The following is a 228125-nucleotide window of genomic DNA, read 5'->3' as shown; positions in this document are numbered from 1 at the left end:
GGATTTCTCGTCGCGTTTTGTCGGTTAGTGATCTTCCCTGCGTTGATCCACAGCGTCTTTTCCGGGCAGGCCTCTTTTATCACCTCGTTCTTTTTTATCTATAGGTAATATATGAAAGGGTTGAATATTCTAGAGTGTATATAGGTCATACTGGATCTCTGCAGTTTAATTCAGATCACTGATAATATAGTAATAAAGCTCTGAGATGTCTGTAACTGAGTGAAAGTCTTCATAATGAGTACTAAATAAGATTAAGAAGATTAAATTAATGTCTGCTGAAACTCTGCTGAGTAATATAAGATAGAAGATCTGATGTGATTGAATCTTAAAAATATACAGATTACACACTTATCTTATATATTAAACAATTATTATATTAAATACAAAGTGATAGAAGTTCTAGATAGTTTTAACTACTATCTTAACATATTATTAGAAATTTATTATATCTTTTATACAAGCTTGCTTTACTGTACTGTCATCAACTCATTCTCTTCTTAACTAACTTTTAACTATCAGCTGTCAGAGATTATAGAAGAAGATAATAAACTTGAATAAGAGATTAAAGATATTCTTAATAAGAGATTTCACAGCTGTATCTGATTAGACTGACTATGTAACTGTGTCTGAGACCAGAATCAGAATATTTAATGATTTCATTATTAATTTAACTGATTTCATTACACAGTTTTAATATTAGATAGTAGTCTCAAACTGTCTCAGTGAGACTAACTGTCTACTCTTATCACATTTTTCAAATAAAACTATGATTTTCACTTCTTAATTTAAATTATTCTTATTACTTTAAATGACTTTAAATCTTATTTGAGTGTTATTAAAAAGTGTTACTTTTTAAAAAATTAGAAATAGTCTAAAAAAAACCCTAAAATGTTTAAAAATAGTAACTTTATACTAAGAATGAGACTAAATGAAATCAAATGAGACTACTTTCTTATTTTTTCTAAGTCATGATCTCATTTTAAGATCTGATATATAGTTACTTTGCATGTTTTTTTAATAACTAGTCTCAGTGAGATTCATGCTAAGAAATGTATAAGATCAGATTAAATGAAATTAAACATAAGATTTATAATTTCAGCAGTCAGTCTATATCTGATAATATTTTATAGAATAAGTTAGTTATAATTATCTGATCTAAACTCTGAGCTCTATATTATCTGAAATAGCAGCTCTTGACTGATAAGAACTATACATAATCTCACTTCTGAAAAGAAGAAGTTAGTGTGACAGACTGTGTCTGATTAATTACATAGACTATTTCATTACACTTCATAGATTTCTGCTGAAAGCTCTGATTCTCAGTCACTGATTCTTAGCTAAAGAACTTATGAAATTTCTATTCTTCTGCTCTAAAGCTTTATCTTATATATGTATAAATATTCACTATGATTACTGATTTATATACTTTCTCTGTTTTTCCTCTTTAACATTTTTCACTTTTATTATATAACATCTATATATTAATACTGATCTATTTAGTGTAGATCTCTTATATATAAAAGAAGTCTTATAGTAATTCAGAGTTCTTATCATTCTTCTTTTTCAACTTAATACTGTAATCTGCTTCTGAGTTTCTTAAGAAGAATAGGTTTGTAACATTGTCTTATGTAAAGACATCTAGATATTCATAATATTATTAAGAGAGTTTTATATAAGAATCTGTTATTATAATATAGAATTACTTTTCTAGAGGTTTTTTAATATCAGTCAGACTGATGAAGTAAATTATTATATAATTCTGCTATTAGTAATCTTATTAGTAACTTTGTCAGCAGCTCTTTCAAAGTATTTTATAAGTGTTTACAGAGGTTTGTGTCAGATTCATAGTCTTATGAATATTATTCTCATGAACTTAATTATTATTAGAGAATATTAAACTTCTATTTTAAGTATTTAGTAAGATATCTGATTCAGGCAGTCTGACAAGTTCTAATATAAAATCATAGTTAAGATTATTAACTTTATATATATAAGTATCTTCATGTTAATGTTCTTTAACATCTATATTTAGTTTTATTATATAATATATATAAATATCTTTTAAGTCATTAAATTCTGTAAGAAGTTAGTGTTGTAATAAGAGAACATACTAAAGATTACAGTATCTTACAACTAAAGATTTAATTAGTACATAGTAATATAGATCACTGTTGATCATGACTTTTATATTATATATGTTATTTATTATAATGGATATTAGAATCATATTCATTGTTATTTTCTCTTTAAATTGTTCTTATTCAATCTCTTGAAGCTTCTGCTTGCAAGTTTGAGCAGAAGCTAGTCTTTTCCCTATTTTATAGAGATGTTCTTATAGTTATCATTCAAATTCTTCTTCAATGTGACATGATTGACACGGACTGGCACTGATTTCTTCTTTGAATGAGAAGATATGTAGATTAATCAGCAGTTGAAAGTAATATATTCTAGTCAGTTAAGGTTAATACACAGTTCTTATTAATATTAATCAGCAGCTGCTTCAGAGGCGATCTCAAAGACTTAGAAGTTTGTTTAGATGACAGAGACTCTTGTTTAATTATCACTTCTCTAGCCGCGTCAAGACCTCACTGCAGTTCCACACAGCTCATCACTTCCCTGTAGATGATGTCATTCATCCCGCAGACTGTTCAAACCAGTTATCAATCACTTTATAACATCATTCAGATATAATATAGAAAGATCTGATTATTGAATATAAGAACCTTACTTCTATATGAGATCAGCAGATTACTCTTTCATAGTAGTGAGACATCACTGAGATATCACCCTGACTATTCTCACTCATGAAATGAGAGAAGAGTATCTATTCACTGTCTATATAGAATAGCTAGATACTGGCTTCTTATTAAAGAAGTCAGTGATTTATTTTTTATCTTCTATGAGAATATATATGAGAGTTACTGCATTTCTCATACAATCTTCTTAGTATACTAAGTATTATATTTGTGATATTCTTGCAACAACTCTGTAGCTCATAAGCTTGCTATTTAAACAAGATAGTTAAGCTCACTTCTATAGCTTTTTAAATAACTATATCTATGTAATACTGCTGACTAGTCACTGCTTCAGTTCTATTATATTACAATTTAAATCACTCAATCTGATTACAAGTTTGAATCAGTTAAGCTCTATTAATGAACTGATAAAATCTTATACACTTATACTGAGACTAATCTGATCTCATTCTCTGAGAAAAACTTCATATTATCTTCTAGAGTGTGTACATCTCTGTTCTGACAGAAATCTGAGATTTCTGAACTTACTGTATATTTTGACATAAGCTCTTCAACTGCTTTATCACTGTCACAGCCTCTACACATCTACATCTATTATAAAGATAGAGAGATTAAGATTAAAGATTCTTCAAATTATAAGAGAAATACATTGTCTGAATTTCACAACTTCATCTATACTCTTAAACAGAAATTTCACCTTAATCTGAGTCAGTTCAATACTTATGATATATAAGTAATATACACTGTCAATCTTCTTGAAGATGTCTCTGTATTATTATTATTCTTGAATTATAGATGTATGTAGTCAGAGACTATGACATATACCTGAGAACTTTTAGTTCTCAGAGTTTTTCCTATATCTGTAAAGTTAACTATTATACATTCACCAATTTCAGATATGTAAAATCAGAAAATTCCAGCTCAGAATACAAAAACTGTTTATAAATTGCAGTGTCTTAACATCTTCTGATACTTTGAAACCATTTGACAATATCATGACAAAGGAAAAGAGAACACAGTCTTAAAGATAGATAAATAGATAGATAGAAAGCAATTGAAAGGAAAAGGTAAAGTAAAGAGAGACTGTAACAAAACAAATTATTAAAAGATAGTATATAGCTGTTTTAACAGACTATATCTGATTGATTTCTTTCTTTTCATATTCAGATATTTCTGAATTTAGCTATTTTCTTGTAGCTGCTTGAGTTTCTGATAGAAAGTCTATTAAGTATTTAATTCCTGTCTCAGTTGAGAATAAGAATCTCATATTTAATTGATTTAGATTATACTTCTCTTTCAATCTGACTCTGAGACTATTGTATAATGCACAGTGTATTACAATATACTCAGAATTCTCATTTGTATTGCAGACTGAGCATTCTATTGAATCAAATCTATTATCAAATCTTTATATATAAGATTTGAAATAGCCATGTCCTAGTTTCAGCTGTATTATAGATGAGAATATTTTCTTTTTACATTTAATTGAACAAGATTTTCACTTAGGTTTTGTTTCAAATCTTGAATAATGTATACTCTTCTTTTATTTCTATCAGCTTTCATTTCACTTGTCTAAATAAGATTCTTTTATTTTTCTCTTTATAAAAGATTAGAATATAATTTTTTTAATAGATCTGCTTAATTCTGCACTCTTTTTTACAGCTGAATCAGTCAATTCATTATCATGAATATTCATATAAGCAGAAACTCAGTGCAGATAAATTATCAGCTTTGATATTCTTCTCTTTTAAATTTTCAAAACAGAGTTTAAGATCAGTTTAAGATTCATTTAATCATTATAAATCTAACTATTTCTAAGTCTTTTCACAGCAGCTTGACTATCAGAGAATATTCATGCCTCTTTCAAACTATTTCCTCTTTTATAAGATTTTATTTCAATGAGTTTGAAAGCTTTCACTATTATAAATAGTTCAGCATCAAAGACTTCAGATTCACAGTCTAAATTTCAGAAATCTGAGATAAACTTGATATTATCTTCAGTATAAGCAATGTCTGCATCTAATCTATTCAAATTCTCATTTTTGAAGTCATCTGAATAAATCAGAATAGAGTCTTCTATATTGATTGTGAAAATTCTCTTCAAATGCTGTTTATATTCTTTCTTCTTAGATAGTTCTGTAAGGGGCCTACGCCGAATAGATCGGTATTATATTGATAGGTCTTATATAACAAAGAGAAAAACATTAGAGAAGGAAAGAAAGAGAAAGTGCGAGAATCAGCAATTGAAGTGAATATTTATACATGTATGTGATGATGTATGTGGTGGAGCTTCAGAGTGGAAGAATATACACGCGTTCATAGCAGCTGAGGATCAGTGATCAGAATATATATGTTCATAGCAGCTGAGAATCAGTGATCAGGAATGAGGTGATAGAAATCTATGAAGTGTACAGAATAGTCTATATAATTGATCAGGCACAGCCTGTCATATTAGCCTCTTTCTTTCAGAAGCAGTTCTCATCAGTCAATGACTACTGTTTCAGATAACATGAAACTCAGAGTTCAGATTAATTGATCATAGCTGACTCATTTCATAAGATATTATTGATTACAGCTGTGTAATCTCTCATTGAGAATATCTTCAATCTCTCACTCAAGCTCATTATCTTCTCCTATGATCCCTGGTGACTGTCAGTTGAAAGTTAGTTGAGAAGAGAATGAGTCAGTGATGATGTGACAGAGCAAGCTTGTATGAAAGATATTATGAATTTCTGATGATATGTCAAGACAGTAGTTGTGACTATCTAGAACTTCTATCACTTTATACTTGACATGATGATAGTTCAGTGTATAAGATGAACATATGATCTGTATATTCTTAAGATTCAATCACACTAAGTCTTCTATCTTATACTGCTCAGCAGAATCTCAGTGAACATTGATTTGATTCTCTTAATCTTATTTCATAGCTGTTATGAAGGCTTCTGCTCAGTCACAGATATCTTAAAGCTTTGTTACTATATTATCAGTGATGTGAATTGAACTGCAGAGATTTGATGTGAACTGTATAATCTCTAGAAGATTCAACACTTTCATGTAATAACTGTGTGTAAGGAAGAACAGACTTACATCTGTTAAGACAGCATCTCAATCATTAATAGTAACCTCTGTGTGTAGAAGAAGATCATGTCAATCATCTTATAAGTGATTGCAGAACTTATAAAGATAATTCTTCATAATCTGAATTATCTGTTCTGATGCATCATCAATCTTGAGATAATAGACAGTTGACAGACAGTGTGTAATCTTGAGAACTTGACAGATTCTTGTTCAGAGAGTACTCACAAATTGATGACTCTGATCTAATACTATAGATCTCAGTAATTCATGCCTTCAATAGAATGAGATCTGTAGAAAAGCTTCAGTGACTTGTTCAGCATTTATTTTATTACAAGATTTCAATATTATATCTTTACTTAATTAATTCACAATGATCAGAATGTTTCTACAACTCTTACTCTCAGATAGATTAATAGTGAAGTTAATTACTACATCTCATCAGATTCTATCAGAAACATTGAGTGATTTCAGTAGATCTTTTCTACAGTTCTTTCATAAGATAATGAAAGAACAGTGATTACAGTTTCAGATGAAGTGTCTGATACTGTTTAATATCTCAGGTTAATAGAACTGTCAGAAGATCATTCTATACAGTTGTTCATGACCTGAATAATCAGTTATATATGAATTATGTATCTCTTGCATTATCCAGGTGTGTAAGAGTTTGGAGTGAGAGACTCAGTATTGTTCACAGAATTATAGAGTGTTATTATCATCAATTGAACATTCTGAGATGTCAATTCTTACACATAATTCTGAGAGAAATCAGAGTGCTTCTTGTCATACTGCTTCAGTGAGTGCTTAGAGAAGTTCATTGATTTGAGCTGCTATATGCTATAGCTCATCTAATGTAGATTCAGAAGAAGTTAAGATATCAGTGACAGTTCTAATTGAAGAAGCATGTATAGTGCTGTGAGCTGTTCCATCTTAATCAACTAGTATCTTCAGATTCAAGAGCCAGTGCTCTCAATTCATTCAGTGAGTATCTGTTACATTGAATGATATGTCTTACTCTCATTGTGAGAGAGCATCTGTCATCAAGTTCTAGCTGCCAGAATGATAGTGTATTGTAAAATGAAAGTGACTTAAGAACTCAGATCATTGTATCTGTCATTCAGTGAGTTTACAGGTAGTTATAAAGTATTTGAGATTCTTATGATCTGTGACTATCTCAAATTCAGAGACACTTCAGAGTTCAGAGTCTCATTCTTCTAAACAGTGTATGATTGTGAGAAGTTCCTTGTCAGAGATCTCATAATTATATTCAGCAGAACTCAGTTTCTGAGATATGAAGACATATGATTATAGAACATCTTCATCATTATATTGTAATATCACTTCTTCTATCATATAGTCAGAGAAATCAGCTTCAATAACTATCTTATAATCAGAATTAAATATTATTAGTAGAGAAGTATTAATGAACATCTTCTTCATCTGTGTAAATGCAGTTTCAGTGTCTGCTGATTATTGAAATACTGAGTCTTTCTTAGTGAGTTCTGTAAGTGATCTTATGATATCTGAGAAGTTTTGTATAAATCACTGATAGAAGTTAGCAAATCTGATGAAGCTTTATACATCTTTCACAGTGTGTGAGATCTCTCATTTAAGAATAGCAGAGATCTTCTCAGAATTCATTCAGATTTCCTTGCCAGCTTCTATGATAAAATCTAAGTATTTAGTACTCTTGACTTTGAAATCACACTTATTAATATCAATTAATAGTTCTGCTTCTTGTAGTTATTGTAATACTCTTTGTACATGCTCTTGATATTTCTTTCTGAATTCATTGATAAAGATGAGAATGTCATCTAGATAAGCAGATACAAATTCATTAAGAAAGTCTTGAAGTGCTCAGTTAATATACTTCTGAAATATACTGAGAGCATTGATCAGTTCAAAGAGTGTGACTACTCATTCAAAGAGATTATATTATGTTCAGAATGCTGTAAGCCACTCATCTTCTTCAGCAATGTGAATCTTATGAAATGTGATAATGACATCTAACTTTGTAAATCATTGAGCTTGTTCAATGTGAGCTAGAGTTTCATTGATAAGAGATAAAGAATAACAGTCTTTCTTTATTAATCTATTCAATTCTTGATAATTCACACAGAACTGAAGTTCTTCATCTGATTTCTTTGCAAAGAGAATAGAGACTGTGATGAAAGAGTTACTAACATGTATAAATTCTTTATTCAACAGATCATTGAGTGTCTTTTAAAGAAGAAGAAGTTCATCTTAGAACATGTTATAAAGAGAGTCTCATAGCAGTTCAGAGTTCTTATCATTCTTTTTCTCTAACTTGATACTATGATTCATTTCAGAACCTTATAAGAGAGATATGTTTATAGTATTATCTTGTCAGAAGACATCTAGGTATTCATGATATTATTAAGAGAGTTTTATACAAGAATCTATTATTATAACACAGAATAACTTTTCTAGAGCCTTTTTAATATTGATCAGACTGGTGAAATAGATTGACATATGATTCTGCTATCAGTGAATTTGTCAGTGACTCTGTCAGTGGTTTTGATAATGACTTCTTTTTCAGAGTATTTCATAAGTGTTGACAGAGATCTGTGTAAGATTCATAGTCTTGTGAATATCATCTTTATGTGTTCTATCATTATTAGAGAATATCAAGCTCCTGTTTCAAGCATTCAGCAAGATGTCTTATTCAGATAGTTAGACAAGTTCTAATATAAGATTATAATTGAGATTATCAACTTCATATGTGTAGACATCTTCATGTTAATATTCTCTTACATCTATATTTAGTTTCACTATATAATGAGTATAAACATCTTTCAGATCATCAAATCCTGTGAGAAGTCAGAGTTTTAATAAAGCAATATACTGAAGATTATAATATCTTACAACTGAAGATTTTATCATTGTATAGTAGCATAGACTGCTGTCTATCATGGCTTTTATATTATACATGTTATCAATTACAGTAGATATAAGAATTGCATTCATTATTATCTTCTCTTCAAATTATTATCATCTGATCTCTTCAAGCTTCTATTTATGAATTTGAACAGAAGCTAATCTTTTCTCTGTTTCACTGAGACATTCTCATAGTTATCTTCTGAATCTTTCTCTAATGTAATGTGATTGATGTGAACAGATGCTGATTTATTCTTCAAATGAGAAGGCACTGATCTTTCTCTCAAGTATAAAGATATATAGATTGATTGACAGTTGAAAGCAATGTGTTCTGATCAGTTACAGTTGATACACACTTCATATTAACATTAATCAGTGACTTCTTCAGAAGTGATTTCAGAGACTCAGAAGCCTGTTCAAACAGTGAAAACTCTTGCTTATATATAGATATTTGAATCTATTCAGTTCATGACATCTGCATCATTGTTGTTCTTTAGTGTAGATATATAAGTAACTGAGATGTAACATCTTCTATCACTGTTCTGTATACTCTTGAGCTTGATAAAACAGTTATTCAATGTTCAGAGCTGTGTGCAGAAGCCTTTATAAGTTAAGTCTTCATTTACACTTATAAGAGCCTGTAAGAGTTCAAAAGTTAATGTCTTCTTAAGTATGCTAATCTTCATTCAATTCTTTCAAGATTGATTATCTACTTCTAAGATCTTAATATTGAAGTCAGAAATGAATGTTGTAAGAGAAATATTTCTCTATCAGATACTCTGTAATTAATCTAATACTTTCTATTGCATAGCAGTGTCTTGAAACAGAATATCAAGATATTTAATAATGTTATCAGATATTTACAATGCTGATTAATATACTTTTATTCATGAATGAAACTTCTGTTTCATATGATTCTTCAATTATTCATTGATATATTAATCTTGATTGATTAATGAACTGATGACATCTTCATCTACACTCAGTTTTGTAAGTATTTCCATTCTTCATAATGAGTAGAGAGTGAGATTGAAAGTATTGAAATATACAGAAGTATCTAAGTATTTCTTCAGTGCTTTTGTATTTGATTCTGTAGATGTTGAAATCATATAAGTTAATTATTGAATCTCTTTATATTGAAGTTATTGAGTTGCATGCATATCAGCTATTTATTATTATTGTAATTTCAATATTACTCAGAGTCACTGTGACATTGTATCTATACTTATATTCAAGAATTTCATATTATCATTAGACATGATTATATCAATTGTCAGATGTGTAATTGTATGAATATCTTATATATATAAGTGTCAGAACTCTCAGCTCTTTCACTGATATTCTCTTATAAAATTTTACTCTCTTTGTAAGATCTTGTTACAGAGTCAGAATAACTGATGAGTAAGCTTCTATCTGAGAACTCAGTGTCTGCTTAACTGTTTAACTGTTGCTCTATTTCTTACATGTTGTTATATGTTCAGATATTTCTCAATGAATAATCATTTCTAATGAGAAGATAATGTGTGAATAATCATTTTCTAATAAGAAGATAATGAATGTTTTTCTAGTGTAAGAGACCTACACTGAATAGATTGATATTATATTGATAGATCTTATATAACAAAGAGAAAAACATTAGAGAAGGAAAGAAAGAGAAAGTGTGAGAATCAGTGATTGAAGTGGATATTTATACATGTATGTGGTGGCATACACGGTGGAGCTTCGGGGCGGAAGAATATACACGTGTTCGTAGCGGCCGAGGATCGGCGATCAGAACATACACATTCGTGGCGGCCGAGGATCGGCGATCGGGAATGAGGTGGTAGGAATCTATGAAGTGTACGGAATAGTCTATATAATTGATCGGGCGCAGCCCGTCACAAGTTCACTTATTTGCAAGTCTATAAGAGATTCACGCTTTTCTCTTCAGAGAGATATCTTCTCATGATCAACTTTTTCAATATTTAAAGAAGAAAATTGTTTTTTAATCAGAGAGCATAGTCTGTACAGTTGAGAAGACATTTTCATTGAAGAATTATTTTCATTTCAATCAAGAAATCTATTTCAATCCAGTTCATTTTCAGAGTTAATTGATGAAAATGAAGAAGAGACTCTTTCTCTGATTATATGATTTGAGCTCATCTTTATAACTCTCAGAGCATAGTTCATACAGGTCTTTTCAAATCTAATAGTAGAAGAAGAAATTGAAGCTTCAATTTTCATTATTTTAATAGAAGATGATTTGAATGCTTTCAGAATTCTTCTTAAAGCTCTGTTTTACAAACTTTGAAAGAGTTCAGTGAAATTCTCTTGATTATTTTATTAAACTTGAACTTCATAATCAGCTACTGAGATAATACAGGCTATATATAACTGTCTCATAGCCTGAAAGAAGAGATCTCTCTCTGTATTTGATAGTCTGATTATATTATTTAATAGTCTTTCTACCTTGACAGTTCTTTGATGAATATGAGATTTAAAATTTAACTTGAAGTTTAACTATACTTCTAATCATTTGACATTTACACTGAGTTTAATCTCTCTATTTAAAAGAGTTAGAGATAGTTCTTTCTCATTAAATCTAGAAAAGAAATGAATTAACTCAGTTTTATTCATATTAAATTGAATTTAATTAATATCTGCTTTAACAATGATTTTCTTTACAGCTTCTTCAATCACTTTCAAATTCTCTTTGATAGTTTTTGAGCTGTAGACTAGATTAATATCATTCATGTAACTCAGAAATTATACTATTCTCATATTTTTATTTTTAAATAGATATGCAGTGTATATTGCAAATAAAATGAGTGAGATTGAAGATTCTTACAGTACTTCTATTTTTATCTCAGTCTTGTCTTATTTCATTTCATCAAAGAAAAGTTATATGATTCTTTTAAATATAAAACAGTTAACTCATTTTATTAGAGAAAGTGACAGTTTCAACATCTTCAAAGTCTGAATTAACTTTGACTTTGAAACATGATTAAATGCTTCTTTTATATCAATAAAAACTGCAGTTAAGACTAGATCTTCATACTTTGTTATTTAAATATTATAAACAACTGAGAGAACAGTGTCAATTGTAGAATATTGTTTTCTATCTCTTATTTATTCACTGAATAAAAGGAAATTACTGATAGAGCTTATAAAAGATAGTTAAGTAGCTATTATCTTTTCTAAAACCTTTTCTAGACAGTTCAATAGAGATATTACTCTATATAACTTAAGAATTGAAGTTTTTCTATTAGGTTTTACAAGAATCACTTCAGTGACTTCTCTTCAGCATTCAGAATGATATTCATTTTTCAAGAGATTGAAAAATGACTTAAAATATTTATTCTTTAAGTAGAAGTATATATTTTGAATAATTAAGTGATTAATTGAATCAGGCTCTGCAGTAGTTTTAACTGAACTTGAGAAGATAGCTGACTCTAATTCATCTTGTATAAGATCAGGTCATTCTCAGTCATTTTCATTAATATAGTTAAGAAGTGATATATTCTCTTTCACTGAATCTGAATCTGATGAGTTTTGAAAGAGAGTTCTTATAAAAGCTTGATATTTTTTCTCAAAAGAGTTTGCTGTATATAATTCATTCTGAAACTCATATTTTAATATTGAAAGTTTTGCTACACTTCTTATTTTAGTATAGTTAAAAGCTTTAAAAACTTTTTTTTCTTATACTTCTTTAAGAAATTTATTTCAGCAGTCTGTTTTAGCTCTTTTAATATCTGAAAAATATTCATTTCTGACAGTTTTGAACTCTTTATTATAAATTATATCATTCTTTCAATCTCTTCTAGTAGTAGTCAATTGTTTTCTTTTAGATATGATATTTTTATTTTATCAAGATTTTGAATGCTTAGAAGACTTTCTCTTTACAATATTATATTTAATACTTACTAGAATAATAGATGTAATGAGCTTCACTCTATTCTTAAGCATTTCATTTGAGATATCTTGATCAGAATTTCAATATAGCTCACTCTGTCTTTCAGATTTTAACAGTTTTATACTTTCTTTAACTGTCTTTCAGTCAGCTTTTTCAAAGTTAAACTGATTAGAGAGAAGAGGATTTTCACTCATTTATTTCTCACTCAGTTCAATATTAAAATTGAATAATCTCATGATCTGATTCTGATATCTCATTTGAATCAATAAATCAGTTTACAAGTCTTTTTTTCATTAGATTTTATAATATGAAGATTAGATCTATAATAGGTTTCTGTTTCATATCTTTTCTAAAGAATGTTTATTGATCAGACTTGTTAACTAAATCTATTGAATGCTCAAAGATTCATTTAATTAAATTATCAGCTCTTACTGCTTTTTTGCATTTTGAATTTCATCAGAGATGATATGCATTGAAATCTTCTATAATTATAGAGTTTCTTGATGAAGTTATATTCAGAAATTCTCTATTAATTATTCAGACATTATTATTTTTCTTTAATCACTTTTCATTATAAATATTTATAAGCTGTATAGTATTAAACTCATTCTCTTTATCTATAATATCACTCATCAGAATATCAGAGTCAGACAGAATATTAAATCTTAGATTGAATTGATATCTTAATCTCTTTCTTTCATAGATTACTACTCTTGACTTTATCTCAGACTTTTGAGATAGAAAGCAGTAGTAGCTTAAATGAGAAATAACATATTTTTACTCAGTATCAAAATTCAGCTCCTGAAGCAGTATAAAATCAACTTTTTATTCAAATATAATTTGAAGACAAGAATAAATGCAATTTGAGTTTCTATTCACATTATTTTAAATAAATATGATTTTTGAAGAGTTTTTAAACTTTTTTTGTTATTTTTGTTGTATATTCATACTAAATGAGAGTAGAGTAGAATCTAATCACTATCATCAGATAGTAGATTATAACTATTCTGAAAAGTAGAAATCTCAACTGCTTGCATTATATCTAGTTTATCATCACAGTCATTTCTCAATTCTCTAATCTTAACAAAAGTTTAAGAATTCAAATTCTGTTTATATTTAGCTGAAGAATTAAAGTTTGAAGATTTAGATAGTTGAGAGTTTCTTCTTTTTAAGCTTACAGTTATAAGTTTACTGACTTGACTATTCTCTTCAGTTCTAGATTTGCTTTGAGCTTTATCTTTTCTTCAGTTCTTTTGAGTTCTTGAAGCAAACATACATTTCTTTGAGCTAGATGCATGTTTTTCTTTATAATTAGAGCATTTAAGTATAGTGTGTTGACATATTTCATCTCTTTTTAAGCATATTTCACATTTATACTCACTAGTTTTATAATCTCTGGCACAGAATGCACATTTTGAGTCTCTAAAACAGAAGATTACAAAGTATCTATATCTTTAACAGTTTAAACACTGTGTTTAAGCTTTGAGATTCATTCTTGAGTCTTTGTATTCATGAACTCTCATTTTCAAATCTACTACTTTTACTTCAGAGATCTTTGACTGTTTAAGTGTCTTTATATATACTAGAACAGAGGCATTTCTTCTGCTTTATCTGAACTCAATTGAATTTAGTTATACAGACTCTTTTCTTCATTGAATAGAGTTGTATTCTTCTAATTCATTTTTAAGAAGTAGCATTCCTTCTTCACAGTTAAAGATTTCAACTGAAATATTATAAAGAATGAATTTATCTCACTTTTCATCTCTCTCAGATAGAATTGTTGTGTTTAACAATAATTCTACTGCTGATTTTCAGAGATTCACATTCTGAATAAGGGATTTCACACTGAATTCAGACATTGTAGTCAGAATGATGAAGTTTTCAAAGAAGAATGACTCAATTGAAGCTATAACTAATTTTTGAACTTGAATATCAGTTATTAACTGAGAAAAGAACTGCTGATTAATTTCATTTCTAATTCTGAAAATGAGATTTGAGTTTAGCTTGTTTCTTTGTAAGATATTCTGATTTGAGACTTTGAGAATAAGTCTTCTATTTCTGAAGATTTGAAAGCTTTTCTTCTTTTGTATTTCTTTCTTCACTTTTCTATGAATAGAAGTATGAGCATTATTCTTCTCAGTTTTCTCAGAATTTTGAGCAGGTTTTGAGATAGCAGATTTAGAGACAGTAGATTCAGCTATTTAAGCATATATTTTCTTCTGCTTCAAAGAAGAAGAAGAAGTAGAAAAAGAGAAAGAAGAGTAAGATAAGAAGTCAGTGATTATACTAGGAATTTTCAATGTTTTTTAAACTGTGTTTGAAATTTCAAGTTTGAACTTGATCATCTTCTGTAGTTGTCTAGCCTGAGTATGAAGAATTAACAGAACTTCTTCATTCATCTCACTCAGACACTGCTTTTCAAGAATCTTACTTACTTTTTCAAGTTTCTGTATTTCAAGAACTTATTGTTTCTCTATTTCTTCTTTCTTTCTTCTCTTCAGAATTTCAATCTCAGGAATAGCATTTGAGAAAGCATCTTTTTTCACATCAACTGAGTGTATTTTTGAACTCATTATTCTCACTCAATGAAAAGTTGATCAGACTGTTTCAATTGAGATATGTATTGAACTCTTTTGAAAAGTTGATCAGACTGTTTCAATTAAGAGATTTCTAAGTCTGTTTTCAATTGAAAAGTTGGTCAGACTGTTTCAAAAGAAGAATAAAAGACTTTTATGTATAAAACATCTGATTTTTTTCACACTAGTTCAGTAACTAGATTAGATTTTTAAAGAGAATCTAATAAACTAAAATTAATTTTTGAGATAAATCAATAAAATCTTTACAATCTCTTTCTTGAGATACAGTGAGAAAAAGTATGATATCAATTGATAATAAATCAGATAATATGACAGTTTTTGATAGAAAAACTGATAAAAAATAAATCAATTTTTTACAGAGAAATTGATTAAAACTATTCAATTTTATTCTAAATCATTCAATTCTTCTCACACAACAAGTGTGCAACTTAAATCAGTTAATAGAGAGTGTAAAAAAGAATTAAGTATTAATGAAAGCTCTTCAGTCACTGAAAAAGTAATTCTTACTTAAAAGAATATGAAATTATGACAGAAAACAGCTCTGTTTTTAATTCTTTGTAAGAATATTGTATAAAACTCAGAGAAAAACATCTTACTTTTTCAAGAGAAGTAAAAAACTATTTCTAAGATCTTTTTTTTTTTACATTAACTACTGCAGAAGAATGAGATAGAAACTACTAAGATATGTACTACTGTATACTCTCTATCAAGACTTTCTGGCTTCAGAGTCTTGATATTATAGAGAATATAAGTCTGTTTCTATATGATAATATAAATATTGTCAGCAGAATGTAGAGAAACTGATTATTTATATCTTAAAATAGAAGACTTTGTCAATGATTATATCAATATAGAGTTAATTCTCAAATTCAATAGAAATCTAGTGTTACTGTTCTCAATGTCTTGCAGAATCTATTGAATATTGAGATATTAAAACTAGATTTAATATATCTCACTGCGCAGAGATTAGACTGATTACTGAGACTATAAATTTCACATTTAATTTCATTTAATCTGATCTCATACATTTCTTGACATGAATTCTGCTGGGACTAATCATTAAACAAACATGCAAAGTGACTATATATCACATCTCAAAATGAAATCATGACTTGAAAAAAATGAGAAAGTAGTCTCATTTGATCTCATTTAGTCTCATTCTTGATATAAAGTTACTATTTTTAGACATTTTAAGATTTTTTTTAGACTATTTTTAATTTTTTAAAAAGTAACACTTTTTGGTAACACTCAAATAAGATTTAAAGTCATTTAAAGCAATAAAAATAATTTAAATTGAGAAGTGAAGATCATGATCTCATTTGAAAAATGTGATAAGAGTAGACAGTAAGTCTCACTGAGACAGTATGAAACTACTATCTAATGTTAGAACTGTGTAATGAGATCTGTCAAATTGACAATGAGACTATGAAAAATTATGGTCCTGGTATCAGACACAGTCACACAGTCAGTCTAGCAGAGATCAAAGACTCAGTCAGATCTTGAGATATACTGATTTTATAGTTGTTATGTCTGCTGATTATATATTGAATACAGTTGCTGAGATATCTTTTTATACTTTTCTGCTGGGAATGGGCCATATCAGAAGAGGCGGTACAAGGGTAGAACTTGATGTAAAGACAAAGAGGGTTTTTCACAGAGAATGCACTTCAGATGTGTCTGTTGATTATATGCTTGATACTATTGCTGAGATATCTTTTTGTATTTTTCTACCGGACGTGGGCCAGATTGAGAAGAACGGTACATGGGAGAGACTTGGTGTTGATGCTTTGGAACATCAAAGATAGACAGGGTTTTTGTGGAAGTTGCTTCTCAGATATCTCCACAATTACAGGTCAGGGATCTTCTAAAATCAAGAAGATTGGCACATATGGCTAGGTCTCTTTGCCTTACAATTTGTATGGCAATTTGGCCCGGGGTTGTGATGTGATAGGGGTGAATGAGGGATAATCTCACACAGGAGTTTCAAACAACATCTGGTTCATGTTTGGCTGGATAACTCCACCACCACATGGGGTATGCAGTCAGCGATGGGATCAAAATGCTTGTATGATCAAGGGCTCTTTGATGAATCTATCGGCGGGTTCTTATTCAACAGATTGAGCAAGTTTATGATGAAGCACTGATTAACTGAAGATATCTCTGTAACTACTTGAGCTATTAAGAAGAGAGAGCTTAAGTGTATTAATACTATTATAACTTGAGAAGAATTCAAATAGTTTCTACTGAATCAGATCAAAGATCACTGAAACTGCAGCTTTATAGCAGTGCAGTGATTCAACTTATTATATTAATAAAATAATAAGAATTCTTTCAATTTCAATATAAGATTTGAAGAGTATTGAGAGAAATTAGCTGATGATTTAAATCAATTAAAAACATTACTTTATCTTATAAAGCTGACTTATAAGATGTGAATAATAATATCATAGTATTAGAGTTTATTAATCAATTACACTGAGCTTGTCAATCTAGCTTTTCAAATCTATTTAAATAATTAATGCTCTGAGAAAAAGATTAATAAGATCTCTTCTAAGTAATTAATAATAGAATCTAAACAGCACTGTAACAGCTTCAGTGTAGAGAAAGTAAAGAAAAATGTCATATATTTCAATTCTTTACTCACTGTAAAGAGATATTAAAAAAGACTTGATAAAGATCTCTATTCTAACTGCAGAGCTAATAATCACTATACTAGTAATTATAAGAAGTCAAAGAAGAAAAGAAACTGAGAAGATATCTTCTTAAAGTTGACTCTTCTTCTGACAAATGTATCTGTGAAAGATAAAGATAAGAAAGAAATAAAGAATTAATAATTCATATATCTCTGAGTTTATATTACAATCACAATAAATATGTGATTCAAAGGTTACTTGAGCCAGCGTATGATTACAGGCGTACGCCGGCTTCTTATATATTGTACACTAAATTAATTAGTGGCCGCTATGGCCTCTTTACACTCATAAGTAAGTTCAGAAGCGGCCGCGTTATTATTCAATGATCATATATTCTTCCAAATCACATCCTCTCTCATCAGATTTGGTCATGCTCACGTGATCATGACATCCGCCCTAGCCTCATGTGGATTAGTGTGCTGCTAGTGTTCGCGATCTTGTGATCTATTCCTGATTCAGCTAGCATCTCATATACACTCTCACAAAGAAACTTTCACTATATTATATCACTCATTCACTAACTTTTCTCATTCTTTAATCATCTTCTTCATCATCATTATCATTGAATATCATCATCATCTCATTCAAGATTACTATCTCTTCTTCTGTTCAATATCTTCTATTTATTTATCTATCACATTGTACATGTTTCTGATGATAATCTCTCATTCTCATAATAAGTATCATCATAGTGCTCATACTGAGCAGTTTATTAGCAGTAAGTATAATGTGTTAAGAAATATGACTGAACTTATTTATCTTCTAACAATTGTCAGAATGTATCATTATGAATAATATATCTTCTTCATCTTCTTATACACTTTTGACTGTTTTTCTTCTCAGCAGCTTCTGATCATGTTTTCTAACACAATTTTACATAAATGCAGATGCTGATATTTGTTTTTATTTATATAGAATCTTCATGTGTTGACAGATCTGTGTCTGCTAATAATAGTAAACTCAATATTGAATCATTGATCAAGAACTTAAAGAACATGATAATGAAGAAATTGTCTATATTATATATGACTGAGTCTCTTACATTTCTCTCTACCTCTTCTGCTACTGCTTCTCAATCTTCTACATCTGCTTCTGTGTCTGATTCTCCCGCTTCTGCTATCTCTGTTTTCATGACTCTCACTCTTGCTACTTCTGCTCCCTCTGATTTTACTGTCTCTGCTTTTATTATCAGCTCTTTCTATTTCAAGAAGATGTTGTATAGACTTAATAAATCATGTTTACTAGTATATACACTTCTGTCTTTCTTACTGACTTCTAGAATGATTTATTGTATAAAGACTGTGTATAATATGACTATCTGAAGCTCAGTCACAGACACTGATTATTATATTTATTTTAAATATTCATGATAAGATAATTATTCATTTATATCAGAGAATCACTCTTCTTCTCAACAGTATTAAAATTATAAGTCTTTTTCTTTTCATCTTTTCTTTCTAACACTGATTTTTCTATTCTTAAAGAAAATTATTATGAGTTTTACTGTGCATAAAGTTATAATATTCACAGATACTAAGAAACTTTTCACAACTGTTAAATTCAATATTATGAGTATATTCACTCTAATGAATATCTTCAGAATGATTAATCTGTATCAGTCTATTCTTTGATATTTATTATCTGACTTTGTGATGCAGGTGAAGAATATCTGTATTTTTGAAAATAAAAATGTGAATATTGTACTCTTTTACACCTGTGAGTGTGAGACTTGTACACCTTGTCTGAGATATTATTATAAGAATGAGTTATTCACACACTGCATTCTACTTTCTGTATTCTTCTATGTCTCTCTCTCTCTTTCTGAGAAGTCTCATATGTGTTGTAACTGTGTGTACAATTCTAAGATCAGTGAGTGTTTGTTCAGTAATTGTTATCCCTGCTTTTGTAATTTTATATACTAATAATAGTTCTTAGTTGCTTCAGCATTAGAGATCATTTTAATCAAAGATAATAACACTGCTAAGACTATTCTCTTCTGCTCTTAAGCTTCTTCTATCACTTTCTCTTTCTTCTCTGTGAAGAAGGTTGTGTGCATATCAGATTATAAGTATTTAACTCTGAGTGACTTCTGCTGTTATTCATCTGATTCTGTATCTTCTTCTTCTTTCATTTCTTTCATCTCTATTCTTTCTGCTCTGACTTCTAGTTCTGCAAGTTCTGTACTCTTCTTCAATTTTTCTATGTGTACATATATGCATTTCTATATTGATATTTCAGTTAATCTTGTGATAAATGATATTAATGTTGTACACAGAGTGATAGAGAAATCAGAGATATGTACAGTGTTATTGTAAGAGTGGCTTACAGCTCTCAAATCTCTTGTGAATCTTGAGTTTTAAGATTTCTTTTGTTTTTAGTGTTTTTCAGGTGATGTGGCATTGAAAATAGATTAATATATGATGTATGAAAATGAATAAGATGTATATAATAACATTTGTCTTTTATAACTGACTTTTACAGTTGATGATCAATTCATTATCTCTTTTCTTTTCTTACACTTTTTCTTTATCTACTAGTCACTACTCTTACATAATCTCTATATAATACAGTGTTTGATGACTAGATTCAGCAGCTTTCATCTTTTGTGATTCTGTCTCATGCATTATACTGTCTCTCTTCACCTACTCAGACTACTACAGTGAATAATCTCTCAAAACTGATCTCACTCAATCTCTGAGTGTTCTCAGAGATTGAGATAACTTAGTCTCACATATCTGTGAATGTTTCAGATGCTTTATTCTCTATTATCTCTGTAATTGAACTGATGTAAACAGTTGAATTCAACTCTGAATTTCTTTTTCTTCTGTGATCTGACTCATGTACAAGTCTGTCACTTTAAAACTGCTCTTTACTGTGTTGTATCTACTATCTGCAGTGTGTTATTATATGACTGACTACAGTCTTATCACTTATTGAAGTGTGATGTTCATCTGATTTCTTCATTACTTCTCATTCTTTTCTTATAATTATGAAGAGATTGAAATAAATAAGATTATCTGATTTGTAAGTGTCTATGATTTCTCTTACTTTGTAAGACTTTTCAATTCTAAGTTTCTTCTTTTTCAATACTGATAATAGTGCTGTAGATGATTATAATCTGCTTGAGTCTTACATCTTTACTTTTATAAGTTATGAATTATTTATTAAGTTATATAAGATCTGTTCCTCTGATTCTTTCAATGTGTATGTTCTCAGAGAATATGATTTAAGTATTTTATATAACTTAAATCATCTAGATTAAAACTTCTCAGAACTCTCATTATATACAAGAACTTATATTCTTATCTTAAGACTTGATTTCTTAACTAGTGAGTCTTGTATTTCTTTCAATTGAATTACTCAGTTCAGAAGTAACTTGTTAGCTTTTACACATATATGGCTGATCTCTTTCAATCTTGATTCTGTGTCTGTAACTGTTGTGTCTGTGACTGTTGTATTTGTAACTACTGTTTTCTTCTCTATCTTTTTCAAAGCATTCTCTGGGATGTGCGGATGCAATTCATACAACAGGTAGAATGATGAATGCTTGAAGACTGCATGCTGTTGAATTCATGTGGTCAATAGCATCTGTCTGAGATATTCATTTCATAGTCTTATAGACTTGTCTACTAGATATTTTATCAGTATGTTGCTCAAGATTTCATTCAAGCATTTCATCTTCCTGTTTATCTGTGAATGATATGATATTGTTCTATGATGTCTTGTCTGTAACTGACTCATGAAATGTCTCACTGCTTCTTCTATAAGATTCACACTGTTATCAGTTAGAGTCTTGCATGGTATTTCATAGTTGACATAGATCTCATTATATAGAAACTTTACTATCATCTTCTCTATTATCTCTGAAACTGCTTTCACAACTGATCAGTCAGTAGTGTAATCAATAGCAGTGATTATTTATCAATTTTCATTTGACATTTACAGTAATATGTCTATAAGATTCATCTCTCATTGTTTGAACAGTTGTATTGTACACTTTATCTGATATTACACTTTCTCATATTCTAACTCTTTCTTAGATTCTTTCACAATCTGATAATTCAGGCACTTATGAGTGTATGTCTGAATGTTCTCAGTCATGCTTGGTCAGTATACTCTTGATTTGAGTATACTCATGAGTTTAGAACTTTCTAAGTGACTGAATTTCTTGTGCATGTAAGTCATTAAGTCATATCTAAATGAAGATTCTAGATAGAAAGCTTCTGCATATTCTAGATCATAATAAAGCATAACATTGTTTTTTAATTTTCTCAGCTTGAAGTTCAGAAGCATCTCTTCTACTACTCTTATAAGATACTTATTATCTGATATCTTGTCATTCTTCAAGTGAGAGATTATGATATTCACTTATTCTGATTTCTTACATCTTCTTAGTATATTTAATATGAACTTTTCTTATATCTGATTTGCAGAATTCTCACTCATGAAATCAAGTCTGTGACTGATTATATCAGATATCACAGTGTCTGATCTCTTTCAGTATTTAATATGAAGATTATATGCTTAAAACTCTGAGATTCAATGTGCTAAGTGTTTGAAAGGTTTTATTATTAATTATAGATAGATGAGACTTTTATGATCTATGATCACTGTTATTATATGCCTGTTATCAATATATCTATCTCATAATGTCAGTGTGTGCTTAATCACTAGCAATTTCTTTTCATACACTGAATAATTGAGCTTGATATCTGATAGTTTTCTATCATTGTACATCACTGAGTGTAGCTTGCTGTTCTTACTCATCTGTAGAAGAGTATCTCTGATAACTCATTTAAATATGTCTGTCTTAATATAGAAAGATTTATCATAATCTGATTGAATAAGCACTGAGAATATTATTACATATTCTCTCAGTATGAGAAAAGTCTCTTTATATACAGTATTTCAGATAATTGAATAAAACTTCTTCTTTTACAGATTTGTATCTATTTCTCTTCAGAGATCTAAGAGTGATACAGATATTCATATGAAATCCTTGATGAATCTGTAATAATATGAGATCAACTTAAGAAACTATTGTACATGATGTATATTTCTCAGCTGTGATTAATTTGCTATAACATTCAATTTCTCTGAAATGAGATGTATACAGTCATCACTCACTACATGTTTTATAAACTTCAACTCTTTCATTTCAAACACACACTTTGTTAATTTAATGTAGAGCTTATACTCTGTCAGAGTTATAAGCACTTTATTAAGATGCTTCAGATATTCATTATATGAGTTTGAAAAGACTAGAATATTATTAAGATATATGAGATATGAGATTTCATTCTGTTTATGAAGAATTGTATTCATCATTGTTTGAAAGATGATGAGTGTATTTATCAGACTGAATAATATTATCAGGAATTTAAACTTCTCTCATTGTATATTAAACATAGTTTATGAGACTAACAGTTTGTCTATATGAATCTGTCAGTATTCTGAGAGAAGATCAATCTTTAATAGATATTAAGTGTTTTCAACTGTATTCAACTATTGTTGAATCTGTGATAATAAATATTCATTCTTGATTGTAAGCTTATTGAGTGCTTGATAATTAATATATATCTATCACTCCTTATCTGCCTTTTTCATAAATAGAACTGAAAAGTCTCACATGCTTGATAAGAGTTGTATGAGATTATATTCTAGAAGATCTGTGATCTGATACTTCTGTTCTTTGAGATATATTTGTGACAGAGAGTATGCATTCTGATTGACTAGTTTTGCATCTCTCATGTCAATCTCATGTACAAATTTTTATTCTGATGACAATTCTGATGAAATATCTGTTTAAAAGACCTTCTCATGCTTCTTCAGAAGCTTCTTTATATACTTGTTCTTCTGTATATTCTTTATCTTGATTTCCTCTGCTTCTGAGTCCTGTATAACATACAGAATGCTTTCAGATAAGGTCTTGTGAATTGTTCTCTTTACTTATTGATATGTAAGCAGATTTAATTCTTCTATATCAGAGATGTGAAATGTTCTTCTCATATCAGTTGATAGAATTGTATGAACTGTTTTCTTTCTATCAGTCAACTGTATATAATATGTATGTCATTGAATCTGCAGATTGAATCTTTGAAATTAATTAAGTCTGAGAATAAGATTATATTTCACATTCTGCAGCTCTCACACTCAAATATAGCAAGATCATTCTCTGAAGTGCAAGGAAACTCTTACTCTTATAGATAATATCAAATATTAATTATCAGATAATCTTATATATTGAGAATTCTTCACTCAGCAGACCTCTTTCAGTCTTCAGATTATATGATTATTAATATATTATATAGAAGCTTCTGTGTCTGCTAACACTTTTGCAGTCATCTCTTGATTCTTACTCAAGTGTCTCTTATACATTAACATTTTGAGTCTCAAGGCATTGAGATAAGTGTCTGCTTCATCATTCTTACTCATATCTCATTTGAGAGCCTGCTTTCTCTTGATATTTGCAGAATTCAGAGAATTATCTAACACAGATATCTCTTTCACTTTGAAGACTTTTCATAGAATATCAGTGAGTGTCTCTGAGCTCACTGATTCTGTTAGTTTTTTGACTCTCTTGCTTCTCTTGACTGTGCACACTGAATGCAATCTTTTATATCATGATTTTAACATCTACAGTTAAAGCAAGCTTGATACTCATAATATCAAGATTTTCACTCAGAGAATCTCTTTTTTGAGAGATTCAGTGCTTTAGTGATGGCATTCAGATCTAGATTTATCACATCTGAGTGTATAACTTGTGTTATAGAAGTCTGATTACTTATTCTTTACTGAGATATATTCAATTGCAGTATTTTCTGTTACAATTGACTTGCTTATTTCTGTATAATGAGAATGTTATATACTTCTTTCACTGTATCTGATTACAAGATTAAGCATTTTCATTCTGCTCTTAACTCAGGTATAAGATTATGAATGAAGATCTGTAAATAGAAAGATGTTGAAAGCTCTTCATTTAATATGAGATAGTGTAAGCTGAAGTGTGTGAAGTATAATATAAGATTACTCACTTATCTATACTTAGTGAATTGTTTGTAACACTTGTCTTATATATTCACTTTCTCAAAGTTGTGTAAGATTCATTTGAAAAACTTATTTCATATTTATAAGAATGAATATTACTTCAGATCTGTGAGATTCATCTTTTTATTAGTTATTTATAATGACTTCACTTTTCTGTGTAGAAACACAGCAGATCTTAAGACTTGTTAAAATTCTGTTGACTGTCTGTCTGTGAGTTCATGTTTAATTCAATAATATGATTACATCTGACTTAGTCAGCTGATTACAGCATTATTTTTTCAGTTATCATTGAAGCTTGATGACTTCAGCAGATCTTCTGACTTGATATATCTCATACTCAGATTCTCATTCTGTGCAGTGATCTCTGATGATGTGTATACTTCTGAAGAGATTATGAATAATCATGATAAGATCTTCAGATTTGATGTAGTTGTCTGTCTATGTAAATGTTTAATCTTCTGCTGCAGGCCTAAGACCTGGTTCTCTTTATTCTTATTAATGATGATAATTGTGTCAGTGAAGCTCTTCATAGTGAATACTTAATCTGCAGTGAATGTCAATTGTTATTTGACTTCTGTCTCAGCCTGTCACTGCATATGCAAGGCCTCAATTTCATTTAGAATTCTCATACATGTATGAAGCTTTGATTCTGATTCAGTGATTTTAATCACTTTTCTTACTACTTTGAGTAAACTCTCTGAGAGATTCTGTATATCTTTCAGTTCAGGTAGCAGAGAAGAGTGTTATTTATATTGACTAGAGAAAGTATCTATTTTAATGATTTCTTATTGATTGTATAATATCTATTGTTATATTACTGTATTATTATATTACTATATTATTATATAATTTCTGTTATCATTATACAACTTCAGTGATGATTATCTTCTTCTTTTATCTCTTTGAATGAAGAGTAGTCTTCTTTAAATCTGATTCACTGCTCTCATCTCTTTTCTCACATCTCATCTGTTTGCATATATGGTATTTGTCTGAGTGTGGAGTTTTTCCTCAACAAGTGAAACAGTATTAATCAGATGCTCTTTCACTCACTGCTCTTCATATGCTATCTTTTGAGATGTTCTAGAATCACACTGACATGATAACTATGAATTGCTTTGTAGATGAAATTATCATGTTCTGAAGAAGTCTGCACTTCTCACTGATTTTTAGACATGCTTTCAGATGTGATTCAAAGGTTGCTTGAGTCAGCATACAATTACAGGCGTACACTGGCTTCTTATATGTTGTATGCTAAATTAATTAGTGGCCGCTATGACCCCTTTACACTTGTAAGCAAGTTCGGAAGCGGCCGCGTTATTATCCGACGGTCGTACGTTCTTCCGAACCACAAATACTCTGAATGAGAAGATATCAGTAAGATGTCTACTCAACTTCAGAGTAAATACTAACTTCATATTCTATTTCTTTTCTTTGATGAAGAGTTGAAAGAAGATAGACTTATCAGATTATATAAAATTTACTGATGAAATGAAATGTTATTATTTTAATATAATTCAAGTGAAGTGTGTAATCACAGACTCAGAAGAAATCTTCAAGAAGAGTAGTCTACTTCTTTATATTATTAATATTATAGATGAGAATATTATGCTAGATTTTTTTTTTTTAATTATAGATGTATGCAGTCAGAGACTATAACATCTACCTGAGAATGTTTAGTTCTCAGAGTTTTTTCTATATCTGTAAAGTTAACTATTATACATTCATCAATTTCAGATATATAAAATCAGAAAATTCCAGCTCAGAATACAAAAACTGTTTACAAATTCCAGTATTTTAACATCTTCTGATACTTTGAAATCATTTGACAATATCATGACAAAAGAAAAGAGAACACAGTCTTAAAGATAGACATATTAAATAGATAGATAGAAAAGAATTGAAAGAAAAAGACAAAGTAAAGAGAGACTGTAATAAAACAAATTAATAAAAAATAGTATATAGCTGTTTTAACAGATAATATCTGATTGATTTTCTTCTCTTCATATTCAGATATTTCTGAATTTAGCTATTTTCTTGTAGGTGCTTGAGTTTCTGATAGAAAGTCTATTAAGTATTTAATTCCTGTCTCAGTTAAGAATAAGAATCTCATATTTAATTAATTTAGATCATACTTGTCTTTCAATCTGACTCTGAGACTATTGTATAATGCACAGTGTATTATAATATACTCAGAATTCTCATTTGCATTGCAGAATGAGCATTCTATTGAATCAAATCTATCATCAAATCTTTGTATATAAGATTTAAAATAGTCATGTTCTAGTTTCAGCTGTATTATAGATGAGAATATTTTCTTTTTACATTTAATTAAACAAGATTTTTACTTGAGTTTTATTTCAAATCTTGAATAATGTATACTCTTCTTTTCTTTCTGCCAGCTTTCATTTCACTTGTCTAAACAAGATTCTTTTATTTTTCTCTTTATAAAAGACCAGAACATAATTTTTTGAATAGATCTGCTTAATTCTGAACTCTTTTTTACAGCTGAATCAGTCAATTCATTGTCATAAATATTTATATAAGCAGAAACTCAGTGTAGATGAATTATCAGCTTTGATATTCTTCTCTTTTGAATTTTCAAAACAGAGTTTAAGATCAGTTTAAGATTCATTTGATCACTATGAATCTGACTATTTCTAAGTCTTTTTAAAGCAGCTTGACTATCAGAGAATATTTATATCTCTTTCAAACTATTTTCTCTTTTATAAGATTTTATTTCAATGAGTTTGAAAGCTTTCACTATTACAAATAGTTCAGCATCAAAGACTTCAGATTCACAGCCTAAATTTTAGAAATCTGAGATAAAATTGATATTATCTTCAGTATAAGCAATGTCTGTGTCTAATCTATTCAAATTCTCATTTTTGAAGTCATCTGAATAAATCAGAATAGAGTCTTCTATATTGATTGTAGAAATTCTCTTTAAATGCTGTTCATATTCTTTCTTCTTAGATAGTTCACTTATTTGTACATCTATAAGAGATTCAAGCTTTTCTCTTCAGAGAGATATCTTCTCATGATTAACTTTTTCAATATTTAAAGAAAAAAATTGATTTTTAATCAGTGAGTATAGTCTGTACAGTTGAGAAAGCATTTTCTTTGAAGAATTATTTTCATTTCAATCAAGAAATCTATTTCAATCCAGTTCATTTCCAGAGTTAATTGATAAAAATGAAGAAGAGACTCTTTCTCTGATTATATAATTTAAGCTCATCTTTGTAACTCTCAGAGCATAGTTCATACAGAGCTTTTCAAATCTAATAGCAGAAGAAAGAATTGAAGCTTCAATTTTCATTACTTTAATAGAAGATGATTTAAATGCTCTTAGAATTCTTCTCAAAGCTCTGTTTTACAGACTTTCAAAGAGTTCAGTAAAATTTTCTTAATTATTTCATTAAACTTGAACTTCATAATCAGCTACTGAGATAATACAGGCTATATATAACTGTCTCATAGTCTGGAAGAATAGACCTCTCTCTGTATTTAATAGTCTGATTATGTTGTTCAATAGTCTTTCTGTCTTGACAGTTCTTTGTTAAATATAATATTTAAAATTCAACTTGGAGTTTAATCATACTTCTAATCATTTGATATTTAAACTGGGTTTAATCTCTCTATTTAAAAGAGTCAGAGATAGTTCTTTCTTATTGAATCTAGAAAAGAAATGAATTAACTCAGTTTTATTTATATCAAATTGAATTTAATTAATATCTGCTCTAATAAAGATTTTCTTTACAGCTTTTTCAATCACTTTCAAATTCTCTTTAATAGCTTTTGAGCTGTAGACTAGATCAATATCATCTACATAACTTAGAGATCACACTATTTTCATATTTCTATTTTTGAATAGATATGCAATGTATATTGCAAATAAAATGTGTGAGATTAAAGATTTTTACAGTACTTCTATTTTTATCTCAGTCTTGTCTTATTTCATTTCCTCAACAAAAAGATATATTGATTCTTTTAGAGTATGAAACGGTTAACCTCATTTTATTAGATGATAGTGATAGTTTTAATATCTTCAAAGTCTGAATTTTGACTTTGAAACATGATTAAATGCTTCTTTTATATCAATAAAAACTGCAGTTGAGACCAGATCTTTATACTTTACTATTTGAATATTATAAATAACTGAGAGAACAGTGTCAATTACAGAACATTGTTTTCTATCTCTTATTTATTCACTGAATAAAAGAGAGTTATTAATAGAGCTTATAAAAGATAGTCAAGTAGCTATTATCTTTTCTAAAATCTTTTCTAGACAGTTCAATAGAGATATTACTCTATATAACTTAGAAATTAAAGTTTTTCTATTAGATTTTATAAGAATCACTTCAGTGACTTCTCTTCAGTATTCAGAATAATATTCATTTTTTAAGAGATTGAAAAAGAGCTTAAAATATTCATTCTTTAAGTAGAAGTATATATTTTAAATAATCAAGTTATAATTGAATCAGGCTCTGCAGCAGTTTTAACTGAACTTGAGAAGATAGCTGACTCTAATTCATCTTGTATAAGATCAGATCATTCTGAGTCATTTTCATTAGTATAGTTAAGAAGTGATATATTCTCTTTCTCTGAATCTGAATCTGATGAGTTTTGAAAGAGACTTCTCATAAAAGCTTGACATTTTTTCTGAAAAGAGTTTACTGTATATGATTCATTCTGAAACTCATATTCTAAGACTGGAAGTTTTGCTACACTTCTTGTTTTAGTATAGTTAAAAGCTTTAAAAACTTTCTTATACTTCTTCAAGAAATTTATTTCAGTAGTCTGTTTTTGCTCTTTTAATATCTGAAAAATATTCATTTCTGACAGCTTTGAACTCTTTATCAGATATTATATCATTCTTTCAATCTCTTCTAACAGTAGCTAATTCTTTTCTTTTAAATGAGATATTCTCATTTCATTAAGATTTTGAATACTCAGAAGATTTTCTCTTTGAAATATTATCTTTAACACTTGTTAGAATAATAGATGTAATGAGCTTCACTCTATTCTCAAGCATTTCATTTGAGATATCTTGATCAGGATTTCAATATAGCTCACTCTGTCTTTCAGATTTTAACAGTTTTATACTTTCTTCAACTGCTTTTTAATCAGCTTTTTCAAAGTTAAACTGATTAGAGAGAAGAGGATTTTCACTCATTTATTTTTTACTCAGTTCAATATCAAATTGAATAACTTCATGATCTGATTCTGATGTCTCATTTGAATTAATAAATCAGTTTATAAGTCTTTTTTTTCTTAGATTTTGTAACATGAAGCTTAGATCTATAATAGATTTCTGTTTCATATCTTTTCTGAAGAATATTTGTTGATCAGACTTGTTAACTAAATCTATTGAATGCTCAAAGATTTATTCAATCAGATTATCAGCTCTTACTGCTCTTTTACATTCTGAATTTCATCAGAGATAATGTGTATTGAAATCTCCTATAATTATAGAGTTTCTTAATGAAGTTATGTTCAGAAATCCTCTATTAATTATTCAGATATTGTTATTTTTCTTCAATAACTTTTCATTATAGATATTTATAAGCTGTATAGTATTAAACTCATTCTCTTTATTCATAATATCACTCATCAGAATATCAGAGTCTGACATGATATTAAATCTTAGATTAAATTGATATCTTAATCTCTTTCTTTCATAGATTACTACTCTTGACTTTATCTCAGACTTTTGAGATAGAAAGCAGTAGTAGCTTGAATAAGAAATAATATATTTTTACTCAGTATCAAAATTCAGTTTCTGAAGCAGTATAAAATCAACTCTTTATTCAAATATAATTTGAAGACAAGAATAAATACAATTTGAGTTTCTATTCACATTATTTTGAATAAATGTGATTTTTGAAGAGTTTTTAAACTGTTTTTCTTATTTTTGTTGTATATTCATACTAAAAGAGAGTAGAGATAGAGTAGAATCTAATCACTATCATCAGATAGTAGATTATAACTATTTTGAAAAGTAGGAATCTCAACTGCTTATATTATATCTAGTTTATCATCAGAGTCATTTCTCAATTCTCTAATCTTAACAGAAGTTTGAGAATTCAAATTCTACTTACATTTAGCTGAAGAATTGAAGTTTGAAGATTTAGACAGTTAAGAGTTTCTTCTTTTTAAGCTTACAGTTATGAGTTTACTGGCTTAACTCTTTTCTTCAGTTCTAGATTAACTTTGAGCTTCATCTTTTCTCCAGTTCTTTTGAGTTCTTGAAGCAAATATATATTCTTTTAAGCTAGATGCATGTTTTTCTTTGCAATTAGAGCACTTAAGCAGAGTGTGTTAACATATTTCACCTCTTTTTGAGCATATTTCACATTTATGCTCACTAGTTTTGTGATCTCTGACACAGAATGCATATTTTGAGTCTTTAAATCAAGAGATTGCAAAGTGTTCATATCTTTGACAGTTTGAACACTGTGTTTGAGCTTTGAGATTCATTCTTAAGTCTTTGTATTCATGAACTCTCATTTTCAAACCTGCTACTCTTACTTCAGAGATCTTTGACTGTTTAAGTGTTTTTGTATATACTAGAACAGAGACATTTCTTCTACTTTATTTGAACTCAATTGAATTTAGTCATACAGGCTCTTTTCTCAGTTGAATAGAGTTGTATTCATCTAATTTATTTTTAAGAAGTAGCATTTCTTCTTCACAGTCAAAAATTTCAACTGAAATATTATAAAGAATGAATTTATCTCACTTTTCATCTCTCTCAGATAGAATTGTTGTGTTTAAACAAAGATTCTACTACTGATTTTCAGAGATTCTCATTCTGAATAAGGAATTCCGTACTGAATTCAGGCATTGTAGTCAGAATTAGACTGACCGTGTGACCGTGTCTGAGACCAGGACTAGATTTTTTGATAGTTTCATTATCAATTCAACTGATCCCATTACACAGTTTTAACATTAGATAGTAGTTTCATACTGTCTCAGTGAGACTTACTGTCTACTCTTGTCACATTTTTCAAATGAGATCATGATTTTCACTTCTCAATTTAAATTATTTTTATTGCTTTAAATGACTTTAAATCTTATTTGAGTGTTATCAAAAAGTGTTACTTTTTTAAAAATTAAAAATAGTCTAAAAAAAACCTTAAAATGTCTAAAAATAGTAACTTCATGTCAAGAATAAAACTAAATGAAATCAAATGAGATCACTTTCTCATTTTTTTCAAGTCATGGTTTCATTTTAAGATCTGATATATAGCCACTTTACATGTTTTTTTAATGACTAGTCCCAGCGGGATTCACGCCAAGAAATGTATGAGACCAGACCAAATGGGACCAAACATGAAATTCATGGTCCCGGCGGCCAGTCTAGTCAGAATGATGAAGTTTTCAAAGAAGAATAACTCAATTGAAGCTATAACTGATTTTTGAACTTTAATATCAGTTATCAACTGAGAAAAGAACTGCTGATTAATTTCATTTCTGATTCTGAAAATGAGATTTGAGTTTTGCTTGTTTCTTTGCAAGATGTTCTGATTTGAGACTTTGAGAATAAGTCTTCTATTTCTGAAGATTTAGAAGTTTTTCTCTTTTTGCATTTTTTTCTTCACTTTTCTATGAATAGAAGTATGAGCAGTATTCTTCTCAGTTTTCTCAGGATTTTAAGCAGATTGTGAGATAGCAGATTTAGAGACAGTAAATTCAGCTGCTTGAGTATATATTTTCTTCTGATTTAAAGAAGAAGAAGAAGTAGAAAAGAAAGAAGAGTAAAATGAAGAGTCAGTGATTATACTAGGAATTTTCAATGTTTTTTAAACTGTGTTTGAAATTCCAAGTTTGAACTTGATCATCTTCTATAGTTGTCTAGTCTGAGTATGAATAATTAATAGAACTTCTTCATTCATCTCACTCAGACACTGCTTTTCAAGAATCTTGCTTACTTTTTCAAGTTTCTGTATTTCAAGAACTTGTTATTTCTCTATTTCTTCTTTCTTTCTTCTCTTGAGAATTTCAATCTCAGAAATAGCATTTGAGAAAGCATCTTTTTCCACATCAACTGAGTGTATTTTTGAACTCATTATTCTTACTCAATGAAAAGTTGATCAGACTGTTTCAATTAAGATATTTATTGAACTCTTTTGAAAAGTTGATCAGACTGTTTCAATTAAGAGATTTCTAAGTCTGTTTTCAAGTGAAAAGTTGATCAGACTGTTTCAAAAGAAGAATAAAAGACTTTTATATATAAAACACCTGATTTTTTTCACACTAGTTCAGTAACTAGGTTAGATTTTTAAAGAGAATCTAATAAACTAAAATTGATTTTTAAGATAAATCAATAAAATCTTTACAATCTCTTTCTTGAGATACAGTGAGAAAAAGTATGATATCAATTGATAATAAATCAGATAATATGACAATTTTTAAGAGAAAAACTGATAAAAAATAAATCAATTTTTTGCAGAGAAATTGATTAAAACTATTCAATTTTATTCTAAATCATTCAATTCTTCTCACACAACAAGTGTGCAACTCAAATCAGTTAATAAAGAGTGTAAAAAAGAATTAAGTATTAATGAAAGCTCTTCAGTCACTGAAAAAGTAATTCTTACTTAAAAGAATATAAAATTATGACAGAAAACAACTCTGTTTTTAATTCTTTATAAGAATATTGTGTAAAATCCAGAGAAAAACATCTTACTTTTTCAAGAGAAGTAAAAAACTATTTCTAAGATCTTTTTTTTGCATTAACTGCTGTAGAAGAATAAGATAGAAACTGCTAAGATATGCACTACTGTATACTCTCTATCAAGACTTTTCCTCTTCAGAGTCTTGATATTATAGAGAATATAAGTCTGTTTCTATATAATAATATAAATATTGTCAGTGGGATGTAGAGGAACTGGTTATTTATATCTCAAAATAGAAGACTTTGTCAATGATTATATCAATATAGAGTTAATTCTCAAATTTAATAGAAATCTAGTGTTGCTGTTCTCAATTCCTTGCAGAATCTATTGAATATTGAGGTATTAAAACTAGATTTAATATATCTCACTGTGCAGGGATCAAAGGCTCAGTCAGACCTTGGGGTATACTGAATTTATAGTTGTTGACATGCTGTTGACTTGTTCTGTTGACTCATTGTCCGCTGGTTATGTATCGACTACTGTTGCTGAGGTATCTTTTTGTATTGTTCTGCCGGGGATGGGCCAGATTGGGAAGGGCGGTACGAGGGTGGGACTTGGCGTTGATGTTTTGGAACATCAAAGATGGACAGGGTTTTCGCGGAGGTTGCTCCTCAGATATCTCCACAATTACAGATCGGGGATCTTCCAAAATCGAGAAGATTGGTGCATATGGCTAGGTCTCTTCATCTTACAATTTGTATGGCAATTTGGCCCGGGGTTGTGGTGTGGTAGGGGAGAACGGGGGATAATCCCACACAGGAGTTTCGAACAATGTCTGGTTCATGTTTGGCTGAATAACTCCACCATCACACGGGGTATGCGGTCGGCGATGGGGTCAAAATGCTCGTATGATCGAGGGCGTTTCGATGGATCTATCGGCGGGTTCTTATTCGAAAAATCGAGCGAGTTCGTGCTGGAGCGGTTGTCTGAGTGCAGGTGTATAAGTAGCTGAAGTATAACATCTTCTATCACTATTCTGTATACTCTTGAGCTTGATAAGACAGTTATTCAATGTCTGAAGTTGTATATAGAAATCTTTATAAGTCTGATCTTCATCTACACTATAAGAGTCTGTAAGAGTTTGAAAGTTAATATTTTCTTAAGCATATTAATCTTTATTTAATTCTCTCAAGATTGATCACCTGCTTCTAGAATCTTAGTGTCAAAGTTAGAAATAAATATTATAAGAGAAGTGTTTCTCTGTTAGATACTCTGTAATCAATCTAATACTTTCTGTTATATAACAGTGTTTTAGAACAGAATATCAAGATGTTTGATAATATTATCAGATATTCACAACACTAATTCATATACTTTTACTTATAGATGAAACTTCTGTTTCATATAATTCTTCAATCATTTATTGATATATCAATCTTGATTGGTTGATGAACTGATGACATCTTTATCTATACTTAGTTTCATAAGTATTTCCAGCCTTCATGATGAGTAGAGAGTGAGATTAGAAGTATTAAAATATATGAAAGTATCTAAGCATTTCTTCAGTACTTATATTATGTTTATATTCAATTCTGTTAGTGTTAAAATTACAGCAGTTTCTTGTTGAGTTAATCATTGAATTTTCTCATATTAATGTTATTAATTTGTGTGTATATCAGCTATTTATTATTGTTGTAATTTCAACATTATTCAGAGTCACTGTAATATTACATCTATACTTATAGTTGAGAGTTCTTTCATGTTATTATTAGACATGATTATATCATTCATTAGATATATAATAACTGTGAAATCTGAAGAAGTGTAATTATATGAATATTTTATACATTTAGAGTGTCAGAACTCTCAGGTCTTTCACTGATATTCTCTTTATAAGATCTTATTACAGGGTTAGAGTAACTGATGAGTAAGCTTTTATTTAAGAACTTAGTATTCACTAAACTGATTGATTATTTTTCTATTTCTTATACATCATTATATGTTCAGATATCTTCTCAATAAGTAATCATTTCTAATAAGAAGATGATGAACATTTTCCAAGTGTAAAAGGTCTATATTGATAGATTGATATGATATATAGGTCTTATAATATAAAAGTGAAAAACATTAGAGAAGAAAAGAACGAGAAAGTATGAGAATCAGTGATCAGAGTGAATATTAATATGTATATATAGTGAAACTTCAGAGTGAAAGAATAGAAATTTCATGAGTTTTTTAGCTGAGAATCAGTGATTAAGAATCGGAGCTTTCAGCGGAATCTGTGAAGTGTAATGAAATAGTCTATATAATTGATCGGGCGCAGCCCGCCACAATCAAATTATAAATATATATATAGACTGACCGTGTGACCGTGTCTGAGATCAGAATTAGAATTTTTGATAGTCTTATTATCAATTCAACTGATCTCATTACACAGTTTTAATATTAGATAGTAGTTTCATACTGTCTCAGTGAGACTTACTATCTACTCTTATTACATTTTTCAAATAAGATCACTTTCTCATTTTTTTCAAGTCATGGTTTCATTTTGAGATTTAATATATAGTCACTTTATCTGTTTTTTTAATGACTAGTCTCAGCAGAATTCATATTAAGAAATGTATGAGATCAGATAAAATAAGACTAAATATAAAATTCATAATCTCAGTAGTCAGTCTATATATATATAAGTAAGATTGTAATAAATCTATCATCTTAACATTTATTTATTAAATTCTTAATATTTATTTATTAAATTCTTGCTAATATTATTCTCTTTTTCTTGCTTTTTTTTACAATGTGATGTGTTTTCTGCAAGTTTCTTTTTTAAGTGAGTAGTAGTTATCAGGTCACGTGATCTGGCTTACTAATTCTTTCACTATATAACTTTTCACAAGCTAGCAATCTTTCAATCACACAAGCTTTACATCTTTCACAGGTTATGAGACCTGTTTTGTGCAAAATCACTGTCAATTCAGAATTTCTTATTAATATAATCATTATTTAACTACTGCTTCATTCAATACACTTATCAGAAGTTAAAATTATCTTATTCTATCAGTATTGAGATCTTGTTAATCAATAGTACTACTACTCACTTAAAAAAGAGGCTTGTAGAAAACATATTATATTTGTAAAAAAGTAAGAAAAAGAGAATAATATTAGCAAGAATTCAATAAATGAATATCAAGATGACAGATTCAACACAATCTCACTTATATACATATTTGAAATCTCATATTCTTTTCACTGAGTCAGTTGCAGTTGATGATGATAATTCTTCATACTTATAATCTATCAGTAAACATTCTTCTAAAGTATTTAAAAGCTCTATTAATAAACACTCTGAAACACTCTCTCAATTTGAAGCTGGTTTGAATACAGCTTCTGACGCGGTCAGACCGGCCTCTCAATCTACTTAATAGCTTAATAAGACTGGTTCTCATGAAGTTAACTGTTCAGGCGAGGAAATATCAGATCAACAGATAAAACATCTCAAGATAATATTTAAGATGAAGAAGAAGAAGTGAAGAGTTCTAGAACTTGAATTACAACTGAAAAAACTCTGTCAACAGAGATTCTCTACAGATCAATCACAGAATGTTAATAATTATTCTATCACTATCTCAACAGCTTATACAGCTACATGAAATTCTAATCTCAGTGAAAGGTTGAAATTCAATCTTTATTATCTGAATAGCCGTGTTGACAAGACAATCTCTCAATTTAAGAAAGATATCAAGAATACCATAAGGTCAAACAGTCTAACTGATATATTTAATTACATCATATAAAGCATCTTCATAAAAGTGAAACTGATTAATGCTCAGTGTTAGTATATGATAGAGAAATAACAGACTCAGAACTCTTTACAAAGAGATGATAAATAAGTATTATTCTGAGATGTTAGAAACTGATGACTCTACACATTTATCTTGAACTTCTTGAGTGCAGGTGTCAGATCATGTTTCTTCAAATATGATGAAAATTGAATCACTTATACTCTATGAAATGTAATTGAATAGAAATACTCTATCTTAAAAACACAGTTACACTGTGAGACAGTTCTGAAATTCATATCACTTAGTGATATATAGATCATCAATATACACACATTCTTTAATAAGTTTCAGTCTGTTATTATAAAATTGAAGATGATGAATGCTTTCTCTTTAGATACATAAATATTTAATACCTTCTACTCAGTTCTACTTAACAATTGAAGAAATTATGTTCAGAAGAAGATTAAGAAGATACAGAATTTCAAATTCATAGTGATAGTATTGAATGTTAATCTTCTTATGAAGAAGATCTGTTTACAGCTTAATTCTCTAAAAGATAAAAAGAATCTACAGAATATAGATTCTGCAGCTAACTATAATAGCTACAACAGCTACAACAGCTATAATAATTACAACATCTATCAATTTCAACAACAATACATTGAATTCAGCTCATAAATACTGTACTGAATGTGATTGTAATAGTACTTAAGAAAGCTTCTGAAACTATTAAGAATTAAGAAATTCATCTATATATTCTAAATATGAGAGATCTTACTTTAACATCTGTTAATTAATCAATTCAGACAGTGCTTCAGATAATTGAAAAATCTACAATACTGTGAGAAAAAAGAAATTCAAAGAAAAGAAGAAAAAGAACAATAATGAGAGTAGAACTTAACTATTTATTACAGATGAATCAGAGATCTATCAGATAGTAAATCTTACAGAGATTATCAATGTATCAGTCTATTTTATAAAACTTATAAGAATTTCCTTACTATATAAGATAGTGGCGCTGAATGTCACATAGTGAGTGATAGATCATAATTTTCAGAACTTAGAGCAATTAATAGTTCAACAGTTTAAGTGACTAATAAGATTATTCTGAAGGTTCAGAATGTCAGTACTGCATTCATTCTAACAAGTAAGAGATTGATAGAATTTAATTATATATACTATATATCAGAACTATCTGCAAATCTGATCTCTGCAGAATTTATAAAGTATCAGAGCTATATTTACTGTAATATACAAGTTAATACTGAGAACTACTTTGAGTTTCTATTATCTATTAACAGTGATATCTTCTATGTCAATCTATCTTATAATAATATTTACATTCTATTTAACAGCTCACTGATATTTTATAGTGTAATGAACAATCTGATATATAAAGTAGTAACATATATAATTATTCTGAAATTAAAGACAGTCTTAACAGATTATAATCTGAATACAGAGTCTTTGAGATCTTTCAGCTATAAGAAGATTGAACAGTTGATTAATTCTAAGAATTTAGATACTGATTTCTTTATTATCTTATCTTTATCTTAATTATCTGCAGTTCTTCTGAAGCAGCTTCTGATAAATAAGTAACATCATTAACTTAATCATATCAGTGAAAATAGTATATTAAAAATAATCAGAGATCTGTAATTTAATATTATTATTATCAGTCTGAAGAAATTATCATTCTGTGCTATATATATTATGACTAAGCAGAAATGTGTATTCTACAAGAATTTCACACTATGTTATATCATCTGTAAGACCTTGAAGATTTGAGTGAATATATTCAGTGATAATAAGACTCTTGAAACTGAGAATAATATATCATCTTACACTGATAAGAAGCTTGCAATGATAATAACAGATAATGTTATTCAGATGAGATAAATATTTGTATTAAAATATAAGAATGAGATATTGAGATATCTACAGATCTTCAATCAATTCATCAAGAATCTACTGAGATATGATATTACAATTATTCACTCAAACTGTGAAGAATTGAATTCAAATACAGTTACAGTATATATACTCAGTGAAGAAATAAAATGAGAGCTGACTCTCTCTTATACTTCACAGTAAGATGAAGTATCTGAATAATTAATCAGTTCAATTATTGAGAAGTTTTGATCACTATTAATAGACTCTTCAGCTCTAGAAAAGATGTGAGATAAGACAGTTATTACAGTCACAGAGCTGTTTAATCTTATATCAATCTCAACAATATTGTATAAGAGCTCTAAAAACACAAAGCTGATTATATTATATAAGGTCTGGCTTAAAGCTCTATCTTCTGCATATAGCATTCACTGATGAGGTTGCAAAGCATTCTTGAAGATAGTTTTCAAGCTCATCAATAAAATGACTTCTCATTTCAAAGAGTTGATTTTTGTAAGATATAATAATTTTATTAATTATAGATTGATGAATCCCTTCAACAGGCATTTATACATATTAAAAGATATCATCTTTCAGAAAAACCTCTATCTTGCTGATTCATCAATATTAACTACTACACACAACCCGAAGGTTCTACTCAATGCGGCTTGTAAAGCGGCTGCGGCGATTCCTTCAGAGACATTAGACCTACTCACTGCAATAATTTCTGCAGTGATTTCTGATTCATCAATTGATAATCTCTTCATTGATAAGAAAATTCAATCTGAGTGTTCATTATTTCTTATACTCACTAATAATTAATGAATTGACTATGATATCTCTGTGAGAATATCTATCTTTTTAGTGCAGAATACACTGAACTTCTCAGAATTCACAGTTGAATCTGATGACTCTCTAACATCTACAAGAAATATCACTATAGTGAGGGAATCTTCAGTGAGAAATAGTCTTAAAGATCTACTCACTGATTCTGAGATCACTGCACTTCTGATTCTGAAAAACCTCACACATATTAAAGCTTTTATAGAATGAAAGTATTATTACAAGATCTGTGTTAAAGAGATTAACTGTTGAAAATAGATAGAGGTCTGACAACTGATAGAGAGAATACTATAAATAAGTATTCTTCACAGTCAATGAGTATTTGATAAAAAGTTCAATAAAATAAGTGAGATTATCTGCTATAAGGCTCACTGAGTTGTCTGCAGAAATCATCAACAGAAGAGAGTTAATTACTTAAGAATCTTTGCATCTGTTATCTCTACATTCATCTCTCAAGCTCTCATGACAATCTCAGCATCTTAGAAGTGATATATTCTACAGATTAATATAATGACTACTTTTTTAAATACTTAACTATCTGCTAATAAACAGATATATATAAATCAACTCACAGAATTGTGTGAAGACTGTGATGATCTTATGTGTGAGTTGATGCAGAGACTCTACAGTCTTAAGCAAGCAGCACTCTTATAATATAAGAAGCTGTGAAAAATGCTATTACACTCAGACTTCTGTGTCAGTTTCTATGATATCAGACTATTCATTTATGATGAAAGACAGATCTATATAATTATCTACATGAATAATGTCTGTCTTTATAGTCTGAAAATTAATGATCTGAACTGGGTCAAAGCTGAAATCACTGCTAATTACAAGATCAAGAATGTAGAAAACTTCAATCACTATCTAGAAATGAAGATTAATAGAGATTCAAGTTTCAACTTTATTAATATTATTTCAACTTCTCTTTGTAAGAAATCTTCTGAAGAAGTTCTTAATAAATAACTGTCATTCTATATTCACTTCTATAAAGAAGAACATTGATTTCATGAATGATAATAAGAAATCAATTGCATATATAGCAGAATTTACTCTACAGTTCTATCAGTCTAGTATCAGATCTCTGCAGTATCTGATAATTAATATATATTCTGATGTAAGCTTCAATGCAGAATTTCTTGAACAATTCAGCTCTCAGTCTATATCAAAGAACTGAGCTGTATACAAGTATACACTCTGATATCTACAGAGTTCAATCAATGAAGGTATAATCTATCAGAGAGAGGCTGATATTGAATCTGTAGTATACACAGATACTGATTGAGCTGGTAGAAATTAAGAATCTCATTCAATCACTGATTATATTATCTACATGACAGATGACTCTCTTGCATAATAAAGCTGCCGATAAACAGAGGTCTTTAAATCATCAACAGAGGCCGAATATATTGCATTCTCTGAGATTATATATAAGCTTGTCTATCTCCGCGAGCTTCTAGAAGATACTGAATTCATTTCATTTTATCTCAACAATCTGAATGCTGATGATTATCTTATTCTCATCACAGTCAGTGATCTGACTTATACAATTCATGCTGATAATAAGTCTGTTATAGAGCTATTCTCTTCTGAAGCAATTTCACACTGCTTAAAGTATATAGAGATCTGTTTTCACATTCTTCAAAATCTTATCTATAAGAATAAGATATCTATCTGATATATTTCATCTGCTGAGAACATAGTAAATGAGCTTACTAAATCACTTAAAACAATGAAATATACACATTGAAAGAAGAATATTAAGATTAAGAAGATAGAGAGATAGAGGAATAAAAAATAATATATCTTATAACTGATTTTTCATTACTACACATTTTCCAGTCATTTTTTATATCTGTACTTGATTTGAAGGCGAATTTTGTATATAGTATTGTGTATAGTTACTCTAATGAGTGAGAGTGTCAGGTCATGTAATCTGGCTTACTAATTCTTTCATTATATAACTTTTCACAAGCTAGTAATCTTTCAATCATACAAGCTTTACATCTTTCACAGTAGTATTATTAATTAACAAGATTTTAAATGTATTAATACTGATTGAATAAGATGATTTTCAACACCTGATAGATGTATTAAATGAAGCAGTAGTTAAAATAATGATTATTAACAAGAAATCCCGGATTAGCAGTGTTTTTTGCGCAAAACAGGTCTTATAACCTGTGAAAGATGTAGAGCTTGCTTGATTAAAAGATTGCTAGCTTGTAAGAAGTTATATAATGAAAGAATTAGTAAGCCAGATTACGTGACCTGATAAATCTAGTATAAATCTTGAAGAATAACATTGTTATATTGTGTTATATGTAATCTATCTACCCGAGTTACACTAAATGAATAGGTTGAGATGGCACGTGACTAGAGTAGATGTAGTAATCATCAACACTCTCTTTTGCTACACTGTGACCTGTAATAAGCTGTTATCTGAGGTCTTTCTCATTCTCAAATCTTTCAAAAATGCAATAATAATTAATTACATAAATCAGACTCTGATTTTCTTATTAGAAAAGATGTCTGTACAGTAATAACTGTAAAAATCAAGAAATACATGTAAAATTCACTGATTCACTGTATTATCATTATTATTCAATCATTTCTTTTTAATCTCTTTCAAATTAATTCTTTTAATAAAATCTTCAAACACAGGCTTCGCCAGTGGCTTGATGAGCCTGTTAGCTATGTTCACTGTAAAATCAACATGTTTTATCATGATTTCTTCTTTTTTAATCAAATTATGAAGAATATGATATCTGATCTTGATGTGATATAATCTTCATGTTAAGAATTCTCTCTTTGCTAGATTGATTACTCTCTTATTATTAACTTATAGATGTGAGTATATTTTTGCTTTTTCATCATTCATCAACCTGATATTATATAACATATTATTCAATCAGATTATCTCATAAGCTGTCTTACTAGATGCAATATATTCAGCTTCTGTGATTAATTTAATAATAGATGTCTGTCTCTGTAACTGTCATAAGATTGATGACTCATTAATTAATATAATATAGTCAGTAGTCAATTTGTATTAAGGATTCGCCTCTGCTCAGTCTGAATTACAGTATATCACAGAACTCAGACTCTTATCACTGATCTTCTTTCTGCATAATATGTCATGATTTTTCATCTTCTTGATATAATGTAGGACATGCTTCAATGCTGCTCAACATGCTTTGTATAAACATGAGTTAAAATATAAGAGATAGTTGACTGTGAATGCCAGATCTGACTAACTGCTTGAGACTAAATACTGTAATAATCTCAATTCTTGACAATATCTTGTAGCTGTAAAGTTGTCATTCAATTCATTTCTCTCATTAGGTGAAAATTTCAGTCATATATCAGTTATTATCAGAGTGTCAGCTGAATTTATCTTATTTATGCTGAAATCTTCAAGAATCTTCTCAATATAACAGCTCTGTATAACTGCTAGATTATTATTTCTTTGATATTTAATCTTTATTTTAAGATATAACTTAATCTCTTTAACATTCTTTGTCTCAAATCTTCTTATAATCTCTTTTAATACTCAGTCTAATTACTGTTCTTGAGATTCTGTCACCTGTCAATTATTAATATGCAATATCAGATAGATCTTGTAAACAGAGTAATATAGAAATTCATCATTATAAGATAATATTTTAAATCTCAATATAGTCAGATGCTTTATTATAAGAAAATACTATACTCTTACAGCTTGCTTCATTTCATATAGACTCTGATAGAGTAGTCTTATCAAGCTCTCTCTGCCATGCTTTATCTCTGTGAGTAGTTGTATATAGATTATCTCATTCTGAGATAATATGTTATTTAAAAATGTGAATATATAGTCAATTGATTTAATCTTTCATTCTTTGATAGTTAATATAGTAAATAGACTATGTAATGTAGACTCTGATATCACTGCAGCATACAATCTCATATAATGAATACTCTGCTATTGCAAGAACTCTCTAATCACTTAGCAAGCTCTAAAATGAATAATTTCTTTCTTATTATTGAATTTCTGATCATATACTTATTTATCTGTAAGAATATTCATTTTCAAGATCTTCTTAATAATAATATATATCTTCTTCTATTCAAATATCTTAATCTTCTTTTTTATTGTCTCATATTAATAGTTTCAGTCTGAGCTTCTCTTAACTTCTGTCAGTATAGTTAGTCAGTCTGTCAGAATACTTAGAACAGAATCATTCTTATTAACAGAGTCTTCAGACTCTTTATTTATAATAAGCTGTGTCTCATTATCTAGAAGATAGATTGAATTAATTGCACTCTCTAAGTTCTTATTAATAATCATTTTCAAAATATCTGACTTTTTCTTTATAAGTCTTCTTAGAAGGCAGTGTTATTTTCTCTCTCTGACATTCAGAATGTTCAATTTGTTAGACAATTCATTAAATTCTCTTACTGTATTTACAGATGTATTTACACTCATGTCAAGAGCTTCATTAAATATAATATCTCATGCAATCTCAAGACAGCATGCAACAGAATCTCATACATAATATTAATGTAATTCTTGATATTCAATTAGCTGTCATTTCTTGCTATCAGTTCTATCTGTGAGCTTATTCAACACTTTCAAATCCTTCTTATAGACCTTGCACTCTCATCTCTGTATTTAATGAACAGAAGATTGCATCTCAGTTCAAGCTTTAAAAGATGTAAATAATGTTTCTTTCTTACATTTAAATATCTTTGTTGATGTTGAGAATGTGTTAATCATTATAATCACAGCTTGTATTATCTCATCTCAGACAGAGCTCTTTCATCAGTTTACTATTAAATAGCAAGCTTCTTGTCTTCTCTGCAACTATTCAATTCACATGTTTCACTGAGTTATTTGATTATAATGTGTCAGATATAGTCATTTCATACACTATTTCTTTATTCTGATAGTAGGTCTTAAGTTCTTGACTTTTGAACTCTTCTTCATTATCTCAGTGTAGAATTTCAACTTGATATTGTATAGTTATCTTAATACTTATAATAAAGTTTATTAATCTTGCAGTAGATTCTTTCTTTCTCATTATAAGAATTACTTATCTATAACAGATTATATTATCTGTTATACTTAATCAGTAGCTTACACTCTCTCTAGTAAGAGTGTTATTCTCATTGAAAAGTGTTTTTCCACTCTCTGCTAGATTGATGAAGAATCTCATTACTGACTTAATAGCTCATGTTATAGATGCAAAGATTGAATGTGTCATTTTTACCTGAATACAGACTTTGCAGAATAGTAAAGCTTATTAGGCAATTATTCTCATCTCTAGATGTGAATCTGCTGTCATTTTTATAATATCTATGAAATTCAGATGTTCTAACTTTTAATGTCATTGCATTATTGTAAGTTTTATAATCTTTGTATTATTTCTGTCAGATAGTGTCAATATTGTGTCATCTTTCACTTGTAATATGTTCACAGATTCAAAATTATTATTGAGTATAGAAAACTGAATCAAGTCTCTGTATGTAACTGGTCTTTTCATCTCATAGATATCATTCTCATTTAATCTTGCTGTAAATGAGAACATGTGGTTGAGAGATATAATTAACATGACATGATTATTCTCATATGTCATCTGCTTATAGATATAACTCTGGTATACAAGCTTACTCATACTTATAAGGTTCACTTCTAACTTCAGAACATAGCAGACATTATTTAATAGTATATTTATCTCTTTTACTGAAATCTTTGTATCTTCTATAGCTGCAGTGAGAACTACTGTTTTATCTGTCATTTTCAATATTACTTTCACCTTCTGAGATTTTGTCATGATAAGATCTCTGTGAAGTGTGATATGAGTGTCTGATTCAGAGTCTAGAATTCAGATATCTTTTTCTGTCTGACTACTTATATAGGCCTTTTCTTTGATACAAAATACTTACTTCATAACATTGTGAATAGAAGCAGTATCTGTATTCTTCACATTCTTATCTTTATTCTTGTTTCTATTGATGTTGAAATTTAAATTTGAAAAATGTTTCTCAGAGTATTTCTTTCAACAGTCAGTCTGAATATGATCAATCTTTTGACAATGATAGCAGATTCTCATGTCATTATCTCTATATTCAGGTTTGAATTCAGTGTTCTTATTCTTGTCATTATCTTTCTCTTTGTCCTTGTCTTTCTTATTCTTATTTTACACATTGTTAATAGAATTTCTAGACACATCAGTATTTACTTCATTCACAGCAGAGAGCTGTAAAAGAATATCATAGTACAGACTTATAAAATTATTCTCTAAGAGTTGAGTATTATCTTTGTCAATTTAATTCATTCAATTTCTTATGAATGAGACTCAATCTCTGTTGACTTCTGTAAGCAGTCTGTTGAAAAACATAACATTCAGAATCTCATATTCTAGATGAATATAATCAGTTCTTATAATAATCAGATGTTCAATGAAAGCATAATCTAAGCCTTTTAACTTAGCAGTTATACTAATCAGCTTCTCAAATAGATGAGTTCTGTCAACAGCAGACCTCTCAGAAAAGTTATTCTCTATAATAGTTCATAGAGTAGAAGCAGACAACTTGAATTTCTTAAGTATAGTAAAATGAGTCTTGATCTGCAGAGTAATTGCAGATTATATGTAATTATATAATCAAAGATCGCATTCTTTTCAGAAATGTTGCATATTCATGATAATATTCTTATTAAGACTATTATCTTTAAGAATATCATCAGTTTCAGACTGCTCTGCAGTTAAAAGAATTTTCTCTCTTTAAATTAAGTAGTTAATGAATTCAGTGAGAACTATTGATCTTTTGATAAGTCTTACTTAGCTTCTGAATTCTTCAAGAACTTTTATTATAACAGATGTCTTTTCTTTTTATTAAAGATATTCTGTCAGGTTCACTCTTATCTTATTATCTGCAAGAGTCTCACCTCTACTGATCTTCATTTACTTAATCTCATGCTGAAGTCTTGCAATTTCAAGTCTTATATAAGTCTTCTTACTTACAGAGCTATTGTTATTCTGATCACTTGAGCCTTCTGCATTGTCTGACATCTCACTGATATCTTCAACTAGGTTTTTATATTTGTTGTTAAACTTGTCAAACTGTTTCTCTGCAATGATTTTATTCAGCTCAAATGTCTCAGAAGCTGTCTTTTAATTTGTTATTAATATTGACAGTGATCTGTAATCTTGCATTTACTGCTCTGACATTTTCTTATTTCTTTATCTTGAAGACATGTATTCTTTTGTTAAGTTAGGCATTTTCTCAGATCTTAGATTAATCATGAGTTCAATCAATTATAAAAAAACATCTAGACATGTGTAATGATATATAAAGATATAGTTGACACATTATTACAATTATTTATTGCTTATGAAAGAGCTTCATAATCTCTTGAAGAATAATGTTGTTATGTTGTATTATATATAATCTATCTACGCGAGTTACACTAAATGAATAGATTGAGGTGGCACGTGACTAGAGTAGGTGTAGTAATCATCAATAATAAAAACTGTAGAATAGTTAAGAGTTGTATTAATAAATTTATTCATAAGAGTATAATATAGTTATGAGTTACATAATCTAGTGAGATTACTAACTGTAACAGCTGTAATGATTAACACCCTCTCTCAAGATAATAAGAATTATATATAAAAACACTCAATTCATCAAGATAGTCTGTTAAAATTAAATTCAAATGTAAAATAAAGTATTCTTAACTTTTACATCTGTAAGATCTAGTAAAATCATGAATTATAGAAATATTACAGTGTCTAAAGATTTAGTGAGTTTATTCATTATTATCTAAGTAGTATGAATATATTTCAAATCAATGACTCTCTGATTCAACTATTAATATGAAAAATGAAAATGTGTATTAATATATTTACTTCAGATTATAATAGCTATTATCTTTGTAAAATCTATAATACTCTTATTATCAGCAAGAATCTGTATCAGAAATATAATAATAAAGTCAAGCTCAATCATAAAGTTCTGAATTCATGTTACTTTGCAGACTGTCTTACTAAAAGTTATATATTCAGTCTTATTAAAACTTAGAGATATATAAGATTGCTTTACTAAACACTATGAAATCAGACTGTTTACAAGCTTAAAGATAGAGCTGAATATTAATTTTCTATTATTATTCAAGAGATCTGCTTAATCAGAATCTAAGTAGCTGAAGAGTAAGTAGAAATTATTGAGAAAATCAGAGAAAACAGAAGAATTGATAGAAATAAAAGAATTGATAGAAATAGAAGAATTGATGAGAATAGAGAAATTAGTAAGAATAAACCTCTTATACAGACTGCATCTGTAGAAAATACTTAAATTCATTATCTCTTTTAAATAATGTATAATATGTAACAGAGTCTTTTAATATTGAGATGTTAAATCTACATTCTGTTAAGTGAGTAGTAAGACAGTGTAAGTGATATTAGAACATGTTTTAACTACAAGATATTATAAGCAGCTTATATTATATTAATATTACTGAATTGTGAAATCAGTCTCTTTCTCAGATATTGAGAAATTATCAATACAGAATTTATTCTTTATCAGTGTTTTAATAATAACTATATTATCAAGATAGAAATCTTTAATAAGATATTTAATATATTAATAATATATCAAGTCAATTTCTTTATCAGAATAATTAACTTTCATACTTAAATACTTAGTTAATTAATATAGATTCTTAACTTTCAATTTCTTACTAAGTATACTCACTAGTTAATCAGCATTCTCAGAAACTTCAGATATGATATTAAGATTATCAACATAGATTATTATATAGAGATAATGTCTGAATGTATAATATCAGAGTACTAGATTATAGATACTGATTATAAATTTAAGATTACTTAACAGAGGTGTTAAGTAATTATATCAGATCTTTACTACAGAGTTCAGACTGTATAAACTACTCTTAACTGTATAGACAAGTGTTTTCAGTGAATCTGTCTCAAACTCAGTGAGTTGTCTTATATAGATTTTCTTAGCAAGATACTTATACAGATATACTATTACTATATTTACTTAACAGAGTGTTCAACTGCATAGTACTGCTATTATAAAAAGAATACAATTAACTGTATCAGTAATAATAGAAGTATAGATCTCTTCTCTAGAACTCTTCTTAAGTCAGTTATTATAAATCACTTATTATAATTTTCTAAGAATATTATCAGAATTAATATTCAGATCTGCAGATCTATCTTTCTTAAGAAATACTTAATAATCTGAAGTAATTAATTCACTTCTTAGAATATCAGATTTAGAGATTAAACTTCATGTATTATATCTCTTCAGATTAGTAATCTTATATTGTGTAAACTTCTTTCAATAATCTTCTACTCTCTCTAACTGAGATATAATATTCTTGTAGAACTTCAGAAGATTATCTGTAACAGAGCTCAGAGTGTAAGTAGTCAGTGATTTCACAGATTATAATTATATAGAATTTAAATTATTAATATTAAAAGTATCTTTATTATCAATCAGATGAATATCTGATTCAGTGATATAATTAATAGATATCACAGATATAATAACTGATTTCAATTTTTTAATAATTAAGAATCTCATATTACTACTGATAATAATCTTGTCAGATTCAGAATGCTATAGATAATAGATTAATATATCACTAAATTCAATAATATAATAGAAATTGATATGTGAAGAAAGCTTATTCACAGACTTCTGAAATTCATACAAGTGAATAAAAATCTCTGTACTTAATTAGTGAAAATGCCTCACATTCAGCAGAGTGTTTATAAGTGTATATTAAGAAATCTTATATAAACTTGAAATCATAGAAGTCTCTGTAGTAGAGAATCAAAATTTCAAGTTATAAAGAACTGTAAATACAAGAGTATTATTAATTATTATAATCACTGTCTCTAGAACATCTGCTCAGAACTTCTTAAAAAGATTACTTTTTAAAAGAGCAGCTCTAATCTGTTCTATAATAGTATAAATCTCACATTCAGAAACATTATCTTAATGTGATAAATAAAGTATTATTAATTCTCATTTAATATTATATAAATTCATAACTGTATATATATATATGAATTGAAAAACATCATTAATATCAGTCTGTAGAAAAGCAGAAACTGTATATCTAAGATTACTTATAAATCTAAGTTATAACTCAAAGTATTGAACAGTTTCATTCTTGAACTTTAAGAAATATAGTCAACAGTAGTGAGTTACATCATAGATAATAAGTATTCAGTATTTAATTTCTTTACAGAACTTTAAAAGATAATTAAAGAGATCTTTCAATATATATTCACTATCTGTAAAATTAATATAAACCTTCTCAATGAGTTGAATAAATCTAGATATAGATGTTTTTAAATAATCTTATATTATATCTATCTTAACATATTTCTTATAAAAGAACTTGATCTTAGAATCTTTAATTGTAACTTCAGTATAAGAATTCTTGATTATAGTAATTATAGTATCAGTATGAATATAACTGAGATTATAATATTAATTCAAAAGAGTATTTAATATCTTTGATATCTATATTTTCATATCTGCAGAATTAATATTATCAACAGTAGTAGTAGTAGTCATAGAAAAATTAACTTTTCAGTTAAAATTATATTTATAAGATATTGTAATATACTTAACTATCTTACTTAAATAATTGAGATTTTTATTAAACTTCTGTTTAGTAACTCTGTATATATTATTATAAGTAATCTGAACTGTATAAAAAATCACATTATTTAAAACTCTGTAAATAAAAAATGATAAAATAGTGAAAGATAATGTAAATTAAAATCTCTGATCTTTAAGCTTTGTAAATAAAAGCAGATTAACTGTAATATTAAAAATATAGTGAATATTCTGTAAGTTAATATTATCACTCTTAATCTTCAAGATAACAGTTTTAATCTTTTTAATAAACTTAGTTTCTTCAGTTGTAGAATCAACAGAGATGTTATTATTAAAAGATTTAATATTTAAAAAAGAATACAGCTTATCTATTATATTCAGACTTATATATATATTCAAATACTAAGATCTAGAGAATGATTTTTCAGTGACTGTGAAAGAGAAATAGAACTCAATCTTTATAATTACTATATTTACTGCTGATTAAGAGCTTATTAAGTCATTCTTCTTTTCTTTCTTTTTATTATTATTTTTCTTATTTATCTTCTTTTTCTTTTTATCAGAGTGTAAGATAAAACATCTGTTAATAGTATATTCATATCTTTTACAGAGAGTACACTTTTATACAGTTATACTTTTATTCTTATCTTTATTCTTATTCTTTTTTACAGTTACAGAATCAGTCTGAAACTGCTTTTTTCACTTAATAATAATCTTCTTAAATGTATAGTTAATCAGTTACTTTATCAAATCATTAATATTAATATTAATAATGAGTTCTTAGTTAGTGAAGAAAAACTTATTCAGATATATCTTAATAAATGATTTTTAATAATCTTATAAATTGTTAAGAAAAAGATTATAGTATATATCTTCAGTACTCTGACAGAGCTCTCTATAATAGATAATAAAATAGTGAAAATATCTCTGAAAAGTAAGATAATCACTATTCTTAACTTATAATTTTATTAATTTCTTAAAGATATTAATATATTCTTCAGTCTGTGATATTATATATTCAATATTAATCTTATCTCATAGAGCTGCAGTATTATTAGCTTTTAAAATTTCAATAGTAATTTAAATATTTCTAATAAGACTTAATAGTATATATCTATATAGAGACTTAAAACAGATCTTTCATTTCTTGAAATTAATATAATATATAAAAGAGAATTCTTATTAAGTCTTTAATAGAATATCAGTTTTATTAATAACTTTTATATCAGTTAATATGTTAATATATCAGACTTTATAATTAAAGCTGTTAAATGTAATCACTGATTTAATATCTAGAGTATATTTAATTTTCTTTTAATATTTCTACAACTCATCTCTTATAATGTCTTATAAGCTTTGTATAAAGATAGATATAGTGAAATATTATATAAATTCAGCTGCAGTTATTTAATTTCAAAGTATTATTTATATAAGATTTATAAGATTGTCTGCAGTGTAATAGATAGATTAATTTAAATTATTATTAAAAGTTAGCATTCTGAGAGTAAGAGATAATAAAGAATTCATTGAGTTAAAATAAACAGATTCTATAAATAAATATTAACTCTGCTTTTCTTTATTCTGAAGCTTCTTCATTATTTCATTATTAAATTTCATACTCTGATAAAAACTAATATCAGTTTTATCTTATAACTCAGAAATCTTCTTATAATAAGTAATTATTCTATTAATAAGTTATCTAGTGAAGTGAGTAATTTTAAGTCTTAAGCTGAACTCTGAAGTAATAAGTAATAAGTATATTACTTATATTAAGATAACTCTACTTCTTTTAAATATGTAAAAAAAAAAATATTCTCTACAATAAAGAATATACTTTTTCAAAAGTATATAAATTTACTAATTAATAAATTTAGAGAAAATGAAATATCTCTAATAAAAAGTAAGAGTCTTTTCAAAAAAGATAAATTATTCTTGTTAAAAATGTTGATATAATGTTTTAAAAAGAAAAACATATCATTCAGGCTATAATCTGTAGAATAGTTAAGAGTTGTATTGATAGATCTATCTACAAGAACATAATATAGTGGTGGGTCACGTGATCTAGTGGGATCGCTAACCGCAACGGCCGTAACGGCCAACAGAGACCTACCTATAAGACAAACAGGACAAACTCAAAAAAACAAAAAACACAAGAAGAGAATATCCCATACTAAATTAGTGTGGTACAAGTGGCCGAGCAGCTGGTGAAGTATGTTAGCTTCATTGGGAAATGTTATATAATGTTCGGCTGCCATCAAAAGGCGGGGCACTGGGGTCATCCCAAAGCTCCAACGATCCTATTTGAAAGAGAATTACTCTCTCCAATTTGCGGCCATGTCTACCCTGCTTGAATATCTTTCTGTCGCTGACCCCAGTTTGGATAGAACCAATGTCAAAACAGGATCTAATTCGTTTAATAGAGACTGGGAAGATTTGGAGGGCATTGAGGAATGGACAGATTTTATTTATGACAACTTAATTGCTATGCTCGGTGATGTCCTCGCTCGGCCATACCAGCAACATGAATTTGATCCTCCGGCACCAGTTCAACGCTCTGCTTGTTGTATCATCAATGAACCAACTGTTACTGCCGTCCTCTTGAAATGGAATCATACTATTGTTGACTGCGCTCTGGAGCTAGCATCCAAGGCATCAGCTACCATGCCGGCGATATCGTGGACTTTGGGCAATCACACCGGCCTTTGTGGCGAGACTGTTCTGCCGGACTGGGCTGGAATTTATTCTAACATGCCTTTTCCCCCCAGCAATCGGGTTCCGGGTGATACCAAAGTGTCTGGGAAGTGGAACACGGATCAGCAACACGACCCGCTCCACTCAAAAAGAGACGAGTTTCATAAACCACTCCGTCAAGTGGTTCATTACGCGAAACTGTTCAACACAAGATACGCATATGTCATATCAGACAAAGAATTAGTGTGCATCAGAAGAACAGTATCGGAATATGAAGGGGTTCCACTGGCTGCTGGCCGCACAGCGCGTATCAGTCAGCCTTCTGCCACTCCAAGCAGACGACTGGATCGGCTTCCACAAGACCCCACAACACCTTCACCTAGAACAGATTCAAGTCCGCCGTTCCGGGTGGTGATTCCACATGCGCAGTCTCAGCGGAGGGACGAACAATATCTTACCCCAGAGCGTAGAACCAGAGTTAGACAAGACAGTGTTGTTTCTACCCGCTCTGCATTGTCAAATATGTCACTTGATTCTCCCAATTTGCTGCTGTCATCACCAAGCATTATAAGATCCCCCCCTTCTGCCTATACTGATGGTGGAAACCTGGATGTGAATGAAGGCAATGTCCAAATAGCTGTGATCCCGTGGGGTGAAAGCAGACCAAATCACCTAACTGTCAACCTTGCGCTCTTCTGGCTTCACATCTTGGCAGGTTGTGATATTAACTTGCAACCATCATATCCTCCCCTTGGAAAGAACCTGGCTGTGACCTATGGTATGCATTCCTGCGACAGTTTTCTTCGCCCGCCATTACTGATCATTTCCTCACAGGACTTTGCACTTGAGTACTTCTTGTGGAAGTAATGGTTTGGCAAGCAACAATAGCTCTGGCTATATTTGATACTTGAGGAAACTACAGCCTATCTGGGTTTTTATGCGTCCAAGTGTCAAGCTAAGAATTAATGAATTAGAAGTAGGAAGTGCGGTTGGTAATGAAATGAGCGTATTTCTTCATCAGGAAATATCTCCGTATAAACGTGTGATCAAGTAGCAATTAGGTGATTTAAGAATAGTTTCAGACTTGTTTTCTCTACGGGGTCCTTGGCAGCTTTAACACCATTTGCTCGGGCTTCAACATTTGACCAATCACTAAATATAAAGGATACGCTGACTGGCATTATGGTACCAATAGATGCTCCCACAGCCAAACGGAGCCTGATAAATTTGGCTAGGCATGACATCAGAATTTTGAAACTGATGTCATTGTTCTGGGTATCCTTGATGGAACGACCCACGCGATGGGACAAACAACACTTAAAGGCCCAAGGGTAGCGATGGGATGCCCTCAATTTCAAAGTTATTAAGAAATGAGTATTTCAAACTGACAGCTATCTCATTGTACTCACACTGCAAAATCTCAGGAATCACCCTGGACATATTTCCCATCAATCATGGCCTACCGGATTCGAAAAAAGCGGTTAGTGAGCTCTTTCTACAGTCTCAGATGAAAGCTCACAAACATTAAGTGTTTACGAAACAGCGATTTACGAATGCGGGCAACTCTCTTCAGCTGCTGTTAAGCTACCCATCAGTCATATAATACAGTTGATCAACAAGAAGGAGAATAAGCTTGAAGAGATGGATATCACAGGGAGAACCCCTCTATCCTGGGCCGCCGAGTGGGGTCGACTTGATGTTGTGGAATTGCTCCTTGACCGGGGCGCCGAGCTGGACCGGATGGACTGGAATGGAAGATCAGCATTGAGCTGGGTGGCGGAGGGCGGGTCTCTTACAGTGATTCAATTGCTGATCAAGAGAGGCGCTGACGTGAATTTGCGAGATGTGGAGGGAACTGGGTCACTTGGCTGGGCCCACTGGACTGGGCGTGGAGAAAACTACAATCTTGTGTGAAAAAACTACTTTGGAATCACGGTGTGAGAGATCCAGATGTTGTTTTGAGCTCAAACAAAGTACAGGATTAGTTTATTTAGAAAAAAGGTACACCTTCTTTAATTCACTATGGACTACTACATCAGGAAGGCTTCTTGGGCCTTCCTCGCTTTCGAGGTCCACGCCGGTGTCTGATGGTCTCTACCTCAGCGGATGGAAAACTCTCCGCCAACTCCCAGAAAGCATGCCATTTGACCAGAACATATTCCCTCCCATTCTCAACCCTGTATCCAGCAAGCTGTTCATAACACCAGACAGGTTCATCGCGCTGAGTACATTCCGGGTTTGAACAGTGTTCTTGCCAAATATTGAGCTCCTGCTCTGAGGAGTGTTTCGCGCAGCCCATCACAACAGATAAACAGTCATTTTCTTGCCTTCCTAGGCTTCCCCGGCCAAGAAACATGTTGGAACTCCCGGAATATGCCACACGCTTGCATGGTGACTCAGGATGCAAGTGAGAGGATGCAAGTGCACGCTTGGGAGAGTGTGTCACTGCGCAATCAGGCAATGCGGATAGGGAGAGCATTGCGGATAGATACAGTGTGCGAGTTTTCTTGTAGCCAGTGATAGAATCATTGTTGTGCTCATCACTGTTGATAACAATTGAGAAGTCTGCTCTTTGTAAGAACCTGCTAATGAAAATAGGAAGGTGATGGCATGCTTACCAGGACCGGCGCCTGCTCTAAAGACTCCGCCAGTAAAAGATTCAGAGTTGCTATCATTTGTATCTGAATCAGTCTCGTCGTCGGAGAACTCGGGGCTGCAATGGCGGAAAAGCAGGTCATCAGAACTATCTTGGTTGCTCATTGTAATAGTAGTTCTTGGTAGCTCTGTGTAGGTGGACGGTGTTGGTGTTGACTGGGAGAGAACATTGCATATTCTGAAAGAAGAGGAAGATGAAGGCTGGAAATTTCTATCAAAATTGGGATGAGTGACCCTTCTTTCATAATCATTCTTTGAACGTAGCGCATGTAATATCCATGCCAAAAGAAGGGCTGGCTGGACTTTGCTGAATATGAGCGGTTGCTCTCACCTGCTTCCCCCGCCCATTTGGCAATGTAGCATAAAATGCTGCGGCGCAGGGAGATGCCGGGCCATGAAAATGCCCTTGGAACACACAATACACAGGAAAGTAATTATCAGCATAGACCACCGCAATCTCAAGCATCTTCAAAATTCTTCTGGGTTCCAAAATTAAATGCAAGCTGCATGCGGCGCGGGCGCATGACTCTCCACGACATTCATGTCAAATACCAACCAACCTGTGGTGGCATGATGAAATGTCTCAGGAGTACTGTGTTTGGGCTCTGGGCGGCTCAAGAGACAGCACGATTCGTTATCCGCTGACAGGATGAACATGCCATCACAGATTGACAAAGTCTCCATCTTGCTATTTTGAAGCCCCGATCAGTAGAGTGCGCCTCGGGGGACGCCCAGGAAGCAGGGTCTATCAGCTACCGGGGGGGAGAACCCCGTTTTCATTGTGAATCCGCCAACGGAAGCTGCAACAACCAGGCTGAGCAGACACAGCATTGGAAGGGGCTCCGCTCTTCCGGGCGTCCCGACTCGCCTCATTGTCTCGAGGGGATGGAAAACCAATAGTCACGTTGCGAATGAAAGTGTTTATGTCACCAGGTCCTCCCCCCCTTTAAAAATATTGGGGGGTCATATCCACATAGAATATTGCGGCGCAGAAAAATAGTCGCCATACCATACCAGGCCGGAGTAGGAGACACAGTCACCGGACCGCACTCTCATGGCAATCTGGTTGTCTGATTGGCTTGAAGGCAGCGCCTGCCCCTATACATGAGTTAATTTGATTGTAACAGCGGGTGGACAAGACGAATCAGAAGCAAAGGCAGGGATGAAGTGGGAGGAGAGAAAAAGAAATCTTAAAGGATGGCGGTGAGGGGTCAACAGGGAGCAGACGAAGGATAGTTGCAACTGGAAGGGAGGAAGAATGGGAAACAGAAAATTCCAAATGATCAAGCAGCGGGACAGAGAGACTTTATACCTCATGAGAGCTTGCAAGAAGCGCCTTGCCCAAACGGGCACGCTATAACTTACCACAAAAGGAAATTAGACGAGGTCTAACAATACGGAGTACAGCATCCAGAGACCTGCAAATATCATCAAAAATCAACAACCATGGTGAGCAACTGTGATAATGCAACCTGGGAGGCAATATGACAGTATCTATGTCATAGGCAGCAGTTAATAAGGCTTGTCACTGCAGAAGTGATCAATTTGAGACTCATTAAGATTCATTTTTCACTGATATTTGGTGTGTAAAGATATAACAGGATTTTCATACTGCTATATATCTGCTGAAATAGTATGATAGTCATCATCATAAAAAAACCATTCATAAGGAAGTACTCTGTAATGCCAAAACAGCAGACTACTATTCATATAAGGAAAGGTGGCAATAATGAAGGTTAACACCATCAGAAGTTAAATATCCACTTTCTGTACGGCCCTGGCGCTGTACGGAAAAAATCACCGAACAGGCCCTTAGTCAGCCCCAGCTGCATATAGTTAGGGGGTCGGATGATATTTTTCTCCGGTCTATTCTCACACGCAATCATAAACTGGTTGGGAAACAGGGAGGCTGGAGTAAACAAACCTGTCCATGGGAGAACAGATCATCCAATACTTGCAGCATATCTCATTTGTGAGAAGGATGTCTGTTCATCTTTGCTTGATCAGTAACAAATTCAGAAGTTGAATTGACTCTGTAAAAGTCCCACCAAATCAGCAATCATCAAATTCAGAAGTCACTTGAATGTCTCTGATGTATAGACACAACTAAGACAGTTAAACTACTGCTGAGAGGTATATATCAGTTTTCACATGTCTAAAGAAATTCTTGTCAACAGATTTGTCACTTATTCAGTCATTTCATAGTTGTAGAGTACATTCAGTTCTGTTGCATGAAAGTGTAGTGATCTCGCAAGACCGTATACCTGTCCATGGGAGAACAGATCATCCAATACTTGCAGCATATCTCATTTGCGAGAAGAATGTCTGTTCATCTTTGCTTGATCAGTAACAAATTCAGAAGTTGAATTTGTGAGAGAGGTTGAACATGGTTGGTTGTTGTTATCTAACTAGTAGCTAGTGAAAGCTAAATATATGTGTGTGGGTCACGTGGGTTAGAGCTTGTGTAGTAGCTCCAACACCCCCCCATGCTACACAGGCCAGTTAATTCACACAGTCAAAAGCACTCAAATCATTCAAATCTGCAATAAAAATTAATTACAAAAAGTAGAGTCTAGTTTCCTCATAAGGACTAGCTCCATACATGAAAAACATAAAAAACATGCAAGAAGAATGCTCAAATCCATTCTTTCAGTATTGGTATTACCCCCAGTTGTTCTAACACCGCGGGATCTCATTCTTATTATTTTTGTGGTTTTCATCGTCATAGGCATAGGCATAGGTCATCGGCATAGGTCATCGGCATAGGTCATCATATGGGCAATCGGCATAGGTCATCATATGGGCAATCGGTGGCCCGGCATCATATAGGCACTGGGGCCTGGCATCGTAGGCACTGGGGCCTGGCATCATATAGGCACTGGGGCCTGGCATCGTAGGCACTGGGGCCTGGCATCATATAGGCACTGGGGCCTGGCATCGTAGGCACTGGGGCCTGGCATCATATAGGCACTGTGGCAGGTCATCATATAGGCACTGGGGCCTGGCATCATATAGGCACTGGGGCCTGGCATCGTTATCAGTATTTCCATCGTTTTGGCGTCGATATTGGCGGTCATCATGAGCATCATTAGAAGACTTACTCAGTATTGTAGTATACAGATGTAGCAGTATCATCATCATTAATCTTCTTTCTATTCTTTCAATTCACAGATTGTTTCTCTGAGTATTCAAACCAGCAGCTTGATTTATCATGATCTTTCATCTTACAGACAGTGCATTTCTTCTTGATATTCTTATTATTCTTCACATTCTTGATGACATCTTTGTTATTCTTTGTATCATTTCTGACATTTTTGTCATTCAATGACAGGCAGAGTAGTATATCCCTGCAGAGATTAAGAAAATCATCTTCTAGTGATGTGATATTATCATTCTTTATTACATAGTTCATGCAATCTCTGATAAAGATTGATCACTTCTTGATGAGACTGTTGAGAAGCTTGTTAAAGAATATGAAGTTGAGAATATTAATATATTCAAGATAGATATACTTAACACAGATTGTAAGCAGATGTTCTATGAATAAGCAGTTGAAGTTATTATAGATAGCAGTTACACTGATATCATTGAATTTCTTGAACAGGCAGACTCTGCAGATTTTCACTCATTCTGAAAAGAATGCTGCTATGACATTTCATAGAGCAGCAGAACTTAGAAAATCTTGAGATATAGTAAAAAGAGATTTGACTTTAATAGAAATAGAAGACTATACAAAATTGTATAGTTAGAAGTTGTGTTTCTTTCAGAATCATTTCATATTCTTAGAGACATTCTTTAAGAACTTGCTAGTGAGAATATCTTCTGTATGAAATTATTTAATAATAAGCAGAATCTCTTTCTTTCAAATGAGATAATCAGATGTTGATTTAAGAAGACCTGATTTTTAAAGATATTTAACATATTCACAGAATTCTTGAAGAACTCTGCTTAGTGTAGAAATATTCTCATGATTCTGAAGATAAGCAGTAAGATCAGAGCTTAGATTATTATCATTATTAACAGTAGCTGTAGCAGTAGAATTACTAGAAGCTCTTATCTAGTGTAGTTCTTCATTCATCTGAGTAATACATCATCTCAAGACAGCAGCTTCATCAGCTATATTATCATTATCTTGATTATTGTTATTATGTGATGATTTTCTCACAGTTATTGAGATTGAAAAGAATTCAGATACAGTAGTTTGATTCTCTGAAATCTCTTCACAGTTGATTGATCTTGTATTGACAGGTATTTGATATGAGATATTTGAATGAAAAAAGCAGCTATTTGAAAAGCTTATTGTATGATTATTGCATGGTTATAATGCTTTATAGAAGTGCAAGGGCTTCATAACCTGTGAGAGAGATTGAACATGGTTGGTTGTTGTTATCTAACTAGTAGCTAGTGGAAGCTAAATATATGTGTGTGGGTCACGTGGGTTAGGGCTTGTGTAGTAGCTCCAACAGAATTGACTCTGTAAAAGTCCTGCCAAATCAGCAATCATTAAATCCAGAAGCCACTTGAATGTCTCTGATATATAGACACAACTAAGACAGTTAAACTACTGCTGAGAGGTACACATCAGTTTTCACATGTCTAAAGAAATTCTTATTAACAGATTTATCACTTATTCAGTCATTTCATAGTTGTAAAGTATGTTCAGTTCTGTTGCATGGAAGTGTAGTGATCTCGCAAGACCGTATATAAAGAGTGTACATTTTTATATCGTGTAGCTTCACTGTCTCAACTCGAGTCAAGATTGAACACCTCAGGGGGTGAAATCAGAAAAGTTACTTTTTTGCAATCGACATTGGGATTGCTTAGTAGTGGACCATGAAAAGAGGGTGCTAGAAGTGGCCGCTCCGATCTCCCATGCCTTAAATTCAGGTGCAAGCAACAATGCACAACATTTTCTAGCCGGTCACATTTCTTACTTTCTCTCTCTCCCTAATTTTGAAACGTGGTGGAATCAAGTTTGCAAATCACGACTGGGGTAAATGGCACTAGAGTCTCGGCAAAATAGAACAGCAGGGAGAGAGCCGGAGATGGAGGCAAGGTTTCAGGTGCATGACTTGGGATCTTGAGATGTCTGCACAACAGCAGAGCAACTGGTCATCACAGCCCACTTTTATGAAACAGGTCGGACAAAGTTTCTAGCATTCTCCTCTCTAACATTCAGTGTTCGAACGGCTGCAGGCCCGGCTCCTGGTAAGCCGCCTGGTATCCGTTGTTCCACTTAGGGAGCTCTGCCGGTATCCCGGGAGGAGAAGGAGACATGTTCGTAGGGCTGGGGGAGGGTTGGATGCCGCTGGGGCCGAAGGCTCAGGGGAGCGAGGATTGGAGCTGTTTAGGCATAGTTTTCGCACTAGCTGTGTAGCAGGGTATAGAAAAACCGCTGGAAGCTTGTCAGAGCAGTTGAGGACATGCTCTATGCTGTTAATTCGCGGGTAACGGTTTGGGGGACCATTGCGTTTAGTTACTAAGTAGTAGGGATAAACACTGCGGAATTGAGAAAGGATGCCTGAGGTCTACGCGCCCGGGTCATCATTTTTCCGTTAGCCTAAGCTACAATGAGGAGAAGCCAGAGCGTGCCCCTTAATCGCGCAACGCGCCTCTTCTCTAGTCCGCAATAATCTAATGACAACCTACTCCTCTCTTGGGAAGTTGGGTCAGTCCGTCGCTAGCTCATCAAGTTCATCGGCTTCGCCACTCCTAAAGCTGGGCCAGATCCTCATCGGCGATATCAGGCAGCTTGGAGATTCGGTTTGGCTTGGAAGGTATTTCTATCTTTCCCTACTTAGATTGAGTAATAATCTGGGCATGCTTTCCTGGTGTTTACATATATCTTGTTTTATTAAATGCACAATTGGGCGGACTGTCGTGATCAAATCCGCACGCAATGATCTCCGCATCACCAATGAGAGAGATGTCCTCAAGAAGTTCCAATCCCGAACACAGTACCTGCGTCCGTTGATTGATGAAATAGTGGAGCCTACCGACCCGCCTGCTATTGTCTTGAGGCATCTAGAAGATGACCTCCTCGCCAGTTCCAACAAGGAGAAACTAACTACAAAAGAGATCAAATATGTATCAAAAAGGGTTCTAACATCATTGAAGCTACTGCATGAAGATGGATTTGTGCACACAGGTTAGAATTTTCCCAGATGAATCTGTGTGTTCCTAGGTTCTGACAGAATGGACTCTACAGATGTCAAAATGGACAATGTCCTTGTTAACTTTGCCCCCTCTTCTCAGGGTGAGAGTGAGCTACGTTTTACTGACATTCAGCTTGCTGACTTGGAGGGTACTGTCCACATTACCTCTAAGTACTGCCAGGAATGTGATGGGATTGGCACTCCAATCTGGCGGAGCCCAGAGGCACAACTGGGACTGCAATGGGGCCCACCAACTGACATATAGTCCTTTGGAACAATGGTACTTATCAAACATCCCTAGCTCAAGTCTTTCTCCTAACAAAGGCCAATGTTAACTGTTTATCAACAAAGGTTATATCCATGATCTGGGGTGACAATTTCTTCATATTCAAACCCAAAGTTCCTCGGGGTCATGATGAATATGAACTCAATATCCTTGCAAACTACCACATTTTTTTGGGCCATACCCCTATTCATACTCTGACCTTGCTGATAGGGAAACATTGGCAATTCTGAGATATATCATGGCTTCTGTGCCATCTTACCAATTGAAGCCTTTCCAGTATGCTAGTCAAAAAGAGATTTCACTGGAGGACAAGGAGTTTATTTTGAGGATTATGAAGATGGACCCCAGGGATAGGCCGACAGCAAAAGAGCTTCTTGAAGATGAGTGGTTTAATGGAGTTGAATAAGCAGATGGATAGAATGAACGGTCCGAAGAGCGGGCGCAGGACTTTGTTTCATAGGGGGTAATGAAGGTATGTAACTGGGGTTAGAACCCAACAACAATCTCAAAATAAGCAAGCTAAGCATTGAAAAAGATACAAGCAACTTCAACATAACGCGAAAATGAAATCATCAGCCAACAACACCTGCAGCATTGGTCACCTGAATACGCCTTATATACAAGGGGATACTAGTACTCAATCCTGAACTCTCTCCCGGGAATGCCCACATCCCCTTACATTCATCAGCGAATTGGAGTTTTGGGGATGCCTAGTATATCGAGTCAGGGTATGTTTGAGCTTGCCATAGTGGCGGAATTGATAGGCCACCATTGTATCGCCAGCTGCAGGCTGGATTCTCCCTCTATTGTTGCCGGCTGAGAGGTCGTGGTGTGGAGAGCGCGACCCTACTAATCAGCGTATCAAGCACCAACAACCATAACCTAGTCGCTCATCCTGCATCTGGGGAGGCTCAAATTCGATCACTGGCCGACGCTTTAAACTCAAACGGATCCAGCCACGCTGAGAAATAGACCAGCCCAGACAGAAGGATTGGGTGAGAAGGAAAATAAATTGGTAGCTAAATGCCGTCCCCCAACAGGGATATTCTGCAGAGTTGGCGCTTAGATATTCCATAATTGGCAGGAGAGATCGGGATTCTCTTACTGCGTAAGGGACTTTCAGGGTTTCGCATGTTGAGTACGCCTTGGTATGAGCGAACGTAGTGGCACAAATGCACCGTGCAATTCGGCCTTAGTACGATGTACTAAGTATGCACCAAAGATGCGAAGTGACGCTATTGGAACGTCTGATTCCGGAGAATGCTAGGCACTAGTTTGAGAACAGAATACTGCGACGAAAACACGCTCAATTGGATTTGGGTCAGGTCTGAGGCAAGCAAGACCAACTCTCGTCATCTCATGGCTTAGAATGAGCCACAGCCGAAAGATTTTCCAGCCTACAACAGCACCGCCTGTGGGGAATCTCCACGGAACTCAGGGAGCTTCTGCATCACAGCTGACAACAGCTCAACCACTAGGAGCTGAAGATTGTGAAGTAATTCAGCCGACTGTGAGCAAAGCTTGCACCACTTTGATGGCCTCACTTCAACATAATCTGTCTAAGTTGAAGGCCAAGAAGTTGGAATTGTTTTGATGCCGTGGTGCGGCAAGGCCCGAGGTGTGGTACGTCGACGGTAAGTTATTAATAACCTGAGAAAGTGCGTGGAGAAAAACTTTGGCGAGTTGAGGGCCGAAAGCAGCTCCAGAACTGGCCCGTTTTGGCCGCCAGCTCGCCGGATGATTGAAAAAAAAGTTTTTATGACTCGTTTTCTAGTGTATCGAATAAATCCTCAGATGTATCTTGCAAGCACGGCCCGCCCGAGTGTGTAGGGAACATGTTCATGCTTTGTGCCGCTAACCTCCCATTCCCACCCGGTGCACAAACGCAGAATAAAACGCCCATCGTCCGCTCCCTTGGTTTCGCCAACTGTTTATTGGCTTCATATAATAAGATACCGGAGCGGGAGCTGATTGAGGACTGCTCTTTGGAATTTGATCTTGATTTCGGCGCTCTCAATGTCTACGTCAGTCGCCAGGTAGACGAGGACGACGATCCAGATGGAGTCAGCGGCCTTGCGCTACTAACGACTAATTTCAAGCGCAATACTACTTTGGGGATCAATGAGAAGATATGGTGCATTCGTGACGGCCATACGTGGAAGGATTGTCAGCCGCATGGAGATGAAACACCCACACTTGTGGATGAGATTAACAGGCTTTACGGCAACTCGGGAAGTTCATAACAAATCTGAAATAAGAAAATATCCAGCACCGGCGTAGCTCTCGCTTTTGGTTTTCGTCATTATCCCATCCTCTGAGATTTGGTTGTATAATCAAATATCTCACCCGTTTATCGTGCTCCTCGCTACCCTTTGCCACTATATATACCCTATTCTTGGCCACCCGCCTTGTCTTACTATCCTTTCAACACCTATTCCTTTCATGTCCGATGTATGAATCCACTGAGCTTCCCTTCTGCAGTGTTATTCTGCCTATCTGAAAAAGAACCGTTTCCCATACGTGTATATCCCTATCTACCTATTTTTGTTCCCCCTCTGCTGGCGGAGAACTTTTGCACATGGGCTATGAGTCCTCCCTGCTGAAGGATGGGGATTCATTACCTCAATAAATGTACATGATAAATCCACACTGTTGAGCATGTTTTACACTTGCTAATGCATTTTCCAAGCTGAGGATTTATCCCTTTTTTATCTTTACCTAGGCGTGGCTGGAGAGACCTATCTCTCTGACAGCAGGATGATGCAGCACTGGCCATATTGCCATACTGAAGCTGCAGTTTCCTAGAGAAGCTTTTTTTTTCAATTGTGGCTGTCTCCTAACTTCATTTTGACAGAACTGATATAAAAAGTTATGGGATGCTAATTGCTGGTCTGTATCTTCTTTGCTCAACAAACATACCGGACATTTTGAAAGTTTTTAATATTCAATGCTACATGGCCAGTGGTTGTATATCTCACAACACATAGACATAGCAACCAGACACCTCTTTGTTTTCACCCAAACGCGTCTGTCTGCTACTACACCGATGTCTCTCTTTCACGCCAAAACTTCCTCACATAAATTCGTCTGTTATCTTCCACCTTCAGGCTTGATTTGACATCTCCACTAAAGCCACATACCCCCCATCTAGTGGATGAGACATCATCCTCAATCGAGTGTATAAGATCAGAAACACTCAGTTATCAAAGATCTCAACACCTTTCTCCAAGCCATGTCTCCCAACTACGCGATGCACCACGGCCCTGAATTCGCCAATGGAAACCACTTAACAGTCCGCAAAGCCAATGCCAACCTGGACGATGAATCCTCTGCACTTGCAGAGAAGTACCTCGATGCCAATTCTGTGAAACCAATGCTGTCAGAATTCGTCAAGAATTCCGATCTCTTCCGTCTTCTCTATGAAGTGTTTGAACACCATATTTCACTAGTCAAGTCCCGCTCGCAGGCCTTAGGGGACGGCCAGATCACTGTTTACGATAAGGCTCTGCTTGAGTTGATTGACAAGGGCGCTGAAACGTGTTACATGGGTGCAATCCAGTTGTTCCTTGATCAGGTTATGGGGATGGAAGGCGCTGAAGCTGCCGACCTGGAGGCCCTGGTTGTCAAACATGTGGCTGTCAGGAGTCTATTGTTGAACGGTATGGTTTTCGCCCTTTGTTTAGAATTCTTTGTTATTTCGCTACAAATTTGGATATAGGAGAAGAAAATAAAGACAAGAAACTAGAGGAACTACTTCTATATACTAACTGCGCTTTCCATTTAGTAACCCGCACCAATGGTCAGGAAGCCACCGACCCCATCCCAGCCCTTCTCAAAAAGGGCGCTATAAACGGCAGCGCCCCTGGCCAAACCCACAAGGACAAGAACGGCCCACGCAACAACGCAAAGGAGCTCAAAACCATCAACGACAGCCTTTCCCGCATCCTCTCTACTTTTTCCAATGCACAGCGAGAGTACAAGTTAATCCCAGATAGCGATGTCGTCGCGAAGTCCCGCGCCGCGAAATTTCTCCGCGACACCGCTGAAAACGCCCTCAACTACCTGCATGCCCGCAAGATGGAGCATGCCATGGTCCCGACGCTGGAGGCGGCGTTCCAGATGGCGAAGGAGAAGGCGATCGCGCTTAGTGGGGGCAGGAAACGGCCCTTTGAGATTCATGAGGCTGATTGTAAGCGTGGAGGAGGGAAGCCTGCTTCATCGATGTCGTCATCGGCATCGCGGTTTGCGAAGCGTCGGTCTCAGCCGCACTGCTACCGTGCGTCCCGTCCTAGAGGTGATTGCTACCGTCCATACTAAACTCAAGGGGAGATGAATGGTTGGGCATAGTTTGATCGACATCTAGTAAAATTGCCGTATGGTGGCCATGTCAATCCTTTTCCAGGTCGAATGCAGTGTTCAAACTTCTCCATTTTTTTGATGTGGCGTTTGAAATACATACAATGGGTATTTTAGTAGTGAGAATGTCTGAACCCTCCATAGCAGTGAGAGAGGTTTGCTGGTATTTAGGAATAAAAGGCTAAAATGATTTCAAGTATTTATTGTATGATTCGATCTATCCTCCTTTCTCCATTGTCGTTACCCATCTTCTACTTCCTAGACAGTGGAAGAAGAGGTAAGATATTACCGTTGATTATCCATCCACCCTCATTATACATGTATCCCCCCGGATTAATATTCATGTGGCTCCGTAAGCCTCCAGCGAGTTAGTTATCTCTGAAATGTAAATGGTGTGGGGGTCCCGGGGGTTGATCGGCCCTTCTACCAGCAGTGCGCTGGTGGTGACTGAGCTCTTTTGCCCCAGTAGCCTACAAATGGGGACAAAGTTCATCGGAACAAAAGAGCCTGTTGCTCGTGCCTGAGTTTCCGCGAATAGCAAACCCACCCAGCACCCACGTCCACAGTCGGCGGGCATTTGTAGGGTCATGATCTAAACCATAGCGAAGTACACTGAGACCACCTTCGGGTGACTGTTCTACAGAATATCAATTGTTCTCTCTTTCAAACACTCGTTTCAAATGCTGATTAGCTTCATATCACAAGGATGACTGTGAAAGACGTGTAGGTTTAAAGCAAATTTCATCAATGATTTCAATCAATCAATACAAGTATCTCATAGCTATTGAGATATTTCCGAATTTCTCGCATCGCGACAAAACGATCACTGCCGCTGTCAGGAGAAGTGGAGAGTGGGCGTAGTTTCGTCGAACTTGCTAACAGCTAATCACCGCAATATAGTACGTGGTTAGACTAAATAAGGTTAACTATTCCAAAAGACAGAACTTGGCCGCAAAGGCGCATCCATGGTTTATCCCAAACGTTCTCTATCCGCTATTCACTCTCACGAGATACTTTCCATACAAAGATGCATTTGTCATTTGCTATTTCGTTATAGTTGATATATTTCCAACCTGCTGAGTATCACGGCTGTTTGAACTATCAATGGATGACGACGCATAGCTCAGTGAAACGTACCACCCAACATCAAGAACTTTTTGTCCTACTGCAGATGAATTTCCACTAAGACGATGAGAGGACTTCACTGCAAGATTCCTTAATCCAAGTTCAATTCCGAACCTCGAAGTTCCTTGGTACACCCTCTCATCTACCACCAGCACCAAGGCGGTGGTTTTCATCCCATCGTCCGAAACGATACTTTTCCATCATGGGCAATACACTATCCTAAGGGAAAGTAGCATATGGCCTGTATTCCACAGTTCCAACAATCTGAGAATATCTGGCAAGTTATACATCGCAATCCGGGAAAATAATCTATACGCTGCGTAAGCATTGGGCAAATAGTCGCTGGCCATGCTACTAGCTCTCCGCTATAGGCATTTTCAAGCAAGGGAACGTACGTACCTGAATGGAAAGTTATCAGTGATAAACAGGCAGCAAGACCCGCACTGTCTTTCGGACATTTGCACACACCAAGTGATGAACTATGGGCTTGCGCAGAAGGAATGACAGTTGCTTCAATGTATCCCCAAAATTTTCAAGACGGCTGAAGCTTGTCATTTACTAATTATTCCTGACCTGATCCTCGCAGCTAGTTAGAGCTTGCGGCGTTGCTTGTACGGAGTAACAAACAAGCTAAATAGACCACGTGATCTGGGTGCGGAGAGAGCTCGGAATCGATCTTCAACAGCCTTCAAGCTCAGCGCGAACAACCTGTTTATGGATTTCCCTAAACCTTGGACCATTTGGCGGTTACGATTTTAATATTACTCCCAAACTAACTGTTTTAAGTCCGACCTACCTCATGAAATACGTTTCAGCACATTAGGGTTATCTTTCCGGTGCCCTATGTCCCCGACATCCAGGGAGCCCTGCAGCTCCCTAAACTACACCTACAATGCTCAACCTTGAAAACCAGCCCCCTGTTTCTCGCCGTTTCGTAAATACACCCTCCTCTTCGACTGCTGGAGATACTCCGTCAACGAGCTCCTCCACCTCTTCGAACTCCCAGTTGACACCAGAAGATGAAATTTCGGGCTCAATATTAGCAGATACCCCGTCATCCCCTAATTGGGGGCAGCAGCCTCCTGAACTAGGGAGACTTCAAACCAATTTCAATGGCGACGGGCATAATGAAAACTTAGCAGAGCCCCGAGAATTAGCGCATGATGCATACGGGAGCGAGCTGAGCGATAATGGCGGACCTTACATCTCTCCGAAAGGAACGGAAGAATACGACTACATAGAGGAGCCTGTTTCCTCAAAGATATATACTGCCGACGAAGAGAGGCGCATCGTCAGGAAGTTTGATCTGCGATTGACCATGTTTATGGCGTTGTTATATATGCTGTCCTTCATTGATCGATCAAGTGAGTTCACATCTTGGTCCCTAAGCGTCACAAATTCTAAACTCTGTTATGCCTTTTAGACATCGGGAATGCCAGGATCGCGGGAATGGAAAGAGATCTCAAACTCACGTCCTCGCAATTCGAATGGGTTCTCACGGCGTTTTACATCACATATATTTGTTTTGAATGGATGACGCTTATGTATACAGTCGTCCCTGCACATATCTATATTTCTATATGCTGCTTCTCCTGGGGCCTTCTTGCCGCATGTCAATCTCTCGTCTCCTCATTTTGGCCCCTTGTGCTTCTCAGGGCGCTCCTCGGTGTTACTGAAGCGGCCTTTGGGCCAGGTGTTCCGTTCTTTCTGTCCTTTTTCTATAAGCGCGAGGAGCTGGCTTATCGCACAGGGATGTTTATATCCGCTGCTCCGCTCGCAACCTCCTTCGCCAGCGCCCTTGCATGGGCGATTGTGAAGCTAAGTGAAGATGGACCCATCGCACCATGGCGCGCATTGTTACTCTTCGAAGGGTTCCCAAGTGTAATTGTTGCTGTATTTGCGTGGATTTACGTCCCTGATAGCCCTGGTAAATCCCGGTATCTCACGCCTCGAGAGAGGAAAGTTGCACAGCTACGCTTGAAAATCAACGATGGCATGCGTCATAGGGATAAATCTCGTAAGCGACGGTTTGAATGGAGTGAGATCGGCCGAACACTTCGCGACCCCAAGGCGTATCTCACTGCGGTGAGTTCCAGGAGCGAATCATTTGTTTTAACATTTCTGCGCCGTTCATTATTTACTAAAAAAATCCTCGTTCTCTTGTAGCTTATGTTCTTCAGCTGCAATGTCGCTTTCAGCTCATTGCCAGTCTACCTCCCCACAATTCTAAAAGAGTTCGTCTATCCTACTTGCAACAGTCGTATAGAGTGGTCGTCGTCGACAACTAACCATCCTGATAACACCTAGCATGGGCTACTCTGCCATCACCTCCCAAGCCCTATCCGCCCCACCGTACATATTCTCATTTCTAATCGTCCTCCTCACCGCCTCCCTCTCTGACCGCCACGGTACCCGCAGCCCCTATATAATAACCCACGCCCTCCTCAGCTCCGCTGCCTACCTAACCATCGCCTTAGCAGGCCACTTCCACACCCATCTCTCCTCCACTCTCCAAATCCTCATTCGATACATAGCCATCTACCCCGCCGCAGCGGGCTTCTTCTCGTCCATCACCATAATCATCACCTGGACGATGGACAACCAGCCCGCGAAAGAAGGTAAGGGAACCGGCATGGCGATCCTGAATATCATCGGCCAGTGCGGCCCACTCGTTGGGACAAGATTGTATCCACGGACTGATGGCCCGTGGTATGTACGTGGTATGGCCGTTTGTGCTCTGTTTATGCTTTTGGTGGCGGCGTTGGCGCTCGTGCTGAGAGTGCTTTTGCAGAGGGAGAGTGAGAGGGTGTTAAAGGGTGTGGGCGCGGCGGGCGTAGATGAGATTGAGATGGTTGAAGGGGAGGCTGCCGGGCTGATGGGCCGTGTCTCTGGCTCTGGCTCTGGCTCTGGCTCTGGCTCGGGTTCGGGTTTGGGCTCGGGCTCAGCGGGCTTGTCGATGAATGGAAGGGAGAAAGGTGCTGGTGACGGGGGATTCACATATATTATTTGATCTTCCCAGGTCTCTGCTCTATATTTTTGACTATTTGCGTTGTCCGATTAGGGCTAGTGAACAATTGTTTGTGGAATATACGCTTGGAGATTCGATTTTAGATTCGCGCCAGTAACTATCTAACAACCCAGTAACCTCTAATGTTGATAACTTTCAAATCTACCAAACTTCGCGTGAAATGCACAGCAAGCCCAAGGTGGGGTGGATAGCGTAGTGGTAAAAGCGCTGTCCATGGAAGGACCATGGTAAGCAGGAACTGGCTATGGGGGATGGCTCTTCCGAGATGTCAGGGTTGCAGGTTTGAATCCTGCCTCCCTCACAAGGTGATTTTACCATGATCTATTGATTACATCCACACAATCTGGGGCCAGTTCTTGACTACAGAGAGTTAATTAATAGATTAGGAGGAAATGATTTTCACTATATATATATAATCAATGGACAGAATGACATTAAATCTTAGTGTATGAAGATTGTCTTTGCATTCAGTCAGATTTAATATGATTTTAGTGATTTTCTCTGAACCGTCTAGTTTAGAGATATCAAAGATTCAGAATTATACTAGATTTTAAATTGAGAGTAGTGAAGAATTTTCTCTGATCAATGATATACACATAAAATCATATAATTAGTAAAGGCTGCTTGAGACTGTATACACCTCAGTGAGAGTAGTCAGATGAGTGATTGGAAATAAATTCTGCCCTCAGACTGAGATGATGAGGGGGGTCTCCTGCATAGTCTCTGACTGAAATAGGAGAATAAATAACTCAGTGTCCCACTATACCCTATCCGTGATTCTGAACGGAAAAAAATAAAAAAAATCGCGTTGATAATTTTCTACCAATTGTTTAGTGTGATAATTCCGAACCCCGAACCTAACCCTGAAAATGCAAACGCCGCCTCGGTACATCCGTAAACTCATGATCATGAAAGACATAAGAAAGAAAATGATGAGGAAGGGGAAGAGGAAGAAGCCCTCCGAGGGAGGAGGCCGGGGGGGGGGGGGTATAATCATACAAATTCGATTATCAAGCGCCCTCTCACTCTGTGCCCCAGCCTAACGGTAAACACTGAACGAGTTCTCAAGTGAACGTAGCCCCAAATTCAAATCCGCCCACATCGTCTTTCTGACTTGAACTGAAAAAGTCCAACTTCATCAACAACTGATCCACCCCAGCTGGTTTCCACGGTACATATGCCGCACTCGCACTCACACCCGCACCATCGCCAAACATACCCATATTCCCATCCCCATTCACATTCATCACATTACCACCAACATTGTTCTGCCCCAGGTCAAAAGGCCGCTTACCATCTCCGAGTCGATTATCGTCAATATCACGTAATCGAGAAATGAGATCTGCAGCGCCATTGTCAACTTCGACCCTTGCTATGTGAAGGTCATGCATTATCCTCTTGTCTTCCGCCGCGTAATCGGCTAGGGAATCCACGACGCCCTCATCAGTTTCCAAGTCCAGGTTCTGCTGTACGGTTTCGAGACGGATTACCATGGCGATGAGGTGGTCGATGGCATTTAGGAGTGTGCGGAGTGCTCGGGTGAAGGGTATGTCTGTTAGGAGCAGGGATTGGATGATGGATACCAGGTGAGCGCGGTGGGCCGCTGTGATAGCTTCCGGGTCATGTTGGGATGGTTTATTTTCTTTCCGCGCTTGGGGATCGCCCTGGCCCAGGCTGCTTAAGCGAAAGCGCGCAGCCGAACTTTCGCGCCGGGAGACTGAGGAGACTGCCGTTGCCGGCCGCGAGCCACTCATTGATACTGGTCGGACTTCATCTAGCCATTGCTTCAAGTGTTGCCACGAGTTCGATATAACCTCGCCGTGCATATAGCTTGTCAGCTCTGACAATATAAAAAGAGCTCTACTTGCCGTGATCCAGATCGGTCTGATAGCAGCAGCTCGAGCAAGAGCCCGTTCCCGGTTTGACTGGCATCTTACCTGGCCTCCACGCTTGTTTGCTAGAGGAGGCGCCGGGTGAGTTCTTCGAAGGGATGTCAATTTCCACAGATTACTTAGGTGAATTTGGCCTCGACGAATAGCAAGTAGATAAGAGTGGACTTTCGAGTATAGCCCCATATCGGCCTGAGAGAGAAAGAGATCTAGCGGTGGTAGAACATCTAAAGACAACGTTGTGGGCGTGCCAAATAGTAAATCGTTGAAAGGGACGTCAGAAACGTCTATTAGTGGGCTACTAACTGCCGCTTCTTTCGTGGAAACCCGTCTGTTATCAGTCTTGTCTTTGATGGAAAGGTGTAGAAGTTCTCTGGCGAGGTCGAGTTCGTCGTCTACGGGGTCTTCCGCATTCTGTATTGAATACAGTTCGGACCAAGTTTGAGATAAAACTGCGGCCACTTCCCCCTCCTTAACTGCGAGATTCTCTAATAGATCGGTACTACCCTTCCCCAATCTCAATAGGTCAGGCCTTCGATGTCTCCCTTTTGAAAGATTATTCGCGAATGTAACTAGCCCCATAGCGAATTCGCCACGTCCTAACAAGAGGAAATCATGCAACAAGGAAAGGATTTCCACGATTTTAGGTAATGGGAGAAGTTGTGACAAGGCAGTTTGTGACAATGAAATCCTTATCTTGGATATTGCACCACTAAGGCCAGCGGGCGATATCGGGGAAGAAAGAGCTGAGAGATGATCGAGATAATCTCCATGTAACGTGAGCTTGGACAGCGAGGCCATTGACTCATCTCCAGCGGAAAATTTGCCCTGCGCTCGGATGTGATTCAAGGATTTACCGATGAATAAGATTGAATTGGCAGTGGACGAAGACACAAAGTTTGGCATTAGATCTGCTCGGATTGTGAAGTCGGTATTTTTTTGTTTCTCGTACCCCGTCGACTGGCCTTCCTGGATAAAGAAATCTCCACGTCCGAATGATGGCAATTGGCCGTACAGCACAAACATCGAGAGCTGACGCATGAACGCGGTTTCTCCGGCATTTATCAGCTGAAGGGCCATCTCTTCAAGATCCAAATATCCTGTATGCGACTCCTTTCGAAGGTGATCAATTAGGCTGGCTCCAGTACACATTCCTTGCTCCTCACCCACAATCGGCGACATAAACCGTGCGATCTGCCACAGCCATTGTAACCTCCCCACCCAAGGCAAGAATTCTGAGCGAATTGTTGATAATGGTACGATCCCATGGCCACCAACATATCGAGCATCATTAGCAAGCACTGCTGTCTCAACCTCCAGTATTTGTTTCTGGAAGTTGCCCAATTGCACTGTGGAGATATTGGTTGATACCGCCCGACATATTGTGGAGGGATGTGACGAGGAAATTCGCGCTGTATGTTTGCGGAGTAGTGTATGAAGTCGACACAGCTCCGCTATTGGTTGGAGGAGGGCGTGCTCGGCGGGCGAGAGAAACGGGACACCGTCTTTGGCAGAGCCACCTTCCTCTTGGTCAAACAGGGGAGAGTTATGACCGGACAAGGCGAGGAGTATCTCATGGAGCATGCTGGCGGTTGTGAATTGCTAGATTTTTTAAAGTATTAGTGAACTGCAATTGCGTCTGTCTGTGAGTCTCTGTGTCTGTCTTGAGTGGATTCAATCCAACCTAGCGGCGCGATCCTCCTCACTCTTGCCAACTCGACGACGTAACAACAGAATGCAGCCCAGTAATTCGAACCGACACATCGCCTGGAGCCAACTCCATTCATTCTTCGGGGAATAAAATGTCTTTCATGTTTGGGCGGTTGAATTGCGCGTTCACAGAGATTCCTCTATCCACTGTTTCCACAAACGGAGAATTGGCAGCCCAAGGACGAACCACGGATGAGTCAGCAACCCTCCACTTTGCCCCAACTCACTAAGATTTCAGCCTTACCATTCGAGCGCCGACGACGACCCGAAGCAACCAACCGCCGCCGCAGACCAACCGCAGACCAACCGCAGCTGAAAAAGGGCTTGCAGACGGAAGTAGTCAAGCCAGCAACCAGGATCAGTACAGTACAGTACTGCGTCAGCCCCCGGAAGCGCCCTTATCTTCCTGCGCTAGTTTTATCGCACGACGACGGGGTTCAAGCCTTGGTGGTGGGGGGGAGAACTGGGAGGGGGAGGAGACCTGGTGGTTAAATATTTTCACGAAGCCAGTTTTCTGTGACGCCACACTCTTGATCTTGCAATAATATAGCAATCCGGCTTTGGAGCATTGGAGACGTCATCAAATCAAATCAACTCAATAATCAAGTTCCCTTTCACTGTTTCAATTTCCTTGAAGCACCCTCTCACGGGAACCTAGAGATCTAATATCACCGCAATCACCATTGCTTGACGAATCCATCAGGCGTATATTTATTTCCTTGCCTAACTAACATCGTCGTGTGGACGGAGGCTTGATCACACATCTTCAACATGGGCTTAGGCACAAGATCAATTATTTTTATCCTGGCGATTCTACTTGTGCTGCTTCCCTCGCAAGTGCATGCCTTCGGAGCTGGAAGTATGTTTCCGTTATTTGACTTTGTGTGTGCGCCCAAAGGAAACTCGACACTTGAATGACCCATATCATAACTAGTTGATACTTATTTGTTGGACTGCTCTCTTAGATATCGCTTCTATATCTGTGGTTGAAGGCAAAAATTGGCGCCATGGAGATATCCAGGATATCGTGAAAACCCTTGCGTTCATCAAGGGACATAAATGGACAGGCATTATGATGAAGCGTCTATATTTTGGAAATTGGTACTGTACCTTTACAAGCTTATTTCCCCTGACTTAATCCTTTTATCCAACGCGTTTAATTCAACCACAGTTGGAACTCCTTAGTGATTTTAAACTAACTTATGGCACAATAGGTTGAGAGATTACTCGCAAGCTATAGACGTGGGCACAGTATCGAAAATTCAAGCAGACTCTATCAGGGTCTTGGTTTGGATTCTCAGTTTCATGGCTTTCGGATATGCAACTGCTGAGTTTGAGGTCACAGCTGAGAGACTTGGAGTATACAGACCGGAGGAACATATTGAGTTCGTCTTTACCCCTCCCACATTGATATCATATGTTACGATGATGGATGGCATCATGCGGAGTACTCCAAACATCGCTATTTAAGCCTTATATCCCTTCCAGTGATGATGTTTTAATTTACCCTCTTCCAAAAGAAACTATATTCCTAACCGTTTTATTTAAATATAGCAATCCAAAGGGTTACTCGGATGATAAAGATGCGAGGCAATAGTATGTCCTCTACTCCCCGAAACAAGCACACATCTACAACATGCATTGCATCATACAAATCATATATTAACCTCTGCCTTTAGTGACCCCCGACTTCGAGGGCCAATTCGACCTATCGAGCTTGAAATCGACCCGGAAACCGGTATGAAGAACTACATTGCCAACGAGCGCGGCGATTGGGCAACCAGCGCCGGGTACGTGAGGTATAGTATTGCGCGAAGCATACATTTTGGAAGGCTCTACCTCGGCGGTGGGCGTCATGAGAAAGGCCGCGAAGAACATTTGAGCGAGGCTCTCAGGTGTCTCGGTCAAGGTAACGTCCCTATACTCTAATTCTTTACGGAAATTTTCTTTACAAAACACCACATCAGGGATTCAATGGCGGAGCTTCACAAAGCTAACAACTATCGATAGCTCTCCATACTCTGGAAGACTTCTCGGCACACAGCAATTACTGCGAATTGGTATTACGAGAAATGAACTATCATAATGTTTTCCCTCATGTCGGGGTGGCCACCCAGATGAACATCCAAGGGAAATACATATTCCCTATCGTCACTGGCACATTTGGCATGACGGATTTCTTTCACAGTTTGCTCGGGGGTGCCTCAGATAATCTTGCTCAGAGTGAAATCAATGAAATGGACAATACACTTGGCAGTGCACAGACGGGTTCTGGTTCCTCGGGAGCCTTGAGTGCTCTCACCAGTCTGCTTTCTAAAGTTCCCGGAATGAAGGGTTTAATCGAAGAAGCGGAAGCCTTAAAGCGAAAATCGGAGGCTCAGGCGCAGGCAAACCAACACCGTGGCCTAGATGATTATGCCGCCTCAAGGAGCCATTTTGATCCCCACGGAAATCAAGGTTTAAACCAGCACAGCGCGTATAACCAGCCGCGGGCGTCCACACCTGCAGATATTAACCCTCAGGAAACGATTTCTCAAATCTACCCGATTTTGGAGTTTAGAGACAGGGTGGCTAAAAGGCTGTCCGCTGCATTCGAGAAAATCCCCGGGCTTGCTTCGCTAATGGAGAAAATCAGCGAAACGCTCTCGATATTTATCTTCTCCCTCTTAGCGCCGTTTATTCGACCCGTGATAAAGATAGCGTCGTCAAAACTACAGCTTGGTGCAGATGAGTTGAAAGCCTCAGAAGCTCAGGCTCAATTTGAACCCTGGACAAACCCGGCCTGCACAGATCCAACCCACTCGTTCCTCTCCAAAGACCATTTCAGCAATATCCTCAACGATCCGGCTGGACGAGTAGCGTCAGCGGTGGTGAAATTCGTCGTCCCTCGTGTTATATATGCATTCCAACACGTTGATGTCCCAGTTGATCAGGTGCTGGACGATTGCGTCTCTGTTCTTCACCACCCCGCGCTTCGACGGTCTGACAACGAAGCACACCAGGAAATGTTTGCGGAAGTCGAACGGTGGGCTCGCGAAAAGGCACGTAAGGGGATAGATTTGAACGATATTCTTAGTGCAGATGGTGTTAAGGCTGGGAAGAATCACGTTGGGGGTGACCCTCACGCTCACACACATGGCAATAGTAACACGCACGCACATGTCCCACCGCCTAGCCAACACCAGTCATATGGATATGCTCCCTCTCACAGCCACAATCATAGCCAAGGTGGTCAACAGCACGGCTACTGGGACCATAACCAACCGCAGCATCAATCCCACGATCAGGCAAGTGGTCAATCTCCCAGCGGCTTCCCGAGCATTCCCAACCTTCCAAACCTTTCTAGTATCCCTGGTCTGTCTCACTTTGTAGGCGGTTCCAGCGGCTCAACCAAGCCACCATCCTCCTCTTCCTCACTACCATGGAATCAGTTATCCAACCTCCCCATCCCAGGAATGTCCAATCTCAACAAATTGAGCAAACTATCGGGCTTCCTAGGCGGTGGCGGTGGTGGCTTGACACGTGAATTGCCAGAGGACCAGGGTCATAGCCAGACACGGGCGCTGCCGGCTGAAGAGATCGGATCAGGCTCTCGAGGCCAATCCCAACCATATCCACCATACCAGGAGCAACCGGGTGCCTATCAACAACAACAGCAGCAGCAGGGCCTATATGATGATCCTGGATACACGTTGCCTCCACCATCTGGCTATGAGAGTTATCGCCAACATGTAAATACTAGCGAATACCAACCTCCCACGCAGGGAGCGCATACGTATGACTATTACCAGGCCCCACCTGGTGGATATGATGGTTCACGACGCTATTAAGGACTGGCTGGCTCTCTTGCTGGTTACTGGGCACGAAAGGGAAAAAGAAAAAAAAAGGTAATGAATGATGTATTGAATCATGTTCATAACGGTAGACGGGTATCGGATTGACATTTTGGATCTTCCTTGTCGATAACCGGGGGCTTTATAAAAATAGTTGATATATGTATGAGGGGCTGTAGAATGTCACGCAATAATATGATAGAAAGTTGTTCGTCCCGTCAATAGTGAAGTTTGTTAAAAGTAATTTGATATTGGAATTTTTCTCCGCACATGATCGTGAGCCCACCTAAGTTGGCCAGCTGGTGTATGAACCCCCCTCTATCTACATAGCGCGTACCCCTTTTGTGATCATTCCTCTGAATGGAAAGGAGTCAGCAACTTTAAATTACGGCAGGTACAGTAGATGCCTGATACCTGATAAGGAATGTAGAGGTGATATTGATCAATTGTGATGTTCTTTAGTAAGTCAGAAGGTAGGTTAATCAGTCCCAGAATAACACTCATTCTTGGGGAATTTGAGAGCTGGTTTGAAAGGTAAAAGAAAAAAGAAGAGAACAAGAAAATAAAAGGCAAAACCACAATGTGCCAGTGCTCTAGCTGATTGTACGCCAGGACAAAAAGAAAAGTCCATAGAAAACTCTGTTAGACGAATGAAAAGGGAGCACTCTTCTTTCGTCGCTTTAGGAGTGTTTGGTCTCTGTATGGAAGCAGTCGAGGTTATGAAGTAAGAGAGTAGAATAAATTGGTGTAGGAGTGAAAAAATATCCCCGTCCTTTCGACCTATGTTCCCATAAAATTATAATACAACTCCGTAGATATGCATTCAGACAAAAGAGGAAAAATTGGAAATATAACATCTCTTCGTCATCGTAAATCAAAGGGAAAAAAAATTAGAGAAATAGTGCCAACCAGCCAACGATTACAAGTCCTCGTATAAGTTATCGTAGCCATCACAGTTTTGTTCCTTCACGGCTTCCATCACTGAGCCGCCGTCCTCTCTGAATGGGAGCGGGAGGGCTGGACGGGTTGCCACTCTGGCCAGCAACGGTAACAACCCCGCCCATATTTCTGGAGGTATCACTAGTGGACGATGTTGTGGTTGCGGAGGCGTTAACAGTTCTTTGGTTCTGGTGTAGCCGTGGATTCATAAGCCAATGGACTTGCATCCGAATTGCATTAACACCAGCGCTAATGTGGGCCATCTCATCTCTTAGCCGAATGCTCTCGTTCATAACAGACATGTTAACACGTGCATCGATATCGGATATTGCATTCGAGAGTTGGGTTACATCCTCTCTTAGGGACTCGTGGATAGAAAGAAGGTAGGTGGTGGTGTTTGAAGGGGGTGGGCTGGTGACAGATTCTTGAAATGGAGGGGTGACATCACTCGTGGGCTCAGTTGTTGGATTATTTGAGGCATTCGGTGAGGAAATGTTTAAATGTTCTAATGATAAAGATACGGGAGAGTCGCTTCTGATGATTGGAGAAACTTCTGATTGAGGGCTGGCTTGCAAAGGGGAGACCTGCGCAAGCGTTGAACGGATACTTGCGACGCAGTCTTCAAGGATCTCATTTCGTTGCCGCAATTGTTTTATTGTGGATTCCATGGATTCCATACGAGAAGCTTGGGCTTCCAGATATGGCCCCAGTTTCGCTAGAGTGCATGCTTGCTCATGTTGCGTAAGTTCCTCTATTTTGAACTTTTCTGGGCATCCGAATTTAGCAGCGCAACACGTTCTCTCGACTTCAAGACAAGTCTCTAGATGTTTCGGTAATTCACTTCGACGTACGATCGTGTGGCAATCCGTACATTCTGTCTTCAAGCTTGAACACAGTTCTTTCTTATGAACCTAACAGGTTTAGTTAAAGTGTCAGTTTGGAGAGTAGTACTCAAGAATTTAACTGCACTTGCAAAAACAACATACCTCGAAATCCCGTTCCATCACAGATTCTTCACAATCGTCACAAGTACGGAGCTCGTGTAAACACCGGCGGTCAGGATCCAGATCCTTCTTCCTTGTCATGTAATTGCACTTTGGTTCCGGGCAACGCATTAACCGGTAGTCACAGTATTTATCCACGTGGGCTTGTACGTGACCCCGTTGGATTATCTCCTCGCACCCTTGACCAGCAAACGGGCACTTCACACATAAGTCATCGCACATGCTAATTATTATACGAGGGACTTTCATAAACGTGGCCATCGTTGGGGTTCTGCAGGATGGGCAGGCAAAATTGTCGGAAGGCGGCGAGAGTGGTATGTGTGACGGGGATGAAGTGATGCAGGAATTGAGGCATTTCTGGCAAAATATATGATCGCATTTTAGCCGAATTGGTCTTATAAACGGACAGTGGCAGATCGGGCACATAAGGTGGCCATCGTATGTAGAAACATATTCGAGGGCTCGAAGGTCCACGATAGAATCGGGTTCGAGAAAATCATCCTCCATCTTTCACAGTCCCACCACAACCATTCCAGCTCTAATAAACGAATGCAAGTTGAATCGGATGTAAGAAACTGGCTTCGTGAAATAGGTTCCTATATAACTTGACCCGCGATTTCAAGGTCTAAAACCCGCGTACTGCGAAGAATGTTCCGAGGGGAGCGTTGCGGGGCTGCGTGAGAAGCTGCGGGGTTGTTGTTGCTCCGGGTGATATAAAAAGGCGGAAAAGAGGCCAAGGCGTCAAAGGCCAGAGGAAGAGGTAGATAGATATATGCGAAGATGAAATGAGGTGAAATGTAAAGAAGCGTTGGGCAGACGGTTGTTGGGCTATTAATAGCTTTGGGTTGTTATAACTCGGTGGAGTCCGAACGGGGGATGGATTGATGAATGTCGGCCGGAATCCGGGTCATGTGATGTAGTTACCCGTAAGCCGAGGCGCACACATCAGAGTGTATAGAGAAGAGGAATATCAAGCAGGTCTAGACGAAAGAAGAAAGGAAGCAGCACTCTTCGTTACCGGCCCCGGTACATTGCCCCAGTCTCCTACTCTAACACTCTTCCTAATACAGAATAGCCTACAGGGCGATTTCGACTAAATCGCACTCCCAATATACGGATGCACCGTAAGGCTATGGTTATGGCTTCGCGTCTTAAGGCTGCGACTCCTGCGGGTATTCATTCGTGTTTGATGCGTTGAATGTCATCATACTAAGTTTCTTATCGTTGTAACGAGATGCAATATTATCTTCAGTAACCAAACTGTGATTGAAAAGCCATCTATTCGTCCAAATATGATCTTTGGAAATCAGGTAGCGCCCATTTGACCATCCATTCTGACTCTAATACTTGTTCAGCCGTTGCTCTCTCTGCAGGAATAAACTTCAGCATTTGGCGTAGCAGATCTAAAATGGCCCGTCTCTCATCATCCCCGAACTCCCCCATCTGATCCTTCCGACGCCAATACTGAACCTGGTGGTCAAAACCAGTCTCAAGAGATGGCCATATTTCTCTATTTGGTATCGGTTCCCGATTATTGTCAAAGAACTTATCGCGGCCGTCCCATTGTCGCCACCAGCTCTCTGGCATATCGATGCCGTCGGGTCCAGGGCGCAGAACGTCGATATATTGTGACACAAGTTCATCTGGACAAGGGAACTCGGTGGTAAAGAGCGACTTGAGTCCGAGGATTCGCCAGATGAGCAGGCCCAAAGACCAGATATCAGCAGCGTATGATAAAGGGTTACAAGGCTCGAATCTGGCCTCTGGTGGTCGTGTGCCGAGAGGAGTGTGGCTATCCTGTGCCTGGCGATGATGGGACGCTGGAGAAAATGCCTCGCCGAAGTCACTTAGCATTACTCTGGCATCAGTGAGGGTAAACTGGTCTGCAGTTATTCGGCCAATATATATCGGTGTGACTGCCATTGATGGGATATTTGGTGGAAGGGACTTTCCATCACGATGTTCAACAGGGGTAAGGTTAGGCTCTCCATATTGTTTGTAAAAGTCCTCAATAGAGAGAGAGTCGAGCTTTGGTGAAGTTTTTACAAGGATATTCCGAATATGTACATCTAAATTTTCAATTAACTTCTGATGAAAACAAAGAGCCCACGATGTATAACGAACCTCCATGTATAAATCCTCGAGAGTGCATGTACGCAAGAGCCTGCGTAATCCCAGCAGCTAAAGCTCTCACCGTTTGCAGTGGGAAAACATAGCCATACGCAGCGTCTCCAAGGTCACATCGCGCAGGGAGAGTCGTATAGCACGGATGTCTCCCATTCGGGCCATCAACAACGAATTCGTCCAGGATAGCTGGGATTAAGCGGTGGCCTGGATGTGCTCTAGAAACGGACGAAGCAGCATTCGAAAGTTTATGGAGGGTTTCACTCTCGTGCCGCGGCTGATCCTGATCTGCTACACCAACTTTGAGAGCGACATATTGTTTCTTCGAAGCGTCAAGGGCCAGCCAAACAGTAGAAAAACCACCGAAGCCGAGTTTGGTTACGATCTTGTATCGATTGTGGAGAATATCTCCAATCATCAATGGATGATATCCACCAGGCTCGTACTTTTCAAGGTGTTCCACTCCATAGATACATTTATACTCATAATAGCGAACTTTTTGGTTGCCGTCAGCGCCCGTTGTGGATGACGATAGGCAGGCCGCCATGCCAAAACGACTCTTCAGGGAGCGACAAATGCTCAATGGCGAGGGCGTCAAAGAGGGTAAAGAAAATTTTAACGGAACAATAAATGAAGGAATTATCTTGGAATAGCGAAACATCATACAGAACGAATGTAGTGAGTGGTACGGATCTTATACTGTCTTGTTGGGTGTTCTACGAAAGGATTGTACTCCGTACAGCGCCATACATAACAGCGGTCAGACAAATAAAGCATATCCATCTCCACGCCAACCAGGCATTCATTCGCTCCAGACCCTTTACCAAATCGCTATCCTTCTTTTCTGTGGCATGCGTCGCTTCCCTAAGGACAAAACCTTCTTTTCCATTTGTACAGTACATGTGCATACTTCGGTGAGATGTGACATGGAATTGCTGGTGTACTTGATCTTCGTCCTAATGAAGAAGACCCATGAAAGCCTTTGTTTGGGGTCCTTTAAATACATGCTTGCCATCAATAGTTGTAGTTTCATGTATTAATATTTAGATCGGCGCTAATGATTCGCATAAAATCAGATTTAGTTTTGATATAAAAAAATATTTACGAATGTTGTGATGACGATCAAGAGAGAATGAACAAAATATACGACAGAATTCAAGAATTCAGACCTCGCATCGGATGACAAGTTGAAAATGGACAATATCATAATGAACGAGGGCCTTCTCCCTTTCTTATAGTCTGTCATCTCTCTCTCTTGAGGTTATGGGCCAACGCGAAATATGCACACGCAGGCGCCTAAAACTATATCTACCTATGAATGACCCCTGCGAAGGAGGTGGTTCTGTAGGTTTCGTAGTGACAGGCTATTTCCCCGCCCCTGGATTTTCTTGTAAGAGTCGTGTCCAGAGCTGGTGTATCATGGCATGTTGTTCCTTCAAGATGAAACATGCAGACTGACTATTGGGCAAAGTTATAAGTTAATAATAGCATGGGCGCTTAACGTGTTTCAAGATGAATTGCATCAAAAACTTTCTAGGTTCAGGGTCAGAATAGAATAATATGGTCCAATGGTAACTATGGCATGGGCAAATATAATATGCGATAAATTCCGTTTCTTTTTTGCTGCAGCAGTATCCTAAATTTAAAATGGAGAAAGAAAAAAATAGAAAAACAGAAGTGCTACACGCATTGGGAGGGGTTCTGATTAGGGCCTTTAAAATAATTCCTGTCTCCCTTCCAATGATATATCGCATATCAAAGGTTCCGCAACCTATCTCAGAGGGATGAATAACGATTTTTCTTTTTCTTTTCGGGAGGGCAAAGCGATATATGAACTTGACCATTATCCTACTCACTCTCACGCGTAGGGGCTAATGACAATAAAATACTGCAATGGAGACTGTTGATCTACCCATGAGGCTTTCTGGGGCTTTATATCTTTAAGGAGCATTGAGTGCTGGAAACATGCGCCTTGTAGTAATTTTGTCTAGTTCAAGAACCTGACATTGACATTCAAAGATTATAGAGAGCATCCTGCAATTTACCATCGTGCAAAATAAACAAACTGGAGACGATGGAGCCGCATTCGAACTCCAACACTCAGGTCTTTGCTAAGTCCAATTGGGATCCCCAAGCATCATCCACGAGCTTTGCAATCCGCCTGCACGCCTCGTCCATCTCCACCTCAGTGATAAGACTATAACTCGCGCGGAGGTGGCATGTCTTACGGATGTTGGGCATGAAAGCGACGCCCGGAATTGCGAGAACGCCATTCTCCAAGCCCTTAGTACTCAGCAAATCGAAACTGTCCATGCACGGCGGAAGACGGAGTGTTAGCCAAAAGAACATGCCAGCAGTTGGGATATCCCATGTCGCTTTCTCTTTGAGGTGCCGCTCTGCTGCAGCTGCGAAAGCGTCCCGTTTTTGCCCATAGGTATTGGCAGCCTTCGCACAATGCTTGAGGAACCCGGGATAGCCCCAGTGTCGAAATAGAGCCAGGGCAAGAAACTGAGTGGTGGATGCTGGTTGAAGGCTAACAGGGAAAGTTAGCACAAAAGCAGTAAACCTGTCAGAGAAAACATGATTTTCGGCGTACTTTATGTTTTCCGTGATTTTTATGACCTTCTGCACAGCAGGTAAGGGGCCCGTGAGGAAGCCCAACCGCATTCCTGAACTGACGATTTTGCTTAGGGAGTCAAAACGGATGACTCTTCCCGTTTCTCCGTTGACTTCTCTCTCGAGGGCTAGGTAACTACGGGCTCTCTTCGATGGTGCCTCCTCGAAGTTTATAAAATAGTAAGCGTCATCTTCGAATATCATGAAATTAAAACGTTGAGCGAGCCGCAAACTATAATAATCAAGCATTTGAGTCAGCGAATTACGAAGCTTTTTCATCGTTCAGAACTCATATTTCAGCTTTCCGTGACTCAGTGGACGACCTTCCTGTTGGGTTCGATCCTGTTGGAACCGTGTAAAGAACTCTTGGGAGTCGGTGTTTCTCAGGCCAGCTGCAGAGGATCCTCTCGAGTTCAGACGGATCCAGGCCATCGATGTCCGAGTTAACTTCAATTAAATGATGTCCATCTGCCCTGAGAAATCCTACAACTCCACTAGGGGCATCGTTAGCAAATAGGATATGATTTTTTGGCAATGAGAAAAGCGGGGCTGGGGCCTACGGATATGCCGGCCTAATGGTCCTACGTTAGTAACTTTTCCAAAAAGATGACGGGCATGGAAAATAGTGGTACATGCGTTTCAAGGCAGACAGGGTCACCTAGGTCAGTGAAGAGTTGGAATGCCCTGTAGATAAGTTCCTGACTCCCATTGCCAACGCAGCAAGCCCAGTCGCCAGATTCAGGGAGGCCGTGAACTCTCTTCTGAAGGCCTCTAAACCACTTCATACTCTCATTCATGAGTTTAAGAAGTTCTCTTGTTTCCCAAAATTCATAGATGACAAACCTGAATTAATTCTGCATTCCCTCCTGGCAATCCATACTGAAGTGCTTCTCTCAATAGAGATTCTTCAAGGACTATAGTACTCTCATTTGAATCTTTGAGCGATATTGATAATTTGGCGAAAGGAAACGTTTCTGGGCTAGGTTTTCCTAGACGGGTGTCAGGTGAATTAAGCCCCAACCGCTAGGGGAATCCCATAGACCAGGTAAGCAGCAAAACGCTCGACGCACCGGCAACAAGAGATATCATTCCTGGCACAGACTCCAGAGGGAGAAGGCTCCGAACTGCCTGCGGGTCAGCCTAAAGGGCCACAAGAGTAATATGTGTCGAGAAACACTTTCACTCACTGGCTCCTGGTTCCCATCGCTGTGCACGCCTGGAGAAAAAGGGGGTTGGGTCGATAGCCACACCCCCGGGCACATCTCTTGCGGATCCCATGACGGAACAATAGAATAATAAAATGTTAAGGAAGATATTCTATGTAATTCTCTTGAAGTTAATTCCGCTAGAAGAACCAGACGATTATTATTCAGAAATGTCGTTCAGCCTGGGAAATATAAAACTTCGTAAAGAAAAAGAATCAGCATCCCATATATCGGTGAGATGATGGGATGGTTAGACAGTTAGCTCTCGATGTATGCGTACACCCCACTGTAAATAAATTTCACTATCCTTCCGGGCAATTCTATACACTCAACAACAGATGTTACCCATAGAGTTCCAGTCTCGCTCCCTATCGGGGTTTCGTATTGAGCCCACAAGGATCCCAAAAGCTCCTCTTGTTAGATTGAGCTCCCTCACCTAGTTCCATAAGGCTGCTTCTTCTCGACAGAAGATATGATGGATAAGAATGCGGTCTGCTCATTCTCACAAATCCAGACATCCTACCTTCGGATTCAATCACATGTAGGAATCAGATTCCTCATCCGAGTTTCCAAGTTACTGCTCGATGATATTCATACGGAAGGGACCAATCAGGTTATTCTGGAAAATATTCTTTCAAAACTCTTCCTGACCGCCAGACCGTGGAGTTTCGTATTCCAGGTTGACGAATGTGGTCTCTTTAGGCTATAAATTCATTCAAGCAGATTTATGCCTCGTCTGGAGCATTTCATCGCTGGGCTTACCCAAGCACCTCCTCATCAGGACGAGACCGAGTTTTGGCAGACAACTGCACTTGAACAACCTTTCTACAGCCATAGATATCATCGGGCTTATAACCTACCTGGGTAGTTGCGTTCTTCCATGTTGAGGTTTTCAAGTTGCACGCGCCTGACGATCTCTAGCTAGAATAGAGTATTTAAAGATGGAGAGGTTAAAATAAGATTGTTTGGTTCATGCCATTTAAGTTTACACTAATAGTTGGTCAAATTTATTAGCCAATAATATTTCTTCCGCTTCCCAAGCTAGCATTAGACTGGCTGAACACAGACGATTCAATATTATCTATTATCAACGTGTGGAAGGGCATGGCGTAACTTTGCAAGGGGCGCAGTTGCGGCTTGAAGCCACCCGGGGATGATTCTGTCACCAATGTTGTGACAAGGCTGATGGTTGTATTACAAGCAAATCTGTTAGTTATGCTACTTCTACTTGCTAATCATGTGAGTTGCTCATGATTATTTGGAACTCACTTCTAAACAGATTAAAAGTAACCTTCACTAAAGTATGCTTTATGAAGTGCTCCTGGATGTAAAACAGCTATCCCCTTCGGTTGGGAGGGATATGTAGGTGATAAGCGCAGTAGCTAGTTGGAGTTAATGCTCATTTGGAATATAAATATTCTGGACAAACGTATGTGAAAACAACCGAAGCGTAAAATTTGAGTCAAATGAATGTGAACGGATAAGATAGACTACAAATCCCAAATGGAGCAATATTTGATGCATTGTAACATTTATCAAAGTAAGCCATGATGCAAAATGCTGTTCTTCACATGGTTGCAATGGCTCTCCGGGTTGCATTATGAACTAGATCTTCTTTTCCATTGAGTGAACCTTGTAAATGAAATTGGACTACTAATAAATCACCAGATCTTGATATTTCTTGGAGAGTAGTGCAATGAAAGTTAGAATTCGTATCAACCCTGCCAAAGCTAGTAAAAACTTTTCTTGTTGATTTCAAATCGAGAACCATATCAGCCCGTATCCCCCCGTGTAACAGAGTTCCCGGAAGTCATGACGTGGGGTTGGTAAGACCAAGGAAACGTGCGAGTGCTTTTGTCTCAGCCCAATGTCGATTCTCTACAGTTAGGGTATCTCGGTTTGTATGGGCAAAATCTTAACTACTCAAGAATAACGTGGGACCCTGGAAATAAACCATTCACTTGTAACAAAATATATCAACGCGATTTATGCAACACAAAGGCTTAGAACACTGCTATTCTCCTATCCTAAATTCTACAATTTATTCCATCTCAAGCTCTCCAATGGCTAATCTTAAAACCACAGCAGGATAAAAAACTTGACTAAGAAGTAAGAAGTAGTGCATCAGAACAAATAGCAAATTACCCTTCCACAAAAAATTGTGCCATTTTACTGCCTTATTGGCTTCGCAAAATACGACGTTGTGTACGCGCCCTTCCCCGCGGTGTATGAAAAGGAACTGAAAATCTGTGTATAATCTTTTTCTTTCCCGCTATATCGTTGTTAGAAATGAAAAAACTTCTAATTTTGTTCTTTTTTTCCCCCCAAAGTTTAGTTCCCAGAAGGGACGAGTGGGGATAGACTCACAAAACAGCCTCCATGACCTCTCCATACTTCCCATTATGGCCCCATTCAATGTTCAGTTTCTTCAGAGTATTCTCGAAATTTTTTTCTGTTATGTCGGTAGTCTCCGTGTACTGGAAAACTGGCATGTATAATTTAGTTTCAGGGATCTTTTTTCCGGGTGTCATCTCAACCGTATAACGTATCCCAGTGTAGAGTTTCTCTTTGATACGTTCGGGCTTCGACCAGTCATCATCAATTTGTTTAGTATCTTCGGGCTCGTTCAAGAGCAATGGCCAGATAGATCGCAGAATGTCGACCCGCTTAAGCGACGCCTCGTCATTTAGACGCCCACCAAGCGTCATCACGTCACGAACGACACTAAATGAATTTGCCTTGCTATGAAGATAGCATTTAACCCGCGCATTCTTATGTCTTGTGGGGTCAATGCAATCAATTCCTGCCAACAAAAGAATAATGTCATGTTTGCAGTTGGCGAGATATCTATTTGTTTTATTTGCAAATAAAATAAGCTAATGGCAAACATCGAGGGGCAAGTAGAGATAGCAACCAACTTACTCAGCTAAAAGATCCGCGGCCGGCGCGAGCTCGGATCCTAATGGTTTTAGGCCCCGTATAGCCTCCAACACAAGCTCGGCCGAAGACTGTCCAGTGGCAAGAGCCTTACGTATCCCTGGAATGTACGCCTTAAGCGTCCTTTTGGGCCCGTCAAAATCCATGCCGATACAAGCGGGTGGGCAGAGAAGTTGCGGCGGCATACTGGCCAGGAGAGCATCAGTTTCGGCGGGTGATAAATAAAGCGACGACATGAGGCTGTCCATCCACCTCGTGTCTGCTCCTACGACCGAGGCTAACTTATGTAGCATCTCTCTGGCCAAATTTTCGGAGAAGGGGTCCTCCTTCGGGCGCTCGATCGGCTCAACGACTGTGTAATCGAAGCGAACTTTCCCACTGCCAAATGAAGTCAAATTGATACTGGGATCAAAGGGAGCGCCAACTATCGCTGCGGGCACAACATATGGTGAATGAGGATCATTTGGTAGAGGTCCGAGATTCGTTGCAATATGCTCGTCCATAAACTGAAGATGGGATTCTTGCTCGGATTCCGTGTAAGCTCCCACCGATTTGAACAATGGCGCCATGATGGAGCGGAGATAATGAGACCAGAACCGTGTGGCTGTAACTTTTGCTGCCTGTTGAAACGCAGAAGCTGCCTCAGGGATCGCGGAAACGGCTTGCCCGGCCATATTGATTAATTTTGGGTATCCTTAAGGAGAATACGCGAATAACGAAGATTGGTAACAAGGTTTCAACAATTGATTCAAGAGAGAAGGTTTCGGGGCGATGATCATCAATAGCAACATCGAATAATCCGAAGCGGTGAAATGGTGCAAGATTCTCTATATATACTTACTCGATTCTTCAGAGGTTGTTATTTCTGCGATCCTCCAGCAGCCCTCCGCGTTTGTTATACAGACAATAATGACCCATGATGCTATACAAAAGATATCAATAATCCGGTTTCGTGGTCCCATAGATAATAACCATGTCTGGCAATTGGTCGGGTTATTTTCTTTTCCAGGGTCGCACAACAATTAAGTTGGGCTGATGTGCACACCGGAAACGCATGGATCGCAGCCGGCAACTGCATGAGATTGTCAAGGATGTTAAAATTGTTTGAACCTGAGCAATAACTGTGTGATTAGAGTTTCCATCCTTTCAGGCCAAAGGTAAGCATTCCATCAATGATTAACTTTGGGATTCTTTCCCCATATCGTAGTATTTTGCCTGAAAAGGGAAAGCGAATTTGTAGATTCGTGAATTCTTTGAGATGAATAAAACGAGAACCACCTGGATCTCCAGGCACATTGCCAGCTGTTTTGCCACCCTGTGTCCCGTCTTGAAAAAAACTTTCGCTTTTCAACCCTCGTGTAAGAGAATTTCTCATGGCTGGGATTGTGTCTCATGCTGTGGTGTGGTATCATATTACCAAATAGCCCCAAGGGGTAAAAACATTATAAAGGCGGTTAACCTCGTAGCACGTTGATATTGTCAATGCCATGTTGCTCTTTGAGAGCGGCGCATCATTGTTCAATGCAATAGGATAAACTCCGTGGATGCAACCCGTAAGCTGGACGTCCAAGGGACATTCTTATGCTGATAATAATCTGCATCCTTCTGTCCTTATAGGAATCCATTTCCACGTTTTCTGTCTTTCCGGCTATATAACTGTCAGTAGCAGTACTTCAGTATATTTCTCATTCAAGTTTCATTCCTAGCACATTAACATGGCGCCTTCAATCGTGCAAACCTCGAAGAAAGCCAACGTGGAAGATAAGATGGCAGATAGAGTGTCTGAACCCACCACCAATGGCGCTCTTCCGCTTACGGCGATCCCACAAAATGGATACGACTTCAACATCATTGACGCCTTGCGACATGCCGCCAGAGAAACAACTGAGGGGATCATCGCATATCAGCCCAACAACACTAGCGGGACTTCTGCAGTCCAGCAGCTTTCGTACAGTGAGCTGCTTCAGCAGGCGGAAGAAAATGCAAATCGGCTTCGTCAGCAAAGCATCTGCAAGCCTGGACATGTCGTGCTCATCCACTTCGACAATACCTTAGACACCATCATCTGGTACTGGTCTGTTTTGTTAGCTGGCGGAATCCCCGCCATCACCAGCCCCTCGATGTTCAGTCAGAACCCAAGTGACAGGCATAAGCATCTGAGCCATCTCCATAGCACGCTGAAGGGACCAATATGCCTCACTCAGCTGCTCCTACTAGGTCCTTTCAAAGAGCAAAGCGGGGAAGACCGCATTAATACGTTTGTCATTGGCGATATTCAAGCCGTACCACCCATTAAATCCTGGCAGCCCCTACCTTTCCGACCTTCCCCTTCTGATGTGATTGCTCTAATGCTCACATCTGGAAGCAGCGGCAACGCAAAAGTGGTACCGTTAACCCACCATCAGCTACTTGTAGCCTTTCGTGGAAAAACACAGGTTGCCAACTTGCGGCATCAAAATAGCCCGTTTCTCTCCTGGGTGAATATGGATCACGTAGCTAACCTCGTCCATTGCCACATATTTGCCATTGTGTCCAAGGTATCACAAGTTCAGGTCCCCGCATCTGAAGTGCTGGTCGATCCTATGCAACTCCTGCGCCTTGTTAGTCGTCACCGTGTCTCGCGGACCTTCGCGCCAAACTTCCTCCTTGCCAAGCTGCGCAGGCAACTGGAGGCGGACAAGGCATCCACGGACGCAGACCTGAAGCTAGAAACTTTGTACCTAGATACAGGTGGTGAAGCGAATGTTACAAATGTTTGCGTTGGTCTCCAATCTCTGCTCCAGAAATATGGCGCTCCAGAAGATGTATTCAAACCCTCATTTGGCATGACCGAGACATGTGCCGGATGCATATTTAACAGCCGGTGTCCGAGCTATGATCGCGCGGAGAATTTAGAGTTTGCGTCACTCGGCAAATGCATGCCAGGTGTGCGCATGCGCATCACCAAACTCGACGGTTCTGGGATCGAGGCACAAGTCGGAGAACGAGGCAGTTTAGAGTTGACTGGCGACGTTATTTTCAAAGGTTATTACAATAACGACAAGGCCACGGCAGAGGCATTTACTGGGGATGGCTGGTTTCGGACAGGCGATTTGGCTTATATCGACAAGAACGGCTACCTTCATCTTGATGGCCGTACCAAAGAGATAATCAATATCAATGGGGTCAAGTACCTCCCGCACGAGCTAGACGCAACACTCGAACAGGCTGAAATTCTCGGTGCCACGGCAAGCTACTTCTGCTGCTTTGGTACTCGTGATGTGACAATGGACACTGAAGTTGTTGCCGTACTCTACTTACCGTCATATGATGAGGCAGACGACAAAGTCCGTTTCGAGACGCAAGACACCATCGTTCGAGTTGCGAGTATGCACACTCGGTCCCGTCCTCAAGTAATACCACTACAACCCCAAGATATGCCCAAGTCAACTCTTGGGAAACTCTCTCGGGCGAAGTTAAAGGCTGCCCTAGAAGAAGGCAGCTTCGCAGCCCAACAGAATCTAAATGACGAGGCAATCAAGAGGTATCGACACAAGACCCGTGGCAAGGTAGAGATGTCTGAAGAGGCTACAATTCTGGAGATCATCCGAGAGCAACTCGAAATTCCAGATGAGGACGATTTCGGTGTCAATGACTCTGTTCTCGCAACCGGGGCGACATCAATGGATCTTGTGGCCATCATGCAGCAAATCAACAGGGATCTGCAGCTCCTAAAGCCCATCCAACTGACTGACCTCCTGAGTCATCCTACAGTGAAAGGTCTTGCAAAGCGTACTTCCACATCCAAGAATCGAGGAGAACATAAGTACGACCCAGTTGTGACTCTCCAGCCCTTCGGAAACAAAGCTCCTCTATGGCTTGTTCACCCTGGCGTCAGTGAAGTCCTGGTTTTTGTCAACCTTGCTCACCACGTAACCGATCGTCCCGTCTACGCTTTCCGCGCAAGAGGATTCAACGCCACCGAGGGCGAGACACCATTCGAATCACTGCAAGAAGTCTTTGAAACATACCGTTCTGCCATTAAGAAACGGCAGCCGCAAGGTCCTTACGCCACCGCCGGTTACTCGTTTGGTGGCATGGTGGCGTTTGAAGTAGCCAAGCTGCTTGAGGGGGACGGGGATGAGGTGCGATACTGCGGCAGCTGGAATCTCCCGCCGCATATAAAGTTCCGCATGCGTGAGCTCTTATGGGACGAGTGCGTTATCCATCTCTTCTACTTCGTCGGCTTGATGGACGAAGCAAAAGCCTACACTCACAAACCGATCTTATGTGAGTTTGAACGGGAAAACCGTCATCTTGACGCCATTCGCTACCTGCGGAAGCATTGCGATCAGAACCGGTGGGATGAGCTAGGCCTCACAGAAGAATATTATCTCATGTGGGTTGGGCTTGCGTTCAACACGCAAAACATGGCCGTCAACTATGACCCCTCGGGAAACGTCAAGTGTATGGATGTATTTGTGGCAGACCCTCTGAGCCATGTTGCGAAGAATAGAAGGGATTGGGTAGAGACCAGATTGGCAGCATGGAAGGAGTTCGTGAGAGAAGACGTGAGATTTCACGACGTGCAGGGGGCGCACTATACAATGTTGAATCCGGAGTATGTAGTTAAGTTTGCAGAGACGCTACGAACAGTTTTAAGGGAAAGAGGCATATGAGAGATGACATGGCCATTGAGTTGAGTGATGATGTAGTTCTGTCTTCTCGCCGCTGAGGATGGGTATAGGTGTGTTTGTTGCAAGAATGTTTTCCATAAAATGAATTGTTAAAGAGAGCGGTAGAATGAATGTCAATTCCTATAGAAGACAACTCGGCTCCACCCTTCCTCACATCACATCTATGTATCGTACGAATTGGAGGATCAAATTCAGGATGATGAGTTGGAGATGAAGTCTGATAGCCCTCCTCCTTGGCGTGTTTTTAGCACGTGATTTCTGAGATCCGGTATTGTGAAATAATACACCAATACGCACAAAATTACCGTACCGGGGTGCTTACCGCTTTCTACGCTCAGCCTCAAGCGCTTTCCGCGTCCGTTTGGGCGGGATGAGACACATCACTCCAGGCTTCACCCAAGCTAAATATAGCTCATCCATTCCCATCTCCATCCTTCCTCCCGCCCTCAATCTTTCGGTTGAACTCGCCGATAGAAGGCCTCCAACAGAGCTGCTGCGCACTTCTTGTTCTCACGTAACTACGAGGCGCGAACTTGGTTGTATCGCTGCTAGACATCAGCTCTTTTTCTCCCGTTTGCTTGCGAAGAGCCGCAAAAATGAGCAATCCGTCACAGCTCTTTCTCCTCGCTGATCACATAAAGCTATCTCTTCTGGAACGGCAAAGGGCGATTTCCCTTAAGCTTGAACCCAATTCGCAGGATGGTGAAATATCCCGTTCTTTAGAATCTCTCCGTGAAGGAATTGAAGCACTTGATTCGCAAATTGCTCGGCTCGAAGAAAATGATGACCCGTAAGACTAATGACGAAGCCCTACATTTATGTACATGTAGATTCTTTTTTTTTTTGGAGAGACCTGCTAACCTTTTCGCCTCTTATTTAGAACATCTGCAACACTGAAGGACCAAAGAATCAATCTCAATCAGCAATTAGATGGCCTCACTTCACAATTCTATGGCAATAACTCAACTCCAGATACTACTGATAAAACCCCAAATGATCCATCCTTATCCGATAACTTTGTTCGTGCGACAAGCACGTCAACAACTCTAAAACACCCTACTCCTCAGCATCCAATTTCCAAATCTGTCAGGTTCACTGACACTCTGACTGCATCCGTTGAGGAAGACGACCCCAACCGGAGAGCTCTTCTTCATCCTTACCGCGACACCCCTTCCCCGCCATCCTTGGATCACTCTACTCTCTCAAATCCTGACATCCACGCGCACCATGCGCTGATCATGCAAGAGCAAGATGATCACCTGGATCGCCTTGGAGAGTCTATTGGGCGACAGCACGAGCTCAGTATTCAAATCGGAGATGAATTAGAAGGACACATAGCGTTACTGGATGATGTGGATGGCCATGTGGACCGCCATACGAGAAGACTAGAGGGCGCGAGAAAGAGGCTAGGGAAATTCCGACGCAACGCAAGCGAAAGTCGAAGCTTGATGACCATCATCGGTTTAATCATCGTTCTCGTTATCTTGATTGTTATCTTGAAATAAGATGCCACCAATCCTTGCAGGCTATCGTTTCCGCTCATTCTTTCACCAATCCGTCCCTTTCTCCTTAGTCTTTTATTTCCTTGGATAAGTTTGCCATTCCACATAGGCGTTCTGGGGTTGGATACGAATTTATAAGCTGTATATGATCACAGGCGCTATTGGGGACCTGGCGTTGTGTTTCGGTAAAGAACTCAGCTAATGCCTGGTTGCATTTCATTTTCAAAGACTACTATCCTTATTCGTGTACACCCACCCTCTTTCGCGCGCTTCGCATTTCGTACAACCTTTTTGTTTCCTCCTAACTTCATCTTCCTTTGCTTTGCGTTTCTTATGTTAAGCGCTCTCTATTCAACTCATCAAGAGGCACCTAAGATACGAGCGTGTGTCTATACCTAGAGATGCGTTCTTTAGAACAGAAATTATCTTTCTGTGCATCCAAGCATAGTTTCCATTATAATTAATGTCTTCTATACTAACAATAGACCTACAAAACCGTCATAGCTAATATAGCCTTAAGCAGATTACTTATCTGTGGAACACATTCGAATCATCTCACTGCGGATCATGCTGCACGACTGTATGGAAGAACAACATAAATGGGATCCCAATTTAGCTATGCACACAAGCTATTCTCCGATGTTTTACCATCATGTTTATAGCAGCCGGCCATTAACCTTTTTACCCAGTTCAGTTCAGCTTTAGTTTCTTTATTTCATCTCCGGCTTCGTTTTTCACACTCCAGCTGCCCCGCCGCAAGGGTTGGAGTTTGAAGCTAACATCCTGCAATCCAACAAACACAACGAACGCATGAATAATATACAGAGTTGGAGTTCAATTCCAAACAACCAACCACTCAAAAGCATCCAAAGAGTGTTCAAGTCGGAGCGGCGAGAAAGACGAGGAAAGGAATACTTGATGTAAAATCCGGGAATTTCTTGCGAGTTTTAAAGCGTTCCAGCAAATTATCCCATTTGCAATTGAAATCCTCTCTTTAAGTCATCATCCCGCCTCCCTTCCCAATACCGGTGCTTGGAGAAGCGGGTTTGTGCCCGGCCATCTTCGCCTGCCGCATTTGTTCTTCCATCTCGGCAGCGGCCTCGGTAATTTCGCCACGGTCAGCTTTTACCTGTGCAGGTGAAAAAGAGGCAAATTTCAAAGTTAGCTATCGCTGTCTTAACTTGATTGCTGCATAAAACATTACAATTTTTATTGGAGCTGATGAACATCGAGCAATTTGCGGGAGGGGGAAGGGAATGGAAGGGAAGGGAGAGGGCAGTGAAGGGAGTGAAGGGGGCAACCTACGTGCGCCTCGCTAACGCTGGCGAGAGACTCATGCCATCGTGGATCCCCGTCCTTCCGTTGTTGGTTGTGCTCTTGCTTGCTGATCCGGATTGCTTCCTTTACGTTGTCTCGATCTATTATTCTCGTGAGGAAAAGCAGATGTCAGTTGCCGTATCCTCTAGAAGATGGGCTGCAAAAATGGCTATAATATCGCTTCCCGTCGAGGTGTCATTAAGATTTGACTTACTCCTATCAGACTCCTTCAAAGCATTCCGAGTCGACGATTGGTGGAATGCCTGGCTAAGACACGGGGTATAAACCCGCGCAGCGGCAATTGGGCGGTTAAGGAAGCGGGCGGTACTTGGAATTGCAAGAAACGACATGTTTGGCGTGGTGTGTGTAGGGTACAATAAAACTGGGTGGTGGTTTATGGGGACATATAAGGCACTCTTAAAGAAATGCCTTACCTGTGCTTGTTAGTGCCAAAAATGCCGAGCGGGAAAGACGGCACGGCGAGACGCACGAGATTCAAATAGGCAATAAATAGCTTCCTAATTTCCGGGGTAGATGAGGGGTTGAGAATGATATTAAAATGTGGCGCACTGATAGGCATGGATCTTTATACCCTCATATATATATATATAGAAATGCTCACACCGAGCAGTATACGTAATTCGTGGATCCTCAACACGGAACAATGAGAAACAAGTAGAATGTAGGCGATTATGGCTCCTCAAGACTTCCAAGCGGCGGCAACTGGTTTCGATATACATGACGTCATTGGCGATCCAGAGCGGGCTTGTGGCAAGGATTCGGCAGAGGTGGCTCGGCATCCGGAATAATAATCTCCCGACGCTTCCATCACATCACCGCTTGGCAAGGAACAAACATCCGAAGTCCAACGTTCAACATATACCTATATAAATCCTGGCATGAGAGAGTACTCTGGCAATAACGCACCTATATCTCTATATAGCTGGTACGCTTGCCTCGCCATTACGTCCACAGCCATGCCAAAATCCTACACCGGGACTCTTTTCGCGGCCAACTCCTCATTACTATGTGCGGGACGTGATGCAGGAGCCAACGCCATCCCAGTTCTCATATGCCACGACTCTACTTGATCTATACATGTTACCTGGTATTAAAGAACTGCAGAGCTTCACGAATGTGGCTGAAGTCCTGATATGAGTATCAACCGCACTGGCTTCCACTTTTTCAGATGCCAACACCCAATCTGGAAAGTGAAGTGTGCCAAACAACAAAGGATTGTCATAATGACACCCAAGCATGGTATACAGTCTCTTCTGGAGAGCATGCTGAATCACCGTTATGCCTTCCATATTGCCTCCTCCTATCGACGGTTGAGTGACTTTTTAATATATGATCGACCAATTCTCATCCAACCATTCAATTATGTACAGTACATGTATCTGTCCCTTGGCGAACAATAGGAAGATCAGGGCTCTCATACATGATACACAGTTAATTGATGATTCTTAAGATTAGTTCAGAATGATCCGGTGCATTAGGGTACTCTTCCTAGGCACCTTTGTTGGAACTCATGCCGGCCATTAAAAGCCACTGATTCTCACAATTACCAGCACTGAACACAACAGGCTTTCCTGGACACAATGGTAAACTAGTGGATCAGAGTTGTGAATGGGATAGGATGTTACAACTATTACACACCGACAGCTAATGGGTTTTACCCATAAACACCACGAAGCATAAGCCATCATGTCCCAGACACCTTTCAAATCAAGATATGCAATGCTAACCACAACTCCATGGTAAATCATCTGTAGCATGTCAGATGGTCCATGCATTGTGAATATGTCACCATATGAGGTATGTATAATGCCCTATTCCGATTGGTTGTTCAACCCCTGGTAGCTAACATTCTACAGCATTCATTAATCAACCTAGGGTTGGTCTCTACTCCGTTGCTCTCCGGTGTATATTTGTCGCACTAGCTCAAAACTGTATTCTACACTAAAGTGATAAAACCTTGGTAACGTTCGAACTCAAAAAGCCCCCGCAACTCATTGAATGTTCCAGATGAACTCCAATGTCTGCCACGTTCAATACCGTAACTAACCTGATCAAAATAGATTGGGCATAAATTCATACGAGCTTGCGTTCCGATGATTATGGACCTAAGTGTGCTAGGGCTGGGGAAAGATATATTAAAGGTTTGGGACAAACAGACGGACGTGCCATGAGTGGCCGGTTTGGAAACTCTATGAGCTTCAGTTTCCCTTTTTGGACCACAAGCCGTCATCCCCGCGTCATTGCCTTTCCTCCATAGATCTCTATAATCGGGGAACTTTATCCTCTATTTACTCGGCAGCTCCTTTTCGGGGGAAATAAAGAAGATCCTTATTATTCCCCCGACACCTGTTTTCCCGGGAGGAGAATAATGCCCATCCAGGTATCTGATATATATCAAAACGCGCAAAGCCATGGAGTCCAGTCCAGCCCAATATGCCGACATCAACCCAGGTCCCGATCAAGATCATGCTCCGCTAGATAACTACCCAAGCTACTCAACCACCATTGTAAGTTCCAATTCAAACCCAACAGGCTCTCCTAAATATGACACCTCCCGGCCCCGACCCCGCGCCTCCTTCATCAGCGACCGCATAAATCGCATCCCGGACCCCCTTCGCAATGGCATCGTCGCCACCACCGGCGAGTTCGTTGGCACGTTCCTATTCCTCTTCTACCCGTTCGCAAGCGGGATAATCGCCAATGAAGTGGTGCTGGAACCCGGCGAGCAAGCGGATCCTACAGCCCTTCTCTACACGGCGTTGGGCTTCGGGGTGTCTCTGACGGTGAACGTGTGGCTGTTCTTTCGCGTGACAGGCGGCATGTTGAATCCTGCGGTAATTATAAATATTTTTATCTCCCGCCGCAATACCGGAGGAGAGCGAAAGCTCTCCTCGTTTTCGTTGCCCCCGAAAGAGAAGGGAAAAAATAGAAAAAAAAAAAAAAAAATAGAAAGCGGCCTGTGCCAAAAAAGCATGACATGGGAAATATAACTAGAAATAACAGGTAACCCTCGCCCTCTATTTACTGGGGCTTGTCCCCCCCGTTCGGGCTGTGTTCGTCATTGTTGCGCAGCTTATAGGCGGTATTGCCGCTGCGGGCCTGGCTTCGGCCATGTTCCCCAACCCGCTGACTGTGGGGACGCGCCTGGGCAACGGCGTCTCGATAGTTCAGGGGCTATTCATTGAGGTATTCCTGACAGCGCTGTTGGTGCTTGCGATCATAATGCTGGCGGTCGTGAAGCATAAGGCAACGTTCATCGCGCCGTTGGGCATTGGGCTGGCGTTCTTTTTAGCGGAGCTTGTTGGTATGTTTTTCTTTTTCTTTTTTTCTTTTATTTTATTTTCCACCCGTTTCCCTTCCTCCCCCCCGGGTTCTCACCCACCCACCCTCCTTTCCCTATTTAAATATAGTTACATATCCATTCCCCTAATGCTATAACCCCCCCGCGCCCCCCTAATCCCTACCACAGGCATCCCCTTCACCGGCGGCTCCCTAAACCCCGCCCGCTCCCTGGGCCCCGACGTCATAAACCGCTCCTTCCCAGGTTACCACTGGATCTACTGGCTCGGCCCCGTCCTGGGCGCCCTGTTGGCTGTCGGCTGGTACCTGTTCCTCCGCGCTTTGCGCTTCGAGACGTGCAGTCCCGGCCAGGATGCTGAGTTTGAGAGCGGGGCGGTGTTTGAGGGGAGGAGGGGTGGTATGGCGGCGGCGACAGCGACGGGGACGGGGACGGGGACGGGGGCGGGCATGGGGATGGGGGCGGAGCCGAGGATGCGCGCGGGGACGGGGGTCGGGGCGCGCGGCGGAGATTTTGATGCGAATGTTTGAGTGGTTGGTTGGGGCATGAGCTGAGTAGAGTAGGTGAGCGGAAGGGGAGGGAGGAGGGAGGAGGAGAGGGGAGGGGGAACCAAAGGGAACCGAAAGGGGGAGGCTTTTCATTTCTTCTCTTTTCATCTGCTTTGCTTCTGTATACTCTTGTTTCCTGATTTCTTTCCTCCTTCTTCACAACATCTATACATTTCGGGCCTGTGAAAGCAAATGAGTTCTCCCACATTGTCTATTTTGACCATCTGGATAAATGATGGGGGGGGGGGGGGGGTTGGAAAGATAAAGCAAGGCGAATGAGTTATAAGTGATGTGTTAATAAAAAGAAATGGAAATAGGAGGTTGCATAGTTTGTTGTTATCTTTAAAATGCCTAATTACTTTACTACCCCCTTGATTGCATTTTATTTTTCACAATCTTAGAATATAAAAACGTAGTATAACCTCCCTCGCCCACCATATTGTTAATTTCTCATGCAAACATTTCCAGTGTCTCTCTTATCTTTTGCCAATAGATATTGAAAAAGGACATCATAACATTTAGATGGAGAAAATAAAATATATATATAGAAAAATAGAAAAAATAAAAACTCATCAAATAAAAATAAGAACATGTATGTATTTAACAATATATACGATTCATCCAACCAAAACAGTTCCCGCTAACACACATCAACAACAGGACAGGAATTTAACCCCCGTAGATTGACCATGTTAGACAATATAAACCAATTGCGTGGCCCTCACCAGCAGCCATATATATATATATACGGAGTATATATACCCAAACAAAAGCAACCCCCCCTCACCAACCAGCCCAGGACGAAAACAAGAAAATATGTATGTATGTATATAAAATAAAAAATAATAAAAAAAAACCCAACCCGATGACAAATAATAAACTCTGGATATCAGAATGCAGTTAGGAAAAGGAGGCTTTTTGCCATGCAACAACAGATCAGAACATGCACACATGCACCACCCAGCCGGTCCAGCCCAGTTCAGTGACACGACAAAAAACCCTCACCCAACATCAACATACACGCCGACCCAAAGCCAAAAATAAACCCCGAGTTCCAAGTTCCCAAGGATCCAAAATCCGTAGTAGAGGAGGTGTGTATATGGTGCAAAATAAAGGATCAAAAAAAAAAAAAAAGATACAAAAGATGCGAAAAATGTGAAAAATAAACAAAAAGGTTCAGAAGGAAAACCAGACGCAACGAAAGATGATCAGTCAGTCAAGAGGTAAGACAAGATGAGAAAATAAAAATAAAAATAAAACAAAACAAAAATCAAAACTCCGCTCTCAACACTCGTAAAATCATGCCAATTCCATCCTCCCAAATTCCATCCATTCTTTCTCTCCATAGACAGAATGAAAATGGATATATATGTGACAAAATGATAAGAAAAACTCGATGCCAATAAATAAACGTTTTCGCTGGTCGATGGTTCTATATATGTATGTCATCATGATATGGCGCCCTTTTTAAATTAACCAAAAGACACCTTTTTTTTCCTTTCTTCGCAAGACCAGTGAGATTTGCTTTTGTTTTTTTTCGTATTTTGGCGTTCCTTGGTTCGCTCCGTCCGGGAAGAGGTGTGTGAAAGTATGTATATATTAGAAGGTTAAGAAAAAAGGTAGGGGGAATTCCGCTCCGCAGGACGCCGTCGCTTTCCAAAGAAGAAAAGAAAGTAAAGTAAAAACCAAAGAAATATCCGGGTTTATAAAATCGTGAGGATGGTACATGGTTATCACCAGGATGATCCGGAAAACGTCAGATAAAACAAAGAGAAAGGTTTAAAAAGTTAGGAGACGGCGACGATGACGATGGGTGTTTGGTCGCAATCGTAGTCGGGGTCGATAAGAAACAATAGTAAACAAAATTATATACTAGGATTCGATCGAACGGCGACACTGTTCTCGTTTTCTTGTTCGTTTTCGCAAATGAAGCAGAGAGGAATTAGGTCGTTAACAGAGTAGAGGGTTCGGAGTGGGGTCCGGTCGGGACCAAGGAAGCGTAGGTTACTAACGAACAAGAGGGCCGGATTCTCAAGGCTCGCTGGATATCGAGGTGACACACACAAGACGGACAGAAGAGCCAACGAAGGAATCGAGGAAAGAAAGAAAGGAAGATGGATGGATGGATGAATGAACAAATGATTGGCGTAAATGGCATGATCGACTGAGCGGACGGAGAGATGAATTGGTGGCTGTTTTTATCGATTTTTTTTTCCTTTGATATTTTTTTTTCTTGTCTTGTCTTTCTCTGGAGTAACTACCATCTCGGTTGGCTGCCTGGTGGACTTGAGACCCGCATGCCCGTACTTGGATTGACGATGGGAATAGCATTCCTAGTACGGACCGCAGAGGGCTGGTGAAGCTTCATGTGATGAAGACTGTTACCGAAAGCAGAAGAGAACACAGAGGACTTGTTGAGGGAGGCGGGGGATAGGGAGATTGATGGTGTGACCTGTTGAGCAGGTTGGATCTGATGTTGGAGTGGGGAGGAGTCTGGCGAGATGCTGGCGAGGGAGGACCGGTCTGAAGCATAGGAATGGATGGATTGGAGCTGTTTTGAAAAAAAAAGAAATCAAGAGTACATGGTTAACAAAACTGAAATGACTCTTCTCAACAGCAGGAGGTTCATGATGGTAGTAGTGATAGACATACATCATCCTCAGTCAACAAACCGGGACAAAACTCCAGGTCATCGTCTAGATCAAAGGAACGGCCAGCCTCGAACCGCGCGCGGAAGGCGGTTATAGCGGGGGCCTCAGCCAGCTCCCTCATGCTCTTGACGCCACGGAACTGCCTCTGGGGATTATTGTGTCCAGACATCTTGGGGCCTCTGCGACGGCCACCACCGCCGCTACCGTGGTGAGCATTGGACGCGGAGGCGGCTGTGTGAGAAGTTGGAGGAGGAGGATGCTGCTGCTGCTGTTGTTGATGTTGTTGTTGTTGCTGCTGCTGCTGCTGGTGATGGTGGAGTGCTTGATGCTGGCTGGCAGCATGGTGGTGCTGTTGTGGCGAGAAGAAATAGGACGACATGGTGTTGTGGCTGTGATTGGTTACAGGCTGAACAACGAGATTACATCCAGGAAGAGCGAATTGGAAATTCGTTTATTAGCCAGTAAAGCCTCGAATGGTATAGTAGCAGGCAGATCGATCAGTAGGGCTTGTTGATGTAAGATGGATTTTTGCTGGGTGTTGGGGGAAGCCGTTGTTGTTGGTGGTGGTGGTTGTGGAGTGCCGTTGTTGTGTGGGAGGGGCGAGGAGTCGGAACGTTGATCTGTGATTGACAACACACACAACACAGAAGAATTAAAGAGAAGAAGAGGATGATTAACTATCGAATAAAGGTAGTAGTAGAAGAAGTAGAAGAAGTAGAAGAAGAAGAAGTAGAAGAAGAAGAAGAAGAAGAAGAAGAAGCAGCAGAAGAATACACAAAGAAACGGTTAAGTTGAGGTTGGGATGGGAAGCGGCAAAAAGCAGATCGGAGGCTGGGAGAGGAGAGGAGAGGGAAGTTAAGAGGAGGAGGAGAGAGAAAATGAGACAAGGAGGAGAAGAAGAAAAAAGAGTCGGTGTGGAAGCAAAGGGAATGGGAAGGGAAGAAAAGCCGGTCAGGTGACTGCCGTGCTGGGCGTCGTTCGGGCCAGAGGAGAAGCGGCGGCGGCGGCTTGGTAAGGAGTTTGTAGCCTTGTAGCACCAAAGTCACTCGCTGGTGTCTCCCCGCCCAGCACCCCCTACAACGGATACCTGCTGGGTACGGAGTAGATACGATTCCTCCCAAGGACTAGGAGGAACCAACAACAATCAAAGTAAGTGAGGAGTGACCTGGCTCTGTAGGGCGCCTCCCACCAAACAGCAAGTACCTGCCGAGTACAGAGTACAGAGTTACAATACCTGCTCCAAAGGGGCTTGGCCGCTGTCCCAATCGGGCAAAGGGCATAGTTATCCATTGGAAGAAGAGCAAAATTGCCTCCTTCCAAGTACTCCATACTCCGTACATACAGGAGCCAGCGGCAAAGCAGTTGTAGGGATCAAGCCCATGGACTGTGGGCCATGTTGGTTTCTCAACCAATGATAGCTTTTAAAGACCCGCATGTAGCCAATCAACAGCAGGAGCCAAGCGACGGGTGCTGTGGAGAAACCTTAGGCACCCATGGATGCCCTTGTGCAGCTGGGCGGCGGTGATTGGCGGGCGGTGACGTCGGAGGAGGGGTGGTGTGGCTGCTGACTGGCTGGACCTGAGGTCATGCGGGTTTCCTCTTCCCCGCCACTTCAGTTCTACGGAGTACCTACCTAGCAGTAATGCAAGCGTACCTAGGTAGTGCAGGAAATACGTCAGGTACATGTTACATACATAGTTACATAGCATACAGAGGTGCAGTGACTCAGGCCAGGAACAAAACACAGCAAAATGAGTTGTCTCCTCTCCTCTGTGTGTGTGTGTGTCCCAACCAAGGATAGGTAGGTAGCCCCTTCAAAACACCTCCATTGGTTTTGCCAGTACGGAGTACAAAATATGAAATGACATCAATTATTAATGGGTTGGACAGAGTACACATGTTTTGCCGTCGTGGTAATTCCATCTGTCAGTCATGTCCAACTTCCCACTGCTCTGACAGATCAATATACTGATACATTGCAAACCTAACCATATTCTCTCTAGGTAACCATATTCTAGAGCAGAATAGAACCGCAGAATAAACCTAGGGGAAAGAATAGGAGAGGTGACGACCTCGCCACCCCCAGTCTCCAGGCCAGTCTCCAGGGGCTGTGTGATCCTTGCGCCTACGCTGTAAGTACAGAGTACGCTGTAGGGTAGGGTAGTTGTCCATAAATAGCAGCCCCTTGCTACCTCTTAGGGCTAGTCAGGCGCCCCTAACTTCCCGGCCAGTGGCTGGAACCTTCGGTTAAACTTGACTCTTTTTCTAGAAACTACTAGTTAGTAATGTCCTGTACTCCGTACAATACACATGTTACTCCGTACAGAAAAAATACTAGAGAAAATCGAAAACCCAGGAATTTTAATCACTCAAATGAAAAACACACAAACTATCACAGAAGAAAGAAAGAAAGGAAGGAAGGAAGGAAGGAAGGAAGAAAGGAAGAAATAAATATATAAAAAGTAAATCCTCCTCCTCCTTGAGTGATTGTATAGTACATGTACTTGTTACTTGTTGTGCTCTAACAAGAATAATAAATAGTGCAAGTGGTGCAAGTTACATATGCAAATGCAATGTGATGCATGCGTGGATGCCAGAAAGGTTGAAAGCAACAACTAACAAAAACAGGTCTCCTTGTCCTGATTGGTGCTGGAGGGGATGAGGGGATGGGATGGGAAGATGCGTCGGTGGCTTGTGTTGTTGGCTTGGCTGGTGGGATGGGCTGAAGCGGGGAGTGGGCTGGTCTGTATTTTTATTTTATTTATTTTTTATGTTTTATTTATTTATTTATTTTTTGCCTTGTTGATTGATAACTGTTTGAAGGAATGAAGTGGATGCTACACATACATCCTGTACCTACAAGGGATAGGCGGCTACATTCCTAGCTTATATCAGAGATAAGGGCGGTTAACTTGGGGGGGGGGGGTGGTATTTTTGAACTTTTCGACGGGGAGATGCCCTCTTCTCTTTTATTTATTTCTGTATTTATTTCTGTATTTATTTGGGTTGGCGAGAGCATTACTCCGCTGCCGGTTGTATATACAGCCCCATATAGCTTCATCCAATAAGCATAAGTCGGCCTATCCCGTACTTTTCATGGTGATTGGAAGAAAGAAAATGGTGTTTGTATGTATATCTATGATTGCCCCAAGGGGCGTGCCCAGACACAGGTGAATGCTAGAAAAGCAAGAGGGTATAAATTGATTAACTAATTTAATTTAAACCAGATTGAAACATATATATCTAATTCCATCTAGCGGCGGGTGAAGAGGAGTCTAACAATGCCGGGGGTTTTCTGGTGCTTTGACGAAGTATACGCCTCGATTACCTGGTTGATAGGCCAAAGGGGCGATCGGTTTGAATGATAAGATATGAATGGCATGTAGGCGGGATGCTAGCGGCTAGCGGAGTTGCTTGCGAGAGGAGGGGGAAATAATTGACCGTTATATCACTGACAGCGCGCAAGGTGTGTGCGTGTGCGTGTGTGTCTGGTGGGCCGTTAAGGATGTTTAACATCGATGAGTGGTGGTGGACGGCCTGGACGAGGTGGGGAGCGGGTGCCGTGTATATATAATGGGGATTGAGGGGCTTTCTCGAGCCGCCCTTGCTGTTAATGGGTGCTGTTTCATGCTGATGTTCCTTAATATTTGTCTCAATACGCGTCTCGAACTTGAAGCTGGAGGGATTCACTTTTGTTGAGTAGTCTTCTCTCTGATATAGTGGATATTGAGGCAGGCTTTGAATTCACGCCCTGCTCATCATTTCGCTCCTTTTCTTGAGTCTCTATTCCCAAGGCGCTTCGAGGATTTGTTTGCTGAGCTTTGTTGACATATCCTGGTCGACTAACAGATTAACCCAAGGATGCAGCATCTTTTAAAATTAATTTCTGAGAGCAGTATAATCAACAAAACCACCGTATCACTTATCTAGAGACCGTGCCTTCACATATCGGCCAATCTGCTCCCGACATGCTTTTTCGCTATACTGCACCCAGGCCTCGTACAGAGAAACAAGCTCTTGAGTACATTCAATCACTGCCTCGATGCTGACCTCCCCCGTCGACAGCCAGTCAACCAGCTTTTGAATGCGAGGAGGCAGGTTTTTATCACCGAGTGCAGCCAACGCACCCGCGCCATCCCGGAGCGTGGCGGAAACCGGCGATGCGCCGGCCAGGTTGGCACTGCTGGCAGGGCTCGTTTTGCAAACCACTGCGATTAAAATGGCGGTCACTGCAATGACGTGCGGTGGCTGGAGAAGCGGGAGATCAGTCAAGTAGTGGTCGTTGATTACTGACCAGGCTAGAGACACCTCATCTGATGTCAAGGAGAGTGTCGACTGGAGTTCGGATAGGGTACGATACGGATGGTGGACTATTAGCTGCGAGTTCATTTCAGAGATTAACCAAAACTCGCATTCTCCGAGCTTGGATATGTCGGACACGATGAAGTCTAGTAAGAAAATATTTTTAGCCAACGGGTTGGATTTGTATATAAATCTCACAAATTCTTTTGCCTAGGTAAGCGGGCATCTAGTGGTAGTAGGTAGACAAACCTGGCCAGAGTCCCTTTGCCTCACTCACGACGAATCGAATATGCTGTGGGCATTCCTCCATCTTGCACGCCAAATAAAAGGCAGTGGTAAGCACGAGATAAGGATTTGTCCGCCGAATTTCCACTTTGGTGTAAAATCTTCTGATATAAACCTGCGCTGTTGCAAGTGCCTGTTGACGGGTGGTCATTCGCTTCCCCAGTCTGACCAGCTCTGCGGAAGCATCATCCCTCTTGTTAGTCTCAGCAACACGCCCTGCTAGTCGCAACGCACATAATCATGGCAGACAGTCTTACGTAGATTGATGTAGATACTGAAGTACCTTAGATCAGGAAGCGGGAACTGCTGTAAAAGCTGCTTCTGCTTCTCGCCTTCGTCGAGGCATCTCCGAATCTCCGCCAGCTGGTCTCGCTCGAAGAGCCAGTGCCGGCGCTGGGTTGATACCCAGAAATTTGCAGCCATTTCTTTTCAAGGCGGTAGATATGGTCTTCAGCGGCAGATTAAAAGAATTGAGACGGACGGGGGCGTCATCGGAGGCAGAGAAACGGAGACTGCATCCTCACATATTTATGACGCTGATACGTGTTGATTATTATATTCAATGGTAGTGTTTCTCTCTCCTACATCATCGCCTCTTCCCTCAAGGTTACTGTGGTTTGTCTTCAAGGTTTGGTTTTGATGTCGCAGCTAAGCGCTCGCTTGCGCCCACAAACCACCTGCGCCTAGGTTAACTAGTTAGCGCCAACCATCCTGCTGCAGCTAGATTTTCCCGCATTTACAGAATAATGCTATTCTCATAACACACACAGCGGGCGTTAATAACGCATTTTTTCTGCTACGCGATTGTAATTCTTATTCTTCTCTGATGTTTAGTCCACTCTTGCCAATACAACACCCGCATTTTTGCGGGAAGTTTGAAAATAGATAGATGTTTACCTCTTGTTTCCGCCGCCTCATGTTGACCGCACCCTGATTTGTTGGTCACTGTGCAAGAATGGGGGTAGAGTCACAGCGGGATCGCGACCAGCGGGTTGCGAAGCTATGGGAAACCCTGGATACCCGCGATGAGGGCCAAATAGACCTCAAGGGGTTTAAAAAGGGTCTACGGAAAATGGACCACCGTACGTTTCTCTTCTTTGACCATGATCTTGCCCGGTTTTGAATTTTATTTGTACCTTCTACGCTGCGTGAACTTCACATATACTAACATATATATATAGCCCTTAAAAATGCAGAAGACCTTGTCAGCGACGTCCTTTCATACGTGGACACCAGCGGGGATGGGAAGATACAGTTCAACGGTGCGGCCATCATGTACCTAGAGCCTGCTTGGGCTCTACATGCCCATTCCCCTCGATACCGGACTAAAGTGCCCCTTTCTAGAATTTCGAGTGTTTGTCGAACGGGCCGAAAACGAGCTCTGGCGACTGTTTAAGTCGATCGATCATGACCAAAATGGGCACCTTGACAAGGAAGAACTACGAACTGCCTTTGCGAACGCTGGCTTGACTATCCCGAAGAAGAAGCTGGACGAGTTCTTTACCGACGTGGACACCAACAGGGACGGTGTAATCACTTTTGATGAATGGAGGCATGTTTCGATGTTTTATTATCTCTTCCAGCTGATCATATCACTGTATCTAATGCAATTCGTAAATAGGGACTTCCTCCTTTTTCTTCCCGCAAGCACCTCCAACCTCGGCGGTCTGATATCGTATTACAGTGCTCTTGGAAACCTAAACCCGGAAGGAGACGTCCACATAAATGAACCTTTCCAAGGATCAGGTACAGACCCCTCATTTCCTAAACACAATGTCACCCATGTCGCGTCAAATTCACAGCCCAACACTTTCCAACTTCCTGTGTCGGACAACGTAGTGATCCAATTACATTGCGAGGCTCAACCCACACACCATCAGTACTACTACAACCTGGAAACAGTTCCGTTCCTCACTGATGATGAGCTGGAGTGGCTTGTTCTTCCAACCGCCGTCTCGCTATGGTTATGGTATCAATCTGTCACACAAATATTGACGGACGGTACACCTCAAATAGGTTATTTCCTTGCGGGCGGAATGGCAGGTTGCGTATCAAGAACGGCCACTGCCCCCCTCGATCGTTTGAAAGTATATCTTATCGCCCAGACCGTTATGAAGGATACCGCTTTTACCGCAGCAAAGTCCGGCCACCCTCTGGAAGCTGTAAAGAGAATGGGGATGCCCCTCATAGAAGCAACCAAGGATCTATGGCGTGCTGGAGGAATACGGAGTTTGTTTGCAGGTATGACCAATTCACAACCCCTGCATTTATTTCGTTCAATGTGTGCTAAATAGTCTAACCAACTTCATAGGGAATGGCTTGAACGTGGTCAAGGTTATGCCCGAGTCTGCTATCAAGTTTGGCGCGTACGAGGTGAGATAGGATCGATAATTCATCCTTTATATTATTTTTGATATTGTGTGGTATGCTGATGTAGTTCAGGCTTCAAAACGTATGTTCGCCAACCTTGAGGGGCATGGCGATACAAAAAATCTACTCCCAACCTCGCAATTCCTGGCTGGTGGTATCGGAGGAATGGTTTCTCAGTATGTCCGTTCCGTGTTCACTTTGGCGTGATAGTTACTTATTATCATAGATGTTTTGTTTACCCTTTGGATACGCTTAAATTGTAAGTTATCTATCTCCCTCCAGTGGAATTCCTTTCTACCCTATACATACATCCTTACTATTTTTGCTAGTCGCATGCAATGCGAAGTGGTTGAAGGTGGACTACAAGGCAACCGGCTCATCATGGCCACCGCCAGAAAGATGTGGACGGGTAATGGAATTCACTCTTTCTTCCGCGGCTTGCCGCTTGGCCTGATTGGAATGTTCCCATACGCCGCGATCGACCTCACGACCTTCGAATACCTGAAGTCAATTCTTCTAGCTCGCAAAGCTAGAATATACCACTGTCATGAAGACGACGTGCCCCTTAGCAATTTCGCCACTGGTGCTATCGGTGCTTTCAGCGGTGCCCTCAGTGCTTCGATAGTTTATCCGATGAATGTTCTCCGCACAAGACTGCAGGCACAAGGCACCGTCCTGCATAGCCCGACATACACTGGCATTGTCGATGTAACGCGCAAAACATTAAGTCAGGAAGGGATACGCGGCCTGTTTAGAGGAATAACCCCGAATTTACTAAAGGTCGCCCCGTCGGTGTCGATCAGTTACATCGTGTACGAAAATTCGAAGCGGCTATTTGGTTTAACTTAAAAGCATCCCTACAGGCATGTTTGTGTATCAAATTACTCTTATCGTCCCACCGACCCGGAAATATATCTACTCTTTTCTAGAGCCAAACGGCAGAGGGCTTCCACAGGCCAGTCCGTTCTATCCATCGCCATCCCTTTTATATATGCATGCATGCTATATGAGGCCATGATATATTCTCTAGGATCCCCACGAGCCGTGCCGCTGCAGTGCTTCTTTCCATTTTCCTGTTTTTATCTATCTACCTTCGTCCTTTTCTATATTCCACTTTTTGACATTTCAATATTTATTTATTTTTCTTTTTTTCTTTTTTGTATTCCATTATTCTTTTTCGCCTTTGACAAGAATACCCTGAACACATTTCTGTTTTTATTTTTTATTTTTCGCTTTTCTCTTTTGCATAGCCGTGCGGCGTACCAGAGCATCTTATTCTGTTCCTATCCCAATTTCCTTCCATCAGCGTACTGTACATATGTACAGTATAGCGAGCACATTCGTGGATTCTCTCCGCGGCAACATACAACCATCTCGACATATTTTTCCTTTTTAAAACCCTGGATATATATACAAAAAATAAGTAATAAATATAGCGTGGGGTAAGCAAAATTACAATTCATTATCTAAAGGATAGACGGCCACCTTGGAAAATATACTTCAACTTCCTCAACCCATTCAACACAGATTATATGGACTTTGAGTGCCTAGTGACCTACGGGAGCAGAACTAGCCAAAACAAATCGAGAATCTACAGTTCTATCCACATCCTTACATGATCTTATGAAACGCTTCAAGTGCCTTGTCCATATCAATCTTCTCAATCCTCTCCTGAATCCTCCCAACTCCTAACGAGCTGCTCCGCCACATCCGCCCATACAACTTCCGCTTTACCAATCCCTGCAATCCCTTCCTCGACGGCTAACTTCACCAACTTCCCACCCCTCTTCCTAACAACCCCATCAACTGACCGTCTCAATATCCGCTACAGACGCATGCAGCACAATCGCCGCTATGAGATCGTGTTCTGCCGCACAAACCATACCAGGACTCAGCGCGTCAACAATATCCACCCTTTGCCCCTCGACCAGACTCCCCATTTGGTCCTGCATATGCACAGACTTGGCGCCCTGTATCGTCGCGAGGCGGAACGCATACCTAACACTCCCTGAGGTCTTCACAATGGGTATTTCGCCCTTTTCGATCAGCTCTTCGTTACGCACGGCTTGGGCAGATTGTAAACCCAGACGCCTCTGCGTGATCATGTCGGAGCAGTTGTTGGAGTGGCAGTCTATGCCCAGCGAGCATTGGTCCTTTATGTTGTCATGGAAGCAGACGGGTAATCTGTGACCCATTTGTAACTCTGTTTCTGGGGTGCTGGAGACAAAGGCATTGGTTGAGATGATCTTCTGCGCGGCGGCTGGAGAGACGTCGGTGGCATCGGAGAGGATGATGTTTGCGCCTAAGAGGTTGTAGGAGTCGAGTATGTCGACGAGGGGTACACCATTGTAGTCTTCGTTGGGTGGTGGAACGGGTTTCAATTGTTAGCGGTTGCACTTGGTACGTATGGCACTGGAACAAAAGGGCAGAGGGAAAAAAAGAAACAAAAAACTAACCGTAAATCCCATGTAGGTAATGTGCTGTGATAATTTTGACTCCAGCCTTTGTCACCCGCTCAAACATTTCGATAATCATTTCCTAGGCAAGAAGAACAAGTCCAATGCAAAGCCGAGCTAGATACGGCCGTCACCAAGGGGAGCTAGCTACCTGGGCGAGTTTATCGATGGTTTTGAACACCCATGCAGGGAAAATGTCCTTGTTCACTGTAAAATGGGGATCTCATGATTTCACTCTTACGGTGGGAGTGAAACAGAAAATCGAGCGGATGCCCGAGGGAATTTTTACGGAGACGGCGTTCTCGACTAAGATAATTAAACAGGAGTGAGTAACGTTGAAGTTCAGAGACAGATTCTCTTTTTGCGGTCTTCAAATTAAAGATCCTCGTACCATGCGCTGCCGAGTAGCTCATGTGCGCCATCGATGGAGGCAAGACAGCCACCGAGTTGTCCCCGGGAAATATCGCTGGCCGTATAGTTCGAGCATTGCATGTTTCCTGGTCAGAGAATACGACCAGTTAACTATGTGTCGCCTCATAATGCTCACTAGTATTCCTCAACTAACATATTGCTGCATCTCGGGTATCAGGACATGGAAAAGATCGAAATGTAAGATTCAAGGTGAAAACTTCACAGAACAACCAGAACATACATCCGCCCCAAGATTCCATTCATTACTTCAAATAGAAACCTTACCGCCTCAGTCAACAGCAACGAAATAAACAGCAAATGGCATGCCACATACCAGAAGGCATGTACTCCATCAACGAATGATCCGCATGCCTGCCCTTCGGCTGCGTCTGCCAGAGATGAATGGTGCGTATCAACGAAGCCCGGCGATACAATATTGCCACGACAATCAATGACTTCCGTGTCCGCAGAGGGAGCCTGGACATCCGCATGCGGAGCTATGCGGGTGATTATGTTGCCCTCGATGAGACGGGAGTGCCCGCTCAGTGGGACAGCATAAGTGCTTGCCCTGGAGCTAGGGACGATGATTGCTGAGTTTTGGAGGAGGATTGAGGATGGCATCGTGTCGCCGCTTGTTAATGAAAGGTATGATATGGTTAGATAAGGTCTTGGAAGGCTGGTGTGTAGGGAATATGGCAGATGTGACTTTCTTTATATGCGCTTCCTTCTGCTCCGGGCGCATCTTATATACATGGGAGGAGGGGTAGATAGATGATAGCGGGGGTAGTTTCACAAAAAGAATATATAAAACCCATAGGATGAATAACTTATGCATCCTGGACTGTTTATTCATGGAGTTGTAAGGGCTACTCTCGATCGCAAACATGAGAGACTCTGGACCTCCTTTTCGGAAACTTTTTTACGATTAAGAATTAAGTATGCTCGAATGCTTTGAATCATTGGCGGGCGAAACCATGGGGCATCATCTTTAAATAGGCTCAGGAGAAATCCAAGGAGCCAAACGAAGTTTGATGGGCGGAAAAAGATGCCTCAGTACATGCATACCTCTGCCGCTCTGATGGGAGGGGGTGGGTGTAGTGGAAACAGCCAACAAGCGCACGAGGAATGCGTCTCGTTCAACCTAACATGCAAATCTATGTTGGAAAATACCTTATCCCGTCCTACCACTTCCACCCTCTACCTACCTCTACCCCCCCCTTTACCACCCCTTCCACCTTCTTCACTCTCTATCCCCTCTACCACCACCACCGCCTCTACTACCCTACAGCCCCCCCTACAGCCCCCCCTAATCACTTCCACTCTCTACTTCTACTCTCTACCCCCTCTACCACCCCACCATCATCACCACCTCTATCACCCCTACCACCCACCCTCTTCCACCCTGTATCACCCCTATCATCATTATCAGATTAATCAGAGCTGTACAGGTCACAGAGCTGGCTGTTCAATCTCATTCATGAATTCAAAGAGATGCACATAACATCACATGAGATCATGTTACGGAGCATTTAGCAGTGCATGTCATGAACACTGAGATCAAAAATGAATATAGAGAAGAGTATAAAAAATGTAAATACTGTAGAGAATATATGAAAAAAACAGAATGAATAAAAGAATGAAGATTTGAAGATTGATCTGAGCTGTATAAGCTGAGAGCAGAGCTGAGCTGAGCAAATATTTTTGATGAGATTATGAAAAAGTTGATTTTTCTATAATAAATAGAAAGATTAGAGAAGCTAGCTACATTATATTACATATCTCTCTCTTTATTATAGAAAAATCAACCTTTTCATACAAAAAACACTGTAATATGATCTCATGTGATGTCATGTGCATTTCTTTGAATTCATGAGATTGAATAGCTGGCTCTGTGGCCTGTATGATTAATCTGATGATGGTGATAGATGTGGTAGAGGGTAGTAAGAGACGGGTAGAGGTAGTGGAAGTGGTAGAGGGGGTAGGGGTGGTAGGGTAGGAGCAATTGCTAGGACAATGCCACTGGGCCGGCGCCACTACATATTTTTGATGGATGTCACGTTACAGCGTTTTTTGCATGGAAAAGTTGGTTTTTCTATAATAAATAGAGAGATAAATAGACAGATAATAAATAGAGAGACAAGATAAATAAGTGAATGTAAAGGCACAAAGCGCGAAAGAGAAGTAGAACCTTTGACAATTTACTGTCTCGTTGCAGCCACGGCCGCCACCTCCTTATCCTTCGGCAATATATCCGGCAGCGGCCCCACAGGCGTAATCCCAAATGGATTAATCTGCGTATGGCTTGTCGTATAATGCTTCTTGATATGTTCAAACTGCGTCGTTTCCCCAAAAGCCGGGACATCCCAATATAGCTGGCGTAGCCAGTGGTGGATGGCCGGGTATCCGGAGCGAATGTCGCGGATGTTCGCCTTGAAATGCTGCACATAGACAGGATCGAAGCGGACGATGGTGGTGTATAGGCGAATGTCGGCCTCCGTGATGGTGTCACCGAAGTAGTAGGTGGGAGTGTTTTTGGAAGCGTTGGCGGCGATTCTGGATTGGAGGTGTGATTCGATGCGGTCGAGGCTGGCGAAGAGGGGGACTATTGCATTTTCGTACGCTTCTTGTTTCCTGTGGATTATTATGTTAGCCAGGAGGCAGTGCATTGGATAAACTGGGGTTTTCTTGTTTTGTGTCTCATGATAAAAAAGATCAACGGGATATACTCACGTTGCAAACCCGCACTTATAAACCCCGTTGTTCACGTTGTTATACGTCCATTCATTAGTCTCTTCGATGTCCTTCCGCAGGTGCTCCGGGAACAGATCAACGTTCTTGTACTTCTCCGGCAGCAAATCGTCGAACTCAGTGTATAACATGCGAATAATTTCAGAGCTCTATAAAAAATTAACTCGAGTTAGCCCCTGTGAAGCTAAGCTTTCCTACTCCACCAACCTCTCCTCCACCAAAAAAACAGCCCATCCCTCCCCGCCGCAGTGAGATTCATACATACCTCATTGCTAACAATCGTCTTCGTCTTCGTATCATACAACGTCGGCACAGTAAACCTTCCCTTGTACTCCGGATCGACATCAAAATAAATCTGCCGGAGATGTTTAAAGCCCGGATGATGGGGGTCTGGTCCCGAATTCTCCCCGGGAAGATTTTCCTCAGCGGTTGCGAACCGCCATCCCAGCTCTCCCATATGCCAATGCACGGAAGTGAAGGAGATTATGTCCTCCAACCCCTTGAGTTTGCGAGTGATGAGGGTCCGGTGGGCTATGTAAATTATATGTTGATATCAACAATCAAATTTGAACTAACATCGGATGCAGTGAGGAAGCAGAAAATGAAGAGAAGATAACATACCCCACGGACACGCGTACGAGACATAAAGATGATACCGGCCCTTCTCAGGCGGGAATCGCGCCCCGGGCTCCCTGGAGATCCAATTGCGGAAAGCAGATTGGCCGCGCTTGAATTCCCCGGTTGGATCCAATAGGCTCGTCCACTGGGTGATTGGCTGGTCATTACCGGTCTGCAAAACATAATATAATGAATTAGAAATATGGGATAGATATGTATGGGAAGGGAGGGGGGATACAATTTACCGCCATGTTTCTTGTGGTTGGTGGTGATGTTGCTGCTGCTGCTACTGTTGCTGATGATATCGGTGACGTAGGAGGCTTTATACTGCTGCTGAAGTATGAGAAGAGTTGCCGGGCGCGGGAGAGCGTGGAGGACATTAAATAAAACTGATCGAGTTTGGTATTTCGAGAGGAATAAAAGGAAGGTAGAGAGTAACAAAGAATTGTGCAATGTTCAAGCTATTGTATTTATATTCCATTCTTCTTATATATTATTGTCTGCGGGGAATCTTGTCAATTGGTGGTTGATTGATAATCCCGCCGGCGGAATTCTGGCCGGGATGACTAAGATGCTGCAGCGATGATGACATGGCTGAGTGCTCGAAGGTAAAAAATATGATTTCATGGCGGAATAAAAAGTGCTTTGTGGATTTATTTGCCCCCTTTTTAAATCTATCTCACTATAACCTCCCCCATTCTTGTTTTTAATCAATAGCTTCATACCTTCGGTGAAGAGAAAAAAAAAAAGAGAAACTCGTTTTTAGTTTAACCCGCAACTCAATATAGGAAAACAAAAAAGAGCATAACAAATTTACAACATCAACCCCCCCAAAACACACTCATTCCCTCCCCCCATTTCTCGCCTGCAAAAAGCGCAACAAGAATCCTAGTTTAAAATACTCAATTGATCATTCTATTTCACTCTATCCAGATCTAAACCTTCATCTCAGTATCCGTCTTCGCCGGCTTGTCCACCTTCACGCTAACATACGGTACATCGACATCTTCATCGGTATCATCGCGTGCCAAAAACTCGAAGATGACATATTTCTGATGCTCAGGGATCGCCTTGTCGCTGACGGATTGGACGAGCTCGCTCAACCTATTTGCACGCAATCGAAATTAGTATATGGCACGATGTACAAACGCACGGTGGAAAGAAAGGGAAGAAGGAGGGACATACTTCATTTGCAACCGCTTCTTCATCACGTCCGGCCCCTTGTTGAAAACAGGGTACAGCAAGCTAACCCCAGAACTAATCATGCCAATATCCAGTCCATTCTCCTCTTCACAACTCTTCAAAAAGTCCTGAAGCACGACATCATCCGCCTCAAAGCGGTCCCAGAGCTTGTGGAACCAGATCTCGCGGCCCTTGTGGTGGTACTTGTCCATGGGGCTGGCGATCGGGTCGATGAAGCTGAAAAATGGCAGGGCGAGGTTGACGAAGCTATTCTTGTATTGCTCGGCGTGCGGCTTGCCGTCGATGATCTTGTAGAGTTCGAGGATCACGAGGCCGGTGACCAATGCTGTTGTAGTGGCGATGGCCGGGATGATCTTGCCGGCAATGAACTTGGTTTTGTGTCGGTCTGCTGGTTGGATGTCGTAGTTCTCAGCGCGTAGGTTGCTGGCTGCTGTAATGAAATCAATGTGATGGTTGCTATCATCATCCTTCTCAAATATGACGGGATCTAATTGGAATCCTGCCAGAGATTTAGGTGATGGGAGAGCAGCGATGAGACGCTTGAGTTCTTCCTCATCAGTGAAACCTGACTGCGCGTTCGGGTCGGGTTCATTGTCACTGGCTTGAATTTTAACACTGGAACTGGGGGTGAATTCGGGAACGATCATGTCATCTAGAACTTTTCGATAATGGCCCTTATCCGCTCCAGGATTCTTAATTCCGTAGTTATATGCATGGAGGTTTGCAGCAGCAACGATAAATGAAAGGTGCGTAGGATTTGTGGCGTCGAATTTTAGGGGGGTAGGCGCACGCTTGGGGCCTGACCAGAAGGGGGTTCCACTTGACGTAACAGAATCCTTAGGGAAGTTATACAAGAGCTGCTGAATCGCGTTGTTGAAGTTGGCCTCGAATTGGTGGCGCGCCCAGACGATGCAGTCGTCGAAGCTGAGAGGCTTGTCTGTCACCAGAAAATTGCGGAGAATCTCCAGCGTCTGTTTCTCATTGCCAGACTGCTTCAGGGTCGTCTTGATGTAGTCCGGCTGGGTAAGGTATAAATTTACAGATTCGGGCGGCCCGACGAAGCTTGTCTGGAAGAGCTCTCGCGCCCATGCAATCGTGTGCTCTATCCGGTTGGGGAAACTCCTCAGCGTGCACATCGGGAAAGACTGTTCGGGGGGATCCTGGGAACTAGAGTATGACTCCGTGAGCCAAGGTAGGATAACCTGGGTATTTCCCTTGGTGCCCAACGTTCCACTTTCCAGCAGTGGCTTTTGGAAAAACACGCAACGTCGGTCAATATATGTTCGCGCCTCAACATTATCCAGAGCGTTGGTTACTCCATCCAGCTGTTCCCAGAAATCCTCGCTAAAGATATGCTCAGTGTCGGCGCCTACGCGATCTCGCAAGGATACAATTTTACCCTGGAGGTCAGGGTTCATCGCCTGCACAGCCTTCGCAGCCGTGTCACTCTTCAGCTGGCCAACATCCTTAGGGCGGAACAGGAATTGACGGTTTAGATTGCTGGTTTCGATTTGATCCATATCCGTGACCGTGATTTTACCATTCTCGCCGGTAGCAAGACCAATCATTGCCCAGTTCTTCAGCATCTCACATCCAATTGCGCCAGCCCCAACAAGGAACTCCTTAACTTCGGAAATCTTCTTCTGGAAGGTCTTTCCAAACACCGCAATCTGACCATCGTATCGGGTTCCCAAGGGGGCACATTCTTCCTCAGATCGCGTGACCGATGTGGGAAGGGATTCAAGGGAGTCGAAGTAGTACCATTGAACGACGGGATGGAACTTGCCTGAGACGGCTTTCAGCACTTCTTGTGCAGCAAGACCACCGAAGAAAGCTGTCATTGGGCTCAAATCTCCCTGTGCCTGGTAGCTGAGCTCCCGAAGGATATCTTCATCAACTTCGCCTCCAATGCTAGACGCGATCTTGATGACCTCCTGCGCATCGCTCTCATTGTGGGGTCGTGGGAACTTGCCACCGTGAGCCTCTGCAAACCTGTGGAGCGCCTGAACACCAAGGTGGACCTTGGCCGGTCGGTCCATCTTCATGAAATCGGTAATTAGAATTTCCGGATCTTTGAGCTGTTTCTCAAAGGACTGGAAGTTTAGCGTCTTGGGCATCTTGACCTGAGTGAAGATACCGCCACTTTGATAAGTCCCCAGTCCAGAGACATCTCCGATAGAGAAGGTATATGGGCCCTTAATGTCGACTTTACGTGGTTCAGAGTTATTCAGTTTCTCCATGCCCTTAACTTCAGTAAAGGTGACATAGTCATCTTCCCCTAGTCCATGCCTAGCCTCGTCGGACGCAGACACTAGGCCTTCTTCGTTAATTCCAGCAACAATACCGCTCGTGGGCTCCTCCCCAGTCGCGTCAACTACTGTGAAATTCTCGCCAAAGTCGGTGAAGATGTAGCCAAACAGGCCAAAGGTATCCGTGATAATGACAAAAATTTTGTTCTTGTGGCAATACTCAGCAATAGCCAGCTGGTCTCGCAGCGGGGTGGACGTTAGAACAACAACTTGGTACATGTTAAGCTGGGATAAATCGTCCGTCAAGTTTTTCGAGCCGTGGATGGTGACGGGTGTGTATGCATTTAATTCCGCGACGCGAGGGGCGGTAGCTTCGGCGCGGGATTTTCCAACATCATCTGGGCTGAGGAAAAATTGAGAGGAGAGATCTGAGATGGCGACAGGGGTAGGGTCGTGAAGAGTGAGGGACTTGACACCGGCGAGGGCGACATTTTTGGCTGTTATCAAAGAGCGGTTAATATGTAGCACATCATACCGCGGGGGTTACCGTATTAAACATACCGATCTCAGCACCTAAGCCTTTAAGCCCCACAATGAGAACATTGGAAGATCCCATCCGCTTCATAGCTTCATGGCCGAGGACGTATCTGGGGGCGGGGATCGATGTCATGAGTTACCATCCACTTCAAAACACATCAGAGGGGCAGCGGGTAATATGCCTTACAGTTGCCGACTATACAACGACTCGTCGATCTCCGGATGCGTGGACTTGTCCACGATTTCCCGTGGACTGCTCTGCATTGCGCCGTTCTAATAAGTGGATATCGTGTCGAGTTAGCTAATGTTGAGCCTTGAGAGAGAGGAAATGTAAGAAGCATGGGTAGCACGGAAGAACAAAAACTGAGGTAGGTTGAGAGACGAAGGCAGAAGACTTCAAGCAAGGTACTCTTTTATATAGCCCCAGTCTGTATCCTGCGTGGGGCTGCATAGTAGAAGAGGAAAAAGAAAAATAAAAAATAAAAAAAAGTTTAGGCAACGAGCGGCGCAGTCACAGTCACGTCACGAAGCATGGTTGATCCCGAAAGATTTCATATTTCCAAAACTGGTACAGATATTTACTTCCCCTCACGGTCTTCACTGAATCTAAACAAACACAACAACAACAACAAAAAACATACCTTCAAAACCTTCTTCTCGGGATGTTGCAGAAGAGTATACTGCTGCCGCTCTGAATCTTCTTCGCCTGCGGAAGCCTTGCGCTTACCCAGCTTCCCAGTCCGCTCCGGGATGTCGGCGTGAGATTGAATTGTGAAGGCTGGCTAGAGGGCGGGAAACCTTGTTCTCGGCAAACAAGGCTTTCCTTTCCTGTTCCTGTTCCTTTCCTTTACAGACAACAAAGGGGATGCGGGGCTGTTGCTGTTGCTGTTGGTGAGGGTTTAGGATGGGCGGAGTTGATTGGGGTTGGTTCGGAGGAATGGAGGGGTGGAAATTAGAGAAATGGCAAGATGGGAGTCCCGACGCTCAGACGGTTCAGGGCGTGCGAAGTAGCGAAGAGATGTAGATCTAGGTCTATGTACTTGTATTCACAGGATAGAAGAAGACAGGAGCAATTCAAAGCAACACAACGACGCAGACGGTGGAGGGAGTTCCATGTTGGATGACGACGGAGAAAGGCTTGGCGGTGGGGGGACGGGCTGACTAATCACCCTGCTTGCCCTAAATTCTGTACCTTACCAGACAGCGTATAGGCTTGAAAGTATCTTGAAAACACTACAGAAAACGAAAAGAAATCATTCAGTCATAGCGATAACTATTTGCATTGTTGAGTACATATCACTATGTACCAACCAGTCAATTTGAAGTTATCTGTCATAGAAAGTAGTAACTAGTATGTATCTCTGCGCCACCTCAAATCAAAAAAAAAGGGGGAGGTCGGCCGTTCTGTGTATCTAAATTCATTTATCATTAAAGGAAACAAAGTGAAAACCCAAACTTCATTCCATCAGGAAAAAGGATGCCACCGCTCTCTTCCATATGCACATATCACCCTGGTGATCGATCGATCTCATAACCAACCAATCCGCCCTAAGCCTTCACTCAGTCCAGCAACCGTCTTCCCCCAAAAGAATTCATGCCCTCATCTACTGCCCCAAACTCCTCAACGCCTCCTGCTCCCTCGGATTCAACAACACAAACAGCTCCTGAAATCTCGGCGTAGGCGCAACTTCCCCGAAGAACCCCATCAAATACGCCAACGTCTCATCATCTCGCTGTCTCATCGCCGTCCCGGCCCCCGGCCCGCCATCCTCACCCAAATACCCCATGAGCTCTTGCTTCGTAATCCCCAAGCCCAGATCGAGCACATTGCCCGGTCCCGAAATGTCTTCCCAATCGTCATTCTCCTCATCGTCGCTTTCCACTTCATCGTCTCCAGTTTTCCCTACACCCGCAGCTACCGCCCCGGCCGCAGCAGCATCCATATCCCGATTGCCCGTCGCGGACACAAGCTCCTCCGCAAGGACCTTGATAATCTTCAACGGCGCAGAGACAATGGTATACTGATCCGGATCCCTACGCGCCTGCGAGCGCGTCTTAATGCGGCCCGTGTCCTGGATAATCAACTCCCCCTTAACCTGCACCTGCGCCACACGAGGGTCATCCAGCTGATATATATTCGACAGCGCAATGACGTTCTGCCGAATCTCGTCGTAGCCCGCGAACGTGATGCTGTTCTCGAGCCACTTGGAAAACACCACCGCGAGCCCGGACTGCCCATCTATCGTCAGCGTGGAGAGGAAGTCGACCACTTCTCGCGCGCTGATGAGGGAGAGCCGTGCGAAGACGAGGATTAGCGATTGGATGAATTGTGCTTTTTGGGCGGTGGCGAGACGGTGCGCGACGGCATGGAGGAGTTGGGTTAGATAGGGGCCTAGCTTCTCGGAGCCGGCTTTCTCGACGAGCTCCGCGGCGAGGCCGCCAACTTCTTCGGCTGCGTTGTCGTCGACGGATTGGCTGAGGAGGTGGTCGATGATGATCAGGACGACCTCGACGGCACCCTTGCCTGTTTGTGGATCCTGCCAGCTAAGGAATTGGGTGGAGTCGTGCTGGAGCATGTTTTTCACAGCGATGGTGGCGGCGGGGAGGACGTTGCTTTCTGTCGAGCTGAGGAGGAGGCGGTTGAGTTTAGGCATTATTGTTGCAACAAGCCCTTGTGGGAGTGGCTCGAGGCCGTATTCAGTCAGAGCGCGGATAAGGTCTGCAGCTAGGGTTGTGAGGGCGTTTTCATGGGTCATGTTTCCAACATCGATTGCGCCGGTCAAGGACGGCAACACCTTTTCGCAAAGGCGGACGTATGCCTCAGCTCCCTGCTGAGAGATATATTGGACAACATCTTCAAAGGTCTCTGTGACTATTGTTGCCAGCTGGAAGTTACTTGTCCCGTTACTGGCGATGTTGAAAAGAACATCAAGGGCAATAGACGATAACACAACGCTTGGGTTGACCATAATCGCATCACGAAGGGTATCAAGCAGGGTAAATTTAAGATCGTCGCTGTCTAACATCTCACGCAAGTCGCGGGAAGACAGGAAGTCCGACAAGGTCGTGATGACAGGAATTTGCAGGGGTTTTGTCATGGATGATGGAAGTGCGGGGAGGAAGTCCTGCAGGACTCGGATACATGAGACTTTGACGATTTCTGATGGATCCTCCGTGATGGCCTTGATGGACGCCTCGAGGTATGATAGCGCAGTCTGATGGAATCCTTCGCCGGCGGTCCTTGCAATTATTCCTGAAACAAGGTAACCACGGGCTCGAAGGAAAATATCTTCCTGTGCCATGCAGAACTGGACGAATTCATTGCATCCATTCGCTGCCTCAAGGGAAATATGTTGGTCTACGTCGTTAAAGTCGCGGAGGAGCTGCGTTAGGATGAAAAGGGCAGCTTCACGTAGTTTCCACCTGGAAATAAATTGTTAGCAATGAATGTATATGTCATGGGTGGGTGTAAGGAGGGCAAGATATAATCTACATACGACGAGGTCGAATCCGAGAAAAGCGCATTGGTATAAGCAAGCAATCCATCAACCGTAGTGCCCTTGATCCATTCACCAAGTCTAATGATTAGATCCCCTCCACAAGCGCGCGGCGTGTAGTTGGCCGTGAGCGACGTTTCCTCCGACAGGAACAGATTAACATCGATATCCCAAAGCCCTTCCTCCTCAGTCGTGATCTGCGCATAGGACACAACTAGTTTCATGACTTCTGGGAGCCAGCTAGAAGTGCTTGCAGCGCTCCCTGCCGCTTGTAATTGGCTCTGTAACTCTGCTTTAACAGGGGGCGCCCGGAGCAATGCTTGCATTAGGTCCAGTTCTTCGAGAACTAAGTAATCGAGTGTATATGGCAGACCATCGGCGTCCTCGGACCGCCCTTGTCTCTCATCAAAGATGAATAGTTCCTGATATGCAGTTTGTGTGGTGGATAGTTCGGTCCAGACGGTGCTGAAGAGCAATGTGCTCTGTGGGGTAAGAAGGGCCGGGAACACAGCGCGTATTTTCATCAATGTCTTCAAGGAAGAAAAAACGACAAAGGACAAACACCACTCATATTAGCAGAGAGTCCCCAGTTGTAAAGATCACATCAATTAAAATAGGATAGTGGAATTGCTTGAGTATATATACCTTAACAACCTGCAGCTTCAACGCAATCATCCCCCGCCACTCCTCCGGCCCAGGCCCATCTCCAGCTTCCTCCTCCTCAGTCGGGGTCGCAGGCAGCGGCTCCTTCATGGTTGCAATGAAAAACGGTGACCAGCCATTCAACGCCTCATCCAGAAACTGCTTAACGGCCACCTTATGCTGCTCAATGACCATTTCCAGAGTATCAAAACACGCGCGGAAGACAGACACAGCCAGGGCCCGCAGCACGGGTTTTATCGACGGGTTGGTCGCGATGGCAAAGACAGTTGACACGAGCTCCCTCGCGACGGTGAAGAACTGCTCCTCGCTAAACCCACTCTCGACCAGGTCGGACAGCACCCTCAGCGCGCCGTGTAGCTGCACCTCGCTACTACTCGGGATAATCTGCAGCAGAGTGGGCAGCAGCTCAGGCCACTCCTCGGGGAAATCGGCACTGGCAATCTTGCTCACGACATAGCTGGCGGAGGCTTTCACTTTGCGTTCACCGGCATCGTCAGAGGTCGCTAGTTCGAGCAGGACGCGACGCAGTTGGGCCTTGTTCGCGTCGTTCACGAGGACCTGGCCCTTGAACTCTTCCAGGTGCGGAGACCATGCTGCGAGCACGAAGGTGCGCAGGACGAGCAGGGCGGATTGGCGGAGATGGATTGGGACGGACTTGTGGGAGGCGATGGAGGCGAGGGATAAGGGGAAGTTTTCGTTTGAGTAAAGGGTGAGGATTTGGACTTCTGCGGTGTTGCGGGTCGCGGGGGCAGGGGATTGGGTGTCTGCCAGCAGCTGGAGCAGCTGTTGCTCCATTGTTGGATGCGGGCACCAGGTTATACTGGAGGTGCTGGTATGCTTATTATGCTGATATTGTGTTTGGCTTTGTTCCTTATCCGGCCTTGTTGTTGGAGGGGTTTTGGAGTGTAGGAGTGTGAGAGTGTGTAAGGAGTGAGAGAGTTGTTTGTTGGTTGGATTGGATGAGTTTGCATGATTGGATGTTTTTTTGGGTCTTTGTTCCTGCCAACGCTGACGGAATCCGCGTATTGGTAAACTGCATATAGCGCTCCATCAACCACCAGTCAGTCATCCCACCTCCTCTTCCCCGGACATCTGATAAAGAATTCAGTAAGTGATATCATAATTAAGAGAGGCAATGATATATACACCCGACAGCGTGCGTTACGCGGCTGGGACACACCCGCGGGAGGGGATAGATTACCGTATAGCGGGGTAATACCGCAATGGCACGCCCCGGGTATTACCATTCCAGCGATTCTTTTTAACTATCTTTAACTATCTTGAACTTATCTTGAACCAGGAAATAGGCTACAAGCACGTAAACAGGCTGCCTAGTTATCAACATGGCTGATTGATGAACCCCTACCTTGTATTGAACAATCCTAGTTTCTGGCTATTGGATCCATGGAAATGCTCCGCTAAGTCTTCCAAGAACATTGAAGCGGCGTTGTCAGTCTACTAGTACATACAGAGTACATACATTATTATACCAAAGAGAGAAAATGATCCATGGAGTAAATAAACTCAAGTCAGCCTTTACCAGCCCTGCTAGAGGCACTCCACAGATGCAGGTGCAACAGCCACAATAAAACACTTGAGCAGCTGATTCCAAGGCTTCGAGCTCTAGCGGCTGGCGGAAATAAGCATTAGAACAAATATTGGGAAGAAAACAGGTGAGTTGGGAATGAGAGTTATATTCATCAGCGAAATTCCGGATATCAGGTTTGATTGAATGACGCGGTGGATATATATGTATATATATTTGATATTACATAGTTACAGCGTAGAAACCAAAAAAATAAGGAGTCGGGTTGTAATTTAAATATCAGGATTCTGTATACTGTATACTCAATCTAGATATCCATCCATAACTATCGCGATATCAAATCTATAACTACCCATACATACTCGCAGAACTGTGCCTCGACCTATCTCCATCGTCTCTTTTGTATCTCTTTCTTCTCCCTTCCACACAGGATAGAGATGAGAGAAATGGCGGCCATGGACTGGTATGATGTAGTTACTGTACAATGCACATGTACATGTACATACACACTAATATTACCTCCTCAGCCACTTCTGACTATACCTGACCATACTTGTATACACCGTGGTGCTTGACTTGATACTTGATACTCAGTTGGAGTGTTTAGTTCCTTGTCTTTTCGTTTACAACTTTCTTACTCTTAACAACTTCTTCTTCTTCTTCTTCTTCTTCTTCTTCTTCTTCTTCTTCTTGATATTTCCCCTATCTTATATTTCTCTTTTCCCTTTTGTTTTTCTTTTGCTGCCACTGCCACTGCTGCTGCTGCTGCACCAGGGCTGCGAGAGAGTGAGTGAGTGAGTGAATTAGTGTTTTAGCTAGTTAACTAGCGGACTTCTCTCGTGCTTTTGGTGGATCGTCAGTTTCTGTCTCTTCTTCTCTCGCGGATCGTCTTCTTCTTTTTGGCTATTGGCTCTCTGTTCGCTCTTTGTTATATCTCTCGCTTGATCCCAAGCTGTCCTCCGTTGCCTACACCCCCAGGTACAAAAAAGCCCCGATTCCTGCTACTTGCTTAAATACTGCCTGTTGCTCGCCTCCTGCTAAATAGCTACCGCCCTTGATTTGGTGTCTGTGTCCTCCTGTCCATAGATAGGTAGACTTTGTTTCAGCCATATTTAACTGGCCAGGCAGACAGAGCCCCTCCCTCCCCTCAACACCACACCCTCAGCAACCACCATCTAACACACACACACACACACACACACATACACCCTGTTGCTTTCGGGAACCCTATATCCAAGTCACAGACCGTTGCCCGCGAGAGATGCTCAATGCTTGGACTCAACCACAGGCCGAATCCACTATCCCGCTGCTCTTGCACAACCACCGCTACTCCGGCTCGTGTTGTCGTGGTCGCTGTGGTTGCCAGTGTTGCTGTCGTGACCTCTACCAGTACCACCGCCACCCCACACCGTGAATAGTTAATGCCCACATCCTATATCTCTACAGACATACATACATACATACATACATACATACATACATACATCCATCCATACATCAGCAGATAAATAAATATCCCTACAGCTATTTATTACCAACACAACCCCCTTCTTTTCTGACGCCATGGCCCAGTCCAACAAGGGCGTTGCCAGTGGCTGCAACCTGCGGCTGTCCCCTACCCCCTCCGGCCTCCCCCTCAGCGCCCAACCCGCCGCGACTGTTGCCCCTGCACCATCCCCTAACAATAATAACTGCGCCGGGAGCACTACCACCACCATCACTACTACCACCTCCACCACCACTACGACGACGACGACGAACAGCAACAATAACAACAATAACAATCACACCCACAATCACCGTACATCTTCGCTTCCAGATACCTATGCTGCTCTGGCCTCCTCGGTGGCCTCGTTCCTGGCTGTCAGCATCCACCAGATCCTATATCTGCGCGCCATCTATCCCCAGCCAACCTTCCTCCCCGTCCGCCACTTCAACCACCCCGTCAGACAGTCAAGGCACCCCAAAGTCTGCACCTGGGTAACTGATGCCTGTGCTGCCGTCGAGGCCCAACTACTAAAATGCTCCGTCGCTGCTGTCTCCGTCGTCATTCTCTCCGCCAGCACCAACCGCCCTCTCGAGAGATATACCTTCGACATGACCCAGATACCAGAGGTGCCGGCTAGTGACATCCACACTCCATTCGAGAACTCCTCGTCTGCTGATCAACAAGAACAACAACTACCATCAACTACAAAGCCCCAAACTCATCCCCGCCCCGCCCCCATCGACCTCGAAGCCCAATTCCGCGCCGTCCTAGCCAGACTCGCCTCTGCCTGTGCTCGCTTAACTCCTCTCCCCCGCGATGAAGAATACACGCCCACCCTCCACATCGTCCTGCGCAACAACGCTGACAGCCCCGCCGGCGTCACCAAAGAGGAACAACTCTGGATCGCCGCTGAGCCCGATAGAAAAGTTGACCTGAACAACACTAAGCCTAATAGTAATAATAATACAACCCGCCACCTGAATCCCACCGGCACTGGTAACGGCAATGACAATGACAACTCCTTCGACAACAGCAGTACTACGGCCCGGAATAGAGGCGGTGAGATGAATGGCAGCAGGCGCGGCTCGCGCGGCCGGGCGAAAACGGTGCCCGTCCGGACGGTGGATGCTGGAGAGATGAAGTTGGAAGTGTGGGTTGAGGAGGCGAAGGGGAAGTTTGAAGAGCTGGATCGGATTCGGGCGGAACATCCACCATGAACCTGGAATTGGTAATTGGAATTTGAAATTGACATTAACATTAAAGGGAGGTCAATTTTATTTTATTTTCTGATTTGGAGGCTGATAGGAAATGGAATGGAGACCTTTCTCCGTTTCTCAATTTGACACAATTATTTTTTTATAGAATTGAAAAAAAGTGACAAAAAATCACTTTGCTGTTGATGGATTTTGATATTGTTTTGTTCTGTTTTCTTTTGCTCAGCGGTTTCCTTTGATTCCGAGTCGTCTAAGTTAACCGTTCGTTGCATTCACGTTCCTTACATTCTCACTGTCATTCATCCATCTCATATTTTCCCCTGCACCTCCTCGCCGTAGCTAATATATTCTTTCTTCCCCTTTCCCTCCTTTTCACATCATTCATTACGTTTACATTTTCGCTTTCCTTTCGTATATGACGGCCTCACAACATATCTTACTTATTATGTCCCGTTACCTTATTTGAAAACTGCAACTGGCACGACTCTCCTTCCTTATCAATTTCATTCCCTATTCTCATTTTAGCTTAACCTGCTTTCTTTCCTCCATTCTCAGCCAGCTTTTCTTTTCTTTTCCTGTTTCTTTTTCCCTCATTTACATTTGTTCACCTGAACAGATGTCCTCGTGGCCAAATTGATACTGAACCCTTTTCTTTGTTGGGTCACTTTCCTTCAATTTTCCTTCTCCCTTGTTCATTTCATTTCACCATATTATGTTTCTGTTTCTACATCTGAGTCTTATGTCTTCTTCTCTTTTTCTTTTTCATTAATGTTGTTTTCTCCCTTTCTCTTCCTCTTTTCAAATTCAAATCCATTTTCATTTTTCATCCATTTCCCCCCTCCTACAGGTCATATGTCCTATCAAGTGTCAAGTGTCACGTAAACGCCCCCCCTCGAAATCGTCAGGAGAAGAAAAATCCAAAAATCCAAGGAAGAAGAAAAAAAAAAAAAGGAAAAAAGGGGTTCATCATATCAATGGAAACTGCAACAATCACCCGTGTCAGCCCGAGCTATCTATCTATCTGAAAAGAAAAGAACAAGGATGAATGGAAATGACAAAAACAAAAACAAAAACTGTCAGTGACAGACAATCAATCAATGTTCCTGAAAACACAGTTGCAGTGCTTGGAGGGGTAAAAGGGGGGGATGGGGGGGAGAAGGGAAGAGAGATGAAGGAATAAAATTTGAGTAAACAGTATGAGAAAATGAGAGGTATTCCTTCATCTCTCTTCCCTTCTCCTTTCCCCCCTTCTCCTCCTTTTATCCCTCCAAGCACTGCAACTGTGGTTTCAGGAACATTGATTGATTGTCTACTGCTGATGGTTTTTGTTTTTGTTTTTATCATTTCCATTTATCCTTGTTCTTTTCTTTTCAGATAGATAGATAGCTCAGGCTGACATGGGCGGTTGTTGCAGTTTCCATTGATATGATGAACCCCTTTTTTCTTTTTCCTTTTTTTTTCTTCTTTTTTCTTTCTTCTTCTTCCAAAAAAAAAGGGGGGGAGCGGAGGGGTTGAATGAAACGATGATATGCAATGAAGAAGTTGAGAGCGAGAGGGAACAAGAATATCAGATATTTCAATCATGTTTCTTTTGATCACATTTCTTTTATGAGCGTTGCCATCGTCCTTCTCTTTCATATACTTGCTTATGAGGTATTTCTGGATAAGGTGGAGGGAGGGAGGGGGGGAGTCTCGGTTATATTTTTCTGAACATCCTCTGCACAACAGAGCTATCAGCAACATTATCAAAACATTTTACCCTTTTTACCTACGTTTTACAATTATTTTTCTTTTAAGCTTGAGATGAAGCTAGTACAAGAAATGGAGGAAAGATGGCAGGACGAAACCGTAAGTTCAAGAAGAATCCGGGCTGGCAGCGCGGCCGGGAGAAGAGAGAAATATTTTGAATGGGCTTTCTGACTTTTCGGAATTGAGATGTCTTGCATTATAGAAATTAATGATCTCAATTGTTAAACGTTTTATTCAGGTTTCAGTATAACTTAATTCACCGGAAATAAATGGACAAGTTGTAGCTGTAGAGTCGTCCCGTCTCCAGGTGCGGTTGGGCCAGAGTAGGGCATTTCGATGGGAGAGGGATATTTTTATGGAACAGAAATCGGGGGAGTGGGATGAAGGAGATGGACAGGAAGGGGCGGGGACGGCAGAAGAAATAATATTGGAATAAAGTAATAAAATAAAAGGGTAGCAATTGAGGATGATACAGGATATCTAATACGGATATCTATTCCCGCCATTGAAGCATGCAGAACAAGCAAGTCCAAATGATGGCGTGGCTGACAATCCAGAAAAGAATTAGAAAAGAAGGAAAGGCAAAATACAGAAAGAAAAGACAAAGAAGAAAAGAAAAAAGAAATGGAGGAAAGAAGAAGGGGTATAGTTGAAAGCGGGGGGGTTAAAATCGTTTTCAGAACCCGAAATCCAACCCAAGATCCGACCCAAATATAACGAAATAATAGAGAAGAAAAGTAGGGCGCAAAAATGAGAAGATAAAAAAGTATACACTTCTAAAATAACAAAACAAACGAATCACCCAATGCCCCTAAGACATGCTGACAACACACATTGCAAACAAACGCCTTGCTTATTGAACATATGAACTTGGAGTTTAGATCTGAATGCAAGAAAGAAGTAGAGGAAATGGAGAGGAAACGCGAAAAATACGTGAACTGTGGCAGATGAGTATTAAATCAAAAGAAAAGGTCGGTTTTCATCCCCTGACCTATCATATATCCAACGCATAGAACTAGCCAGTGAACGAGGGTTTAATTGTACGGAAACTCCCCCAGGCCGCGATCAGGTACGTCAACCGGGTAGCGGAAGATCGGTCTATTAATGTGATGAGGATCATTATTGTTGTTATTGTTGTTATTGTTGTTATTAGTGTGGTTGATGTTGATGTTATTATTGGAGGCAATACGCTGGCCTGGAACAGCCGGTCTTGCCTGCATGTGTGTAGGTTGGGTGGGTAGTGGAGATGGCTGGGTCAACACTGTTTGATTATGAGATTGAGTCTTGTCCGGAACGCCGCGCATAACAAGGGGCTTGTTCAGTTGCTGATTCCACTGTGGATGTGGATTAAGGGATGGGATCGGTCCGAATGAGTTGGGAAGCGTGGACATCACAGGCGGGGGTGCCGGCGGGGGCGCGGACAGAGGAAAGCGAAGATTGGAGTGTATTCGGAATTTAGGTGGACCTTGAGGATTTTTGAGCTGGGGCTGAGGTGGTGAATGTTGTTGAGCTTGATTGATATCTCGGGGTTGATTTAGCCTCAGATTCTGATTTTGATTCCCATTCTGGTTCTGGTTCTGGTTCTGGTTCTGGTTCTGATCCTTCCGGGCGGCGGAGACTCGTTGCTGCGGCATCGGTGTTCCTTGCACTGGATGGCCAAGATGATCATATTGATAGTGGTAATGTTGATGGTGACCATGATTATATTGCTGTGGATGAACGCTAGGAACGTGCGGAAATGGAACTGGAACTGGAGCCGCAGCTGGCGGGATAAAATGAAAATCCCACCCGTGATTCCAGATGTGAGGTTGCTGAGGATCTTGCCGGACAATCGGCTGATGGGTTGGATGGGGCGGCTGTTCTACTGTGTTCATCTGTTCCATATCTCCTCTAAAATGAAGAAACTGGTTGGCTCCGTTTGGGACCGGAATTGCTTGGGGGTAGGCCACAGCTAATGGATGGTTGTGATTGACTGCGGCATGCATGGGAACATGCGCAGGGCCAGCAGCACCAGGTTGGGCTGGATTTGCTGGCGCGCCTGGATTCTGCCTCCTTCTGAGCAGATCGTTGTAATGCTGTTGCTGATTCCGTAGATGTTGTAGATACCTGCGATGATCCACCGACTTGTGATGTTCGTTCTTGGGGGCCTCGACCGCTAATTCCTCGATATTCAACTGCGGATTGGCCTTCATGACCTCATCTATCGCTTTCTTGTGCGCACTTGAAACCTCCTCGAAATGGCGACTATTGGACCTGCCGTCATGGAGGGGACAACTATTTGGACGTTTGTTAAAATGCCTGTACCCCTCCGTTGTGATGGCCTTCTTGCAGACGTAGCACATTACCGAGCGGCACTTCACGCACGTCATTTTGTTGCAGCCATCTTCCTTGATTATTTTAACCTTGCACTTTGGATTAGGGCAGGTCCTGATAAGTGCTTCACTCATCGCCTCCTCAATTTTCTGTCTTGCGGGTGTTTTCTTGTCATTGGCCTGCTCGCAGGTTTGTGGGCTGTGAGCTGCTAGGCCGCAACGACGACAGCTCACTTTTCTGCAGGCTGGGTTCTGGCAATAGAATTGGCAATCACCCATTTCAATCGGTGGGCATATAGCTTTGAAGTCACAAAAGGGACAATCATGTAGTCCCTCAAGCTCTGCTCTTGCAATCTCGTCGCGCTGCTGAAGCTGTTCTAATTTCTTCATCAGTGGGTCACCTAAAACCTTGGCTAGAATCTGTTTGTCGAAGCCGGCACCACAGCCGCTTATGTCCATGCAATTCACTTCATATTTCATGACACCAATTTGGGATTTTGCAGTGGATCTGACACATTCCTTGCAGAAGAAGTGGATATTTTCCCCTGCACAAGGTATCATATGAATTATGGGGACATCGGTATAACAACATTTGCATTCCATGACATTACCCTGCGCAATGCATGTCGCTTCTTTTTCGGCATCCAATTTAGCCAACTCTTTTTCCCGTTGACGTGACTCTAAAATGGGGTTAGCTAGTGGGCACGAGATCAGGGTTTGGTTGTCTGGATTTGAAATGTCCCATACCTTCCCTTTTCCGTCGCTCTTCTAAAGCATCCTGGAGTTCACGCAATATATCAGAATTCATCGGAATATCTGGCTGCCGTACCAGTTCGACGGGGCCCTGATTGCTGCGTTGTCGATGTAAAGGAAGAGGATTCGTCATATTGGGTGTGTTTTCGGATTCGTCTAGGCTTGCATAAGCAGCGAACAACGATTTCTGAGACTGTAGTACAAAGCGTATGTACTCTGGACGAATTTTAGGGAAATTTTGTTCTAACAGATATTGACTGACAGATGTTAGCTATTTATAATAATAATAAAAATAATAGTAACACGAAATAAAGCCAAATTAGAGTGAAAAGTGTTTGTAAAATGAAACTACCCTGTGATTTATAGATGCTCTAGGTTAATCCCGAAGTTTCCAGGGATATAAACAAAGAGCCGCCAGTGAGACTATACCAGGAATGGAATTTGGCCTACCTATCTCGGTAGTAAGACTTGCCCCGAATGACCCCATCGTCTCTGCCCCAGGCTCTCTTGGAACTAGTTGATTGCTGAGACTTTCGCGGAATATTTTGTGGGAGCTTTTCGAGTTTTGCTACTACTTCTTCTTCTTCTTCTTTGGGGTATGGACCCAAATCCATGATAAGGTGGACCAAAGCTTCCTCCACCTCAACGCCTGGGTTGACAAACGCGAGACGCTTGTAAAGCTGTCCAACATACTTGAAGCTGATACTCGGGAAAATGGTCGCGACTCGAGCATACATCTGGTCATTTCTGTTTTGTGGAGAGGTTGATCGGGCTCGTGGTTGACCCAGGCGGGAAGCACCACTTGACCTTGGCACCTTGATGGCGCCATTTTCATCATCACCCGTGAGGTCTATAATCTCAGTGAGCTTTCGTTTCATGGCTCATAGCTTAGGCGCTGTGATCTCCGAAATAAAAGGTTGGTGGTTGTTAACTAAAAATTTTCTCTCAGAGCAGGGACGACAAAAAATACAATAATAAATAAATAAAAGAAATAAAGAGAAAAGAAATATAGGAAAGTGAATCCACATACCAAGAGATTCCAATGATACAAATGGAAAAAGGCCTCTGTACTTGTAAACAAAGGTGCACACAACTTGGCAGCTGGATATCCAGAATGGGAGAAAATGTATCTGATATCATCGACACCCGCTGCCCTCATTTACCAAGCCTGACAGGGTAGGATGAAACAGTAGTCAGCTCCTGAGATAGATCGAAGAGCTTATGCTCCTTGAAGATTAGGGGATTGAAGCTTGCACTTAAGGCGATGAACAAGACTAGGGGTAGGGTCTAAGAAGAACAGAAGCCCTAGTTAATGAAGTGAAGCAGCCTCCAGAGCTGCAAATATAGATGCTGGAGCTGAGTCCCTCTACCTGCGAAGTGTCAAGAACTAGCTGGTGGAGTGGTGGAGGCGAGGAGGTTCGCGGTAAGAAGATCCAGATGCAAATCATTCATTCATGCTTTTCACGTCCTTGAGACTCAGCCTGGCACCTCGAACCTCGAATCTTGGATTTCCCTTTGTTAGTCAGAGATGCATAGAGAATGTTGGAAATCCTATCCGCGTGGCGGGGACAACTACAGACACCAACTTCACAGCCAGACCATGTTGATTCCCATTTCAACTTGTGCTTGGGGCGCTGTTGTCCCACCATGAAGAGCAACGAACGACGATGTCGTTGTCCGTCCATGGAGTCAAAAACTTCCAATCTAGGCTTAGCATAATCATGTGACTTTCAGCATCAGTGACGCGCGACGGGTGACTAAGCAGCTTCCCCGGGCCTGATGATTCCTGGCCGAAACCCGAATCGGGAAGGCTTAACCCTGGGTCCGTCCCCGGATGACGTCGCTTTCCATCGGAACCAGGCACCGATTAAGCGGGGGAACCAGACCCCAACTCTTGGCGGAAGAACTTTCGGCCCGATTACACTCCTTTAAAACACAGTCCACTAACAAGTCACACCTATGTTACATTCAAAATATTCAAAATAGTGGTGGTTTTTCATACTATACAAGCGCATAGCGTTTACCAGCCCAGTCTTAACCACTAGCCCCAGCCTGAACTCAGTTTTGCCCCTACAGAGAGCTGTTCCTGAGAGAGCTGCGCTGGACAGATATCACTGTTGATTAGTAATATGTCATCAATGTCTAGCTAGTGTGTGTCCTTTTAGAGGGACCGAAAATAGCCGACGACTGGAGACCCGCTTTGTGGGCGTTCCTTATTCTGTCCCTTGACAGGGAGACGACTGCCTACCTAGGTAGGAACGGCGGCGCACTTGTGCATGCATCACCAGGTCTTCTATTCGGCCATTTGCACGAATCAGAGACGGCGCTCCCTTGCTTCTTTTGAATCCCTGTCGAAGATATAAAACCTGCCTGGGTAGCTTTGTATTTCTACAACGCCCCTTCATCCAGCTCGTCGAGATCCTAGGACTGATGAAATTTGCTATACATATAAACTTATATCAACACAACAATATACCCCACTCACAGAGCGCGGCTCGTCTTTAATCAAAAATAAAGGAAGAAATAAGAGAAACCAATAGCTCAAACAGAACCCCAAGTCATGGGGTCCTCCGATTGCTACCTGCCCCCCTCAGACTCCCCGGACCTCACTCTCGTCGTCCCCACCACCGCAGAGCGCATCCAATGTCTGAAAGCAAATAGCCGGGAATGGAGAGGTCTATTGGATCCTGATCAATATATTCAGCGCGAGAATCACCTCATGAATCAGGACATGACCAAGGACGGCGCAATGACCCAATGGATCCTCGTAGACCGTCATCTTCCCCCCGATAACCGTCCCATTCTCAGCAGCTGCGAGTCGTTTGGCAAACGCGCCTGGTTAGCTCATGGCGGTGAGGTCGAGCAGATCATTGCCCACGGTGTTGGAAGCGTCTTTTCAAAACCAGAGTTTCGCCGTCGGGGTTACGGTGGGCGGATGATTACTGAGCTCGCGAAGAAGCTGGACACATGGCAGCAAGAAAATTCGGTGCGGAAGAAAGGCATATTTTCAGTCCTCTACTCGGATATCGGCAAAAACTTTTATGGGGAACGTGGGTGGAAGGCATTCCCTTCGTCGCACATCTGTCTCCCAACCACCTCAAATGATAGAGTACAGCAGGTTACCCCTGGAGTCGATTTGGGCATGGGGAGGGAAATGCAGGCAGACGACGTCAGACGCCTCATGTGCTCCGATGCAGCACTTGAGCGGTACAAACAAGTCTTAAGGGAGGCGTCATTGAATTCAAAAAAGGCCAAAGTTGGCTTTGTGCCAGATTATGCAGCTTTGAGCTGGCATTGGGCCCGCGAAGAGTTCTACTCAAAGATTCTGGTTCCTGCCAAGGGCGTGCCCAAGGTGAAGGGCGCTTGCGTTGAAAGCCGCAAAGTTTTCATCTGTTGGAATCGGAACTTTGGAAAGACCGACAAGGACCACGTTTTATATATCCTGCGGACGCTATACGAGGAACCAAACTCGCCAGCTGAAGAGAAGGCGGTAATCGAAGCGCTGGCTGCAACACTCTATCGGGCCCAGTTGCAGGCGCATGAGTGGGGTATGAGCCGTGTGGAGATTTGGAATCCATCCCCAGTCGTCGAAAAAGCCGCAAAAATGCTGAGTGAGACTGCGCAAGTCGAGCATAGAGAACAAACTAGCATATGTAGCCTTAAGTGGAATGGCAAACAGCTTGGGCTAGGCGAAGATGTTGATTGGTATTGGAACGAGAAGTATGCCTGGTGTTGACGCTTAGCTGCTGTTTCCTGAAGTTGAGCTCAAAGCTCCTTCTCATGGGTCTTTAGTTTCTCTTCCGCCCTTTTTATGTTGAGAGATTGTCTAATGCTTTTTATGGGTGGTGTCATTTATTTCCAGCCTTATTCCGATAGACCATGGGAGGAGTACTCAGATAGCCTGGTGGCGATATATTTGCTTTTGCGGCTTATGCGGGCAATCCCCCATACCGTATCGTATTTGATGTTGGTTATCACTGGTTTCCATGCTTCACGCACGCCTTGAGTCCTGTACGACGAGCCTGAGTTTCTAGCCTGGGCTTATAACAAACGCTTGCCGGACCGGGATATTGGTGGGAGTCGCTCTGTGTCATTCAGCAGTTCCTTTGTCAGTCTGTTACTCCAAATTTATCCACATACATACAGCAAGTTCTAGATCCGATTTTTATGTATGTACAGTACATTTCAGTACATAGTTGCGCAGTTCTAGATGGACAGGAAACACTTATGCGTACCTTCAAATTATCCCACGTAGCTTCGCTCCTCCAAGACTCCGGCAATAGATCTTTCCAACTCTCCAAGAATTCCGCGCGACCAATCGCCATCGTTGGATCCGGCGCGTTGGCCTCTAGGTAAACTTCCCCAACCCAGCTCACCGTAGTATCTTTATCGAGACTTGCCCCTAAAAGCCCCCAAAAATATGTCAGCAGTCCTCCCATGGCAGAAAAAGAAGAAATATACACCCAATTTCACAACCACCTTACATTTGAGCTCCTCATAAACCTCCCCAAGACCCAGCGACGCCGGATCCCCCATTAACCTCCTCACCAACGCATCAAATAACGGCCTTGGGAACCCAGCATCCCCCACCCTAACAGCCCGCCACAAATCCCGTACCAAAAACTGCTTCTCCATATTAATCCCCTGCAACACAGCCCCATCCAAAATATTTTTCCACGTTTGAATCTTTACGACAGCCGATGGTCTCCAACAAGCTAATCGACCATCATCACCACCACCACCAGAGTGACGCGCTTTGTGTACAAACCCGCACACCTCCACCCAGCCCCGCTCACACTCCACCGGCGAAAATGGGACATCGCCAAATACCTTTGTAATAGCTCGTCGCCGCTCCCTTTGCACAATGGAACTCTTATCGCCAGCGGTTTCAGTAGCAATAGCAGTAGATACTGCCCCAGTGCCATTGCCATTGCCGGCGTCGCTCATATCAACATCCGCGTCCTCCTCAGCGTGCGTACCACTATACACGCGCAGTGAGCGCTGGAGATACGGAAGTGCGGAGTATGGGTTGCTATCCAGCTTCACGAGTTCGAGCGTGGCATTGCATTTGGCGATGGTTGTGATGTGGTGACGAGGCGTTTCTCCTGTCGCCTGTTGCGGCTCCGGCTGGGTAGAAGGGGCGGGTTGGATGAGGTATATGCAGTTTGAGGAGTGGACATGTCGGACCATGTAGGTTTGGGTAGTCGTACAGAGGTTTACGTAGGCATCGGTGGATGACGACGGGGCAGATGAAGACGATGGCGGGGCGGATTTTAAGTAGAGACTACGGTTTTTGATTGACTTGGACGTGGTTAGTGGAAAGCGCAATGGTTCATAGGAATTATTTATTGGTAATAATCTATTGAAATGTGGTATATGCGTACGGAGATCCAGTCTTCCCAGAGGAAATCAGCTCCGCCAATTCGGGTGGTAATTCCACGAGCTTGAGAGCGTGTTGCGGGCTCGTGTGTGTAAAGTCAAGCGCTCGTCCCGTGAGCTTTGCCATCGTTATTCGCTCCGCTCAGTTCACTCGAATAATTATCGATTCCACGATTAAATCTGATATAAGATAGGGAAATTTAAGGTATCTGGTTTGTATCTTGATCTTCTTTTCGCCGTGGGTGGGACTCGGAGCTATAGCCGCGGGGCTAAATTGCGTGATTAATTAGGGGCGCGTCTTTTTATGGTTTCGAGCGGCGCGCGGCTAAAACCTAACTAGTATCTTAGTAGTATTCTGATGGTGGCATCTGCCAATTACACAGTTACTGAGTAGTGTCATGATGGTGTTAGGAAGTCCTGCGCCGTCTCAACGCTATCTTGACGTTTAATATTCGGCGACGTGTCGTCGAATATAATGGTGGAACATGTGTTACGATCGGCGACACGTGACACGGGTGGAATGGTGGATCCACGGTGTAATCACCGTAAATTAACCCTACGTTCTTCCCGTATGGTTAAAACAGCGTCGAAAATGAGATGCTCTTGAGTGGCTGCACTCCTATCTTACAGACTATACGGAGTAGAGGTATATAACAAAAAGGAGAGAGAGAACAAGACTACAAGTGATAGACATACATTTGCGAAATAAAATGTAACAGGGAGGGAAAAAAATGACATTAATAACAGTGAGAAGTAAAAATAGAAACAATGATAATAATAAGCTGTTATAAAAATACATCAATAGGTACTTTTTGAACAATACTATACTGTGATTTTGCTTCTTTAATCTCCTCCTTGTTGGATATTTCCTGTAGGCGTGCCACGCAGGGATGGAAAGAGTGCGTATGAGCGAGTCACAAATGGGAGTTTGTCTTGACGGCTTTGATTTCGATTGATTCATTGCTTAGTTTGTACCTTGCCTTGCGCTCTAGGGAAGGAAAAGAGCGGAAGAATTCAAATGATATCAGAAGTAGAGAACAACCAAAAGGGGGCTACTGGATTATAAGTATTATTGTATATCAGACTTATAACACGGATTGGGCAACACAAGAATGAAACCAATAAGGGGTAAAAAATCGACGTAGGATCGAGAGCAAGAAAAGTAATAAAATAGCAGCATGCTAGAAACTCTCAGGTCTCTAGCATGAGGAAGGTATATAGATTATCTAGACACACGCAACACGCACACATTCCGACTTCATTATCATCTCCGGCCCACCCGCACAGGCGCAGCGCTATCTTCCTTCTCCGCTCGTGGTAGTTGTTCTCGTTTCCGGTTTTGCTATTGTTGCTGTTGCTGACCCACACCCTCGCCTCCAGAATTACTCCTCTTTCCGACGTTCTGCTTCTTCTCGTCCTTTTTCTCCCCCTTCTTTGCCAGCTCATCCTTCTTCAAAATATCTTTGATAGCCTCACCATCCTTCGCCCACTCGTCCCTCGTGTCTTTAAATTGTTCCTGCACAAACTTTGCTCGCTCGGCTTTCTCCTTCTCCTCCGCTTCGCGCGCCTTGCGCTCTCGCTCCATCTCCTCCATGTGCCTGATGTCGTCCAGACTCGGCTCGTAGAGATGCCAGATGGTGTAGTGGGGCAGGCCGACGACGGAGAATTTCATACGCTTAGCCATCTGTTTTCAACGTCAAGAAAGTTAGATGTGGAAAGCAAGAGAAAATTTTTTGTAAAACAATTATATAAACTCACCTTTCCAAACGCCTCGGTCTCCGCATGCTTCTCGAAGCTAAATGCCGGGAAATGGACACCGGAGCGGAATACCCTAGCCTTGGCTAGGATGCTCACGCCACCCACACCATCGAGGTCCATTTCCATATCGGGGTCTCCATAGGGGTCTCTGAGATATGCCAAGTGCGGGCGCCAAGTAGCATACTCCGCATAGCCTTCCACAATGACAGCATCCTCGTCTAGAGAATCCGCCAGGGCCAGCGCGGTCTCTGATTCTTTCCACGAGTTCAAGTCGTAGGGTTGTTCTCCACCAAGCCAATCGGGAAGAGGCCGCCAAACGTCTGCCGTTTAAAAGTCAGTGGCCTGGGAACGATGAATGTATAGACGTATATAAAGGTACGCCCATGGGCCAAACTCACTTGGTACAATAATATCCTTGTTATGCCTCATTAAATCCTCCAAAATAGTGAAAGGCGCAGTTTCCACATCAGCATCTCTCCAATATACCCAACTGTGTGTTGGGCGCAGAGTGGCACTCAACAGCCAATTCCTCGCTTGGGCCATAAGTTTTCTTCGGGACGCCTGTGCAGCAAAGCCATGCCTGCTTTCCACGTCTTGTTTGACCTTCTGTCCAAAATCCTTCTCAATCACGGATATCTCTCCGTAATGCTGTTTAGGGTCTGGATCATCCTGCAATTCCTCAAGCATTTTTGTAAGGGTCTCAAGCGTGTTGTCTTTCGAATCGGAAACGAGAAAGGCGAGATCTATGAGGTGATGTGGATAGGTAAAATTTCGTAGATGGGAAAAGAACACGGGTAGATGTGGCTCCGCGTCTCTAAGGGGTGTGCAGAGGAGGACTCGCTCCTGTCGTTCCCAGCCCCGGGCAGTTCCTTGAAAGTCTGAGAGGTCATAGTATCTGACGGTCTCCGGTTGAAAGTCGTCGACGGAAGAGAAGAGACCAAACGTTATAGTTCCTAATATCGCAGCTCGCCAGGAGGGGAAAATTAAAAGTAAAATAAAGAACGAAAAGCCGCCAAGGACGCATAGCCGTTGTATGAGCTGTTGTCTTCGGCGCAACGCAGAATGTGAGCGTGGTTGAAATCTATTTTGAAGGAGAAAAGGTATGTATTGGAATTAGTCAAACTCGTTCACACAACGCGCCAATCATAACACCTGCCTGCAGTAAGGGAAATGACAAAACGCTTCTCGCCATTTTTGTTGTCTTTCTATAGGCACAGAGAATAACAACGTACCTATGAGGTGATATCGAGAAAGTCCCGCCCTCCCCGCGCGGGTAGGCGGTGTAACCATTCGAGTAGGGAGAATGCCCCTTCATCCCTCCCAAACGAACAGCATGTATGAAAAAGTAATTCCCACAGATAGCAGCTGCCCCAGCCTCGCGGGTTGAACGGGCAGGAGCTGGAAGTCTAGGAACGGCCGGTTGTATATATATATGTGTATATATTATATCAGAGGCCACACACACCCTTGGGTCTGAGAAAATTGTTCCACTACCGGATCTGCGTGGGTTCTCTATTGCGGAGTTGCGCCCACGGCCCAGAGAGAACCAAATTCAAAAAATTAAGAAAAAATTGGATTACTCAAAACCGCTTCCCATAGGGGGTAAATGTGTCTGTCGTATTGGCTGCAGCGAAGGTCAAGAGCGCTGCGGCTTTTAAGAGATAGTTATCTGGGGTAATTGGAGGGTGGTAGAAAGATCAGGTGTATAGCGTCGGGTAACAGCTTTCAGATACCCAGGGTATGTCTAGTCACACGGAAACAGAAAGCATATAGGCGACAAAAGATCGAGAAAAACAACCCGGATCCTCTGCAAGCAACAGTGTGTGCGAGCAGCAACGGTGTCATTTCTTTTGGTTTCGGCACCTGGGCAGATTTCAAGATGAAATCACGGCAGGGGTCTCGGAGTGGAAGTTGATCCGAGCCCGACTGACTGAATTGTTACGTCAGCCAGAGCATACGAGGCTGTGGTTGGCCAGCAGAAAATTAGTAGTCCAACTAGCCAGATAGCGCAATTTTTGAAGAAATACTCCGGAGTTTGTGTCCACTCTTGCTAGGTGCTGCTGCAGAAGGGAGCGTCGCTGGTTGGCCTGATGGGACCCTGGGCTGCTCTGAAACATAGTGGTTGTTCTGCTAGCCTCTCAGGGGGCGGCTGCAATCCCGCAGCCACATAACTCTTGTTTCTTCAATGCTATGTTACAACTGCTCAAGAGTCAACATGAATGTCCTTACTATTCAACCGCTCCCTCGCCCCTTTTCAAGACGCAGCTCAACTGAACTTGAAGGAGGGCAAATGTACTTTACGTGAATTGCCCCTGCACAATTCTAGGCAGTTGCATGAACTGTTCTGGCGCCCGTCTTAGTTCTTTGAAAACCTGCAACGTGATTTAATAATAATGGCAATACAGCGGATTATTGATTTTCATTTCGTTTGTACTGTACATGGACAGTACATGTAGTACTTTTTGAGTTTTACAGTTATCCGCGCACCGTAAGCACGGGGGAGTTGGCGCCGGTTGGGAGTGGGATTTGCCGCTATAAGCGTGCTTAACGCCGTTTAGTCTCGCCAGCCAACCTCTAAATTTCAACCTGACCCGCAAGGGGGAAAAAAGGTATGGCTCTGACAAATTTTTGTATGCCCTTATGTGACATTGATTATATGGGACAGCAGAAAGAGATTGATCTGAAGGCAAAGATCTACATGATTGATTATTGAGATAACCATTATTGATAATTCAGAGGCTGTGAGAGCACCATGACACGGTATAAGGAGTCGCAGAATGCAACTAGTGTGGTAGCGTGGTGTCATTTCTGGACTCGAAACTGACAGAGGCTGATTTCAAAGATTTTGAAGCTTCTGGGCGATATGTAACTAGTTAAGGCTAAATCTTTTTAATTATTGATGGAGAACTTCGAAGTCTGCATACTGCTTCGATACTTAATTCAAATACATCTATATTGGCCATATCTTTGAAGCAATCAAGCAATGACTGTTGCATAAATATGGTTCCCATTCGAGCTATACCAGAAGAAAGGGGCGCCGGCCAGGAAGTGAGAAGGTTGTTCGGAACAAACCCCAGTCAAGGGGGAAGGAAATAAACAGAAGGGACAACGTCTCCAAGATAAAACAACCTCTTTTGCCGATAAACAGCTCTAAAATCACCTCAACCCTATCTTTTCTACCGAGGATAAAAAGCATCAAAATAGCTCGTCGAACGTGCGCCCTCCTCAACACTACCACCCGGTATATATATCACCCCTCCTCCATGCCCATGACAGTTCCCCTCGACTCCCACCGCGGAAATCCCATGTCGCGGCTCCGCCATGGGCCCTAATCTCTCCCACACCCGCTTCTCAACATCAAACACCTCCGTCTGGTTAAAAACGCCCGATGCCACCTCCTCATTCCCCTCCCCACCAAACGTATAGATCCGCTTCCCCAACACCGCCGCCGCTAGCCCGGCCCTCGCAGTCGGCATCCGCGCCCTTTCCTCCTCCATCCACCCCCGCTCCACATCATCCATATCAAGCACAAACACCGTATCCTTCAGCACCCTCGCATCCCGCCCGCCAACGACATACAACTTGCTCCCCACCGTAACCCCGCCCGCATGATCACGCGGCGCAGGCATCCGCCGCGCACGCGGAGGAAGACTTATCCACTTCCCCTGCACCGTATCATATGCAGAGACGATATCGAGTGCCCCCTGCTCGCCTCCCCGTACGCCGCCGGCCAGGTATATAACGCCGCTATCGCGGTGGACGCCGACAGCGGCGCTGCCCCTCGCCTCCGCCTGTGGCATGGGCGCCACGGCCGTCCACTTGTCCTGGTGCGGGTCATAGACCCAGCAGTCTGCCACGGTACTGCGGCCCTGGATTAGGGCGCCGAGCACGCCGCCCAGGAGGTAGATTTTGCCGTTGATGCTGGCGGCGTTCGGGTGGTTGAGGGGGATGGGGATGGGGGAGCGGGGTGACCAGGTATTGCTTGGGATATCGTAGAGGAGGACAGCGTCGGTGGTGGCCTCGCCGGCTAGGCCGCCGCCGACGGTGATTAGTTGGGTAGGGGAGAGGAGGACGGTGGAGTGTGAGCCTATTGCGAAAGGGAGGGAGGTAAGGGGACGCCAAGTTGTGGCATGCGTGGGGAGCGGAAGGAGTATGAGTAAAAGTACGGCCAGGGGATGCATGGTACCCTTTTTTTCGAGCGTGGTATGAGGGATTCGAGTTGGCGATGGAGGAAATGGCGGAAGTTGTGCCCGTATGTATACAGGCGACTATATGCTCCGTATAGTTACACGGAGTCCGTAAACCCGTTCGACGACTTCAGCTCCAATATTGTCTCGGTTATAGGAGATTTCAGCCCCCACCAATACAGCTCAATGATAGGTGGAAGGCAGCGCACTCCCCCTTCCGTGGAGAGTGTTACACTAGACGTTAGCCAGCCCAAAAAGGCCAGAAATAAGGAAATATGATGGGACCCGTTAACAATCCTGCGTTATGACCATAGGATCGCATTGTGTACAGCTCCGCGAGAATCCATGGGAAGCACCAAAACAGAAGGTTGCCAAGAACATTGGCTACGGGAGAGTAAATGCAAGCATATGGGGAGAAAATGTTGTCGAACATAATAACATTTATATGTCTCCTAGATATCCCATATAGAATATGAGGATAAGCCAGTCAAGTGAAAAAAACTGTATATGTAAATTTCTTTCATTTCAAAATTTCTCGTCTCTGTGTCTATTCTTTTCCTCAGTAGTTCTTTTGCTATAAAAGGGGACACTCGTCGTCTCTTTTTCCCCTATCTATCTCCTATTTAAGTCAATACTATATTTCACTAAAACAGCAAACAGAGACGGACTGACCGACGACCCGACTTACTAGTCAAAAAGAGAAAAAAACAAACACTCAAACACATCAACCATCAAACCAGTCCAGCTGTCCGCTTATCTCACAGTAGCCCCCTTCAAACTCTTGACCGTACACAGTCCTCCAGACTTCGTAACCAACTTGGCAACTGTACCAGCAGCAGCCGGAGCAGAACTAGCCTCCCCCTCCTTCTCCGCCAACTGCGGCACCTGCGCACTATCAAACGCCACCTCCAACGAATCCGTAGTCGTAAACCCAGGCTGGAACGTCTCCCAGATCTTCTTCTTGGGATTAAGCACCTTCTCAGGCTCCCCGGCGCTCCACCCTTCGAAGAAGACACGCTCGCCCGCGGGGGCATCGGCAGGAGGGCTAACGAGTTCAATGGGGCCAGCATGCGCGTCGTCGCTCTTGGGCGACGCGGCGAGGACCATAGCGGCGGATTTTATGCCGCGCATCGTGACGGGTTTCAGGTTGCAGACGGCGATGATCTTGCGGTTTTGCATCTCCTCTAGCGGGATGAGTCCGTTTAGACCGGAGCAGACGGTGCGGACGGTCAGGCCTGTTTCTTCGTCGACAGATGTGTTTTCCGTCCCTGGGGCGTCACCGCAGTTGATTGTGGAGACGTACAGGGAGTCTGCGTTGGGGTGATTGACGGCACGGAGGATGTGGCCGACACGAAGGTCGATGAGGGAGGGGGAGAGCGGGGCAGCAGGAGCGGCGGGTTGTTTTTGCTGTTTGGGCTGCTTTTGTTTCTTCTCCTTCTTTTCGTGCGGAGGTTCGGCGGCTCCTGTTGCGAGGGGTTCGGATTTATCTTTTCCTTTCCCGCTTTCCGATCGACTGTTGTTATTACTACTGTTGTTCTTCCCACGTCCGACCACGAGGTTCTTCTCAGCACCTCCCTGCCCCGTCGTCTTCTTTTCCTTCTTCTTTTCCTTCTCCTCCTTTGGCGGCTGCACCGGCTTCGGTACAACCTTCACATCATTCACGTCAATCTCAATCTTCTCCTCTGCGGAAATTTTTAATCCAAATAGCGGCGCATTTTGCACGAAGTCGATATACCGCACGATATGGTGATACCCATTCTCACCAGTCCGCTCCTCCGCGCTCCACTTTTCCACCATAGGGGCCATAATAGCATACACCGCGACATCTGCGACGGACGGCTTTGTACCCAGTAGCGTTGTGCGGGTAGCTAAATGCTTGTTAAGTCTCGTCAGGAACTCCTCAGATAGGGCAGCAGTGTCGGCCTTGGCTAGTATCTCGGTGGCTGAGGCAGTGTTTACTAGCCATTGGACCATTTCCGCCTGTTCGGCATCGCCGTAGGTGTAGGAAGGGAAGATCTCGGTGGAGATCTTTTGCAGGTCGAGATCGATAGAGGTGGAGGGGACGGCGCTGGGAAAGGAGCGATGTAGGAGGGAGAGGAGAGAGGCCGTGGGGGCGGAAGCGGTGGTCATGTTTGCGGTCGTGCTCGTTGGCTGCAAGGAGGAGTTGGGGAAGGTGACTTGTGTTGGTCTGCTCAGCAAAGAGTAAGAGTGATACGAGACTGAGGTAGAAGATAGTTGTTTCTTTGAGAGAAAGAATAGCGGGGTGCGTTGCGGCCTGACACTGAGAGCGAGCGGTTGCGGGGCTGCAGACTGCCGCAGGAAACGGACTAACGTGGGCAGCTTCACCTTGACGGCTGCTAGTTTCGTCCCAGACGCGAATAAGTTATGCTGTTATAATATCAGGAAAAGAAAGGAAAATTAGCTATTTGACGAAAATAAATAGAAAGAAAGAAAGACAGAGAAAAAAAAAGACTTCGTATCTCGAAGCGTAGCTGGGGGGGTTGGAAAGGTTTGGTCAAATTGACTTTGGGTAGAAAAAAAAGTAGTTAGGGTGAGTCAGAGATTATGTAATCTTTGCTTTGGGGGTTTCGAAGGGGGTAAACTACGCAGCGTAGAAAAGGGGCACGAAGGAATTTGGGGCGAGGTTAACTACTGTAGAACTTGAATACAACAGACCATTGTGATTGCTCCAGTTCCTACCGGCAAATTGTGGTGTAAAGGTTATGGTTGGAGTTTTAAAAAAGAGTTGGTTCATCACTGAGGGTCCGTACGGGCAGATTAGAACGGTTGGGTTAGATATCATAAAAGTAAAAAAGCGCCTAGGGATTTAGAGAGTTAGTTATAGCGTTCCCCTGAAGCGAGAAGGTTGGCCACTAAACCATGCGCCGAGTAGGGGCGATAGTTGGTTGATGATGCAAACGTTAGGAGCACATTCTAGGCCCTACTCTACTCCGTAGTTTATCTACAATTCCAACTCATGAATGATGCTACCTATCAAAAATTCAGGCATAGATTCTTCAATAAGTACCGAGTACAGCTTGTATTTACAAAGAACCGAAACTCTCTCAACTCTTCTTCACCCATAATTGAGGTATATGAACAAATTCTAGAGACACAAATGGAAACAGGAAAAAGATTGCGCCGCAGAAATCACACGTATGTGGATACAATCAAGAAGTACGTTTGTGATGTGGGATAAAAAATTACAATGTTGTCTGGGGTGATCGTACTACTAGTTCCTCTCTTCCTTTTTCCCACTGACGCCGGCAATGGCAGAAGGCGGATGAAGGGCATAACTAGACACGTAATATACCTATTTTAAGGTATGTATGCTCTGCTGTATGTCACCTGTATATCATATCTTCTTAAAATATGTGGATAAAAATAAATGATACAGTTTCGCCCTTTCTTGGTTGCTTTTCTCTTCTTCTATTTGAGGTTTTCTTTTCTACCTCTTAAGAATGTGCTGCTATTCGAAGCTTAGGTCCTCGCAGGTCGAATGCAACGAACAACGCTTTGAACCATATGTCTCCCCAGATTTGCAGGCTGGAGCCTTGGTTGGATTGTATACCCCCGAAGCAGACTGGTTATAAAAGATGGTCGTTAGCATCAGTTGAGAATAAAAAATGAGGCCCGTGAACACAAGGATCCGTAGTAAAAATGGAAAAGAAGAAGGCTTTCTTTCATGATACATGATAAGGAAAGATGTAAACACTTACGCTGAGTGTTGGTGGAGGTATCAGTCCCCACTGTAGCGAAATTCACCAAACTACCCGGTACCCTTGCCAGATGTGTATCCCCTATAGATACCCACAAGTCCGGCAGCTTCGAGCTACAGGGATAAATAAACCCACCGGCATTCACGGACATCTCCGCCCCTTCGACCTTCGCATAATACGCCTCCACAATCTCCTGATTCACCAGCATCAGCGTCGTTCCCGTATCCGCGATCGCAGTGGTCACGCCGCTCGAGATAGTACTAATGCTAGCATCATCGCCAACCTTAAACATGCTCGATTTGATTTCCCAAAAGCCCCGTGAGTTGTCCACGGCGACATCAATCATGTCACCGGAGAACTTAGTCTTGTCAATTGTGCCAAATTCATAGCTGCCAGGTGCCTGAGCTTTGAGCTGGGCAGTGAAGACGGGTTCTTCGAGATCGGGCGCAATACTCTCGAGGAAGGTGGCTTGCTTTTCTGGCCTCATGGTATTAATTTTTGTAAAGGCTAGGCCAACGAGGCCGTCGGAGGCTTCTTCCCTGATGAATGACTCGGAGATCTCGCTTGGGAGGCCGAAAGCTTGGTTTCGAACGGTCGCGCCACCGATGTCGATTGTGTCCCTGCCAACTCCGCCCCGTGCGAAGGAGGAGTCTCCATAAGTGATGTTGAAGGTAGCGCCTTCGAGCAGCTGGAATGAATCGGATTTTGCGGGATCGAAAACTGAGTGTCCGACAGATACACTTGGTTCAAGTCTCGTGTTGAATACCCATCTATAGACAAATAAAATAAAAAATGTATATATATATCAGCTCATAACCCCATGTAAATGCAATTTTCTCTCTCTGTTTGTGGCATCACGATTCTCCATTCTTGGAGGCCACAGTATAAACGTACGTGTCTGACGAGCCAGTATCAAAGTTCATCACAAACTCCTGACCCCCGATTGTCACAGGGGCCAGGTACAAAACATCATTTTGCGCCGGCACATTGGTGACAGCGCCATTCTCATCTGGATCGTCTGCCTTGTTTACAGCCTGACGATCTGCTGCAGTTGGGTAAATGTTGACATCCAACGACCCAAAGTTGATGTCTGTAGCGATGATGCCAAACTTGGCGTATGCCTTCTTGATCGCAGAGAAACCATTAGGTACATAATCTGCCCGACGTATCCGATCGACTTTGAATGTTCGTTTCTTCAGCTGTGATCGTTGTGTGGGGGCCCCTAGCACGGCGGAGGAAGAGAGGAGGTATAGGTACAGTAGGGCCTGTATCCACTGCATCTTGCCCGTTTTGTATGAAAGGGGAGATATGACCACGAAAAGGAGATGGAGGAGAGGAATGGCTCAGGCCAACGAGATTGAAAGAATGGAAGATATGGACGATATTCACAGTAATGTAAATCGTGTCCAGGCACAATGACGCGAAGGAAGGTAAATAAGGAAATGTGCACCGCACACAAACACACACTGAAGGGGTATATAATGTATGAATGTGTGCACGCTCTCTGCACAACAAACAACAAACAGTGGAGTAAATAATATGAAAACTATGACACCCTGCAAGTCACAGAGAGGGGCAATCTTAATGGGAAAATGGAAGAGCAGGATAATTGAGGTGTTGGAATCATGAAGGGAATATTGAGAGAGACACAGAGAGAGACAGTGGATTGCCTCAGAAAGGAAGAAATAACCTTGTACAATATGAAGGAGAGCTAAAAAGACAAAGTGACAGAGCGAAAGCCAAGGAAACAGGAGGCTTTGATCAGGAATATTGTCCAAAAGCTATAAAGAAAGAAGAGAAAGAAAATAATACTTTTGAAATAAACCCGCCCAACCCCTCCCAGAGATATACCCATAAATAATATGATATCCCCTCTCCAGAAAAAAGCCGGAGAATATCCCCCAAAGTCTTTATTTATATGGATCTTCCCGAGCCGCCACACCCTGGCGCCAACAGCATGGATAACACCAGCAGAAAAGCCTCAGCCCGGTGCTATTAAGGCGTTGTCCTCGCATTACTTCCACATAAAACAACCAACATGGCCTTGCAAGTGCCCACACTTGTCTGACACGGTGCTAGCCAGGCCTTCTCGCGACGCCAGGGGCTGTTTGGCTTGAGAAACGTTAACCGCCTTGCTCTATTGGCCGGTCCTCTTCCGCTTGTTCTTCATCGTCCAGCGCTGATATCCCCGTCCAGGAGGCATCATATTTAATATCCCAGCCATTCAGGTGCGAAGAAAGGCCCATTAGCAACTTGCCTCCTTGTCCTATCTGGCTCGGCTGGGCGCATGATTTGCCTCTCACCGGAGGCTCCATGTTTGTGTTGTTGAATAATGGAGCGGGAATGAGAAATAAAGGGACGTTAATAAGAGAGTCGTTGTGGCGCGTTGGTGGCTGGTGACAACTGAACAAAAAGTAATCTTGAAAGTTTTGCGCCTGGGGATAACCCCTCACCATGCAGAGCCTGAACAGCACACAGTGTATGTTACCTCCGGTTGCGGCTTCCAATGAGCATCCTGAGCCGGTTGGGTGGAGTCTTGTCCAAAACAGTGAGCGATTGAAACAACTCTCCTTGAACGATACTGGCGGGCAAATCAAGAGGCGTCAAGTCAAAGCAGTGCACCCATCCTGAGACGCCATACCCAGCCCCTCACTGTTTCATAGTCAGGCTCTCAAACAATGCCATTCTTATGTTCAAAGCGAGCGCTTGAATCCCTCGGACTTAGCAATATTAAATTGCCAGCGGAATTCCGAATGAGTTTCATTTCAACATCCAGCTCTTCCTCAAGGTTGATGTATCCATGCTTACTTCCAAGGTTACGAAGACTAAGTTGCTCCTGCTCGCCCCAGCAGGATTTGGAGGTAAAATTAAGCGATTTCTGACCTCCAAAATCTCCTGTACTTCTTCTGAAGAAACAAGGTGAAGTTCTCCATGGCGTGATGCATACTATGGAACAACAACGCGCTCACAGTCGGCGAGCGACTTGCAGGGCCGGCTACTTACGCCATACTCTGCTATCTATGCCCATCTAGATCATGCATAAACATTGTTGTAGGATGTGGTAGGAGGGAAGGCTCCCCGCTGCCACAAGGGGTTAGGTATACAGATCGTGGATACGGTCTTTTCACATTCCCCGATTACGTATAGCTAACGGGGCTACTTTCTAACAATAAAATGGGTATATCTTTCTGTATTAGAGTGTAGTGTGCTGGATTTATTCGATTCATTGTCCCTGTCGTGTTATAATACAATACATCGAAATGGGAGGGGAGAGAGACGACTTCTCAGGTGTACATATTTCCCAAACGCCATGCTGCTGTTGCAAATGCCCTAGGTATCATTATGTTGATTCCCCAAAAAACGCCACCTTCAGATTCCCAAAATGCAATGCGCTACGCCTTATCCCGAAAAGCAAGCCATGCGAGGAAAGAACGTAAAAAATAATTAATTCTAAATTTGCCCAGCATCAGGAAGAACCTCATCAGGATCTTCCCCGATAAACTTCCCAATGCTCCTCACCACCTTTCTCAAGGCAGCAGACGCAGGGCTATCTGGGAAGTTATCCATGAAACTCTCCCCGAAATCGCAGGCCATCCCCACCCTCGGGTCCAGCGGCACAGCGCCCAAGAACGGAATACCCATCTCCTTCGCCAGCCTCGCGCCACCACCTGTCGTAGCACGGAAGATCTGGGACTCATGCGTACACTTGGGGCACACAAAGCCAGACATATTTTCGACGAGCCCCAGTATGCGGATCCCAGCCTTCCGGCAGAAGTCAATCTCTTTCCTGACATCCAACAACGACATCTCCTGCGGCGTGGTAACCACCACCGCCCCGTCCACGCCCGATTCCTTCAGGAAGGAGTTCACCGACAGATGCTCATCCGACGTGCCCGGCGGCGTATCAACGATCAGATAATCCATCTCCCCCCACTCAACGTCCTTCAGAAACTGCTTGATGAGCCCGTTCTTCTTCGGACCCCGCCAGATCACCGCATCGTCGCGGTTCGGTAACATGAACTGCACGCTCATCACGGACAGGTTATCCGACACCCACACGGGATTCCAGCCCGCGTTGGTGATGTGGATCGTCTCCGCTTCAACGCCCATCATCTTCGGTATCGACGGCCCGCAGATATCGGTGTCCATGATGCCGACCGTCGATGCGGGGTTGGATGCGAAGGCCTGCGCGAGCAGCGAGGAGAAGGTGGATTTGCCCACGCCGCCTTTTCCAGACAGAACGAGGATTTTATGTCGTATTGAGGAGAGGCGGGCGGTTATTACTGGGATGTCGGGGTCGGGGCCTTTAGGCGCGGCGGCACAGATGGCCTGGTTCGGACAGCCGTTGCATGCATCGCTTTTGCCTGCTTGTTCGGATTCAGGCCCCGGGCAGTGTTCTAGAGTGAAGGATTTGTGTTAGGGTGGGACGGTATGGAGCCTTTAGAGAAAGGGGTTTTATTTTACCAACGTACCTGGTTCAGGGGCGACGAGTTTGGGAGCTGCTTTGGATAATGCGTTGAGTGCGGGGGCTGGCTCCTGCATCAATGGAGCCATGTTTATCGTTCTCAAGGTAGCCCAGTGATTTCGTTTGTGCTTGTTCGTTTTATATAGAGAGGGTAATGGGTTCTCTTTAGAAAATAAACACAGCTGGATTATGCTTGTGGCCTGTTCTGATTGATGTCTGGCAGATGATGCCGCAGTCAGCTTTAAGTTATTATATTTGTCGCTGCCAGGAACTTTTTTTTGGTGGCGGAGAAGCATAGGAGGGGCATTACTAATCCACATGGCCTGTGCTCCGGCTCAAGTTCCGAGCGCGGAGTCATGCAAATACCAAAATGACGGCACACAGCATCATATCATGAAATAATACGCAGCGTAGATATGCATTCCAGAACCCTGATAATTTGTCGGATGCAATTCCTCCTGAATGGGTGCACCTAAGTTTTGAGTCATAACCATGCCAAACGCGCTCACTAATGGGAGGTAGTGAGATGCGCTTGGTACGGTTATTGTGTAGTGTTCATTCGCCTTTTGCTTTGCCTTGTTCTGTGCTGACTGGGATCTGTACGGAAGGTGATATCTCCTAGAAAGATATAAGCTTCTGTCGATTTCCAGAGTAAATATCAGTAGCTCTGTACAGTGATGGTTACCTCATGAAGTTCGAGAAACCTTAGCATGAGAAAAACGATATCATGCTGCTTGACTCCCCTGAAAGCGACGCTAGAAACCCATCCATCATGCCTTCGCAGCTTATCGTGCCTTCCTGCGTATTTATCAAAAGCGACTGGGTCTCTCAAGCTATCATTCAGCTGGAGGCACAGCAAATCACGAGCCGTCCGAACTCAATAAGCTGCAACCGGATAAACCATGAAGCTGCAAGCCCTAACAGCAAAGACCAGCGCAGTGCCTGTGCTCAACTCGTAGCTCCCTGTTTGAAACACGACCGGGGAGAAATCCAGCAAAATGTACTCCGTACCGGGTTCTAATTTGCCTTTTTTTCTCTATTCCGTCCTAGAGCCTTGAGCTATGACGCGCTTGATTGTTGAGGTTGAGAGGCTTTCACATGCTGGCCCCAGAGGAGGACCATCGGGTGACGACTCTGACGAGAGTCTTCTGGCGGCTTGATTTCTCCCTCCGTCCACTGCGTCCAGTCGGGCTGTTGGCTGCTGGATCCCGCCAGTAGCGCGAGAAAACTAAACTGCCACTAATGCAGAACGACAGCCAGTCAGTGCAACTCAAGGGATGTTCAATTGGATCATTATTGGCTCACCATCTGTCCCTGGCGCTGGCAGGCAAGAAAAATCCACAAAGTTACAGACAGAAAATCCACAAGCATAATTCCTATCCTCTCCGATCTTGTGTAAATCCTGATCAATGGGTGATATTTTGACTTTCATGCCAGCATCATTAACACCAGCGCTCTGGGGGCTTTGAGACGATGAATTGCCGTCCCCGAAATGCTTGGATAGGGCCTGTAGAGTAGGATCCAGTTAAGCGAGGAGTTTTGACTGACATCATTTCTCTGCTTGTCAGCAGCCTCGAACGTGATTCGTTCCTGTATAAGTAGAACTCGCACAGGCATCGTTGTGCTCTCCACACTACTAGAAAACGGGGTGGAACACATCTCATGAGTTTGTCGAATCAGAGGCTATTCTGTTACTGGGAACTCCCAGCATACCCAGCAATAGCAGATTTCGACGATAATTTGCTTCGTCCTCTGTTATCCTCGCGAGACAGGGTTTGTCGTGGTTGTGGTTGGTGACACTGTTGTTGTTCTACTGCTACCATCGCAGCGGGGCGTGAACATAAGTTGACCAGCTAAATACACCTTCCAACACCAGTTGAAGACCCGAAGCACCACTCTTTTTTTCCCACGACAACGCTCACGACCCTCCCAACCAACGACTTTGTGCCTCAACGCTTCCGAGTCAATTCAACTTGACTTCTTCGCTCACCTCTCGCGGGTTGACGCTTCTGCACCGTTGCTCCCGCCTTGACGACGACGGACTACCGCATCAACTATGAGTGAACAGGCGACCTCGTCAGGACTTGAATCCCGTTCGAACGGGCTTCGTGAACGGAATTTGCAAGCATCAAAATCTGCCGCTGACAGGGATGTGGCTTCACAGTCTCTAGAGGACAAGCTACAGGTTGAAGAAGGGGAGGCGGATACAGAGAAGAAGACTTTTGGCAGAACCCCAGATGGCACAGGTAAGCTCCCTCGCTTCCAAGTCTCGCTGAATGATTATGACCAAGTGGAAGATATTCCATAAATACCACGGAAATAGACTGTGCCTGAGCCTTTAGAGCCCCTGCGATGTGGCTAGTGACATTTCACATTGATCTGCCCCGGACAAATAAAAAATCTTGGAGCTATTTCACGGCAAAAACGAACCATATATGGCTTGCTAATGCTAAATGACATCAAACTACAGTCTTCACCGTGCCTCCCACCCGTGATATGGTATCGCAGCTACTTTCCCCTTCAGAACCAAAGAACATATCCGATATCTTCGTTCTCGCTATTCTCGGCTGCCATATCCTTCTCCTATGGTTTCTTCCCTCCTCGTTCCGGGTCGCAGCTTTTGCCGTGATATTCCTGTTCTGGCGTGCTTCTTACAATATCGGGATAGGATGGCTCCTACACATGCAATCAAACGGCCGGACATTGGTCTGTTGGGCGAAAAAGTCAAACATCTTCGTGAACCCATCCACCGGCCAAAACCCCCATCCGACCTTGTACAAGTTGCTCAAGTGGGAATTGGAAACAAAAATATCGGAACAGTACTCTTTCGAGGAAGCCCCCACAGAATATAACACCTGGCTTGTATTTAGACGTGTTGTCGACCTGATTCTGATGTGTGACTTTACTTCATACTGCCTGTTCGCAATCGCCTGCGGTGGTCGCCCTACTGGAGAAAGTTTCATCATGCTGGCTTTGAGATGGATTACAGGGATGAGCTTGGTGCTCTTTAATCTCTGGGTCAAGTTGGACGCTCATCGGGTAGTCAAGGACTTTGCATGGTACTGGGGAGATTTCTTTTATCTCATCGATCAGGATCTCACTTTCGACGGTGTTTTTGAAATGGCCCCCCATCCTATGTATTCGGTTGGCTACGCGGGATATTACGGTATCTCCTTGATGGCAGCTAGTTATAAAATCCTCTTTATTTCCATCCTGGCACATGCCGCTCAGTTTGCGTTCCTCGTTCTAGTCGAAAATCCCCATATCGAGAAAACATACAATGCTCCCCCGCCTCGAAAGAGAGTTGCCGACACAGATACGAAGCCACAAGAGGACGAAAACTCGCATGAAGGTTCAGTCGTCAGCGACACCCTTAGCTCGGCACCAGTCATCCCTCCCTTGCAACCTTCGTCGATGCATAGCCTTTTAGGGCTTCACAATATCGACCTGTATCGGAGTACGGACCAATCCGTGCTCTTAGCCCAGGTGCTCTTCTTTGCCCTCACAACTCTGACTCCATCGACTCCTGTGTATCAATTTTGCTTCGTCCTTAACGCTGCCCTATGGAGGATCTGGTATTCCGTGGGTATTGGTTACATACTCAATCGCCAATCAAACTGCAAAATGTGGACAAGACACTTCGTGAAGTATGGAGAAAGCAACCATGAAGCTTGGCGACAATGGAAAGGCACATATCATTTGAGCATGACCATGACATATGCGAGCTTCATCGCTGCTGCCTGGAAGATGTACTCCTTTCCACAGGACTGGCGGTACGGACTTGTTCTCTTAAGGCATATCCTAGGGGCAAGCTTGATCGCCCTCCAAATTTGGACATCTACTAGCATTTACGAATCCCTTGGCGAGTTTGGATGGTTTTTTGGAGATTTCTTCTTCGATGAGTTCCCCAAACTTACCTATAGTGGAATTTACCGGTTCTTGAATAATCCGGAGCGCGTCCTTGGTTTAGCAGGCGTATGGGGTGCAGTTTTGATCACTAGTACCAAATCCGTCGTTTTCCTTGCACTACTAAGCCATACATTAACTCTTGCATTCATCCAACTGGTCGAGCGCCCCCATATGCAAAAACTCTATGGGCAGAGCCTACGACGAGATGCGGGTCTCGTTAGGAGTCTGAAGCGTTCATTGCCTCCCTCTCTTAAGCAAATTCATGGCAGTGTGGACAAAATACTCGATGACTCATTTGAATTTATTGAAGAGTTCATAGAAGCTGCCCGGCCTAAACTTGCCGCTGGTGTTCAGACTTTCGTGAAAGATACTTCTGCCTTGTTTCAGAAGTACCCGGCACGAGTCACTATTTCTCGCCTTGAACCGGACCTGGCTGGTTATGATCTGAAAGACTATTCTATTACATTAGAAGGAACCCAACCTTCTCGGCCAGCACAATTTGAAAGAGCCAGTGATAAGGAAGGCGAAAGAGCACGATCTATGCCATACAGGAGGGGCGAGCAGGAAAACCTCATGTTCGAATACGGTGCTCCGATTAAAGTCAAATGGACCGCGCCATTGAACCACAGCAAGAAGGATTGGGTTGGTCTCTACATGGTTACCGATAATACCTCGCGGGAAGTCACACGAGTATCTTCTCAGGGCCGATGGATCGCCACCAATCAAGCTTCTTTCGATTCTGAGACATGCGAGCAAGGGCTGATCTCGAGTGACATTGTTTTGAAAAGCTCTCGTGATGATGGTGAACCGAGAGATGTTGCATCTGGAGAAATGGTTTTCTCGGGCGATAAACTATGGTGGACTCAAGGTGTCTTCGAATTTAGATACCATCACAACGGCAAGCATAATGTCATGGCTGTATCACGCCCTTTTGAAATCTGCATCGGAAGATTCGACGAGGATGACATTGAAGTCGATAACTACGGGCTTGTCAGGGCTGCTGTCGAAGCAGCTCTCCTCCCTGTTGTCCAAAATTGTTTCGACAGAGACCCAGAAATCGCTCCGCAGACTGTCGAAGAACATTATGGTTGCCTAGTTGACAGGGATGGGAAGTACTCAAAGAGGGTGGTCTTTGCCGTTCATCACATGTAAGAGATCTAATAGTTGGGGAATTCCGGCTGAGCAGCTCAACGTCAATACTAACGTACGATTCAGGTTCGGTATCGAATTTGCCCCTGAAGTTGTCCGGGCCGATGGAAATATCCGAAACTTGGCATGGCGGATATGCAACGCCAAGAAAGTTCTGGTATGTATTCTTACCTTCAGGAACCCTTTGGTGGCTGTCGCACATTCCTTCTTGTTCAAATTTTCGTACAACTAAGAGGACTGACGAGTATCTACCAATTTAGGCTCCATATAGTATGTCACGCTCCAACGGAGCCTCGACACCAACGGCGGCACATGAGGAGGATTAGGCCCTTACTGGTCCTAATGAATGATAAATAACGATGAAGATGAATCTCATGGATATTTTTTGTCCTCTGCGTCTTCACTTACCATATATACTAAAACGCTGTTCTTTCGCGACGATACTATATCGTCGATATACCGGAGTCAATCTGTCCTACTGCATGCCCCAAGCAGAACAACGAGCGCCTAAGGGCACTAAAGGACAAAATAGTTAATAGAAGAAAGAGGGGTGACTTTATTTAGACTTGTGTGGGCGGAAGCAACATTTTTATCCATCTTCGGCTACTGATCGGCGCCGCTATTACTTTCTTTCAGTCATTGCTTTCCCAGCAAACACGAAACCACTGGATTGTGTGGTTATTATATTTGGTTTTTTTTAGAAAGGGGGATGGAGTTTTCTTCTGGCAGAGTGGTCGAGGGTCTTTGGTTCTAACCATTTTATAAACTTATGCGCCATCTCACATGCATGTATATACACACATACAGGCGCAGCGCAGAACATATTACGAACGAAAAATCAGCTTGGTATATACAGAGTACATAGTTTACGCATAGATATGAAACGGTGACGCGAATTTATACGATATTATGATGAAATATATAATTCAGCGTCAAAAACGGACTAGAATGAACAATATGGAAGCTTATTTAGTAATAGAATCACAACGCCCTGTATAAACCCAGAACCTCCCAGTCAGCTACTGATTATCGACGATATACCAATGAGTTCAAATCAATCTCCGAGCACTGGCGTAACAATGATCAAAAAGCTGAGAAGAACTAAAAATGACAGGCGGCAAAAACGAGGGGATTTCGGGGATGTGATATATTCAGCAAAGCCATGAACTCATCCCTTCTCCCATCCCGACACCATCCTCAGGAAAAAGAACGGACCCAAGACGAGCCGTTCCCCCAAGAGACGATCGGATGAGCAAATCAATAAAGAAAAATAAAAAAAAAGAGGGGGACAAGAGGAAAAGCCAAAGAAAAATAAGAATGGTGGGTAAGGGTTTTTTACCACCCGGCCCCCCCAAAAAAACCTCTTCGATAAAACACCAACAAAGCTCCACAACCGATCATTCCTCTTCCTTTTTACCCATTTCCGTCGAACAGCTCCAGTTGTATACGAGAGACGTCAACGGAAAGTAAATGAAAAAGGAAAAAGTCCGGTATAGGGAGAGTGGGGAGATGCGGAAGAGTAGCTCGTTTTTCTTCTTCTGCTTCTTCTTTCCTTCCTGCGTTCTTTTTCCTTTCCTTCATGAAAGAAGGGTGCTCCGTAAGGAGACTCGTGGAATGGATTGACTTATTGTCATCATGAAGTTTTGGTCTGGTTGGGAGTGGGCTGATGCAAGGGGTTTTTTTCAAAGGGAGATAGATACTAACATTGAGAGTGATAGATGGGGAGATACTGCTATGTTAGTTCACTCGCCGTGGAATGAGATCAAAGAAGACTATCTGAAATATCCCAAAGGCTTGTTAGCTAGATTCTTGAAAATTTCATGCAAAGAACAAGTTTTGACGGATTGGCATATGGATCAGGATCGTTATTTTTGGTAAATGTTTTTTCTTCAATGATTTTGCAGAAGCAGAACTGAATAGAAGGTTTCTCATCATAGTAAAGGTGGAGGTTAGATCAAAGGGTGGGGGAAATATTTTATACCTTTTTCAGCCCTTCGCTCTTGACGGTTAATCAACTACCCCCTTGATAGACATGCTCAAACACACAACAAAAGTGAATCCTATTTCTTGACATGCTATTAGCGCAGTCCACAAAGAAACTCAATAAGAATAGTGGTATGGGTACAGAGAAGTGTCAGATGGTAGTGCATGTTGTTCATATGGCTCACGGAAGAATCTCCGAACAAAGTTTTGGAAGGTTTTCCTCCTGTAGATGTTGGATGGAACAAATTGGAAATGGGACAGAGACTTACTATACGAAATAACAATATCATCCCTTGGCTACGCTCTCACCACATAGTCATCTTTGCTTCATCTAGCACAGAGTAGCTAATAGTGATGCTGGTGTGGAATTTCTGAAAGGTGCAAGGGAAAAAGAGAAGAAAGGATGGGGAGACGAAGAAAAATCAATAACTCAGAGTGCGGAGCTAAGCGGCGTCGGTTAAATATTGCTCCGTCAGACTGTCAAACAGTGCAAACACCTACATTTGATATTTTGAATTTCAAAGCCGACGATGAAGAGGAAGGCCAGAAGAAATAGCTTCCATTGTTCCCACTAGATTGGATTTTAATCTTTTCATACTTGCTTTGATTGACTGGGAGATTTATCATGGCTGATAAGAGACGAATAAATGGACCTCCTGGGAGCACACGACCACCAGTGTTTGCGTCATCGTTACTTTCCTCCGACGGCCAACGTTCAGTCGCTCTCGAGCGCCCCATACGTACTAGAAAACCAGACGAACTGAGAAAAATATGTAAGTTTATTACAAACGTCATGAAGCTGATGGATATGAGCTAATTATTTTCGCACAAATAGTTTTAAAGACGGGTCTGATCCCATCCGCTTCTGGGTCCGCATACCTTGAATTTCAGCCCTCCGCAATCCTCCACCGGTCGAAATCGAAAACGCTCATTCCCCCATCCTCCTCTCTAAAACTCACTTGTTCTGTCCATGGACCAAAGCCTCTCCCCCGCTCAGCACCATTCTCCCCCAACCTCCTCCTCTCCACACATGTGAAATTCGCACCATTTGCATCCCGACGAAGGAGGGGTTATATCCGGGATGTCAATGAGAGGGATCTTGGCGTACACCTCGAAACTGCTTTGAGGGGAGTTATAATAGGGGAAAGATGGCCAAAGAGCGGGCTGGATATCACAGTGACGGTACTAGAGGGGGAAGACGACCGTTGGTGGGGCGATGTTCTGTCCTCCGGCCCACTGGGAGGTATAGATGGTTGGGGTTTGATGAATGTTCTCGCGGGTTGCATCACCGTCGCCTCAGCAGCAATTGCTGACGCTCGGATAGATTGCATGGATCTTATTACTGGCGGAATTGCTGCTTTTGTGGAGAACCCGGACGTTGACACTTCAGAGAGAGCAAATACCTCGTCCAAGAAAGGCCGTGGCCAGTCGCTAGTATTGGATCCGGACCCGTCCGAACACCAAGTAATTGTGTCCGCCTGTGTTGTGGGATACATGCCATCCCGCGACGAGATTACCGAACTATGGCTCAAGGGCGACACCTCAAATATATCCGCTGGGTCGCAGAGTCCATCCGCAAGTCATGAAGCGCTAATAGATGCAGCTGTTGACGCGGCGCGGGGAGCACAGGCCGTTCTTGCGGAAGCTGTTAGAGAGTCAGCGGAGCGTTTTGCTATACACGCAGGCAAAAAGCTAGCTTTGTCTGCCCCGGATACAGAAGATGTTGAAATGAAGTTATAGAAAGGATTTGTAATGACTTTACGATCAGTTCGTCCCTGTACAATGGACAAGTTTATTCTTCATGTGTTTGCCATAATGCACATTCACAACTGGCTATATCCTAGCCAATGACTATTTATTTAAGCCCTATATACTCCCTTTCCTATCTTGTTACAAAAACAGGGTATTTCTTTATCATCAATGCTGAGGACAGTGTATGATCAGAGGAACAAACTCAGATATATACAGATACCCAGGCTAGCTGCAGTGCATTGCTGCACTTGTTTTGTTATGCTAGTTACTCAATTACTACCTAACACTAATCGTTCTGTGTTCTTGTTCTGTCCACTCACCTCCGGTTCTGTAGATACCCATCTTTTCCATCCTTGCGTTTTCGCCCCTCACTCCCCTTCACTCCAGCCCATACCACCTTTCTTTCATCTTCATCATTCTCCGATTCTGTTTTCCTCAACCAATTCAAGATTCATCAATATCTACTGGAGCACCTCTATTTTAAGCTAGCCCCCTACTACAAATTAAGGGGCTTTGTAAGATATCCATTGGGAATCACCACACCAGCCTTGTGCTCACGAGAGACATTGTTCAGGTATGCCTTCCAAAACCCAGGCCGATGTGAACCTCTGGTTCTTATATACCTGTCTTCAAAAGTCTGACTACAAGACGGTGAGTCTCCGTTTTCTCTCCCTATGTATCCCCTGTGGCATTCCTGGGCGATGGCAACATTTCGAATTTCGAATTTCCCTTTTCCCATCTACTATGCTTAGAAAAATTGCTTTCTTATATAGGTTGGTTATTAATAGGAGAATGCATGGTACAGATCGATTTCAACGCCGTGGGAGAGGCGACCAGCCTGAACCCTCCTGCTGCTCGCATGCGCTTTTCCCGTCTCAAGAAAGCAATCGAAACTGGTACAACCAATTCCATCATGTCCACTGAAAGGCCCTGTCAATATATTGGCATCGTTGGGAAGTCGAAACAACAGGGCAAACCTTGTCAGAGGAAATCGAAAGGGAGCATTGTTAAGAAAGAAAACCAGATGCAGAATTCGGGTTATCCAATAGATAAACCAATAAAGGCGAATACAGAAATGGGGATGGAATCCTATCCGATGATCTATGATCAGCAAGGGATAAGGCGGAGTTTCTCCAGTGGTCAACATGAAGCAGACGATGGAGATACAGATGACGATATTCCATTGGCCACCAAACGGAAAGCAGCTCAAGATAGGGAAGCCAACAAGAGGCAGAAGCAAAGGAGCGTCTCATGTCCCGCGGGAATCAAGGATGAGCCGACTTCTAACGATACAAACCATGCTGAAACTCATGGCTCGAACAATACAGTTCCAAACGAAGAACTGATAGCATTGGACAGCATACCCTCAATAGACGCGTGTAAACAAATCCCATACAGCCACAGGTACACCACCACTAACATGAGCATGACGCTTGCTCCTCCGGTTCTTACCACGACCCTTCAGGACATGACACCCAGGTACATTTCAGCCTTCACCAACGCCGACAGCAACAACAGCAGCAGCAACAACAACAACAACAACAACAACAACAACAACAACAACAACAACAACAGCAACAACCACAACCAGTTTACGAGCAGAGCTCCACAACAACATGGCTTTTCCTATGACCCATATTGGAGTTCATGGCCGTCCACAGTCTCCCAAATGACCCATCCGCGAGATCCTTATGCTTCCCGATCCCTATCAGCCCGTACATCCGGCTACGTCCGCTCCCCCGCCATTGGCCAAAATAGCTCCATTCCCCCTTGGACAAAATACCGGATTCCGAACATCACCATCACCGACACGGATCCATACGGGGTACGCAATCCGCTGTGCCCTGGCAGCACCAATGCGCTGGACAAGGTCCATATGGCCATTAATGAAGCACTCTTCAGTCCGGGCTCTAAGGCGTTTGACCGCAGCTATGCCGGCACCATAGAGACAAACGATGTTTCCAGACGACTAGATAACGACTGGGGTGGTGATAGTGGGGGGAATTAGATTCTGAATCTTTGGGAGTTTACCCCGTCTTCTTGTTCTGCTGCCTTGTTTTAAGTGACTGTTGCGATTTGTTGCAATTTTTCTTTCCTTCTTCCAATTATAGGGTGAGAGGTTAACCGAAACTTGGAAGGCGTTGCAACCCCGGATTTGTAAGGAGTAGATGGAGCGAACGTGAAGAAAGAGGAAAAGAATAATTATTTCCAGCCGAAATAATCTTATAGCTCTAGTCCTCGTGCTTGGGGCTTCGAAAAGCTCTTGTCATTTTTCGCTAAGCCAGTCAGTCAAGGGACGGAGAATGAGACTCCTAGCTTCCTCATTCTCATGGATTGATCGCGCTTTGATCTCCCAAGCATGGAACTCCTTTTGTCAAATGTTCACAGGCATCGCGTGTAAAATTTCCAATTGAGATACAAATGGCGCATGGTAATGGCACCGTTAGTACGTTCATCTTTTCAATGGGACTCATTCCCAGAGGTCCTGTCCTAAGCACCTCTTCCAAATTACAGGTATCATTATCCATAATTCTCCCATAACTGGCAAACACTTCTGTCGGCACTTGAGGTCTCATTAGCCTTGAAGTAGGGTTTAATGATTCAGGCTTACTTAGTGATACATGCGTCCCAGTTTGCAATGGATAAACCCAACTCTCTTTGCAATGATGCATTGGATTGTTGACGCGCCTGCAGGAATGGCTAGGTGATGTACTCTTTTATCCAAGAGATTGTGTATTCGGTCCGGGGCACTAGCTATGGAGGAATCCAATGGGAGCTAAACATAAATAAATGAACAGAAACACAAGGCAGTCACTGTTCAGTCCAGATTGAGATTGTGGAAATAGATACAAAAATAATTATTTGATCAATCACCTTGCACAGCACATGGGATCCTTGTCCACCCTAAATATAAGTTAAAAACAAAGACGCAAAGCCGGGCAGGGGTCATTAGCAATGTAAAGATCATGCGCGAATGCGCTTCCCATTCCCATTTGCTAATGGCTTCCGCAATTGGGGACTTCATGAATCATGGATGGGAATAATGGAGCTGCGGTATCCCGCTGGCTTGACATCGCTGATTGTCGACATGAGCCCCTCCCCGCTGGATCCCGATGAGAAGGCGGTCCGAGAGGGCATCCGTGGGCCTTCTTCTGACAGTGGCCGGGGTGTCTGCTGAGGAATTCATTCAATCAATCGGGCATTGGGATTCCTGCTTCTGATGCGCGTCGCGCGGGTTGTCTCCCCTTCTTGTCGCCGTCAAAGTTTTATGATCAGGGATCGTTGCAAGGATCAGGGTATGTCCGAAAAGGTCAGGGGGAGGGAGGCGCATGCATAAAAGAGCTTCTATGTTGATAGTCACAGGGATCGCGCATGACTATTCGCCCTACGAAGTACAAGAAATAGACGAAGTGACGCGATGCACCGAAGCATATGGGGAAACGCGTGGAAGTCGGGATGGAAGCGACTCTGTACAACCCAACAGGATGCAAGGATCTTCCTGTCGTGTACGAAGTACGGAGCAAGGCCTAAGAAGCGATTACTCCGTATGGTCGTGAGACATCACACATTAACAAACTCCGCCATGCTGGGGTAAAGGTAGCGTGCGAATGTCGTCAAGGGGAAATTCCGCGATCTACCTAGGTATATCCAACATTGCTCGATTAGGAAATCGGGCACACCAGGGCTTAACCTCAACCTCTCTCTCACCAACAGAATCCTCTCGTTCCCGACAGCTCCAACACAACCTGGCTGCCGCCATCTATGTTAAACACTCTGCACCCACCTGCATACCTACCATCAACATCCAACATCACCCCTATCTTTTGAGATTTTATTCTAGCCCTTTTTGGAGTTCTCTAGCGTCACTTTTAGTGTTGAGACTGGTTTGTGATAAATTTTCTTCCGCAAAGCTAACTTCTCCAGCCCAGCAAATCGGGTGGCCTGAAGGTCATCACCCTTCTCAATAACGCGGTTCACCTTTATTAGCTTATTCAGGATCACCTACGGAGTACAAATACGAAGAATGAATGCACAAGCTCAATGATAAAATGTCCAAGATACAGAATTTAGCGAAAACCACGGGAATGGACGCGAAATAATAGAGTAAATATGAGGAGAACAAAAAGGAGACCAGCAGATCTTCTTCAACGTCTGGGCTCTGCCAATTGGCCAATGGGGAGGACATACTCCGTACAGATGCATCCTTCTTGAGGATTGATCCCAAACAGTGGAGCCACCAGCCGCGAAAACAGACTGAGCATTGAACATTGAGCAATGAGCACTGATCAATGGAAGTCAGCCCATGCCAAGCCGCTTTCACAAGGAAACAGCCTGAGGATGCAACCGTTGACGCCGTTCCTGGCCCGTTCCTAGGCCCCACCTACTGCTGGGCTTATGTCTTGAAGTTGTCACGCTGGTGTGGACCGCTTTCACCTTTTTTAGGCGTGAAAAATGGCACGCCCCCCCAGCAGGCTGGTTGGACCGGTAATTCTGGGGGTCCCTGTCCAGAAAATCCCCCTGAGATGACTTCTAAGCCTCGTACTCTGTGCTCGACGCGCCAATCGATGGTTCAGCTTGACAAAAAAAAGAGATGTCGGCCTATTCCCCACTGATTTGACCCCCGGAATCAATCGGCCAACTTTCAATTCGCCAATCAGGGACCTTTGACAGACCCTTTCTTTGCTTCCATCTGAGCTTTGAGCCAGGGCTTTTGTGCCAGTCCTCTGCTTCGAAAACACCATCCCCGACATGAGGTTCCAAGGTTCAATTGTTCTCTTTTGAAACGGGGGATTTCTTTCTTTTCTTGCTTTTTTTTTCTTTTTTCTTTTTTCTTTTTTCTTTTTTTTTTCTTGGACACTCGGTTTGCGGTCAATACTCTCTTTTCCTTCACTCGTGACTTTCTTTTTTACTCTATTTTGTTATAAAAAAAAAAAAAAAAAAAAAAAAAAAAATCCTTGCGGTTCCAACATTTTTGCATAATCTAGTTTCGAAGGTCTCCTAGAAATAAAACAAACCGGCAAGCAAGTTCCCGTCGCCAACTATTGTAATTCTACTTTCCTTGGTTTAATCGAGGTGCACCGAAATGACTCTCCGATAAGTCTCTTCCGATGAGCCAGTTGGCGACATTCCCCCCTTCAATTGGAACCATTGACTTCATTCGGCTTCCTACAATGTCCAATTGGGAAAGAATGGAGAGCCTAAGAAAGCTTTTCAATGTCGAGAGGACACTGTTCCACTCGACAAGTCCCGAATTGACTGTGAGCGAGTCTAGCGATCCAGTAAACGGCACCTGTTCCCCATGCCTTATCTCGCCGCACGGATCGCCTGAAACGAAACTCCCTCGGCTTCCACAAATGCAAAACCTGACTTTCTACGGGATTGAGAGGCAATTCGAAGACCTCCATGATCAGTTTTGCTGTCGCACATCACCGGCCCTGCAAAATAAACGAGTTAAAAACACTGAATCTCACCCCCCTCCTCACTCGAGCCGGCGTCATGTCGATGTTATAGAAGCCAGCTTCCCGGCCCAACACGCCCGACTCCCGACTCCCATATCTCCAGCGAGTATGTATAACGAGGAAATTGCGGATCGCAACATCCATAGCCAACGACTTAACAAATTCAGCACAAAATACGCAAATGTTATATCTGCTGTATACCAGGAAGACGTAGCGGACCGTAATATCTTGCTCAGCGGTGGAAATACACATACCCGTACGATAGGGCCAAGCGGAGCAGTGTCCACGTGCAATTTAAGCAATAGCAGATCAGTGTCATCCCTTTCATACTACCAGGAAAGCTGGCCACGTTTATGGTCCAGATTGCAAGTAGTCGGGCAGCGAGCACCATTAGAGGAGAAAAGAGCAGAATTGAGAGTTATATCTTCCGATCAGGACCTGCGAAGCCATCCTCTATCATACACACCAGAAGATGCTGGCGGCAGTCCACCACGCAGGATAGGCGTCAGGCAATATATCGCTTTGCGATTAAAAAATTCGTCGCCGGCCCTATCCTCTAAAGGACCAGAAAATAGTGCTCCAGAAAGAGCACCGCAACCCCAATTAAAAATGTACAAAGTCACGCCTGATCGCCCACCATCTGCGAGAGATGCCGGCAAAGCACCCAAGTTGAATCAGAGCTCAATCAATTCACCGAAGCAGGAGGAGGTTAAGCCTGGAAACGATGTCGCGAAAAAAGCCGCACTCAAACTATCACCTGGCAGCAACACATCCAACAGCTTATTATCCCCGGCCTCAGCTAATCTATCCACAAGGAAAAACGTTCGTGATCTCTCTATTAATACGAAGCTAGCCGCTCCCACCAAAAATTTCGTCAAAGTACCTAGCCAGCCATCCGACATTCCCGTCGCACCAGTTAGACGGGAGCCAAATGCAAGTATTGCGGAGATTGTAAACAGCCCTCTTCCAGTTGCTACTCCTTCTATGGTATCTCCCAAAACCCCGAGCTACAACGTCGAGGAAATTATGAGCATGTTTAAACATGCCTACATCTCATCACAAAAGACCAGTCCACATCCCACTTTCGAAACCTTGCAAGATGCCATTGTTCGCGAGATAAATTCCCATGAAGCCTTTCGCCAGGTTGCTTCCGAGATTGAGACAATGCCGTTTCCGGAACCTAGTCCAGCTCCGATTCCCATTAAACATAGTGGAGAAATTCATGGCCACATGAGGAAGAAATCATCATCAAAGAGTTTATCGGGGAGAGAGAAACAAACGCTGAGACTTGTTGGTAGAAGCTCCTTCGCAAAGAAGCGACGAAACTCATATACCTCAGGAAAAGAATTGTCGTTTCCTGCTATTAAGGGCCTGGAAGGAGGAAGTGAACCGGACAGCAGCCACCAGGAGCGAAGGAGAAGGCATACTTACTCGCAACCGTTGCCGCCAGTCGTATCAATTGCCCCTAAGCTCCCAGAGGAGTTACGAGAAGAGGCGAGAAGAGCCAAGTTGGCGAGCGCTGGAGATACCCCGCAGCCCAAATACGCTTATAAACTAATGCCCGATATCCGGCCCAAGAGTTCGCATAGCGTACGTTCTAAGGGCCATCATTCCAGGCCGGGAACGTCTGATTCTTCGAAACAATTGCAATCGCGTCGTCCTACACCTATACCTCAAAATGCCCAGCCGGAAACGGCGCAAAATACGAACAGCCGAAGCATTCCTACCGAGCAGACGACATCTGAAACATCCAAATATGAATCAGATCACTATAGGAATGGAGAAAGTGACACCCTACCCGGCTCAACGAACACCTCATGCACTACCCCTGAGCCTAAAACTATGACCTCCAATTCGCCCCAGCAAATCACTCAAAAGGCGCCCATTAAGCGGCTATTCAGCGCTTCCCCCCAGCCACTTGGCCGGAATCGAATACCTCTACGCCGAAGTAGTCTTCACAAAGACCTATTTGACTCTGGGCGGTTTAAGCCGTGACTAAAATTTTAGCTGAGCTCACCAATGTCTATAACTTTGAACTCCAGTGACGAACAACTTATTTTACGGCTCGAATACCAGAAACTCCTTATATATATTTCTTAACGGAATTACCCAGTAATTGTAATCCGGCGCATCTCATTCCCTCCACCGAATTAATTTTAATTGTCAACCAAAAGCGGCTTCCTTTGGTGGCCTTATCAGCCTCAATTCCTGCCACGCCCTTCTTCGATGACATGTCTCCGATTAAACCTCATTCCAGCACACTAAGCAACGGTCGTCACCCGCTTTATCTATATACCCCACGGAAATATCCCAAAAATAACGAAAAGATTTCTGTGATACATCATTCCAACATTTCTTTTCCATATCCTACTTCCATCTCCTTGTCACACATCCCATCTCAGTTTCCTTTGTCTACTATGATCACTTACATAGCCTTACCTAATTCATTCACTACTCGCCATTTTCCTAAATTGTAATAAAAAAACATGCATGGCACACCCATTGCATACAAACCACAGGGCTATTTTTTGGCGGCGCATATAAATCCTGCAATAGCGACTCGGGTCAACCTAAGGGAAATATCACTTTCTTTCCTGGTTATTTTCATTTTTATTTATAACTACACTCAGAAAATTCGGGGGAACCTTGGAGTTTACTGTTTCCTTCTTATCTATCTTTGAAGGGGGCGCAGCGGGGATCTTTTCGGACATTCCCTCTTTCTTTGCCATTTCTCATTCATACATTACCCGTTCGATTATCGGCTAGCTTCCTTGTCTCCTGTCTTGGGCGAGCGAGGTTATCTTTTTCTCATTTCTTTTTGGCCATGGCCCATTTCGATTCCCAATCTATTTTCATCTTTTCCGTTCATTAATTTTTCATTTTCAAGCGTTCTGAGAAACTCAGAAGGGATCTCTCCCCGAGAGCCCCCCAACCTGGTCAGGGGCCCTATGTCTAAACTCACTGTATTCTCTTTTAGAGGTGTATATTTGTTGGCTTGCGCCTTCGTCGGGGTTTTCATGGCTCTCTAATTCACGGCGGCATCATCTAGCATTGCTGTATTACTCACTATAGCCGTACATGTAATATACCACGCAATATTCTCTTTCGGCCAACCACTTTTCATAGTCTGGCCCCTCTGCCCTAGATTGTCGACGTCTCTTCAGAGCAGAGCTTGGCTTACTGGTGTTTATCCTTTTAAGTAATGTTTTTTGCGAGAGGCTCTCGATATTTATTTACCCTCATGTCCGGAGTCCGTAGACAAGAAGTGAAAAGGAAATGGTTTCAAATGGAGGAAAGGGGAAAGGAAAAAAAGAAAAACCAAATGATGTCGCCCAGGCTCGAACTGGGGACCTTGAGTGTGTTAGACTCACGTGATAACCAACTACACCACGACACCATCAATAATGTGGTCCCTAGGTGATTGTATTTGTGAACTGACTGCAAAGTGCATACGACCCTGGATCCTGTCTTGCACAATGGGGTTGAGAGCTACCAAAAGAGGGGCCTATGTGTCTATATTCAGGGTATGAATATCTTTCTCTAAAGGTTAATTAATGAAGCGCATGACTGCTGCTTTTGCCTGTAAAGTGCTACACTTTTCCAAGATAAGTGGCCGGTTGGTCAAGTATAAGAACCAGTCAAAAAATATATATAGTTACGCTGTATGTATTACCACACTTGGTGCGGCCAGCGTTGGCACCATCTCATTAATATTAATTGGGCACGTAGCATACGATGGAAGGGACGATATTTGGAACTAATATTCTTCATTATTTAATATTTTTTATCCTTGTATTTATTCTCTTTACGCTTTTTTTTCTTCTTAAATACTCTCGAATGATGACGACGTAAATAGAAATTGCCGAGATTGAGGACATATGCGAAATTAAAAACATGTATAGCAGGATCAAAAAGGCTCTGTGTTTACGCCCTCATCATGGATCAGGAAATGTAGGTGTGAGAGTCCTAAGTTTGGTAGAAAACTGCACGCAAGGAACCGAGCTTCTTGGGTATATTAGAAAGAACGGAGAGAGGCTTTGAAGTGTTTAGTAGGAGCCTATCAGATTGGGTCTGCATTAGCTTCCAAGATCTCCAAGAAGGACAAAAAGAACCCCACCCCAATAGTGGAAAGTATGTTGAGATGGGGAGAAGAGAGGAGGTAAGTTACTCACGTCCAAACAGGCACCATTTCTCTGCGAACAGCTCGCAGTTGGGGTTAGTGCATTTTGTGACTCCCTTCTCAATGCCCTCGGGCTGCTCGAATGGAATACACAAGCTTTTCGCGCCCATACTTGGGGCCCTGGCGTCCTGGGCCTCACCCGTCTCTTCCTCAACTTTGCGTGCACTCATGTCTTTGATTTCGTCTTCGCACTGCTCAGTCAGACAGTGAGGAATCATGCAAAGGTTCTTTTCGTTAAGGGCAGGAGTGAAGTCATCCCAGTTAGTGATATGCTTTACGTGTGCCTTGTAGGTAGCATCTGCTCGTTTGTAAAGGTCGGCTTGAATGGTTTCAAGAAGGGCTGGGACTTGAACGCCAAGTTCAGTGATGGGGATGGTGGACTTCCCATCCTTGCCAAGAATATCACGGCGAGAGGCAGTCACATAATGGCCAGCTGATTCGCCTGGTCCAAACTCGAGTCGAAGAGGGACACCATGCAGCTCCCAGTCGTTAAATTTCCAACCCGGAGTGTAGTCTCGCTTGTCGACTTCAACTCTGACCCCAACAGCCTGAAGGACAGCTGCTAGAGCATCAATTTCGGCCATCAAGGCCGTCTTCTCTGCCTCAGTAGTCTTGGCACCAGTGCCAACGGGCACAATCACGGTTTGGATATCCGCGACACGCGGTGGGATCACCAGGCCACGATCATCGCCGTGGACCATGACCATAATACCGATAGTACGGGTAGAGAGACCCCAAGAATTCTGCCAAACATGGAGTGCGGGTTTCTTTTCTTCAGGCTTAGCTGACGGATCCTCAACGGTGATCCCAAACATCTTGCTAAAGTTCTGGCCCAAGCAGTGAGACGTTCCTCCTTGAATTCCACGGCCTGTAGCTGGGATATAACCTTCGACTGTGGTAGTGTAAAGACCCCCTGCAAACTTTTCTTTATCGGTCTTCTGGCCCCTAATGACGGGAATCGCAAGAAGGTCCTCGTACACATGGGCATAGTGCTCGAGAATTTGCAGTACCTCTTCACGAGCACCCGCTTCGGTCAAATGTGCAGTGTGGCCTTCCTGCCAGAGGAACTCACGAGTGCGGAGGAATGGCTGAGGGTTCTTGAATTCCCATCTGACGACAGAGTTCCACTGATTAAGCCGGAGAGGTAGGTCCCGATGGCTTCGAATCCACTTGGCATAGTAGGGATACATAACTGTTTCTGACGTGGGACGAATGGCAATTTTCCGCTCCAGCGCGGAGTTTCCTCTTTCGCAAACGTCAGCAAGCCCATAGGCAATTAATTATATATACTAAGTGATAAGGAGCTTTTGAATCCAAGACCTACGCATGAGTGACCCAAGCAACCTCGGCAGCAAACCCTTCTATATGGTCCTTCTCCTTTTTTAAGACGTCTTCGGAGACGAACAGCGGGAAAGAACAATTTTTAACACCCATCTTCTTAATTTTATTGTTAAACCACTCTTGGATCGTCTCCCAAATGAAGTACGAATGCGGCTGAGAATTACACCTATATCAGCGGTAGCTCAAAATGGGCGCTCAGAGTATTTCGTTTAAAGACAAGAAATAAAAAAATACCTTTAGAATAAAACAACCCGACACATCATAGTAATCCAACATCTGCCCTTTCAATAGCACCTGTTGGTACCAACCTGAAAAATCCTGCTCCTTCGAGACATCAATACCAATCAGAGCGGGGCCGTCGGTTTTTTTCTTGTGTGCTTTCTGCGAAGGTTTACTTTTCGATTCCGCTTTGCCTATGCCTTTGTTGGCCGACTTTTCAGCTTTCTCAGCAGCTTGTTTCTCCTTCTTAGCAGCCTTCTTAGCAGCGTTCTTGGACATCTCGCCGGCTGGGGGGCCTTCCCCTCCAGCAGCGGGGTCCATAGTGCGATCAGGCAGGGATTGGGTTATAGCTGGTAAAGAGCTTGTTGGAGCGTCAACTTGATCCTGCGCCTGTTGTGCTGACATGTCAAACTTCCTGGATATTCAAGATAGGTAAATTATCGCGGCTTGCTTATGCAATTGAATCTGTGTCTGGTAGCCGGTGCAGCAGGAGTCATCATCCGTAAAACCAGAGTGGGATGTTTCTTCGCCTTCACCGCCTTTGGTCGGCAGAATGGACATCAAACTAAACGTCCCAGCAAACTCTCTGGAACCATCCGCCAGCAAGCTTCCATTTTCACGTCAACACCATTGCTTCTACTCTTTTATTCACCATGGCGGGAATTTTCGAGGCTCCCCGCAATGCGGGACAACTCTGTGAGCTTTCTCTCTACTCTTCAATATGGGGGAAGTCCGAACTAACAGCTTCCCACAGTTCTTGGAGGACAGAAAATCAGCGGTTCTGATATCAGAGACCAGAATGGTAAGTGATACTCAAACTAAACGGTGTAATTTACTCCGCTTACGTAGTGTTTTCTAGTTCTGGCGACCCAAGCGATTGCAAATGTGGTGAAGAGCTCCTTCGGACCTTCTGGCCTTGACAAAATGATGGTGGATGACATCGGGGTATGCCATGCACTCCGCTTATCATATCCTGGTTGAGCAGTTGTACTGATCTGGTATTAGGATGTTACTGTTACCAACGATGGAGCAACTATCCTAAGCTTGTTAGACATCGAGCACCCCGCAGGAAAAATCCTGGTGGACCTGGCACAACAACAGGATAAGGAGGTCCGGTCACGCCAGTCCCCGCCCCACCATGTCTATATCTCTGTCTAATCTGACCTGTCTAGGTTGGCGATGGAACTACTTCCGTTGTTTTAATAGCGGCAGAACTTTTGCGACGAGCGAACGAGTTGATGAAGAACCGGATACACCCCACCACGATCATCACAGGTTACCGATTGGCACTTCGAGAAGCAGTGAAGTACATGAGTGAGAATATCAGCACCAAAGTCGAGCATCTAGGGAGGGACAGTTTGATAAATATTGCAAAGACATCAATGTCAAGCAAAATCATAGGCTCTGACGCAGATTTCTTCGCCAACATGGTGGTCGATGCGATGCAGCAAGTCAAAATGATTTCGCCGCGCAATGAGGTTAAATACCCAGTTAAGGCTGTCAATTTGCTCAAAGCCCATGGGAAGAGTGCTACTGAATCCCTACTTGTTCATGGATATGCTCTAAACTGCACAGTTGCTTCACAAGCCATGGTTACTCGGGTTACAGATGCAAAGATTGCTTGTCTTGATATGAACTTGCAGAAGGAGAGGATGAAGCTTGGCGTTCATATTACGATCGATGATCCACAGCAGCTTGAGAAGATCCGCGAAAGAGAATCTGGAATTGTCCTCGAAAGAGTGGAAATGATATTAAAGGCGGGTGCGAATGTCATTCTCACGACTAAGGGTATTGATGACCTCTGTCTTAAGATGTTCGTCGAGAAGGGGGCGATGGCAGTAAGGAGATGCAAAAAGGAAGATCTTAAACGCATCGCCAAGGCTACGGGAGCGACGCTGGTCAGTACACTATCTGACCTTAATGGCGATGACAAATTCGAACCCTCTAGCTTGGGCCACGCAGAAGAGGTTGTTCAGGAGAGGATATCCGACGATGAATGTATCCTGATCCGAGGGACCAAAGCCCACACTGCTGCTTCAATTATTCTCCGTGGCTCAAATGATTTCCAACTCGATGAGATGGAACGTTCTGTGCACGATTCTCTCTGCGCTGTCAAGAGGACACTGGAAAGTGGAAGCATCGTTCCTGGCGGCGGTGCTGTCGAGACCGCCCTGCATATCTACCTCGAGGAATTTGCAGTCACAGTCGTAAGTCTTTGAAACGCCCGTTCACAAGTGGACAGATTACAGCAATGAAACAGCAGCGTATTGACAAAAGTGATAAATAACAGGGCTCCCGCGAACAGCTCGCCATCGGCGAATTCGCCCAATCCCTCCTCGTCATTCCCAAAACCCTGGCTGTGAATGCAGCCAAGGACTCATCCGAGCTCGTTGCCCAGCTCCGTGTCCGCCACGCCCTCTCCCAGCGCGTCCAGGAGGGAGACGCCAACGAGGAAGAGAAAGCCATCGCCAAGAAGAAAATGTATAAGAACTACGGCCTTGATCTGACGAGAGGCAAAGTTGTGGACTGCGTCAAGGCAGGTGTCTTGGAGCCTAGTATGAGTAAAGTGAAGCAGTTGAAGAGTGCGGTGGAGGCCTGTATCTCGATTATGAGGATTGATACACTTATTAAACTTGATCCTGAGAGGAAGGCTGAGGATGATGGACATGGACATCACTAGAAATTTTTGGGAGTTGTAGTTTCAAAAAAAAAAAAAAAAAAAGGAAAACTTTTTGCTGGGTTGATACCATATAACTTTTCCTATTTGTTTTGTCCATTTTATTAACTTTTAGAAAAGGATGCAAAGAAAAGTTTTATGCCTTTACAAAGAAAGACCTTAACGCCGTTAAATGTGATTGTTTAGAAGTTAATTTTTTTCCGTCCTGCCAAAGGATTCTCCTCCCGTATTTTCCGTATCTTCTGAGATCTAAGTCCTTTATTTTGACGGTACATATAAGACCCTACTGAATTTATAGGGTAGAGAATAATTAACTTGTTAAAAAGTGGTGTGTTATGATAATGCACGCTTAACTTATGTTTTCCCTTCACCTTTTGGAAAGGTAGGGAAGAATGAGGATGAACAACCAAAAAATCAACAGGGAGGGCATCCAGGCTAGCAAAACAGCTTCTAATAACTTTGCAATAAAATAATATGAAAACGGAAAGGCAAAAGCGACTCCCCAAGTCACATAGGCAGTATCCGCAGTTGTAGCAATGACCTCCACTTTCTCTACTCATCCTCATCATCTCCCGAGTCCTTAACATCTGCCCATCCACAATGCCATCTTCTGCCTTCACTGTCCCCCACAACCCTTAGTTCCCGCGCCGCAGGACCCTCTCGCCAGCATCGAGCATGCAGGTCATCACTAACGGTGATAAGCTCGCCGCCATGCGTCCAGGAAACGCCCGATACTTCCTTCCTATGGCCTTCAATTAGGGCGGTACCGTGATTGTATATCGGGATGGTATCTTCCAAACGCCCCGATAAGCCCGTGCTGCTGGAATGGGATCTGCGTAGGTTGTGGCGGCGTTGTGGCCGAGAAGATGTTTGGTTGGGTGTGGTGTTGACAATGGACGTGGCGGAGGGAGAAGCGAGATATTGTTCATCAGTGGGGAAAAGGATGGCGCAGTTATCACTGCTGCCGACGGCGAGCATTTCGCTCTTGTCATTTCCTGCTCGGCGGACGGCGAGTTTGACAAAGAACGTGGCAACTTGGAGGCGTGGATGGCGGAAGGCGTATAAAGGCCCTAGACCTGGTTTGGCTTCGTCGCCTGGGAAGCGTTTGAAGCCTGAGCTAGATGATACCATTTCCGGACAGCTCCCTAGAGTCAGGTGGGATGTTGAATATGCGTAAACGCTGCCATCTCGGCATAGGGTGTAGAGTCTACTCCCATCGCCGCTGAAGGCCATCGATGTTAGCCCGAATTGGCGGTATTTTTCGTGGCTTTCCGGCTGCCTGGTGATGGCTAGGGGAACAGGTGTTTTGCGTCGTAAAGAGTATGTGGTTCGTAGATCCCACAGTCTCACACAGGCGTTTGATTCGCTGCTCGTTACGAAAAGGTTTTCACGGCCGGGGTGCAGGAATGCTATGGACGTAACTGATATGTCATCTCGACGAGCTAGGGCTTCTGCTTCCGAGCCAGTTTTCGATCTGGGCTTTTCCGCATGCGCTGGCCAGATACTGTTGGATACCTGGGGGTACTTCATTTTAATGGAAGCCCTTGCAGAGTCGTCTATGTCCGATGCAAGAGAGCAGCGTAGCTGCATCGCTGGCCTTTCAAAGGCCTTGTATCGTAGATCCCAAATATTAACACTGCCGTCACGACTACAGGTTGCAACAACGTTGTTATTGGAAGCGGGCTGGAATTGCACGCGTTTAACAGATGAAGTATGTTTCGACAGGCAATATATTGGGGTCTGGGTGGGCATATCGATTATTCGGCAGGTTTGGTCACCAGATGCAGTGGCTAGAAGTAGGTCGTCCGAGGAGAATTCTAGATCCATAATGGAGTTTGTATGTGGTTGAAATGACAGATATGTCTTTGAGAAGCCAGGTTTCTCGTTCTTAGCTGAGTCTAGTAGCCGAACACCCCCTTCTTCGTCCCCAATCGCCACCAGAGAATTGGCTGGATAAATTAGTCAATGAATGAATCACGCTCCCAAAATAATTAAAAAGAGAGATTTACATACTGTGACAAGAAACGGTGCAAAATGGTAGCGTGAGACGTTCTCCCATCTGATCTCTGTAAGAGCATTGATGAAGGTCATCAGCTAAGCTATAAAAGTCGGAAACCTCATCCCGCCACGCTGTTTTCAACCGTCCAGTTAGTCGACGAATAAATAACAAAACCGACGGGCGTACGGCACACACCATTACCATAGTTATATTTATGTGTTATCGTCCTCGATCTATTATCCGAAAGACTGCGCATAAAAAACTGGCCAGAGGTTTGAAGAACATGAGACCGCCGCAGAGGTGCGGGCGGCGGGGCACGTTGTTTGGGTTTAGGCACCTCCAATTGGGGTTCAGTTTCGAACCCAATCTCATGAAGATTTGGCCTACTCGGACTCGAGTCTATGTCATTGTGAAGAATAGATGGCGCAATTCGCACTCTTCTCAAAGGAGAGGATTGAAGTGGGGGACTTGAAGAGAACGACAGTTTCCTTTTTTTGCGGGGAGTTGATAAGGCATCATATGTTGAAGGAGATTTAGCCGAGTTATCTTGGGGTCCATCCGATATCCTAGCAAATGCTGGCCCAAGGCGATTCAAAGCTGGGGAGCATATGTCTTTTAATATGTGGCGATTGGGGCGGTCATTCCCTCCGCTCGAGAGAGCCCCCAGTATAGAGCGTGGGGTAAAGAACCGTTTGAATGATCTAGGCGTGACGGGAGGCGGCTTTTTTGTCTTTGTTCGAGGAGGCGATGAGGGTATCTGTGGAGCATTGAACTTGGGAGGAGAAGATGGAATCGTGTCCTGAGAAGATCCTTCGGGGGGGTCAGACCTGACATATAGGGAGCAGGAGGATGACCCAGGAACAGATTCCATAGCTCGGATGTATTGGTGTAGGAATATAAATCTAACACATTGAAGTCAATATTAATTAGTAAAAGGCGGCTGGAGGGTGACTGGAGCTGGCGCAGGAAGAGGAGGAGTTGTTGGAATTTTCACGTCTCACGAGAAAAGGTTTTGATATTGAGGTTCCGTCAGCCCTGCACGTCGTCGCGACACACTTCCATACAATGTACCTACCTGTGTAATAATAATGGCTGAGCGTGCACGTGTCGGTCTTGGCGCTCTCGCGACGCGGTGCTTAGTCACCATGGCCCGTGCACAAGGCGAAGAGTTAAGGTGAATACACTAGACTGGAAATAGAAGGCGGTGAGGCAGTTTGCACTGCGGCTGTAGGCGGTGCTAATGCCGAGCCGACGCTTGGCCTAAATGAGAAATTTTGATTTTTTTGCACATCGACGGTGTGTAAGTGGATGGGGGAAACAAACAAAAACTAGCTGTGAGCAGTCAATTGTTCCTGCCCAGTTCTGCCATGAAGATGGCTCCTGTCAAGCGCAAGGGTAATGCCCCGGATGAGTCAGGTTCTCGACAGCCACAGAAAAGAGTCAAGGTGGCCGATGATGCACAGCGCAAGGATATCAACAGCGGGAAAAAGTCAAAGAAGCCGGCGGAGAAGTCGAAATATTCTTCAGCCCCGCTCTCGAAAGCACCAGCTGTTTCTGTTTTGCGAGACGAGGAACCCGCATTCCCCCGTGGTGGTGCAAGTGTTTTAACGCCGCTTGAGCAGAAGCAAATCCAGATCCAGGCAACTCGTGACGTTCTGTTCGAGCAGAAGGGGGCGCCTTTCCAGGGCCATGCGGACGATGAGGATGAGAAAGAAAAGAAATCTAGCAAGGTATCCGGGGGCAAGTGTAAGAAAGGGAAGACAAAAGCCAAAAGGAATACAGTCTCTGAGGCTCCTGCCAAGGAGGGAGTTCGCATTGAAGGACTCAACTTTAAGGTACATTTATCCCGCCGTGAAAAGTGAATACTGAGTGAATTAACTCCACTAATCCTTTTTTTTTAAATTTTAAAGCGCATTGTCATAGGATCTAAAGTCCTTGGCCAAGTTTCTAGCATCAATGCCCATGATATTGGCTTGTCACTTCCAAATAATCTAACTGGCTATATTCCGATCACCGCAGTCTCGAGAACACTCCAGCAGAAGATCGAGAATCTTCTTAAGAGCAACCAAGAAGAAAATGACAATTCCGACGATGATGAGGAAGAGGAGGAGGATCTGGATTTGAACTCATACTTCAAATTGGGCCAATATCTACGAGCGTCCGTTTTGTCAACTGAAACCGAGGTGAATCATGGTAAAACAAAAGGGAAAAAACACATCAGGCTTTCAGTGGACCCTAGAGAGGCTAACTCGGGACTTTCGAAATCCGACCTGGTCGTTAATGCCACTGTACAAGCCTCCGTACTTAGTGTAGAGGACCATGGATTGGTTATGGATCTCGGCTTGCAGGACGGCCAAACAAAAGGGTTCATGTCTTCGAAAGAAATACCCCATGACCTCGAGGTATCGCAAATAAAGGAAGGCTCTGTTTTCCTCTGTGTCGTCACCGGGCATAATGCGGACGGTAGCGTCGTGAAGCTATCCGCTAACCTACCAACTGCTGGCTCCATTAAAAAATCACACTTTTTGACATCCGCGCCCACAATCAACTCCTTCCTCCCCGGAACAGCGGCGGAAATCCTCTTGACAGAAGTTACTTCGACTGGTATGGCTGGAAAGATCATGGGAATGCTGAACGCCGTTGTTGATTTAGTCCAGTCTGGAACTACTACGGGAAAAGAAGATATTACCACCAAGTATCACGTTGGTGCGAAAATTAAAGGTCGACTCATTTGCACATTCCCCACTGTCGAGCCTATGAAACTCGGATTTTCCATCTTGGACCATGTGGTCAAGTTCACGCCAACAGTTCTTGAACAGAAGCCTAGTTCTGAGGATACCCCAGCCATATCTGCCATCATACCTGAAGTAAAGGTCACTAAAGTTGAACCAGGTTTGGGCGTCTACGTTCAGTTCAACGACAAGCACTACGGATTCGCTCATATTTCCAGGCTCTCAGATAACAAGGTTGACAGCATATCTGCCACGCAGGGCCCATACAAAGTCGATTCTACCCACGAGGCAAGGATAGTCGGTTTCAGCGCGCTGGATAATCTCTATCTTCTGTCTTTGGAAAGGAAGGTTATCGACCAGCCTTTCCTTCGTCTTGAAGACGTTACAGTTGGCGCAGTGGTCAGGGGGAAGATCGAGAAACTCCTCATTGGAACCGATGGAATTAGCGGACTTATTGTTTCTCTCGCGGATGGCATTTCCGGGTTGGTTGCGGGAATGCACATGTCGGATACTAAACTGCAGCACCCAGAGAAGAAATTCCGTGAGGGAGCACAGGTTTCCGCTAGGATCCTTTCCGTGAATTTGGACAAACGCCAGTTACGACTTACCTTGAAGAAGTCGTTGTTAAACAGCGAATCCCCCGCGTGGAAGGACTATAATGGTATCCTTCCAGGGAACCAATCACCGGGAACCATCATCAGCATCCAGTCTCACGGAGCAATTGTTCAGTTCTATGGCGAAGTTCGAGGGTTTCTTCCGGTTTCAGAAATGAGCGAAGCGTATATCAAGGATCCCGCCCAGCATTTCAATGTGGGGCAAGTTGTGAATGTGCATGCGCTAAATGTTGACGTAGAGTTGCGGAAGCTGGTAGTGTCCTGCAAGGACCCGTCGTCATTCACAGAAGCTTACAAAAGTGCATTTGAGAATATCCACCCTGGAGACACTGTTTCAGGCACCGTCTTTGAAAAATCTAGTGAAGATATCCTCTTGAAGCTGGAGGACACTGGACTGGTTGCTAGGTTAAATGCTGAACACGTCGCCGATGGTCAAACTTCGAGAAATGGCGTCGCGCTTGCCCGGATCAGAGTCGGGCAAAAGCTTAATGAGCTTTTGATCCTCAATATACAGAAGGCTCATCGGCTTATCAAGGTCACTAATAAGCCAAGCCTGAAACAAGCTCGTCAAAGAGGAGAATTACCTGCTAGGTTTGAGGATCTTAAGGAAGGGGCAAAGGTGACTGGGTTCGTGAAGAACATCACTGTAGATGGTATGTTTGTGGAATTCCTGGGAGGCATTACCGGATTTGCCCCAAAACGTCTCGTGGACGATGACCACGTAAATAAACCCGACTTCGGATATTTCCTATCGCAACCAATATCCTTAAGTGTAGAGTCTATCGAAGATGATCGCCAAAGGTTTATCCTTAGAATGAAGGAGCAAGTGAACAAACAACGTGCGTCCGACGGTGTTAAGCCCGCCAACAACGTCAACCAATCATCCATTAATCCAATCGACGAGAACATCAAATCTTTGGACGATTTGACATTCGGTAGAGTCACCAAGGCGAAGGTTGTCTCCGTCAAGGAAACGCAGATAAATGTGCAACTTGCGGAAAACATTCAAGGCAGGATTGACGTTTCCGAGGTTTTTGATAGTTGGGACGCCATCAAGGATCGCAAACAGCCGTTGAAATACTTCAAAGCTAAGCAGATAATTCCTGTACGGGTCCTTGGTATCCATGATGCCCGCAGTCACAAGTTCTTGCCAATTAGCCACCGGAGTGGGAAGTACCCAGTTTTCGAACTTTCAGCAAAACCCAGCTCTCTCCAATCGACGGACCTCGAACCTCTCAGTCTTGATAAAGTCAAAATTGGATCTTCATGGGTAGGCTTCGTCAACAATATCGGCGATGATTGTCTTTGGATAAATATTTCTCCGAACGTCCGTGGAAGGCTGAGGTTCACAGACCTCTCAGACGATTTGTCTCTTGTAGGTGATATCGCGAAAAACTTCCCTGTTGGGTCTGCACTCAAGATTCATGTCACCGGGGTCGACGCAGATAAGAATCGTCTTGACCTTTCTGCTAGACACGGAGGGTTGCCAAATAGAAAATCGATATCGGACTTCTTAAAGGGCGAAATATTACTCGGACGGGTCACTAGGGTTACCGAACGCCAAGCCCTTGTGCAGTTGAGCAACTCAACGGTTGGTGCTATCAATTTGATAGACATGGCCGATGACTTCTCGAAAGTGAACCCTGCAGATTTCCACAAAAACGAAGTTATCCGTGTATGCATTATTGACATTGACGTCCCTAACAAGAAGATATTGCTTTCCGTTCGACCTTCCAGGGTCCTTAGCTCATCGTTACCTATTCAAGACCCGGAAATAAACTCGATTAGCCAGTTAAAGGTTAATGACATCGTTCGTGGATTTGTCCGGAGAGTTGCCAATAATGGCCTTTTTGTTACGCTGGGTCACGATGTTACAGCTTACATTCGAATCTCAGATCTCTCAGATTCATATCTTAAAGAGTGGCAGAATGAGTTCCAGGTCGACCAGCTTGTGCGTGGCAGGATAATTTTGGCAGACGCTGAATCAAATAAACTTCAGATGAGTCTCAAGGAATCGGTCCTTGAGCCAAATTACAAGACGCCAATCACAATCAAAGACCTGAAGCGTGGCCAGATCGTCACTGGGAAAGTCCGCAATGTCGAAGAATTTGGCGCTTTCATTGTGATTGATGGGACTGCGAATCTTAGCGGGCTCTGCCATCGAACGGAGATGGCAGAGGGGAAAGTGGAGGATGCAAGAAAGGTCTTTGAGAAGGGTGACATTGTCAAGGCTAAGATCATCAAGATCGACCTTAATAAAGAGCGCATTTCTTTAGGACTGAAGGCCTCGTATTTCAAAGATAGCGATGACGAATCGAATGATGAAAGCGCTGACGATGTGAGCGAGGAAAATGTGAGCGAAAGCGAGGACGATGGTGGCATGGATCTTGAGCTTGAATCTGGTGATGACATTTCAATGGGAGGAGTCGATATGGAGGATGCCATAAATGGCGACGATAGTGAGAGTGATGCCAGTGATGAGGATGTGCAAATGGCCGGAACCGAAGACCCAGCTGTCAAGGGAGGTCTAGTCACTTCGGGATTTGACTGGAACGGAAACACCACTACTGGTGCTGGTGAGGGCAATGATTCCGGCTCAGAATCCGATAATCAGACAGTTACGAAGAAGAAACGTCGGAAGCCGGAGATTCAAGTTGATAGGACGGGTGACCTTGATGCCAATGGCCCACAATCTATTGCAGATTACGAGCGTCTCTTACTCGGTGAACCCGACTCGAGTTTGCTTTGGCTGAAATATATGGCCTTCCAACTTGAACTCAGCGAGGTTGACAAGGCCCGAGAAATCGCGGAACGAGCGCTTCGATCAATCAGCATCGGCCAAGATACGGAAAAATTCAACATTTGGGTTGCCATGCTCAACTTGGAGAATACGTTTGGAAACGATGACACACTTGAAGATGTTTTCAAGCGTGCTTGTCAATACAACGACCCACAAGAGATCCACGAACGGCTGACTAGCATATATATTCAATCTGGAAAGAATGATGTACGTTTTAACATTCCCTCTGAACTAGGTTTCCATCTCTAAATACTTCATATGGAAAACTTACTAATAAATTGCTATACAGAAAGCCGACGAGCTCTTCCAAGCAACTCTCAAGAAAAAATTCACCCAATCGCCAAACATCTACCTCAACTTCGCTACCTTCCTCTTCGACACTCTTGCTGAACCTGAGCGGGCACGCGCACTCCTCCCGCGCGCCATCCAGGCTCTCCCTGCCCACACTCACGTCGACATCACGTCCAAATTTGGCCAGCTGGAATTCCGCTCTCCAAACGGAGACATTGAACGTGGACGAACGATATTTGAAGGTCTCCTTTCTTCGTTCCCCAAGCGCGTTGACCTGTGGAATGTGCTTCTTGACCTGGAAATCAAGAGCGGTGAGGTGGAGCAGGTGAGGAGGCTATTTGAAAGAGTTCTGGGTCTGGGTCATGGCATTGCGGCGGATGGGACTAAGACTGTGTCGAAGAAGTTGAAGGATAAGCAGGCCAAGTTCTTTTTCAAGAAGTGGCTCACATTTGAGGAGAAGGCTGGTGATGGGAATGAGAAGATGGTGGATGAGGTTAAGGCCAGGGCTGCTGAGTATGTGAAGGCTGTTAAGGAGGGATAGGTTGGGGTTGGATGGGCATATAGTGGTGAGAGTTGATGAGTTGAACTTGATCTTTTCTTTCTACATTTGTCGCTTGTGATACCTATGTATATTCGGATCTCAGGGGATGGAGATTCCAATAGTATTTTAAAAAAGTTAGCTCTGTTTTCGCATTTCAAGGCGTTTCTTCTATATAGAAAATCTTTCACGTGCATATAAATATGCAATATTACAACCCTGACTGTTCAAGGTTTTGCAAAATCTGCCGCTGGCAATGAAGCCAGCCATGTTCTAATCAATAACAATGTGGTTTGGCATAGCCCATTAAATTTAACAAATGACCACACAATACCAGTGCGTGAAACAAAAAGGTATTTCTATCCTCTTCTCTTCTCTGCCATGATCCTCCTATACTCATCTACAATACTCTGCCTCTGCTCTGCCAGCTCCTCCCTGGCCCGCAAACTCCCCGCTGCTGAAGGAACATTGGCAACATTGACCCTTGCACCACCCATCCCTCTCACCTTGAACTTCTCCTTCGGCTTCGTCAACTGCTCAGGAGGCGCTTGCACAACCTCAAGTGGGTTAGCAGGTTGCATAGCCTTCGCTTTGCGATTAAGCTTAGCCCACGGATCATCGTCATCGTCATTGTCGGTGACGGCGTTAGCATCACTGCCATCGCCACCCGATGCACCACTGCTTTTCCCACTCTTCTTTTTCTTCTTTTTCTTCTTATTCTTAGAAGTCTTCGTTTTCTTCGTCAATCCAGCTTCGGCCTCCCACGCCTTCCACTGCTCATTGACCTCTTCCTCCTCCGCCTCCCTTTCTTCACGCTCAGCCTCTTCCCGCTCTCTAATCCGCGCTTCCTCCTCCCTCCATCCCCGCTGTAGCCGTAGAAGCCGCCTCTCGTGTTTCGTCTGTCTATGTTCTCGCAGGTTCTTTAGCGCGGGATCTTTGCTTATGCTTGATGAGCCCGATTTCCTCGAGATGCCGGAGAGGGGGAGGGCTTGGTTGACTCGCGCGGAGAAATCGGCCATGCGTTCGCCGGGGAGGATTTTAGGGATAGTCGAGAGTGGCGGGGGAGGAACTGGAGGCTGTGGTACAGAGTTGGATTTTGTACTATTGCCCACCCCCTTCGATGTCATCCCCGTTTCCTTGGCAATACTCGAGCCGCCTTCCTGTTCTCCCCTTCTCCGCTTTTTGCTAGGCTTTGTTCCGTCATCTTCTATACTTGGTCGTGTGCGTGGACCCGTTCCAGAAGTAGCTTTTTGGAACTGGTTCATCATGCGCAGAAAGGCTTTGGGGGTGTCATCCTTGAAGGCGTCCTGGGCGGACTTTTTCGACTTGCGTTTTTTGTTGTTGGAGGATTCTTTGTTGTCTGCATCTCTGGATTTTGCTGGGAGAGGCTTTGCGATTTTCGTCGGTGGAAGGTCGAAGTGCTCGCTATGAGTATTAATCGCGCTTGAATTAGACTGGAAGACTGCATAGAAATGGGGGGTAATTCCCTGACTAGCTGGGGTACTTACGAGTCATCCTTACGCCGCCGCTTGTGCTTGTGAGGCATTGTTGTTTGGTGTCCTTCCTCTCCGCAATATATAGCTGTCTCTACCTCGTTGAAGTTGAGAAGAATCATGTATAATTATCGCAGAGAAAAAAACATCGGCGTGGTATTTTTGGTAATTTAGATACCATCTTAGATACGTGTATTTTATAAATCGATACAACTTTCCTGATTGGGCAGTCTGTTTGGGTCTAACCACCAATATCCAGTTTGCAGAAGTTACACTTCCGTCGTCTGTCACCAAGCATGAAAACTCTTCCTCTTGCTCAGGGTCATCCGAGTAAAAGGATATTTTACTGGTTATATTATGTGAATGCTATATAGATATATATATAGCCTAGTGAATTTCTTATGATATCGATTATTTTGATATGTTATTGCTCTCAAACTTTCCATCTTCCAGTTTTCAGGCCCATAGCTATTTGGGCTGAAATGGTTTGCTTTTACTTCCCAAATTGATTGGGGCGCAATATGCTCTCAGAAAGAAGCTCGCTATTCTTGGCCATCGATATCACTGATACTGAAATTTCAGCTCCTGCTTTACCCAGGCTTAGAAGACAACAAGAAGGATGTATGGATAAACACCTGGCGACTTCAATTTAAGCTGTTTACAGAATGTATTTCCGGAATCTTGATGCTGCTAGCAACTTCTGCAATCTCTGCAGCATGTTTGCGAAAACTGTCTTGATATCTTAGCCCCAAAACATCTTAAATGTTAATGGCTGTGATATAGAGAATCACTGTTTGCATGAGAGCAGTATTTGCATGGACTTTTTATGCTCTTTGCTATAACTGAAGCTGCATCATTGTTGTCTCAATTCAAATTGTTTAAAAGACAAGACCTCTGTCTTACTGACCGCATTTCTGCACTCGTCATAACTGATACATAACATCTCTCTCAGCCTCTTCAGTTCAATATCTATCATGGTACACATTCGAGTCCGTGACCTCCTGTGTTTACCTTTACTACAAGGCTCTTTGCAAGATAAATTCTTCAAATACTTTCTTAACGACTAGTTCATCCTCATCCACTTGAAACGAAGATGTGAGTACTCTGTCTTTTCCGGAAAGACATGACCCCTTACTAACCCGTCGCTATTTGGAAGACGGACCAACAGAAAAGAAGCATCTTCCTTCTAAAACAATCCTCCCGAGAGCATACCTCAGGTTGTCAACTGGACGAGAGAGAATCTATTCCACCAACCACGCACGCCAGGCACTATGTGTATCAACTATATCACCATCAGCATAACCGCTGGTCAAACAGTTACGACGTCCAACATCACGGAATGTGAGCGAAAGCCCGCTGGCAAGAGTCCGTCTGAATGTCCCAGATACAAGGAGATCCAAGCCGCATCGAGCCGTAAGAAGAATGGGCTTCCCGAGTGGTCCAAGAAAGCACCAGGAGAGGCGAAATGAGGGCGGTGTTTTATTAGCCACGCGCGCTCCTGTTCAGATTTGCTGTTGTTGTTCCATGGAAGAGGAGTAGGGAGTCTTTCATATTGTTACGGGCCCTGGGCGGCCGTGCTAAGGGGCCTTCACAGATCAGATCCATCAGATCGTATGTCATCCTTTTACTACATATCAATGAATAAGAGAAGCTTCATCTTATAATCATATTATCTGATCTATATAACTGGTATTATAATATCACGGCAGCATCACTGATCCTTCTTCTACTTAAGATTAATATTCGATAAAACTATTACCAAGTAGAATCACTAAATTAAAAAATTTCTAGAGTAGTTTTATATAGTTTCTAGCTATCGGAGTCGGTGCAACAAATTGGGCTAAACTCTTGGCGGCGCTCGGCGCCAAACTACCCCCGCTATCTTCCGTACTTAGCGCCTAGCTAAATGATAACTAGCAGCGATGGATTGTTGTTACTTGAACAGCAAAGGCCACTGCGTGGGAGCTTTTCATGACGACCCGAATTCGGTTCAGGTGCTGAGTTACATATCTAACCAACCAGGAGGTTTGCAGGTGAGATGAAGCACTGAGAGTCATTAGGCTGATGATTCTATCAGAGTAAATCAAGTTCAGATCAGTGATCTTGGATGAGATCAATGATTTCACTGAGCTTAAAGGTCTGTGAAACTTAACTAGAAAATCTCATGTGATATAGCTCTGAGTTTCACACTGCTGCTTAGATTAATTACTCATTCAATATGTTTTCTTTCAGTCTTATTATAAGTATATATCAATCTGTTCAGAGCTTGAATTTGTTAATGATCTTTTGTCTTTAAAGTGTATATATATGATCATTATGATGTTTCAGCAGATTATTTTTCACAATGATTTAGAAAAATTGACTGAAGAGAAGAAGGAAAGATTAGTTGCAAGCCACTGCTCTTACATTTTGAGAATAGCTTAGAGCTGATAAGTCTTATTAAGTATTTGAATTATGAAGCATTTGAATTATGATGCTGCACAGTGATAAGACCTTGTTCTGAATGTGATCAAGAAGTTCTCATTAGAAAACTCAAGAAAACTGTTCTTCATGTGAGATAATATTGACAAATGATTCTGAGATCTCATCATGAAGATGACCAGTCTGGGTTCTGGGAGAAGAATCACATGTATAGTGAGTGAGTAATGAAGATCATACCTGCAGCCTGATCTTCTGAGAGCCTCTATACTTGGGGGTTTCTACATCTGGGGGCCTCTATACTCAGAGATATCTATACCTGAGAGTCTCTATACCCGGGGATCTCTTTACCCAAGGAGCTTCTATACTCTAAGAGACTCTATCTCCAGGGGGGGTTTCTAGCTGAGAATGTTGCGGGATCTGTGAGTCTGAAAGCCAAGACTGACTAACTCATATATAATAATATGCTAACTGCATTAAAACTAGTGTAACTAATTAGCGTGTTGTCTATAATGAGTAAGTTACTACGTGGAATTAAGCTTTTCCACCAAAAAATCCATTTGACTCAAATGTCAGTTATGTCACTATTCAGATTAATTTATAGGCCATAGTTATATAAGCTGCCGTAACAAGGAAGGAATTCTGCAGCTCTCAGTATTATTAGTACATAGGAAAAGTTTTAAAATAGTAATATGCAGAAAACACTGGGGCAAGAGAGCTTGATCGCTACCCAGACTATACTGGTAGTTAAGGGGCTGAACCATTCCATATATGTAACAAGAATTGAGTTTTCTTAATATAGCAATAATTGTAGTGGGCTAGTGGTCGCGCAACGAGGTGTCTCAGCAGTTGAGTTGGGCAGTGAAAGAATGAGTCGGACGATAGTTCATCAGAATCCGAAAGTTTATGGGATTCGAGGGGGATATATCGGAGTTCAAGGGCTATATTTTATATTTGTTGGAGAGTTTTATATATTATAGAAAAGGAGACCTAGCATCTATTTTCTCGCCGCTAGTCTGTGGAGATTATTGATGCCATTATCCTGCCGTTACCACTGTCTATTATCATCACCCTAGACACTACTACTGGCTACTGTTACACTTTCATCCACTGTCGACTCGAGCTTGACCTCCTACGGCGGGAGGGCGGGCGGGAAGATGGAAGCCGTCGTGCCTCTCGAGCTGGTGGAAAGAGGCTCGGAGCTGTACCATGATCGTGACGATGAAGATGAATATAAAGACGTCGACGACGACGATGATGATGATGGCTATGCATCACCGCAACTACACAAGCCTTCAATGAACAAGCGAAACCGTTCTCTGCACGCTTCCTGCCTTGCTTGTTGTAGCAAATCCGCCAAATCGCCGAGGAAAGGGCGGCGGAGGACGGGGCGCCTGCTGCTGTATTGCATCGTGGGCTGTTTGACTGTGCTGTTGGTGTTTCCCCTCCCGCTTGTTTAGTGAAATACATACATCTCCCCTATCATTTAATCCCTTGGTCACTCTAGAAACATTTATTCTTTCCCTATCTGTTACGAACCCCGCTTGATGCGTCTGTTGAGAACCAGACGCTGGCGAAAGTGGACAAAGGCACTGAATATGGCTGACACTGGCACCAACAATAGAGGACTGGTCCAATTTGTCGCTCTGACCCTGGGGGCCTTCGTATCCTTCTTCCCCAGTGATATCGAGAGGGCTATTGCTCGCTCAGGTCGACCCGGCCAGCCAGGCGAGTATCTTTCTCATGCGCCTAATGATACCACGGATGGTGTTATTCCTATCCCCTGCCATTCTCACAACGACTATTGGCGGCCCGTACCATTGTTTTCTGCCCTTGAGGCCGGCTGCATCAGTGTAGAGGCAGACATCTGGCTCTTCGATGGCGATCTCTTCGTGGGCCATACCACAGGGTCTCTCGCTCCGGATAAGACTTTGACGAAGATGTATATCGACCCCCTTGTTGAGATCTTAGAAAAGCAGAACCCTATTGCTCATTTCCATCCGAATCCCAATAAACCACCAAATGGTGTTTTTGATACAAAGCCCTCGCAGACCCTCGTCCTGCTCATCGATTTCAAGAACAAAGGAGCCGATGCTTGGCCATATCTCCTTTCTCAACTGTCCCCACTGCGTGATCGGGGGTATCTTACTTATTTCAATGGAACAAGTGTGACCGAAGGCCCAGTAACAGTAGTTGCGACAGGAAAAGCGCATTTTGAAAACATTACCGCCAATGATACATATAGAGATGTCTTTTTCGACGCCCCACTCGATAAGCTGGCGAAGGATGCGATCATAGGAAGTGCGCAACAATCCTCAAACCTAGGCATTCTCGACGATGAGGAGCTCGAAGTCGACGAGTTGGATATCGTTAGGTCCCGCCGCAATCAACAGAATAAAACTCCAAAACGATATGAGCCCCGACCCGTAGACGCCTCTCCCACTAGAGTCCACAGAAACGAAGAAGGATCCAACCCATATGTCTACAATCCCAAGAACAGCTACTATGCTTCCGTCTCATTCAGAAAGTCTATCGGATTCCCCTGGAGTTTTCGCCTCAGCCACAGCCAGCTAGACCTGCTCAGAGCCCAGGTGCGCGGTGCACACCAACGTGGTCTTAAAGTGCGCTACTGGTCCACTCCTAGTTGGCCGCGTAGCTTGCGGAATTACCTCTGGACTGTGCTGATTAGGGAAGGCGTGGATATTTTGAACGTCGACGATTTGAGAAGCGCGGCGAAAATGGATTGGGGCGAGAGTACGTTGTTGCAATGACGAATGTCAAATAAATAGTTGGGGGTTTGGTTTTGGTTGCGTTGGTTCCTTAATCCTCGCTTTCTTGGATGCTTGTGAGCATTTTGTGCGCGCTCTTATTAGATCTGGATAGACGAACTCTTGGCTATACTTGTACTACATAGGGGATTTTCTGCTCCTTTTGTTTTCCTTTTTTGGATTTTGATTAACTGGGTTGAGGGCGTTTGGGTTCGTTCATTATGATTTTGATATCCGGAATGTGGGTCTGCGAGATATCGGTCTCTTCATTTTGCTCCCCCTACCTAGTACTTATATACTAGTGGTATGCAACCTTGGATTAGATTTTATGTTCTCTCATGTTTGGCGCTTCATGGGATGGTGGCCTCATGAACTCTACATTGGATATATGACCGCTTAACTTGCATAGAGTTTTCCCATTTCGACTGTAAGTGCAACCTAGGGGGGCTTTGGTCTTTGGTTATGACCCGAATTGTTCTATAGAACATGTGAGCAAATAGTTGCCCACGTGTTAATTTTCTTGCGTCTCGCGCTGGTTTTGGCTAATCCTGTTTATGCAACAAGGCCTGCTTGAAATATATACAGACGAAGAAACGAAGGCGATGGATAATTCTCCGCATAGCCACTTTTTGCATGGTCGAAACATTCGACGAAAAAAAAAAAAAATTACAAACAACCCACTGCCTCCGTCCCAAACTCCCCCACCAGGCTCCCTTCCCTCCTCACCAACTCCCCCAACCACTCTTTCGCGCTCTCAAAATCCTTCGCTCCAAACTTCACAAGAACGAAATTTGATCGCACGCGCGACGCCGTCCATGTTACGGGGGGCGGCTCGGAGGCTGTGCCGCTGACGGTAGACGTAGTAGTAGCAGCATTCGATGCAGCCCAATTTCGCCCGCCAATACGTGGTAATGAGGAGAATTCTTTCATCATGAAGGAGGCGAGGGAATCGAAGAGGGGTCCGTGGAGGATTAGGGTTCCCACGATCCCGTGCGGGCGTGTGCGTGCTTGGATAGAGAGGGGTGAAGGGGTGAGGGAGGTGTCGTAGGGTGGTTGGAGTTGGGATGCGGATGATGGTTGCGGTGGTGGTATTGGATGAAAATCCAGGTTGGGAAGAGGTACTAAATTCCCCTCTTCATCCTCTACGTATCTTGTTTCGTCTTCCAGGACGACGGTGTCGCGGAGGAGCAGTTTGCGTTCGCCCGTGGACGGGTCCTCGGACCAGACTTCGCTCCGCCCCTTCCAGGAGTTGAAGTTCCAGTCTTCACCACGCGCTGACCGGCCTTGGCTGACCCAGTCGAGGACACAAAGACTTGGTCCGTAGTTGTTTTCGGCATTCGAGTCCCCCGAAGGCTTGTCCTGTAGAAGCGTGAAGCGCAGTAGCTGCTCATACTGGCTATCTTGGAACGGCTGTGACGGGTCAGGGATATAGCAGAGACCGGTCTGGTTGCTCAGTTTCACATCCAGTATCTGACTACTTTTGGATCGTGAAGAGTCTCTATCGCGCTCTAAATATTCAATATTAACGCCTCTGGCATCGCCATCTGCATGCCACTGTTGGTTGGCGCTGAGGTTTTGGATGACGGGCTGGCCGCCTCCGTCCGACGCCCTCGTCCGTTCTGTCTTATATATCTTCGTGCTTCCTTGCGGGGTTGTCATCACCAATCTCGTGCGCGGTAGCAGGGTGATCGAGACATCGATGTGGTCACCGGGAAGCAACCCACCGCCATAAGTGAGCAGGTAGAGATGGACGGGGATGGATGCACATTCCGGATATTTGGAATTGAGGGGTGTTGCGGGAGTCCGGTTAAGAATCTTTAGAGGGTATTGATAAGACAGCTGCGAGATGGTTGTAACACAAGGCGGGAGTACAGAGAGGACAACCTCCCCTTTGCCTGGAGCGGCGTGGTTTGTTGCGAAGGGGGAAGCGAAGGGGGTCTTTGGAACATTTGGTGAACGTATGGTTTCCTTCGGTGGAAGGGTAGTGAATGTCTTGTACATCTTTGTTCTTAGTTTATCAATCGGATATATAGGAAAAGATTAAATTAATCTGAGAGCGAGATATTGAAACTATTTAGTATTCCTCAGTCGATTTATATCCTACACACAGAGCCCAAGGGAGGCGACGATGTGGCGGTAACCGCGTTTGACTTTTCATCGTGGAGCACATCAAAGAAGGGATCCATCGCCATTCATCAATAATCCAATATTGAGAAAGCTGTTGGAGCGGCCGGTGTCAATCCGCTTTTTAGCCTTCGTCGTCGAGGCCGAATGTTGGAAGTTGGCAGAAAATGTTACAGGTACAGAATATAACCTAGGTCATCGAAACGGGCTGGTACGGCCGGAGGGTAACTTGGCCATGATTACACCGCCAAAATAGCCGTGTTCTGGTTTTACGACGTAAGTATGACGCTGCTGGGACCTTTGTTCCTCCAAGTTGGCCTAGGGTACCGCACTGCTGGGCTGTGCAAATGTTGCAATCTTGTAACCTAGGTAAATTATTTTGATACAAATACTATATCGTACACTAGCGCCATGCCATCCGTACTGGCTGTCCCAAAGGGGAAATGTCGCAGCAGCCAATCCTCTGTCGTCGCGTTTGCTAGAAAAGCGAACAGTTGAATCCTCACATTGACCCGCGACGCTCGGTTTGATATCTTCCCAACTTGGACCGCTGTCTACCATCAATGTCGTGTCTCCTATCCACGAATAACGACTTATTCCTCGCCCACTGTTGACCCTACCCCCACCCAACGCGTTACCGCTCGCCGCACTTCGATTCTGCCCAAAGTCGCGTCCTGGCCTGATCCTCGGAAACAAAAAAGTCCACGCGCAATACAACAATCAGCCCCACTGATTTCTGGACTAGAGACAAGCCATTCTGCCGTCGCATAGAATAAAAAAATGGAGGTGTCCGCTCAGGGTGATGAGCGTGACTCGAGTCCGCTTACGGAGCCCAGTGAGAGCGCCAACTCACCACCCCCAAATGCGAGTAGTAGGAGGAGGTCTGGGCGGGTGAAACGGAAACCGGAACCTTTTTCATTTGCTGCTTACAGCTCGAGTCGCCCGTCGCAGGCCGGTAGAACAACCAAGCGGAAGCGTACTGCTCAGCAGGAAGACGGGGATAAGGACGAGGATGATAACGACGCGTCCGATGCGGAAGAGAGTGGGGCTGAGGATGGAAAAGAAGAGGAAGACGAAGACGACCAGGACGAAAGTGAGGATGATGCGCCTGATGAGGAAGAACTTAAGGAACGGAGGAAGGCGGCACGAAAGAAGGCAGCTGCTAAGAAGAAGAATAATGCATCCAAAGGACCCAAGCAATCCAAGAAGCCCGGCGCTAAGCGGAAGGCGAAGAAACCAAGAATTACCAATGGCCTCACGACTGAACTTACTATTCGCCCTGCTGTCAATGGGGCTCAGCTGGTATCTAGGTCCAAAAAGCCGCGGGCAAGACAGAGTGATTTTGCGGATGAGGATGGCCTCTATGGTAGGGATAGCTCAACCCTATTGCTCGATCGATTCCTTAAAATTTTTACTAACACGCTCTTTGTTTTAGCTGAGGTTTTTGCCCGAGGTCACACTACCGATGCTGTCGCTGCAGAGTGGCTTACAAAGTACGAGCAGCACAATATCAAGGGGATGACCGATCTGGTTAATTTTATCTTGAGGTGTACTGGAACGGACTTGAAGGTGGACGACCACGATATTGAAGACGTTGACAATGTTGCGAACCGTTTAAATGACCTCCAAGAAGAATACCAAGCGCAGAGCATCACCGAATACCCCCTTATTTCGAAAATCAAAAAATTCAAGTCCTTCCAATACATCTTAACCAGCTTTTTCAGTTCTCTCATCCAAACCATCCATAGCTCATCAGTCCTATACACTGATTCTGCCCTTGTTGAAAACATCCAAGTTTGGGTAACGTCAATGTCGTCCGCCCCTATTCGACCTTTCAGACATACCGCTACGATAATTTCGCTAGCCATCGTGACGACGTTGTGCAATGTTGCTAGAGAAGTATCCTTAACCGTGTCGAATACTCGAAAGCAATTGGATACAGAGAAGAAGAAGAAGTCAGTGAATAAAGGCAGAGCTGATGCGATGCAATCCAAGGTCCAAGAAGGGGAGAAAAAACTGCAAGTTATTGACAGCTGGCTTGGTGACTGCTTTGATACTGTTTTCGTTCATCGCTACAGAGATGTCGATCCAAAAATTCGAGCAGAGTGCGTCAACGCACTTGGAGGGTGGGTTAATACATATAGACAAATGTTTTTCGACGGCCAATATTTGCGATATTTGGGTTGGGTCCTTTCGGATACAGTTGCCCATACGAGATCTGTTGTGGTGAACCAGCTCCATCGACTCTACCAGAACAAGGATAACATTGCCGGGCTCCGCGCTTTCACGGAGCGATTCCGCCCGCGGATCGTGGAGATGGCCACTAGAGATGCCGAACCCAGCGTCCGCTGTGCTGTTGTGGAGTTGTTGGATTTGATTCGGGAGGCTGGATTGCTTGAACCGGATGATATCGACGGCGTTGGGCGACTTGTTTTCGATAGCGAGCCACGCGTGCGCAAAGCCGCTGGTAGATTCTTCGTGGAGAATATCCAGGACGTCTACGACACTCTTACTGAGAGTATGGAGGAAGAGCTACACGAAGCGTTTGTCGATGACGATGACGAGGATAATTTCGAAACACCTCGCCCCTCTTGGATCAAATACAAATGTTTAGCGGACGTTCTTCAGGTGTATGATGGCCAGGAACCCGCCGTTCCGGCTGAGCAGGATATTTCATTATCACGAATGAGTCTTAATGGCCGCGTTGATTCGAGATTCGTCCTCGCGACAGAATCTATATATTCTCATTTTGGGGAGCTCCACCAATGGGAACATTTGGCTGGGTACCTCCTTTATGACCACTCTCAGATCCCAGAGACCTCGAACGATGAAGATTCCACTACTACAGTAAAGAAGCTATACAAATTAAGTGAAGGCCAGGAGGGGATCTTGCTGGAAGTCTTAAGCTGCGCAGTGAAACTACATATCATGGACATCGGCAAATCCGATACAGATAAGAAGGGTAGAAAGACCAAATTGTTGGTAGAGAGGATGGAGGATCGACAGGAATCTATTGCCCACAGTCTATCTCAGATCATCCCCCAACTCCTGAATAAGTTTGGGTCAGCACCTGAGGCTGCTTCTGCTATTCTACGGCTAGAGCATTTAGTCGACCTCAACTTGATCCAGGATCTTCAGAAGGATGCGGCTGCGTATTCAGACCTCATTGGCAATATCAACAAGCAGTTTTTGACACATTCGGACCAGGCTGTCCTTACCGAAGCTACAGTGGCCTTCTTACATGCACGCACTTCCGACGAGCTTAGAGAAGCTATGGAATCCAAAGTGCAGGAGCTCTGGGATGACACCATTGAAACTTTACGTACGCTATCCGTAACCAAAGGCACGGAAGAATCGCCCGCTCTCTCCATTAGTGTTCTTACTGCTTTGTCCAATACAGTGACGCGGATTTCGAACCTCGCAAGTGTATCTGACTGCAGTTCCATCCTGGAAGCCGAGTGCCGTGCTTCCTCTAAGAAACAAAAAGCCTCAACGGAAGCCGCTGTCGATATTATTCTCAACTTAAGCAAACGAGGTCTTCGAGCAGAAGACTCTGATGAGGAGATAGAGAGGTTGGAATTGGAGCTTGCGACCAACACTTTTAAAACCCTTCTTGTCTATTTTATGTGGAAGGTACGGTTCGTAAGAACTGCCCTATCATCACGGGACCCATCTTTCGATACTGAATTTTTTGATTCGCTTGCTGCCCGTCGAGATGCGTTCGTGGCAGTCCTCACAGCTATAATGCAAGGACGCTCGGGCCTTGATGAGCTCAGAGTCTCCACCGCGCTAACCCTACTTGACCTCCAAACCGTGTTTGGGACGCTTCGTAATTCAGGAGCAGGAGCAGATAACTCTATCCCTTCACTAGATGATGAAGTTGCTCTCCAAATCCAAAGCTTGGTGCAATCAATCAGTCCAGAGACTCAAGCTCTAATTTCCCGTATGCACGACACGGCCGAACGGACATTCGCTAAAAAGTCTCGACGAAAGCTGGAGGCCGCCGAAGTCGCGGACGATGATGAGCCTATGGACTCACCGTCAGATATCAATAGTAGTCCATCAGATGATGACGACGATGATGACGAGGCTGACGAGGAAACACGGGAGATATTGGCTGCCAATCGAGTCCGGAGTGTGTTGTTAGCCGAGCAGAAATTATGCCAACTCACGGGCAAGATGGTCCTTGCTATCGTTGGTGGTGTGCTCGATGGTCCCGGGCGACAAAGTGGGAAGCTGAGACAGAAGCTACTACGGAACAAGAGCCGTCTCGGACAGAATTACAAGGAAGTTGTGGCGTTTCTTGACGTTGGGAAGTCTCTGGGGCGGAGAGTTGCGTCAGCGAAGGACAAGGTTAGGGTTAATGGGGCTGGACCTTCTGGCGCTGCATCGAAGAAGAATAATGGGAAAATGAAGTCTGCGGAGATGGTTGAAGATGACGACGATGAGGAAGAGCAAGCGGCGCAGGCGGAAGAAGATGAGGAAGATGACTTAGTGGCACGAGGGCTTGTTGATGAGGAGGAGGAGGACGAGGGCCCTCACATGGGAACAGCTGATGAAGATTTGGAACTGACTCCGCCCCCTGACGAAATTGACGATGATGTGATGGGAGATTAAATTTTAAAAGAGGTAGGAAAACACGAGCTTGGGCGACCGTAATATATGATGAATCTTTTGCTTTTCTTTCCCCCTTCTCTCTGCTTCAATTCCGCCCTGGTTTATTTTCCCTAGCCTGCCTGGACATATTTTTCCTCTTTAGTCAGGCTTCACTTCTATTCAAACTTGTACTTGAGCATGTACTTAATTTACTTCCTTCTCCCCTGCCATTTCTTGTCTTGTATCGCCATTTTTTTTCTCTTTTTTATGGATGGGGGCAGCTGAACGGGCGGTGGAGGGTCGCTGATTTTGTGATCTTGTGGTGTTTTCCCCCTTCCTCTTTATATTCCCACGTATAGTTTTCATGAAATTCTTCATTCTTATGATGTGTCCATAGCTTGTGTTTCGCCATATAAATACAATACCTATGTCATTCTTTCAGTTTACTTGTCTTCTCCCTCCGAATATAACCTCGTACATTTTCTGCGCTGAACCTAGGGCAACTGATAGATATCATGTTTTTGTAGCAGCTATTAAAATCTGTTGAAATTTCTGTTTAAAATAGCTATTAAGTGCTGTCACTATTCTCTAATCTCTCTATTTATTATAGAAAAACCAACTTTTCTGAGCAAAATGCTCTGTAACATGACCTCACATGATATCACATGCATCTTATTAAATTCATGAACAGCTGGCTCTGCTGCTCTGCACCTGTATAACTCTTATATTAATCTTCACTCTTTTCTTTATAGATATTTTCTATTGTATTTACATTCTTTATACTCTTCTCTCTACATTCATTACAATCTATACATTCATTAATACACTCTATTTATTATAGAAAAACTTACTTTTCTATGTAAAAACACTGTAATGTGACATTATATACATCTTATCAGAAATATTTAAATACTCTAATCTGACTTATACAGCTTAAATCAATCTTTAAATCTTCATTCTTTTTATCATTCTACTTTTTTTATACATTCTCTACAGTATTTACATTCTTTATACTTTTCTCTATATTCATTTTATTAAATGCTTTATAATATAATCTTATGTGATATCTGTGGAAGGTGTAAAGCTTGTGTGATTGAAAGATTGCTAGCTTTGTGGGAAGTTATATGGTGGAAGGATTAGTAAGCCAGATCATGTGACCTGACACCCCCACTCACCAGAGTAACTATACATGATGCTATATACAAAATTCACCTTTAAATCAAGTACAAGTACTAAAAATGACTGGAAAATGTGAAGTAATGAAAAACCAGTCATGATATACATCATTTTTTATCCCTCTATCCCTTCATCTTCATAATCTCCTTCCAACGCGTATATTTCAACATTTCAAGTGGTTTAGTAAGCCCATTCACCGCGTTCTCAGCAGATGGAACATATCAGATAGATATCTTGTTCTTGCAGACAAGATTCTGAAGGATGTGGAAACAGACCTCTATATGCTTCAAGCAGCGTGAAATTGCTTCAGAAGAGGATAGCTCTATGGCGGACTTATTATCGGCATGGATTGTATAAGCCAGACCATTGACTGTGGTGGGAATGAGATGATCATCAGCATCCAGATTGTTGAGGTGGGATGGGATGAAGCCAGCGTCTTCTAGAAGCTCTCGGAGACAGACAAGCTCATATGCAGCCTTGGAGGATGCAATATATTCGGCCTCTGTTGATGACTTGGAGATCCCTGTTTGCTGGCAGCTCCGCCATGCAACGGGGCCACCTGCCATGTAGATGATATAACCGGTGGTTGAACGGGATCCTGGATCCCTACCGGCCCAATCGGCATCTGCATATGCTACAGGTTCAATTTCAGCACCTCTGTGATAGGTTATACCCTTATTGATTGAACCCTGTAGATATCAGAGCATATGCTTGTATGCAGCCCAGTTCTTTGATGTAGACTGAGAGCTGAATCATTCAAGGAATTCTGCAGTGAAGCTCATATCAGGATGTGTATTGAATGCAAGATATTGTAGAGATCTGATACTAGATTGATAGAACTGTAGGATAAATTCTGCTGTGTATACAATTGATTTCTCATCATCATTCATGAAATTGACATTCTTCTTCATAGAAGTGAATGTAGAATGACAGTCATTCATTGAGAACTTCTTCAGAAGATTCCTTATAAAGAGAGATTAGAACAATGTTAATGAAGTTGAATCTCTATCAATCTTTATTTCTAGATAGCAGTTGAAATCCTCTACATTCTTGATCTCATAATTAGCAGCAATTTCAGCTTTGGCCCAGTTCAGATCTTTGATTTTCAGGTTGTAGAGACAGACATTATTCATGTAGATAATTATATAGATCTGTCTTTCATTGTGAATAAATAGTTCAGCATCATAGAGACTGACACAGAAGCCTGAGTATAATAGCATCTTTCACAGCTTCTTATATTATAAGAGTGCTGTCTGCTTAAGACTGTAGAGTTTCTGCATCAACTCACACACAAGATCATCATAATCTTTATGAAATTCTGTGAGTTGATTCATATATATCTGTTCATCAGCAGGCAGTTGAGTATTCAAAAATGCAGTCATCATATCAATCTATAGAACATATCATCCCTGAGATGCTGAGATTGTCATGAGAGCTTGTGAGATGAATGTAGAGATGATGAGTACAAAGATTCTTAAGTAATTGACTTTCTTCTATTAAAGATTTCTGCAGACAACTCAGCAGGTCTTATAGTAGATAACATCACTCATATTATTGAACTTTTTGTCAAATACTCATTGACTGCAGAGGACACTCATTTATGATGTTCTCTCAATCAGTTATCAGATCTCTATCTGTTTTAAACAGTTGATCTCTTTAACACAGGTCTTGTAATAATACTTTCATTTCATGAAAGCTTTGATGTGTGTGAGGTTTTTCAGAATCAAGAGTGCAGCAATCTTGAGATTAGTGAGCAGATCTTCAAGACTGTCTCTCACTGAAGATTCTCTCACTGTAGTAATATCTCTTATAGATATCAGAGAATTATCTGATTCAACTGTGAGTTCTGAGAAGTTCAGTGTATTCTGCACTAAAAAGGTAGATATTCTCACAGAGATATCATAGTCAATTCATCAATTATTAGTGAGTATAAGAAAAAATGAACACTCAGGTCAGATTTTCTCATCAATGAACAGATTATCTATTGATTGATCAGGAATCACTGTAATCTCTTGACAGACTGCAGTGAATAGGTCTGATGTCACTGAAGAAATCACTGCAGCTGCTTTACAGACTGCATTGAATAGAATCTTCAGATTGTGTGTTATCAGTATTGATAAATCAGCAAGATAAAGATTCTTCTGAAAGATGATGTCTTTTAATATGTATAAATGCCTGTTAAAGAGGTTCATCAATCTATAATTAATAAAATCATCATATCTCATAAAAATCAACTCTTTGAAACAGGAAGTCATCTTATTAATAAGCTTGGAAACTATCTTCAAGAATGCTTTGCAACCTCATCAGTGAATGCCGCATGCAGAGAGTAGAGCTTTAAGCCAGACCTTATATAATGTAATTGGCTTTGTATTTTCAGAGCTCTTATACAATATTGTTGAGATTGACATAAGGTTAAGCAGCTCTGTGACTGTAATAACTGTCTCACTTCACATCTTTTTCAGAGCTGAAGAGTCTATTAATAGTTATCAGAACTTCTCAATGATTAAATCAATTGATTATTCAGATACTTCATCTTACTGTGAAGTATGAGAGAGAGTTGACTCTTATTTTATATCTTCACTGAGTATATATGTCATGGCTGCATTTGAATTCAATTCTTCATGATCTGAGTGAATGATTGCAATGTCATATCTCAGCAGATTCTTGATGAATTGATTGAAGATCTGTAGATATCTCAATATCTCATCCTTGTGTTTCAATAGAAATATTCATCTCATATGAGTGATATCATCTGTTATTATCATTGCAAGCTTCTTGCCAGTGTAAGATGATATATTATTCTCAGTTTCAAGAGTCTCATCATCACTGAATATATCTACTCAAATCTTCAAGGCCTTGCAGATGGCATGATGTGATGTGAAATTCTTGTAGAAAGTGTGTTTCTGTTTAGACTTAATACATGTGACACAGAATGATAATTTCTTCAGGCTGATAATGATAATATCAAATCACGGGTCTCTGGTCATTTTTAATATACTATTTTTGCTGATATGACCAAGTCAATAATGTCACTCATCTATTGAAAGCTGTTTCAGAAGGACTGCAGATAATCAAGATGAAGATAAGATAATAAAGAAATCAGTATCTGAATTCTTAGAGTTGATTAACTGTTCAACCTTCTCACAGCTGAAAGATCTCAAAGACTCTGCATTTGAATCATAATCTGTTGAGATTGTCTTTGGTTTCAGAACAGCCACATATGTCACTGCTTCATACATTGAGTCATTCATTATTTCATGAAATGTCAGTGAGCTGTCAGATAGAATGTAAATATTATTGTGAGATAGATTGGTGTAGAAGATATCACTGTTGATAGATGATAGAAACTCAAAGTAATTCCCAGTATCAACTTGCATATTATGGTGAATATAGCTCTGATGTTTCATAAGCTCAGTGAAGATCAGATTTGTGAATAGTTCTGGCATGTAGTATACATGATTGAATTCTATCAATCTTTCATTTACTGAGATGAATACAGTGCTGACACTCTGAACCTTCATAATGACCTTATTAATCACTTGAACTGTTGAATCATTGATTGCTATAAGTTCTGAAAATCATGATCTATCACTCACTATGTGGCATCTGATGCCACTATCTCATATAGTGAGGGAATTCTTATGAGGTTTCATGAAACAGGCTGACACATTGATAATCTCTGTGAGGTTTGTTATCTGATAGATGTCTGATTCATCTGTAATGAATAGTTAAGTTCTATCTTCACTATTGTTCTTTTTCTTCTTTTTCTTGAATTTCTTTATTCTCATAGCATTGTTTATCTTTCAATTATCTGAAGCACTGTCTGAATTGATCAATCAACAGATGTCAAAGTGAGATCTCTCACATTCAGAATAGATAGATGAATTTCCTGATCTCTGATGATTTCGGGAGCTCTCTTGAGTACTACTATAACCATGTTCAGTACAGCCTTCATGAGCTGAATTCAATGTATTGTTGATAGTCATTGTGACTGTTGTAGCTGTCATAGCTGTGTTGACTGCAGAATCTATATTCTGCAGATTCTTTTTATCTTTTGAAGAATCAAGCTGTGAATGGATTTTCTCTATAAGAAGATCAACATTCAATATCACAGCTGTGGATTTGAAATCCTGTATCTTCTCTATCTTCTTCTGAACATAATTTCTCCAATTGTTGAGTAGAACTGAGTAGAAGGTATCAAATATTCATGCATCTGAGAGAGAAGCATTCAACATCTTTAATTTCATGATAGCAGACTGAAACTTATCAAAGAATGTGTGTAGATTGATGATCTATATGTTATCAAGAGACATGAATTCCAGAACTGTCTCATGATGTAACTGTGTTTTGAGGACAGAGTATTCCTGTTCAATCGCATTTCATAGAGTATAAGTGATTCAATTTTCATCATACTTGGAGAAACATGGTCTGACACCTGCATTCAAGAAGTTTGAGATGAATGTGTAGAGCCACTGGTTTCTGATGTCTCAGAATAGTGCTTATTCATCATCTTTTTATAGAGGGTTCTGAGTCTGTCATTTCTCTATTATATATCAACACTGTGCATTAACCAGTTTCAATTTCATGAAGATGCTTCATGTGATGTAATTGAATGTATCAGTTAGACTGTTTGATCTCACAGTATTCTTGATATCTTTCTTGAATTGGGAGATTGTCTTGTCAACATGACTATTCAGTTCATAAAGATTGAATTTCAATCTTTCACTGAGATTAGGATTTCATGTGGCTGTACAGACTGTTGATGTGATAGCAGAATGATTGTTGATATCTTGTAATTGATCTGTAGAGAATGAGAATCTCTGTTGATGAAGTTTTTTCAGTTGTAGTTCAAGTTCTAAGACTCTTTACTTTCCCTTGTTCATCTCAAGCATTATCTTGAGATACTTCATCTGTTGGTCTGATATTGCCTTGTCTGAACAGTAGACATCTGAGTGTTCATTATTCTTATCAAGAGAACCAGCATTAAGCTGTTGAGTAGATTGAGAAGCCGGCCTGACTGTGTCAGAAGCTGTATTCAAACCAGCTTTGAATTAAGAGAGTGTTGTGAGGTGTTCTTCAATGAAGCTTTCAAAGGCTTCAGAAGAATGTTCACTGGCAGAGTATAAGTGTAAAGAATTATTATCATTATCAATTGCAACTGATTCAGTGAAAAGGACACGAGATTGTGAATGTGTATGTGAGTGAGATTATATTGAATCCGCCATCTTAATATTCATTTATTGAATTCTTGATATTTATTTATTGAATTCTTGCTAATATCATTCTCTTTTTCTTGCTTTTTTGCAAATGTGATGTGTTTTCTGCAAGTCTCTTTTTTAAGTGAGCAGTAGTATTATTGATCATCAAGATCTCAAATGCATCAATACTAATAGAATAAGATGATTTTAACTTCTGAAGAGCATATCAAATGAAGCAGTAGTTCAAATAATGAGTATATTGACAAGAAATCCCGAATTGGCAGTGATTTTGCACAAAACAGGTCTCATAACCTGTGAAAGGTGTAAAGCTTGTGTGATTGAAAGGTTGCTAGCTTTGTGGGAAGTTATATGGTGGAAGGATTAGTAAGCCAGATCACGTGACCTGACAATATCATGTGTACTTCTTTAAATTTAGATGAGATTGAACAGCTGACTCTGTAGTCTGTATAACTCTGATTAAACTAATTATATAACTGTCAGGTCACGTGATCTGGCTTACTAATCCTTCCATCATATAACTGTAGGCTACTGAGGCAAAAGAGCTCGATCACCACCAGCGCCTGCTGGTAGAAGAGCCGACCAACCGCGGGACTCTCAACACCCCCCCTCAGACCAGCTATCACAGAGTACAGTACTTTTCCTCAGTGACTCTCTTCAGTGATCTTCTCACAATGGCTCCTTTTTAATAATGGACTGGATCACTCAGTTCTAGAACTTATGAGACTTCTAGAGCACACTTCTGAGATGTCTCTTAACACTGTTAAAATGTTCAGAGTATTTATTAGGAATTTTTAAGTTCATTCTGAGATTGAACTCATGCATGTTGATCACAGCGGGGCTCACACTTAACAGTCTCATAACCTGTAGACTACTGGGGCAAAAGAGCTTGATCATCATCAGCGCCTGCTGATAGAAGGGCCGATCAACCGCGGAACTCCTAACAATAACTTTTCACAAGCTAGCAACCTTTCAATCACACAAGCTTTACACCTCTCACAGGTTATGAGATCTGTTTTGTGCAAAATCACTGTCAATTCGGGATTTCTTGTCAATATAATCATTATTTGAACTACTGCTTCATTCAATACACTTATCAGAAGTTAAAATTGTCTTATTCTATCAGTATTAATGTGTTTGAGATCTTGATGATCAATAATACTACTGCTCACTTAAAAAAAAAAAAAAAAAAAAAAAAAAGAGGCTTGCAGAAAACACATCACATTTGTAAAAAAGTAAGAAAAAGAGAACAATATTGGCAAGAATTCAATAAACAAATATTAAGATGGCGGATTCAACATGATTCTGCTTACATACATATTTATAATCTTATATTCTTTTCACTGAGTCAGTTGCAGTTGATGATGATGATTCTTTACACTTATACTCTGTCAGTGAACATTCTTCTGAAGCCTTTGAAAGCTTCATTGATGAACACTCTGAAACATTCTCTTGATTTGAAGCTGGTTTAAATACAGCTTCTGACACAGTCAGACTGGCTCTCTGATCTACTCAACAGCTTGATAAAGCTGATTCTCTTAATGAGAATAATGAACACTCAGATGTCTACTGTTCAGACAAGATAATATCAGATCAACAGATGAAGCATCTCAAGATGATATTTGAGATGAAGAAGAAGAAGTGAAGAGTTCTAGAACTTGAACTACAACTGAAAAAACTTCATCAACAGAGATTCTCTACAGATTGATCACAGAATGTTAATAATCATTCTATCACTATATTAACAGTCTATACAGTCACATGAAATTCTAATCTCAGTGAAAGATTAGAATTCAATCTTTATAAACTGAATAGCTGTATTGACAAGATAATCTCTCAATTCAAGAAAGATGTCAAGAATACTGTGAGATTAAACAGTCTAACTGATACATTCAATTACATCACATGAAGCATCTTCATGAAATTGAAACTGATTGATGCACAGTGTTAATATATGATAGAGAAATAACAGACTCAGAACTCTCTATAAAGAGATGATAAATAAGTATCATTCTGAGACATCAGAAACTGATGACTCTACACATTTATCTTGAACTTCTTGAATGCAGGTGTCAGATCATGTTTCTTCAAATATGATGAAAATCAGATTACTTATACTCTATGAAATGCAATTGAATAGAAATACTCTGTTCTTAAAACATAGTTATACTGTGAGACAGTTCTGAAATTCATATCTCTTGATAACATACAGGTCATCAATCTACACATATTCTTTGATAAGTTTCAGTCTGTTATTATAAAATTAGAGATGTTGAATACTTTCTCTTTAGATATGTAAATATTTAATATCTTCTACTCAGTTCTACTCAACAATTGAAGAAATTATGTTCAGAAGAAGATAGAGAAGATACAGGATTTCAAATTCACAGCTGTGATATTGAATATTAATCTTCTCATGAAGAAGATCTGTTTATAACTTAATTCTTTAAAAGATAAAAAGAATCTACAGAATACAGATTCTGCAGTTAACACTGCTATAACAGCTATAATAACTACTACATCTATCAATTCTAATAACAATACATTGAATTCAGCCTGTGAAGGCTGTACTGAATGTAATTATAACAGTTCACAAGAAGGCTTCTGAAATTATCAGAGATCAGAAAATTCATCTACATATTCTGAATGTGAGAGATCTCACTTTAATATCTGTTAATTGATTAATTCAGATAGTACTCTGAATAATTGAAGAATAAATAATACTGTGAGAATAAAGAAATTTAAGAAAAAGAAGAAAAAGAATAATAGTGAGAGTAGAACTCAACTATTTATTACAGATGAATCAGAGATCTATCAGATAACAAATCTCACAGAGATTATTAATATATCAGCCTGTTTCATAAAATCTCACAAGGATTTCCTCACTATATGAGATAGTGACACTGAATGCCACATAGTGAGTGATAAATTACAATTTTCAGAACTTATAGCAATCAATGATTCAACAGTTTAAGTGATTAATAAGACTATTATAAAGGTTCAGAGTGTCAGCACTGCATTCATCTCAGTAAGTGAAAGATTGATAGAATTCAATCATATATACTATATATCAGAAGTATTTACAAATCTGATCTCTGCTGAGCTTATGAAACATCAGAGCTATATTCACTGTGATATACAAGTTAATGCTGAAAACTACTTTGAGTTTCTATTATCTATCAACAGTGATATCTTCTACATTAATCTGTCTTATAATAATATTTATATTCTATCTGACAGCTCACTGACATTTTATGAGATAATGAATGACTCAATGTATGAAGCAGTGACATATGTGACTGTTTCAAAATCAAAGATAATCTCAATAGATTACAATCTGAGTGCTGAGTCTTTGAGATCTTTCAGCTGTAAGAAGATTGAACAGTTAATCAACTCTAAGAATTCAGATACTGATTTCTTTATTATCTCATCTTCATCTCAATTATCTGCAGTTCTTCTGAAACAGCTTCTGATAGATAAGTAACATTATCAACTTGATTATATTAGTGAAAATAGTATATTAAAAATGATCAGAGACTTATGATTTGATATTACTATTATCAGTCTGAAGAAATTATCATTCTGTATTACTTATATTAAGGTTAAATAGAAACACACTTTCTACAAGAATTTCGCATCACATTATGTCACTTGCAAGATCTTGAAGATTTGAGTGAATATATTCAGTAATGATGAGATTCTTAGAACTGAAAATGATATATTATCTTACACTGATAAGAAGCTTGCAATGATGATAATAGATAATACTATCTGAATAAGATGAATATTTCTATTGAAACACAAGAATGAGATGTTGAGATATCTACAGATCTTCAATCAATTTATCAAGAATCTGCTGAGACATAGTATTGCAATCATTCACTCAGACTGTGAAGAATTGAATTTAAATGCAGTCACAGTATATATACTTAGTAAAGATATAAAATGAGAGCTGACTCTCTCTCATACTTTACAGTAAGATGAAGTATTTAAATAATCAATTGATTTGATTATTGAGAAGTTCTCATCACTATTAATAAACTCTTCAGCTTCAGAGAAGATGTGAGATGAGACAGTTATTACAGTCATAGAGCTGCTTAATCTTATATCAACCTCAATAATATTGTATGAGGACTCTGAAAATACAAAGCTGATTACATTATATGAGATCTGACTTGAAGCTCTATCTTCTGCACAGAGCATTTGCTGATGAGATTGTAAAGTATTCTTGAAGATAGTCTTCAAGCTCATCAATAAGATGACTTTCCATTTCAAAGAGTTGATTTTTATGAAATATGATAATTTTATTAATTACAGATTGATGAATCTCTTCAATGAGTGTTTATACATATTAAAAGACATTGTCTTTCAGAAGAATCTTCATCTTACTGATTCATTGATACTAACTACTTTATATAATCTGAAGATTCTACTTAATACAGTCTGTAAAGCGGCTGTGATGATTTCTTCAGTGACATCAGATCTACTCACTGCAGTCTGTCAAGAGATTACAGTGATTTCTGATTTATTAATAGATGATCTATTCATTGATGAGAAAATCTGATCTGAGTGTTCATTATTTCTCATACTCACTTAGACTGGCCGCCGGGACCATGAATTTCACGTTTGATCTCATTTGATCTGGTCCCATACATTTCTTGGCGTGAATCCCGCTGGGACTGGCTATCAAAAAAACATGTAAAGTGACTATATATCAGATCTTAAAATGGAACCATGACTTGAAAAAAATGAGAAAGTGGTCCCATTTGGTCCCATTTAGTCCCATTCTTGACATAAAGTTACTATTTTTAGATATTTTAAGGTTTTTTTTAGACTATTTTTAATTTTTTAAAAAGTAATGCTTTTTGATAACACTCAAATGAGATTTAAAGTCATTTAAAGCAATAAAAATAATTTAAATTAAGAAGTGGAAATCATGGTCCCATTTGGAAAATGTGACAAGAGTAGACAGTAAGTCCCACTGAGACAGTATGAGACTACTATCTAATGTTAAAACTGTGTAATGGGATCAGTTGAATTGATAATGAGACTATCAAAAAATCTGGTCCTGGTCTCAGACACGGTCACACGGTCAGTCTATACTCACTAATAATTGATGAATTGACTATGAAATCTCTGTGAGAATATCTATCTTTTTAGTGAAGAATACACTGAACTTCTCAGAATTCACAGTTAAATTGAATGATTCTCTGACATCTACAAGAGATATCACTACAGTGAGAGAATCTTCAGTGAGAGACAGTCTTAAAGATCTACTCACTGATTCTGAGATCACTGTACTTTTGATTCTGAAAAATCTCACACATGTCAAAGCTTTCATGAAATGAAAATATTATTATAAGACCTGTATTAAAGAGATCAACTATTTGAAATAGATAGGAATCTGATAACTGATTAAGAGAACATCACAAATGAGTGTTCTTCATGATCAATGAGTATTTGATAAAAAGTGTAATAATATAAGTGATGTTATCTGCTATAAGACTTGCTGAGTTGTCTGTGAAAATCATTAATAAAAGAAAGTTAATTACTCAAGAATCTTTGCATCTGTTGTCTCTGCATTCATCTTACAAGCTCTTATGATGATCTCAGTATCTCAGAGATGATATATTCTGCAGATTGATATGATGACTGCTTTTTTAAACACTCAACTATCTGCTGATGAACAGATATATATGAATTAACTCACAGAATTCTGCAAAGACTATGATGATCTTGTGTGTGAGTTAATGCAGAAACTCTACAGTCTTAAGCAAGCAGCACTCTTATAATATGAGAAGCTGTGAAAGATGCTATTACACTCAGACTTTCATGTCAGTCTCTATAATACTGAACTATTTATTCATGATGAAAGACAGATCTATATAATTATCTATATAAATGATATCTGTCTCTACTAGACTGGCCGCCGGGATCATGAATTTCATGTTTGGTCCCATTTGATCTGGTCTCATACATTTCTTGGCGTGAATCCGCTGGGACTGGCTATCAAAAAAACATGTAAAGTGACTATATATCAGATCTTAAAAATGAAACCATGACTTGAAAAAAATGAGAAAGTGGTCTCATTTGATCCCATTTAGTCCCATTCTTGATATAAAGTTACTATTTTTAGACATTTTAAGGTTTCTTTTAGACTATTTTTAATTTTTTAAAAAGTAACAATTTTTGGTAACACTCAAATGAGATTTAAAGTCATTTAAAGCAATAAAAATAATTTAAATTGAGAAGTGGAAATCATGGTCTCATTTGGAAAATGTGACAAGAGTAGACAGTAAGTCTCACTGAGACAGTATGAGACTACTATCTAATGTTAAAACTGTGTAATGAGATCAGTCGAATTGGTAATGAGACTATCAAAAAATCTGGTCCTGGTCCCAGACACGGTCACACGGTCAGTCTAGTCTCTACAGCCTGAAAATTGAAGATCTGAACTGGGTCAAAGCTGAAATTACTGCTAATTATGAGATCAAGAATGTAGAGGATTTCAACTGCTATCTAGAAATGAAGATTAATAGAGATTCAACTTCATTAACATTGTCTTAATTTCTCTTTATAAGAAATCTTCTGAAGAAGTTCTCAATGAATGACTGTCATTCTATATTCACTTCTATGAAGAAGAATATTGATTTCATGAATAATGATAAGAAACTGATTGCATACACAGTAGAATTTATTCTACAGTTCTATCAATTCAGTATCAGATTTCTGCAATATCTGACATTTAATACACATTCTGATATGAGCTTCACTGCAGGATTTCTTGAACAATTCAGCTCTCAGTCTATATCAAAGAACTGGGCTGCATACAAGTGTACACTCTGATATCTACAGAGTTCAATCAATGAGAGTATAATCTATCACAGAGGTGCTGAAATTGAACCTGTAGCATATGCAGATACCGATTGAGCCGGTAGAGATTCAGAATCCTGTTCAACCACCGGTTATATCATCTACATGGTAGGTGGCCTCATTGCATGATGAAGTTGCTGGCAAACAGAAGTCTTCAAGTCATTAACAGAGGCCGAATATATTGCATTCTTCAAGACTGTATATGAGCTTGTCTGTCTCTGAGAGCTTCTAGAAGACACTGAATTCATCTCATTCTGTCTCAACAATCTGAATGCTGATGATCATCTCATTCCCATCACAGTTAATGATCTGGCTTATACAATTCATGCTGATAATAAGTCTGTCATAGAGCTATTCTCTTCTGAAGCAATTTCACGCTGCTCAAAGCATATAGAGGTCTGTTTTCACATTCTTCAGAATCTCATCTGTAAGAACAAGATATCTATCTGATATATTTCATCTACTGAGAACACAGTGAATGAGCTTACTAAATCACTTAGAACATTGAAATATATGCGCTGGAAAGAGAATATAAAGAAGATAGAGGAATAGAGGGATAAAAAATGATGTATATCATGACTGGTTTTTCATTGCTACACATTTTCCAGTCATTTTTTGTACCTGTACTTGATTTGAAGGCAAATTTTGTATATAGCATTGTGTATAGTTACTCTGATGAGTGAGAATGTCAGGTCATGTGATCTGGCTTACTAATTCTTTCATCATATAACTTTTCACAAGCTAGCAATCTTTCAATTACATAAGCTTTACACCTCTCAGAATAACTATATCTGAGATCAGAATCAGAATATTTAATAGTTTTATTATTAATTTAATTAATCTTATTACATAGTATTAAGATTAAATAGTAGTCTTATACTGTCTTAGTAAGACTCACTATTTACTCTTATTATATTTTTAAAATAAGATTATAATTTTCACTTAATTTAAATTTATTTTATTACTTTAAATGACTTTAAATCTTATTTAAGTATTATTAAAAATTGTTACTTTTTAAAAAATTAAAAATAGTCTAAAAAAACCTTAAAATGTCTAAAAATAGTAACTTTATACTAAGAATGAGATTAAATGAGATTAAATAAAATTACTTTCTTATTTTTTTTAAGTTATAGTTTTATTTTAAGATCTGATAAATAGTTACTTTTAGACTGATCACTGAAATCATGAATTTCACATTTAATCTCATTTAATCTGATCTCATACATTTCTTGATGTGAATCTCACTGAGACTAGTCATTAAAAAAACATGCAAAGTAACTATATATGAGATCTTAAAATGAAATCATGACTTGAAAAAAATAAGAAAGTGATCTCATTTAATTTCATTTAGTCTCATTCTTAGCATAAAGTTACTATTTTTAGACATTTTAAGGTTTTTTTTAGACTATTTTTAATTTTTTTAAAAGTACCACTTTTTAATAACACTCAAATGAGATTTAAAGTCATTTAAAGCAATAAAAATAATCTAAATTGAGAAGTGAAAATCATGATCTTATTTGAAAAATGTGATCAGAGTAGACAGTATGTCTCACTAAGACAGTATGAATCTACTATCTAATGTTAAAACTGTGTAATGAAATCAGTCGAATTGATAATAAGACTATCAAAAAATCTGGTTCTGATCTCAGACACGGTCACACAGTCAATCTAGTTACTTTACATGTTTTTTTAATAATTAATCTCATTGAGATTTATATCAAGAAATATATAAGATTAAATTAAATAAGATTAAATATGAAATTCATAGTTCTGCTAGTCAGTCTAGCTCTGATTAATCTGATAATAGTAATAGAGATAATACAGAGTGAAAGAGAGTGATAAAAGTAATAAAGATAATTAAAGTAATAAGACAGAAGTAAAGAAGTAAAAGTAAAGAGTAAAAGTAATAAAAAGAGGCCTCAGTGGCTGAATGATTAATGCAGCCACCTGATAGTGCCTTGACGTGGGAAATCAAGGCGTGTAGATTCGAAACCTGCAGGAAATATATTAAATTCAGAACTTAAGCACCTCAGGTTTCTAATAAATACAGAGATGTACAAATCACTTCAATAAAATTACTCTATGTTTCTGAGATGAGAAGTTATTATTACATGTATTTAATTGTCACTTCTTTGTATTTTCTATGTTCTTGTTATCTTGATATGATCTCAACACCTGTATTTCCTTCTGTATAATTAACACTTAGCCTGTATTTAACATCATGCAAGGACTTATTATTAGCTCTGCTTGTATATAAGTATAATGAAAGAATAATAATAATAATAATAATAGTAATAAAAAGAGCTATAAGACTAGACTGATTATATAATCATGTCTGAGATCAGAATCAAACTTTATAGTTATTATATTATTTAAAAGCATTACTTTTAATCATGATTTATATTCATTATATTAATTTTAAATCATGTTATTTCAAATATTAAAGATCTCAGATTCACTTTTCAAATAAAAATCTAGTCTTAGATAAAGAATATATTTGAATTCTTAATTACATTTTCATTCTAATTTTATTATTGAGAATGATATTAAATGAGATTATGAAATTATTTCTCACTTACATAATATCATAATATAGTGCTCATTTGTTGAAAATTCAATAGAGAGTGTTATGAAATATTATTACTTTTCTAAACACAGATTATAATTCATATAATTGTAATTATAAAAAAAATATAAAATATAAAAAAAAACAAAAAAATAAAAAATAAAACAAAAACAAGAAAAAATCATAATGAAAAAAAAGAGAAAGAAAAAAAAAATAAAAAAGAAAATAAAAAAAAACAAGATTATAGAGTTATAGTATCTTTAAAATACTCACTCTTCAGAGTTTTTACAATGTTTATTATTAACTGTGTATCTCTTACATTAAGAGTAACACAGCTGTAATAAGTTATTATTTTAATATTATTTAACAAATAATCAGTATATATCTGTATAAATGTAAATAATTAGAAAATATACACTTAAAAAGTATGATTAGAGTGAATTCTGCTATCACTTAAATAATATTAAGAATAAAATACTGAAATTGATGATTCTCTTCATTAATTTCATAGATAAGATATGTGAAGATAGTCTTAAGAAATATAAAATTCTCTGACTTCTGATAAAAATGAATCTCACAGAGAGACTCTATTTTTATAATATCAGAGACTGAGTATTATTAAAAAGTGTTACTTTCATATAATATATATACACTTACTGTAGTAATTCACTCTCTGTATATATAACTGAGAGTTATGACTTTTTCACACTACACAGCTCTCTCTGAGATGCTGTCACTAGACTGACTGCTGAGATTATGAATTTCACATTTAATCTCATTTGATCTGATCTCATACATTTCTTGACGTGAATCCCGCTGGGACTAGCCATCAAAAAAACATGCAAAGTAACTATATATCAGATCTTAAAATGAAATCATGACTTGAAAAAAATGAGAAAGTAATCTCATTTGATTCTATTTAGTCTCATTCTTGATATAAAGTTACTATTTTTAGACATTTTAAGGTTTTTTTTAGACTATTTTTAATTTTTTAAAAAGTAACACTTTTTGATAACACTCAAATGAGATTTAAAGTCATTTAAAGCAATAAAAATAATTTAAATTGAGAAGTGAAAATCATAGTCTCATTTGAAAAATGTGATAAGAGTAGACAGTAAGTCTCACTGAGACTGTATGAAACTACTATTTAATGTTAAAACTGTGTAATGAGATCAGTTGAATTGATAATAAGACTATCAAAAAATCTGGTTCTGATTCTAGACACGGTCACACAGTCAGTCTAGCTGTCACTAATTTGTAATTTATATAGTCTCTCAGTTCAGTACACACTGCATGTATACAGCTCTGTATACTAAGACTGTGTTGATCATTATAATCTGATATGATACTCACTTTTCACAGGCCATGTTTTGTTTAATTGAGAGAAGAAAGAAGAGAATATAACTGCTATTTTATTTAAAGAGAAGATAAATAATTGAATCTATAGAAGATAATTTAATTTCTTCTGCATTTAAAAAATTTGATTAATCTATACTCTTTAGTTTGAGAGTTTCTGAGAGTGTTTTAATAGTTTTCATACTAGCTTGAAATTAGTGATTGATTGAAGAAGAGAAAAGAGAGAAGAAAGAAATAAGAATAACTTATCTTTATAATATAAAAATAGAGAATTGCTACAATTATTCACTCTAGTAATAAAGATCTGTTTTCTGCATGTATCTCTGATGCAGATTATATAATAACTGTATATAAAGAATATCAGCAGTGCATGTATTAAATGAAGATAATATTACTATACAACACTGTAGCTGTTTCTATACATCTCTGAAAGCTGTTAATATTTTCTTTAAGTCTCTTTATATTTGATAAGTCAGTAATATATTTCAATACACTCTCTCTTTTATTATTATTATTATTATTATCATCATTATCATCATCATTATTACTATCATCACTATTATTATTATTATTATTATCATTATTACAAGCCTCAATCGCTCGCTTGCACTCGCTTATTCAGCTTGAAAAACATGTCATTTAATCTCTCAGATTGAATGTAATGAGATATTCATGAATATAAACAGCTGCACATGACTTGTATAGATGAATTTCATGAAATTCATAACTGTTAATAGAGAATAACTACATAGAAAAAAGATGAATAACACTGTAGCAGTGTTGTAGAGTTAATGTAGAAGCTTTAAGTGAGATGTAATTAAATATCAGACAGCTCATGTAAAGATCTTAGAACTATAATATATATAGTCAGCAATTAAAATATGTCATAATTTACTTCAATTAATCATCAAATCATCTGAAATACAATTGAAGCAGTTAAAATAACTGAATGTAAGTAGAGAACTGAAAGAGAAACAGTTCAGAAATTATGAAATTACAGCTAATAATAGTGCAGAGCAAGCTCAGTAAGCTCAGAGAGCTCTGAAGACTCAGCAGTCTATCAATTCATCTACACTCATCTCTCAGCAGTCACATCAGCAGCTCATTAACACATGAACATCTGAATATAGACTACAGCTGCTGATAGAATAAATAGCTAAGAAAGACAGTGAGATTATTGCACAGCTGTATGAGATGAAGCTCAAGAGAGATATAGTACTATGTAAGAAGAAATTTAAGCCTCAGCTAAAAAGAACAATAAATATAGAATCAGCACTTATTCACAGCTGTGACATCAAAGTCACTTCATCATGCAGCTTGTGTGAGAAGAGTCACAGTCTGTTTATTGAGTGTGTTATAATCTCTGATATATTGAAGAGAGCCTGTGTAAATTATCACTACAATTCACTGAGTAAATGCTGCAGCTTGCAGTCTGATAAGTAATGAATCATCTCTATAGCATGTAAATTCATTAGCAAAATGTATATGTAAAACATATATGCTGACATGAAAATAACAGAGAATCAGCAGTCTCTCATCCCTGTCAATACAGAAGAGAATGAGAAGAAGAAGAGAAAGAGAAAGAAGCAGACTGTCAGTGTGAAGCTAAGTCAGATAGCTCAGCTATTCAGTCTGATTAAAAAGAAATAGATGATGTTTGTGACTCTGAAGAATGAAGAGAAGAATGATGAAGTGAGTGATAGTGAGATCATAGAGTTGAAGTTGTTATAACTGTAGACAGAGATGCACTGACTCTGTAAGATGAAGAAAGAGATGAAACATTTATATAGAGAGTGAGATAAGGCTGTGAGTCTATTACAGATGACTCAGCTCAGTTAACAGAGTATCTCTGCGGGCATTACAGCTCTGATTAAAAAATTCAAAAAATAGAGAATGATGTGAGCAGGCTGTATAAGCTGTGTGAGATGTGAGAATGAGCCTGATGAGACATTATTGCTTTTTTCTTTTTTTTAATAGTTAGTGTTAAATTGAAATGACAGTTTTTTACATGTTCAAAAACCTCTATTTTAATATCTGATAATGACATTGTATAGACAATGAAGAAAAAACAGTAGTAGTAGAAGAATTAGTTACAAAACTATAGAATCTTCAAATATATCTTATTTAATATATATCTCTTATCATTCTCATCTAGCAAGACAGTCAACTGGTTGATATCTGTAGTTTGAGAGAGTGTAATGTATAGCTGACTATATAAGAATACAGAATTTCTGAGATTAATATCAACTGTAGAAAGAGACTGTCTCTGAGACTTGTTAATTGTCATTGCAAAGCATGAACAGACTGAAAACTGACAGTGAGTTATACTAAATGAAATCTCAACAGGTTGAGCATGTAGATTGATTCATGGCAGTATATGAACTGAACTCTTATACATACTGAATATAATCTTCATCTCAAGTAAACAGATTGTCATCTGCTGAATAATCATTCTTATGTCATTACAGAGTCCTTCAGATAATCAGAGATTACACAGAAGTATAACAGAAGTACTCACTTTCAATCTCAATATAGACAGTGACAGAGCTGAACAGTTAATAACAGTCAGATATTCACAGAAGAACTTCTCACAGCTCAGAACTAGATCATCTGTATGAGTCATATCTGCAGTATAAAATGTATGAATATTATCTGACATAACTGTTATAATCTGTTCATTAATGCAAAATGCATTCTAATTTAATACAGTGAGAATGACACAGCTTTCAAAGTAATCAGAATAGACTGCTGTAGTTCTAAGTTCAGCTGTAGAAAACACTCTCTCACACAGCACACTGATATCAGTGATCTGATAAATATAGAATGAAAGATCAACACAGCTAATACAGTCTGAATTATATGATATTTGACTAAGTCAATTCACAAACATCATATTATCATCATCTGCAGTCAGTCTCATATTCCTTCTCAAGTGCAGTACAGTTAATCACTGTCATATATATAAACACTACAGACAAGCTGCAACAACTGCAGTACAGCTGTTACATAGTATAATAGACAGAGTCTGTGCAAAATCATTATTAAATATAACAGATATATCATTAAAAAGCTTATCTGATGAACATAAATCTTGAAGAAGATGATCAACAATCTTCATACAATAGTGATACTGTATGAGAGTCTCATCTTAAATAATCAAGTCTACAGCCTGCAGCAGACAGCTCAGTTCACTGTGAATGATCATCTTTGACACAGAATCTGCATTCAATTCAATTGAGATGATAAAATATGAGTGAGTAGTTCTGTTATATGATACAAGAACAGCTGCAATGTCAGAGAAAGTCATACAAAAAACTGTTTTTTCACCTGTACATAGACAGCTATAGAGAGCTCTGTAAAGAAATGTTTTGTCAGTATCACTGAGATCTTGTATAAAATAGTGAGATGACTGTAATTCTATTGCAGCCAGAATTGAATTATATGCATAATATTGATCATTATTCAACTGCATCTGCAGAGTATTCACAGTAGTGATTTCCTCTATAAGATTATAGTTCTGCTTCTCAAAAAGTAGCTGGTTTTCAATAAGATTATCTCATACAGAGCTGCATGCAGACAGATCAAAGTCTGTAAGAATCTTGTTAAACTCATGCAAAAGCTGCTGAATAAGAAATAGATTATAGTTATAATATGAATCTTCTGCAGAAGCATTAATAATATGATTCAGATTTATCTGATACAGTCAATGTGAAAGATCATCACAGAGAGCATGATAGAAATATGCTCAGAGAGCAGATGAATCTGCAACATTTTCATGAATTAATATAGTGATAAATACTGATCACATGCAGTGAGCAGTTGTAAATATAACAGCAGATTCAAATGTAATAATTCACTCATTATCATCATACAGAAGATCAAGTGCCTGACATGCTGTATAGAATGTAGAGTGATAAACATCATTCACTATTCACAGAGTCTCAAAGCTCAGTGAATTATGTATATTAATAAGAAGCAGCTGTAAAAAGAACATCTCATTATTATATAAACTGAGATAAGATAGACAGTTAATTGATCTTTTCTTCACACAGTTCTTTCATCTCTGATTACATTTGTCTCAAACAAAATGACAGAGAAATTCTTGATAGAGATACTGAATATTCAGATATGAATTGTTATAGACAAAGAATATCATGAACTTAGATATATTATTTATCAAACATTCAGTAATATGTTCATAATCTTCATATTCAGATTCAGAGAAGTAAATCATCTGACAGTTCAGTAGATGAATAGATAATATCTCAATAGATGAAAACTTCTGATGCATACAGAATGCAAATATACATCATACAGTCTCAGTTGAGCTGATATAATGCCTATGCAGTCAAATATCAATCTCATCATTAAAGTCAATGATATAGAGAGTAGTGCAGTTCAGGCTCTTATAGATGTATTTATTAATGTATTTAATAGCTTCAACAGAGATGCAGATCTCTATATTTATATATGCTTTATATATGTGAATGAGATAGAGATTGTATAAAATAACTCATTAATTATCAATTACAATCTCACTATTGTTGACAGTATGTTTAAAGAAGATAGATGAATTATGCTTCTATCTGTACAGAGAATAGTCATTCTCTTCAACAGCTGTAGCACTCTGAAAAGCTTTGAGGAAATGTTTTATACATCTGTCATTCTCATGGCAGGGGCTCGCCCCGCCAGCATTACATGAACTATGAATTATGAATTTACAGATCAATTCACTCAACCTGTCTATATTCTCAGCAGGGCTTGACAGCTCTGCAGATATAATATTATCAATTGTATCAGACTGCAAAAACTGCTCAGAGTTCTCTAGTCAGATCAATAGATGTATATAAGACAGTTCACATTTTTAATATTCAATTATTCATACTCTGATCAACATCAGTCTGAACAGCTGTCTGAATTTGAGAATATTAAGAAAATGAAAAATCTTCATTGTAAAAACATGTATAATTAAATCTGAGTGATCTGCTGCAGTCTGATCAGAGAGTAACTCACAGATAATCTTCTCTCACTCAGAGTTGACTATGAATGTAATAAAAAGAGTTGAATGTCTGTAGTTAGAGACAATTATCATAGAATTCTGAAACAGTTTATGCATAAAATGTTTACTGTCTATATAAGAAGCAGATAATATTACATAGTGATCAAGCTGCTCATGATCTGTATCACCTGTCTGTATAGTATTATGTAGACCACTATATTAATCTGCATAGATTTTCAGTTAATAAGCACAGACTCAGTTCAGCTGCTGTTCATCAACATTCACATAGATATCAACTAAATATTGTTGAAATAGATGTTCAGCCTGAAAAAGAGAAGCATCAACATCATCTCATTGAAAAAGATTATATACATGTCACATATGCAGAGTCAGGCTATAGCTGTCACACTTATCTTCATTCTCAATAGTATTATTAATATCATTATTAGAGCTGTTGTGAGTGAGTGAGAGATCTGCAAGCACATTCATATTAATATATCAGCTATAATCTTCAGAAGGAAAAAGTAGAGCATAATACAGTGAAAGATATAACAGACTGTGAGAATCAATATATATGAGACTCAAGTCAGCATCAGACTATTATAGTGTCAGAAGAATGATACAGAGATGACAGACACTGCTAAGAGTGTTCTGTATAACAACTACAATTTCAGAGACAGTAGACAGATTCTCACAGCAGCAGTCATTGCCTGTCTTCAGCTGTAGAACAGGGTTCAAACTGATACATACAGCAGAGCTGTTCTGTAGTATCTCTCATACAGACTGATAAAGCTGAATAAAAGAATTAATCTTGAGAATATTAACAGTTATAACAACATAATAGAAGAATGTGAAAAAGTAAATAAATGAACAGTAAGCAATGTAATACAGATATGATTAAACACACTAGAATGTATGACAGAGTCTGCACTGTTTAAAATACCTGCATCAAACTGTGAATCATGAATTTATATTTATACAAAACAGATATTCTCATCTGGCTCAGACTCTAATAGCTCTTGCAGATGATAGAGTTCTCTCTGTATTTAAAATGACATCAGACTGCTAGTAGCCAGACAACTCAGATATGAATCCTGCTCACACTTAATAGATGTAAATGTCAGAGCAGAGTTGTAGTTCTGAATATACTTGCAGAAATACTTCATATCAGCTGTATTATTATTAAACAGTCTATATAGCTCTTGTGAGAGTTCTTTGATAGATAGCAGTCTTACAGCATCTCTTACACAGCATGTGAAAAACACTGATAGAGTCTTTGATAACTCATGTACATGTTCATCAATTCAATACTTAGCTCTGCAGACAGAGTAGCAGACATTCATTCAGTCAAAATCAAGTGATTGACAGTGATGAGTGTAGAACTGAAAGTCACAGAGAACAGACTGACAGTTGTGAGTGATTGAAGAATTAACAGCTGGTTCAGAGATAGTTGAGCTGATTTAATTATTGAGAATATTAAGAGACAGCTGCTCTGATGAATTCATATATATATGATCTGCATGAACTGCTGCAGCAGCTGCCAGATAACAGTGTTTAGTATCACAGACATGTTCATGATTGAGAGCCTGACAGTTATTACAGTTCTTGAACACATGATTGACAGTGTGAAACAGATGAGATGAACAGTCTTCACAGCACATATCACAGTGTGATAGCTTAACTCACTGTGAGTTGAGCATAGAAGCAGCTACATTTCTCAATGACAGACAGAAGGTTTGAACTGAATATGTCTGATATGCATGATACTGAGCTTGACAGCATGTAGAGCATGTACAGAATAATGCATTGAATTGAGAATATTCAAACATACTGAGAGAATGAGAATCCTCACATGTTAAGCAGCAGCGCATGAAAGAGTATATTAATGAATATACAGATTGTAATGAATGTAGATAAGAGTATAAAGAATGTAAATATAATAGAGAACACCTGTAAAGAAAAGAATGAAGATTATCTATCAGAGTTGTACAGGCTGCAGAGCCAGCTGTTAATCTCAATCATAAATTTGATGAGATGCATGTGATATCACATGAGATCATGTTACAGTGTTTTTTGCACGGAAAAGTTAGTTTTTCTTTAATATATAGAGAGATTATTATTATCACATGAGATCATGTTACAGCATTTTTTGCACGGAAAAGTTGGTTTTTCTTTAATATATAGAGAGATTATTATTATTATTATTATTATTATATCATTTCTGATTATCTCTTCTATCTTCATCTCTCTTTAATACTCACTGAAATTAATTATATTATTCTTCTTTAAATATTCTGCGGTTCTGCAGACTATCAAGGCATGTGAGTACTATTACAGATTGAAGAGAGAGAAGAAGAAAATGTTTAAGTAAGAAGAGATAGATTGTAAGATATATTATAATATCTTGAAGAGACTCTGTAAGAGAGTAAAATAATAACAATTTTAAGTAATACTTCTAATAGATTTAGACTGAACTAAGTATAGAAATAATGCAGATGACACTGTCTGTAAGAGATTAGAAAAGAAGATAGTAAAGAGTCTTATACAGTAGCAGTGAGATTAGAAGAAGTTCTGAGAATAATTTAAGACTAAGATGAAGAGAGAGAGAGAGAAGAAGAGTGTTACTATAAATAAGCAGTGATAGAAGAAGATTAAAAGAGTATTAAAGTAAAAGATAAAGAAGTTAAAACTGATAAGTTTTTTATTTATTAAGAGATAATGATTTTTGATAATACTTCTGTTCTCTAATTGATTAGCAGAAGCTGACAGAGAAGAAGGAAATTAAGACCTTATTCAGGTCTTAAATACACTTCATGATTCAGAATATTGAGAAGACAGCTCTGCTCTCTAAGTATGTTAATCTACTTACTGCTGAGATGAAATCTGAGACAGCAGATCAGAAAATGCAGGAGTTTGAAGTACATATTGATCTGACTGAGAAGAAGCAGTGAGAATTCTTTTCTGAGAAGATAGTGAAGAGAGATTTTAAGATGATTATTATCTCAAATGAGAAGAAGAAGAAGAAGAATAAAAATAAAAAGTAAATTATAAAGAATGATAAAAAGAATGAGAAAGAGAAGAAAGATAATGAGTAGAAAAAGTTTTTTTCTTTTTATATTAGTTAGTTATAAGTTCATAATTATTAATAATTGAAATTAATTTTAAGTTTTCGAAAATTATTGTACAAGTTGTAATCAATGTCAGAAATAATATATATATATATATTTAATAATCATGATTCACAAATTACTATAATATATAAGTATTAATATTTTTTCAATATTAATATTTACAATATTAATATATTTTTAATAATATTATCTAATAATGCAATTTGATAACACTCTCTTTTATAATATTAATATATTTCAAGAAATATAACAGAGATTAATCAAGATTGTTTATTTACTTTTATACATTGATAATATTCAATCTGAGTTAGTACTAAAATTATAACTAAGCTAAGAAAGAAGATTATTTTCTCTTATAATAATTCTTCTTACATATATTAGTAATCAGTTATTATCTTTATTAAAAATAAATTATTATCTTTCTTAAATCTTTATTATATCTTCTGAATTCACTTCTTTCTAGACTGGCTGCTGAAACTATAAATTTCACATTTGATTTCATTTAATCTGATCTCATACATTTCTTGATGTGAATTTCACTGAAACTAGTCATTAAAAAAACATGTAAAGTGACTATATATGAGATCTTAAAATGAAACCATGACTTGAAAAAAATGAGAAAGTGATCTCATTTGATCTCATTTAGTCTCATTCTTAGCATAAAGTTACTATTTTTAGACATTTTAAGGTTTTTTTTAGACTATTTTTAATTTTTTAAAAAGTAATGCTTTTTGATAACACTCAAATAAGATTTAAAGTCATTTAAAGCAATAAAAATAATTTAAATTGAGAAGTGAAAATCATGATCTCATTTGAAAAATGTAATAAGAGTAGACAGTAAGTCTCACTGAGACTGTATGAAACTACTATTTAATGTTAAAACTGTGTAATGAGATCAGTTGAATTGATAATAAGACTATCAAAAAATCTGGTTCTGATTCTAGACACGGTCACACAGTCAGTCTAGCTGTCACTAATTTGTAATTTATATAGTCTCTCAGTTCAGTACACACTGCATGTATACAGCTCTGTATACTAAGACTGTGTTGATCATTATAATCTGATATGATACTCACTTTTCACAGGCCATGTTTTGTTTAATTGAGAGAAGAAAGAAGAGAATATAACTGCTATTTTATTTAAAGAGAAGATAAATAATTGAATCTATAGAAGATAATTTAATTTCTTCTACATTTAAAAAATTTGATTAATCTATACTCTTTAGTTTGAGAGTTTCTGAGAGTGTTTTAATAGTTTTCATACTAGCTTGAAATTAGTGATTGATTGAAGAAGAGAAAAGAGAGAAGAAAGAAATAAGAATAACTTATCTTTATAATATAAAAATAGAGAATTGCTACAATTATTCACTCTAGTAATAAAGATCTGTTTTCTGCATGTATCTCTGATGCAGATTATATAATAACTGTATATAAAGAATATCAGCAGTGCATGTATTAAATGAAGATAATATTACTATACAACACTGTAGCTGTTTCTATACATCTCTGAAAGCTGTTAATATTTTCTTTAAGTCTCTTTATATTTGATAAGTCAGTAATATATTTCAATACACTCTCTCTTTTATTATTATTATTATTATTATCATCATTATCATCATCATTATTACTATCATCACTATTATTATTATTATTATTATCATTATTACAAGCCTCAATCGCTCGCTTGCGCTCACTTATTCAGCTTGAAAAACATGTCATTTAATCTCTCAGATTGAATGTAATGAGATATTCATGAATATAAACAGCTGCACATGACTTGTATAGATGAATTTCATGAAATTCATAACTGTTAATAGAGAATAACTACATAGAAAAAAGATGAATAACACTGTAGCAGTGTTGTAGAGTTAATGTAGAAGCTTTAAGTGAGATGTAATTAAATATCAGACAGCTCATGTAAAGATCTTAGAACTATAATATATATAGTCAGCAATTAAAATATGTCATAATTTACTTCAATTAATCATCAAATCATCTGAAATACAATTGAAGCAGTTAAAATAACTGAATGTAAGTAGAGAACTGAAAGAGAAACAGTTCAGAAATTATGAAATTACAGCTAATAATAGTGCAGAGCAAGCTCAGTAAGCTCAGAGAGCTCTGAAGACTCAGCAGTCTATCAATTCATCTACACTCATCTCTCAGCAGTCACATCAGCAGCTCATTAACACATGAACATCTGAATATAGACTACAGCTGCTGATAGAATAAATAGCTAAGAAAGACAGTGAGATTATTGCACAGCTGTATGAGATGAAGCTCAAGAGAGATATAGTACTATGTAAGAAGAAATTTAAGCCTCAGCTAAAAAGAACAATAAATATAGAATCAGCACTTATTCACAGCTGTGACATCAAAGTCACTTCATCATGCAGCTTGTGTGAGAAGAGTCACAGTCTGTTTATTGAGTGTGTTATAATCTCTGATATATTGAAGAGAGCCTGTGTAAATTATCACTACAATTCACTGAGTAAATGCTGCAGCTTGCAGTCTGATAAGTAATGAATCATCTCTATAGCATGTAAATTCATTAGCAAAATGTATATGTAAAACATATATGCTGACATGAAAATAACAGAGAATCAGCAGTCTCTCATCCCTGTCAATACAGAAGAGAATGAGAAGAAGAAGAGAAAGAGAAAGAAGCAGACTGTCAGTGTGAAGCTAAGTCAGACAGCTCAGCTATTCAGTCTGATTAAAAAGAAATAGATGATGTTTGTGACTCTGAAGAATGAAGAGAAGAATGATGAAGTGAGTGATAGTGAGATCATAGAGTTGAAGTTGTTATAACTGTAGACAGAGATGCACTGACTCTGTAAGATGAAGAAAGAGATGAAACATTTATATAGAGAGTGAGATAAGGCTGTGAGTCTGTTACAGATGACTCAGCTCAGTTAACAGAGTATCTCTGCGGGCATTACAGCTCTGATTAAAAAATTCAAAAAATAGAGAATGATGTGAGCAGGCTGTATAAGCTGTGTGAGATGTGAGAATGAGCCTGATGAGACATTATTGCTTTTTTCTTTTTTTTAATAGTTAGTGTTAAATTGAAATGACAGTTTTTTACATGTTCAAAAACCTCTATTTTAATATCTGATAATGACATTGTATAGACAATGAAGAAAAAACAGTAGTAGTAGAAGAATTAGTTACAAAACTATAGAATCTTCAAATATATCTTATTTAATATATATCTCTTATCATTCTCATCTAGCAAGACAGTCAACTGGTTGATATCTGTAGTTTGAGAGAGTGTAATGTATAGCTGACTATATAAGAATACAGAATTTCTGAGATTAATATCAACTGTAGAAAGAGACTGTCTCTGAGACTTGTTAATTGTCATTGCAAAGCATGAACAGACTGAAAACTGACAGTGAGTTATACTAAATGAAATCTCAACAGGTTGAGCATGTAGATTGATTCATGGCAGTATATGAACTGAACTCTTATACATACTGAATATAATCTTCATCTCAAGTAAACAGATTGTCATCTGCTGAATAATCATTCTTATGTCATTACAGAGTCCTTCAGATAATCAGAGATTACACAGAAGTATAACAGAAGTACTCACTTTCAATCTCAATATAGACAGTGACAGAGCTGAACAGTTAATAACAGTCAGATATTCACAGAAGAACTTCTCACAGCTCAGAACTAGATCATCTGTATGAGTCATATCTGCAGTATAAAATGTATGAACATTATCTGATATAACTGTTATAATCTGTTCATTAATGCAAAATGCATTCTAATTTAATACAGTGAGAATGACACAGCTTTCAAAGTAATCAGAATAGACTGCTGTAGTTCTAAGTTCAGCTGTAGAAAACACTCTCTCACACAGCACACTGATATCAGTGATCTGATAAATATAGAATGAAAGATCAACACAGCTAATACAGTCTGAATTATATGATATTTGACTAAGTCAATTCACAAACATCATATTATCATCATCTGCAGTCAGTCTCATATTCCTTCTCAAGTGCAGTACAGTTAATCACTGTCATATATATAAACACTACAGACAAGCTGCAACAACTGCAGTACAGCTGTTACATAGTATAATAGACAGAGTCTGTGCAAAATCATTATCAAATATAACAGATATATCATTAAAAAGCTTATCTGATGAACATAAATCTTGAAGAAGATGATCAACAATCTTCATACAATAGTGATACTGTATGAGAGTCTCATCTTAAATAATCAAGTCTACAGCCTGCAGCAGACAGCTCAGTTCACTGTGAATGATCATCTTTGACACAGAATCTGCATTCAATTCAATTGAGATGATAAAATATGAGTGAGTAGTTCTGTTATGTGATACAAGAACAGCTGCAATGTCAGAGAAAGTCATACAAAAAACTGTTTTTTCACCTGTACATAGACAGCTATAGAGAGCTCTGTAAAGAAATGTTTTGTCAGTATCACTGAGATCTTGTATAAAATAGTGAGATGACTGTAATTCTATTGCAGCCAGAATTGAATTATATGCATAATATTGATCATTATTCAACTGCATCTGC

General features: G+C 40.7%; 51 protein-coding genes and 1 non-coding gene across 63 annotated transcripts; 25 read left to right on the top strand and 27 right to left on the bottom strand.

Annotated features, from left to right (window-relative positions):
• Window positions 1-18340: 18340 nt before the first annotated feature.
• BDBG_16213 (uncharacterized protein) lies at window positions 18341-19486 on the top strand (the record flags this gene model as incomplete). Its single annotated transcript, XM_031724209.1, has 3 exons — window positions 18341-18643; window positions 18802-19158; window positions 19348-19486. Coding segments are annotated over 3 exons (798 nt in total), but the record flags the coding sequence as incomplete, so codon positions are not given.
• A 14547-nt stretch (window positions 19487-34033) lies between these two features.
• BDBG_00883 (uncharacterized protein) lies at window positions 34034-34591 on the top strand (the record flags this gene model as incomplete). The annotated part of the gene is made up of 1 exon (XM_002629591.2): window positions 34034-34591. A coding segment is annotated over one exon (558 nt), but the record flags the coding sequence as incomplete, so codon positions are not given.
• Window positions 34592-53069: 18478 nt separating this feature from the next.
• On the top strand, window positions 53070-54293 carry BDBG_00882 (uncharacterized protein; the record flags this gene model as incomplete). Its single annotated transcript, XM_031720095.1, has 1 exon — window positions 53070-54293. The coding sequence occupies one exon, from the start codon at window positions 53070-53072 to the stop codon at window positions 54291-54293; it is 1224 nt and encodes a 407-aa protein (XP_031576095.1).
• Window positions 54294-54880: 587 nt separating this feature from the next.
• On the top strand, window positions 54881-55340 carry BDBG_00881 (uncharacterized protein; the record flags this gene model as incomplete). Its single annotated transcript, XM_031720094.1, has 2 exons — window positions 54881-54906; window positions 54941-55340. 2 exons carry the CDS (start codon window positions 54881-54883, stop codon window positions 55338-55340), a joined length of 426 nt encoding a protein of 141 aa, XP_031576094.1.
• A 121-nt stretch (window positions 55341-55461) lies between these two features.
• BDBG_00880 (uncharacterized protein) lies at window positions 55462-56186 on the bottom strand (the record flags this gene model as incomplete). The annotated part of the gene is made up of 2 exons (XM_031720093.1): window positions 55462-55991; window positions 56045-56186. The coding sequence occupies 2 exons, from the start codon at window positions 56184-56186 to the stop codon at window positions 55462-55464; spliced, it is 672 nt and encodes a 223-aa protein (XP_031576093.1).
• Window positions 56187-58948: 2762 nt separating this feature from the next.
• BDBG_16212 (uncharacterized protein) lies at window positions 58949-59158 on the bottom strand (the record flags this gene model as incomplete). Its single annotated transcript, XM_031724208.1, has 1 exon — window positions 58949-59158. One exon carries the CDS (start codon window positions 59156-59158, stop codon window positions 58949-58951), a length of 210 nt encoding a protein of 69 aa, XP_031576092.1.
• Window positions 59159-61718: 2560 nt separating this feature from the next.
• Window positions 61719-62501, top strand: BDBG_00879 (serine/threonine protein kinase; the record flags this gene model as incomplete). Its single annotated transcript, XM_002629587.1, has 2 exons — window positions 61719-62229; window positions 62290-62501. 2 exons carry the CDS (start codon window positions 61719-61721, stop codon window positions 62499-62501), a joined length of 723 nt encoding a protein of 240 aa, XP_002629633.1.
• Window positions 62502-62760: 259 nt separating this feature from the next.
• Window positions 62761-62928, top strand: BDBG_00878 (uncharacterized protein; the record flags this gene model as incomplete). Its single annotated transcript, XM_031720092.1, has 1 exon — window positions 62761-62928. One exon carries the CDS (start codon window positions 62761-62763, stop codon window positions 62926-62928), a length of 168 nt encoding a protein of 55 aa, XP_031576091.1.
• Window positions 62929-64357: 1429 nt separating this feature from the next.
• BDBG_00877 (uncharacterized protein) lies at window positions 64358-64765 on the top strand (the record flags this gene model as incomplete). The annotated part of the gene is made up of 1 exon (XM_031720091.1): window positions 64358-64765. The coding sequence occupies one exon, from the start codon at window positions 64358-64360 to the stop codon at window positions 64763-64765; it is 408 nt and encodes a 135-aa protein (XP_031576090.1).
• A 989-nt stretch (window positions 64766-65754) lies between these two features.
• Window positions 65755-66839, top strand: BDBG_00876 (uncharacterized protein; the record flags this gene model as incomplete). Its single annotated transcript, XM_002629584.1, has 2 exons — window positions 65755-66181; window positions 66307-66839. The coding sequence occupies 2 exons, from the start codon at window positions 65755-65757 to the stop codon at window positions 66837-66839; spliced, it is 960 nt and encodes a 319-aa protein (XP_002629630.1).
• A 1857-nt stretch (window positions 66840-68696) lies between these two features.
• BDBG_00874 (MFS transporter) lies at window positions 68697-71461 on the top strand. The gene is made up of 4 exons (XM_031720090.1): window positions 68697-69367; window positions 69427-70088; window positions 70170-70237; window positions 70311-71461. Exons 1-4 carry the CDS (start codon window positions 68896-68898, stop codon window positions 71011-71013), a joined length of 1905 nt encoding a protein of 634 aa, XP_031576089.1. The 5' UTR covers window positions 68697-68895; the 3' UTR covers window positions 71014-71461.
• Window positions 71418-75116, bottom strand: BDBG_00873 (Spc97/Spc98 family protein). Its single transcript, XM_002629581.2, has 2 exons — window positions 74605-75116; window positions 71418-74522 (listed from the first exon to the last, which is right to left on the bottom strand). Exon 2 carries the CDS (start codon window positions 74502-74504, stop codon window positions 72096-72098), a length of 2409 nt encoding a protein of 802 aa, XP_002629627.1. The 5' UTR covers window positions 74505-74522; window positions 74605-75116; the 3' UTR covers window positions 71418-72095.
• BDBG_00872 (HET-C domain-containing protein HetC) lies at window positions 74447-78734 on the top strand. The gene is made up of 6 exons (XM_031720089.1): window positions 74447-75489; window positions 75596-75731; window positions 75845-76015; window positions 76185-76226; window positions 76310-76539; window positions 76641-78734. Exons 1-6 carry the CDS (start codon window positions 75402-75404, stop codon window positions 78458-78460), a joined length of 2487 nt encoding a protein of 828 aa, XP_031576088.1. The 5' UTR covers window positions 74447-75401; the 3' UTR covers window positions 78461-78734.
• A 150-nt stretch (window positions 78735-78884) lies between these two features.
• On the bottom strand, window positions 78885-81243 carry BDBG_00871 (TRAF-type zinc finger protein). The gene is made up of 2 exons (XM_002629579.2): window positions 80389-81243; window positions 78885-80313 (listed from the first exon to the last, which is right to left on the bottom strand). The coding sequence occupies exons 1-2, from the start codon at window positions 80911-80913 to the stop codon at window positions 79414-79416; spliced, it is 1425 nt and encodes a 474-aa protein (XP_002629625.2). The 5' UTR covers window positions 80914-81243; the 3' UTR covers window positions 78885-79413.
• Window positions 81244-81343: 100 nt separating this feature from the next.
• BDBG_00870 (CMGC/SRPK protein kinase) lies at window positions 81344-83505 on the bottom strand. The gene is made up of 2 exons (XM_002629578.2): window positions 82531-83505; window positions 81344-82475 (listed from the first exon to the last, which is right to left on the bottom strand). Exons 1-2 carry the CDS (start codon window positions 83192-83194, stop codon window positions 81685-81687), a joined length of 1455 nt encoding a protein of 484 aa, XP_002629624.2. The 5' UTR covers window positions 83195-83505; the 3' UTR covers window positions 81344-81684.
• A 729-nt stretch (window positions 83506-84234) lies between these two features.
• On the bottom strand, window positions 84235-85425 carry BDBG_16211 (uncharacterized protein; the record flags this gene model as incomplete). Its single annotated transcript, XM_031724207.1, has 2 exons — window positions 84235-85063; window positions 85127-85425. The coding sequence occupies 2 exons, from the start codon at window positions 85423-85425 to the stop codon at window positions 84631-84633; spliced, it is 732 nt and encodes a 243-aa protein (XP_031576087.1). The 3' UTR covers window positions 84235-84630.
• Window positions 85426-85435: 10 nt separating this feature from the next.
• Window positions 85436-87255, bottom strand: BDBG_16210 (uncharacterized protein; the record flags this gene model as incomplete). Its single annotated transcript, XM_031724206.1, has 6 exons — window positions 86334-87255; window positions 86217-86270; window positions 85990-86135; window positions 85783-85925; window positions 85707-85718; window positions 85436-85640 (listed from the first exon to the last, which is right to left on the bottom strand). The coding sequence occupies exons 1-6, from the start codon at window positions 86422-86424 to the stop codon at window positions 85436-85438; spliced, it is 651 nt and encodes a 216-aa protein (XP_031576086.1). The 5' UTR covers window positions 86425-87255.
• Window positions 87256-88016: 761 nt separating this feature from the next.
• BDBG_00868 (TdiB protein) lies at window positions 88017-94246 on the bottom strand. Of its 3 annotated transcripts, XM_031720088.1 has the most exons (4): window positions 90130-94136; window positions 89274-89949; window positions 88719-89198; window positions 88294-88623 (listed from the first exon to the last, which is right to left on the bottom strand). In XM_031720088.1, the coding sequence occupies exons 1-4, from the start codon at window positions 90248-90250 to the stop codon at window positions 88521-88523; spliced, it is 1380 nt and encodes a 459-aa protein (XP_031576084.1). In that variant the 5' UTR covers window positions 90251-94136; the 3' UTR covers window positions 88294-88520. The 3 variants fall into 3 exon arrangements, with proteins under 3 accessions (XP_002629622.1, XP_031576084.1, XP_031576085.1); XM_002629576.2 differs by having other exon boundaries at window positions 88017-88623; window positions 89274-94246; XM_031720087.1 differs by having other exon boundaries at window positions 88294-88615; window positions 89274-94136.
• Window positions 90995-94159, top strand: BDBG_00867 (TdiA protein). The gene has a single exon (XM_002629575.2). The coding sequence runs from the start codon at window positions 91004-91006 to the stop codon at window positions 93944-93946; it is 2943 nt and encodes a 980-aa protein (XP_002629621.1). The 5' UTR covers window positions 90995-91003; the 3' UTR covers window positions 93947-94159.
• Window positions 94247-94290: 44 nt separating the features above from the next.
• Window positions 94291-97517, top strand: BDBG_00866 (syntaxin 8). The gene is made up of 2 exons (XM_002629574.2): window positions 94291-94754; window positions 94845-97517. Exons 1-2 carry the CDS (start codon window positions 94561-94563, stop codon window positions 95467-95469), a joined length of 819 nt encoding a protein of 272 aa, XP_002629620.1. The 5' UTR covers window positions 94291-94560; the 3' UTR covers window positions 95470-97517.
• On the bottom strand, window positions 95448-97677 carry BDBG_00865. 3 transcript variants are annotated; one of them, XM_031720086.1, is made up of 4 exons: window positions 97274-97677; window positions 96998-97212; window positions 96772-96884; window positions 95448-96595 (listed from the first exon to the last, which is right to left on the bottom strand). In XM_031720086.1, exons 2-4 carry the CDS (start codon window positions 97131-97133, stop codon window positions 96461-96463), a joined length of 384 nt encoding a protein of 127 aa, XP_031576083.1. In that variant the 5' UTR covers window positions 97134-97212; window positions 97274-97677; the 3' UTR covers window positions 95448-96460. The 3 variants fall into 3 exon arrangements, with proteins under 3 accessions (XP_031576083.1, XP_002629619.1, XP_031576082.1); XM_031720085.1 differs by having other exon boundaries at window positions 95628-96595; window positions 96998-97217; window positions 97274-97570; XM_002629573.2 differs by having other exon boundaries at window positions 95617-96595; window positions 96998-97677.
• Window positions 97678-99215: 1538 nt separating this feature from the next.
• On the top strand, window positions 99216-100632 carry BDBG_00864 (aquaporin rerated protein, other eukaryote; the record flags this gene model as incomplete). Its single annotated transcript, XM_002629572.1, has 3 exons — window positions 99216-99638; window positions 99808-100108; window positions 100274-100632. 3 exons carry the CDS (start codon window positions 99216-99218, stop codon window positions 100630-100632), a joined length of 1083 nt encoding a protein of 360 aa, XP_002629618.1.
• A 308-nt stretch (window positions 100633-100940) lies between these two features.
• On the bottom strand, window positions 100941-104557 carry BDBG_00863 (uncharacterized protein). Its single transcript, XM_002629571.2, has 2 exons — window positions 103303-104557; window positions 100941-103201 (listed from the first exon to the last, which is right to left on the bottom strand). Exons 1-2 carry the CDS (start codon window positions 103678-103680, stop codon window positions 102908-102910), a joined length of 672 nt encoding a protein of 223 aa, XP_002629617.1. The 5' UTR covers window positions 103681-104557; the 3' UTR covers window positions 100941-102907.
• Window positions 104558-106144: 1587 nt separating this feature from the next.
• Window positions 106145-108516, bottom strand: BDBG_00862 (RNA polymerase II holoenzyme cyclin-like subunit). Of its 3 annotated transcripts, none has more exons than XM_031720084.1 (4): window positions 108146-108516; window positions 107853-108081; window positions 106992-107749; window positions 106145-106931 (listed from the first exon to the last, which is right to left on the bottom strand). In XM_031720084.1, the coding sequence occupies exons 2-3, from the start codon at window positions 108037-108039 to the stop codon at window positions 107220-107222; spliced, it is 717 nt and encodes a 238-aa protein (XP_031576081.1). In that variant the 5' UTR covers window positions 108040-108081; window positions 108146-108516; the 3' UTR covers window positions 106145-106931; window positions 106992-107219. The 3 variants fall into 3 exon arrangements, with proteins under 3 accessions (XP_031576081.1, XP_031576080.1, XP_031576079.1); XM_031720083.1 differs by having other exon boundaries at window positions 106145-106921; window positions 107853-108062; XM_031720082.1 differs by having other exon boundaries at window positions 106145-107749; window positions 107853-108062.
• A 13-nt stretch (window positions 108517-108529) lies between these two features.
• Window positions 108530-114397, top strand: BDBG_00861. 2 transcript variants are annotated; one of them, XM_031720081.1, is made up of 10 exons: window positions 108530-108970; window positions 109070-109150; window positions 109233-109440; window positions 109510-109634; window positions 109905-110129; window positions 110200-110261; window positions 110331-110434; window positions 110485-110517; window positions 110588-112658; window positions 112731-114397. In XM_031720081.1, exons 1-9 carry the CDS (start codon window positions 108844-108846, stop codon window positions 111105-111107), a joined length of 1485 nt encoding a protein of 494 aa, XP_031576077.1. In that variant the 5' UTR covers window positions 108530-108843; the 3' UTR covers window positions 111108-112658; window positions 112731-114397. The 2 variants fall into 2 exon arrangements, with proteins under 2 accessions (XP_031576077.1, XP_031576078.1); XM_031720080.1 differs by having other exon boundaries at window positions 108532-108970; window positions 109728-110129; window positions 112731-114032.
• Window positions 111919-114193, bottom strand: BDBG_00860 (amidohydrolase; the record flags this gene model as incomplete). The annotated part of the gene is made up of 6 exons (XM_002629568.2): window positions 113411-114193; window positions 112956-113211; window positions 112866-112921; window positions 112715-112796; window positions 112139-112611; window positions 111919-112083 (listed from the first exon to the last, which is right to left on the bottom strand). The coding sequence occupies exons 1-6, from the start codon at window positions 113744-113746 to the stop codon at window positions 111919-111921; spliced, it is 1368 nt and encodes a 455-aa protein (XP_002629614.1). The 5' UTR covers window positions 113747-114193.
• A 116-nt stretch (window positions 114398-114513) lies between the features above and the next one.
• BDBG_00859 (glutathione S-transferase) lies at window positions 114514-117041 on the bottom strand. The gene is made up of 5 exons (XM_002629567.2): window positions 116737-117041; window positions 116495-116663; window positions 116139-116404; window positions 115856-116022; window positions 114514-115756 (listed from the first exon to the last, which is right to left on the bottom strand). The coding sequence occupies exons 1-5, from the start codon at window positions 116869-116871 to the stop codon at window positions 115324-115326; spliced, it is 1170 nt and encodes a 389-aa protein (XP_002629613.2). The 5' UTR covers window positions 116872-117041; the 3' UTR covers window positions 114514-115323.
• Window positions 117042-117426: 385 nt separating this feature from the next.
• BDBG_16209 (uncharacterized protein) lies at window positions 117427-125435 on the bottom strand (the record flags this gene model as incomplete). The annotated part of the gene is made up of 9 exons (XM_002629566.2): window positions 117427-117595; window positions 117677-120440; window positions 120505-120590; window positions 120668-120753; window positions 121122-121258; window positions 121678-121703; window positions 122140-123903; window positions 123978-124507; window positions 124623-125435. 9 exons carry the CDS (start codon window positions 125433-125435, stop codon window positions 117427-117429), a joined length of 6375 nt encoding a protein of 2124 aa, XP_002629612.2.
• A 1051-nt stretch (window positions 125436-126486) lies between these two features.
• Window positions 126487-129024, top strand: BDBG_00856 (RevA protein). Its single transcript, XM_002629564.2, has one exon. It carries the CDS (start codon window positions 127750-127752, stop codon window positions 128890-128892), a length of 1143 nt encoding a protein of 380 aa, XP_002629610.1. The 5' UTR covers window positions 126487-127749; the 3' UTR covers window positions 128893-129024.
• Window positions 129025-130443: 1419 nt separating this feature from the next.
• On the bottom strand, window positions 130444-135398 carry BDBG_00855. 2 transcript variants are annotated; one of them, XM_002629563.2, is made up of 4 exons: window positions 134734-135398; window positions 134154-134598; window positions 133698-133960; window positions 130444-133630 (listed from the first exon to the last, which is right to left on the bottom strand). In XM_002629563.2, exons 2-4 carry the CDS (start codon window positions 134579-134581, stop codon window positions 131673-131675), a joined length of 2649 nt encoding a protein of 882 aa, XP_002629609.1. In that variant the 5' UTR covers window positions 134582-134598; window positions 134734-135398; the 3' UTR covers window positions 130444-131672. The 2 variants fall into 2 exon arrangements, with proteins under 2 accessions (XP_002629609.1, XP_031576076.1); XM_031720079.1 differs by having other exon boundaries at window positions 130698-133630; window positions 134056-134634; window positions 134734-135361.
• Window positions 135399-135627: 229 nt separating this feature from the next.
• On the bottom strand, window positions 135628-139543 carry BDBG_00853 (sister chromatid cohesion protein Dcc1). Of its 3 annotated transcripts, XM_031720077.1 has the most exons (5): window positions 139420-139543; window positions 139088-139337; window positions 138188-138987; window positions 137939-138105; window positions 135651-137788 (listed from the first exon to the last, which is right to left on the bottom strand). In XM_031720077.1, the coding sequence occupies exons 2-5, from the start codon at window positions 139207-139209 to the stop codon at window positions 137678-137680; spliced, it is 1200 nt and encodes a 399-aa protein (XP_031576074.1). In that variant the 5' UTR covers window positions 139210-139337; window positions 139420-139543; the 3' UTR covers window positions 135651-137677. The 3 variants fall into 3 exon arrangements, with proteins under 3 accessions (XP_031576073.1, XP_031576074.1, XP_031576075.1); XM_031720076.1 differs by having other exon boundaries at window positions 135628-137788; window positions 139088-139543; XM_031720078.1 differs by having other exon boundaries at window positions 138188-139004; window positions 139088-139543.
• On the top strand, window positions 135651-139113 carry BDBG_00854 (uncharacterized protein). The gene is made up of 2 exons (XM_002629562.2): window positions 135651-138055; window positions 138449-139113. Exon 1 carries the CDS (start codon window positions 136264-136266, stop codon window positions 137437-137439), a length of 1176 nt encoding a protein of 391 aa, XP_002629608.1. The 5' UTR covers window positions 135651-136263; the 3' UTR covers window positions 137440-138055; window positions 138449-139113.
• A 126-nt stretch (window positions 139544-139669) lies between the features above and the next one.
• On the bottom strand, window positions 139670-143286 carry BDBG_00852 (mannan polymerase II complex ANP1 subunit). Its single transcript, XM_002629560.2, has 4 exons — window positions 142073-143286; window positions 141239-141921; window positions 140841-141160; window positions 139670-140766 (listed from the first exon to the last, which is right to left on the bottom strand). The coding sequence occupies exons 1-4, from the start codon at window positions 142153-142155 to the stop codon at window positions 140425-140427; spliced, it is 1428 nt and encodes a 475-aa protein (XP_002629606.1). The 5' UTR covers window positions 142156-143286; the 3' UTR covers window positions 139670-140424.
• A 730-nt stretch (window positions 143287-144016) lies between these two features.
• BDBG_00851 (kelch repeat-containing protein) lies at window positions 144017-145021 on the bottom strand (the record flags this gene model as incomplete). Its single annotated transcript, XM_002629559.1, has 1 exon — window positions 144017-145021. One exon carries the CDS (start codon window positions 145019-145021, stop codon window positions 144017-144019), a length of 1005 nt encoding a protein of 334 aa, XP_002629605.1.
• A 759-nt stretch (window positions 145022-145780) lies between these two features.
• Window positions 145781-147157, bottom strand: BDBG_00850 (tRNA-binding protein; the record flags this gene model as incomplete). Its single annotated transcript, XM_002629558.1, has 1 exon — window positions 145781-147157. One exon carries the CDS (start codon window positions 147155-147157, stop codon window positions 145781-145783), a length of 1377 nt encoding a protein of 458 aa, XP_002629604.1.
• Window positions 147158-148015: 858 nt separating this feature from the next.
• BDBG_00849 (aspergillopepsin I) lies at window positions 148016-151447 on the bottom strand. Its single transcript, XM_002629557.2, has 3 exons — window positions 149641-151447; window positions 148747-149516; window positions 148016-148610 (listed from the first exon to the last, which is right to left on the bottom strand). Exons 1-3 carry the CDS (start codon window positions 150024-150026, stop codon window positions 148483-148485), a joined length of 1284 nt encoding a protein of 427 aa, XP_002629603.1. The 5' UTR covers window positions 150027-151447; the 3' UTR covers window positions 148016-148482.
• A 749-nt stretch (window positions 151448-152196) lies between these two features.
• Window positions 152197-153300, bottom strand: BDBG_00847 (cytosolic Fe-S cluster assembly factor NBP35; the record flags this gene model as incomplete). Its single annotated transcript, XM_002629555.2, has 2 exons — window positions 152197-153143; window positions 153219-153300. The coding sequence occupies 2 exons, from the start codon at window positions 153298-153300 to the stop codon at window positions 152197-152199; spliced, it is 1029 nt and encodes a 342-aa protein (XP_002629601.1).
• Window positions 153301-153994: 694 nt separating this feature from the next.
• Window positions 153995-160310, top strand: BDBG_00845 (phosphatidylethanolamine N-methyltransferase). The gene is made up of 4 exons (XM_002629553.2): window positions 153995-155457; window positions 155682-158268; window positions 158336-158426; window positions 158530-160310. Exons 1-4 carry the CDS (start codon window positions 155268-155270, stop codon window positions 158593-158595), a joined length of 2934 nt encoding a protein of 977 aa, XP_002629599.1. The 5' UTR covers window positions 153995-155267; the 3' UTR covers window positions 158596-160310.
• Window positions 154271-155034, bottom strand: BDBG_00846 (uncharacterized protein; the record flags this gene model as incomplete). The annotated part of the gene is made up of 4 exons (XM_002629554.1): window positions 154271-154450; window positions 154566-154718; window positions 154760-154847; window positions 154925-155034. 4 exons carry the CDS (start codon window positions 155032-155034, stop codon window positions 154271-154273), a joined length of 531 nt encoding a protein of 176 aa, XP_002629600.1.
• Window positions 160311-160877: 567 nt separating the features above from the next.
• Window positions 160878-161992, top strand: BDBG_00844 (3' exoribonuclease; the record flags this gene model as incomplete). Its single annotated transcript, XM_002629552.2, has 2 exons — window positions 160878-161025; window positions 161088-161992. The coding sequence occupies 2 exons, from the start codon at window positions 160878-160880 to the stop codon at window positions 161990-161992; spliced, it is 1053 nt and encodes a 350-aa protein (XP_002629598.1).
• A 588-nt stretch (window positions 161993-162580) lies between these two features.
• Window positions 162581-164945, top strand: BDBG_00843 (uncharacterized protein; the record flags this gene model as incomplete). Its single annotated transcript, XM_002629551.2, has 2 exons — window positions 162581-162655; window positions 162810-164945. 2 exons carry the CDS (start codon window positions 162581-162583, stop codon window positions 164010-164012), a joined length of 1278 nt encoding a protein of 425 aa, XP_002629597.2. The 3' UTR covers window positions 164013-164945.
• A 44-nt stretch (window positions 164946-164989) lies between these two features.
• BDBG_00841 (uncharacterized protein) lies at window positions 164990-170860 on the top strand. The gene has a single exon (XM_002629549.2). It carries the CDS (start codon window positions 167113-167115, stop codon window positions 169456-169458), a length of 2346 nt encoding a protein of 781 aa, XP_002629595.2. The 5' UTR covers window positions 164990-167112; the 3' UTR covers window positions 169459-170860.
• BDBG_16208 lies at window positions 170787-170860 on the bottom strand. Its single transcript has one exon. It is a non-coding gene; the product is annotated as a tRNA-Val (tRNA).
• Window positions 170861-171211: 351 nt separating this feature from the next.
• Window positions 171212-173792, bottom strand: BDBG_00840 (prolyl-tRNA synthetase). Its single transcript, XM_031720075.1, has 4 exons — window positions 173219-173792; window positions 172968-173137; window positions 171636-172888; window positions 171212-171520 (listed from the first exon to the last, which is right to left on the bottom strand). The coding sequence occupies exons 1-4, from the start codon at window positions 173606-173608 to the stop codon at window positions 171510-171512; spliced, it is 1824 nt and encodes a 607-aa protein (XP_031576072.1). The 5' UTR covers window positions 173609-173792; the 3' UTR covers window positions 171212-171509.
• Window positions 173674-176418, top strand: BDBG_00839 (T-complex protein 1 subunit alpha). The gene is made up of 6 exons (XM_002629547.2): window positions 173674-173899; window positions 173958-174005; window positions 174063-174148; window positions 174209-174313; window positions 174376-175410; window positions 175494-176418. The coding sequence occupies exons 1-6, from the start codon at window positions 173857-173859 to the stop codon at window positions 175881-175883; spliced, it is 1707 nt and encodes a 568-aa protein (XP_002629593.1). The 5' UTR covers window positions 173674-173856; the 3' UTR covers window positions 175884-176418.
• BDBG_00838 lies at window positions 175927-179699 on the bottom strand. 2 transcript variants are annotated; one of them, XM_031720074.1, is made up of 4 exons: window positions 178881-178949; window positions 178075-178781; window positions 177894-178010; window positions 175927-177829 (listed from the first exon to the last, which is right to left on the bottom strand). In XM_031720074.1, the coding sequence occupies exons 2-4, from the start codon at window positions 178748-178750 to the stop codon at window positions 176433-176435; spliced, it is 2190 nt and encodes a 729-aa protein (XP_031576071.1). In that variant the 5' UTR covers window positions 178751-178781; window positions 178881-178949; the 3' UTR covers window positions 175927-176432. The 2 variants fall into 2 exon arrangements, with proteins under 2 accessions (XP_031576071.1, XP_031576070.1); XM_031720073.1 differs by having other exon boundaries at window positions 178075-179699.
• On the top strand, window positions 179171-186593 carry BDBG_00837 (rRNA biogenesis protein RRP5). The gene is made up of 3 exons (XM_002629545.2): window positions 179171-179714; window positions 179790-184232; window positions 184315-186593. Exons 1-3 carry the CDS (start codon window positions 179247-179249, stop codon window positions 184855-184857), a joined length of 5454 nt encoding a protein of 1817 aa, XP_002629591.1. The 5' UTR covers window positions 179171-179246; the 3' UTR covers window positions 184858-186593.
• BDBG_00836 (uncharacterized protein) lies at window positions 184859-186488 on the bottom strand. The gene is made up of 2 exons (XM_002629544.2): window positions 186363-186488; window positions 184859-186279 (listed from the first exon to the last, which is right to left on the bottom strand). Exons 1-2 carry the CDS (start codon window positions 186467-186469, stop codon window positions 185214-185216), a joined length of 1173 nt encoding a protein of 390 aa, XP_002629590.2. The 5' UTR covers window positions 186470-186488; the 3' UTR covers window positions 184859-185213.
• An 825-nt stretch (window positions 186594-187418) lies between the features above and the next one.
• BDBG_16207 (uncharacterized protein) lies at window positions 187419-188053 on the top strand. The gene is made up of 2 exons (XM_031724205.1): window positions 187419-187442; window positions 187504-188053. The coding sequence occupies exon 2, from the start codon at window positions 187619-187621 to the stop codon at window positions 187814-187816; it is 198 nt and encodes a 65-aa protein (XP_031576069.1). The 5' UTR covers window positions 187419-187442; window positions 187504-187618; the 3' UTR covers window positions 187817-188053.
• Window positions 188054-189360: 1307 nt separating this feature from the next.
• On the top strand, window positions 189361-193606 carry BDBG_00835 (uncharacterized protein). The gene is made up of 3 exons (XM_002629543.2): window positions 189361-190197; window positions 190390-191960; window positions 192098-193606. Exons 1-2 carry the CDS (start codon window positions 189923-189925, stop codon window positions 191534-191536), a joined length of 1422 nt encoding a protein of 473 aa, XP_002629589.1. The 5' UTR covers window positions 189361-189922; the 3' UTR covers window positions 191537-191960; window positions 192098-193606.
• On the bottom strand, window positions 189705-193844 carry BDBG_00834 (urease accessory protein UreD). Its single transcript, XM_031720072.1, has 2 exons — window positions 190584-193844; window positions 189705-190514 (listed from the first exon to the last, which is right to left on the bottom strand). The coding sequence occupies exon 1, from the start codon at window positions 193532-193534 to the stop codon at window positions 192200-192202; it is 1335 nt and encodes a 444-aa protein (XP_031576068.1). The 5' UTR covers window positions 193535-193844; the 3' UTR covers window positions 189705-190514; window positions 190584-192199.
• A 274-nt stretch (window positions 193845-194118) lies between these two features.
• Window positions 194119-198890, top strand: BDBG_00833 (cohesin complex subunit SA-1/2). The gene is made up of 2 exons (XM_031720071.1): window positions 194119-195023; window positions 195093-198890. Exons 1-2 carry the CDS (start codon window positions 194438-194440, stop codon window positions 198272-198274), a joined length of 3768 nt encoding a protein of 1255 aa, XP_031576067.1. The 5' UTR covers window positions 194119-194437; the 3' UTR covers window positions 198275-198890.
• The last annotated feature ends 29235 nt before the right edge of the window (window positions 198891-228125 follow it).

Source organism: Blastomyces gilchristii (genome assembly GCF_000003855.2).
Source record: "Blastomyces gilchristii SLH14081 genomic scaffold supercont1.1, whole genome shotgun sequence".
NCBI lineage: Eukaryota > Fungi > Ascomycota > Eurotiomycetes > Onygenales > Ajellomycetaceae > Blastomyces > Blastomyces gilchristii.
The sequence above is the reverse complement of the archived record's forward strand: the minus strand, read 5'-3'. Positions and strand labels throughout refer to the sequence as shown.

What these genes read in the sequence shown, in the direction of transcription:
- BDBG_00872 (XM_031720089.1), top strand. Translation starts at nt 75,402, where the DNA reads ATGGGCTTAGGCACAAGATCAATTATTTTTATCCTGGCGATTCTACTT. An exon ending in CGTCTATATTTTGGAAATTG is followed by an intron (nt 75,732 to 75,844) that starts GTACTGTACCTT and finishes ATGGCACAATAG; the next exon opens with GTTGAGAGATTACTCGCAAG. An exon ending in GATAAAGATGCGAGGCAATA is followed by an intron (nt 76,227 to 76,309) that starts GTATGTCCTCTA and finishes CTCTGCCTTTAG; the next exon opens with TGACCCCCGACTTCGAGGGC.
- BDBG_00861 (XM_031720080.1), top strand. Translation starts at nt 108,844, where the DNA reads ATGGGGGTAGAGTCACAGCGGGATCGCGACCAGCGGGTTGCGAAGCTA. An exon ending in TCTACGGAAAATGGACCACC is followed by an intron (nt 108,971 to 109,069) that starts GTACGTTTCTCT and finishes ATATATATATAG; the next exon opens with CCCTTAAAAATGCAGAAGAC. An exon ending in ATCACTTTTGATGAATGGAG is followed by an intron (nt 109,441 to 109,509) that starts GCATGTTTCGAT and finishes ATTCGTAAATAG; the next exon opens with GGACTTCCTCCTTTTTCTTC.
- BDBG_00867 (XM_002629575.2), top strand. Translation starts at nt 91,004, where the DNA reads ATGGCGCCTTCAATCGTGCAAACCTCGAAGAAAGCCAACGTGGAAGAT.
- BDBG_00834 (XM_031720072.1), bottom strand. Translation starts at nt 193,534, where the DNA reads ATGTACAAGACATTCACTACCCTTCCACCGAAGGAAACCATACGTTCA.
- BDBG_00856 (XM_002629564.2), top strand. Translation starts at nt 127,750, where the DNA reads ATGGCCCAGTCCAACAAGGGCGTTGCCAGTGGCTGCAACCTGCGGCTG.
- BDBG_00871 (XM_002629579.2), bottom strand. Translation starts at nt 80,913, where the DNA reads ATGGAGGATGATTTTCTCGAACCCGATTCTATCGTGGACCTTCGAGCC. An exon ending in TGATGGAACGGGATTTCGAG is followed by an intron (nt 80,314 to 80,388) that starts GTATGTTGTTTT and finishes TAAACCTGTTAG; the next exon opens with GTTCATAAGAAAGAACTGTG.
- BDBG_00836 (XM_002629544.2), bottom strand. Translation starts at nt 186,469, where the DNA reads ATGATTCTTCTCAACTTCAACGAGGTAGAGACAGCTATATATTGCGGA. An exon ending in CGGCGGCGTAAGGATGACTC is followed by an intron (nt 186,280 to 186,362) that starts GTAAGTACCCCA and finishes TAATACTCATAG; the next exon opens with CGAGCACTTCGACCTTCCAC.
- BDBG_00841 (XM_002629549.2), top strand. Translation starts at nt 167,113, where the DNA reads ATGAGCCAGTTGGCGACATTCCCCCCTTCAATTGGAACCATTGACTTC.
- BDBG_00874 (XM_031720090.1), top strand. Translation starts at nt 68,896, where the DNA reads ATGCTCAACCTTGAAAACCAGCCCCCTGTTTCTCGCCGTTTCGTAAAT. An exon ending in CCAAGGCGTATCTCACTGCG is followed by an intron (nt 70,089 to 70,169) that starts GTGAGTTCCAGG and finishes GTTCTCTTGTAG; the next exon opens with CTTATGTTCTTCAGCTGCAA. An exon ending in CTCCCCACAATTCTAAAAGA is followed by an intron (nt 70,238 to 70,310) that starts GTTCGTCTATCC and finishes GATAACACCTAG; the next exon opens with CATGGGCTACTCTGCCATCA.
- BDBG_00863 (XM_002629571.2), bottom strand. Translation starts at nt 103,680, where the DNA reads ATGTCGTCCTATTTCTTCTCGCCACAACAGCACCACCATGCTGCCAGC. An exon ending in GTTTGTTGACTGAGGATGAT is followed by an intron (nt 103,202 to 103,302) that starts GTATGTCTATCA and finishes TTTTCAAAACAG; the next exon opens with CTCCAATCCATCCATTCCTA.
- BDBG_00855 (XM_002629563.2), bottom strand. Translation starts at nt 134,581, where the DNA reads ATGAAACGAAAGCTCACTGAGATTATAGACCTCACGGGTGATGATGAA. An exon ending in AAGTCTTACTACCGAGATAG is followed by an intron (nt 133,961 to 134,153) that starts GTAGGCCAAATT and finishes AACATCTGTCAG; the next exon opens with TCAATATCTGTTAGAACAAA. An exon ending in AGAGCGACGGAAAAGGGAAG is followed by an intron (nt 133,631 to 133,697) that starts GTATGGGACATT and finishes ACCCCATTTTAG; the next exon opens with AGTCACGTCAACGGGAAAAA.
- BDBG_00868 (XM_031720087.1), bottom strand. Translation starts at nt 89,962, where the DNA reads ATGGCCGGGCAAGCCGTTTCCGCGATCCCTGAGGCAGCTTCTGCGTTT. An exon ending in GCCGCGGATCTTTTAGCTGA is followed by an intron (nt 89,199 to 89,273) that starts GTAAGTTGGTTG and finishes TAAAACAAATAG; the next exon opens with ATATCTCGCCAACTGCAAAC. An exon ending in GAGGTCATGGAGGCTGTTTT is followed by an intron (nt 88,616 to 88,718) that starts GTGAGTCTATCC and finishes ATAGCGGGAAAG; the next exon opens with AAAAAGATTATACACAGATT.
- BDBG_00838 (XM_031720073.1), bottom strand. Translation starts at nt 178,750, where the DNA reads ATGGAATCTGTTCCTGGGTCATCCTCCTGCTCCCTATATGTCAGGTCT. An exon ending in TAAATATAACTATGGTAATG is followed by an intron (nt 178,011 to 178,074) that starts GTGTGTGCCGTA and finishes GGTTGAAAACAG; the next exon opens with CGTGGCGGGATGAGGTTTCC. An exon ending in TTGCACCGTTTCTTGTCACA is followed by an intron (nt 177,830 to 177,893) that starts GTATGTAAATCT and finishes TAATTTATCCAG; the next exon opens with CCAATTCTCTGGTGGCGATT.
- BDBG_00845 (XM_002629553.2), top strand. Translation starts at nt 155,268, where the DNA reads ATGAGTGAACAGGCGACCTCGTCAGGACTTGAATCCCGTTCGAACGGG. An exon ending in CAGAACCCCAGATGGCACAG is followed by an intron (nt 155,458 to 155,681) that starts GTAAGCTCCCTC and finishes ATCAAACTACAG; the next exon opens with TCTTCACCGTGCCTCCCACC. An exon ending in GCAACGCCAAGAAAGTTCTG is followed by an intron (nt 158,427 to 158,529) that starts GTATGTATTCTT and finishes CTACCAATTTAG; the next exon opens with GCTCCATATAGTATGTCACG.
- BDBG_00849 (XM_002629557.2), bottom strand. Translation starts at nt 150,026, where the DNA reads ATGCAGTGGATACAGGCCCTACTGTACCTATACCTCCTCTCTTCCTCC. An exon ending in GATACTGGCTCGTCAGACAC is followed by an intron (nt 149,517 to 149,640) that starts GTACGTTTATAC and finishes ATTTGTCTATAG; the next exon opens with ATGGGTATTCAACACGAGAC. An exon ending in TACCTCCACCAACACTCAGC is followed by an intron (nt 148,611 to 148,746) that starts GTAAGTGTTTAC and finishes TTTTATAACCAG; the next exon opens with TCTGCTTCGGGGGTATACAA.
- BDBG_00837 (XM_002629545.2), top strand. Translation starts at nt 179,247, where the DNA reads ATGAAGATGGCTCCTGTCAAGCGCAAGGGTAATGCCCCGGATGAGTCA. An exon ending in TTGAAGGACTCAACTTTAAG is followed by an intron (nt 179,715 to 179,789) that starts GTACATTTATCC and finishes TAAATTTTAAAG; the next exon opens with CGCATTGTCATAGGATCTAA. An exon ending in TTCAATCTGGAAAGAATGAT is followed by an intron (nt 184,233 to 184,314) that starts GTACGTTTTAAC and finishes ATTGCTATACAG; the next exon opens with AAAGCCGACGAGCTCTTCCA.
- BDBG_00865 (XM_031720085.1), bottom strand. Translation starts at nt 97,363, where the DNA reads ATGCCTATCAGTGCGCCACATTTTAATATCATTCTCAACCCCTCATCT. An exon ending in TTATTGCCTATTTGAATCTC is followed by an intron (nt 97,218 to 97,273) that starts GTGCGTCTCGCC and finishes TAACAAGCACAG; the next exon opens with GTAAGGCATTTCTTTAAGAG. An exon ending in TTTGAAGGAGTCTGATAGGA is followed by an intron (nt 96,885 to 96,997) that starts GTAAGTCAAATC and finishes CGAGAATAATAG; the next exon opens with ATCGAGACAACGTAAAGGAA.
- BDBG_00852 (XM_002629560.2), bottom strand. Translation starts at nt 142,155, where the DNA reads ATGAAGGGGCATTCTCCCTACTCGAATGGTTACACCGCCTACCCGCGC. An exon ending in TTCTCGATATCACCTCATAG is followed by an intron (nt 141,922 to 142,072) that starts GTACGTTGTTAT and finishes CCTTCAAAATAG; the next exon opens with ATTTCAACCACGCTCACATT. An exon ending in AGACCGAGGCGTTTGGAAAG is followed by an intron (nt 140,767 to 140,840) that starts GTGAGTTTATAT and finishes CGTTGAAAACAG; the next exon opens with ATGGCTAAGCGTATGAAATT.
- BDBG_00859 (XM_002629567.2), bottom strand. Translation starts at nt 116,871, where the DNA reads ATGTCCTCCACGCTCTCCCGCGCCCGGCAACTCTTCTCATACTTCAGC. An exon ending in CAACCACAAGAAACATGGCG is followed by an intron (nt 116,664 to 116,736) that starts GTAAATTGTATC and finishes TATGTTTTGCAG; the next exon opens with ACCGGTAATGACCAGCCAAT. An exon ending in CTCGTACGCGTGTCCGTGGG is followed by an intron (nt 116,405 to 116,494) that starts GTATGTTATCTT and finishes TAATTTACATAG; the next exon opens with CCCACCGGACCCTCATCACT.
- BDBG_00833 (XM_031720071.1), top strand. Translation starts at nt 194,438, where the DNA reads ATGGAGGTGTCCGCTCAGGGTGATGAGCGTGACTCGAGTCCGCTTACG. An exon ending in GGATGAGGATGGCCTCTATG is followed by an intron (nt 195,024 to 195,092) that starts GTAGGGATAGCT and finishes TCTTTGTTTTAG; the next exon opens with CTGAGGTTTTTGCCCGAGGT.
- BDBG_00862 (XM_031720082.1), bottom strand. Translation starts at nt 108,311, where the DNA reads ATGGCTGCAAATTTCTGGGTATCAACCCAGCGCCGGCACTGGCTCTTC. An exon ending in CAGTATCTACATCAATCTAC is followed by an intron (nt 108,063 to 108,145) that starts GTAAGACTGTCT and finishes ATGCTTCCGCAG; the next exon opens with AGCTGGTCAGACTGGGGAAG. An exon ending in GGCAAAGGGACTCTGGCCAG is followed by an intron (nt 107,750 to 107,852) that starts GTTTGTCTACCT and finishes TTTTCTTACTAG; the next exon opens with ACTTCATCGTGTCCGACATA.
- BDBG_00853 (XM_031720076.1), bottom strand. Translation starts at nt 139,209, where the DNA reads ATGGCAAAGCTCACGGGACGAGCGCTTGACTTTACACACACGAGCCCG. An exon ending in TCTGGGAAGACTGGATCTCC is followed by an intron (nt 138,988 to 139,087) that starts GTACGCATATAC and finishes CAAAAACCGTAG; the next exon opens with TCTCTACTTAAAATCCGCCC. An exon ending in CTACGTGGGATAATTTGAAG is followed by an intron (nt 137,789 to 137,938) that starts GTACGCATAAGT and finishes TGAATGACACAG; the next exon opens with AGCGACTCCCACCAATATCC.
- BDBG_00835 (XM_002629543.2), top strand. Translation starts at nt 189,923, where the DNA reads ATGGAAGCCGTCGTGCCTCTCGAGCTGGTGGAAAGAGGCTCGGAGCTG. An exon ending in GTGGGCTGTTTGACTGTGCT is followed by an intron (nt 190,198 to 190,389) that starts GTTGGTGTTTCC and finishes CACCAACAATAG; the next exon opens with AGGACTGGTCCAATTTGTCG.
- BDBG_00854 (XM_002629562.2), top strand. Translation starts at nt 136,264, where the DNA reads ATGGGGTCCTCCGATTGCTACCTGCCCCCCTCAGACTCCCCGGACCTC.
- BDBG_00866 (XM_002629574.2), top strand. Translation starts at nt 94,561, where the DNA reads ATGAGCAATCCGTCACAGCTCTTTCTCCTCGCTGATCACATAAAGCTA. An exon ending in CTCGAAGAAAATGATGACCC is followed by an intron (nt 94,755 to 94,844) that starts GTAAGACTAATG and finishes CCTCTTATTTAG; the next exon opens with AACATCTGCAACACTGAAGG.
- BDBG_16207 (XM_031724205.1), top strand. Translation starts at nt 187,619, where the DNA reads ATGTGTATCAACTATATCACCATCAGCATAACCGCTGGTCAAACAGTT.
- BDBG_00840 (XM_031720075.1), bottom strand. Translation starts at nt 173,608, where the DNA reads ATGTCAGCACAACAGGCGCAGGATCAAGTTGACGCTCCAACAAGCTCT. An exon ending in CGGGTTGTTTTATTCTAAAG is followed by an intron (nt 173,138 to 173,218) that starts GTATTTTTTTAT and finishes TGTAATTCTCAG; the next exon opens with CCGCATTCGTACTTCATTTG. An exon ending in GTTGCTTGGGTCACTCATGC is followed by an intron (nt 172,889 to 172,967) that starts GTAGGTCTTGGA and finishes CGTTTGCGAAAG; the next exon opens with AGGAAACTCCGCGCTGGAGC.
- BDBG_00839 (XM_002629547.2), top strand. Translation starts at nt 173,857, where the DNA reads ATGGCGGGAATTTTCGAGGCTCCCCGCAATGCGGGACAACTCT. An exon ending in CCGCAATGCGGGACAACTCT is followed by an intron (nt 173,900 to 173,957) that starts GTGAGCTTTCTC and finishes AGCTTCCCACAG; the next exon opens with TTCTTGGAGGACAGAAAATC. An exon ending in AGGAATTTGCAGTCACAGTC is followed by an intron (nt 175,411 to 175,493) that starts GTAAGTCTTTGA and finishes GATAAATAACAG; the next exon opens with GGCTCCCGCGAACAGCTCGC.
- BDBG_00873 (XM_002629581.2), bottom strand. Translation starts at nt 74,504, where the DNA reads ATGCTCCATGAGATACTCCTCGCCTTGTCCGGTCATAACTCTCCCCTG.
- BDBG_00870 (XM_002629578.2), bottom strand. Translation starts at nt 83,194, where the DNA reads ATGATGTTTCGCTATTCCAAGATAATTCCTTCATTTATTGTTCCGTTA. An exon ending in TCGAGGATTTATACATGGAG is followed by an intron (nt 82,476 to 82,530) that starts GTTCGTTATACA and finishes TTGAAAATTTAG; the next exon opens with ATGTACATATTCGGAATATC.